This window comes from Phlebotomus argentipes, unplaced genomic scaffold, assembly GCF_947086385.1.
Source record: "Phlebotomus argentipes unplaced genomic scaffold, Phlebotomus argentipes genome assembly scaffold_18, whole genome shotgun sequence".
NCBI classification, from domain to species: Eukaryota; Metazoa; Arthropoda; class Insecta; order Diptera; family Psychodidae; genus Phlebotomus; species Phlebotomus argentipes.
This window is the reverse complement of record NW_026776177.1, coordinates 6,883,348-7,093,964: the sequence shown is the minus strand read 5'-3', so window position 1 is coordinate 7,093,964 and position 210,617 is coordinate 6,883,348. Positions and strand designations below refer to the sequence as shown.

The 210,617-nt window shown below is 43.9% G+C and overlaps 29 protein-coding genes across 48 annotated transcripts; 18 read left to right on the top strand and 11 right to left on the bottom strand.

Annotated features, from left to right (window-relative positions):
- The first annotated feature begins 236 nt into the window (after window positions 1-236).
- Window positions 237-6,767, top strand: LOC132260535 (forkhead box protein biniou-like). Its single transcript, XM_059758718.1, has 5 exons — window positions 237-817; window positions 3,189-4,108; window positions 4,301-4,583; window positions 5,514-5,730; window positions 6,335-6,767. Exons 2-5 carry the CDS (start codon window positions 3,453-3,455, stop codon window positions 6,523-6,525), a joined length of 1,347 nt encoding a protein of 448 aa, XP_059614701.1. The 5' UTR covers window positions 237-817; window positions 3,189-3,452; the 3' UTR covers window positions 6,526-6,767.
- A 127-nt stretch (window positions 6,768-6,894) lies between these two features.
- On the bottom strand, window positions 6,895-8,079 carry LOC132260537 (transcription initiation factor TFIID subunit 11). The gene is made up of 2 exons (XM_059758720.1): window positions 7,577-8,079; window positions 6,895-7,516 (listed from the first exon to the last, which is right to left on the bottom strand). The coding sequence occupies exons 1-2, from the start codon at window positions 8,008-8,010 to the stop codon at window positions 7,195-7,197; spliced, it is 756 nt and encodes a 251-aa protein (XP_059614703.1). The 5' UTR covers window positions 8,011-8,079; the 3' UTR covers window positions 6,895-7,194.
- Window positions 8,080-8,141: 62 nt separating this feature from the next.
- Window positions 8,142-16,982, top strand: LOC132260534 (serine/threonine-protein kinase tricornered). Its single transcript, XM_059758717.1, has 5 exons — window positions 8,142-9,038; window positions 9,100-9,929; window positions 10,829-10,992; window positions 11,057-11,165; window positions 16,879-16,982. Exons 1-5 carry the CDS (start codon window positions 8,760-8,762, stop codon window positions 16,880-16,882), a joined length of 1,386 nt encoding a protein of 461 aa, XP_059614700.1. The 5' UTR covers window positions 8,142-8,759; the 3' UTR covers window positions 16,883-16,982.
- On the bottom strand, window positions 16,729-18,588 carry LOC132260536 (peroxisomal membrane protein PMP34). Its single transcript, XM_059758719.1, has 3 exons — window positions 18,099-18,588; window positions 17,925-17,985; window positions 16,729-17,843 (listed from the first exon to the last, which is right to left on the bottom strand). Exons 1-3 carry the CDS (start codon window positions 18,168-18,170, stop codon window positions 17,050-17,052), a joined length of 927 nt encoding a protein of 308 aa, XP_059614702.1. The 5' UTR covers window positions 18,171-18,588; the 3' UTR covers window positions 16,729-17,049.
- A 66-nt stretch (window positions 18,589-18,654) lies between these two features.
- Window positions 18,655-24,215, top strand: LOC132260533 (splicing factor 3B subunit 3). Of its 2 annotated transcripts, none has more exons than XM_059758715.1 (8): window positions 18,655-18,787; window positions 19,029-19,286; window positions 19,504-20,502; window positions 20,565-20,741; window positions 21,211-21,362; window positions 21,550-23,668; window positions 23,859-23,904; window positions 24,090-24,215. In XM_059758715.1, the coding sequence occupies exons 2-6, from the start codon at window positions 19,061-19,063 to the stop codon at window positions 23,647-23,649; spliced, it is 3,654 nt and encodes a 1,217-aa protein (XP_059614698.1). In that variant the 5' UTR covers window positions 18,655-18,787; window positions 19,029-19,060; the 3' UTR covers window positions 23,650-23,668; window positions 23,859-23,904; window positions 24,090-24,215. The 2 variants fall into 2 exon arrangements, with proteins under 2 accessions (XP_059614698.1, XP_059614697.1); XM_059758714.1 differs by having other exon boundaries at window positions 18,656-18,787; window positions 21,550-23,672; window positions 23,862-23,904.
- Window positions 24,216-41,831: 17,616 nt separating this feature from the next.
- On the bottom strand, window positions 41,832-46,282 carry LOC132260129 (protein extra-macrochaetae). The gene is made up of 2 exons (XM_059758072.1): window positions 45,623-46,282; window positions 41,832-42,632 (listed from the first exon to the last, which is right to left on the bottom strand). Exons 1-2 carry the CDS (start codon window positions 46,037-46,039, stop codon window positions 42,585-42,587), a joined length of 465 nt encoding a protein of 154 aa, XP_059614055.1. The 5' UTR covers window positions 46,040-46,282; the 3' UTR covers window positions 41,832-42,584.
- Window positions 46,283-63,231: 16,949 nt separating this feature from the next.
- LOC132259080 (serine protease inhibitor 42Dd-like) lies at window positions 63,232-64,320 on the top strand (the record flags this gene model as incomplete). Its single annotated transcript, XM_059756625.1, has 1 exon — window positions 63,232-64,320. A coding segment is annotated over one exon (1,089 nt), but the record flags the coding sequence as incomplete, so codon positions are not given.
- A 16,646-nt stretch (window positions 64,321-80,966) lies between these two features.
- LOC132259723 (uncharacterized) lies at window positions 80,967-82,763 on the top strand. Its single transcript, XM_059757471.1, has 2 exons — window positions 80,967-81,258; window positions 81,337-82,763. The coding sequence occupies exons 1-2, from the start codon at window positions 80,973-80,975 to the stop codon at window positions 82,608-82,610; spliced, it is 1,560 nt and encodes a 519-aa protein (XP_059613454.1). The 5' UTR covers window positions 80,967-80,972; the 3' UTR covers window positions 82,611-82,763.
- A 5,475-nt stretch (window positions 82,764-88,238) lies between these two features.
- Window positions 88,239-90,070, top strand: LOC132261096 (probable 3-hydroxyisobutyrate dehydrogenase, mitochondrial). The gene is made up of 2 exons (XM_059759647.1): window positions 88,239-88,473; window positions 89,110-90,070. The coding sequence occupies exons 1-2, from the start codon at window positions 88,330-88,332 to the stop codon at window positions 89,929-89,931; spliced, it is 966 nt and encodes a 321-aa protein (XP_059615630.1). The 5' UTR covers window positions 88,239-88,329; the 3' UTR covers window positions 89,932-90,070.
- Window positions 90,032-91,374, bottom strand: LOC132261095 (programmed cell death protein 2). The gene is made up of 2 exons (XM_059759646.1): window positions 90,430-91,374; window positions 90,032-90,224 (listed from the first exon to the last, which is right to left on the bottom strand). The coding sequence occupies exons 1-2, from the start codon at window positions 91,309-91,311 to the stop codon at window positions 90,072-90,074; spliced, it is 1,035 nt and encodes a 344-aa protein (XP_059615629.1). The 5' UTR covers window positions 91,312-91,374; the 3' UTR covers window positions 90,032-90,071.
- Window positions 91,375-91,398: 24 nt separating this feature from the next.
- Window positions 91,399-92,182, top strand: LOC132261097 (fas-associated death domain protein). The gene has a single exon (XM_059759648.1). It carries the CDS (start codon window positions 91,485-91,487, stop codon window positions 92,154-92,156), a length of 672 nt encoding a protein of 223 aa, XP_059615631.1. The 5' UTR covers window positions 91,399-91,484; the 3' UTR covers window positions 92,157-92,182.
- On the bottom strand, window positions 92,147-98,884 carry LOC132259079 (uncharacterized). The gene is made up of 6 exons (XM_059756624.1): window positions 98,852-98,884; window positions 98,317-98,407; window positions 94,230-94,807; window positions 93,402-93,557; window positions 92,562-93,048; window positions 92,147-92,499 (listed from the first exon to the last, which is right to left on the bottom strand). The coding sequence occupies exons 1-6, from the start codon at window positions 98,882-98,884 to the stop codon at window positions 92,333-92,335; spliced, it is 1,512 nt and encodes a 503-aa protein (XP_059612607.1). The 3' UTR covers window positions 92,147-92,332.
- Window positions 93,745-96,360, top strand: LOC132261094 (uncharacterized). 2 transcript variants are annotated; one of them, XM_059759645.1, is made up of 5 exons: window positions 93,745-93,960; window positions 94,161-94,708; window positions 94,774-95,007; window positions 95,065-95,185; window positions 95,340-96,360. In XM_059759645.1, exons 1-5 carry the CDS (start codon window positions 93,889-93,891, stop codon window positions 95,415-95,417), a joined length of 1,053 nt encoding a protein of 350 aa, XP_059615628.1. In that variant the 5' UTR covers window positions 93,745-93,888; the 3' UTR covers window positions 95,418-96,360. The 2 variants fall into 2 exon arrangements, with proteins under 2 accessions (XP_059615628.1, XP_059615627.1); XM_059759644.1 differs by having other exon boundaries at window positions 93,746-93,960; window positions 95,065-96,360.
- A 3,177-nt stretch (window positions 98,885-102,061) lies between the features above and the next one.
- Window positions 102,062-105,122, top strand: LOC132259078 (melatonin receptor type 1B-A-like). Its single transcript, XM_059756623.1, has 2 exons — window positions 102,062-102,475; window positions 102,542-105,122. Exons 1-2 carry the CDS (start codon window positions 102,062-102,064, stop codon window positions 103,271-103,273), a joined length of 1,146 nt encoding a protein of 381 aa, XP_059612606.1. The 3' UTR covers window positions 103,274-105,122.
- Window positions 105,123-105,299: 177 nt separating this feature from the next.
- On the top strand, window positions 105,300-112,709 carry LOC132259077 (uncharacterized). Its single transcript, XM_059756622.1, has 10 exons — window positions 105,300-105,432; window positions 105,697-105,858; window positions 105,930-106,032; window positions 106,111-106,248; window positions 106,330-106,421; window positions 108,461-108,634; window positions 108,702-108,804; window positions 108,869-108,931; window positions 108,999-112,171; window positions 112,611-112,709. The coding sequence occupies exons 1-10, from the start codon at window positions 105,413-105,415 to the stop codon at window positions 112,675-112,677; spliced, it is 4,095 nt and encodes a 1,364-aa protein (XP_059612605.1). The 5' UTR covers window positions 105,300-105,412; the 3' UTR covers window positions 112,678-112,709.
- A 5,507-nt stretch (window positions 112,710-118,216) lies between these two features.
- Window positions 118,217-119,950, bottom strand: LOC132259878 (uncharacterized). Its single transcript, XM_059757687.1, has 2 exons — window positions 119,849-119,950; window positions 118,217-119,702 (listed from the first exon to the last, which is right to left on the bottom strand). The coding sequence occupies exon 2, from the start codon at window positions 119,677-119,679 to the stop codon at window positions 118,318-118,320; it is 1,362 nt and encodes a 453-aa protein (XP_059613670.1). The 5' UTR covers window positions 119,680-119,702; window positions 119,849-119,950; the 3' UTR covers window positions 118,217-118,317.
- Window positions 119,951-120,396: 446 nt separating this feature from the next.
- LOC132260412 (sensory neuron membrane protein 2) lies at window positions 120,397-128,726 on the top strand. Of its 4 annotated transcripts, none has more exons than XM_059758490.1 (10): window positions 120,397-120,457; window positions 120,841-121,187; window positions 121,574-121,734; window positions 121,791-121,938; window positions 122,708-122,965; window positions 123,042-123,271; window positions 123,440-123,639; window positions 128,096-128,211; window positions 128,281-128,406; window positions 128,473-128,726. In XM_059758490.1, exons 2-10 carry the CDS (start codon window positions 121,068-121,070, stop codon window positions 128,671-128,673), a joined length of 1,560 nt encoding a protein of 519 aa, XP_059614473.1. In that variant the 5' UTR covers window positions 120,397-120,457; window positions 120,841-121,067; the 3' UTR covers window positions 128,674-128,726. The 4 variants fall into 4 exon arrangements, with proteins under 4 accessions (XP_059614473.1, XP_059614472.1, XP_059614475.1 ...); XM_059758489.1 differs by having other exon boundaries at window positions 120,421-120,457; window positions 120,815-121,187; XM_059758492.1 differs by lacking the exon at window positions 120,397-120,457 and adding an exon at window positions 120,512-120,528.
- LOC132260410 (uncharacterized) lies at window positions 124,875-127,660 on the top strand. The gene is made up of 2 exons (XM_059758485.1): window positions 124,875-125,589; window positions 125,651-127,660. The coding sequence occupies exons 1-2, from the start codon at window positions 125,073-125,075 to the stop codon at window positions 127,258-127,260; spliced, it is 2,127 nt and encodes a 708-aa protein (XP_059614468.1). The 5' UTR covers window positions 124,875-125,072; the 3' UTR covers window positions 127,261-127,660.
- Window positions 128,727-128,966: 240 nt separating the features above from the next.
- On the top strand, window positions 128,967-132,154 carry LOC132260493 (sodium-independent sulfate anion transporter-like). Its single transcript, XM_059758645.1, has 6 exons — window positions 128,967-129,093; window positions 129,744-130,390; window positions 130,455-130,758; window positions 130,821-131,123; window positions 131,180-131,496; window positions 131,990-132,154. Exons 1-6 carry the CDS (start codon window positions 129,042-129,044, stop codon window positions 132,152-132,154), a joined length of 1,788 nt encoding a protein of 595 aa, XP_059614628.1. The 5' UTR covers window positions 128,967-129,041.
- On the bottom strand, window positions 132,012-134,416 carry LOC132260496 (rhythmically expressed gene 2 protein). Its single transcript, XM_059758651.1, has 5 exons — window positions 134,161-134,416; window positions 134,008-134,090; window positions 133,549-133,710; window positions 132,261-132,726; window positions 132,012-132,124 (listed from the first exon to the last, which is right to left on the bottom strand). The coding sequence occupies exons 1-4, from the start codon at window positions 134,322-134,324 to the stop codon at window positions 132,320-132,322; spliced, it is 816 nt and encodes a 271-aa protein (XP_059614634.1). The 5' UTR covers window positions 134,325-134,416; the 3' UTR covers window positions 132,012-132,124; window positions 132,261-132,319.
- Window positions 134,417-134,632: 216 nt separating this feature from the next.
- On the bottom strand, window positions 134,633-135,546 carry LOC132260498 (uncharacterized). The gene is made up of 2 exons (XM_059758653.1): window positions 135,241-135,546; window positions 134,633-135,181 (listed from the first exon to the last, which is right to left on the bottom strand). Exons 1-2 carry the CDS (start codon window positions 135,512-135,514, stop codon window positions 134,754-134,756), a joined length of 702 nt encoding a protein of 233 aa, XP_059614636.1. The 5' UTR covers window positions 135,515-135,546; the 3' UTR covers window positions 134,633-134,753.
- A 75-nt stretch (window positions 135,547-135,621) lies between these two features.
- On the top strand, window positions 135,622-140,887 carry LOC132260494 (tyrosine-protein phosphatase non-receptor type 61F). Of its 2 annotated transcripts, none has more exons than XM_059758646.1 (8): window positions 135,622-135,832; window positions 136,154-136,327; window positions 137,165-137,299; window positions 137,377-137,730; window positions 137,810-137,956; window positions 138,032-138,432; window positions 138,523-138,648; window positions 140,448-140,887. In XM_059758646.1, the coding sequence occupies exons 1-8, from the start codon at window positions 135,758-135,760 to the stop codon at window positions 140,485-140,487; spliced, it is 1,452 nt and encodes a 483-aa protein (XP_059614629.1). In that variant the 5' UTR covers window positions 135,622-135,757; the 3' UTR covers window positions 140,488-140,887. The 2 variants fall into 2 exon arrangements, with proteins under 2 accessions (XP_059614629.1, XP_059614631.1); XM_059758648.1 differs by having other exon boundaries at window positions 135,623-135,832; window positions 138,526-138,648.
- A 144-nt stretch (window positions 140,888-141,031) lies between these two features.
- Window positions 141,032-141,660, top strand: LOC132260499 (probable small nuclear ribonucleoprotein Sm D1). Its single transcript, XM_059758654.1, has 2 exons — window positions 141,032-141,150; window positions 141,281-141,660. Exons 1-2 carry the CDS (start codon window positions 141,137-141,139, stop codon window positions 141,639-141,641), a joined length of 375 nt encoding a protein of 124 aa, XP_059614637.1. The 5' UTR covers window positions 141,032-141,136; the 3' UTR covers window positions 141,642-141,660.
- Window positions 141,659-142,300, bottom strand: LOC132260501 (uncharacterized). Of its 3 annotated transcripts, none has more exons than XM_059758656.1 (3): window positions 142,231-142,300; window positions 142,117-142,162; window positions 141,659-142,055 (listed from the first exon to the last, which is right to left on the bottom strand). In XM_059758656.1, the coding sequence occupies exons 2-3, from the start codon at window positions 142,129-142,131 to the stop codon at window positions 141,765-141,767; spliced, it is 306 nt and encodes a 101-aa protein (XP_059614639.1). In that variant the 5' UTR covers window positions 142,132-142,162; window positions 142,231-142,300; the 3' UTR covers window positions 141,659-141,764. The 3 variants fall into 3 exon arrangements, with proteins under 3 accessions (XP_059614639.1, XP_059614640.1, XP_059614638.1); XM_059758657.1 differs by having other exon boundaries at window positions 141,659-142,049; XM_059758655.1 differs by having other exon boundaries at window positions 142,117-142,283.
- Window positions 142,301-142,363: 63 nt separating this feature from the next.
- On the top strand, window positions 142,364-144,478 carry LOC132260495 (eukaryotic translation initiation factor 2 subunit 2). 2 transcript variants are annotated; one of them, XM_059758649.1, is made up of 4 exons: window positions 142,364-142,499; window positions 142,810-142,972; window positions 143,480-143,767; window positions 143,835-144,478. In XM_059758649.1, exons 1-4 carry the CDS (start codon window positions 142,482-142,484, stop codon window positions 144,356-144,358), a joined length of 993 nt encoding a protein of 330 aa, XP_059614632.1. In that variant the 5' UTR covers window positions 142,364-142,481; the 3' UTR covers window positions 144,359-144,478. The 2 variants fall into 2 exon arrangements, with proteins under 2 accessions (XP_059614632.1, XP_059614633.1); XM_059758650.1 differs by having other exon boundaries at window positions 142,365-142,499; window positions 143,480-143,671.
- Window positions 144,461-147,889, bottom strand: LOC132260497 (cleavage and polyadenylation specificity factor subunit 5). Its single transcript, XM_059758652.1, has 5 exons — window positions 146,809-147,889; window positions 146,477-146,741; window positions 146,000-146,165; window positions 144,637-144,751; window positions 144,461-144,581 (listed from the first exon to the last, which is right to left on the bottom strand). Exons 1-5 carry the CDS (start codon window positions 146,961-146,963, stop codon window positions 144,554-144,556), a joined length of 729 nt encoding a protein of 242 aa, XP_059614635.1. The 5' UTR covers window positions 146,964-147,889; the 3' UTR covers window positions 144,461-144,553.
- Window positions 147,890-150,446: 2,557 nt separating this feature from the next.
- Window positions 150,447-153,680, top strand: LOC132259076 (uncharacterized). The gene is made up of 2 exons (XM_059756621.1): window positions 150,447-150,589; window positions 150,977-153,680. Exons 1-2 carry the CDS (start codon window positions 150,447-150,449, stop codon window positions 153,678-153,680), a joined length of 2,847 nt encoding a protein of 948 aa, XP_059612604.1.
- On the top strand, window positions 153,681-180,529 carry LOC132260491 (peroxidasin). Of its 5 annotated transcripts, XM_059758634.1 has the most exons (14): window positions 153,681-154,324; window positions 154,409-154,579; window positions 164,629-164,927; window positions 170,666-170,881; window positions 172,487-172,722; window positions 172,792-173,157; window positions 173,228-173,416; window positions 174,442-174,471; window positions 175,998-176,198; window positions 176,260-176,435; window positions 176,501-176,631; window positions 176,694-176,732; window positions 177,365-178,469; window positions 178,528-180,529. In XM_059758634.1, the coding sequence occupies exons 2-14, from the start codon at window positions 154,550-154,552 to the stop codon at window positions 180,013-180,015; spliced, it is 4,506 nt and encodes a 1,501-aa protein (XP_059614617.1). In that variant the 5' UTR covers window positions 153,681-154,324; window positions 154,409-154,549; the 3' UTR covers window positions 180,016-180,529. The 5 variants fall into 5 exon arrangements, with proteins under 5 accessions (XP_059614617.1, XP_059614618.1, XP_059614620.1 ...); XM_059758635.1 differs by lacking the exon at window positions 174,442-174,471; XM_059758637.1 differs by lacking the exons at window positions 153,681-154,324; window positions 154,409-154,579 and adding an exon at window positions 162,721-162,846 and having other exon boundaries at window positions 164,675-164,927.
- Window positions 180,530-185,220: 4,691 nt separating this feature from the next.
- LOC132260492 (glucose transporter type 1) lies at window positions 185,221-210,184 on the bottom strand. Of its 7 annotated transcripts, XM_059758640.1 has the most exons (21): window positions 209,957-210,061; window positions 205,118-206,889; window positions 204,308-204,378; window positions 202,066-202,369; window positions 201,284-201,433; window positions 199,486-199,605; window positions 199,272-199,416; window positions 198,464-198,499; window positions 196,387-196,552; window positions 196,077-196,214; window positions 195,650-195,906; window positions 195,084-195,208; window positions 194,742-195,020; window positions 194,396-194,673; window positions 194,205-194,327; window positions 191,145-191,369; window positions 190,730-190,869; window positions 190,455-190,484; window positions 189,138-189,241; window positions 187,800-188,030; window positions 185,221-185,901 (listed from the first exon to the last, which is right to left on the bottom strand). In XM_059758640.1, exons 5-21 carry the CDS (start codon window positions 201,414-201,416, stop codon window positions 185,786-185,788), a joined length of 2,646 nt encoding a protein of 881 aa, XP_059614623.1. In that variant the 5' UTR covers window positions 201,417-201,433; window positions 202,066-202,369; window positions 204,308-204,378; window positions 205,118-206,889; window positions 209,957-210,061; the 3' UTR covers window positions 185,221-185,785. The 7 variants fall into 7 exon arrangements, 5 of the variants coding, with proteins under 5 accessions (XP_059614623.1, XP_059614625.1, XP_059614624.1 ...); XM_059758642.1 differs by lacking the exon at window positions 190,455-190,484 and having other exon boundaries at window positions 191,145-191,348; XM_059758641.1 differs by lacking the exon at window positions 198,464-198,499.
- Between the last annotated feature and the right edge of the window lie 433 nt (window positions 210,185-210,617).

Below are 210,617 nucleotides of genomic sequence, written 5' to 3'. Positions count from 1 at the left end.
ATATATTGTTTAATTGCAAAGACATTGAGGCAGTTTTTGAAGGTTGTAAAGAATGTCAAAGTGCGATGTTAAAACGACTTATAATAATATTTTCTAATCTTGATCGTCTCAATAAAGACACCAGAAAGAAACAATCAGACAAGTTTTCCAACTTCTTACATAGCATAATAGTTTATATTATAATATTAATATCTAATTTAATATCATTAAAATTTTTATATGATCTAGAATAATTTTGTCAAGTGGAAAACAACTGAAAAGATTTTTATATAACAATAATCTTATGGACTGCAATTGTTAGTTTTAAATTGAAGAACTTCACCACCAATCTCCATATATTTGGGATGCATTGAGTGAAATCGAATATTCTTTCCTGGAATTCATGACTATTTTGTGAAGTCGGAAATTTTTCCTAGCGACATGATTTTTATGAGCGAAGTCATTGAAACATTTTCAGAGGGCAAGAAAGTGAAAAAAGAGAGCACGATTTTGAGGCATTTATTGAGTGTGTTTTCCAAAATTGATTATACTAAGAAATTGTGAAGAACACAGTTGAGATAAACATAGGAAATGTGGGATTTGTATGATCTGAAGATATCGCTCAGAGCTCAGAAGGCAGGTTTAGGAATCCTGTAAGTGATAAGGAAGGCTGTTAAGGTGATAAATTAAGGAGAAAAAGCAATGATAATTAAGCTCTAGTTGCTCATTTAAGTTTTTTTGTCATAGTTTAACGGTAGATATAGTTAATAGTATAGTTATAGTTGATAGTCTGCAAAGCTGAACTAGATTGCGATGATTCGTCTGCACAATCTTCACTGTAAGTAATCCTGCCTTTTAAACCCCTTAACTCATGTCATGCGCAACTCATTCGGCTCAAAACAACATGTGCATCTGCAGAGAATTGTGTTGTGACGAAGACTGACACACACAAAGTGCACCGACCATCGGCAAGGCTTTGTGATCAGTCTGGGATCGGCATCCTTTCCACTTTCCATATCGCATTTCACAACGAAGGGACGCGCACTTTGCGCGATCGCCATATGCGTGTCACTTCTGCTCTATCGAGCCTCCGTCTTCGCCTCTCCGCGCGTGAAGAAAGACGTCTATGCGAAGGCGGATCGCGCCGAAGACACTCCCCAATGATCTCTGCGCTCATTTCACGGCAGATCGAGTGCATGGTGAAGACATTTTGTTTGCCGCACGATGAATGCGCGCGGAAAAAGTGTCTTCCTGCACGCAAAACCATGACCTACAGTGTGTGATTTCTAAAATTCACACTTGCATGATTAAACAAGTGTATTTGGTAATATTTAGACAATTAAAGTTGGGTTTTCTGTTTACGATTTTCATCTAAAGTTAAAATATTTACACTCACTTGTATACAAGGCGATCTTTTTTCTAACATCCAAAGTGTTTGGCGTCGCGAGTGAGTGAGCGAGAGAGAGAGCGAGAGATTGACCAAGGAAGACCACTTGTGGATTCCCTGAGGATCTTCACCCTCGCATATGTGAGCGATGGTAATTGAGCCATCAATGAGTGGCTTCGGTGGAGGCAAAGATGCCACTTCAATCTGGGATTAGAGGAGTATGAAATGGGTGTGAAATTGAGACTCTTTCGCACTGGTGTAAATATTTATTAAAATTTTTGTGCCATGACAATAACAAACAATGTTTTGAGCGGGATTTTATTGAGATTCACAATTATGTGCTCTCCATTGAGTATCGCTCTCTGTTCATCCTTTGGTGAAAATTTTAATTCATGCCGACGGAGTAATTAAAATGAAATTCAACAAGTACGAAGATTATCAACAATTTTCACTCATCAGCCTTTTTCTTGTTCACTCCACAAGCCAAACCACCCTCTTGATCGTCATGCCTTCATTCACGAGAGAATCTCTCAATGGGAGCGCGTTTAGGAGTGTTGCAGAGGGCATTGAGTGAGTTGATGCTGCTCTGGTGAGTTTTATTGGAGCTTTATAAACTCAAACTTTGGCCCGACGTATATTTACAAACGTAAAGGACACTTGTGGCACGAACAACCACTTAGTTGTCGTAAAGAGACCTCTAAGAGACTGCGTATAAATATTTAATATGGCTCTCCTTATAAACAATTTACACGAAAAAGTGCCACTGATTGTTTGTGGGGTCCAGTGAGTTTATAGTGCGCGACTCCGCAGCATCATCATAAACACATAATCCACATAATACGCGATGATTTTTCCGCTGGGCCTCAAACAGTCCGATCTTCCCTCTGGTGAATTGCAAAAATTTCATGAATGAAATTCCTGGCGCTCGAGGAAAATATTTACCTGACGATGATATTTGTTTAAATCAACGCACAAGAAAAATCTAAGTTATGTCTTTGTTTAAAATGCTGGACGGAGGCAAAAATCTATGCACACGTAAACATAATTTGTTTGATTATTATCTTATCTGAGATCGAATGATGTTTGTATACAGACAAAAAAATCATTTGGAACAGGTGAGAAAATTTCCACCACTGATTTGCCACGAGGGAAATTGATCAGAAAAGTGACAAGATCGTGATTTTTTTCAAACTTCTGCCCACGATTTCGCGCATTTCTCATGTATGCGATTTTTTCTTGGAAGACAATATGGGAGATGTTCTGGAGAGGGAGAGGCACAAAAGATGGAAATAGATCGAAGAGAGGCAATCATAAAAGTCAACATCAAAGTGTCTGAGATTTTCCACGCAATGGGTTTTTTTTTGGGAAAAACAAGAGCTCATTAAAAAATGAGCTTTTCCCATTCGTCGCTGGCATAAAATGAGGCAAACATCTTCCAACTGACCAAAGGCAATAAATTACTCATAAAAAGGATGTATTTCAGCCCAAGAGGCGACGTGCCATCGCGGGGAGTTTTATCTTCTTTTAAATATTTCCACACGAACAGGGAATTTTCACGCAATTTCCCCAGCCAGCCGATGAAGAGTGGATTTTTTCATATGGCAACGCCCACAGTTAATTTGCGATTAAACGCGCGCGCGGGTTCGAAGGCATTGAGGCACATCCTCTTCCTTCGCACTTCGCGCGATCAGCATCATATCTTCTACATCATCATCGGAGTCTCTAAATTGGTGCCACACTTACTAACATGCCCGCGGAAGAGCTGCCGAGGCTGCAGATTCGGGATAGACTCATTCACCCTCTTTTTCTCGATCTTTCGCAGCATCTTCAGTCTGCGCGATGATCAGCTCTGGCGAGAGACGGAGACGAGAGGCGTTCGCATGTGGTGCGCTGTTTCTCTCCTTTGCATCCTCGAGTTTCTGGCCTCATCATCAGTATCCAATAATACGATCTCGAGTGTATTCATGTGTGGCGTTCGGGAGCAGATCTCAGTCGGAATTAGTTAATCACCCCGAATGGACGTGTGAGTCAGTGAGTGATCTCGTGATCCTGTGCAGAGGGATAAAATCGTGTCACACGTGAAAAGATGATAAAGAGTGAGGACAACGTAGACTCGAGCAGCTCCAACATCTACCAGCGCTCCACCCCGAATCACATCATGCCACCGACGACGATCTCCACCGCCGGCGACAGCATGATCAACCATTTGCTGGGCATCGACGAGAAGCCCTCGGTGGCCTACCTTAATCGCCACCTCCTGACCAACCCCCTCATCGCCAGCCACACGCCCACCATCCAAATGGCGCCCGCGATCACCAGCATCCCCTCGTCGGTGCTCTGCAACCCTCCGCAGAGCAAATCGCCCTCACGGCTGTCCCTGCCGCCGCACATCACCACCCTGGGCCCCGCCATCACCTCCAGCCACCTCATCACGACGCCCAACATCAAGTATTGCACCAGCGCGGGCATGGAGGTTGTTGCGCACCCGCCGCCGGCGCCGGACACCAGCAGTGTCTCGCCGACGTCCTCCAGCGGCCCGCAGGCGGACCAGAGCTTCGGGGCGCCGGCCAAGAAGGGGCAGCAGAGCGAGAACGCCGCCCCGGACACTACAAAGAAGAGCACCAACACGCGACGGCCCGAGAAGCCCAATCTCAGCTACATCAACATGATAGCCATGGCGATCAGGGACTCGCCGGACAAGATGCTCACGCTCAGCGGAATTTACGCGTACCTCCAGCAAAAGTGAGTATCCGATTTCGCAGCCATCCGAAAATGCCCGCGCGCAGATATTGAGTGTCGCGATTTATCGGTTTCCTTGATGAGTGAATTGGTGTGCAGATTCAGCGGAAATCACTTATCGCCTCTCTCCGGCGATTATCTGCTGAGCGCGGCAATATGCGAGTCAATTAAGTGGGCAAATGTGGATTTCCCCAGGTTCGACTTCTTCAAGGGTTCGTACGTCGGCTGGAAGAACTCCGTGCGGCACAACTTGTCGCTCAACGAGTGCTTCCAGAAGGTGCCAAAGAACGCGGGCATCGGGAAGTCGGGCAAGGGCCACTACTGGACCATCGAGGCCAAGTCGGAATACATGTTCCAGGACGAGAGCTGCCAGAGACGGCGGCCGCGCGGCTACCGGAAAAAGATGAACACGGCGCCGTATCCGCAGCCCAGCAACTTCTACACGGCAACACCCACTTATGAACCCACTCCGATCGCGGTGAGTCCAAATTGAGGAAGCGGCGAAGGCTTTGCCCGCGTCTTTCGCAACGACGGACTTGAGAATTTCTCACAAGCAATTTACACCCAAAGTGTGCTCTGATAGTGAAAATCATTAAGTAAAATAGCAGCATCAGAAAATATGTGAAATTAACTCGATCAAACGCGAAGATAATACCGAGATTTGTTATAAAAATGGATATTCTTGACACGATTTCGCCAAAGAAATTAGAACTTGTGGAGATTTAAATAAATTAGATAAATTTGACTTTAGTTATCCAATAGAAATGTTATTAATTTGTTTACGCATTTATATTTCGTCTCTGATTGAAAAAGAAGTTCTTGGATTTTATTGATTAGAACCCTGTATTAAAATGATTTATTATTCCATTGAGACACCGAGAAGAATGCGGCAATTCAAACATTTTTCGACTAGAAATGCATTTTCAAGTGGAAAATTGACTTTCATTGTATTGAATCATTTAAATATTGGTTTTAAGGACTTTTCTCATCACGCTTCAGAGGAATTCCCTTCCTTCATGATGGGTTTAAGGGTTAAATTTGAATTAAAATGTGCCCAATTCAACACTCAAATCTACCACGAAGGAGGAAAAAAAATCCTCCGAAACAAAATAAACGAGTAAAATATCAAAAAAGCCATTTCGTCTCATATATCAGAAGCTCGATCAATAACATGAAATTAATCAAATTATATGCAGAAATACGTTTTTGGTCGAAATATAATAAGAATTGGCTGATAAACGTCTAAAATAATCACTTTATTCAGTTAGAATTATGAAACAAGCGACAATATGAATGCAAAGTGTTCTTATTCATTGAAATCTTAGCATCTGCTCTGTGATAATTCGAGTCTTGTTTGAGCTTAAGAAGCTTCCTTTCAGGTTCACTCACAGTTTATCAATCCTTGCAGGAACTGCCGAACTGCTACTCGTCCTTCTCCTACGAGTATCCAACGGCGCCGCCGTCCTTCAGCGACAGCTGGACTTATCCTTCGGACGGCATCAGCCAGTACCAGAAGATTTCGCACGTGTCCATGCAGGACGGCTCGCCGCCGCTCAACCAGAATCCCAGCCAAGTGATCGAGTACGGATACTCGTACAGCGCAAATCCCTACGCCATCGACAACAGTAAGTGCCATCGATCGCCGCGCCTTAATGGCTAGATGATCGCTGATGCAATAAGATCTCGGATTTACGAGCGCATCATGAGTGGTCCAATATCCACAATGTCATCGCGTCCATTTAATCCGCCATAAATTTCCTCGAGGATCGAGACTCGGGCGGAGCAATTAGGGAATTGCTGACACTGAGTGATGGAGTGAAAATGCCTCGTAAAATCCACGCTATGCGATTGTCCTTTATCTCGAGAGGCTTCTCTCACTTGCGTCTCACTCACACTTTGCCCCTTTTTGGGGGCCCCGAGAAGGCATCTCGCAGTGGATAGGGAACACTTTGGCCTTATCTCAAATTACATCTTTCATCGCGACGTTCACCAATTTTCAGCTACTTGAAGTGATTCTGAGCCACAATTTCACTGTGAAGATGATTTAATTGTGGTGTTTCTCGAGGAGTTTAGAGAAGGTTTATAACCCATCCAGCCACTTGAGATGTCGTGATCTCGCATGAATTATAGTTTTGAGTGGATTCTTTGCAGTTAGAGAAGATATCAGTGACAATTATATTAGCTATTAAACTATTCTGTGAGGCTAATTGCAGTCTCTTTTCCCCGCAGGTATTAGGCTGACGCAAATGCCGCCTCCACTGCCGGCTATGCCGCCGGTGACGAACGGCGGCGGCGTGCTGATGGACCGAAAGGGCGGCTACACGACCCCAATGACACCCCCAACCGCCACTCTGCATCACACAGCGTCCAACGGCACGCTGACGACGCATCAGCAGTACTACGAGAACATCAAATTCTGAGCCTCTCTGACGAGGGAGGGAAAATATTGTGAGATAAAGGCCAAGAGAGAAGAGATGAACCACTTTTTTTCACCCTCGCGAAGACGATCTCCATGTGAAAGCCATAAAGCGCCCGATCGTTATCCTTGCGCTGCATGTCCAGCTTCCTCTGCTCATCCGCACATGATCCGTGCGAGTGCAAGAGTGAGTGAGTGAGCTAAAAAAGATCACGGGGCAATAAATTAAAATGTAGGATCGTAAAAGAATTCGAAAATGACGCTTCAGTGTAAATATTTACATATCGTAAACATTTAAAGTCGAATCAAACGTAAACATAGCGGCCATCCTTTCGCTCATTAGACACTCTTGCACGCCACCCTTCTGACGCTGTGGCATCTCACGATCGCCCGCACGACAATTTATCTAGCGTGAGCGAATAATTCACCATTCAAGAGATCATCTTGAAAATCAGTTGAAGCTCTTAAATCCTCGTCCGTGCGTCTCAGCTAGATCTGTGTGTCTGAACTGCACTGTGTCCAGACTATTGCACCCAGAAAAACCGCGTGATTCCAGTTCTTAAATATATATTAGATCTTAAATTAAACCCCTTGTGAACAAATGTAATTCAACTAGAGGTCGATGTCCTGTGCATGCGAAGAGGCTGATGGGGCAGAAGTATGAGTCTGAGCGTCAATTGAGACGGAAGAATTGCTTGTGAGCTCGTCCCGAAGGGATTATTCCTCGCGCTCTCAGTCTCCTGACAGCCTCCCGGATGTACTTGGGCTGCAGTGCGCCCGTCTCACCAGCAGACTCCATCACGTCCAGTGCTTCCTCCACAACTTCTCCGGCAAACACCTTAGCGATGCCCGACATGGCGATCACAACGTTCTGCGACACCGAACAGCCGGTTATAGTCTGCATGAGGCGCTTCACGGCGGCCTTGGGGAAGGCAGATCTCCTGAACATCTCATATCTGTCCAGTTGCTCCTCCGTGAAGTTCGACACGAGCACCCTAAAAAGATCCGGAAGTGATTAAAGACTCATCGAAGTGTTGTAGTTTATCAGGAATTACTGCATTTTCTCTCGCTCTTCTTCCTCCGCCTCTTTTCGCGACTTCAGCTCCTTCCTTTTCAGCCTATCCCGCTCTCGCTGCTCCTGTTCCCGATCGCTCACGGTGTGCATGACTTCCGATGGCAGTATGATGTCATCTTCCACCCGATTTCCCGCCTCGTGCTCATCCTTGATTCTCAGACTGGATTTGTCGTCGTGCAGCTCTCGCAGGAGGTTCTCCTCGATAGCGTGCGCCATGTCCGATGAGTCGAAATCCTCTTCGCCGGGTTCAGAATCCGATGGGCTGAGAAATGAGTCTGAGCGGTGTTTTTCTCTCCTCTCCACCACATCTTGCTTCACTGTGGCCTCCGCAGTGAAATCCGACTGCAGCCCCGTATCCGGAAAGTCATCCTCCCCCTCGGAGCCCGAATTGTGCCTGTACAGAACACTTTCCATGCTGTTTCTGGCCACTTTTCTCCCCTTTCTCTGCTCTTGTTTACCTTTTTCCAGCGCCCTGACGGATTTGTCCGAATTTCGAAAGTCGAAAAATGTTGAAAGGAGTTTCGTAGCCAACTTCACAGCGCGCAGTGTCAAATTAGTCGCTCTTCCGTGTCTGCTTTCTTTGCTGTGGCCCAGGTAGAAATTACATAAATTCTCCAGAGCCACACAGCCCAGGGGAGTTTTGGTGCGCGAAAAAGTGGGCCCGAGCGTTGAAGCGGGCGGTGCCGTGCGAAAAGTGGACCGATTTGTGGGCGAAAGATGATTGTGAAGCGGGCGAAGAGGCGAATTATGGCTACAAAGGTGCTCCTGCGAAGGGGTTCATCGCTGTGAGGTGAAAAGTGACCCGCGAGAGACAAAAGAGAAGTCGTGAAGTTATCTTTGTGACCGTGCCAGCGTCAATTGGAGGCCCTGTGGACGGTGTACAAGTACTGAATTTCCACGTAACACAGCTGGGCGGATCAATTTTCCGCGGAAATAGGTCGCCTTGAGGTGTTTCACCACATCTGCACAGCTGCCAATCCTCTGTGTGGCGGACGAGAGTCGACAGGCCTCTTCCGGAGGAGCCTCTGGCCTTGGCGGATGAGCTCCCGTGACGGCACGGGCGAGGTGGCTGCGAGGGCAATCGCGGTCGTCCTGTGAGATAGGGGAGAGGCGGAAAAAGTGGTTGATTTGACACTCAGAGACAGAGAAAGAACTGTGGGAAGATGAACATGGCGACAGCTGAGAATTCCATTCGCTTCAGCGATCACACGCTGGACAAGGCGACCAAGGCGAAGGTGACGCTGGAGAACTACTACAGCAACCTTATCACGCAGCACGGTGAGCGGAAGGAGCGCCTGGCGAAGCTGGAGGCCTCGCTCAAGGATGACACGCTCACGGAGACGCAGAAGCAGGAGAAGAGGATCCAGCACGCGCAGAAGGAGACGGAGTTCCTGCGGCTGAAGCGCTCCAGGCTGGGTGTGGAGGATTTCGACGCCCTCAAGGTGAGATCTCAGCGCGCGGTTCCCTTTTCCGCGTGACAGCTCAGCATTCCCTTTGTTGCAGGTGATCGGCCGAGGGGCATTCGGCGAGGTGCGGCTGGTGCAGAAGAAGGACACGGGCCACGTGTACGCGATGAAGGTGCTGCGGAAGGCGGACATGCTGGAGAAGGAGCAGGTGGCGCACGTGCGCGCCGAGCGGGACGTGCTGGTGGAGGCGGATCACCAGTGGGTGGTGAAGATGTACTACAGCTTCCAGGACCCCGTGAATCTCTACCTCATCATGGAGTTCCTGCCGGGCGGGGATATGATGACGTTGCTGATGAAGAAGGACACTCTGTCGGAGGACTGCACGCAGTTCTACATCGCCGAGACAGCGCTGGCGATTGACTCAATTCACAAGCTCGGCTTTATCCATCGCGACATCAAGCCGGACAACTTGCTGCTGGACGCCCGGGGCCATCTCAAGCTGTCGGACTTTGGCCTGTGCACGGGCCTCAAGAAGTCCCATCGCACGGACTTCTATCGTGATCTCTCGCAGGCCAAGCCGTCCGACTTCATTGGCACGTGCGCCAGTCCGATGGACTCAAAGCGGCGCGCTGAGAGCTGGAAGCGCAACCGCCGGGCGCTGGCGTATAGCACGGTGGGCACGCCGGACTACATTGCGCCCGAGGTTTTCCTGCAGACGGGCTACGGGCCGGCGTGCGACTGGTGGTCGCTGGGCGTGATCATGTACGAGATGCTGATGGGCTACCCGCCCTTCTGCTCCGACAATCCGCAGGACACGTATCGCAAGGTGATGAACTGGCGCGAGACGCTCATCTTCCCGCCCGAGACGCCCATCTCGGAGGAGGCCAAGGAGACAATAATCCGCTTCTGCTGTGAAGCTGAGCGAAGGTGAGTCCATGCTGCGCAGTTGGACGCTCTGAGGCCATCGCCTCGGACCTCCAATCTCGGGCGCACTTGTAGATAAAGCTGGAGTGGATGTCGAAATGTTTGCTTAGTGGCATCATCTTTTGTACGAAATGATGGCAAAAGACGCAACACAGACAGTAATTATCTCTCTCGGGGTTTCTTCTAATTTTCGTCAATTGAGATTATGTGTGTGTGCGTGTTTGTTGCGAATGTGTGTTCGGAGAACTTTCAATTACTGCTATTAATTGCTTTCAGGAGTTGGGAATTTCGCATCACAGCTTTCACTTCGGTGACAATTTTGCTTTGGACAACTTTAACACATTCTTTTCTTAATAGATTAAGCTGTAAGATGAGAGTTTTTCAAAAGATTATGGAATTACACATCCTTTGAACATTGAAAGGTCATCTAAATCACTGTTCATGACACTTAAATCAAGAATTATAGTCGAATTCTCAATTTAATTCCAAACTGATGACTTAATTTCCCCACTTGTGGGTAAAAAAATGTGTTTTTCAAATTAAAGTTGAATTATTAATTAGCAAATTTAACAGCGCAAAAGCTTAAAATGCCTCTAAATTTTCATTCAGGCTGACGTAAGAATGAGTCATCAAATACTTCGCATTTTTATATTTATTATCAATTTCTTATCAATCGAATGAAATGTGAAAAACTGCATTAAATGTGCCCTTCGCACGTCTTAGGGGTTTAACTAGCATTTGTCTGTGACATCATTGCAAAAAGTCATCTGTCTGAGACGTTTTAATTGAAATTTTAGTGTGTCGCGACGTCTCTGAGACGAAATCATTCTTTGCGATTCAAGAGCAATAAAGCTGACATTGGCAAAGATTTGCATCTTAACGACGTTTGCTTTCTTTGGCAGAATGGGCTCACAGCGTGGCATCGAGGAGACGAAATCTGTGCCCTTCTTCCGTGGCGTCGACTGGGAGCACATCCGCGAGAGGCCGGCTGCAATACCAGTTGAAGTGCATTCAATCGATGACACATCCAATTTTGACGAATTCCCGGATGTTTCTCTTGAAATTCGTGAGTAATCTTAGTTGCGAGGCTAATTTCCGTGCTAATTTCCGTTTTTTCCCACCTCGTCCAGCGTCTGCACCGCATCCACAGGATGGTGAGATCCTCAAGGATTGGGTATTTATTAATTATACGTTTAAGCGCTTCGAGGGGCTCACACAGCGAGGGACACCGACGAAAAAGTGAGCAAAAACACACACATTATATTGCATAACTTTGCCTGTTTTTTTTTTAGTGTTGAGAGAAGGAAAGAAACAAAATGTTAAGTTAATTAGTTAATGTGCACCACAGAAATATGATTTTCAAGGGTTTTTATTCTTCTTTGTTTCTTTTTCTCTCTCCCGCGCGCGGTAGTAATCTCTTAGTTTTGCTTCTAATTTTCTCTCTCCCCGTGCAAAAAAGGAAAGAAAGAAAAAAAACACCTAACAAAAAAACGTGCTACAAGAAAAGAGATAAAAAAACATGCTTTATCACGTCACAAAATCCACCGTAGTGTTAATTAACAAGAGGAGCGTTTTAGACGAAGGGCATGGAAGTGATGCGGGAAAATCCTGCTAAGGGCGACAAATGAAGTAAGAGAAGCCACATAAAGTTAGTAAACTCACAGTAATTTTAAACCACTTTTGATTGTGCAAGTGAATATTTAATGAAATCTTTTTCGATGGCTTTGAGGAATTACATTTTTGGTAATAGAGCAAACACACATAGTGACGAAAGAAAGGCCAGAGAGGAGAAGTGTTGTGAACTTTCTATCAGCTGAAACACACGAATTTTTAATCACAAGACTTGCAGTGAGTTCAATTACTAAGAAAGCAAAGAGAAAAACAGGCACTTTGAAGAACAGTTTTATCAATGAATAGTCGCATTTTGGGAAGAAGAGAGAGAGAGAGAGTTGTGTGTGTGATGGGTAAAATGCAAGAGTTTGATGACGAGAGTTGTATTGAAAGAGCACTTTTCGAATTTACAACAACCTGTAAAAAAAAGAAACAATAACATAAGAGAAGACAGTTTGCTGAACAGCATAGAAGAAATGCAACAGAGCAAACCTTTTCGCTAGAGCGACCGATTTTTTTCACCAAATCAGGCTAAAAACAAAATAGATAAATGCGTTAATTGTAAAATTATAAATAAAATACTATAAAATGCATGGAGAAAAATTAATTGGTTTACAAATTTAGATAGACGTTAAATTGGTCAAAGCGTGTTCTTGCTTAGTTCGTTGAATAACCAATAAGAAAATCTTCAAAAAAAAACAAACTTTGTCTTACGAATAGTTTGATTGCCAATAATTTTTCTCTGTGTGTGAATAAAAATGATCAGCAAAGAAACCACGTTTCTGCTGTTCAGGCAAATCTACAAAAAAAGTGAGATAATAATGTTAATTAAAGAAAAATTGCAAAGTTTCTGCTAAAAAATGGTTAATGAGAACCTTTTAAATTTCCTTCAATTAATCATACTATAATGTATTTAAAAGCAAAGCAAATTTAATGAAGGAAAAAAAAGTGTTGCAAAAACTAGCAATGAGATTCAAAGGTTTTCACAGAAAAAAAAATCCTTTTAAGAAAAATTATTAAATTCATGGCAAAAAGGCTTCTCTCATGCGCATGAAACAAAAACCAATTTACACACACCGTAACTTAAAGGAAAAAAAATCTATAAAAAACATACAAAAAAGATTAATGAAGAAAAGATAGCATAAGAATGAGTAATAATTGAATGATAAATTAACCCAATTAAGTGATAAGAACAGGAGGAGAAAAGCGTTTTTCTAAAAACAAAACTGTGGAAGAGATATTCTGTGTAAATATATGTTGAATGGAATCCAAAAAAAAAACAGAGAAAGAGCATCAGAAAGAGTGTGAATCACTGTGGAATTTCACCTGGTTATTTCGCAATAATTCACAGAGAGTCGATGTTTTAATGCGAAGGTCTCTGGCCGCGAAATGTCGAGTGTGGCGGAAAAAAAACGCACAGAAATCCATCAAGAGCAGTTGTTGCGCGACCGCAAAGAAGTCGATTTATTGCTAAAGTTTTCTGCAGCAGACTTTTCACCATCCAGAGAGTGAGAATCAAGAGGAGGAAGAGAGCGTCTTGTGTGGCAGAGGAGAATATAGTTTAAATGAAATGTGAGGCGGGGAAGAGGCATTGAAAAGGCCACAATCTTCATCTCAGAATGTCTTTCTTTATTGACTTCTCGACTCTTTAATCGTCTCTTTTGTCTTCCACAATCTCTTCTCTTCGGCTTTCTCGGGTAAACATTCACATGGAGAAAGAGAATGCGAGAGTGAGAGAGTGGAATCATTACTTTTATACCTAAAACAGAGACCCTAACACGTGTATATAGAATATTATTTTCCCTCTGTTTTTCTTTCCGTAATATGTTGTACATCGAGAGAATGAAAAATGAAAGAAAGAAGGTAATAATTGTATATCTTCTGAAGCGCAATTGACACGATATCCCGGACATTTACATTTACATATTATTACTATTAATGATGAAGGAATGTTTAATTTGAAACAATGACGAGCAATATTCAACAATGTTTATATATAGATTTTCTCATATCTGTTCCATCGCGTACCACAGAAATTTTCATCGCATTTGCTATAATATGTTACGTTTCATTTTTCGTGATATTTTTTTTAACATCTTTTTTCTTATTTCGTCTCTCTCTACAACGCTCTCTAAAATACGCACATTTTAATTTTAATTTCTTAGGGGGAATTCTGTGTTCGCAGAGGAGAATAATTGGCAATGATTACCTGGAAATTCAATTAGCAAAGTGATGCAATCGCAAAATCATGTCCAAAGCGGCGAGAAAAAGCCCAAAGCAATGTTTATTTTAGGGGAAAGTGGGGCTGTTTGATTAACTTTGAGGCCTAATTACGCAAATTTGTCCCGTAAAATGCTCCAAATTTAATTTTCAACAGTAGAAAATACTTTCCATTTGTATTTATTCAAAAGTTTGAGCACAAAAAGCCTCGTTCATTGTATGGAAATGTTTGTTTTGAAGGCTTAGAATTTCCATAGAGTTTCACATTGAGATAGAATCAAGGGTATTTTTGTTAAAATCTTCTTTAAGATATGCTCTCTTAGTGTATAACCCTGTCCCTCGCCCTGATTTTTCTATATTGTCCTCCCCAAATTCTTCTACCTAAACTCCAATTTGTAGCTTCTTTTCGATGGGATGATATTTTCCGTTAATATATTACTCCTGTAAGTTAACTGCCGCGTAATTATAAGCAGACTTAATACTGCTTTAATACCTGCTTCACGACCTTATTTGGTTCATACTTAGATCTTTCGTCCTTACGCTAGTCTTAAAGTGTTCTCTTTTCTGGCCTAAAGAATGCAATGAGCAGCAGAGGCGGTAACAGAACAGTTTTACGTGACTTCTTGTACTTGTTATTCTACTCTACAAGTTTTAAACACATTTCTATTAGTGCGCAAACTACACGACAACTTTAATTCTGAGAACCATTGAATTCAAACTTAAACTTCTGATAAATGAAAAGCTTCCTTTTCATTCTTCTATTTCTCTGTACACTTGTAAGCTTTGTGGAAAGACTGCGAAGAGGAATGTTCGTTACATTCTTTTGATCCCAACTAACCCAAATAACGAGTGGTTGATGAAACCGCGCTTTCCCCTACTTTTCACGGCTTTTTCTTACCAATTATTTTCCCTGCGAGTGTGGAAGAGGAGATGAGAGCCTGGCAGTCACTGGGTGATCAGGAGGAGTCGGGGAGATGCGGTTGATGAGGTAGATTCAGCTAGAGAGTCCCGATGTGGTGAGTCGTGAGGGGGGCCAGTGACTGAACGCGGAGCGGCCTAGCAGTTGGTCGGCGGCGCGTCAGGCGAGGTGAAGTCCGTGAGTGAGACGGCGCTCAGCGTCTTGTCGCTGCCGGTGCGGTTGAGCTCGCCGTGGCCGAAGGTGGTGGCCGTGGGCGGACACTCGGAGGGCGTCTCGAGGTCCTGGATCAGCTGCAGGGCGGCCTCGAGCTCGCGGCTGAACTCCTCTTTGGAGGAGTTGGACTGCTGCTGGCGGTCCGTGAGTGTGGCCACGCTGTCGTCCGAGGAGTGCGCCGGCGAGTGCACCTGCTTGCCGCTCAGCGAGCGCTCCAGCTCGGCCATGAGCGTGGCGTACGAGGCGTCCGCCTGGGCGGTATTGACGATCTTGCTCTTGAGCTTCATCACCGAGTCGAAGTCATTGAAGCCCATCTTGGGCGGGCGATTGGGGCTGCGCGCCTCGCGGCGCGGCGTCACGGCCAGGAATTCGCTGTTCTGGCGCGAGTGGCCGCCGAAGGGCGGGCGCTCGTGGTCGGGCGGAACGGGCGAGGGGATTGGCGTGGTGGCACGCGAGAAGCTGACCATCTGCGAACTCCCGCTCTTGGTGCGCTTGTGGCGGCGGCGGGAGTGAGTCTTGAGCTGCTGCCGCTTCGTGGCGCTGTCCGGGGAGGAGATGGACGCCGGCGAGTCGGGCGGCATGCCCGTGGCGACACCGTGAGCCTCATCAAAGACCCAGGATTGTGCGTACACCTCGATCTTGGTGCTGTCGCCGTTGTTCTTCTTTTGCCCGCCGTGCGAATTGCCGGCCACGGCGTCGTCCTTCTTCTTGTCTAGCACATATTCTTGGTCTGAGCCGCGCTCCACTTGTCGCTTGCGATAGCTGGCCGCGAGGATGGTCTGCTGCGCCTGATGGACGCGGTTGAGGCAGCAGAAGGTGATCTGGGACTCGAGGAAGGCCACCAGAACGGACACAATCGCCGTGACGGACGTGATGAGGCGACCGTGATCCGATGGGATGAACTCTAGGTGTCCGCGGAGGCCCGGTCGGTCCGGCTCGTGGAACACCTCGCGGATCTGGCCGAACTCCAGCAGAATGAGATTGACGGTGTTGAGGAAGATGATGGACGTGGAGCAGTACAGCAGGATCTCGTACTTCCTGGTCGACGACGTGCAGATGCACACGACAATCACGCCGCAGATCCCGATCACGACCACCGAGCAGCCGATGGCGATGTTGAAGATGAGCTTGAACACGGGGATGGTGAGGTAGTAGTAGATGCCAGAGGTGATCTGAATGGCGCCCAGCACCATGAACACGATGCAGCACGGGCCGTGCAGGCACAAGTCCGCCATTCGCCCATCAGCGCACAAATCCATGCCCTCTCAGTCCTGCTCTCCGGAGCGCATTGTAATCAATCCTCCCTTTCTAGGCCAATGGGTCACGACGCGCTGTGCACTGTGACGGTGGGATGCACTTCTCCGCGGGGGCGCCTCCTTTACGACGCCCGCGGGGGGCGCGCGCAGGGAGTGTCGCAGATGAGCGCGAGCTGGGAAAACCCCATGGAAAAGTAGCCAAAAGCCTCCAAATTCGCAGCAACACTTTCACAGACACACTTTTCACTTGCGTTCCTGTGCAGAAAAAGCAATCCACCAGAGGGTTCGTCACTCAGCGACTCGAAGGACTCGATGTCGACGTCTCCTTGAGGGTGAGATTGTACACTTTCCCGCCTCTTGACGTGCCCCTGGGTGAAAAACTGCGAGTGGAAAACCGCCTCTCTGCTCATGTCCGTATCGATTTTGAGCGTGGCGAGTAGAGAAATGGAGGGAATTTTCACCCCAAACGCACCCCTCAGCCGCTGCCCCGCGCTGCAATCCACCCACGCGCGCTCTTCCACTCAATTTCAGAGCGCCACTCTCTCGCCGGGGGTGTGAAATTTCACACAGGAAAAGCCTCACATTAATTTCCAATCCATTTAATCACACATTCGATGGAGTCTCAAATGCAACAATTTGTCATGGATGCTATTTATAAACCCTTTCGATCGTGGAAAATTCATGCAAATCGCGTTCACCTTTAGCGCCAAACTAAATCAACCTGTTTTTTTAGGTAAGAGGAAAGATAACACATATACCAGCCCAAAAGAAGCAGACAATAAGAAATTACCACGTGGGAAAACTGGTATTACAAGAGTTCTTCTTTGGTTTTCCGTCTGTTTTACAAATAAATAGAGTTTTTGTGATAAATAAAAAGCCTCACAGTTAGTCACAGAAGTTATCCTTACTTCGCCTTCACCTGACGTGTGAGGATCATCGTCACGTATTTGGCGATTTTCTCGTACGTCGCGAACATGAGCGCCGCCGTGAGAACTGTCTGCAGGAGTTTCGCCTCAAGACCCCTGAACAGTCCCGCCGGGCCGTGGCTCTTGAGCAGGAACAGCAGGATCTCGATGGTGCCTGCGTTGGGCGGCAGATTGGCATTGCGGTCGCCGTGGCGCATCTTCGTCTGGATGAGCTGCAGAGGATACGTCAGCACCGTGGCGAAAGCTTTGGCCACGGCGCCAGCGAGGAAGTAGCCCAAGGCGGGCAATTCACCGTACATCTTCACCAGGCGCCGCTTCAGGCCCTCGTACATCATGAATTGCAGAGCGGGATTGATGACCAGCACCAGTGAGGGAATCGTGCCCGCCCAGAGTCCAGAAATGCCCTCCTTTTGCGCCACATACAACAATCCTTGGAAGAGATTTGTGTACGGTGCGCGATCTTCGCCCCCAGACGCCTTGATGCCCTTCATCTTTAGGCGCGTGTTGACCACCCAGCACGGCGTGGTGCTCAGCACATTCACCACTCCCGCTACGGCGCCCATGAGGAGGTCCTTGATGGCACTCTGACCCCTTCCGGTCTGTCGCATCGCCTTCAGGCTGTGGAATGTGTAGAAATAGACGAAGTTCGAAATGCAGAGACTCTCGAGAACCGGCACGAGGCCTCTGTAGAGTGTGCTGAAGCCCTCCTCAGTCACCAGCTGCCGCAGGACGTCCCAAGTGCTCTGGTTCTTCCGCTTCTCCGGATCTTCCACTGCGAAGCAAAGCAATCAAGTGAATCATTTCCTTTATCGACCGCTTTGCATGTCGTAATAATTGCCAATTCTCTACTCACACTGTAGCCTGGATCTGACGGTGTCCAGCGGGTAGAACGCAGACATGGCCACAAGAGCTCCCTGGAATGTGAAAAAGTTGAGAATTAGCGAAATTAGCATGAATTTGCATAGGCCGACTGACGCCGGTCACTGTCTGGCAATGAAGCATAAATTATGCCGCTTTGCACACTCACCGAGGCTCCTGACACTGCATGAATCCAGGAATTGTAGCTGAAGACATCCTTCAGTCCCTTCGAGTGGCTCATCTTCAGGGATTTTGAGGGATTTCTCTGTCTCCGGGCGCTCTAGGCACACCTTCCCTAATCTGCTCACTTTATCAGTTGCACCTTAACTGATTCCACTAATGCCCTAATCCCACCACTCTATGTGCCTCGCTTCCTATCGCTTATCTGCAGAGTATCAAAGTGATCTACAAAGTTCCAAACCGCGACCCTTTTCTCTGACACTGATGAACCCTCCCAAGACTGCCCGCCAAAATCACAGATCACACACTTAAACTATACACTGGATAATACTGAAAATAGCGACTTGAAGAACTTGTCATGCAGGAATCGGACTAAACTACTCGCGTGCTTTCGCCGCGGATTAGTAAATTTCCCAATTGAGTGCACGCAAATCCCCACTTTCGGTGACAGTTCATCAGCTGGCCATGACACACTGTGCGAAAATCCCGCCAGAGGTGCTGCTGTCGGAGTGGAGGCGCGATTCACCCAAGCGCCGCCATGTTGCCAATCGTTCTCTCTCTTCCGGCTGACTCTGCGTGAGGAGCACGTTTCCAATCGAATTCTCCCGCAAAAAGTGATAATTTCGCTGATAAAACACTCGCACCGGCTGGAGGATGGAGTAGAGGTGACACTGAAAGGTGAGAAGCTGTGGAATTTGTGGTATTTTCAGCAATTTGAGGCACTTTAGGTATCTCCAAGGCTTCTGCAAAAATCCTCCCAAGAAGCCTTGTTCGCAAACAAGTGCCAGAATATTCACATCTCCTCATCGTTTGGTTGCATAGAGTGACTTCTTCACGGCAATCATGGTTTACTAGGAGATACAGTGCAAAAATCCCCACCCGGAAAGAACATAACCTCACATTTGTGCCCCCATTTCAGGCCCTTCCGCATTGCTTGGCGAACTGTAGAAGATGTATCTCTACAATTTGACGCTGCAGAAGGCCACGGGGATCACCCATGCCGTCCATGGGAGCTTCTCTGGCCAGAAAGTGCAGGAAATCCTTATATCGCGTGGCAAAAGCCTGGAACTGCTGCGTCCGGATCCAAACACAGGGAAAATTCACACTTTGCTCACGACTGAAGTGTTCGGCGTGATCAGATCCTTGATCGCCTTCCGTCTCACCGGAGGCACAAAAGGTGAGTTTTTGCGGTTGAATGTTTATCGCACAATTCCTCTGTGTTGCTTCGGGAAAATATTTAATCCGAAGTGACCATAATAATTGTGCCAGAGCAAAGGTTCTGATCGTCGCAATTGGAGGAGACTCTTCAATTCTCCTCTGATTAGACCGATCAAGGAACAAATTCTCAAAGATGTTCTAAATAGAGGAATCTAATGATTGTGTTTTTCCCACAGATTATGCGATTGTCGGCTCTGATTCGGGACGTGTGGTTATTCTGGAGTACATTCCGGCGAAGAATGTGCTGGAGAAGGTGCATCAGGAGACATTTGGCAAGTCGGGCTGCCGACGAATTGTGCCTGGCCAGTATTCTGCCATCGATCCGAAGGGACGCGCCGTTATGATTGGCGCCATTGAGAAGCAGAAGCTCGTGTACATCCTCAACAGAGACTCCGAGGCGCGATTGACCATCTCGTCGCCTCTGGAGGCGCACAAGTCCAACACACTGTGCTATCACATGGTGGGCGTGGATGTTGGCTATGAGAATCCCATGTTCGCCTGTCTGGAAATTGACTATGAAGAGGCAGATTCCGATCCCACCGGCGAAGTGGCGCAGAAGACGCAACAAACGCTCACATTCTACGAACTGGACTTGGGACTCAATCACGTTGTGCGGAAGTACTCAGAACCGCTCGAGGAGCACGCAAACTTCCTCATTTCCGTGCCTGGCGGCAATGATGGCCCGAGCGGAGTGCTCATCTGCTCGGAGAACTACTTGACGTACAAGAATCTGGGCGATCAGCACGACATTCGCTGTCCCATTCCGCGTCGGCGCAACGATCTGGACGATCCCGAGCGCGGCATGATCTTCATCTGTTCGGCCACGCATCGCACCAAGTCGATGTACTTCTTCCTGGTGCAGACGGAGCAGGGAGACATCTTCAAGGTAACGCTGGAGACGGACGACGATGTGGTGTCGGAGATCAAGCTCAAGTACTTCGACACTGTGCCGCCGGCGACGACCATGTGCGTGATGAAAACGGGCTTCTTGTTTGTGGCATGTGAATTTGGCAATCACTATCTCTACCAGATCGCGCATCTTGGTGATGACGATGATGAGCCTGAGTTCAGTTCGGCAATGCCTCTTGAGGAGGGCGACACGTTCTTCTTTGCCCCGCGGCCGCTGAAGAATCTCGTTCTGGTGGACGAAATGCCTTCTTACGCTCCAATTCTGGGTAAAATTGGTAATTTTGAGTGTCTTTTAGTAGTTATTAATGTGATTTTTGTGCCTTTGCAGGTTGTCAAGTTGCAGATTTGGCCAATGAAGACACGCCGCAGTTGTATCTGATGTGCGGTCGAGGCCCGAGATCTTCCATTCGAGTGCTGAGGCATGGATTGGAAGTGTCTGAGATGGCAGTGTCAGAACTGCCCGGCAATCCCAATGCCGTGTGGACGGTGAAGAAACGAATTGATGGTTAGTCTTTAATGTGCTGTTGAATCTGTGTCCTCATCGATTCTCACGCGGAGACTTGCAAATATTCTGTGTTATTCTCAATCTTGCCTCCGGATGAGAATGGAAAGGTGGATTTTAGGGGGATTATTTGTCATTGAGTTGAACCACATACTAATGGAACTGGTGTTTTACAATGATGACTGAGAGAGAGAGAAATGACACAATTATGCGAATGGACATCATTCAAACACCAGTTTCTTTTCTATTGCAGACCAATTGTGGGAAAAATTATATTGGGATGAATTTGCCAGTTAATCCCAAAGTGTGATGCCCGTTCGAAGGGTAAGTAAGAGAGAAGATGCTGAAGTGAGAGAGAGGATAAATACTCCGTGGAGGAATGAAATCAGAAAGTTCTCAGTTGATTAAAGCAGAAGAGAGAAAGTTTTTGTGGTTTTGTGTGAAGTTTTATCACTGTTCTCATTCTTTTCAGATGAATACGATGCGTACATTATTGTGTCGTTCGTGAATGCCACTCTTGTGTTGAGTATCGGCGACACTGTTGAAGAAGTGACAGACAGTGGTTTCCTGGGAACAACTCCCACACTGAGTTGCTCTTCACTAGGCGATGACGCTCTTGTTCAGGTGAGTGAACTCAATTTATGTGCCATATTTAGAGATTTTATTATTCCTGAAATGATGAATACATATCAATCCGTGTTTCATATGAAATACTTTGATTTTATCCTTTGACGTCTGACATATTTCTCAAGTTAAACACTAATTTGTGCTCTTAAATTGCCTATGAAGCTAACAAAACTGCTAATTTCAGGTCTATCCGGATGGCATTCGTCACATTCGGGCGGACAAGCGAGTGAATGAGTGGAAGGCGCCAGGAAAGAAGACGATCGTCAAGTGTGCAGTGAATCAGCGACAAGTGGTGATTGCTTTGTCTGGCGGTGAGCTTGTCTACTTCGAGATGGATCCAACGGGTCAACTGAATGAGTACACAGAGCGCAAGAAAATGCCGTCTGATGTGATGTGCATGGCTCTGGGAACAGTGCCGGCAGGAGAGCAGCGCTCGTGGTTCCTGGCAGTCGGACTGGCGGACAACACGGTGCGCATCATCTCGCTGGATCCGTCAGATTGTCTCTCACCGCGCTCCATGCAAGCACTGCCGTCGGCCGCTGAGTCTCTCTGTCTGGTGGAGATGGGATCGACGGAGAGCGAAGAGGATGGCGTGACAACGACCACAGGATCGATTTATCTCAACATTGGGCTGAACAATGGGGTTTTGCTGAGAACCGTCCTGGATCCGGTTTCTGGTGATTTGGCAGACACAAGAACGCGATATTTGGGATCACGCCCAGTGAAATTGTTTCGCATCCGCATGCAAGGATCCGAGGCTGTTCTGGCCATGTCCAGTCGCACATGGTTGAGCTATTACTACCAGAATCGCTTCCATCTCACGCCGCTCTCGTATGAGACACTGGAATACGCCTCGGGATTCTCGAGTGAGCAGTGCTCTGAGGGCATTGTTGCCATTTCCACCAACACTCTGAGGATCTTGGCGCTGGAGAAGCTGGGCGCTGTCTTCAATCAAATCAACTTCCCGCTGGAATATACGCCGCGCCGCTTTGCCATTCATCCGGACACTGGGCGTCTGATTGTATCCGAGACGGATCACAATGCGTACTCGGAGGAGACGAAAAGTGTGCGGAAGAAGCAGATGGCTGATGAGATGCGCGAAGCGGCTGGTGAGGATGAACAGGAGTTGGCCAATGAGATGGCGGATGCGTTCATCAATGAAGTGCTGCCGGAGGATGTCTTCTCAGCGCCAAAAGCCGGACAGACAATGTGGGCGTCGCAGATTCGCATAATGGATCCCATTCATGGGCACACGATTCACAAAGTGCCGCTGGCACAGAATGAGGCCATCATGTCGATGGCGCTGACGAAATTCCACGCTGCTGGCGATGGCAGGTTCTATCTGGCGGTGGGAATCACGAAGGAGTTGCAGCTGAATCCCAGAATCTCAAGCAATGGCTACATTGACATCTATCGCGTGGACGCTACGTGCAATGCCCTGGAGTTCATCCATCGCACGGAGATTGATGATGTTCCCGGAGCGCTGAGTAGCTTCCAGGGACGTCTGTTGGCCGGTGTGGGTAATGTGCTGCGCATTTATGATCTGGGCAAGAAGAAACTGCTGCGGAAGTGTGAGAACAAGCATATTCCCAACAATGTGGTGAACATTCAGACCATGGGTCATCGGATTTATGCGTCAGATGTGCAGGAGTCGGTGTTCTTCCTCAAGTACAAGCGGGCAGAGAATCAGTTGATCATCTTTGCCGATGACACTCATCCGCGATGGATCACGGCCACGACTCTGCTGGATTATGACACAATTGCCACGGCGGACAAGTTTGGCAATGTGTCCATTCTTAGGCTGCCGCACTCTGTCACAGATGATGTGGATGAGGATCCGACGGGGAACAAGTCGCTGTGGGATCGCGGACTTCTGAGTGGAGCGTCGCAAAAGGCGGAGAATGTGTCGACTTTTCATGTGGGTGAAGTTGTGATGTCGCTGCAGAAGGCGACTCTCATTCCCGGGGGTTCGGAATCACTGCTGTACGCCACACTGAGTGGCACTGTGGGCGCTCTTGTGTCGTTCACCAGTCGCGAGGACTTCGACTTCTTCCAGCATCTGGAGATGCACATGCGGAATGAGAATCCGCCGCTGTGCGGCAGAGATCACTTGAGCTACAGGAGTTACTACTATCCAGTGAAGAATGTCATGGATGGTGATCTCTGTGAGCAGTTCACATCACTGGAGCCTGCCAAGCAGAAGAACATTGCGTCGGATCTGGGAAGAATTCCCAGCGAGGTGGCGAAGAAGCTGGAAGACATTCGCACGCGATATGCATTCTAGAGAGAGAGACTGAGAGAAGGTGAGAGATTTGCCAAGGCAAATAGCTTTTTTATTATGACCCTTAAATGATGATACTCTTTAACATGCTAGACTTATGAGATAAAACATGATATTATCCTTGGCTGACTGATTTTTCGCTTGATTTTTTGAGATTGTTTGTTGTGCTTGAAAAAGTGCTGATTTTGATCTTTTCTTTCTTCTGTTTCAAGTGAACATCTGGATGGGATTCTCTGGAGAGGAAAATGCCCAATTAAGGTGAGACTGAATTGCTTATCGTTGACGCTATTGATATCGTTGGTTCTTTGTGATGATATTCTTGGGACACCTTTGAGTTCAATACATGACAAATACCTACAAGATAACTGAGTGATAAATGACTCAATTATTGTAATTTGCGTAGTGTTTTCACGGCTTAATCACGGTGTTTTCTTTCGCTGCAGATGCTGAAGGACATGCAGATTATACAATATTTATTACACGTAGGAAGTCAATAAGTATTATAAAATATCTTTTAACACATTTGAGAATTGAATAGTAAAGAAAATACACTTGGAAACTGTAAAAAAGAGATCTTTTGCTTACTCTGTCCCTCGGTGAAGATCATCTCACGAGATGAATTGCTCCTGACCGCGCGAAAGTGGGATGCTTAAGAACAGAAGGCGAGCAATGAGAGGCGATAATTGGGCAAAAGGGGAGGAGAAGAATAACGGCGAATTCACGAGAGAAAGAGAGAAATTAGCGAAGAAGCGTCCAAATTGCGCTGCAGCATAGGCGCATGAAGCGAGGATGAAACGCGTGTGAAGCATATACAGTGCCTTGCGCGAAGACGAAATCAGTGGAGAGGAAAAAGCCACGTGCGGAGGCAAAGAGACTCTGAATACATTTTCTGCTCAGTGAAGGAGTTCTCAGGAGATTCCGGATGTGATTTCTACCTTGTGTGACGAGACTCGTGAAGCGTGGAAGGTTAATTGAAGACAAGAAGAACGCGGCGTTCTGCTTCTGTGCATTGCATTTTGGGCCATATTTTCCACCTCGCCTTGGGAGAGCCAGAAAGCAGACACAGAGATAAAACATGTTGTCGTCCTGCAAGGGAGAAAATCACCGCGGAGGGATCAGCGCAAGAGACTCCCATGTGGATGTGCAGCTGATGGAATTAGACAGAGTCTCTCCGTGAGTCGCTCTTCAGCTGAGAAATTTGCTTTCTTCGCTCTCCCCTTCACACATGCTCGCCTCTGAGTATTTATGGTTCCATTTATTGTCGCGACTCTTGCACACGTGTGAATTCCGGACTGAATTGTGAGGCGAAGAGAGACGCTCTTTGGCGTAGCTCATGAACGGAAAAACCCTTGGCCGACAAATGCCCCGAAAAAACACACAGAGCGAATGAAATTCCTTCGCGAAAGTTGAACAACGGAGAAATGCACGTGTTCAACCCTTGACGGCGAGATTTTTCATAAAGCGCACACAAGGAGGAAAAAAATTGTTTTGCGCGCCCTCAAAGAAAGCGTCAATTGCGTCTCTCTTTGTACCGTTTTCTCAGCGCAACTGTTCACAAATCCTCAATGGGATGTGAGGAATTTTCCTCACCGCCTCGATAACAAAGAGCGAATTTTGGACAAAAATATGTTTCGGCATTGTTTGGCATTGGTTTGAAGGCAAGGAATTGCAGGTAAATTTGCCAGCAAAGCATATCCATCAATCCCTGAAGGAGAAATTTGCCATTGAGCGGAGAAGAAGTGTTTCGCCATGAAGAAAGGATTTCAAGATATTCACTCTGCAGCCCTTTTCTTATATCTCTGTGTATCTGTGTTTCACCAGAAACGCTTAGGATCTCAACATCTGCGCTGAGAAGCTGCTTTCAGCGCATCTTAGGCAAGGATGGCCAGAGAATTTCGCAACATGTCTTAAGATGCGTTGGCCTGAGAAAGTTCTCCGGACGGACGGATTTGTCGCGTCAATTCAATTGGCGCCTGTCGTCTAATTTCCTCCACCCAAAAGCGGACTCTTGACTTTATTTGGTGGAGTCAGAAACGTGACGAGACTCTCCTTCGCGCTCACCAAACGCACTGTGTGTTTGTCTTAAGGCAGCGCAGAATGAGTGTTCTACCTGATGAGAATGCCAAAGAATTGACAATTTTCTTGGGCGGAGTGAAAGAGCTCCAACCATTGTGCCGTGCATTCGATATTTTCCTCAGGTGTATCCAAAGTCAATTGTTTAGCGCCAACGCGGAGAGTCGCGGCGATTTCCTAGAACCACATTTAATTAACACGATTGGTAATTTGTCGTGGAGCACTTTTTTCGTTGTGAATTTCCTCTTCCACACCGTGACTCTGGGTGATCTCTGATCCCGCAGATCACCTTCTTCTATTCATGCCCCTTTTTTTCTATACATTTAGCAGCAATTTGTGAATCTGTGTGGTCTCTTCTCCGCGGGCTCTCGTTGTTTTTTTCCTCCTCCTCTTCCTTTGCCGGCGAAGACGCCAAAATGGACAATGAAATGCAAGCCGAGTTCCAATTAAGGAGAAACACAAGAGGCACTCAAAGATCTCTGCGCTCGGCAATTAGAACACACGGAGGCTCAAATCAATGGGACACGTGCTGGCGATGCCGCGAAGGTGGGGAGAGGACAACATTGTGCTCTCATTTGTGCCGTAATCATGGCGACAGGGTCGCGTTCAATGAGCATTTTTCATGCCATGTGTTTGATTGCGAGATTACACACGGAGTGCAGACAAAAGGCTCGGCATATGAAAATCGCCCTTCCGCTGGAAAAAGTCTGAAAAATGAATTTGTGCTGTGAAAAGTTATGTCTCTCCTAAATGGACCATTTAGGAAAGATTTTGGAAACTGCACAGTGGCGCAAAAGGGAATTAGACGCGTTGAAATTGAGAAAACTGATGAAAATTGACGCAATTCTATCATCTAAAGAGGGATGTCATGATTAAAGGTATATAAAGAAATGAGTATTCTGTAAAAAAATAAATTTCCCACAAAAAATCAAGATTTCAATACCAATATTAAGCAGGACATCAATTTTGGTCAATAGAGCGACTTTTCTCATTATATTTAAGTTTCTCACGAATTTCTGTGCCTCAATGTCGAATCTTGATGAAAAAGGAGTAAACATAAAATCGTTAAGGGTAGTTTCAAAAAGGGAAATTTTATCAAAGAAACCCTACTTTCTATCAAAAAGTGTTTTTTTCCTATTCGTGCTATTCTTTATCACACAACAGTAGGTTTTAGATTATAAATTTCAACTCAAAATCAACTATAAGTGAGCAAGCTTCAACCCTTGAATTTTTTCCCCGTTGGAGAGGGTAAATCTCTCAAATGGGATGTGCAAGAATTTAATTAGGACATGCCACATGCCAGACGAGAGTTCAGGCCGGGGTTGAGCAAATTGCTCACTCTCTGTGTTCATATAATTTCATTAGAAATCCATTTTGCTGAGACACACACTTGTCATAATTCTGCATGCCGAAGATTCGCTGCATCATCGCGGCGAAGGGAGCGGTTTTGGGGTGGAGGGTGGCTCTCGGTTGCCAGGGAAACCCCGTGGCGGACGTTCCAGCCCTCGGATGGGAGCCATTGTGGGCAAAATGGCGAACTTATTGATTGGGTCATGCGCGCCGCGACCCCAAGAATTGGGGCTGCAGCGCTGCGGAGTGAGGGACTTTATTAAAAGCTTACCATCATGGGAAATACATTAATTTGTACCCCGAAAGACATGGCGAGCAATCGACTTAATGAGCACGTGCACGCGACACGTGACCGAGATAGTGAATGGCAATTCCTCGAGGGGATTTTGGGTGCAATTTAGCGACTCTTGTCTGATCGGCCGGCCCGCGATTTTAAACAAACCACCCCCTTCGATACGGCAATCAGATCTCTCTCTCTGCTCTGTGCGGAAAAACAAGAGAACACTCACGGCCAAGGAAATGTCCTTCTCGCGTGAAGAATAGCCGGAATGATTGAGGAAAAAATTGCTTCAGCATGCGTTTCATCGTTATTGAACGCATATTTGATTAATTAGCAACTCCGCATTGAACGCGTGTCGAACACATGCATTAAATAAATTCCAATTTATTTTTACTCAAGCCCTCCCTTCGACAATTGATCCTTCCACGATTTTTCTCGTGAAAAGTTCTCGTCGCGCACGCGAGTGTGTGAAAATGTGGGGAAAATGCCAGAAAAATTGAAAGACTCCGAATATGCATTTCTTCAGCGCCACTCAAGCTTCCGCCCCCTTTTCTGCGCTCTCACACGCCTCGCAGTGTTTTCCCGGAGGCGCTGAAGTCTCGTGTGCGTTGCATCAAAGTGCAACATGTGCTGACAATATGCGATCACTTTTCTCACTCACTTCAGCCGAAAGAATATATCGTTTTCAGAGAAGAGAGATCACAAGGCAATTTCGAGGCACTTTGGAAAAATACAAGGGAACGCCGAGCACACTTCATTCTCATTACAATTAATTATAGAATTTCTCCTCAGTCCGCAATTAACTGCACATTTTGTCTTGTGCCGAAAGAGATGAAGAACGGCTGGAATTCTCCGGCACGAGACAACGTCAAAGGCAATAACTAGCAATTGGGAATAATGTAAACATTATCGAGAGACAATTTAAAGAAAAGCGGCATGAAATGGCAAATTGAAAGCTTATTGCGTGTCTAAAATTGTGTTGGCTTTAAAACAAAACCTACGGAAATTGAAAGCAGTCCAAGAGGATCTGTAAAAGGACGAGAAACAAAAATCTATGATTTCCGAGATCTTTTTATCCAAGACACTAACCAGAAATATCAAGATTTCAAGACGGTTATTCAAAAGAACATCAATTTAAGGCAATAGAACAACTTTTGCTGATGAGTTTCATGATCTCAAGAAAATCTTAATTTACGATAGACATAAAGCATAAAATCTCAGTCTTTTCAGAGAATGTTATCCGGAAAATTTAGCCCAGACACCTTTTTGAATCCAAATATACAGAAGATTGAAATATTAACACCTGGATTTATAAGTTTTCCTGTATCAAAGTAAACTCACGGGCATAAAATTGAACTTTTCTTCTGTAATCAGCTTCCCTTTACAATTCCTGTCTCACACAGAGACTAAAAAATGTGCAAAATAACGTTCAAACATCTACTCAGGCTTTCCCCAAGAAGGATAGTTTAATTTCGCTAGGAATCTGCTGGATTAATCCCTGCGGATTTGAGGAATTTCCAATATTGCGACACTGCCGCTTCGGGGTTTCAGTGCGCTGCACCCACGGTTGAATCTCTCCCCTTTGCGCTACGGCAAACACTCAGCCACGTGTTCGTCAATTTCTTTAAAAGCCACCACGACGGATGTAATAATCCATTTTAATGAAATGGACTGTTTACTCGCTCCGGCTGTGCGTGGGGTGTTTCGGGTGGGATTTCGAGAGCCGGTGGAGTTGGGAATAATGAAGGTTCCAGCGATAGTCACACACATGTTTGCTCACTCATTTGATCCTTGTCACAATGCCCGAGGAGGGAAATCCTCCGGCAACAGACAGTGGAAGAAGAGACATCGATTGCGACTTGATATCACTGATTAGATTTCCTCTCGCTCGGCCGAGGGTGATGAACTCACATTATTGTCATCAATCAGAGTCTTTGTGCAGTGATTGTAAAATCCTCCCTCGCACTTGATTGCCAAGTCAGCTTGATTGCCTCTCTTCTCCTTGGGCGATGCGCGGCAGAGAAATGCCGGCGTCCTCGTGCATCTGGTCCTGCCGAATCACTCTCATCTCATTTTCCCACTCAATAAACATTCCGCGTTCAATTAAACTTTTAATGGATGTCGTCAACACTCGCATGGCCATAAAGTTATCCGCGCGCGCTGCAACTATCGCAGGAGTGGCGATGTTTGGCGCGAAAACAGTGCAGCTTAATTTACAATTTCCACTGTGATATTCTCTCCCCGGCAGAGCAGCTGAAACGACGTGTTAATGATTTCATTGGCGGACATCGAGAGAACTGCACGCGAGACACCTCAGGTGGCCCGTCGTGGACTTCTAGCGCTAATCTCGGCCGACATCCACTCCCGAGGCGCTCGCATTCCGCACGCACAGGTCCGCTCACGGACTGAGAGTCACTCCATCGCTGCGGTGCGCCTTTACGAGGCCCGAGAGTGTGGACGCGCGGCGGAAGGCGGCGGAGGGCGACTTTAGAGTCACTCACTTTTCATTAACTAGCCATACGGCGGCCAGATGGGCGCGAATAAAATCCCAGAATAATCGCGTGGCATTTGGTGGAAGGAAAAAATGCTAGGCACTCTCGAGAGATGAGAGAGTTAATGACACACTCTCTTTCACTCTGTTGAGCAAACACTCGATGGGATTTCATTCAAATAAATCAATCGCGCAGTTATAACTACTGCACGGATTTTTCTTTTCACACTCTCTCCTCATAATTGGGAGTAAATCATTTTTTTCCCTCCCATGTTTCATGTCAATCGTTTGGAGCAAAGGGGAGATATTGCGGCTATTGTACACCACATCCTGTCATTTCTACAATACTTCTTTCGCATTTTTCCTTCATGTCAGTTGCTCTATTTTGAGCTCAAAATTGTCACTTTTAAAGTGTAGATTAATCGGAAAACTCTTAAAATTACATCCTTTTAATCCAGAATGATATTTTTGAGTTTATGTTTAGCTCCCAAAAGTTAAATGAATGCATTTTTGAGAAAGAAATTTCGTGAAATTTAAAGATTTCGAAACTTCCCTTGAACTGTACATCATTTGTGACCACAATGTCTGCCCCTTGGTTTGGATCTCTTGAAGAGCTTTAAATTTCTCGCTGGGAAATATGGCATGGCTTACACAGCGATTTTCCTTTGCCACAAGCAGAACACCTGCAAAGTCCTCGACATTGTCGCAAAGGAGTCATTTCCACGGAAACTCCCTCTTTTGCCCCCTCGAATTTCCCCACAAAGAGAAACCCAAGAAGGGCGCAAAGTCTGCACGTGTTCGTGGAAGGAGTTCGTCTCGAATATCGCAGATAAATTCCTCGGCGACTTCCTGCAATTCTGGTCACGCGACATCCTTCCATTGTCCTCCTGTCCTCCGGCGAGGGAAGCAAAGCCTTAGCATATTTCACTGTCTACGTGGATCGAATATGGTAATTCGGCGTGGCACTTTTTGTCCCTCCGCCAGCCCCAATCGTTGCCACAGCAGCCAACTCACGCGCACAGATCAATAAGTCAAGGGTCGACGGCAGACTTTCTTCTCCGCAGGGAAATCATCACACAAACTCCGCGAATGAATCCCTCTCATTTGTGCGTCTCGAGAGCCCTGAAATATGAACAGATGACAGAAATGTTAACTCTTTAATACTATTTTTGAGTACACGCTCTCACCTAATTGGACACTCTGTTGCCCTAGCGCAACCCCTCGACAGCGTCGCATGGAAATTGCTCTATAATGGCAGTTTATATTCATATTTGCGAGATTAGCGTGCGAGATTTGTGTTTCGGTACAAAAGGCTCTTCATAAACCCAGGAAATTAAGGGGTGACGAAAAAGCGCCCATCGAATCCTCTCAGATTTCAATATCTTCTCTCGAATATGGATTAGTGCTCAATATGGCGTGTTTGTGTCTCATGAACCAATAGATATGCAAGGTTTGGTGATTCTAGGAGATTTCCTTGTCCAGATTTTGCACGATCTATAAAATGACCCTGACTTTAATGAAGTGAAAATCGCTGAATAGTGAGAAAAATCAAGATTCTCCACCTCCCAGACCTTTCGAGGGTTAATAAAAGACTCAATTTATCAGATTTCCACTGACTGGGCAGTGTTTGATATGCGCTTTGCTACAGTTGGGAAATATTAATGCAAGTCAAAAATGCCACTTGCCCACAACGTTTGGAGAGATATTGAAAAGGCAGCTCGTCATATGAAATTTAATGTGCAATTTGACCTCTCACGGAACATCGATTACGCCCATTTGACGAGACTTTGACACGTAAATACGGGGAGAGACCGTTGAGCCCCCTTCAGCCCCACACTCTCTGGTCACGATGATTGGCCAATGAATGATTTATCCGCGGACGTGAATGGAATTCCCGGGCGCTTATTGATTTTTCCCTCCAACACATTCTGAACATGGGCGGCAAGTGGTCCGAAAATGCACGTGCAAACAGTCGAACATCGCTCGTCAATTTGCCATTTGGGATGGACACAGCAATTGTGAGTCATCCGCCCCTGTTGAGTGCGCGCGACATGTTTTATTAGCATCCAAACAAACACCAACTGCAATGATGATATTTTAGACACTCTCCTTTGAGACGTCGCGACGCAGCGACAATCGCGAGATTTATTTCGGCAAATGGCATCAAAATTAGTCAGCATCTCACCTTCGCTCGCGCAGCAAATGGGTGAAATCTCACCACTTTGTCGTGCACTCTTTTTGGGGGGGCTTTTCAACGGAGAAGATCTCCTTCGTGTGTTGTCTTGCCATTTGCCATTCAATTTCTCACCTCGTAAATGATTTCCTCGCACTCATTTTTCTCTCAACGCCGAATCGTCGTGAGGAGCGGAAAAAGCTCTCTGTGCCCCAAAAATACGCTCTTGGCGCGTTCATGAGCAAAATTCAACTTGAATTTTTGATCCTTCCCAACATTTGTCTACAGCTGTTCATGCTAATTTCAATTTTCTCCTCATACGCGCACCGAGAGAACTTTGACGAATTTTCCGGGGCGGAACGCCAGGCGAACAAAAAGCCACTGACAAGATTGATAATGCACATTTGAGGGAAATTCCTCATGTGAGTGGCTGAAGAATCTCCTCTGCACTGGCGTGACAACTTCATCCGCGTGACGTAAATCACTGTGATGAATCGGAAAATTGATTTTATGTTCGGCATCAACTCCTCTCTCACTCTCCGAATCCACAAGGAGGTCAACGAGGAATTGGTTCTTTTCAATTAACCCCAATCGCGTTTGGAGTGCAAAAGTGTCTCAGGCAATTATTTCTCACCTCGCATAAAACATAAAACTCCCTGAACATCACGGGTGTCTCGATGAATGAAATACTTGTGTACGTTTTGCCCCTCCTTATAAACAAGTCAGAGAGAAACATACACTTTGGCGTGTGTTTTCGCGGCAAAAATAGATGAAAAGTGTGCGTCGAGACGCTCTTCGTTCGCAGGAGTGGCCGCGCCTCGCCCTCGAGAGTGCACAGAATGTAAAATAGAGCGCCACCACCTGTCTTCCCCAGCTCCTCGCCTCTCCCCTTGAGCGCTTCCTGGCCCATCCAGACATCGCTGGAAGAGGGAAAAGCACCCGAAGTTCGAGCCGCAAATAGAGTCACTGCAATGGTGAGGAATTCAGAAGCCACTATCATCGTCCCCACGCAAGAAATGCCACTCTCTGCAGCAGCAATTAATAAATACCCAAGGGGGAGATAGTCTGACCGAAATCCACTTCCGAACTTGTCTGTGAAATGTCTGAAGCTTCTCAGACAGTTTGTGCATTGCTTGATAAACTTATTGTGATTCTCTTAAATTTAAATTCGATATTTACATAAGAATTCTTTTAAAACAACGCTCTTGAGCATTTTATGATATCATATAGCTAGAGCTAGAATATTTCATTTTGTTATATTTGAGTTCGAAATTTCTTATTTAAAGTCTAAAATGAACAAGAATGTTTTCTGAATTGTTATTTTTAAGGTTATGCTTAATTTCAGCACAATTTCCGTTGTTTATTAACTTTGAAGGTCCAGAATATGATCTAGTCAATGACTTCAAATGCTTCCGGGTCGATCATAGGAATTACTTTATTAGAATGTGAGGTTATAATGCTACTTTCTAACTGACCTGCATTTAATTTGATCACATAACCTATAAAAGGCTTAGTATAGGAATAAAGTCAAAATAATTGCGCTAAACTTCTACTTTTCGATCCTTCGGCAGAATTGTACACCACTTCCGGCCAAGATATCTCCCCCTTCGCAAATGCCGCTTACAAGGACTCGATGATAAATGGAGGGACAAATAGAAGAGAGATTAGATGGGATTTTCGGTGTTTTCTGCAGAAAAGTGCACTTTCGCGACAATTTAGCATAGATAAATTTTACCATCTTCAAGCTTTATTAATAGCAATTTAACGTAGCAGCTGCACTTAATTTATGACCATTGAGACTTTAGTCACACAATTGAAATATCCATACAGCCCAACATCCTGTGACGAGAAAATATCTCACGTCAGCGCAAGATCTTGTATTTATAGCGGATCACTTTGGCGGCGGGGAAAAAAATTGGTCATCCACTTCTTGTCGTCGAAGAAGACACCCACACTTTTCGCTCTGAGGACAAACTTTGTCAGTGGCTCGCAACATTTCTCAATGCTTCATCATATATTTCTCCACATATTTTCGCTCTTGTGTTTCCCAGAGAGTCGTGAAAAAAAAACATTCTTACCGTCTTGTATTTCTCATCACGTCGAGCGACAACGCCCCTGAAGAACGTTCTTTTCGGCAGAAGCATTTGAAATCCAAGCGGCAAAAAAGAGCACATTTGCGTGTATTTTGAGGTGTTGCGGGACACGACGCGAAAGGAGGGGTGAAAAGATGAAGGAAAATGTCGCACTGACGGCGCACACGTGTTTCCACATCACTCATTTCGTGATGTCGCGTGTTCTGCGAGATATTTTTCCTCTGCGCCATGACGAGAAAATTCCCGCGACTTTTCCGAGAGAGACTCGCAACCTTCTGGGGTTCTTTGGGTGACACACGAAAAACACGCTCGCTGTTTGATGTATTTTAGTTTCCGGATGATCTCGAAGTATGGCCACAAGTTGGGAGGCTCTGGGCGAGAAATGACTGAGCACGACTGGGAAAAAATGAGAGTCACACATGTGGATAATTAATTTCCACGTAAATGCGGAATGGATGATATTTCTTTCGGCACAGGGATGGAAATTACACTCGAACATCGGCGGTTTACTATAAATTATTCCAATACTCATTCGATTCGAATTGCAGAGGCAGAGATTTTGTCTGCAAATCAAATGAAAGTAGATTTTCTCAGGATCTTAAGCAATGCGGCTGTTAATGTAAACAGTTTAATGATATCAAGATGAATCTAAAGTCCGCGGCAAGATTAAGTGGAAGGAAGGCGCAGAACATGTGTTTAAATATAGTCAAGATTTATCTCTAAAGTTCAGTCAAATCCTAAAATGTTATATTAATATGCGCTTATGCGCCATAAACATATTAGGAATTCATTAATATTAACTAAGAAATTTCATCTTTAAAGGAAAAACAACTGACAGATTTTATAAATTTTAATCATGTATATTTTGTTTTCCTGCAAATTAACAAAGATTCGCTGGTATTTGTAGTTTCGGAACACCTTTGATTGCGTGGATAATCTTATCTCTCGACTTTTTATGGGCTCGTAAAGAAATGCTGGTGGCTAAAACTGTCCCACTATTTCACTGATTTCGTCCAAAGTCTGTTATTTCAGTGAACACGTAGTTTTCTGTGCGCCTTTTCTGAAGCCATGAGAAGAGCGACTCTAGGCGACCCATCATCACCTGTATTAGCTTCTAATGACAGTGGAAAAGTCCATGAAATGAAATTAGCAGAAAACAGCAGTTGTGGCTGAAATTGCGGCCTTTTCTCCGCGATCGCGCGGCATGTGATATCTTCATTGTGATGTGAATCACTGGCAAAAATTACCGACAGCCACTCAATTTAAGATGCATAATTCACCTGATGTGCGTTCGCTTCTCATGCCGATTGTGCGGAGGCGCAGCGGAGAGACGCGCGATCATGTGTTACGCTAATGATGTGGAATGAGAGTTGCGCTTTAAATTGACTTTCAATGAGCAACACCTGTGCAAACATCAGCCGTATCTTCTGCCTCGCTGGAAGGTAAATTAAGATAAATGTCAATATTTGGTGTAATATTGTGAGAAGAAATCTCGCACTCGAGCTTTTCTCGCTCGCGAGGGAAAAACGCCCGTTTGTTGTCTCTTCAAATTCCTCTCGCGCCCGCTCTTAATGGGCGAGTGCAAGTGTCCCAAGAGCCTTCGGCGCTGTGCGATTTCCCACAAGGTGAGGAGGAAGTCAGGTGAATTTGGTGGGATCAGAGTTCATGTTGAACAAAACCGGCGAGAGATCGATGTATTGAAATTCGCACACGAATTGCGTGCCATTGAGTTTTTGCTTCAACACCTTACAAGGTAAATGTTTTACAAAATGAAGTGTATGTGTTTTTCCACAAATTTCACGACTTTGCGCGCCTTTCTTGTCGATATGGTAAATTTCTGCCAATGCATTTGTCAGTGGGATCTCGATCTATAAACTCCCCCCTCCCAATCATGTCAGAGGGAGTGCTATAAATATCCACTTTTCGTGCAGGTGTCCAAAATGGTGTGTGTTTTTTGCGCTCTTGAGCCGCGATGTCATTCCTAATCACACTCCACGATTTTCCACCGCCTTTCATGGGTATTTCGTCAATCATAGATTAGAGAGAAGACGCGCGATAGGGGAAGGAAATCAATTAAGCAATTAGCGCACTCGAGGAGATCTTTCTCTCTCTCTCTCAGCGACAGAGATTAATCGCCTCGTGTTCGACTTCCTTCTACCTGTGCGCAAAAATGCCAGCGAGCGCGGCTTAAGTTTGGTCTTGAGACCGATTCTTGGCCCGGCGAACGCCGGGGTCAAATGGACATTGCGCGCATTGACTGTGTGTGGGCGTGTTCGGTCGATCGCGGTGCATTTATCACACGCTTTATTCCTTGATTTCCAGAGAGTGAAATTTATGTAAGACCGCCACTCTCTCGCCTCCCCGGCCGCCGCGTGACCAGTGCAAAAGCAGGTGTTTGCTGCACCTTAGCATTTTTAGTCTTTTGGCCTATGAGTTCCGGTTTCCAATCACATTTTTTTGCCGTCTCGCGTGTTGTTTTTTTCACCGCCATGTGACGAAGTGAATCACGTCACGGAGTGAGAGACAAAAGACGAACATTTTCAATACTTTTGATGGACACCACACAAGACACTGATTTCCCTGTCGACACGGCGCGCGGGATTTCCCCATGTGATTTTTTCGGCAAATAATGATTGATAGTGAAATAATTGGCATTATTTTAATGCTCCCTTAAGATTCTTTTGCCACTACACATCTGAAAATTGCCATCTAATTTGTGGTTTTGGCGATAAGAGCGCTTCTTTGAATTCATGAGCGCGTATTTCATCAGAAACCTCGCGCAGAGATTAAGGCATGTTATGAGAGAGCGAGAGAGACATTAGCTTGGTCACGATAACGACTTATTAGTGTCAAACTCACAAGTGCAAATGAACGGAAATAAGAACACACCTGTGTGTAATTTAGGATAGCTTTAATGCTTTTTCTTCACTCGATTTCCCTTCAATCGCCTTAGATTATACACGACGGTTTCACGATGAAAATATGTGGCACTGATAAGCTTCGGCACTGGACATTGTGACACAATGTTGCTGCGGTGGAAAAAGAATTTCATCGTATTTCCCATCCTCACGCATATTTTGCCAAAAAAGCCGCCCGAGGCGGGGGAAATGATGAAAATCTCTCCATCGATTTGAACACGTGTTCATGAATTTTATTGCTTTTCCTTGTGTATTCATTTCACTGCAAATACTCGAGTCACACCCTTCGCGAGGGTGGCTTTTCTCGCTCTGTGGTGGAAATATTATTGTAGGGTGTGTCTCGGCCTAACGAGCCCTCATATATTCATTGGGAGAGGAAAATGCTCTCTCTCTCCCTCCGCTTTCCGCCCATCGCGGCCGCCTTTCCTGGTGGCCGATGTTATCCTTGCGAGGGTTCCTCGGCTATATTGTGAATCCATGTAATGCTATTTGAGTGCACTGCACCATGGCAATTCCATTTCCTCCCCGAGAGCGGCCCGATGATGAAGGGATTTTCCACCCTTCGACATTTCCTCCGCACGGCTTATGGCTCTATTCATGTCTGTGACTTTATGATGGAACACCGGATTAGCATTTGGAGTGTCTTTCACCTCATTATTCTCCGCTGATTCACTTCATTGTTGTGATTTTTTGCCAAGTTCGTCTGCTTTTAAATTCTAATGTATGTTTAGTGCATTGCTTCTGGGCAACATTGTCTGCTGGCGTATAATTTGCGTCTCTTGGCTCACTTCCCTGAGTGAATTTCGAGGTGTAAATTTCACCCAGAGTGACACTCTTCAAGTGCTTCCTCTCTTTGTCGATCGCATGCCAATTTCCTGCACGTCAATTTTCCCTCTCGATCAGGAAGATTTCATCTGTCGCCGTAAATTGGGGGCAAATTAGTGGGGTTGGCGGCTCTGGGTGCACATAAATATCCCAATATCCACTCTTCTCTCGCTCTCCCAATGTATCTAATTTTATTTATGCTCGCCTCAATAGCGGAGCTTCTTTGTCTGTAATTTAGGAGCCCATCATCCAGTTGAAACGGTGAATTAATGATTTAAAAAGTGTCCCGCGACATCAGCCACTCTTGCGCACTTTGGCGAGATGAACGAGTGGGAAAATGAGCTGAGACAGATTTACTGGATGCCTTTATGTCCTCTCGCGATCGCCACGCACTTCTCTCCCACTTGTGCAGGTGTTTACACTCCAATTGAGGAGCGCGATCGAGTGATTGATAGTGATTTTTTGTGGGCCGATTGACGCACTTGAGCGCAGGTACAATTGCGCGGAGAAATCCCAAGGGGCGTCCCTGATGACAACTCCTTATCGCCCCAATCTCGCGCTGAGCGCAGTTCCTCGAAGTCGAGGAGTAATGATCGTCGCGCTGTTTACATAAACTCGACAATGTCTCTCCCTTCCCGCGCACATTTTGCGTCTTCACGCCCGCGCCGCCCCCGTCTTTTGGCCCCCACACTCGTCTTACACACGCCTTATCGCGCGCACTGATAAGATTTGCGGTCACACACTTGTGCGCGTCTCGGTCGCAAGTGTGCCGCGAGAAATCCTCCTCCAAGTGCTTCAGCACTTTCCATGTGCACCCAAAAAGCGCGCCACGACGAATTGGCGGTGGATAAAATGGGGAAACCTAATTACTAATAAATTGTTTACCACTCTCTCGATACAGTGACTAACAATGGAGGCGAAGCGGTGGAAAAAACGCGCGGAAGGTGAAACTCTGCAGGTGTTTCGAGTGATTTCATTACACTTTTCGCAAGGTTTCGCGAACCCATAAGACCCGAATTTTCCACTCACGAGGCTTTCTGGGGCGCACGGCGCGAGGGTGGCGAGAAAATCGCATTGCCCATCTGTCGAGGCATGGCTAAAACACTCTCGGCCATTAAGCCACGTACAGTCAATGAGGAAAAGTGGCTCGCCCACGAATCGGTTGCTGGTCTCATGAATAAAATATCCGCACACGAGATGTGCAACATTTGCCAAAGATATACGAACATTTGCAGGGAATTCCCAGGCGGAATCTCAATAGCACTTGGCATCTTCATTTATTTGCTCTCATGATTCCTCCAGGGCTTCGCCGATATGAAATTTAATACGACCAAAAGGGGTGCAATTTTCGATTACAGCGCAATAAGATATCGATATGGGGAGACAGTTTCATTGCCGTTTCGCTATTGCATTTCACTCGAGAATCTTCAGACGCTTTGTTTGTGCACTGAGAAAAATGGGCGGCGAAATACAGACAATTTTCACGCTCTCTTCAATGCAAAGCACATTTGAGATCACAAACAAAGGGGGAGATATCAATTCTTGTCTTAAAATAAACGCATTTTTGTTTAATTGTGAATCCGAGCTTTTGCAGTTAATAAAGTTTATCATATTGAATCCTCAGAAGTTAAGAATCCGTAGAAAATCACGCAAAATTGGTCATTTTGAACACTATCTTCCCCTTGAGCACAGTAATTAGCCATTTGTTTGCGCATGAAAGCCAGAATTCGAGCCTTCAATCGCCTTCGGTGGCATCGCGAGTCGCAAAAAAAGCAACAACAGAAGTGGAAGCCAAAAGTTTATACACCTAGTTGAGTGTGTGACTCGAGCTTTTTCTCCACATCCGACCAGATGGTTGATTGTTGAGCATTACAATTAAATTTTTGTACTTGGCGAGATTTGCGCGGTGGGAAAAAAAGGAGAAGCCGACAGATTCAATCGCGCCATTGCAATAAAATCAGAAAACATGCGAACGAGGCAAGGTTGAGGCGCGCTCTGATGATGGCAAAAAAGGCGATTCTGTGTGTTGTGGTGCGGAAAAGTGGAGTTTTCTGGGGCGACAGAAAATTCAGATGCCGGACGCGCAGCAAATCAAAGGCATTCGGAAATTTATGGAAATTGCCGAGGCGGCCAACAATGAAATCTACAATTCCAGTGTGTGTGCACAATTGTTAGCTCCTCTCGCTGTAACAACAAACAGGTGTTCGCGCCGCACGTCATCAAATCAAGAGTCAGCAGTGGTTTGAATTGGATTTCACAAAATTCACCGCGGAAAATGCCACGGGAAATCGCGTGCGATTACCAGAAATTTCATGCGCGTCTGCAAAAAAAATGGGATTACTTGAGTGATAAATGTGACCTTTTGGCGTACCACTCAAGAGTCTCTGACGATCACAACAAAGCCAGCCATAGTGAAAGTCGAAAAGGCCAGCGATCCCCCTTTATTTGCTGTTTTTATTGCAATTCTCGCGCCCAGCAATCATCAAGTCGCGAGCGCGCGTCTCGAGGAAAAATGTATAACGACGGATGTTGAAATGGTGAAAATTTCCTTCGATGAAATCAATTAAGCCCTCTCCGCCTGCCGAAATTCATTGCCCACAGTTTTGCACCTTCTTCGTGTCGCGCTAAACTGCCGCCCCGAAGGCCTCGCGGCCCAAAATGAGGCGCTCTTGGGTGACCAACAGCGCGACTCCAGTTCTCTCATCTGCGGATGAGAAATTGGCGTGCAAGTGTGTGGGATTCGTGCGATTGCAATCGAATTTACACTGTGTCAATTTCCGTGATGCAATAGCCCAACACAACACACTCAATTAAAAGATTAACCGCGATTTAATTCACGATCGAGAATCAATTTTGAACACCTGCATCCTCTCGTCTTGTGATTTCCTCTCCTTGTCCTTCGCGCTGCTTTTCTCTCGCCTTCGCGCCGCTTTCTGGCCACTTTCGACACTGCGACCGTTCTGAAACAATGCGCAGCACCGTGACGAATGGTTTGGCAGAAAATTTCACACATTTGACGAAATATCGCATGCGAAATCTTATCCAGAATCGCAAGTTGTGCTGAATTTTGTTGAATATAAACAAATCTCAAGATAGATTTTTATGAAATTTAACACTTTACAATTGTTTCATGCATGCAATTCTTATCGATAAGTCTCGATAAGTTCTTACACTTCATCTTGAAAGAAAGCAATTGAAAAATCTTGTTAAACTTTTGCTAAATTTTAAATTCTAACCAAAGATCAGTATAAAATTTTACCTCTGTGCTTTTTATGCTAAATATATTTCAATAATAATTAAATTATATATTTGCACACGAACTTCGTTCTTATAAAGTATGATTTGACGTCTTATTTAATAAAACGAGAATGCAAAAGTGAATCTTGTTGAAAATTAATTGACTTTTCATATTATTTTTATAATTATGACTCTTTCGATCATTAGACTATTCAGTGAACAAGAAAGCGCTTGAAAAGCCACAAGTAATACAAGTAATCAAATACTTACCAAAAGCCGAGATTTTCGGTTCGCTTGACGGACGATTTCTCGCAGTGTTGTGAAGACTTTTGACTCATTTTTTCTCCGTCACTGTTCATCGTGTTTCTCTTCCCAAGAGGAATTTTACATAATTTCTCATGTTTCTCCAAATTGACAGAGATTGAGCGAAGAGTGGAGAGAGAATGTGAGAAGAATACCGAATGGGAATGGAATGTACACCTGACCAGAATCTCTTACGCGCCTTTTTTCGGCAATGCTCAACACTCTGTTTCCCAGGAATTCCTTCGCTGCCACATCAGCGCTCGGCCGAAAGTTACCTGGGAAAGCGACTGATCGGGCTAATTGACGCCGAGACTCCCAAATTTATCCGGTCGTTAGTGGTGAAATTTCTCACTCTGGAATTAATCGGCTTCCGCGCAATTGAAAGTCGTGGATGTTTTATTTTTTCATCAAGATTTTTATTTGCTCTCTTCATCTTTTTATCCAATTGATTTTTTTTCATCTTTTTCGCCTCCTCTTTCTTTACAATAGCATGTGATTTGTCTCATCTGTGTAATTATTAATTTTCTACTTAAGAATTAAATCGCTATTCACGTGAAGAAACATTTAAGTCACGGGGTGAAGAATATAATTTATACTGCTCGAAAGTGTTTTGTCGCACATGGATTTTATATGGTGAATGAAATCTATGTAGAATTAAGTGTGTTTTCTTTGTGAAATTGACGGCAACAAAAATCATGGTTGTTTGTAGTTGAAATTATGCATTATTCTTCTGTAGTTTTGTTAATAAAGATGTACTTTAAATCCCTTTTCATGTAATCTACACTTTGTACAAAATAATCTACGATCACAGAACAATTTTTTTTTTCATTTACTTCTTCATCATTTATACAATCAAAAACTAACATAAAATCGCTAAAATCTAATTGAAGTCCATTATAGAAAAAAAAATTCTTTGTGTAGCTTTCTTCCTATCATTTCTCTTTGCTTTTGTGTGTTAAATAAGCACATTTTCCCACCTCAAAAAAATAAAACTTACAATTGCATTGCGCGCTCTCTCTCTTTTCCTTGCCCAGTTCTAACAAGGAGACGATGACAATTTGAACGAAATCTACACACTTGTATTCGACTTTAATGTTAATTTTCTCTCGCTGAACGTTGTGTGATCGTCTCCAGTCTCTAGGTTACACATTATTATTTACACACAACAACATTACATAAGAAGATGCTCTTATTCCTAACATAGATCCAATCGATCGCTGCTCACCGACTTTTCTGACGTTGTCTGCAAGTGAGAAAGAGAGGAAAATGAGTATTTTTTTTAACAGTTCATGACGTCAATATGACAGGGAAAAAAGTCAAAATATCTGCGACTGTGATTTCCCAATTTAGAAACCTTTCTCTATATATGAGCACTCCCAAGAGGCAACCACACTCTGTGAATTTCCCCCCGAGCAATTGCAACAGTCAATCAGTCACACAAATGATCTCGCGCACCCATCGTGTCCCGGATACGGTTGTTGAGCAGCGAGCGTGCACGTGGAACAGACTCGTCTCTCCAATTCAATTGTGATCCTCAGCACGAGAGGAAGATACCAATTTGACCGTATCCGCCGAGCGAGCGCTTTTCCGCCCACTTTTTCGGCCTGCTCCAGAATTTGCTCCGAAAAGCACCAATTTCAGGTCTATTTCTTTGCAAATCTCACGAACAACATGAGAATTCTCAAGAATATTTGATTTTATTTCAATGGAAAGTGCTCAAAACACTTCTTCACAACTACAAATCAAGCATTTTATACTCCGCTGTGTTGATAAAACACCAGCAATTTCACCAAAAATTCTATCAAACAAATTCGTCTGCATAAATTCCACATTACTTGCGCTGTGTCATCTTTTTGCCCACGACCAGCGGCAGAATATAAAACTCCACTATTTGGGTCATACTTTGTCAACTCCGTGTTGAGCTTCGCGGTCGCAAAGGCACTAAAAAGCATGTTTATAGGCGGCGTAAAAAAATTATAGGCATCACCCATGAAATTCCATGCAAAACCATTGCAAGTCTCACGTGGAAAAATTCAAGTTTTTCCCCCTTCGCTTTTCACAATTCATCGCTGCTGCTGCTTTTTTGATAATGAAACGACCTCATTCGAGAAAGAGACTTCGTGTGAAAATTCAACAAACAACTCAGTGTGAAAATTCACTTGCGCGCCAGTGAGAAAATGCACAAACAATAGAACTCACGCGCTTATCACGGCGGTTTGCGATACGAATGGGACAGAGTGTGTGGTTTAGTAGAGATTTTTGTTGATGAAACTCAGCAAAACTTTTGCATAATTCTCGCATTTTGTGCAGAAAAAGAGTTCATTTGCCCAACGACAATTTTCTCTTTTAGCCACAAAATTGTGGAAAATTTTTTATTCCCTCCTTTGACTCTTTTGCTTGCGCAAATTTCTCATTATTTCTCTGTTGCTTACAGTATTTTTCACTCCAAGATAAAATCACGTCAGATTTTTGCCATTTGCTCCATCTCTCGCCATTCATTTGCTCTTGTGTGTATATTTTGCTCTCTTGGGAGAGTTGAGAAAGCCAAAGCATTTTGTCTGTGAACACTTGTGTTTTCTGAGGATCTGCGATCTGAGCTTGTAACGGCCTGGCCCACAAAATATGGCAATTTTGAAGTCTTTTCCTCTCTTTGGCAACACATTCTCTCTTCGTCGAAATTGAAATCAGCGCGCGCGATAAATTGTGGGCTCTGGAAACTCTCACAGCGCTCGCGACTCAGTCGAGCCACCAGTGAGTTAACTTTCTATTTGATTTTTGACGAATGGAAATTGATTAAGTATGCAAAAAGCCAACAATGAAATGCGGGAAATCAGTTTTGCCATTGTAATTGAAAAATTGAAAGAAAGGCGCGCGCAAAAAGGTAGCAAAGAGTATCATTTGCTGCTCCGCATCACGATTGCGAGCCGAAAAGGCACAATGCACAGCAATCGATTGGTTATTGCAGCGTCTTCTTAACACTAGAATATCGCTGGACATGAATTTCAGTCGAACAAACTGGAGATTTTAATCGAAAAGTGCATTTGGCTTCTCAAATTGGAATTTTGCTGCACATTATGAAATGCGTCTTCATTCGTATTCTTACGACATTTTTACAGCCGACAGATGTCTCTACTTATCATCTGGCCACTCTGGCCAGTTGACAAGTGCTTCGGAGGACAGTTTTTGGTTTATTGTGAATTAAACACGAACTAAATAACCTTTTTTCGTGCTGTTTTCGCCCAATGAAAGCTTCTGAAATTGCCTACGCATTTCTAGCCGACACAGCGAGGCTAGCTATTCAAATCTAACCACAGTGGCCACAAAGCGCCTTCTAGTGTTAACAATTATGCTCCCATTTTTTCGCCCCGCCGCGCGATCTTGAGTGATCGTCTTCAGTGTTGAGGAGACACAACACTTGCATGCTGTGGAGCATAGAAAAAAAGCTGCCGGCCCTGATCACCATCGCTCTCTCTGTCTATTCCCCATTCTGTTGTGTATGCCTCTATCATGGTAATTTGTGTGTTTGTCGCGCAGTTACAGAAATAAGTGCACGTGTTCTCCTTTTGCTTCACAAATAAAACACACACTCTTGCTATTGAGCCAAAATCACGCCGCAGCGAGGCAAACATTCACAAATTCAAACAGAGTCTTGAGAGGAGATGGATGTGATCATCACAATTGGGAATTCGAGACAGAGAGGAGATGATTAGAGAGCGATTCGTGGAACTGTTGCAGCTGCATTGATAACACTATCCACACATACACACAACAGCTCCGGAGATATTTTGCTTTGGGGCGAGAGAAAACTAAAGACGCTCGCGGAGAAAAAAAAGGCCACAATCTCGCCTTTGGCCCAACTTGTTGATTGGTGTGATCTTTTTTTCTCTCCCCTCAATGCGTGTTTATTAATCATCAGAGACGAATTGGAGACCTCACGAGTCTCATCGCGATGCCCAGAAATAAAAACCACACACACGAGACGGCGATTTAACAAAATCGTGAACAAAGAACATTTTGATGGTCGAATTGCGCTATTCACACATTACAATTTTTCAAATTCTCGCAGGTGTTCAATTTTCACATTGAAATCGCGCAGCGTTGAGCTTTCTGTGCCACTTCTGCCGAGTCTCACGCTCTTTTTCTCCTTCACAACTTCATTCACGCGTCCGCTGATTGACTTTGCTTGCACTCGAGGGTGGGAAAAAACCGCCCTTAACTGCCCGTGAAACTCACCGTGATCGCGGCGGACGAGCTGACTTGGTGGTGTGACTCACTGGCGGCTGGATTGGTTCCGGTGGTGAGGATTGTGTTGGGACTCGGCCGGACGCCGAGCGGCTGTCTGGGGCTGACCGGCGTCGAGTGTTTCGCGGTGGGTTGGTTGAGGGCGGCCGCGGCGTCGAAGGTGTTCACAGCCGGGTGCATTTCCAGTGCACTCTGGAGATCACAGATGTAGTCAATGACGTGCTGGATCACCTCCAATTTCGACAGTTTCCTATTCTTGGGCATGAACGGCACGAGATCCTTCAGCTTCGACAAGTACATCTGTATTTCGGCGTTCTCGCCGTCCCGATGCCTCGCCACACGGCCACCGGAAATGCCCGGCACCGAGGCGCCCGTGGAGCAAACAGCCGTGATCGCCTTCATTTTCATTCAATAATAAAAACTCTTCCACACTAAGTCAGCACGGTATAATCCAAAAGATAGTCCGATATTCTCCAACTCGTCACGATTTCCCTCCACAGAGTCACTTAAGTGATCTTCACTCAAACTGCTCTTCTCTCACAAGATTCCCGAAAAAGATCTCACGACTATTTGCACAGATTACAGGCTGAGATGAAACGCTTACTTGCAACTCAACAATGCGCAATGCACACGACGACTCTTCCACTTCAAGTGACTATTCCGAATCCCCCACGCGCGCTTTTATACCCCGACCGCCGAGGCTCCGCCCCTTCGCCAATCGCAAAGGGGACTCACGACGGAAACTGACAGACTGCGGCCCGAAGTCGCCACGAACTTCCCCTTCTGTGTCCGCATTTTCCCACACACAGTCGCGGCCAGAGAGAGAGCCGCGCGAGAGAGTGCAGTCGGCCAGAAAAAGCTCTTTCTCTCGTCGTCTCACCTTTCCAGTGATTGATCCACTGCGCTTCCATTCACGGCATTCCAGGACTTTTCCATTCATGAATTGCATCGCGCGAATGAGTGTCTTTCCAGCCAATTTTACACCAATCATTTCAGCGATATTAGCAGCGGAGAGTGGATAAATTTCACTCTTCTGCTGCAAAAGCAATTACACAAAGCTCTTTTTCCAACATCTTGAGCATTTTCTGGAAGGAAGGCCAAAGGGGGAGAAAATGTGGCTGAAATCTATCAGCCTGAAAATTATTTTACAACATTATTTAAGAGATTTCTGAAGTTCTCTGGCAATTTTGTTTGCGATAATCTATTTTTAAAACGCTTTTCTTGATTGATTCTTAACCATAGCCTCAAAAATATTATTAAGAGATCTTACGCAATTGTTTAGTGATTCCAAGGAAAGAAGCTAAGGGTTCAATTCGCTAATGAACACAGAATTTCAGATTTGATACAAAAATATACCAGAAAAGCTATCAAATTTAACAGTTTTCGATTCTAAAATACAACTTTTGTGGTTATGTTGAACTATAACAGAGTTTGTAGTATTTCTTATGGTTAAAAGACGAAATTTTGATCTTTATTGCATGCAAATGTCTGATTTCGCTAATTAGTAGAAATGTTACATTTGTTTATTGGTTGAAAAACTAGCTTTCAAAACAGAAAAGTTCCACAGTTTCCACTTTTGAAGACTTTCGCTGACTTGTACACCACTTCTGGCCGTAATATCTTCCCCTTAGGCAGGCAAGAGGTTTTGCTGGTCGTGGAAAAATACGACTTTGGACGTAATCTTGCTGCATTCAGTTGCACTTTTCCACTGCTATCGCGCCGAATGATGCCAAGTGCATACAAAATGACTATTAGCCACTGAAGCCACACCACAAAGTTGCGTCAATAACCGCAGAATATGTTTATCAATTCACAGCGCCTTGCGCGATAAGGAGTCATGCTCAAGAAATTCAAGTTGTCGTCATTAGTGTTGATGTTAAGTTTTTTTTATGATTCAATATTGGGTCTTTTCTGAGACATTTTCGAGTCTCACGCACTCAATATTTATCACTTGTTTACGAAATGTTGAAGAAAGAGGAGAAAATCGACCGAAAAAATGCTCGACGCGATGTGAGAAAGACAAATAGAAAAATTACCCACAAATCTTATTGATTGAGAAGTTCATTGAGTCATAAAGATCGATTCTTATCGTTCGTTCTCCGCACAGCTTGATTTATTGAAGGGCTTTTCGTGTTGTGTCCTTTGACGAAATTAGAGATTTCTTCTCCATCTTCACATGCTCTCCAAGGCTCTCTGAAGAGCCTCTCTAGAGAGTCGCAGAGCCAATCAATTCACCCAAAGAGAGAGAGAAATTCATTCATGAAAGGTTAAGAGAGGGTCAGACAAAAGGCATAAAATATAGAATTTATAGAGAGAGAGAGAGGGAGAAAATGAAGAAATCACAGACGGAGGAGAAAAAGCTGATCAAATGAGAACGGAAATCGACAAAGCATTCAATCTCATTTTCTTATCACACACTCTTATTCAGCTATTTTGCAACTATTATAGAGGCGCCAGAGTTTTTTCTCTCTCTTGGCTTAATTTATTCAATGAATGCCAAATAGGGTGTGCGATCGTGTGATTGATTATCACCTCAAATCGCGAATTCCACCAAATTTATTCCATGCGCGATAGCAATTCTCACGTCCACCTTTTTCCGCTTGCGCGGGAAATCTTTCACTCAAATCGAATGGCGTGAATCTCTCTGGCGAAAATATAACTGCAATCTTTTTTTGCGAATCGCCCTGTTCGTGAGTTGAGAACGAGGCGAGAAAAAAGCCGTCACATTCAGCTGTTGCCCGCGGTGGTCACAAATAATAATTAATACGTCTAAGCGGCGTAATCCAGTCGCCCAGCTAATGAGCATTTCCCGGCCTCAAGGAGGAAAATCACCGCCGTCATCTCATTCTCTATTCAGCAGCACACGTGAGAGCTTTCTGATGAAAAAAACGCATTGATATTTCATTGAATCTTGCCCGAGAGAGCGAATATTTTATTGGATTTCTTATACGCGCGCTCGCGAACCTGTTCGCGATTTGCAGTGCGGCTTCTGGAAGAGAGATTAATTGCAGGTGGCAGGAGAAAAAGAGTTCTAATCACCGCCAAGGCATTAGCCAGCCGGATATACATTGAGACATCGTGAAGATTTAGCGCTAATTTAAACATCACTTGACAATCATTATCATACAATCTTCAGCAGATGACGAACTTTTTTTCCCCCATCGCGGACTTCTGAGAAAAGTGGTGCTTTTCTGCCACATCAGCATCACATGATTGGGAAGGAGGACACGTGAAGATTACTGGCATTTATTTATTTGCTGATCTCAACAATAAATTAGCAATCAAGTGCCACCATTTGCCACTTTGACCTGCGCAAGGCGCCAATAAATATTGTCAGCAATTGATGTCGATCGAGACTGAATGGAACAATGTGCGATCTTGGGCACATTTCGTACCACAATTCATCACTCTTTGCATGTCAGCGGAGATGAAGCTTCAGCGTGCAGGCGAATAGCACAATTGAATGCGATGAAAAGCATCTTTTCCATCATTTCACTGTAGAATAAACACCAATATTTCAGGTGTTTCTGCACCGATTTTGATCATCACTAGTGCAAATGAAAGATTATTTTATCTATTTGAAGTGTTTCCCACGAACCAATATTGTTTGATTGACGCAAAGGTGCGGTTGAGGAATTTATTTAAACTATAGAATAAACAAAGAACAAATTCATCTTATAACACTGACGTGTTTTAGGGAGTTTCAGAGAATGTAATCAGCTTTCCAATGACTCGAAAGCCATAGTGTTAATCAATTCAGTGGAGCAGAAGTTATCATCTTACGTTTCCTTCATTCAGAGGCACAGATATTTGATAGACTTCTTTGCTTTCGGTACATATTTCAATATCAACACAAGAAGTGCTTTCAATGCACATTATCAAGAACAAGGTGTTGAATTTCCCAAGCAGTGAACATGCTTGAAACTCTATAAAGTATCACGCTTTCAATGGTTTGGAGTTGATCTACTGAAAAAGCAGTGAATGAACGCGCTTTGCATATGCGAAAGAAATGCCACAAATATGCGCTGAGTGTTGGAAGTTGTAACAAAAGCCCGGTCGTGGTGAAACAGCGCGATCGTGGCCGAAATGAGCGCGTTCCTCATCGCATTGCACATCATTCACTGGATGGCAATTTATGAAATCGGAGAAGTCCGCCCGAGACGCCCTGACAACCTGTTGGCGTGTGTATTGCAAGTGTCTCTCCGCGGAGCTCATGAATTCCTCTGTGGCTCTGCGAGCACAGATCACAAGATATTTGACGCCATCGGCTGGATCTGGGCGAAGAGAGCTGGTGGACGAAAAAGGCGACCTGGGCAGCATACTGATAAGGTGACGGGCGCATTCCGTCGTGGAGCAAATGAGGAGCTCGCGGAGTTTATGGACCTCGAATTGAAGCCGCGACACAGCGGCTCGCGATCATCGCATCGAGGATGGAATGTTGGTTGCACGAGTGCGGCGGTAAAAATCCTGCCAAGACTGGAAGCCTCGCCTTTTTCGTCACAATTGTGCACGGATCGTGAGTTGAGCAAATAGCGCAGCATTTCTTTCGTCTCTATTTGCTCTCCCAACTTCAACTTCTGCTGCTGTCAATTTCTTGCGTAGTGTGTGACTTTATATGCCAAGTTGATTGGCGATAAGCACACCTTCTTTGGTCATTTTTATTCACCTCCAGCCCTCTGTCTTTCTCCTCGCGCCCGCGACATTATTCATATGTTGCCAATAATGCGAATATTCACACTCGACCTGAGGTGAATAACTACCTAAAAACTGCGTGATTCGCGGGACTTTCACGATCATCACAGGACTCAAATTTCCATCTAATCTCACCGCGATGTGTTCGATGGGCTTTGCCGAAAGTTCATGGACTGTGCGATGTGTCACAACATTATATACTGATAATCCTCTGTCCAGTTGTCGCATCGCCTCGAGCCGGACAAATATTTGAAGACTTGAGGTGAATCGCAATAAAAATTTCTGGAAACATTCAATATTTGCAGGGAAGACCAGCGTTCCCACGACTAAAATGACGCACACTCGCCACAAGAATGTCCATTCATTTCACTTCTCTTGGTGTTCAAAGACATTTCTCCAGCTCATCAATCAATTGTTGCGCCCATCGTCAATTGTGTACAGCTTTCCTCCCCATTTTCATACAGCGCGCATTCCGCCGCGAGAATATGAAATTGGATGCGTAGCAAAATGCTAAATTGCCGTTCCTTCTTCCCATGTCGCGCTGTGTTGCTCAGCAATGAGTGAGAAACTCTCCCAACCACCTCATTTAGTCATTCATGGCTGTTTACACTGGACACCTGCACAGAACAAACAAAAAATCAATATATTAACTATTTTTACTCATTGAAGTGTCTCTCGCACGGCGTGGAGGGCAATTTTCAGGGATTTAGCATCACCTCTCTCTCTCTCTTCTGTGTGCATTGTGTATTTTCAATTGTGAATTCTTGCTCTTTTTCACCTTCGCCTCATTTGGCGCGGCGTGAAGGAATCCTCTCAAAGAGCAAATGAGGAAATATATACACAGGAGAAAATGTGAATATAATAAACAGAGAGGCACGGAAAGAGAATGCCTTAAGTGGAGAATTCTGCATCACACACAGAGAGCGCAGAGGAGGCAAAAAACCACTGGCTGAGGATGAAAAGAGTCTGTGAGCACCTTGTGCACTTCCAAGACTTCTGCACACCCAACAAATGACTCACAGGACGCATCAAATGACCGGAAACGGAGTTATTTCACGTGCACAGCAAAACCACCCTGCGATTGATTAGCAATTGTGCGTGTGACACAGGGAATTTCCATGGAAATGCTGTACACAATAAGGCCCGAAATTGTTGGCAAAGGCTGGACAAGAGACTTATTTTGAGTGCCGCAGGAGAAAAGGGAGATTGTCTGACTTATTGCTATTTTCTAGGCTTGGCATTTCAGAAGGACGCCTCAATTGCTGCCCTGCTAATCCTCTCAAATTCTACCTTTATCTCGCCCGACCATCTCAGATGCCATTCCAGCTAAACACCCCGCAGACACACCTGCAATAAATGAGCTATTTGCACTCCAATTGCCCTCTTCTCAGAAATGGACATTAAATAAGTGAAAACTAGCTTTACAGAGCAAAATAATGCAGCTAAAAAATAACTTCTTGGTTTCTAGGCACACAATTTATTAATTTAGAGTGAATCTCTTAAGATTCCATTTAAGATTTCTGCAAGAATCGGTCTTAAACTGCTCTTCTGGGCATCTTTTTCGGCCATAACCTAAAAATTTTCATTTCAAAATCCGAAAAAATTAATCTAGGAGATTGAAAAGCTTTCTAGAACTCACTTACGATTTCAAAATAGTCAATTTCCCATCTAAAAATGAACAAAAAGTTTTCAAACTAAGCATTTTCTGTGTTCCAATTGCTGTTTTTGAGGTTATGTTACGTCTTTGCGCAATTTATAGTACTTCTTAACTAAATTACAAATGCTTGATTCTTCTAAAGACTAGCAATCTTTTTATACTGAATTGATGTGCTTAAATACTGGTTATACACTTATAAAGTCTAGAACTTGTATCATAACCTAGAAAAGCATTTGTATGAACGCTTTCTAAGATTCCTAAGCAAAAAATCAGTGGAATTTCAAAAAATGACGCCAAGTTTATACGAAAAAAGCTGCTTGGAAACATTTCAACACTTCCTGAGACTTCGGCTGAGTTGTACACCACTTCTGATAAGAATGTGTCCCCCTTGCTGGCCTAAAACTTGACAGGCAAATCTTGAAAATCTACCTCATTAAACTTGAATTCTGTGTTGCAGAAAATATTCCACTTGAGCGTATTTGAAATGTTTGAAATGCAATTAAGTCATCGTGCTGTTAACAATCTCTGCTTATCTTCGGTTATATTACCTGTCCCGAAAAGTTTCCCAAAGTCATTGGCTGTGTGGGCAGAAATGCAGAAAACCTTCTAGATGGGTGAGCCAGATAAGAGGTTAACTGCAGGTGCCGTACGTGAAATTTTACGGTCCTTTGATCCTGCACTCGAGAGCGCAGTGAGTCCTTGTGAAGGACCGTGAAGAGAGGGAAGGTTTTCTCGGGAAGAGACTTCTCGGGCGGGCCAAAATATACCTGTTGTGATTTCGTTGGCAACAACACAACAGCACACAAATTGCAGCAGAACAAAGAGGCACGCAATGGCTGGGAGAAAATCGCACACAGAAATGCACTTCAATATGCGACAGTCGGTGGGAGAAGAATGCGAATAAATCTCTTCATTGCATGGCAATTGGAAGATTTATGGAACGTCAGGTGTTTCATTTCGCGAGATCCCAGCGCGTGATAACAGTGCGCAGAAATCAAATCAGCGCGCGAAATAGGAAAGAGAGCCTTCAAATCGGGGCCTGCGAATCGCGCGGGAATGGAATTGAGTATTGGAAGACAATTTATTGGCTCCTATTTCAGCTACCAAGCCATCTCTGGCGCACGGATGGCATGGCGCGAGAAAAAAGGCACCCAAGAAGTCGATCGTGAGCGCGGGGAAAGCAAGGTGACTCGTTTTATCCATATCAGCCCAGAGAGACACTCGCGGGCTGGGCACTATTTCTCGTGTAATGCGACTTGTTCTGCCCGCGAACTGGGAGTGGATGTGATGAGGAACAAACCGCAAGTCAATTGCCGAGCTCCCAGCATTGCTACTCCCTTTTTGCATTTTCCCGCTGCACATATATGTGACGATGGTTGACGCTTTGCGAGAGGAATTACGATAAATTCCTGTTTATATTAAAATTACAGTTCGATGCACGCAACTAATAAAACATCCACCATGTGGTCTGTCTTTTTGCCAGCCACTCTAATCGCACACCAACATTTCTTCGTGCCCACAGAGTTGGAGGCCGCGCAGATGATGGATTGCGGCCGTTGGGCAATGCAGACAGCTCACTAGACCAAAATCACTTCACTTTCTCATCTGACTTAAGAGCTGAGCAATTGCTTTCGATTCTCAGTCATTTGTCAAGTTAATTAAGAGGTCCAAATCAATTTAACTGCAAACTTTGTCTAGTTCACAAAGGCTTAAAATTACCAGAGTTGAGGGGAGAAAATTGCGAGTGATCTTAATACTTTTGAAGATGGTTTTCTGCATTATTTCATTTAAATAATTAAAGTTAGCTATTTATCGAGAAGAAAACAAACTTATAAGAGTCATAATCATTGTTTTCTAGGTTATGTGACTTAATTAAGTATAAAGAACATCTTAAAATATAAATTTCTGCATCTAAACTGAAATTATTTTCACTCAATAATAGAATTGCGCATTTGCACTCATGAAAATCATAAAATCTTGTCTGGAAATCTCAGTTGTAACGTTGTCTGTTCAAATTGAGTTATTTTTCGGTTAATTTGCAGTAATATAACCAAATATAGCAGTATATTTGGCAGAATGTCTCTGATTTTAGCCTCATTAATCATTTTACTGAGTTTTGTTCTGTTCTATGATGATAAAACTCCGCAATCCTTGTCATAATCAGGATTTCTACAGAAGAATAAAGTCAAGTCCAATAAATTCAATAGAGCAGTTTCGCCTATTCATCTAGAAACTCTCACAGCAGATGCACTTCAACTCTGCGTGTGTACTCAATTTTTAAAGCAGAGTGAGTGTTCTAAGCACACCACCTATAGTGAAACGCCTCATACAAGTTACTGAAGAAGGAATATTTCAGGCAAAGTAATTGCACGATTGCAACTCTTAATAGCGCGGTGAGATTCACTGCTCACCTGGGCGATCGGGCAGAAGGTGGAGAAGCGACCGGAGCCATTTGCCCGATAGACATTGTAGGCGATCATTTATCCACCGCGAGAGAAGCTGATCGTATCTGCGAGAGTGACATGAGTTGATTTCGCCGATGTCAGTCGGCGGAAGAAAAGAGGCCCAGCATCTGGAGGAAATGCAGAGGAAATCTCCGGCATATGAGAGGCTCAGTGCATGTGAAATGTGTTTGTGCAGCGCGGGAAACTCGTTATCAATGACGCCACGTGTGATACGCGTGCAGGAACGACGTCCGCCCCTATTAGTTCACACAACATCGACAGCATTAACATACTTCCTGGCACACCGTCTAATTCGATCGCCTTTGTACAGCTGCCGATGATCCGATGGGAAAGTAGTCTTTTCATGGCCATCAATTGATGTCCTTTTTCCCCCTTTTTCCACGCTCTCTCGCTGTTGCCAAATGAACTTCCCACACGCGTGCGATCCGCCGAGACGCGCTAAATTGCTCCCTTTGTCGCCGCACAAAGGGAACAGTTCCCATGGCTGTTCGCGGGCAAATGGAAAAGATTTGGGTGGAGATTTAGAGTCAATTATCCCAGGCGGAGATGGAAGTACATTAGATAATGCCAGTGTAACAATCCCAATTAAAGCCACTGATTAGCATTGATGCTGGTAGAAAACTTCCCGCACCGAATCATTCACGGTCCATCCATCAATGAGTGATTACAATTCCCATCCCGTCTCTCGATTCTGGTCAATTCACGCGCCCTGCCTGGCTGCCGGCAGATGACTTCCAGAGTGTCCGACGCTGGCGAGAGAGCAAATAGGGAAAAACAGAGTGACAAAGGAGTTCATTGAGGTCGCAAAGAAATGGCATCTGCGGCGGTTCCGGGAAGGAGAAGCACTCGCAAGACAGCAAAGGAGTCACTTTTGATATGTCCAACTGCTGTTTGATATTTAAAAAGTACAATTTGATGTTTGTGCCTGACAATGCGCCGGTTTGTTGGTCGCAGGAGAGCCGGGAAGAGTGGCTAGAGAAGTGCCATATGACACTGGGTGCTGTTTGTATGGGCAAAAGAGAGACTCATCACATCTGCAGTGATCAACGAAATCCATATAGAGCGGCTTCTGGCGCGAGGTGAGGCCGCAGGGGAGTTGGCATAAGAGGCATTTGTTGTTGTTTGATGAAAATTTTGTATTGCATATGGCGTTGTCGGGGAATTGGCTCGCGATTGACGCACAGAACAGACGCCTTGTTGAACAAATCTCTCACTGATAGAGATTATTTGATCTAGACTTGGATATCGTGCTTTTCGCACGCTCTCGCTCCCTCTCGTTCACCTTTTTGTCACATACCAAATAATGTGTGTATATATGCTCAATGAACCGCCACTGAAAGGCGCACAGTTGGAGGGACAAATGATCACAAAAACGCGTTCATTTATTCCCAGGAACAAAACACGGGCAATCGAATTATTAGGGATGAAAATGCAAGAGAAAAAGGGTGAGAGATTACTCGGCAAATCATCTGGAATTTGCTGGAAAACTGAGGACATTAGCGAAGGAGCGAAAGCCTGCCAAGAGGGATTCGACGGCTGTGATTTGACTGCCATATGACCCATTTGTAGATAATGAAAAATTATTCCTTTCATCCCTCTGTGAAAACATATTAAACTCATTGTTATTCAGTGTGTTGAGTGTTTTACGGTTCGCCCAAAACATGGCACAGTAATCAACATTATGTCATGAATAGGGAATGAATGTTTGCATGGTTTTCATGATGGAGTGCGAATTAAGAGAATGCATTGAGGCTGAGGAGAATTACAAGAAGCCCAAAAGTTCAGTACATCAGATCACATACATAATTTATCTATTTTCGATAGGTTTTCTGTACAATACTCATGTGTGAATGATTTTTACACATCAAATAAGAGTTTAACACAGCAAAAGTTTAATCTCCAAATTTCTCACATTAGCCATCGAATAACAGTGACATTGTCAAGTCCAAATGCTTCTTTCATTGCTCTCGAGAGGCCTGTAGAGCTGCGATATTAAGGAAGAAACCTAATCCACTCATCCTTTCACTTTCATGCCCACCACACCCAAACCTCGAACTCTCACGCTCATTGAAAATGCCAGAAATTCACTTTTTCTCACGAATGCACACACACACACTTCCCAGATTCCAAACATGGGAACAATAAAGAGTTCAATTGAGACATTTTGGAGGCGTAACACGAAAATATCTCTCTCGCATTATCCCTCAATTCGTGGTTTTTGGGCCGGGATTTTGTGATTTCTGCGCCAAGATAAAGTGCAAACTTTCGGAGAGAAATTGCCACAAGGAAGAGCTGAGAGAGTAATTGAAAACACGCCGTGTTTCGAGAAAAGGCGCCCAAAACATGTGCAGGACATGCGTGCAATCTGGCGAAGGAAGCGAGATTGTAAAAACCGAGTCACCATAAAATTTGGTCCTCCCAGACGATTTTTATCAAAAAATCTTGTCGGACTGCCAAAGAGTGGTTTTCTTCATGTGTCAAGCATATGTACAGTCGCATTTCTCGTGAAAATCGACATGAAAAATAAACTCATAAATCCCGAGAATGTTATCTCTTTCACTTTGCCCCTCTTTCCATCCCTTAACTCAAAAGGTCACACACTTTTATCGCCATCAGACCTCTTTGCTACCCCGAAACGACACAACATTTGGGCTCTTCTTTGTCGCATTTGATGACATTATTGGAAGATAGAATGTGTGATTTTCCCCGATAAATCCAGGTGATAGAAAAACTCACCCCTTTTCGCGCCATCTGCGCGGGGGGAAAAGTCACCAGAACGGCTGCAGCAAAGGGGGAAATGTTGTGCCGCAGAAAATGCGGAGGAAAAATTTAGTGAACAAATGCACAGATGTCAATTGTGCTTCCAATTCTCGCAATTTGCTCTCGCATGGCAAATAGAGTTCTCAAAGCAGCAGAAAATATTGCAGATGTTTTATTATTCATGCATTTGGCCTCTATTCACCCTGGCAAATCTCCCTGCACTCTCGTGTGCAATTTCCTGACTCTGCGCCAACGGAAATCCTCACAGAGCGCCAAGGAGGACACCGGAAGGACGCGATCAGCGATCATTAGTCGCCGTCAGTGTCGAGAATGCAAGGAATTTGATAAAGCAGTCTTCTGGCCGTGAAGAATGCGCCCGTATCTCAGCTGTCGCGTCATCTTTGCATGCCGTCAATTTGAGCAATGATATAGAATGGAATGCCGACAAGGTCAGCCTTCTTTAGGCGCTCCTTCCCAAATTTGTGTTAATAAAAGCCTAATTGGGCGGAGGCGAGGGAAAGTCGTGTTGAGAGAAATCTCTGGCAGACCAAGAAGAGCCGGCAGGCATTTAGCCACCCTAATTTTGTGGCGTGTTGGCCTCATATGGGACCCACATTTGTCACAATTCCACACTCGATCCTCGAGTGCATCTCGCCCTCTTCCTCTCCTCGAGAAATGCGACACCGCAAGACGAAAAATCCGAGAGAAAAGTCAAAATTTTCCCCAGAATCTCAGCCACACACAGACAGAATCCCAGAGCTAAACATCCGCCGTCCCGGAAATTCATTTTTGCACAAAGAGAGAACATTTCGAGGAGTCAACATATGTCCTGGCAAATGTTGCTCTGCACGTCGAACGACACAAGATGTGGTGACCATATTGCTCACCCAAACTGGCATTTCATATCAGAATTAATAATGAAATGCAATTAGTTAAATTAAACTGTACGCACAGCCGTCCAATAAATTGAACATATGATACTTTTTATCACACTCGCGCAGTCATTGTCGGCGTGACGGGAAAAAAGGCCACCGGATAGAGCTGGAGAGTAGAAATTGGAGAGAAAATTGTGATTATTCAGGAAATTGTGAGGCATTTTTTACACTTTTAAGCTACTCTTCTTGATTTCCGAACCGATAGAGATGAATTGTAGCTGAAATGATTGTTATTTCGCCGTGAGAAAGATAATAATAATTCGTAAATCAGTCAAAAAAAATGAACTACATTTGCAGTTAACCCTTTAGCGGTCTATAAAAAGATTACTTCAGTTAAACTTTATGTGCAAATGAGTAAATATTGACCAAAATATAGCATTTTTAAGGGATAATCGATTTCTGAAATGAGTTTTTTCAAGTTTATTTAATTACAACCTTTTTTTATTTATTGTTTTAATCCACTCGTTCAGAAGTTTGTGATCTAATTCAATTCAAGCACTCTTGCAATTTAATATGTCACAGATGACATTAATTTGTCAAGTGTAAGTTATTTTATCAATTTGAAGTAACAGAAATAATGATCGCGAACATCAATTGAGAAGGTTTGAGAGTGTTTCTCATTCGCCGCTCTTCGGCTGGGTGACAAAGAGCTATGCAAAAACGAGTTCCTGAATTTTTGGGAAGTTTTTCTCACGCAAGGACATCCCAAAAATTCCCACTGAAGCCGTCAGCTGCTCCTTTTTCCACACACAGTCGCCGAGTCGCGCCGAATCGACCCCACAATCGAGAAACTCGTCTTTCCCACCCGATAGAGTGTAATATGGAAAAATGTGAATTAATATCGCAATAATCCCAGCGCGATCGCATGTTGACATTGAGAGGAGGAAAATCACACAGTCAATATGCCATTGAAGTGCGGCTGGTCGGGCTGCAATAATAGTGTGGAAGCACCAGCAGGAGTTCACTGCATTTTTGGCCATTGTATTGTGTTTGGCATTGTGCGTAATAATGGATTAAAAGGCACGCCATCGGGCGCAGGGGAACGACGCACTCGAGACTATTTAGCTCCTCAATTTGAGTGTAGCCGAAAAACGCACAGCTGAGGAACTGGATTGCAATCGTGTGAACTTCTCTCCCTGACGGGCTTCCATAGATGCTCTCCAAGTCACTGGCTTCCTCTCCCGGCTCAACTAGAGCTTCCGGCGCTGAACTGTATCACAATTACTCAATTAGAAAGTAACACGAGAGTCTTTGGCTGCGCTGCCAATAAGGAAACCTCGAATTAACCGTATGTTGGCGTTTTTATGCTGTCCAACAGAGAAATTGTCGCATGAATGTCTTGTAATTCACAACAGCCGGATAGATTAATTGTCTCTCGCGTGGCATTTAAGCCACAATATGTGCGGCGCGCATTCGGAGGAAAGTGTCTTGGCGAAAAATGGCCATTTTCATCAGTAATTTTCGCATTAATAAATAAATGTCCGCACCTGATGTCAAAATGTCGCAAACAGAAAAGGATTAATCAGAGAGATTTAGCTCAAAATCAACATCCAATGAATTTGACGCCATCAATTATCGCGCGGCCTGTGCAAATTGTGCATTGCAGCAGATGTGAATATTTCTGATCCCTCTTGTGTGTGCATAGATTTTCTCACATGATGCGAATTTGATGCATCTGTCAAACACGCGCAATTCCCGTCTTTTGCCTAAAATATCCGCCGAGCAGTGCGATTTTCCGCGGAATCGCCGACAAAATGTGCTGATAATTAAAATATTTATCGTCACATTTCAGCGTCATCCGGTGGAAAAGGCCTCGCAGAAAATGCACTTCTGCATCCCGCGCGCGATTAGATCTCAATCACACTTCCGGCGACGTGATTCGAGAGTTGGCAGGAGAAGTCAGAGGAACACCCGGCCGGGTCACACACCTGGCTGGCTGCACAGACACAGCGTCTCTATTGTGGCCACCGGGAAGCCCCTCTCATTGCCAGTCTCCCTCCGCCGAGACTCACGAATCGAACATCCATGGGAACTGGCGAAGATCGTTACGCCGTTGCATTTGGCTGGCTTTTTCGCCCCAGAAGCCGCTTTTTGGAAGGAAGACACCTTGTGGCAGAGGATGTAATGCTTGAGGAGCTGCAGTGACTTCCAGACTCTCACCTTCGATACACTCCAGAGGTTTTTCCCCTCTGCAAACCGCGCGAACGACAGACGGAGAAATCATTGTGGATTGTATGAAAATGAATATCATTCCGAAGCACCTGCAAAAGGGTGAAGAAAATCGTTATTTTTTATCCTACGTGGCGAAAGCAATCTTGTATTCATTGTATTTTTCTCCCAAGAAGACAATGCATGACAAGATATTTGCCAGAAAATATCAGTTTCCACAGAAATACGTCAGCATAGAAGGATTTTCCATATCAATTTTTAAGTCACAAATAGAAAGGCAAAATTATGTTCGTTTTTTCATACGAAAAATTTTTGTAAAATGCTCAATTTGGCTAAAATTTGCTCTTTTTCTCTTTCAACAGATGATAAATGCTGTTTGTTGGTAGAAAATTGATTAAGAAATTCCTGAAGAGTAAATCGTCATTGGCAATAAATAGAAATAATTTTAGTTGAGGCGCAAGAATTATGATGTTTTCGGATATAATTAGACTCTGAGTCTATTTTAAGTAACTAAAACTGATTTTTCCACGTGAAGATTCTGAGGAAGTGCAGAGTTTTTGCTTAGAATAGTTAATATTTGAACACTTCCGTTCTCTTGTTTATTGCTTCTGATCAAAATACATCTCTGTTAAATTTCTTTTTAATCCACTTCAACAAGAATCATCAATTAATTTGATCCCAACGCGATCATAATAAATGGTCTTGTTTGAAATTCTCCTGATTGCTACCAAAAATTCGAATTGAGGAAACTCTCAATTAATTAACTGTCACTTTTTTCCTCGCGCCGCATGCAATTAATCATGAGATTTGGTAAATAAATAAACAATTCAGCAAATTCCAGACTGTGGTGGAACATGAAAAGAGGCTTTGGCGAAGTTGTGCGCGGAGAAAATGGCATTTGGACGGTTCGTAAAGCAAAATTGCGGCAAGAAAGGAGTTGTGCAAATGAAAGACATTGAGTTTAAAAGGTGATCAACGTGACAAATTGTCGCTAAATCGTGTCTCAAGTGTCTTGTAAAATGTTCAATTTAACTTCACTCCTGTCCAGCCGCCAATTCTCATAACTTTCGCACCCATTTGACGATATTCGTGCCAAAAATCTGCACGCCAATTCCAGCTAATAAATATCAAAGCGCCTGGACGTGAGAGGAAATTCGACACTCTCTGGCCTGTGGATGAATAAATTGCCTTTTCTGCTGAGTGAAAAGCTGCGTGATTTGCACGATCACTCCCGCGGAGCTCGGCATGGGAAACTCTCGCGAGTGTCGCCCATAAATTAGCCGGAAACAATGAACTTACAGCCAATGCAGCACAAGAGTCAAGACTGGCCAACATTTTCTGATGTTCGCGCGCGCATTTCTCCATATCGGCCGCGCTTTTCCACGCGATTCGCCGAGAAATTGCAGAGCTTTTGCACGCAGCAATTACGGCCAAATGGAACCTTCGTCGGCCGAGAAGAGCGCGCGCGAGTCAAGGAGAGAGGAATTACAATTCCAACGTCCTGTAGGCGTTTTGTATTACATCCATGCAACACTATCTATTATTGTTGTTATTGCTGTGGCAGCGCACCATTCAATCTGCTGCTGCTGTAAATAATATCAATTTCATGTATAAATCTGTAAAATTGCACACACCACCATGTGACACACCATTTTTCCTCCTTCACACCATAAATATCGTTCTCCAGCATCGCGCAACGCTTTGACTCTCGCACCAGGTGTCAACTTCTCATGCCAGCACTCCCTGGATCATTCTCTAGCGCAGCTCTCCGCCGAATCCCCGGCCGGACAATTGAAATTGAGACATTCTATCTCACGGAGACTATAGAATGTCACTCTTGCTATGGCTTCGCATCCATTCATCAGTCGCGAACCCCAAATTAATTAACTGCAGAGGGTGAAACACAAGAAGCCCCATAAATTTCAACGTTCTCTCCAATTGCTGTTCACTTGGCCATTGTGAAGGCGCACATGTTGGCTTTTCGCGGGGTTTCTTCAGCACTGGAAGTTTGTAATTTGAAAATAGGACCAAAATCCAGTCTTTTGTGTCAGCAAAATCCAGACTAATGCGTCAATTGAATAAGGAAAAACTCAAGGAGATTTATATGGGAAATGGTGAAATTCACAGATTGATCCAACTTCAAAACTTCGGTCATATTCAGTCTGTACAAATTGACTTAAGACAAATGTGACTCAGAATACCAGACAGTTAAAACCACCATAACAAAATCATAAGCATTCTTCATAAGATTCCTCACCCACAAAATTGATTGCATTCATAAAGGATTCGATTCGACTAAACACAAATATTTCGCTGTCTTAAATTAAAAGAACTCAACTTATTTATTTCTAGAGTTCTCTGCAAAGCCAAAGAGTCAACAGAAGATGATCAACGCGCCTTCAAGGTGTAATATTCGCTATTTATACCGTGTTTCTCTGTCTGAAAGAACCTCTTTTGGAACAATGCAAACATTGTGTGGGAATTTGGCAATTTTAATCATATTATATGGCGCTTCCTTAATTAGACGCCAAAGCCGTTTGTTTCTGGCCAAATGGCTGCGCACAAATTACGGCGTTGGCTTATGAGAAAGGCATTAATGGGCGACATGTTGAGACATCGACGTTAAATACGGATTATTAACTTTTAATCGCGGCCTGCGCGGGAGACGATGCACTCGGTGGGTGTCAATTTGTCCGCTTTGGTCACTCGCCATTCGATCCGCGCGCCTTGATAATGTGCCTGGCGAGATGTTTGTGACGGAAGGTTCATTGTGTGTCATCGCGTTGGTAATTTGCGGGACTTTTGTGGCTACATCCGGCAGCGATGGTCATCTGCGAGCCGAAGATCACGCGCGCCTCTCGTATTTCATATTGAAATTCTACCAGGTATGGAGTTCGGCTGCACATGGAGCTTTAATTGACGCTTTCCCGCCGTTTGCAGAGCGCCTTTGCGGAGGAGGAGAACATGGTGATGTCTCCGCTGGCCGCGCGGATGCTCCTCTCCTCGATCTATCCCGCGGCCACGGGCGCCACGCGCCTCGAGATGGAGTCCCGCCTGGGGCTGCGGAAGCTGGACCCGATGCTGGTGTACAGAGTGCTGGCGACGGAGCGGAATCTGCGCCTCGCCAGTCGCGTCTTTGTGAATCACGGCGTGTGGCTGAAGCCGATCTATCGGAAGCACCAATTTGAGGAGGTCGACTTCGCCAGGGCCGCGCTGGCGGCGGAGGTGATTAATGAGTGGTCAGCAGAGCAGACATCTGGCCAGATTCGCCACGCCATTGATGCGGATGAGATTCACGAGGAGCTGCAAATGATCCTCCTCAATGCCGTCCACTTCAAAGCCCCCTGGCGAGTGCCGTTCCTCGAGCGTCGCACGCGAAAGCAGCTCTTCCGCACGGCCTCTGGCCGCACAGTCCGGGCCGATGTCATGGTGCAGCATCCGGCGGACATGCGATATACAGAATCCGCGGAGTTGCGCGCGCAAATCGTGGAAATTCCCTACGCGTCGCATTTCGACATGTGGATTCTCCTGCCGTGGCTTGGGCAGGAGCTCGAGGAGTTGGTGAGGAAGCTGACGGCGCAGCATCTGCTGGAGATCAACAGGAATCTCACGATGACGAAGATCTCGCTGGAGTTGCCCAAGTTCTCCATTGACAGCGAAGTGGACGCCAAGAGAGTGATCGCGGAGATGGGCGCGCCATCGCTATTCACCCGATCCGACTTGGACATCGCAATGGCGGGTCCGCGCTTCACGGTTGGCGAGATGAGGCAGCGTGTGAGGCTGGAGATCACGGAGGAGGGCAGCGAGCTGGGCATCATCTCGTGGATGGGAGTTCTGCAGCGCATTGGCGTGGATTTCCCCAACTTCCACGCCGATCGTCCCTTCGTGTTCCTCATCCTGTCCAAGGCGCTGATACCGATCTTTCTGGGTCACCTGGCGCAGCCTCCAGGCGACGTGATTCAGTGCACAGTCTTCCACAGCAATCACTTCGATTACTATGACGACTGCTGAAATGAGAGAAGCCGTAATGCTAATAAGCATTAAGGAGTGAACAACTACCGGAATTTATTGACATTTAGCCAGCAAAAGTTGTACATGATCTGATAAATATCACGGAGTGTGTGTGTGAAAGACGGCAGTGCAATAAATTTCAATACAAATCAATTTTCAGCCAGTTGACGGGAACAAATTCAGCTGGAGAGCGAATCAACTGCAAAAATTGGTAGTTAAATGCTTTTTGGTGGCAATATTAAGTGGTGTATTTACATGATTTCACTGGCACAAGTGACTGTATTCGCCGTACTAAGAATATTTTCTCTCAAACTCCATGTTTCACATGCAGATATATTGACAGGACAAATAGAAAATGTGAACTGTAATATTGGCTTTTCCATATAGAAATACTGTTAAGTAGCAGACACAAAATTGGAGACCTTTTCACAAGCGCGCGACTGTTGGCAACAAATGGTTGAATTGTTTATTTCAATTTGGATCAAATTACACATCAATTGGTAATTTTCACAATAACACCTCTTGTTGGGCGAAAAAAAGAAGCCAACACTTGGCTTTTCCTCTGTGCGGCGCACAAAAGACTTCAATGCTTCGCCAAGAGAGAAATGTAAATATTGCGCAAGAACAGAAGTGAAAAATTGTGTGAAAGGGATGAAGTAACACAATGGAGCTAATTTATTCCATCATCTATTGAGGAAGACAAATAGCAATCAAATATTTCATTTAGCCAGAGCAATGTGTGTCTGTGCGAAAGTCTTCGCGTGACGATTGACCAAAAGACGAGGAGCTCCGGCTGCGAGAGAAGAAATTGCACACAGAGAGACAAGAACGTGAAGAGGAATTATCGGTGGGAAATACAACAGTCACGAAACAATTTCATTTCTAATGGTGCGAGCACGAAAAGCCGCAACGACAAGGTGTGGAGGAGGATTAAGTACAATTGCGCCGAGACACAATTCGCCAGGGCAAAGAGAATTGCACAAATCAAGGGGGAGATAGTACAGTCAGAAATGGTGTACAGCTCCACTTCTGGAAGTGTTCGGAAGATTCAAGCATTCCTTCCCTGAGTGCTTCTTTTGCTGACAAATTAACCCGATTCTTTGGATTATTTTTATGCGGAAAAATGTTTTTGAGAAAACTTTCTGGGCGATTTTGACTCTAAATTAGGAGTTTTGACTTAATTTGCACATCACAATAGATGATCTTGTGATCTGGAAAGCTTCCAAACGGAATCTTTCGAGACTTGTTTCGAGATATCTTAGAGATATTTTTAGGTTATGGGCGGAAAAGATACCCAAAACAAGGGGTTTTAAGTTGGCAAACAGCCTAAAACTTCAAGTGCTGGACATATTTGGAAGTGGTGTACGGATTGAGGGCATATTATCGTCCCCTTGGCATAAATGCGGGATTTGGAGTGAAAGATTGTACCTTGACTGGCTGTCTTTGGCGTGAGATCTCGCAGTGCAATCTAGGCAGGAAGAAAACAGGGAAGAAAAAGAGACTTTGATGCACACAAACGCCAGATGATTGTCTTTCTTGTGGGAGTGATGCTTGGAAAACAAAGAGATCATCTCGAAATATGATGGTTGGAACAATTGGAGCCAGAGTGAAGGAGGAAGAGAAGGGCTCTTTTGCATTATGCCATCGTACGTGGCTGACCTCCTGAACTTACACGTTGATCTCGTCCTCCTTCGCCCATTGAATGCTTTACTTTTCTCTCCGCACGGCCCAAATGATATATTTCCCTCATTATTTCTTTCTGTCTCTCTCGCTTGCCTGCACACGAGCGAATTAAAGCTTATTAATTCACATTTTGCTGATGCTCACAGTTTGAAACAAAGCCCGCATGCTTTGGAGCTTTTTTCGCCGGGCCAACATTGCGGAGAAAGCGCACCAGAAATCTTGCAAAACATCAGCGAGAGAGCCTTTCATCAGACCCATATTCACACGATTGAATAATCCTTCAGACGAAAAGAGACACTAAAGTCGCTGTTTTTTCGCCAGCGCGAAAAAAGATCGTGCACACAAAATTTTAGAGCATAAAATCATGAAAAGCGTGACTGGATTTTCTCATCTGCGAATAATAACCGTGCCTTTTTTGCACAACTCTCTTTAATGCGAATGGGGAGATAAAATGGGGCAAAAAATGAATTGTACACCTGAGCTTGATGTTTCGCGCTGTGCCCATTAGTGACTGAAAAAATATTAATTAGAGCAATAAATTTGCTGCTGCGCCAAGAAATTCTCACTGTGCTGGGAGTGCACTGAGAGATGTCGAGGCTGGAGAATGACTAATTCATCGCAGTGACCATGAGAGGGACGATAAGTCAGACTATCGCCCAGAGTGTTTGTTCGCGCCGCTGCAATCGACGCAAATTCTAACTTATGAGTCGCTGTGACGCAAAGGGCGTTCGGATCTGCAGCCGTTCTGAATATTCAACTTTTAAGTTGATTAAAACACTGAGAGGAAAAATTAATTTACAAGTACAAATAGCTGGAATAACTTATCTTCAGCCAATAAATAGGCGATATGATTCTGATCAAGAATGTTTCTTATTTGTATTATGCGTAGAATTCGTCATTTTCCTACCATAAAAATGACATTCAGAAGTATTGTTATATATTATATGACCCAATTATCCTCAAAGGGATGAAACGCAGTCTTTTTTTCTAACGTTTGCCGCATACTTGAGAAAGATAAGTCAACAAAATCGCCACCTGTTTCTTTGCCACCTCGAAATCTAACTAACCTCCGAGCATACAAATGCTCAGTGCACGCAATAACAGGTGAATTAATTTGAGCGTAACTTCTCACAGACTTCCACACCACATTGACCACCGCGGCAATTACGCCGGGACTCTTTCTCCCTTGTCCTCCTGCCTCAAAGTGGGGTGACTTCGGGAATTAAGCAAGTCAACTGGGCGAGAAGAGCATGTGAAAATTAATGGGGAGAGAATGCCGGAGTGCTGAGTATCTCCGGAAGGTTCTAACGGAGAATTCACGATGTGCAAGAGCGATTAAGTTAGTTGATGGTCGTCAGTTTTTTGCCTTCTACACTTTTGGAACAATGCTAAGAGTGCGCGGATTGAGCCAATAAATCTCCGGCGATATTGGATTTCTCGCAGTGCCCGGCCGAGGCCCATGAATCTTCTCAGATTCTTCCCATCGATTGCCAACACACAATCTCCGATGCCGCAGAGTGCAGGTGTCCTACAGACTCCGTGGCGCCGCCAAACCGCATTCCATTCCGCTGGCGATCAGCCTCTGCCTGCGCCCCTTTCGCCGGCCGCGCTCCAGCTCGCGATGATGTGGCTCTCGATTATCCGCCAACCTTCTTGCGCGCTCCCTTTTGCCGCCTCTTCGCCAGATCCACTCGAGGACCTTCACTGGCAGCTCCGGATCGAGACGTGCACCACATTCACTTCGCCACGCTAAATTATCTCCTCGCAGCCCTGTTGCCGCGACCAAGGGGGAGATAGTGCGCTCGGAAGCTGCACACAATTCAGCGGAAGCATTAAGAAGTGGAACTGGTCCTTTAAAAGCTTCTGCTAAAAGATTTTGGCAATTTTGTGGAGAAATAGCCAAACATAACCTCAAAAACATCTGAAGAATGTCTTTTTCTGAAGGTTTTTCTTCATTTTCCGTGTAACTGCAATAATTCTTATCTTTTTAAGAAGTAATTACAATCTATTTCTCTTTTAATATGAGCCCTAATGAATTGGAAAAAGTCGAATAAAGATTATTAAGCAAATTCATAACCTCACAGATTAGTTGAGAATCAAACTTCAAGCATTTGAAGATCTTAACCGTCTGCTTGAGACAACAAAGACTTCAAGGAGTTAGAGAAGTGATTCTGAGCAGAACTTTACAGGCTGTGGACATATTATCTCCCCCTTGGCCGTGGCAAAAATTCAAATCATCAGCGAAGAAATCTCATCTCATTTTCCATCTTTCATGCACAATCGCCGCGCACTCAATTCCTCCTGGCATTGATGCCAGTGTGTGTGGGATGAAAGGAGAGAGAGAGAGCCCAGAAACCGCAATCACTCGACCACCTGTACTGCGTCTCTTCGTGGCAAGATCTGCGGCAAATCACATGCAACAATAGTACAATTTCATTGGACGCCAGAGCAAACATCGCCCAGCATCAAGTCAATTGATCAACAGTCCAGAAGAAGTGGAAGAACACTGTTTACTCTGAAGCTGGTCAACCAGTTTCTTCACGCGTTAGCATTTTGCATTTTTGTCGTGGTAAGAAGACAACTTCCAGCTGAAGAAGTCAGGCTAAATCATTTGACTGCCTGGCAAATCATCATCGCGCCGTGAGGAGGGAAAAGTAACGTTTTTCTTGCATCTTCTGCACCACAATAATTGCACGTTTCCTATGTTCATTTCGCGCTGTGCAGAGAATCATTATTGTCATTACAGGTAATTGAAAGATTTTAATACTTTACACCACAGAGACTGCTCATTAATTTCATCCACCGCTCAGCATCTCCGTTGCTCTCTTCATCTCGTCAGATCACCTTTTTCACTGCTCTTTAACCCGTAATCCTTCAACTCGCCCGCGAAACGTGAGTAGCCCAAACTTCGCGATATTGAGTGCATGACGGGGGAAAAAATCGCCAGCGATCAGCCGCGAGGCAGCGCTCAATCTCGCGAGTTGTGGCTTTTCAACTCTCCTTTCGCGAGAGAGTGGCTTCTGCACGTGCATCCGCGAGACATCAGAAATTCCACTTTGTTGCGCCGCCCCCGCAACTCTCCTCCTTATCGCTCTGCTCGCATCATCGTCATTTCCATTTGCGGCCACTTGAGCCGAATATCGACTGAGTCGGATTGTTGTGCACGAGAAGTGCTTCCCCCGCACTCTCTTCGCCTACAGTTTAACCCTTCAGCGACGTCGAGATGGGGTCATATGTTCCTCAATCATCTGCAGGGATAGATCTACTCCTTCATTTCCTATATTTCATGTATGTGGAAGTTTTCATACAAATTTTTGCAGAAAAATAGTTAAATTTGACAGTCTAAAGACAATTTAGTCCATATCAGTCAAGTTTTTCCCCTAAAATTGCTGTAAAAATAAAGAAATTGTACTCAATTTATATCGATAAATGTCGGTTAGTTCAGTAACTTACCGACATTTCAACGTAGCGAAATAACTCTTACTATTATTACCAGAATTCTTTACTCTTTTTCTAATTACAAAACCAGGATTGTAAAAAAAGAAAATATAATTATTATATTTATTCATTTTGTGGATCAAATACGACCTAATTGGCGTGAAAGGGTTAAGGGCAGGTTTTCACCTCCTGGACATGTTTGTCTCAGTGTACTTTTCTTGCTAATTTGGTGCACAATCACCGCTTAATTTAATTGCACATCGCAGGAACTTCTTGAAATCTCTGCCGTCAATAAGTCATGTCTGAATCTGTCCTCCCATTTGCCCATTTTCCATCTGCGGCAGATGTCAAATGGTGTGGAAAAGAGATTTGTCTTGTTTCGCATTTATGCATTTTAGAATTGACAATGTAATTATCGAGCTCTTTCTCACTCCTTTTTGCGACCGAAACCTACGAATTATTGCCGTAATTTCACTCTTCTGGCCCGCCTCTTCGGTAGTTGGTGTAATTTAGGTGTCTCGAAGCGGTAGCGTGAGCAAACACACCACAATTCTAAGTCACTCAATTATTCAATCAATTGCAGTCTTTCACGCTTAGGATCTGGAAATTGCAAGAATCTTGCAACTGACACGAGTTAATTTCCTTCTCGATCCGGACTTCTTCAATGGCATTCTGAGAAGTGATTCGCGCTTTTTTCCTCCGCGCATTTCACATTTGTATTTCTTCTTTTTTCCATAGAATTTCTACACGATCGTCACATTTTCCACATGATGTGAAACAAGCATAGCGCACGAGTGAGGATAAAAAAGCGTCTGATAATTGTGATTAATGCCACTGCTGACATTCTGACTATAAATTCACCACATCCACAGCAATTCAATTCCTCCGAGCAACGCCAGTAAATTAATATCCGACGATAGAATGGCCAACAAATTGCTGAATGGCGCGCGGACGAGGAAAGGCAAGAATGTGTAAAACTACCTTTTGTGTGCCTTACCGAATGATGGCAAGAACACAGGGTAATCAAAACGCTCTGGACGAAGAGACACGACAAGAAACAATGGGGAAGTAATATGGCCAAATATGTACACCACCTCCAAAAATTCTTTAAAGAATATAAAATATCTTTTTCTTCCCCTTCGGGACTGAATTTGATGAGATTTTTGTTAAAATCTGCCTGAAAACCAAATAATAACTCACTGACAACCAATTTATAGATTCAATTCGACCATTTCCAGAGTTTATTTACAAACCTTCAAAACCGTGCAATATTGAAGGTTATTTTTTGGTTAGATTTTGGTTATAAACGCGAAATTGCTAGTTATCTGTGAAAATAAGGACAAAGAAGGTCTGAGGATCTAGCAAGATCGTCCATAAATGGAAATAATTCCAGTTTGAGTGCAAGAATGGGTGAAATTGATTAGATAGAAAGAAAGATTAAGACTTCCTCACACTCCCGCTGAATTGTACACCACTTCTGGCCATGATATCTGCCTGTGGTGACGCGACATGAAGCATTGTGGGTCAAATTGAGGGAATTATGAGTAATTTCCAACTATTCCTCCGCTTGAGAAGTTCTGTGCGTCTTTCACGAAATTCCACACTCGCGAGTCTCTCGATGGTGAGAAATAACAAACCCACAACTCGACACTGCAATTTATGTTGGGCAATTTTCTCAGTACATCCGCGTAATTTCTGGAGGAGCCAATGAAGAAAAAATGCAGTGCAGTTGATGAATTTTCTCAGTTGTGTCGCCCATGGCGTCTTTCCGCCAAAGCACAGCCCCCAAAAAGCGGGTTTGCATGGCTTTAATTGACCAATTAAGTAAAATTGTCGTCTCCCAGAAAAATCACATCAGCCCAAAACACGTTCAGCCCATTTCTGTGTGAAGCTCGTTCGCGATCCCACGGTGGATTTTTTACCGGGAAACTCAGTGTGCACAAATCACCGCGCATCTGGTGAATTTCAATGGGAACCGTCGCGTCCCGTGTTTTTGGTGCACTTCAGTCGCTTTGATCAGTCAGAATCACGCACTAAAAGTCCATCGTGCATAATTTCATGTGTATTCTGGGCCTGAGAAGAAATATCACCGCAAAACTCTCCTCTTTGCTCTCCTTTTTTCTCCATCCGCCGAAGCATTTGCTGCGGCGATAGCGGAAGAGATTTAACCACTTAATTGACCATAAATGAGGCGAATTGTGCCAATCGCTCGGGATTTAATCAATTTCCGCATGGAGCGAAAGTCTTTTCACAACATTGCAATTAATTTGCAGTATTTTGTCATGACAAAAAATCATGTTACTTCACATAAAATGCCACTTAAAGTCACAGGTGTCCTCAAGTCCGCCCAGAGAGAAATTGCTTTTCTCACCCAAATAAGACCATCTCAACATGCTTTATGGGTTCTCTCAGCCACTCTTTTGCACGATCGCATTCTCTCATTTTCAACGCCCAAAGACACCTCAAAATACAGCCGGCCAAAGTGTGCATTTAGCGACAAATCACCAGTTTCAGCTCAGCGCGAAAACACCCAATTTTCCCCGGTGAATTATGGATTTTATCGATTGTCTGATGGATTGGCAAAAAGTCCATTTCGCAGTTCAATTCCTAATTTGAGCAGCACAAGAATCGGGAGAGAAATTGCAGAATCGATTGAGCTTTCATGGCTGCGCGGAGAGGAACAATAAAAGTGGAAGATGAAGGGCTTCCAAGCGAGAACTCGTGGGAAAGTCAAGCCGCGGAGAGGAATTTTGCATCACCGTGAGACTCGCGGTGGTTCTTTTTGCTGCACAGCAGTCGCAGAGAGACGAAGAAGTGGAAAATTAACGTATATTAAAATTTAAATTGAAATCACCTCGTGTGCTTTTTGCCTGGCCATTTTTCACACATATATTCAAAAGTTATTGCAATATGCAAAAGAGTGCGAGAATTCTTGACTTTTTCTTGCACAGCAAAGCAAATCGAAAAAAACCTTCCTTCACATCACATCAACAATGAGTGCACAAAAGACGGTTTGGAATTAATTAATTTATCACACTTTTGTGGCGCGAAATTGATCACATTTCTCACTCTTCCTCAGCAATCCAATCAATTGTTGGGCAGAAATTCTGCGCCATTTATCACTCATTTAAATAAACATTAAGCATTCACTTCGCGCACTTTTGCAAGTGAACATGAATGCCCAATGAAATTTGCTGGCAAATTGGCTGATCTTTTAAAAAGAGCCGTGAGATCTCAATGGTTTGGAAAATGTGCTGCCATGCGAGATGAAAAATAACCTCGCGTTCAATTGGACTCTAATTTGAACAAATAGTTGATCATTTATTTTCCCTCGCAATGCCAAATTGTCTCTTCTGTTGCAGACACAGCCCCAATTGTTATGACACCTGTCCTATTACCATAATAAATAACCTCACTCACTTCTCTCTCTCTCTTCCACGCCAAATTGCGGTGAAACGTGAGAAATCTACAAGTCAAAGCGATAACGAGTGACAAAAGGGCATTCCAGGGGAGAGAAATTACGGTAAGAAGTGGTGTTCAACTCAGCTGGATTAGTAAGAAGTGTCTTAAAATTTCCTATTTTCTGTTTTAAGGGCCGTTTTCACACTAATTGATGCATTTCTTTGAGCTTCTTTCAATTTATTCCTAGAAAATAGTTCATAATGGTAATTTTCTAGGTTATGTGACAAAATTAAGCAAGACTCAGTAGGTAAATAACTTCCAAAAACATCAATTATCACACTCAAGCCAGATATATTCATATTTATTGGCAAAATCAAGCATTTGCATACAAAAAAGATCACATTTCGATTCTTTGTGGTAAAAAAGGAACACTTAAAATTATATTAGTCATTCATAACCTCAAAAGTGAGTTTCATATTTGAAAAATAGGTCAATTTTCAGTCTCCTGTTCCATTTCTTCTTCTTTTGGGATCTTTTAAGGTCATTAATCGAGATTATGATAAAAGGATAGCAAGAAAAATGATGAAAATCAAGAATGAGAGAATATTTGAGCTTCTTCAATTCCAAATCTACTCAATTTGCAACTCTGTTTTTGCACTTCTCTTCTGCACATCCTCTTCGTCTTTGTGCACTTCTTTTCTCGCGCCCGAAAATCGCGGTAAGTGTGAAAGGAACTGCGTAGGATTTTGCTGAACATGCTTTTAATTTTAAGCTGCGCTCGGCCAACGCCGAAAAAACACCCCAAATTAATTCACAAAGTGTTTCTTGCGCTCCCACTGTTGAATTTTTGAGAAATATCGAGAGCCCATCAATATTCCGGCATATTTCGAGTTATTGGCCACACTTTGACAGCCGAATCTCCATATAATCCTGCGCGGCTCTCGGGCCAACCCTTGCCTCATCAATATCTCGCGCCGTTCGTGCATCGCGCGGCGCAAAGAGCGGAGAAACTGGGATTTAGCACCAAAGTGTGGATCATCATTTTAATGTGTGTGGTTCACGATCTTTTGATGTTCGTGCGAGAGCCTCAGACAGAGTAAAAAGCCACCAGGGAGTGGCGCCGATTTATGGTGCAGCTCATTTTTCTCCACAGAAGAAAACCACCTGAAACCTCCTTCGACGCTCATCCATCTAATTCTCGTTACACAACAGCCCTTTAGGACGAAGCCCTTCATTTGGGAGCCACAAGAGTGCCAAAGGTGTTTCCTAGAAGCAATCTGCCGCGGATACAGCTTGCACTCTATCTTCACAACTAATTCCTCTAGCTTCCTCAACACGATGTTCTCAAGGGGGAATTAATATGGCCAGAATCTGTACATCAATTCATACAACTTTGACCATTTGTCAAGTCTCTTTTCTCACTCTTATTATTAATAAATAAAAGAATGTCATTCTCAACCTAAAAAAATATATAAGAATTCTCTACCCAAGTGAAATTATTTCAAGAAATCTTTAAATGTGTACCAATTTACCTAAACAAGAATCCTTCAAGATAGGAATTTCGTGTTCTTCAAACACCTCCGCGTACTTTCGACAATCTGTTCATCTCTTCCCACCACAATAGTTGCCCCTTGGAATTTCTATCTGCTGCATGTTGAACAGCGCACGAAACATTGGAATGTTTCTGTTTGATAAGAATTTCTGTCGGTGTGAAGGTGAAAAAAGACGCAGAGGAGCCAATATTTATTTAATCTGTTCATAGAGAAAAATCTGAGAAGTGGTATGAAATCTCGAGTCTCGCTCTGCCTCGTTCGCACTCAAAGAGATCCGAAAATGTGACAAAATGGATTTTGTGAGAAAACCGGCCGAGAAGAAGAATGTCTTATTTTTCAGCCACCCAAGAAAGTCTACATTGAAAAAACAAACACTCAACATTCATACCCATGATGATCTGTTTACTCCACGTCTGGACAAATAAGTGGAAAATATTTTGACTTGATTCTTCAAAACCACCCAACTAATGCCCAATCATTGTTCGAACGGAAATATTCGAACAGAAATATTCTTGCGAATGCGCCGAAGGGGGAAGAAGTATATGGAAAAAAGAGCAAATAACTTGATTACATAATTCTCCCTGACAATTTTATCGCTATCTTGACTGTTTGCACATGTCTCCATTTGAGAGATTTGGCGGAAGATTGAAGAAATGCAGAGGCTAGAAAAGATCACCAGATTTTTGACAAAAACATCTCAACCTGTTGCACAACAAACCCAACCGAAAATGATCTCATTGTGAAGAATTCCTGCTGAAGGCAAAGAGGCAGCCAGAGAAGATGAATTCCTTCGGCATTATCCCGGCTCTTCTGTTGTACTTGAATTTTCTTCCTTCTTGAGTTTCTCATCAGCTCTGATCCTTCCTTTCCTTTCAATTTCACTCGCCTTTCATTCATGTAATCTTCCGCCCGAACAGCGGCCAAAGATACAAACTCGATAAACGTGCATCTTTTGTCATCCGGCATTTTGGCTGAGAAAGATGCCCAGAAACACTCTTCACTCGTGATCTGTGAGGCTCTCCCATTTCCCATCCCTCCTTCGCCACAAAATTCATTCATCAGAATTCCTGGAAATGTTACCTATTCTCTCCACAATCACGCTCGAATCTCCTTCGCCCCGAAGGTGTGTTTATGGCCATAGCGGTAACAAAATGAAATCGATTTTGATGCTCAGCACAAGAGAGAGAAAGAGCGAAGATTTAGAGAGGATGAAAAGGCCAAAAAAAGATCCAATTCATTTTGTAAATAATTTGATTGTTGGGCGTTGGTGAACAATGTTATTGTTATACCCCATTTTCTACTCCCTCCGAGACTCCATATAATCAATTTGACATTTATCGCGCCGCACATTTGCTTCGATTGCGCATGGAATGCTGAATTGTTGGTGTTAAACATTCTGTTTAACAACATTCACCATCTCTCCTCAGGTGACTTTCCCATCTTGGCCGGGCAGAAGAATGTTCAGGTCGCTTAATCAATACCACTGCCTACGCACACACAATATCTACAACTTCAATTAAAATCGCACCCAATGCGAGATTCTCCCAGAGCACAAAACCTCTGCACAATTCCAATTGCTTCGCGTGATCATCGCGGTTAGAGAGCTTTGCCAGGAGAATTTCGCCTCGAGCTGCACAAGAATATTTGGCACATTTTACGATACCTTCGGAATGTGATATCAATATATAATCAGACAAAAGCCGCCATGAAGCATCAGAAAAGGAGTTTTGAGTATCAAATCTCTTCACAGGTCCAACGTTTACAGTTCCGTCGCAGAAATAGCGATTCATTGACTTCTGCCTTAGCGCACAGTCTTCAATTAAATATACGCATTGCACTTCAAGTGTTCTTCAAGGTTTTAACTTCAGAATTTTTTCTTGTATAATCAATCAAATGTATTAAATTTTTTGGAATTTGAAAATTCCTTTAGAGAAAAATAAAATCGGATGCGCAAAGTACAATCTTGCCCCAGAATCGGGGCATTATTGCACTTCACCGGAGCACCTTGGTTGTGCGCCTTTGCAATTTCTTGTTTATATCAAAGAAGCACAAGTAATTGCCCGAATAAAATACTTGGATGCAAAGCTACCCCATGAAAATGCTGCAATCTTAAGATCCCACTTTCGATTTAAAAAATTAGAAGCCGAATTCTTGCGTTTCAACAAGATAATCTCCAAAAACAATGCTGCTCCATTTCCTTTTTTTGTTACTCAATTCCTCTTCATGTCAGCAATATCTTGTTAAACCTCAACTAATAGATTGATTCTAGACTTGGAAATTCGTAAGTTCATCGATGGTTCGCTGCGTGATCTTTTCCCGGTCAATACTGTCGTCCAATTGTGTTCCTCAGCTTCTTTCTCTCGTCTTCTTCGGCCAGTCGAGGCGACTCGCTGGCGCCTCTGCGCAGCGACAATCCACTCGCTTGGACTGCGCCAGCACCAGTGATCAGGAGTGTCTCGAGACACCGTCTTATGTCTCTGGCGTGAACAGAATTGAATAACAGGTAGGCATTCAGAGAGATATCAGACACACCAACACAGCGAGATGCTTAAGAAGCGCGAGTATCCCGCATTCCACGACGATCTGTCGCCTCCTTCTCTCCAGCGTCCACACTCTTTCAGGCTCCCACATTCGGAGCTCTTTTCACGGGGGTGGACGTGAACTCCACTTCCTGGGTGGCCAATTGACATCTCCGCCGAGGACATCATTAACAATCTCACTCCTCTCCCCACTCCTCCCGGGCGATCGCTTTGATCGTGAGTCCTGCAGCGCCCACAAATCTTCCATTTTCCCCCAATTATCGATGAATGCCCATCAAATCTCTGGCTGGGAAATAATGATTGTCGAACGTGATCTTGACACAGAGTTTTCTGGTGTGTGATAAATTTTATTGACTATAGCCGAAAAGCAAGTTTCACGTGGGAACTATAAAATTGCCATTTGTGTGTTGCTCACATGAGGGCATAGAAAGTCCCACCAAACAAGAGTTTTAGCTGCAAAGCGCTCTGGCACCTGTGAGGAATGTTTTTTTTTTCTTCTTTCGTTAATATTCATCTCCTCACCAACATCACGTCTCATCCATTTTTCCCACCTTCTTTTCCCTGTCAACCTCCTTTCTCATGTGTTTCTTCACTCATCCGCACACCTTTTTTAGACGGACCACCTCCAAGAAATCCACTCTTGAGCCCGCTGAAAGAGGTCAGCGACAATTGGACTCGAGAATCAGAGGAAAGCCCACAATTTTGAGGACGCACTCGAGTTGCGCGAATGAGCAATGCAAATACGGCAAAAGAATATATACAAAATTCCTCAACACCCACCATTAATATCATCTTTAATCTGTGCAAACACTTTTTTCGCTACCACACATTTTTTTACGAGCGCGTCTTATCAATTTCTGAGCCTGCACGGGACACAAAAGAACCCCCCAAATTGTCAATAAAAGCTGAATATGGCCAAATCATGGCTCTCCAAATCCATCTGCATATCATTTTAATGACTATTTGGCTGATAAAGCACCACCAGCGACATTTCATTACCAAACACGCGCGCGAAGACTTCCTCCAGTCATTCGTCTCACTCTTGTGTGGGTGTTTGAATTCAACAAGTGTTCCCAAACGATAAACTCATATTTATACGTTCAAATTCCAGCAAGATCGATGACTCAACACGATAAAAGAACAACACTGGTGAGACGTGCATTCATCTGCTCAGGTGGTCTTCTCTTCCCATTGCGCCTCTCCACATAAATTCTCTATTCCCGCACTTGGGATTCATGGTTTGTTGCTGTACATAATGAAGACAAAGAGATGGAAGCATCGCGCCATTCCGTGAGATTTAAGCCTTGATCCAAGCGGACAAGATGAGTTGAATTGATACAATATTTACCAGCATTCATATCAAAATTGATACCATTGATCGCGAAGCAGCAGGAGAAACGGTAATTGAAAGCCACAATATAATCACACAAATTCAATATCGCCACTCTATCAATTTCCCATCGCCTTCGCTGCAATTAAGGGGGAAATATTGCCATCTGAAGCGGTGTGCAGCTGGAAATCTTAGAAAGTGGTAAAGTATTTAGAGTATTAAAGCTCTTCTTTGGACAATCTTTATACGATAAATCTCAGATTAGATATAATTAGTTAGAAGTGAATTCAGGAAATAATCAAATATGATGAAAAATACTTCTTTTGAGGCATTGAGAAGTGTCTGGAAGTGTTGAAGGCTATATTATATTGTCATAATATGATTATATTATCTCCTCCTTGGCAATTAATGCAGCATTTCTTCGCCTCGCCCAGCAAAAACTGTCAATAAACAGTGTTTATTAAACAAAATAAATTCGAATGACCATTTTCACCAACAGCCAAATTAACTGGCGAAGGAGGAACATAGATGAGACGGCGGAGTTTATGACAAAGTGCAAATGTGACATCACTTAATTACATAATTGATGAAAATGCCACCGTTTCACCTCAGCTGCTTGAACTCTCGACATTATTGCTTTCAATTCTCAGACATTGAGAAACAACTTTCCGCCAAGAGATTAATTAACGTGCACCACCTTCGAGTACTCGGCGGATTTGCTTCGCTCTCCCGTATTTTGCACATTAATTCCAAACATCGAGCGCTCCTCCTTGGATGTGAGATTAATTAAAAGTCCTCGTCTTGCGTGAGAGAGCGCTAATGGAGCGCGAAAGCTCACCCAATTCACAAAGCTTTCACATCACACGTGCTGAAAGCACCAAATTGAAAACCCACACCGAACATGACGTCTTTTCCGTGACCTCTCCATCACATTTGGCGTGTTAAACATCGCGATGCTTTGCCTCTCATTTGCCGAATTGGTCTTTATGGCTGCCAAATCTCTTGCGCATCCATCGCGGCCATCAAGGTTGACGGGCGCTCAACAGCCCAAAATCTCACGAGACACGCAGAGCAAGAAGTGAAAGACTGTGGGATTTCGTGAAGAGTCCGCCTAAGCACTCGTGTGGTAACAACTCATCATCGCCATTGGGATCACCATTGCGCGCAAGAGAGCAACAATAAACAGCCATGAGTAGCGCGTTAAAATACTCAGGTGTTCTCGGCGTCGCTCTTCGCCGCGATCCAGGTGGCACAAGAGGAAGAGCGCACGGAAAAAAGAGGTCTTTAATGCTGAAATCACAGCCAAGTGAAGGCAAAGCTGCGGAGTCGAGGGGGGATTTTATGGCAAAGGCGTTAAGATACTGTTGAAGCATTTCTTCTGACCTGGCTTTCTGCAAAATCGTAAAAACTGTTCAGCGGACGCGACAATAATGTATGAATCAGCCAAATATCAGGCTTAATAGTTGATCATTCTTCGCTACTTCCTAACATTTCGAGTTCATTAAACCGTCGCCAGGAAGTGCAAATATAGTCAGAATTTAGATTCAAATAGCTGAAGAACTAGTCTTGGAATTTCATCAAAATATCATAAGGTTAAAGCTGAAACCAGTAATTTTCTAGAGATTGATCTTATGTTAAAAAGAAATATAACAGCATTTGGCTCGACAGTCTAAGTGCAGTAATCTTTAAAACCAAGTTAAAACTCTTTACCTGCTCGGATGGCACAAACTAGGCCATCTCGAACAGAGAGAAATCCGCCATTTTTCTAGTCATCTCTCAGTCTGTCGATGCACGCTGAAATGTGGCAATTATGAGGTGAACCTAGGTGATCTCATCTCAGCAGTGAGACAATGAGACGCACAATTGGCGCACAGAAAGCGAGACTTCAATCAAAAGACTTGGACACGAGTCAGCTTCTGCACTTTGATAGCTGCTCTCGCATCGGTGCAACTCCCCTCCTCGTTAGCTTGTCTCACGCCTCGACATTTGCAATTAAGCGAGCGCCACGCGGAGGAGGAGGTGTCTCAAAGTCTCAAACTTGAGACAGCGTCTCACCTCAAACATCGCTCGGGCGTCCTTGCATGCGAAATAACAACCAATAAAGTCCAGTCGCGGCGCAGCCAATTTCGCATCGCAGAGAGAAGAAAAGCCAGCAATCGACAAATTGCTTCTGAAAGGCCACTCAGCATAATTTGCCCTCAGACATTATGTCTTCTTATTAAAGTGGCCACGGAGACAGGCGTGCTTGTTGAAAATCAAATCCATGGGAAAATGTCGCACATTTTCACTCCGAGAGGCGAAATGAGATTGAGATTGAAGTGCATTGTGTGCAAGTCCGCCAGTCGCTCGCTCTCAGGTGGGTGAACTCAATAAAGCCACAAGAAAAATCGTGATCAATGGAATAGCAGCAGAGATCAATATAATGATGCATATGAATTTCAGTATAATAAACACACAATGTAATATCGATATGATCCCAATCACAAATTGCAACTTTCCTTCGACAAACTACAAACCAGAATATGAGGAGAATGAATTGATGCAAAAAGTAATGTGAAGAGCGAATAAAGTTCATATTAAAACTCAATTTAAGCGAGGTTTTTCTGTGCGGCTCACTCCGAACGTTAATTTTACAAATCTTTGTATCGATCGACAATCGAAACGTCAATTACGGGACAATTGACGATTTTCGGAGGTGAAAACGTGATGGAGAAAGAGAAGATCGTGGAGCCTTTTAATGCTGTGAAAAGTGGGGAAAAGGCCATGGAAACTCAAGAGAGTTGGGCGAACGCGCAAAAGGAATATCTGCAGAAGAGATTGACCTGGGCTCCAAACTGCCCTATGTCCAATTTTGACCAGAATTACCTGCTGATTAAGGAAGTGAAGCTGCATCCGTGCTTGTACGATCCGAAGTACGAAAAGTTCAATGATTCGAGGCACACTACTGAAATTTGGGCAGAAATCGAGAAGAAATTGAACAGTAATAACAATGGTAAGTCTATTAATTTAACCATTGCTTTATTATTTGTGTATTTCATTGTTTAATGCCTGAATAATGATGATCTTTTAGTGGAGAAAATCATAAACGCGAAAAGACGTTTCGCATCGCTTTACAAAAAGTTCTGTGATGTTTACGTGTTCTTGGGCATTCCGGACAAAGTGAGGCATTCGCAACCAGCGAGCAAGTTTCATTACTACCGAGAAATGGAATTTCTCAAGAATACTATTGATGCAAATAAGAAGAGAGCTATCCGCAAAAGATTCATCGTTCCCGGCGATTCCAACACTTCTCAAATTGTGCCAGTGCAGAAGCGCCCCGCTGAGGATGGGGAAAATGGTCCGCCAAAGAAGATTATGAAGACTTCTTCGCCTCAAGAGTCTCAAGAGGCAGAATCTCCGGCGCCGAATTCAAGTCAATCGATCCAGATCAACCCAAGTGTCTCTGAGGCCAACGAGAGCGTGAAAAGCACGGAAGCTGCGCCTGATTTGCCATGTCCGGAGGCAGGTTTGCAATTTGCAGCAAATTTGTCTGTGGACAACAACCTAGAAGCTCCAGAAGTAGATGCAAAATCTCTGCCGGATTTGTCTGTGAACAAAACACAAAGTCCAGAACAAGACCCTGAATCTTCAGTCAAGTTGACAGCAAAAGACAAGACAGAAATCCCGGAGGAAGGCTCAAAATTCACGTCAGATTTGACTATGAACAGCACTCAAGATCCGAAACAAGGTCCAGAAGCTGTGCAAACTTTGCCTGCTAACAATACGCAAAATCTACAGGAAGATTTGCCTGCGAACAACAATCAAGGCCCAGAAGAACGTCCACAATCCACGCCAGTTTTGCTTCCGAACGGGATTTTTGGAGGCGGCAGCGCTCTAAATCAGCAGCAAACTTCAGTTGTACGACCAAGTTGGCTTGTGAGCAATGTCTGCGGAAGCGACAACAGCTTGGGTAACAGCATGCAATGGCGGGATTCCTTGCAAAATGTGCCCCCGAGGAGCATCGTTCGAAGCACTAGTGTGCTTTGGTCTGCTTTGGGATCTTCACGACCTCCGCGGAATAGGTGGAATATGAGAAGCAACAACTACCAAGGATCAGCATCTCCGGAAATGATTATATTGCCAGATTCAGTTCGGACTTTTCGCAGGAACTTCCAGATGAATCCATCCCGCTTCCCATCAAATCCGCAGGGAATCACCGCGACTCCTGCGATGCGCGAACAACACATTGACTTCTTCTTCAGGAGCGTCGCCGATGAGGTGAAGAGATCCGAGCTCTCGGACAGCGACTATCTCAAGTTGCAACACACGATCCTGAACGCGACCATAAACAAGCCGAAGATGTGAGAGAATTGAATTCGCAGATCTTGAAATGATAACACAATGAAAATTGAACACAATAAATGAAATTATCAATGAATCCATTGTTGCCAATCATCATCAACGTCTTCGGAAATCCGAAAACAAATTCGTTAAGTTTTTTTGCGATCGCGATTCGCGAATGACAGTCGGAAAAATGCAGTGTGAAGGGATGGCGGATTTTGAGAAGATCGAGGAGGCGTTGGACGCTGCGGAAAGTGGGAAAAAAATCAGGGTATCAGGACAATACAACATTAGCAAGGATTCCTTTATACAGAAGAGATTGACTTGGGCCCCACCTCGTCACATGTCCGATCACGATCAGAATTATCTGCTGATTAAGGAAGTGAAGCTGCATCCGTGCTTGTACGATCCGGAGCACGAAAAGTTCAAAAATTCGAAGCACAAGAATAAGATTTGGGCAGAAATCAAGGGGAAATTGAACTGTAATAACAATCGTAAGTCTAATTACTCAATTTTTTGTGTATTTCATTGTTTAATGCTTTATTGTTGTTCCTCTAGTGGAGAAAATCACGAGCGCGAAAGGAAGATTCACATCGCTTTACAAAAAGTTCAGTGATGTTTGCGTATTCATGTTCATTGCGGACGAAATGGAGACTAATTCAGAACCATCGAGGAAGTTTCATTACTACGAAGAGATGGAGTTTCTCATAAAATACATGAAAAGAGAAATGATTAATAGGAGTTTCAAGAAGTTATGCCGCAGAACTTCTCAAAATGCACAAAAGCAGAAGCGCCCCGCTGAGGATAGTGAAAATAGTCCGCCAAGGAAGATTATGAAGACTTCTTCACCTCAAGAGTTCCAAGACGCAGAATCTCCTGCGCCGAGTCCAAGTCAATCGGTCCAGATCAATTCGAGCGACTCTGAAGTTAGCATTGACGTGGAGAACCCGGCATCTGCGCCTGATTTGCCACGTCCGGAAGACAAAGCTGAGCCTTCAGCGGAATTGCCAGCAGACAACAAGGAAAGTGCGGAAGATTTGACTTCGAAGAGCGGAGAAAACGACACACAAGATCCAGACGAAGTTCCTGAGTTGCCCTCGCAAATTCCAAAAGAGAGCCCAGAATCCCCGCCCTTGTATGAACAAGGAGGGAAGCATTCCGCATCCAGACCCGTAAATTCGTACGAAATAAGAATGACTTCTGCGATGCAAGAGCAAAAAATTGATCTCTTCTTCATGAGCATCGCCGATGCGGTGAAGAGTTCCAGAATCTGTGGCACAGCTTTGCTCGTGATGCAGACCAAAATTTGAATATCTTGACAAACCAATTGATTAGGCTAGAGAGGGTTTAGCAGACTTGAGATGGAGTAGCTGATGAACAAAACAACGCTATTTGAACTTAACTACGGATGAAATAAGGCTGGAATACTTTCTGTTGATTTTGAGTTGTTTTCTTTGCTTGCTTTGATCTGAAATAAAACTTTTCCTATCGTTTAATTAAATTTCTTGCATTTGCTCTTTCCAAACATGTTGTGAAAAGGTTCAAAAGACGCCAATTCATTGACCGATTATTAATAATGCACTTCATTCAGCAATCGCTGGTGTAAAAATTCCAATGATATTCAAATAATCACAGCGTGTCTTGCGAACACGTGTTGTTAAAGTGTGGTTTTACATCAAATTGATCAAATTGCTTTTAAAATTAATAATAATAAACATGCTGGGGAAAAAATTGCCAGCAATATTGCATCGTCCGGATTATAATTAAATACATTGTTGCTCTTGATCAACCCTCGCTGACCTATTAGTCGCTGATCCTGAGCTCTAAACACTTTGTGTGGCTTTTGCGGGAAAAAGAGAAACTGCCGCCCATTCAGACTCACGCTGAATTTTGATTCTTGCGCGCAGAGTTGAGAAAATAAAGTCATACATTGTTAATTGTTGGCGAAAAGCAGCTAGAAAAAACATCAATCAAGCGCTTAATTGATTGATTCATGCAAGTTGTGAAAAGCCATGCCAACAATTGCAACTTCATCGAGCCGCGACTTCCACTCGCGAAGCCCACACACTTTCTGGCGGATTGGAAAGGTGTATCTCGGAGACATAATCTGGGAGGAAAATGTCTCATTAAAAAAGCGTATCTTCACTGTTAATTGGACTGTGGGAATGAATTAATTAAGTCCACGAGTATGTAAATTGAGAAATTCATCGCAATTCCGGACATGAGTGCTATTTTGCCAATTTGCCAATGCGCGCGACAAATCAAACCGTGACGCTCGAGCAATTTTTCCGTTGCTTCACAGCGTTTTTGTCCTGCCCAAGGGGGAGATAGTGCCGTCAGAAGTGGTGTACAACTCAGTGGAAGTATGAAATATAAATAATATAAATAAATAAACAAAATAATATAATATGCTTGAAAAGTATGAATTTTATTCTTTTTTTATATGCGAGTAAGTTGAGACAAAAACCAGCGATAAAATCAAACATAACCTCAAAAATATATATTTTTTTAGTCTGATTATGATCATTTTCAGTTCATTTTTACGTCACAACATATTGATATCTTCCGAAATTGACGAAAAATTGCTGATTTCTTAGTACCTGAACCTCTTCCCTGACGAAATTCTTAAAGATATCAGTTCATGGCCTCAAAATTTACTCATATTTCACCATAAGTGTTAATAAATGTAAAAAATTGTCTAGTCAAAGTGCAGAAAGTTGAAAAAGAGTCATTTTTAGGCACTGCCGAAGTGTCTGAAGCGTTACAGATTTTCTATACAAATTGAGGAATTTGTGGACTGAATCTGGGCTCACTATCTCCCCCCTGACTCGCTGGCATCTCAATTTTTGTTGAGCTTCCACGAACGGCATTTGGAAATGAATGTCGTTGAGAAATGAGAGTCAAGAGATGCCGAGGCGGGAGAGAAAATAAAAAGCGCACAACTCAACATGCACGTGTTCACGAAATTCCTCCCAAAAAAAAAGAACGATCTCTTCTCTCGAGAAGCCGCCCAATAAAGCTTTTTCATACAATCTATGTGCGCGCCTTTTAACCTCTTTTGCCATCCACTTCATTCTCTTCCCGTGAGACTCTGAATGGTAATTTGGATTCAGCGGCGATGAGACTGTGGCTTCTCGGGAGACGCGAAGCAGCAGACATTCCCGGTATGAATAGTGGAGCGACGGAAGACATTCTGGACCAGCGTGCATGAGGAGATTACATTGATGGAGGCAAGAGATCACCTCTTCTCGGCTGCCGGTGTGCTCGGCGGCGGGCGGCGGCTGGGGGGGGGGGGGAGAATGAAACGCGAAACAACAAATGAGAAATGCCTCAAAAACTCCCTCAGCGATCGCGCACAGCGGAGAGGAAAAAAGAAGCATCACAGCGAAAGAATTCAACGCAAGGTAGTACAGAAGAATTACTTCTCTTTCTCACAGTCAACAACAGCACACACTTGGTGACCATCGAGGATGAGAGGAGATGTGAAGAAAACAACACACAATGAGCGTCCCAAAAGCAATGGGAAATTGAAGATTCGGCGCGTTGTGAAAAGAATTCTCAGGTGGACAAAATTGCTTCTCACTTTGGAGAACTCATCCCACCTGAGATTCACAATGACGAGAAAGAGTCTCTCTCATGAGCGCTGGTATTTGAGAAATTTCCACATCTACGATCGATTTTTTTTCCTTTCCTCTGCGCTTTCGACGGAAGACGCGCGTTTAATTTGCATCGCAAACACCGCGAAGACCAAGGCCGGCGAATAAAATGCGCCCAAGAAGCCAAATCACCTTCGTCGTTAACAGTGAGCTTTTTGCCGAGACAACAACTCCCCGCGGCCCAGGGACACCGGCAAAGATTTCGCATCTCGGCGCGCAAGGGGGAAATATCGCGAGCCTTTCGTGCGCCAGAACACTTTTGTCTATCCAATATAGCGGCATTTCCTATCGCGTCACAAGCTAATGCTAGCTTGTTTCTGATAGAGAGAGATTCTCAAGGGTTTTCAAGAAGTCTTTTTTATCTTGTTTTTTTTGAAAGAAGTGAAAAGCATTTATAGCGATTTATAGAAAAGAATATGTTTAAGATAGACTAACAAGCATTTAAAAATAACTTATAACTTCATACCAATATTTGACCTTCCTGAAACCAATTAGAAGATAAAAAAAATTGCTTAATGATTAAAAAAAAAAGTGAAAACCACGTCAAAAACAATAAAACTGAAGAAAAAAACAGATAATAAAAGTGTTCAGTGTTGGTTTTGAACTCGCAACTCCTTGAGAAAAAAGATAATTGTCAAGAAGTTCCATTTAATTAACTAGTGAGCGCGGCAAATTGGGAATTTTCTAATGAAAACATTTTTTATGTGAAAAAATCATAGACACAATCAATTTTACGAAGACCACAAAAGTGATTTGTGGTTAATGAAAATAACATGCGAATTTAGTATCTGTTTTAGGGCCATGAAATGCTGTGCAGCCGTGAAAATAGCGCCAAAATATCGGCCTCTTGGCGCGGAAGGATGAATGATGTGGCTGTTCTGCCACACCGCCGCCTCCCCGCCGCCCGGTGCGCGCCCCATCGCGCCCCTCGCGCGGCCCCGAGAGCAGCAGAGATGTAGACATAGCGTGATATTCCCTCATGGACGATCCGAGGCGCTGACGTCACGATCGCTGGCGACAGAGCGGCGGGCGAACACCTGCATCCGATACGATACTGGACCATGGATCGAGAATACTATGTGGCTCCGAGATCGTCGGCATTTAATTCACACATCGCGCCGTCTCGCTCTGGTGCGGCATTGTGCGGCCGAGCGCTCGCACTCGGTGCGTATTTTATGCCAATCTTCTCACGCAGCTCTTCGCGCCCATGAATTTTTCATCTCGCACTCTCGCGGGCCTTTTCGGGGCGCGCATCGGCGGATTGGCAAAAACCATCCGCAGAATCTGATGCTCTGCTTTAACAGCGCTTTTTGGGAGAGATTCTCAGTGATTTTTCTGCACACGAAGGGCTTTTAAACATCCTTGGAAACATCTTCAGAAGTCTCATGAATTCATCATCAATTCCATGATGAAGAGATAATGAAGACAGTGTTATTAAAAGCGCTTCTTTCTCATGCGTATTCTCTATGAACTATGAAACATTGGCTGAAAATTCCACAGAATTCCTTGGAAAATCCATCAGTTTGATTTATTATAGAATAATTCTTATCACCAAAAGAAGGATTTGCTGAAGAAAACAGACAACAATTGGCACTCAATTGGAAGACAGCGAATTGGGACGGTGTAAATCATACTCAAGACAGAAACGTTTGCCAGATTATATCAGTTTAATTACTTTGATAAAACTCATCATAATTCCAGTGAATGATAACGATTGATTAGCACGAAATCAATTCAATTTTCTCACAATATGGAGCGGAAAGTATTCAAATACTGAGAAATTCGTCGATTTTCGCTGATTTTCCTGACGCAAAATGCACAATCAACATTTCTGCATCAACAACATCAACTTTCAACGTTGAATTTTCGCCCGGGATTTGAAATTGTGACCGGGCCTCCTTTTGCATATCTTCAGGCAGTTTTGGCGCGCAGAGCGAGAGCGATAGCTCTGCGCGATAAGAGGCTGGGAGGCGCGGAGAGAGCTTGGCCTCCAAGGCAGGTTCTCGGGCTGATAGACGACTTCAGTCAGTCAGTCAGTGGCTCGTGTGCGTTTGTGATTCAGTGCGAAAAGGAAGTCCTGCAGGAAAATGATGGCTTTGAGGGCGCGCAGCGTGATGCAGATCGGCGATCGGGTGCTGCACAGGCACATGTCCAGCGGCGCGGGCAAGCGCGTGGGCTTCGTTGGCCTGGGCAACATGGGAGGTCATATGGCGAGCAATCTTATCAAGAAGGTACCGCTTACATAATGCACTTCTTTGCACTTGACTCTCTCCCTTATCTCGGCCACGAGCCGCCACACCTCTTCTCCCTGGCACTTCCCGGGCTCGCCGAGCCGCACAGTGACTTTGGCTTATGCAAAATGCCTCTGAAAAGAGCGAAAGTGCTGTTAAATCACTCACGCACACACCGAAGCGGCAATTTAACACGTAGCTATTCCTGAGCCGTTTCCCGTGATCTCGTCACCGACCACGTGATCAGAACCAAGGGGCAGATAATTGGTCAGAACTGGGGCACAATTCAGCAGAAGTTGAATTGTTTAAGGACTTGCGATATTTCCCTCACTGGTCCTGAATCACTGTAAAAATAAATTCGAAAGACGAACATACCCTCAATTAATTATGTGATTTTGATCTAGAAAGATTCTAATCGGGATCCCTTGAGAACACTCAGTAGTACTCAAGGATTATGGTCAAAAAAAATACTGAAAAATGCTATTAGAGAAAGAAAGTGTAAAAAAATTTTGTCTATCAGTTAGATTTCAATTAGTTTCCAGTTGATTTTCAGTAATGACAAAACCAAAATTAACCAAATTGTGCAGTTTATCTCCCCCTTAGAACATTACCTAATTTCTCTGACCGCTTTTTCAGGGTCACAAACTCAATGTGTACGATATCTCGGCGCCCGCCTGCGAAGCCCTGAAGGCCAAGGGCGCCACGGTGAGCAAGAGCTATCAGGATGTGGCCAAGTCGTCGGACTTCGTCGTCACGATGCTGCCCAACAATGATATCGTCTCGGAGACGTACAAAGACATGGTGTCCGGCGGCGTGAACAGCGACACAGTCTTCATTGACTCCAGCACAATCGACCCCAACGTGGCGCAGGCCGTGCAAAAGCTGGTCAAGTCCAAGGGCGCCACGTTCGTGGACGCTCCAGTGTCGGGCGGCGTGCCCGGCGCCGCGGCAGCCACGCTCACGTTCATGGTGGGCGGCACGGAGGCGGAGTACCAGACGGTGAAGGGGCTGCTGGAGGGCATGGGCCAGAAGATCACGCACTGCGGCGGCTACGGCATGGGCCAGGCGGCCAAGATATGCAACAACATGATGCTGGGCATCTCCATGGTCGGTCTGTCCGAGGTGATGAACCTGGCCATCCGTCTCGGTCTGGACGCCAAGACGTTCGGCGACATTGTCAACTCCTCCACGGGCCGCTGCTGGTCGTCCGAGGTCTACAGCCCCGTGCCCGGCCTGGTGGCCACGGCGCCGGCCAACTTCGACTACGCCGGCGGCTTCGCCACCAACCTGATGACGAAGGACCTGGGCCTGGCCAGCGGCGTCGCCACGTCCTCCAACACGCCCATCCCGCTCGGCGCCATGGCGCACCAGGTCTACCGCACCGTGATGGCGCACGGCCTGGGCGACAAGGACTTCTCCGTGGTGTACGACTTCCTGCGCAACCAGGAGAAAAAGTGAGCTCACCGGAAACGCCCCACACGCACTCGAAGGAAAGCTTTAAAGCGATGCATTTAACTTGTTTATAATCCAGAATCCAGTAGAGAATTAACGCCCCGAATTCACCGTTGACCCAAAATAAAGAGGTTTATTTTACAAACTCACGCCTGCTCCACAATGTCTTGCTTGTGAATGTGCTCACGCACGTACTGCGACTCCACTTCGCAGCTGTTCACACACGTGTAGATCGCCAGGACGCCCCAGTCCAGTGTCAGGCCGTCATCGCGCAGGTAGTTCAGCAGCTGCGGCATGATCTGGAAGACAGATTGGCTCTGATAATTGGGAAAAGGCTTCAGATGAACAGATTTGGGTTCTAGCAAGCTTATTCTAGTCCTATTTTACGCTAGTAATTTGCATTTCCTGAATTGAATTTGCGCCACCACGAAATTTATCTCCGCGCAGACCTGAATTTTACGCTTATCAGTCTTATCAGACACAGGCCAAGGCTCTAGATCTCACCTGAAACTCAAAGACACGCTCATCGCCGCACAGCGAGCACTTTGGAATGGCGTCCGGGGCAGGGACATTGGTCGATGTGATCCACAGAGGACTGCCTTTCCGGCAGTAGCGCAGGATCTGCTCGGGCTCCTGCGCGGTGATCTTCTGAAAGTGTGAGAACGCCTCGTCCTCTTCTTTGGCAAATTTCAGCAGCTCCGTCTCCGGCACGTCCTTGAAGTCTCCCGCCTTTCCCTCGCTCACCATCTTCTCGTACTCCGCCAGCTGCGCGCGCTCCTGCTCGTCCTCCGCGCACGCGTTGTGCTGCACCACCGCCTTCTCCGTCTCCAGGATGATCTCGTACTCGGGAAACAGGGGCGACGCCTTGCCGGCGCCGCACTTCTCCCGGTGGCCGCTCTTCCAGTCTAGCCGCTGATGCGCCGGGCCGCAGTAGAATGTGTTCTTGCACTTGGGGCACTGAAAGGGGCCCCGGCAGCCGCACACGATACACAATTGGCACACGTGACTCGTCTCTGCCTTCGTGTCGTCCTCCTGGGGCGCCTCGAAGGAGTAGAACTTGTTCTTCCTGGGCAGTTGGTTCCGGAAGACGATGAAGTTGTCGCTCTTGTTGGCCTGGCAACACTCGGCGTTCTTGCACATAAACACATAGATTGTACGGTGAAAGGTCTCAGGCTCGTCCAGGGACGCATAAATCTGGCACAGGAAGATGCACGGCTGCTTGCAGGAGGCACACTTCAGCTCGTCCGGATGCGGAAGATGCTCCAGGTCAAGCCACGCTGGCCGGCCGCCGACTTTGCTGGGGAAGTACGTGTTCGTGAGCAGGTAGTCTTCGCTTTCCTCTACAAATCCCAAGTCCACATCGTCCACCGTGGACGCCTCTCCCATGATCGCTCCGGATGGGGGCACTTTTGCTGGAGAAAAGCGGCGCAAAGAAGCACCGGAAAAACCACAACAACAAGTGACAATCTCGAGCTGAGATTGAGGTTAGGTCACACGTGTTGTTTGTTTTGATTATTGCGTTTCACGCGCGTTGTGACTTTTGGGGGACTCAGGGAGAGATGAGCCCCCATGAGAAGTACGAAACGGTGAAGCTCGCCTTTGTACGAAGCCTGGAGAAGAGGGAGGATCTCCGATCGGTTAAAGAACTCTTCCGGAAAGATGTCAGCCGACGAAGATTGGATTTTATTGAAACTCCTGCACACTTGATGTCAATCCTGGAGGCTCAGAGTCTCATTGCCGAGGACATCACCGACGGCTTCCGGATGATATCGAACTTATTGGGCGATCCTGGTCTCCAGCTGGTGGTGACGAAGTTCCAACAGGAAATTTCCCAGTCAGCAGGGAAGAAAACTCCCGGAATTAATATCTATGCGGAGGAGAGAAGGAGTCAGGCATCGCTGGGAGAAGTGGCCAGCAAGGGGAAGGAGAAGAAGGGATTGTCGATTCCCAGGGAGACGAAAGAGGAGATCTTCCGGCTCGTGGCTGAGCAAATCGGGAAGTATTGGCTCACCTTCAGTCGAAATCTGGGATTTCGCCAAGCAGAGCTAGATTCCGTCCAAGAGCAGCACAGGGATCTCCCGACGCGCGTTTATGTGATCCTGGAGCGCCTGGAGGAGTCGCAGCCCGACGAGATGTTCAACCTGATCTGCAAAGCGCTGTCAGAGAGTCGCCGGAACGACTTGCAGGAGCGCGTGAGGGGAATTCTGCTGAAAAAGTCTCGTCCTGTTTAATAAACTGAGTTTTTAATTCAAGTAAATCCCGTGATATCGATTGCAGTGAGAGAACACCCATGATTTTGCTGGATAAATTACATTTCACACAGTCTCATCGTCGAGATGGAGCTGAACTGAATGGAGAGAAACGGAGACGCGCCTGGTCCTGAGGATGATGCAACTCTGCCCAGCATCTAGAGTTCGTACAGCGCGTTGATGTTGCCGTGCTTGCTGTTGCTGGAAGTGTCGTTGTGCAGCACGTACTGGATCTTCATGTTGGGCGGAAGCTTCATGCGGTCGCGGATGGTCTGTCCGATCTCCATGTTCGCCACCTTGTTCTGACTCGATCTCGTCCAGACGCCTGCGAGCGAGAAAAACCAGTCAGCACAGTCAGGAGGCTTTCCTCCGGCCAGAAATACTCACAGATCTTATCTCCCTTGCCACGTATGCTCGCCACAGCGCCGCAAATCTCGTCCGGATGCTCGAACACCTCGCCAATGAGGCAGAGCAGCATGTCCAGCCACAGGCGGTCGAACTCCGTGTGTCTCTGGTACTTGTCGAGCGTGAGCATCCACTTGCCGCCGCGCTTGTTGTACTGATCCTCCCACATCGGCTTGATGCCCTTCTTGAACAGGTTGAAGTCCGTGCCGGACTTCATCTCGGACAGCAGCTTCACGTGATTGTAGAGACTCCAGAAGTCCTCCACCGTGTCCACGCACGTGATCTCCACCAGGTTGTCCTCCCACTTGCGCGTGCGGTTGTTCTCCATGTACCACAGGCACCAGGTGTGCTGCAGCGGATGCTTGGCCTGGATCTCGGCCGGCAGATCCATGGCGGCACCCGCTGGATCGCTGCCGTTCTCTGTCTCCTCCTTCACCTCGCGCTCCTCCGTCACCTCCGCACTCTCCGTCTTCACATCCATTTTCCACCGCACAGCAGACAAAAGATGCCCCGAAGAGAGGAAGAAAAGACAAATTGTCAGTCAGGCAACTTGATTTCCCAGACACTTTAACCTCAATCGCTCTCGCAGCAAATCCCACTCATTCCATGGCACACAGTGCTCCACACATCCCCCTGACCCCGCACAATTCCTGTTAGACGACTCCAGGAGTGGGAAAAACAGCAAATTTGGAGATAATTCGGGCAATATGGCAGAAATGTTACAACTTTCTCTGCCACATTTACCCTCATTTTCTTCCTTTTCCCCCAAATCAACCCTCATTCTCACACTCTCCACCCAAGCAGAGAGATCTCAGAACTCACCACGACCTCTTCAGTCGTTGATCCAGCCATGATTTCCTCTGAATTACGAGAAAATGTGTGAAAATTCCACGAAATGCACTTTTTGAGCTGACAAAAAGTACTAGAGAAGCTGTCAAAATCTTGCGCATGAAATCCGCCAGAGGCGCTCACGGGATTTTTCATCAAAAATCACCGGTAGAAAACTATACGGAGAATCACTGTAATTTTATCACTAAAGCAACACAATTGTATTTTTTTTAACACTTCCCAAGAAATTCTTTAATGGTTAATTCTTAGTTCTTGAGAAAATGGAAAAATGCCGGTTGTGTGATTCACCAAAATCCCGGTAGATTGTGTATTCTGCTGCGGCAACCCCAGAATACATGTTCAGCTGTCTGACTGATGTGTAAAGTTTTTTAATTATGCGTGAAATTCGGATTTTGCGTGCTTTATAAGGTGTTTAGGAACTGTATTTTCTTCCAAACAAGGTAAAGAAGGAGTTGAAATCATGCGGTGGGTTGCGCATATAGTGATATTCGATAAAAACTGCGGTAAAGCTGTGCGCCAGGATTTATCACAGGTATGGCGAATTCTTCACGTTTCTTGCTTTCTATTATTTTCTGGACCTTGTGGCTCTTATCTGGTGTGAGAAATTACAGCCGAAGGCGAGCATGATGGTTTCTTTCGTGATGATAAGAAGGAGGAATCATAAAATCCACTGCAGTGAGGTTATGTGATGAGGAATCCTTTGTTTACTTCTTGTTTTTCTTGTTTCCACAGACGACCAGCACGCTGGCCAGCAGTTTAGCAATCCCAGAGACGCCGAGAGTGTCTGATGATGAGTCAGACTATGAGGAGGAGGCGTGGGAGAGCCTCTTGACTGCCACTAGGAGTCTCCTTTACACGCCAAACAGTCTGATGGACGTGGAAACGAGTCCTCACGAGCATCTGAGGAAGATCATCGACGTGATGACGACCAATGCGAGTGCAGATCTCGCGGCGAAGACGCTGAATGAGATGTGGAGTGTTGTGTTGAATATCGTGCCAATGGTGAAAGTCGCCAATGAGAAAATGAATCTGCGAAGTGACTTGGAATTCAAGCTGATCACAATTGATCTCCTCACGCAATATGTTAACTTTAAGGCCAGAGTCACAGAGGTTGAGATCTCCAATCGCTACATCACGGCTGACGAGCTGGAGAGGAAGCGCGAGGATCTGTACATGAAGATCTTCCTGCTGCTGGACAGCTCGATTGAGGACATCCTGATGCTCCTCATGAGTCTCGATGTGCAGAAGAAATACGACGGAATGCTCTATCCGCTCTTCAAGTGAGTCAGCGCCGCGCGCGCGATGGCCGAACGTCGTCTGATTGCACAGCGCCTCTCTTTTGCAGGAATGTCCTGACCAACCCGACGTTCCACCAGAAGCTGGACACCATTAAGTACGTCCGCAGAATTCTGTGCTTCCGCAAGTGGCGGAAACTCACGCCGCATCGCGAGGAGAAGAAGAAGATCTACGATTACGCCAAGATGATCATTCCGCGAATCATGCCAACGAGCAGCGTGAAGTCGCAGGTCTTCTGCCAAATCCTGGCGCCGATCTCACGACGGAAGAAGCAGATGACGAGGTGAGTAAGGGATGAATAAGGCGAGACTAATCCTTCACTCGATTTGCCTGTGATTAGATTTCTCCTGAAGAGCAAGCATGTGGACGAGCAGAAGCAAGTGCAGGACTTCTTTAGGTTGTGGAAGACGAGTGTGATGATTAATGAGAAGTTCTTCAGTGTGCCAAAGGTTCAGGAAGCTGTAAGTATGGTGATAATGAGGGGCGTTTTAGGCCTTTTTTGCAGGTGTTTTTGCATCGAAATCATCAATCAACACTCTTCAATCAACAAATTGTCTTACATGTTTGAAGTTCAGAATTTGTTAGTAATTTGTGCAATGTTAAAAATCATCTCAGGATCTTCAATCAACATTCACCAGCAATCATCAATCAACTCAAGGCGGCCGTTCGCTGAAGGACAGCGGAAAGAGCTGACAATTGAGAAAAAACGCGCGTAGAATTAAGAATAGTTTGTCTTCTCAAGAGATTGTGATCAATTTGTGTGACTCCGATGAGGAAATGCAGGAATGTGCGCCCGTTGTGGAGGTGCTGGACAGCGAGGAGGAGGAGCGAGAGATTGTCAGGCGACAGAAGAGGAAAGAGCCAATGTCGAAGACAGAGAGAGGAATTTCACGAATCGCAATCAGAAAATGAAGACATTTAGCGCATAAATATGACGGACAATTGATTAATACACTTAGAATTAGTGCAGATAATGTAGATAGAGACGTAATTCCGGAGCTGAGCAAGAGTACAATATAATTAATTAACAGGAAGCTCTTCAAGCTTGACAGTGAAGAATTGTCATGTCGAGAAGAAGTGTAACTAATTCAATTCAAAGGATTCTTTTGTATGTTAACAACAATCAACACGGCAATGCAGAATACATGCTCAGATAAGTATCAACTAATCACTTCAATCCCTTTCTTGGTGTTCTTCTGTAATCAATTGGACTCTTATATCGATCGGCTAGTGAAGATTTTCCCCCTTTTCCCCTATAATTGTGTGAATTCCAATAGAATATGTATAGTATTATTTTCTATTGATATAAATACCAATAAACAGCTCGCTTTTTTGTGTGTAAATTACAATTAAAATATCCGCGCATAAGAGCATGTAAATACGATTTATTCGGCATTAGTGATACGGAAAACAAATTGCAAATATTTTAAAATTTATGGACGAAATCCACACGAATCTCGAAACACAAGACATATAATAATATCTTAAGTTCTCGGCGTAATTTTGATGATTTCTTATCCATCATTAAGTATCATTTCACTCTTGCTATTCATGTTCATAATTAGGTAGAATTTAGATATGAAATCGTGTAATAAAATTGAAATAATCATAAGAAAATACTCGCTTTACTCCTTCGTCGCTGCAGAGTGAATTGCAAGATCAATAGAGTCGCTGCATTTGGTGTGAAGATGTGTGCAGACAGGATGGTTTGGCTGTGAAAGTGTCCCTTTGCTAGGCAGCTGGAGAGTGGGACGCGCGCGTGGGGAAAAGCTCGGCTTCATGGCGGCGCAGAGACGCCGACGAAAGTGCGCATGATTCTCCGAGAGACGCTCAGTGGCGTAGTGAGCGTGTTTTTCTCATTCCAATGGATTTAATTTAATAGCGACATCAGCTCTTCAATTGGTTTTAATGCGTTATGGAAGTTCGCTCAAGTGGATGGCATTTTAGGGGAATCTCCCCCCGATTAGAATATCTAATCTAATCTAATCATATCAATTCCATATGATATTTAGCTCTCAAACTTGCATTCAAATTATAAACTTACTGAAAACTTCAAATTCCTCAAATGAAGAGAGAAACTTTTCTGCCTTCAAAGTTTTCAAAGATGTTAAACATCAACTAAAATCCTTTAAAAGCGCTCTTAGCTTAATGTGAAGTTAGATGTTCTCAAGAAAAACAACACATTTCAGATTATCCACGAAAACATATTCAGTGCCGTCTTAATTGTGTTTATATCTTTCAGCTGACTTGTTATCGCGTTTGATAACAAGGTTAAAAACAGATTGACAAGTGACAGTGAAAAGGAAAATTTTGAGGAACATTTTCGGCTATTTTTGTAAGTATTCGAGGGAAAAAGAGGACTTCCACCCAGCACAAAGCTTTGATAGAATAGAATATAGAACAATAGTGGCTGAAGTTTCCTGTGTTCTTAATTAACCTGCATTCTCTGGGGATGTTTTGCTCTTATTGTGAGTTTTGACGAAAATTTCCGAGTTGAAATACAATTAAATATGTAATTTTCCAAGCAAACCGACGCAAAGGACGTGAACATGGACAAATCTCAGTCAATCCTGGAGCTCAACGACGATTGTCTCTTGACAATCTTCTCCTATCTGAATGTCCGGGAGTTGATGACAATAGAGAAGGTTTGCGAGAGATTTAAGTCACTTGCCGAGATGGTTTGCAAAACGCAGCAATGCCTATTGTTTGATGAGGTTGAGAGGGACCAGAGATTCACTGTGGAGGAAGTGCAGGACATTTTAACGAGACCCGTTTCTCAATTAAACACCTTGAAGGCAAGTGACCGAGCATTTTCTCATCCAATTGAAAGTCTCCGCAATATTTTGAGTAACTGTGATAACTTGAGAAAGCTTCACCTCGATGGATTCAGGATCAGGAAGCCTGAGCTTCAGCTTCTGTCCAAGACATTTGCAAACCTCAAAGTGGCTCATCTGAGAAATTGTGGTCTGAATGACGATATTATGGAAAAGTGCTTACAAGAAGCGACGCAACTAGAGACGCTCAATTTGCCTCTTAACTTCAACATCCAAGGACAGTGGCTGACTGAATTGCAGAACATTCAGGAGATTGATATAAATGGCTGCTCAGAAATTAAGCAGTCTTACTTCGAGCAGTTTCTCAAGTGCAATCGAGGACTGAAGAGGCTCAACGCAAACTTCTGCGACTTAATGTATTCCTCGTGTCTCGATCTTATCGCAACACTTGAGAATTTGGAGTGTTTACACATCAGAATAACGTTTAAATGTAATTTGTCAGCCTTCCACTTCCTCGCAGACTTGCCTTGCTTGCGGCATCTGAAGATAAATTACTGCACGGATTTCGACATTGATCCTTTACTGGAGAAACTGGCCAAACGCAATGTCCTTGAGACTCTGGATGTCAGCAATGGAATGTGGATGCCAGAGAAGCAGCAATTTTCCCATCTCTCGTCCTTCTCCAGGTTGAAGGTGTTGAAACTCCACCGATGGTTTTCCTTGACTGACGACATTCTTAGCCGGTTGTCATCCGAAAATCCTCTTCAGGAACTTCACACGGAAATTTGTCCAAATATTACACAAAACGGCCTTCTAACAGTCATCAAGAACTGCCCAGAACTCAAGATCCTCAACATATACAGATGCAATGGTGTCACTGATGATCTCATCGCCAGAGTCCTGCCGATTCTGCAGGAAAGGACAACAACCCTAGAAATTGTTGTGGACAAAATGCAACAGGCTTCTTTCATGCGAAAACACATCAACAATTCGAAACTTAAGATAATTGACCTACGTTTACAAATATTTTGACAATAAAATGAAGAAATCAAGCAGTTAACATGAAAATTTGATTGATTCTTATTAATTTCTAATGCTTGAGCTCCAGTTTCAACAAGTCAGCTTTATATATTATGTTATCGAAATCAACATCAAAAATACGTAAGTATATTTATTGCCCCAAAATCAGTCTAAACAAATTGACTTAGAAACAAGCATAGACTGAAGACTGTGCAGAAAATAAGCAATTTCTGGTATAAATATCTCGTATGAAGAATACTGAAGCATCTCAACTTTTATGGACGCGAGACTGTTGCTGATGATGCACAAGAGAGCGAAGTCACTGCAAATTACCTCATGGTGCAAAGCAAACTCCTGAGAACCCATAACCTTATGATATGTGACGAAAGTTTATATGAGTTTTGGAAATAAAATTAAAATGAGTCTTCAGACATCATATAAAGTGTTCTAAAAAGCAGTTGTGATGGCTTTTAATCCGATGAAATCCTGACTCCTCAACGTACTACGCCCCTGATTTTCCCCAGAAAGCTCCCCTTATCGGCCCATTGAGGGGTAAAAGGTCGCCTGAACCGAGGGGAGACGCACACATTAGGCAATTGCGTGTAATTCTGAGTTTTTTGTCGAAGCTTTTTGCGTGCTGAAATTCGTCTCTTTTTGCGCTTTTCCACCCTTGAAAACTGTTGCATTTGCAAAGCTCGCCGCGTGCGATGTAGACCCCTCGATTGCGCCCTTCGATCCGTCTCGCTGGCTCTCATCCTGACGCCCCCTCTCGAGTGTGTGGGTGCTTCGCCGCTGGGCAGACGGTGCAGGATTAGTGAGTGCCGAGAAGACGCTGAGCAGCGGTGGCCGGAAAGTTGCTGGCGAGAGAGCACGTATATTCGAGAGGGTGTCACTGCTGAAGGAGAGAAAATTTGCCCTTGTGTCGCTTCGGCGGGTGGAAATTGATTGTCAGCGCGCGGAGGACGTCTTCAGGCGACGACGACGTAGGAAAAGGAGGCCAGGAAGAGGGTAATTCAGAGAGTAAATTGCACATAATTGTAGTGTCTTCAGCACCATCTGGCATATAGTTGCTGCTGTTGGTGTATTTTCTCACCATCTCCAAAGCCATCACTCGTCGTCACGTTTTAATTCACATAGAAGCTTTTCTGGGGGTGTCTTCTTCTCTCGATGTGTGAGTGTGTGTTTTGTGTGGCGTCGTGCTAATTGAAAAAGAGTGGCAAAAGTTGAGGAAAAGTGTGCAGAAAAGTCGCCTTTTCGGCTGGGTGCAAAAGGTGTGAGACGTGCGGAAAAATATGGGGTGAAAAGTATATTAAAATGAACCCACGTAGAAAATTGCTTTCTCAGGCACACGAAATTGCGGAAAATTGTACGCAATTATGAGTTATTGTGTGAGAGTTGAGGGCAGAAGGCGCTTAATGCATAAAAAGGCGTCTTTATGGCTGTTTTCAACTTTCGTTCACGCACAAGTGCTGTAATTTAGTGAGCGTGGAGAAGGAATTCACGGGCAATCTCAGATGAGATCAGCTTAAAAGCACACCGCAAACAAATGGATTTCTTTTTACGAGTCCACAAATTCAATAGGCGCCAGAAATACGACTTTCTTCCTCCATCGTCAGGGATATAAATAAAATATCCCAATTCATCCTCTCAATAATAATAAATCATCAATCACGATTGAGTGTAACTTCAACTCAATTCAATTTCTCCTTTTTCCATCAAATAGTTCTTCTGGGTTGATGGAATGCTTAGCAAATATACACGGCTAGGGGGAATTACGGAGGATTGAGGGTGGCTGGGGTGACACAGAGTGCGATTTCCCACTTAATTAATGCAATCGAGAGACGAGAAGTTTCGCCCATTTTGCAATTTACCTCCTCTCGTGCTCCATGATCCCGTAATTGCTTTTATTTATATCACACTTCTCCACCTGCGCGCCATGATAAATTGGGATTTCATCGACTGTCGAGAGCTTGAGTCATTCCAGAGGCTCTCGAAATCCCCCAACAATGAAGACACGCACAACAGGTGGTGGATTTTAAGGCCTCACTTTCTCTCTCTCTTGGCTCTGGAGGGAAATTCTCAAGACTTTTGCATATCCTTCCGAACAGTTTTTTTTCTGCCCTCCCAGACAAAGCGGAAATGTTGTGACCTTTCCAAGCATTACGAATTTGATGACCCGTGAATAAGTGTTATTGATCTCCGCGTAATTTCCCATGCTGAAATTAACGGCCCAGCAGAAGGAGAAGAAAAGTGCAATGGAAAATCCCAAAGGTTCATTGGTCGCCGAGTTGTCTCCGAGTGACGAAAATTGCCATGTCGCTCTCAGCCAAATAAATACAATTACTGTTGGGCAAAACCACAGTTCAGCCCGAAATGTCAGTAAAAGTTTCATGAGGGAGAAATTTCGCCTGTCCTTCGACCGTGTCAAAGTTTATTTGTCTCCATCGTCATTCGATTTGCTTGGCGACTAATGTGAAAATCCTCTCACCGTCATCCCTCCCCATAATTTATCGTCTTTTTCCGTGAGATCATTAATAAAGAACCGCAGTAAGAACTAAAAAGGATACGCGTCACATTAAAATTCACCTTCTCAGAACAGCTTCAAATATGACTCATGCATGATTGATGAGAAAAGTTTAATTTATTGGCTAAAAATACTCGAAACGTAAACTATTGATTAGGTAAATATTCTTCGTGTGACACGCTGTAGTTTCTAGGAAAAAGAACCTTTCAATCTGCCAAAGCTACGATCTTAGACATTGAGGAAACCTTATGGGCGGAGCATCGAAATGGGCGTGGCCAAAACTTTCCCTCTTTGCTTTACAACTTCTGATGCGCTTCAGTTACCCTGAATATGAAGTTTAATGGGCCAAAAGTTCCTGAAAACTCATAAAATTGATATATTTAGTAGATAAAGTCTTGAGCTTCATTAATTGGATATTCTCACGCCAGAAATACAATTTATTTCCCTTATTGGGTGGGGAGTTTTGAGAACATAATCCAGGAGAGCGTTATGTGAATTAAAATCAAGATAAAAACTGACTTCCAACACCATGAGATAATATACTTTTTTTTTAATTTCCATAATGCAATCTATTTTTACGAACCATATTACACAAAGTAACACAAAGAGTGATGCCTTCATTGTGCGGGAATCTCACGTAATAATTTCCAGATAACTTTTCGTGATGAAATTCAGCAAAGTGTGACTCTGGGTGGCTGCAAAGCAGATTAAATTTCCTCCCTCGTCATGTTAAAGTAACTTCACGGTCTTCACACCCAATGAATATTGAAAATGTGTGGCAATTAATTGACGAGACACTCTCTAACGACTATTTGTCAACCTTATCATTTTTCGCGTAGGCGTTCTGATCCGTCGTCCTCATCTGCAACCTTTGGCAGCTCAGTCTCGAGTGGGAGTCGGTGAGATAATTGCTGCGAAGCTCTCCCTCTAATTTGCATACTGAAGCTCTGCACTTGCAGCTCGATGATGACTTAAGGAAGCGCTGGTCAGCACATTCTTTGACTCACTGTACTCACATCATGAATGTCACAGAGTCGCTGGTGACTCCAAGTGGCGAGGAGACGCTGATCACCTCGCTGGCGCTCTTCTCGAAGCACGCCATCACCAAGGCGCCCAACACAGAAGTCTCGCCGGTGACGCTGTCGCCGGAATGGTCGCGAGTGGCTCGCCTGCTGCTGCTCTCGTGCCTCTCTGTGGTGGGCAGCGTGGGGAACATCTTCCTCATCTCCTCCATCATGATTGAGGACCACCTGAAGAAGGCCGGCAACGCCTTCATCGTGAGCGTGGCGCTGGCCGATCTGCTGATCACGAGTCTCCTGATTCCCTCCTCGGCGATCCTCCTTTTGGCGGGCATCGATGACTCCCTGTCCGTGTGCAAGTTCCAGTGGTTTCTGGCAGCCTGCGCATTCCTGATTAGCGTCCTTTCGCTTTCGGTGAGTTTCTGCAATTCAGAATTTTCACAAACCCCAACACTGACTATTTCCGATTGATTTTCCCAGTCGACAGCCGTTGAGAACTACCTGCGACTGTGCACGTCTCAGGACGGAAGCGCCTGGTTCAACAAGACGTCCACCACGGTCATCCTGCTGCTGATCTGGCTGATCGGCGGCACGTCGTCTGGCCTGCAGTTCGTCTTCAGTTTGAGCTTCGACTACTGCACGCGCAAATCTACGGGAATCGTGCCCTATCAGATGGCCATCGTGGCCCTGCTCATCCTCCTGCCCATCGTGGTGACTTTCTATACGCACGTGCGCATCATCCTGGACGTGCGCCGCCTCATGCAGGCGCCCAACTACAAGCCTTCTCTCGGCTACACGTGGGATCTGTCTCTGGCGCGCACCAACTTCTACAGCTTCCTCGTGTTCATCGTGTTCTGGCTGCCGTTCGGCGTGGTCTTCACGTACGGCACCACGAAGATCATCCCCGACTCACGCGTACTGTACAACACGGCGTGGTTCGGGCTGAGCAAGTCCTGCATCCACAACGCGATCTATTGCCTCACGAACCGCCACTTCCGCAGCGCCTACGTGAGCCTCTTTCACTACTGCTGCTGCAAGACTACCGTGTCCACGGCCAGGCGCACGCGAACAGACGGCGCGCGCCCCACGGCGGACGTGCGCGTGCACATCATCCCCGGCTACAACATGTACTCCTACACCAGCCCGATGCGCAACTCCGGCAACAACTACCACTGGTATTGGGGTAAGCGCACGGCGCACCAGGAGTTATGATAAAGCGACCAGACCTAAGCATGCCCCGCTTTTCCCTACACTCTGCCGATCGCCCGCGGAAGGAGCGCCGAAGGACTTCTCGATGTGATCATGGTAATTGTTTGGCGCACTTGAGCGTTAGTTTAGCTTTGGACATTCTATTACTTACCCAGCTTTAAAGAGCTTTACTCGATTCGCACAGAGAAATTGGGAAAGAAACGTAAGATTTACTAAACAGATTTTTATGCCTGAGAATAGCAGAGAAAATGATAAGGAATAGGCAGAGAAATATGCGTGGAAAACATCTAATTTTATTCCAGCCGTGATGTTTTTTTTAAACAGTTTAATTTAGGGAAAATATTGACAAGTTCTTTTTAATTATTTGTAGCATTTGCAGCTAAAATGCCTTCGCTCTTCGACGTTTCATGTTTAAAGTTTCATGCAATTCCGCATTCGATGCAATCAGTTGCGAGTCTTTTGATCATTTATTCACAGAATTTTATATGATTTCTCTGTCTTCTCGTTCTCACTGCTATTTCTTCAGGAACAAATGGGAATATTATCTGTCGTCTTACCTTGAATTTACTCTAAAAACAACGTAAGGAGAAAAGCTGTGCATCTTTGAAATATGGGAAAGAATCAATTTATCTAGCACTTAACATTTCTAGCTACTATAGATCCTACACATTTCGGCGTTTAGTGAAGAGAATTGCAACTATATTTCTCCGTCCTTGCTTTGGATCTGATGAATTTGGGCAAATTGTGCAAATTGCTATTCTAACTTCGTCCCCGCATCGCAAAAAGCTGCGACTTTCCGTGCGGTGGGCGAAATTCATCGGCAGAGTGTTTGCATCCCCCCAAATTATGTGTGCTTTCCCTTCGACTTTTGGGCGCGAGATGCGAAGTGTTTCAGCATAAGTGAATTATTCTTGGCACAAATTGTCCTCTCGCGAGCGCGAGAGCGTCTTTTTTCGGTTGGTGTGCGCGGCTAAAAATACTGGTGGGACAGATAAAGGCATTTATCGATGAGCTCAAACACCTGTTCTGAGTCACCCTGGCGCAGGGGGCGCGTGAACGGCGGGGAAATCCATATTTTAACCACTTTACATTGGAGGGCGCGAAGGAGGAATGAGGGAGGGGGCTGAAAAACCGCCCCATTTGCACCCCAAACCACCTCAAATTCCTCAATGTTGGGCACATTTGCATGCTCTGCGGCGATTGTGAGCTCTTCTTGTGCACGCGAAATCAGTGGAATATTAAAGGTGTGAAGCAGAAATTGGCCTAAAACATGTACAATGAAATTGCGTGAATTGCTTCGCAGATCATGGCCAAAAGCATCGAATTGAGTGGCGCGAGAAGAGTGACAATTGCCCGCCCAACACAGCCCCACATTATTACTTATAAAAATCACTCGAATGTCGTGGTAAACAAGTAAATATAATCGGTATTAGGTGTTTCTAGAGGAATATTTGTACATAAAATGCCTTTTATAATTAACTGTGATGTGAGAAATAAACATATTCATATTCAGATTTTGTCGTGGAGGGAAAAAGAGCGAGAGAGAAAGAGGAGCATTTGATGGCTGAAGACTATATACTTTTATATAATGATTTTTATTTTACTCTGGAACTTTTGGGAGGAGTGGCAGAGGGAAGAGGAATCTTTTTTACACGGGGAGAGATTACATAAATTGTGTACATGTTTTTTGGAGAAGATATTTTCCATTTATTTGAACTGGGGGACCATGTTGTTCAATTGCAAAACTACATGTAAATGTTAAATATGTGTGCTTTAAATGGATCAAGAGACAAACATTTTCCGACACACTTGGAGAGTCAATAAAGTTGTCTATATAAATGTGGAAAGAAAACATGTTTTTCTCCCCTTGAAATTGGCGGTGGCGAAAGCATTTCGTCGGCCGTTGAAAAGTCGTTCCGACTGTGTTGCGCGCTGTTTTCCGCCGCGCGGCGCCACCGTGAGGCTGGGAGAGCCGCGCGCGAAATGCGAGCGCGCTGAGAGGTTGGCAATCGTGCTGGAATCCCAGTCTCTCTCTGTCAGTGCTTGGAAAAAAACTTGGGGCTGTACAAAGTGTGGTGCATTAATAGAGAAATTGTGTACAAAATAGCTGATACTGTGTGATAACATGTTGCTGAGGCGCCGATGATGATGATGGAGTCAAGGTATTGAGTGGCAGTGCTGTGCAAGTGGGTCAATTTGGTGGTCAAAGTGCGGACCAACAGTCGCTGCACCGCTTCTTGCGGCCGCCATGTTGGAATGCGCGACTTGAGCGACGAAGAGCCCTGGAGTTGTGTCGCTCGCCAGGGTTTATTTACAAAACAAGGCGCCGCGAGAGCCGCCGCCGCCACCAAATCACCCCGCGAGTGCGCCCCTGCGCCCGTGCGCGCGCCCCCTCGCCCTGCCTGATGGCGTGTCTTTGTTTTCAGAGTGGAAACGCACACCTCAGTCGAGCGGGAGATGGAGAAGAAAAAAACCATCCCGTCGAAGTTCCACTGGCTCTCCACATGCATCTTCAAGGAGATCCGCGGCATCCTCAGCTCCGAGTGGGAGCAGAGCAAGCTCATCGGCTGCATGGACTTGTACTTGCGGTGAGTTGTTGTCGCGGGTGTGAATGCGAGGGGGCGGAGCCCTATTTTCACCCTCTCTCTCCACTCCGCAGTTGTGCCCGCGAGGAGGCCAGCAAGGGCAAGAAGAGCAACTTCGCCAAGATCCTGCCCAAGAACATGTATTTATTCAAGACTATGAACGCCAAATTTGGAGCAGTAAGTTGAGACCTCACACATCTTCCGTCTCTTTCCGCCGCGCTCTCATGCCACCTTCTTTTTTCCTTTGTGTGCCAGACGCCCGCGTATCTCAACAGGATCGCCAAGATGCTGCAACTGTACCTGGACACGGAGCTGCGGGCATCAATCCAGGGAATCATGTTCTACATGGACATCGCCAACAAGATATCGATGCAGATTGACGTGCATCTGAAGGTGAGCGTGTGTGCTTGACTTTGGACACGCCTCGCCCAGTGCAAACAACTCTCAAATTGTCTCTCTTTGCACTCTTTTCAGGGTCAGAACCCGAGTTACATACTCAGCGTGCTCATAACGTCGCAGAGATCGCAGAACAAGACTCACCGCCTCGTCCTGGACCTCCTCTACGGGTGAGTCTCACTTTCTCCTCTGTCGCGCGTGCTCTGGGATTCCGGCCGGCCGCGGGGAGGAATTTGGGTCATGCCACTGTGTATACATCCGCGAGAGAGCGGCGAATGAGTCCAAACGGCGGCCAAAGTGAAATGTGACCCCAAAATCCGCCATTTTGAACACCGCCAAAATTCTTCGGGCCGGAAACTGAACAATAATCATCACAATAACAATCCACGCTGAGCTTCTCGTCGCAACACAGGATACATTGAAGACTGAAATTAATCCTAATGCTATTCCGCTTCCCCCCCATTCTTCCCACTTTTTGGGGGAACTTTGTGTAAACATTGACATCCAAATAGCATTTATTTATCAAACAGTGTTTGTCGAAAATATTGAGAATTTTATACTTGGTTCATTGAACGCTCGAGAGCGTGAGAATGAAGATTATGGAGATGATTGAATGAAAATCGCATTGATTATGTAATTAAATGTTACAGTAAAAGCGAGACAAGCAACGTTTGATGCATAACACCTGAAGAAATCTCAAGATTATCCAAACTTTTGAGGCACAATAATGATTTCTGCATTCTGTGGAAATGATAAAAAAAATGTGACCAAAAAGTCAGCGATTTAATAGCGATGAATTAACATGATTATTTATGGCATTCCAAATAATTTTCACATTCATTCAATGAAAATAATTGACTTAATTTGCTGTGCAGCAAGTAATGTATGCAAAAAATGACCTCTTCAATTGCCTCGCAAGAATATAGTCTGTGTCAAATGACAGAGCGGAATTCTCACCTTCTTGAGAATAAAAATAAAAATAGAGGAAGCGTTTTAATGTCACATAATGAGTTCAACTAAACAAGAATATCTTACATTGCAAATATTAAGTGAGATAGTGAAATCACTGCAAATAGACGATGTGGCATTTTGAGTCACAACAGCGGATCTGTGATTTATTCTGCAATTTCTGCTGACTATTCATTTAGGATTTGTAGTGCAATTTTCACATTTCAATTCTCTGGTTTCTTGAGTATGTTTAGCGGCGCTACAAATTGGCGATGAGGAGAGACTCGAAAGAATAAAGCAAAGATGCTTAATTGACTGTTCTTTGTACGCAAAATATCTCAGCATGGGGGAAAATTGTTTAGTTTTTTCAATTGTTAGGCGGAATTTCATTGAAATTCATTACTTACAAAATATTGAGCATGAGAATTGAGTGCAAAACCTGCCAAATATGTTTTATTGTCGTTTCCATTCTTCTCAATTCAATAACGTATCAATTTTTGCCATTCCTTCTGATGAATGACGCCCAATTTCACCTTCCAGACCAAATTCAGGGGTCCTGGATTGTTCGCATTCATGTGTGAACCACATGTTGTGATTCACATAAAAGTCCCTTCTCGGGGATTATGTTTGGACATTGTTGTACACTTGAATGCAGACTCTGAACACATAATTATCCTGGAATTCCCAAGGACTCCTTGGCGGCTTGTTAACTTCCCCGCATGACGTCCACGTGGTTTGCAGTGTTGTGCGTGTTCTTGTGGAAAAATATTGCCTCGCCAGTCGATGGCAATTCGAATAATAATGCATTCTGACCCCTGCGATTGGCGACCACCCGTGGAGCGCGTCTGACAATGGGGCTTTGCGCCGAAATCCCGATTAGTCGCGACAGCGCGAACAGAGAAGAGAAGATAGTGGAGATGAAATGGGGTTTTGTCACATTCTTCGTGATGCCCTGGAAAAAATCCCAGAGCTCGCATATATAAACTAAGTAGAGCGTGAGGCTTAGTCGTCTTTCCTTCCCCCATTTTTGCGCCAGTGATGATTTTAGTAAAAGGTCTGACGTGCGAATGTTGAGTCGGCGCGAGAAGTTGGACAAAAATTTCTCCAGCCAGAATTCCATTGGCATGCATGATAAAGAAAAACATGTGTTGAGGCGCCATTTCTTCAGCATCAATATATCTGTGTGTGTTTGTGGATTGCAATTTCCTTCAATTATCTCTACGTAATGTTTGTTTTCTTTCTCTCTTTTTGTGCTTTGCAGAAAATACTTGACTGTGCATAAATATGCGGTGAATAAGACGGAATTGCCGGACAAGTTGATGCTGATGTACATCATTGGGTACAAACAGTGGGTGAATCTGTTTCTCGATGACAAACCAAAGGTCTTGGAGATCATGAAGAAATTCACGATGTTCAAGCCGAGGGAAAGCTTTAAGTGAGTGGCGTTTTTTTCTTGTGCTTTCATGGATGTTTCGATAGTAATTTGTGTGGTGTTTCGACAGGAATAATCCGAAGATTCCGGAATCGCTGAGGATGGTTTTATCGGAGAGTGGACTCGTGAAGGAACTGCTGACGACGAGCGAGAAGGTTGATGACCTCAAGAAGGTAATTGAGGGCTTGCTGGTGAATCTCATTGCAATTCATGATGTTTCTGGGTTGTCTCTTGCAGTCGCTGAACAGTTATTTGGACGAGGATAACCACGAAGAGGAGGATTACCTCACGGATATGACCGTAAATCTTACTTTCTGCCTTGCCTTCACTGGAGAACGTGACTAATTTGTGATTTCTCTCTCTGCAGTTGCTCTCAATCGGCGATTCGCAGGATGCCAGCTCGTCTTCGGCGGCGGATGAGCAGTGTTTCTCTCTCTCCATGACACTGCCGACGGAGAGTGTGCCCGTGCCGCTGGCCAGGAGCGCCATGCTGAGTGTGGTGAAGCAGGAGGAGCCGCAGACACTGTCAGTGATTGATCTCACGGAGGAGAGTATGTCTCCGCAGCCGCTGCAGTGGCTGCAGAAGCTGGCGCGGCGGGCACGCGATGCGCAGGATGTGGTGCTGCGATGTCCGGTATCCAGCGGGAGCAGCGTGGTGATTTGCCTGTCGGACTCTGACAGCGACGGGCACGAGGAGGGCGGCAGCGGCGGCGCCGCAGCTCAAGAGGCGGAGGGCGGTGAGGCGCCGTCGGTCACGACGGTGGCGGCGGAGAGTGAAGTGCCGCGCGAGGCGAACTACGCGGCGGAGAACATGATGCAGTGGCAGGAGGGTGGCAGTGGTAGTCGCGAGAGTCCCATCAGTGTGATGGCGAAGAATCGCGAGATGCTGGACAGCATCACGTCGAATCTGGACGAGGTGCCGTCGCTGAACAAGACGCCGCCGCAGAAGATGGCGGAGAAGGGCAGTCTGACGTCTGGTTTGGGGACAAAGAGTGCCATAAAGTTCGGTGTGCGAGACGATCTGGTGGGATCGAGTTTGAGGAAGGTGACACCCCCGGAGAGTGTGAGCGAGACGCCGTCCATCTGCACCACGGACGACAATTCCCTGAGTGGTGGTGTTGAGGACTCGCAGAACTCGGTGGACAACTATCCCATCTTCAATGAGATCCACATGGTGGAGCGCAGCGGCGAGGCGGACGAGCGTGTAGCGGACATGGAGGCGCCACCACCACAGTCGAGCATCTTCCAGGATCATCATGCGAATTACTTTTGCGATGACCTGGAGGAGGGTTGTCACATTCTTCGGGGTGCTGATCCCAAAGTGGCCGACAAGCGGCGCAGGCAGTCGACTGATGTGCGGGAACAGGAGAATATTGTGTTTAGTGTGCCGCCGCTGGCGCGACGGCCGATCGCCGCCGCCACTGAGGACGATCCGGCGACCACCACGAGCAGTAACCTTCCAATGCCACCAGATAGGATCCTCTTTACAACGGGTAAGACCACAAAGTCGCACAGTGATGAGAGTGTCAACAATTCTGTGCGTGACATTTTGGCGGACTTCTCAGATGTGGATGAGACGCCCACAGCTGAGGATGGGCAGAATGTGTCTGAAGAAGAAGAAGATGATGATGATGATGAAGATGATGATGACGATGATGAGCCAGATATAGAATCGCCGTTGATGGAGACTATTGAGAAGCACGAATTGGCGGAGTTCATGGAAATGTGCGACAATAGTGGGCAGCAAACGCGCGAATATAGATCTCCCGAGGGCACAAAGTCATCATCTGTTCATTTAGAGCGCTCCGCGTCGAAGGAGAAGGAGAGCGGCAAGGAGAAGGAGAAGGAGGTGGGCAAGGAGAAGAAGAAGAGAGTGCATTTCGGCACGGCCAAGTACATGAAGCCCAATGATGTGCCGCAACAGAGAATGTTCTTAGACTATTTGGATGGCATGAGTCCGCGAAAGTCCATACTGAAGCCCTCGCCCAAGCCCGCGCTGCAGAGTGGCGCGAGTGTGGCGGCCGCCGTCGCGAGTGGTGCGACTGATGTGAAGAGTTTTGGCAATTTCAAGGAGGCCACAAAGGCTTCGCAGAGCAATATCATGGTGAAGAGGTCTTATCTGTCGCCAGATATGCTGCCGCTGAGTCAGACGACAAAGGCGAGCAGCGTGCAAGCGTCGCTGGAGACGGACATCGGGGCGTCACCGTTGTTGTCGTCGTCAACGGAGTCAGTTGCAGGTACAAAAACTATAAATTCTTTTAGCCATAGGTCGGAAGTTTGGTCAGTGGGTGGGAATTCGTATGACACGGTCTCATCCTCGTCCAATATCCCACATTTGCATGGTGACTTCAATGAGGCACACGGTAGTAGTCCCGTTCCGCAACTATCAGACGTTGGGCCACAGCAAATGTGTGGAAATTTGGTGGATGGCGATAGATTGAGTAAGAACATTTCCCCAGTTGAGAGTAAGGGCGTGAAGGAGGCGGATTCGACGTCACCTGAGCGCGCGTGTGAGCACATGTACGTGCTGCCGCTGAAGAAACGCAGCATTCCGACGCCGCCGGCGCCAGAGGTGCCCGTGGAGTATTGTCCGGCGCCAGAAGTGGCGCCGGTGAAGTATGTTCCTGCACCAGAGGTGCCCGTGGAGTACGCTCCGGCGCCGGATGTGCCGGTGGAGTATGCGATATGCTATCCGCCGAAGCGGATGCTCAGCATACTTGAGCTGCCGCCGAGTGAGGTGTCGCTCAGGATACTCAAGGTGCCGCGCAATGAGCCGTCGCGGAGGCACAAGACGCCGGCGGAGCGGAAGCACATCACACCAGTGCAGACACTGAATTTCTCACCTCAACGCATCCCAACATCAACAATTGCCGGAACTGGGCAACTGCAAACATTCACACCATTGCCACCATTCAACTACATTCAACCGTCGGCGCGCATTCAGCAAATCCGCACGCAACCCGATCTGTCCACCATCAATTTGGGCTTCAACATTGGCGCTGGATCGCCAACGGTGTCGGAATTGTCGGCACTGCCGACATTCAGTCTGACACAGAGTCACCCAGTGCAGCTGACGCAGAACTTCCACAGTGCACCGACGACGGGACTCACGTACACTCTGCAGCAGGCTGCATCGAGTTCCTCCTTTGACATTTCCCACCTTGAATTGCAGAATATGATAGAGTTACAGGGATACCAGTATGGCCAGCCAAATGTCAGTACAATAGTCAGTCCGACGAATTTGGGGCCGGATTTGGCCTTTCAGGGCGTACAATTGACACAGGGAACACCTGTGCAGTACGCGGCGATCAATCAGTGGCAGAATCCATGTTCCTGCCACGGTGGATGTGCCAATTGTGATCAGAATCTCGTGGATTTCGGGAGATATAGTGGCACGACTGTCGGTGGTGGTAGCACAACGGGTGAGCTCACGACGTCGCGTCTTGAGCAGCACGCATCTGCCAATGCCAGCAAATGCGACAATGAGACATTCCAGAAGCACACAAGTATCAACATTAGGAAGCGCAGGCATGGAAACATGTAAGACATTGAATGCTGCGGCGTATCAATCTTCAATCAACTCAAAAAGCACACACAATCAATCAAATCATCTCTTCAATCAACAATATTTTGCCTGTTTATATTCTCGCTGTTGTGATTTTTATTTCTCGGTTTCTGTGTGACAAAATTCTAGAGTTAAGCGCGCGTCTTGTTTTTGTTTTTCTTATTGTTCAATAGTGTCTCGTCAAATCAACAGAATTCTTCAATCAACACATTCCGCAAAAATGTCTCAGCCAAAAGTAATGAGAGTAGCGAAAAGAAATTATAATGTAATTAAGTCCCTTACTCTTAAATGGGGAAAGTATGTTCACGATAATGTTCATAGGAGGTTTCTTTTTTTCTTTCTCTTTTTCTTTTCACAATACTGCTATTGAGTGGAGAATTAGGGTAATGTTTGTCTTTTACTTTTCACTTGCAGATCATCTGATAAGGGAGAGTTTGCTAAAGTCCCACGCGAGGCCGAATCAGATTCGTGTTCGCCGTGAATTTGATGAGCGACGGAAGAAGATGATCAAGCGGCGGAATTCGATAGCGGTGATGGCGTATTCGGAGGGTGATTTGGCGAATTCGCTGAGGAAGTCGCTGAACTTGGGCGGTGATGACGAGTGTCCGGGCAGTGTGGGTGTGTTGCCGACGGATCCGAAGCTGTACAAAGCTTATGTGCCACTTGTGAATATTGATAAGGTAGCAACAATAGTGCAGAGGACGCCGCCGCCGAGCGCAGTGGCGCCGGTGGAGAAGAAGAGGGGAAGGAAGAGGAAATCTGATGTACCTGATCCATCATATGTCGCTCCGATTAAGACATCACAGTCAATGGAGTTGTACACGGGCTTCACGCCCATCCGGCTCACCCGCTCGATGAGGCGGAAGATTATGGAGTTGGATCTCCACGATGAGGAATTGATACAGAAGCAATTGGAGCCGAAGCACAAGAAGCCACGGCGGCGGATGTCAACGTATGAATTGGTGGGCCCATCGCGATTTGAGATGGAGGAGAAGTGTATGTCACCAAATATTGTTCATAGTTTTAAGGCTGCGAGTGTATCGCCGCACGTTCCTAGTAGATTAAGTCAAGTGAGGAGCTCAATTGAAGAGAGAACAATCACAGTGTATGACGCAGATGTGCAGCAACAGATGGGACTTGATGAGAGCATCAACACAGTGGCAGATCTACCGATGGAGCAGAGCACGCCGATGCTGAAGGTGGAGATGAGTCAGGCGCGGGAGGTGGAAATGAAGGAGTCTGTTGATATTATGCCAGTGACCAAAGCTTCAAAGAAGGAAATCATTTCGCCGACATTGGAGAAGGTGGAGGATGTGTCAATGTCACCGCCAAAAGTGAAGCATTTAACGATCCCCAGTAGTGCAATTAAGGAGCACCAGGAGCTGCCACAGGAGAATTCAATGTCGACGCCTGTGCTGCAGCTGAAGCGTATGAAGAAGGAGGGCAAAAAGTCGTCGTCACCCGAATGGTCAATGTCATCGAATTGGGAATTGACGCGACTCACGCGCAAGACACTTAGCATTATTCACAAGGACAGGAAGTTGAGCAGGTTCAGGGCTGTTGTGTGCATTCGTCGACTGACGAGCTTCGATGTGACGCGAATAATTGCGTACATGTCGAACAATCCGATGGAGAATATTGAATTTCTCGTGACGAGTGGGCAATTTTTTCAAATGTACGCCTCGGAAAGGAGAACTGAGAGCACAATGGCCATTTGTGAGAGTAATGCACAGAGTACTTCGACGCCTGAGCGAGTGGCGGAGGATGTTGTGAGGCGAGAAGTGACACCGGAGAGAGATGTGATGGCGAATGATGCTACAAAGTCTGTTCCCGAAGGCACGGAGATTGTGGTGAACAATTCAGATAATGCGTTGGAAGACAGTGTGATGATGAATCACGAGCAGAGTTGTGAGAATGTGACGGAGAGCAGGATTGAGGTGTCGACAAAGGAGGACGAAGGGATTAAGGTGAAGATTTCGAAGCGTGGTAGGCGTTCGGAGGGAAAGCGCAAAGGTACACCGAGGCGATTGAAGAGTTCGCAGTTGTATCAGAAGATCCTGGAGGATGAGTCTGATGCGATGCAGCGTCTGGAGGTGAAGCCTTTGGCCGTGTTGTCGATTAATGAGGAGATTGGCAAGATGGCGAGTCCGGATTCGACATCCTCCCACGGGGAGGCGAACAAGAGTGTCGAGCAGCAGTTCCAACAGGGGAAATCCGTGTCGCCTGAGTATGTCAATTCCACCATCAGTTCAACAGTTAACACGGAGATCAGCTCCACCACGCAACTCTCGATGGTGTCGTCGAAGATGAAGGAGACGAGCAGCAGAGAGGACAAGTCGATATGCCATGGCGAGCAGAAGAGCAGCTTCAATGGGCCAATGCTGAGATCGACCAGCTGCATGATGCCCAGACACTCGAGTCCTCTGCCCAATGCCGAGGGTGTTTCATGTGACAGCCAAGGCGATTTGCTGGCGGAGTCAAAAAACGGCGCGAAGACGCCACAAAGCGAAAGCAAATGTGATAGTCAGATGGAGAACGGGCATTTAGGGCAATTGGATGAGGAGAAGTCGCCAAAAAACGATCAGGACACTTCAAATGTTGTCTCCAATGAGGAGTGTGAGGAGGAGGAAGTGGTGACAGAAGAGGGAGACGTGACGAAGGATCAGAGTGATCACGAGTGTGTCTTGAATGATGTTTCTGAGAATGACAATCAAAAGTGCGCCGCGACGGAGGAGAAATCAAATGAATCGCCGATGGGTTGTGATAGTCAAGTGGATGCTGAGGATGTGCCGGTGGAGCAGATGCAAGTGTGTGAGGAGGAGATTGTGCCCGAGGAGGAGAATGTGGAAGAGAAGGAAGCGAGTGAGGAGACGAGAGAAGTGGAGGAAAGTGCTCCGAAGGCGACAGAGATAGATTATGATGTGATGATAAAGAATACAACGGTGGAGAAGGAGATTTTCGAGCACACTTCACCAGCACCACCACAGCAGGATGATCAGGAGAACAGCAATCACTCGATAGACACTGAAGTGAGTGAGCAGAATGACAAGAGTTCGGAGGACAATGATGATGATCAGTCTGACACGTCGATAGACTTTCAGGATTTCGATACGGTGTCTGAGTTTAATGTCAGCTCGCCGTCTGAGTATGGCGATGCGATTGATGATAAAGATCAGGCGGCGGAGATTCTGGTGAAGTTGCCTGAGAAAGTGGCGAGTCCGGAGAAGTCTATTGATGATGAAATGATGCATTTTGATGCGAGTGAAGCTTTCCAAAACACATCAGATGTTGAGTCAGAGAATGACAACAATGAGGAAGAGGATGATGAGGATGAGGAGGAGGAGGAAAATGATCAGGATGAGGATGAAGAGAGTGGCAATGGCAATATGAATCCGGAAATGCACAATTTGTTCGAGAACATCTCGTCAATTGAATCCACCGAGCAGAATTACTTAGTCGACAATTGTCCACTGTTGGAGGCTGGCGATCATGCGGCGGCGCCGGCAGCGGTGAATGACGAGGAGAGTGGGAAGATTCCCTCGCCGGACAGCTCAAATATCCCGAAGTCCAACTCCAATCTCAACAGTGCGGCGGCCGAAGTGCCGAATGACGCCATGGATATTCACTGTGACGCCATGCCGGACACTTCGGTGAACTTCCTGCCGAGCGCCAGTGGAAATGATGTGGACAATGGTGGTCTGGAGATGGATGACGGGCTGTTCTCGTCGCCCATCTATGATCCTGAGTCGCTGGATGTGAATGCTGATGTGCAGGCGAACAAGTTCAATGGACAGATGACGGATCAGTTGATGTACACAGACAATCCATCCAATAATTTGCTCCTGGAGGCGGACAGTTCGGAGAACATTGGCCAGACGCTGGCGATTGATGATCTGGTGGAGGAGATGCCGAGTGATGACACGACACTGATCACGGAGGGTGACATCTTCGAGGGATACTGTGAGAATCTCACGAGTATTGGGGACAATGTGACGGTGGAGACGGAATCTGAGATTGTCACGGAGCCATTTGGCGAGGAGACGACGCGTCAGCCCGTGGACAATTCCACTGTGGACTTCTCGTCGGTGTTCAAGAGTTGTCTGCCCGAGATTGCGCCAGTGAGCACGAGCTTCGAGATTGGCGGCACACGGAAATCCTATCGGCAGCGCATAAAGTCCCACACAAATCTCTATGTGGAGCACGATTACTCACCAAAGACGGACACAAATCGCATCACGCCCACGTCGAGTGCGCCCAAGACGGGCGACAGGTACTTGTTGCCGCCGAAGAGCGACAGGATGAACAGGAGAAAGAGCTTCTATGGCGGCGACAGCAGGGATGGCAATAGGAATCGCTACAAGACATGGAATACTCCGACCAATACCACCAATTTCGCCTTGACTACCGTACAGCAGCCGCTGCCACCGGTGGTCAGTCTCAATGCACACGTGACGAAGCCTCTGGCGGAGCCGCCCAAGACTGTGCCGCCGGTGAAGACTTCTCTGGAGGACTCGCCGTCGGCTGCCGTGTCACCGTATTTGGAGGTGCACAACAATCTTCAGCAGCAGATCAAGAAGGATGGCAACACTCCGCTCTTTCCTCTCTCCTCAACCGTGTCGATCAATGGGGAGAATAGCAGCATCCGGAAGTTCCGACGGCCCAATCGCTCGCTAAATACGCCACCGCCGCCACAAGTGCCGCAAGTCACTCTGCCCGCGTATGAGCAGATAACGGCGTGCACAGCCGAGGCGCCGAAAGTTGTGGCGCCCGTGGCGGAGATCAAGACCTTCAGCATCATCCCGCCGACTCAGTCGATTGTCGCACTGGAGCCGATGACGCAGAAGCGGCCGACAACGCCGGCGTCCATTGAGATTCTCTCGAACAGAGTGATTCATCCGCGGCGCGACACCGGCACGCCGCTCTACCAGCCGACAATTGGGTATCAGCTGGTGCAATTCACCACCAGTGCGGCCATCACGAATCCCACGGACTTCTGTATCATCGCCACGACGGCGGTGCCGCAGGAGACGCTGCCGGTGCAGGCGACGTTTCCCAATCAGATCGTGAACGCCGGCCAGGCGGCGGACAAAGTGTTCCTCGCACAGACTGAGGAAATGCCACAATTTGAGGTGAACGAGGCGGAACTCGTTAGTGACTGTTTGCGCGAATTGAGGCAGTGAAGAAGAGATTATAGGGACAAGGAAGAAGAAGAATGAAAAAAACACCTCTCAAAACCATACTTAGAAACATAGACAGTGAAATTATTTAAAATACGTCATAGTGTTTTCGTTTCGTTTTTATTATTAGTTTAACAAACAGAGATTTTTATGTCTGACTTTATATTTTAAATATCGATATTGCATTGACTTTAACTGAAATCATGGTTAGAAAGTAAGAGAAAAATTATACATATATATATATCGTAGTGAAAGAATGAATGCTGAGACCATCAAAGTGGTTAGACATTGCAATACAGACAAATTGATAAGAGAGAATTGTGTGCATTTTTTATCGCTGTGATTCACCCACATTTTTTATCTTTGCATACCATTTTCACGTGTGGTTTTGTTTTGGCTCGCGCGATCTGGCGGAATTTGGGTGGGAAATAACACACTTCCGGCCACACTTTGCGAAATTGACCATGGATTGGGAGATATGCGAAATGGGCAGCGATACAGGACGCGCAGATGAATCAACTGGTTTCCTCATTTTAATCAAGGGGCGAACAACTGGCGAATGTCCACTTCTCATTTTTCAGGGCTCTCCGATGGATATCGTGGAAAAGTGATGAAAATTGTGTTTGATAAAGTGGTGATAAAAATCATCAACAAAGAGTGAAATTTAGAAGTTTAAAGGCTTTAAGCTTTCGAAATATTAAAGTGAATGATTAATATATTTAGTGTGTGAAAAAAAAATCACTATTTGTAACGGCAAATGAGTAAGTAAATATTTTACTAAAATGTTTTTCACATGGGCTTTAAGTTTTTCAATTTTCCCTGATAATTAAAAGATTGTTCGAATAGTATAAAATTAAATTTCGTTTATTTTCATTTATTTTGGAGATTCCTACAATTCAGTCTTTCTCACACAATTTTTTTTAAAGTTCTTTTACTCTTCATTATCACCAATACCGTTTGTATTTGCAAGTTACCTTGAGTTTTGGGAACTTTGGATTATTGAAATTATATATCGATTGATTATTGACCACGACAATTTGTAGAAATGTTGTCCTGTTGTGCATACTTGGCAAGATTCCGGGGATGAAATCATTCGTGATTCTAGAGCATCCGATGATGTTGAGAAGCTTCAGTGTTTGGCAATTGTTGATGAGTTCTACGAGGCCTTCATTCGTAACGGCTATGCAATACTCAAGGCTCAACTCTTCGAGGGTTTTTATGGCTCCCAACTGAACCAGATCACAATATCGAGGATAGCTGAAGCATCGGAATTGCAACGACTTCAACTTGCTGAAGGAAAGGAGATTCTGAACATCCGGAACTGGTCCGATATCTCTGAAACAGTGTATATGGAGCGACTCAAGCACATTCCGTTTTCCCAGTTTCTCCATCAATAAATCAACATCGAAGTCAGCCCGGATATCTATCATCAGATGCTTCAAACGAGGCAAGCTTGCGATTAACGTGAAAGCATCCTTTTCAGTGTTCGCCCAGATGGTGATCTTGAGCGTCTCCAAGCTCGTACTATATCTTGAAATCGCTTGATGATACCGGTAATATCGTGCGGAACTCGCAAAATTACTGCCATTTATGCTGAGGCTCTTCAGTCCCTCATTGTTTTGGAGAAATTGTATAAGGAAGCACTCTGTAATTATTCTGCAGTGACTCAGATCAATCGACTTAATGTTTTTCAATTCAGTCAGCCAATATCCTTGGATACTAGCATTAAGAGACACTCTGAGTGATTCTAATTGCGTCGCTTGGCGCAAACACACCTCAAGAATATTATCAGTCAGACCGCAATCCTTAAAATCGGCCACTTTGACATTCCCAAAAGCCCGGAATAAGTTGTCAAGGCAGTCAGCCTTTCTGAGAGAGAATCTCACGAGGTACAGTTTCCTCAAATTGCTGCACTTACCCAATATACTCAGGAGAGTTTCAATTGGGCTGGCGAATTTACATCCATACACCGTTAAGGAATGCATTCTCGGATTCAATCTCTTCACAATATCTTGCACATCCGCTAGTATGACCTTCTCGTGATCATGAGGATGCTGGAAAGATGTGTGACAGCGAAGTTGAAGCATGCGTCGAGTTCTGTAAGCAATCTCAGCCACGAACTTGAACCTTTCGCAAGCGTCCTCCGCTGTCATCAACTGCCAGATGTTCAGGTAAGAGAAGATTATCAAGAGACAATCGTCATTGAGCTCTAGGATTGACAGTCTCTTCTCATCATTCTGTTCCTCGTCACTTTCCACAGCATGATCTTCAAGACGCATCTTCTTGTTGCACTGCAAGGCATCCATGTTTTCTTTTTTAGGCGAATTATCTGTGAAAAATACATTATTGTTACAATACTGAGAATTGCTTTGGATCGTGAATCAGAACAAGTGCCTATTGAGTCTATTCAGAATGCTTGTGCAATATGATCTCAGAAAACTGTAGATATTTATAAATATTCGCAAGAATACTTACAGAAGCTGAGCAATATATCTTGTTGTCTTCACAATCCACGATGCACGCCTTCTTTCCGACTGTCACCGCTGTCACTGTGCCGAAAAGATTGACCGAAGAGGTCGCATCGCAATGAACTATGCACCGAACGCACCGGCTTCGTACAAGTAAAGTGCACGCATTCTATGTCTTTTAAATTAAGATATGAAACTGCAATAATAAAAGCGTCATATCAAATCTAGAAAATAATGGTTTGTTGCGCTTTTTTACACATCTTCTTTGCCTCGCTCTTTGCTCTCTATGATTTTTTAACAACTAATGAAGTTGCCAATTAGGTTCAATAACATTTTTACTGATGTTCATCTAATAATCCGCGATATTATTACGCCAAATTCCAAAATTGATAATATAGAATACAATTCATGTATATTGATGGAGAAGAATAAATAGTAAAACAAACATGGTAGACTCTCTTCGCAGTCAATTTCACTATCTGTCTAGACTCAGTAGTTGCTGGCCTCTTGAATATTCGCGATGTCGTGGAGCGAAGAGCAATTCGTGTGGCTTGTGTGGTTTTACCTGACTTCCAGACGAAAAGTGTGGGCCTCGTGAATTATTAACAAGTGCGCGGTGAGTGTAATTTACAAGAGTTTATCAATTGTTGCGCTGCCTCCGTGGGCATAATCATATCACTTTCATCTGTAATTCATTTGTGTAATTGTAATGAGAGTGTTTCCGTGAAAAGAAGTCCTTCAAATTGATATTTCTATTGGGTGATTGTGGGCGGTTGCGGAGCATCTAAATTTAAATTCGGCGTCAGGGAATTTGTGCTGATTGCCCACAATCGCACCTTGGAGCTTTGGTGCGCTTGGCGATAAGAAGGCGCGCACACGGGAGTGAGAGAGAGTCCAAAGGAGGGCCTAATCTTCCAGTGGCACTCTCGTACGGAATATCAGGGAGAATGATTTATATTTTTAATAATTCCAGCCCCTGTGACATGAATTAATTGATAGGGCGCAGCGGACGGGGGAAAGTGATATTGGGTAATATCTCGTGTGTGAGGCAAGGAATCAAAAACGAAGTTTATCGATGTGAAACAATCAGAGGAGAAGTGATATGATTGGCATGAGCGGAGGAGATTGAGTGGCGACGGAACTGTGGTGGCCAGTGTGGAGATTCGAGTGCTGTGGACAAGGTGTAAATCGGTCGCTTCTTCAGCACTTCTCGCGTTGGTAAAACAATGGATAGATCGCTGATTTGTATAATAGTGTTCACGGTGATTGGCTTCGTCCTGTTCCTCCTGGGCGTGATCCTCGGCTGGGCAGTCTTTCCGCCACTCGTGCGCCAGCAGATTATCGACGTGAGTTCACGCTTACCTTCAACGCCTATTCGCAATGTCCTCAAGACCTGTATAATCAGTCTAGCTCTACTCTTCGCTGCGCATATCAAACTGCAGAGTCCACCAATTTATCTTGCTTGATTTCCCCCCTGAAATACACCGCTAATTTCGCTGTCTCTTCCACGGTTTCTTCTATCTTATCGTGGACTGCCTGTGTTTTTTTTGGTATTCGTTCTCCTCCACCCAGATCGATATTCACATATTTAGTGGGTGTCAATGAGGCGAAAATCTCTTATTTATTAGATGCGATATCTGATTATAAAAGCCCCCCTTTGGTGGAGCGGCGCATTTTATCATCGAATTTCCCGCGCGAAGATAGCGACTGATGGACAGTTTTCTCTCTGCAGAATGTTGTTCTCAAGGAGGGAACGGATCAATTCGACAGATTCCTGGAATTACCACAGCCACTGCACTTCAAAGTATACATCTTCAATGTGACAAATCCCGAGGAGGTGATGAACAACGGAGCTTTGCCAGTCGTGCAAGAAGTTGGGCCATATTATTATCGGTTGGTTTGCGCGATTTGCAGCTAAAGACGACACTTATTCACACCATTTCTTGCAGACAATATCGTCGGAAGCACGATGTTGTGCTCTCGGGTGATGATCGAAACATCACCTTCGTGCAGGAGTCAGAATTTCAGTACGACCATCGTCGATCTGCTCCTCTCTCACAGGACGATCCCATTTTCGTTTTGAGTCTGCATATCAATGTGAGTATTTTATCTGATTGTACGCATTAATATACTCAGTAACGGGCGTAGAAATGGAAATTCCTGGAGTAATGTTGATGATTTTATTGTTCACAAGAACATAAAAGTATATTTAACTTCCTCAGAACCTTCAAAACCACAGTATTAATTGCTTGACTGTTTTTTTTGTAATCTCTGAGTCATTGAAAAGCCATAATATATGAAGCAATAAGTGAAGTAAAGCTGAAAATTTCTCCACTTATTCAGTTCAGTAGCACTTTTGATGCTTATTCGCAATCTTCAACTCGACTTGTGAGTGACTTTAACGGAATTTCAACATTAATATCAATTTTTTCACAAATGTTGTCGTTAATCAATGCAAAATTCACTGGCAAATTTCATAAAGACCAACCTTGCAAACTCTGGTCTATTTTTACGTCCGCTACTGTAAATAATTTCAATCAATTCAAATCAACTGAAAGTTGGCAATTTTACCATGCAAATCAAAAGTCGATATTTCTAATGACTGTGAGGAACATAAAAAGAGCCTCCAAGAGAGTTTCACGCCGAATCCAACGGATGATGAAAAGAATGCCCGTGTTAAGCGTTATCAATCGCTTCGCCAGAAATGCTGTACGATTTCTTTATCTCTGGCCATTTCATGAGTGTTGCACTTGAAACTGTGTCGCACTTCTCTTCACACCCGGAATGCATGTAATCATTAAGTGCTGTGTCAATTATGTGAAGAGTAGCGATGTTTCTGTAATTACACTTGCTCTTGTCCCTTCAGTCCGTGCTGCTGGAAGTGGAGTCCACGATGGAGATAATGCTTGAGACTATCAATCAAGCGGTGGATTTCATCTTCGGCCCGAATTCCTCCATGATCATGAGGACAACGCCGCGCCAATTCCTCTTCGAGGGCATCGAATTCTGCTGGCCAGGAGTACATCCGCTGTCGGACATCGTGTGCAATATCGTGAAACAGCAAATGACGGACGCAATGCAGATTCTGCCCGATGGAACGCTGTCCTTCGCCATGTTTCGTCATGTAAGCTTTTCCAAGGGGGAGATAACATGGTTTTACGTCTCTCTTACGAGGAGGATTAATTTGCCGCATTTTGCAGAAAAACATGACCAACAACGGCGTCTTCAAAGTCCACTCCGGCGTGGAGGAGCCGCGAGATACTCAGCAGATCATCACATGGCAGGGCAAGACGGATAACGATGTTTGGCCGGACAATGAAGACAACACGTCGTCGGTGTGCAACATGATTCGCGGCAGCGACGGCGCTGCTTTCAGGCCTCTCCAGGAGACCGGAGAGACTGCCTTCATCTTCAACACAGACATCTGCCGGTGAGTCGCTCTGCGCAAGCCAATCATCGTATCAATTAGCGAGTCAATTAATCAATCAGCCAAGACAAATGGCTTAAGATACCTTCGCCTTTTGTGTGGCTTCCCAAGTGGCGAAGTTCAAAGTCGCGTGGCACTTCCGGTAGCTGACTGGCTGACGTCCCATTTCAGAACAGTGCAGCTGGAGTTCAACGGCGAGGCAGAGTACGAAGGCATCCCGGGCTTCAAGTATGCCGCCTCGCCGTACTTCCTGGACCAAATTGGGCCGGAATACAACAACTCCTGCTTCTGCGTCAACCAGATTCCCGGCGGAATCGTGCAGGAGAACGGATGCCTCTATCCAGGAGCACTGGACCTGAGCCCCTGCCAAGGTGAGTCTCTTTCTCTCTTCTCGACGGTCGTTAATCTCTTTAATGCGCTCGTTAAGCGCTGGACATCAATTTTATGAGTGGAGTTTGGGAAGATGAGCGAAAAAGCGCTGGTCAAAGTTGACCCCAGAATCAATTAACATTCGACGCTCTATCGCGTGCTGAAATAAATGTCGATCGTCTAAGAAAGGATCAGTGGAAAATAAACCACTTCCCAATAAGAGAATTACGCAAATTCCGACAGACAAAACCGTGTAGAATGATTTCTGTCCATTTGAGTCACAATAACGATCCATTGGAATTAATTTTTGTGTGTGAGGAAGTGTGCGATTGTCTCCCCAAAATGGATGGTGTTGTTCTTTGTATATGGGCAAAAAAACCTTTGCATTTTACAGCCGATGGATAAATCTACCCGTCGATATCTCGTTTACCTTCATGAGACGCGGGCAGGTGAAAAGATGTGTTTTTTTCCCACCAGCCGAAAGAAACCGCAAACGAGATGATTGAATGAATGAGGAAGATGAGTCAAAGCCTGAGTTAAATGAGTCGCACGCGACAATGCGAGATAAATTCGCCGAATGATTGGTGACTGATAAAGATCCGAACTGTGATAGTGACCTCTCGGTTTTTGTGCTGCGCTGCTGCAAAGTGTCTATAATATTGATATTCTGTTGTTGATTTTCAATAAAAATCATGGAATTATTGCTGCAGTATAGCAATAAATAAGAGAATCTCGTTGCGTGCCAAGTGACCTAAGAAATTTTGCGCTTAGAATAACGTCTCCGCAGTGAGATACACAAAAAACTGGTTTCACCTGTCTCCAGGTGATTTATGCGGCGAAGATCGTGTGTGTGACTCTGAGGAAGCAAGGCGCGAAGTCTCGATTTCCCTTCGGGAAGTGTTGAGTGGAATATTTGAGAAATCCAGGGATATCTAGCGTGACTAATAGAGCTATTATGATCCTTGATTTTGAATAAATTATCTTCAATACCCTGTCATTTATCCTACTGACGATGTCGCCAAACGGAAGGAGAAGATCCTGCCATTAGGAAGCGTTGCCAATTTCTGTTTTCTTCATTAAAAGCGACAGAATTCCAACAGTACAATGATCCACAGAATCGACGAGCCTTGGCTTCGCAGCAATAATTCCCAAGATTTGGAATATTAGTCGGAAGATTGGCCAGACAGGTGTATTTTTCGTGCACATTTGCGTCTGTGTGGCTTCGATTGGAGTGGGAGAAGATCAATAAGCGAGAGTGGATGTCGTTGATTCCGCAGGAGACCCAAAAGATAGAGAATCTCTGTATAAAAGTGAATTCTCTCACGCGATTGAGGCTCAGTTGATGTGTGAAAAGTGTCTGGGCAGCATCGCGCCATCTCAAGTTCTCCAGTGTTGGCGGGAAAACTGTGCGCAAATCGGAAGCAGGAAGTGAGAGATGGTCAGGGTTGCCCATGTGATCTTCGCAGTGCTCCTTGTGGGCAGTGGCGAGACGAGAGTGTACGATCGCTGTGAATTGGCGCTGGAGCTGCGCCACAGGCACGAGATTGCCAGTGATGCGGAAGTGGCGACGTGGGTGTGCATCGCCCAGCACCAGTCCTCTCTCAATACGGCCGCCGTGGGGCGCCAGGCGGACGGCCGGGGGTACCACGGGCTGCTACAGATCAGCGACGAGTTCTGGTGCTCGCCATTCAGCCAGGGCAAGGCGTGCGGGATGCAGTGCTCACGCTTCATGGATGACGACATCACGGACGATCTGCACTGCTCGCGGATCATCCAGGAGGAGCACCAGCGCCTGTCGGGAGACGGCTTCAATGCGTGGACAGTGTACAAGAGTCACTGCAGCGCCGGAAGAGCGCTTCCCTACATTCACGGATGCTTCGACAACTACATCGCTCACGAGGATTACTCCAGTGTGCCAACAGTCACGCGTCCTGCGTACACACCGAGTGAAGGTATAGACTTGACCGTTTTCGAGCTTAGCTTCTCTCCTCTCACGATGTTGTTCTTGCGCAGTGTTCCGGCCGCGGAAGATCAAGTCGCGCGCCAAAATCTACGATCGCTGCGAATTGGCGCAAGAACTCGTCTATCGGCATCATATCCCAATTGAGGAAGTGGCGACGTGGGTGTGCATCGCGCAGCACGAGTCCAACTTCAACACTTCCGCCGTGGGTCATTTGAACGCCGATGGAAGCGGTGATCACGGTCTGTTTCAGATCAGCGACATTTACTGGTGCTCGCCGCCTGGCAAGGGCTGGGTTTGTGGCCTGTCGTGTGCCCAGCTCGAGGATGACGACATCAGTGACGACGTTAAGTGCATGAGGAAGATCTATGCTGAGCACCAGCGATTGTCTGGCGATGGATTCAACGCGTGGGCAGTGTACAGACCGCACTGCAGCGGCAGAGCCTCGAAGTACATCGAGGGCTGCTTCACGGAGGACGAGGACCAGGAGAATATCATTCAGCCAGTGCCGGGAATTGTAGCTCCTGTCCAGCCACCCAAATTCACAGCCACACCGGCGGTGCGAAGGCGGGGAAAGATCTACGATCGCTGCGAATTGGCGCACGAGTTGCTCCACATTCACGCCATGCCCAGGCATCAGATCGCCACGTGGGTGTGCATCGCGCAGCACGAGTCGAGTTTCAACACGGCCGCAGTGGGGCGTCTGAATGGCGATGGCAGCGCCGATCACGGGCTGTTCCAGATCAGCGATCTCTACTGGTGCTCGCCGCCCGGCAACGGTCTCGGCTGTGGCATCAATTGCGATCTCCTGGAGGACGATGACATTACAGACGACGTGGAGTGTGTCAAGCGGATACACAAGGAGCACACAAGGATATCTGGGAACGGTTTCACAGCCTGGACTGTGTACAATCGCGACTGCTTAGGCAATGTTGAGAAATACATCGAAGGATGCTTCCCAGAAGACACAATTCCAACCACAACAGCAACAGAGAAGATAACAACGAAGAAGTTTGCAACGGAGAAATTAACGACTAAAAAAGTGTTTCAATTCAGCTTCGGCGAGAGCGTCACAAGGAAAGAGATTCCTAGTACAGAACCTCCCAAGACGCGAAGGACATTCGCGTACAGATTCGGTGATAAAGTCGATAGAGAATCAACAACTACTGCAATTCCTAAAGCAGATGTTACTATTGCCAGCTTTCTTAGCCCAGAAACCACAACTTCTAGGGTTTTCTCTTTTAGTTTCACCGATAGAACATCAACCACCGAAGCTCCGACAAAAGAATATGCAGTGAAGAAAACGCAGCCATTTAACATCTTTGATTTCTACCTCAATTACTTCAAAGCCAATCGCAAGACCACAAAAAAGCCCACAACTGAAGCCATGACAGAAGCGACCACGGAAATTCCCGCAGAAACTACAACCACGCGAAAGCCCAGCGTCTTCGACATCTACCTTCGAAGGACCACAGCATCGCCCAAGAGGACGACTTTCTTCGCCAACTCACTGCCAACAGTGAAGCCCTTCGAGCTGGACTACATCAAGGCGCTCACGACGCCCAAGAACATCATCTCGAGATCAGCTCAAGATCCGCCGTCCACCAAATCGCCGCAGCGCAATCACTTCGACAGCATCTTCGACACATTCTTCCACGGATAGAAGCGCGGTCGGCCGCAAGAATGCCGGACGCGTGCTGGCGTCGAAAAAAGCCGTGACGTCACAGCGACTATGTTTTCATAGTTAATTATGTTGGACAAGAAACCAAACAACTCCAGCGACACTTGTTGTCTGGGGGATCAAGTGTAAACAGTGGACTTTTTGCGCCCAAGCGCGGGGCAATTTATCAAAGTCTCAAGTGGATTGACCCTTGGGATTTCTGCATTTTTTGCACCAGCACACCTTCGCGCAGTAGCTCGTATACGATAAAGACAGAACTTGCCGGCATTATGTGTTCTCCCGTGAGTGGCTCCCAATGAGGCGCGGTGCGATTAAGTGGACAGAAGAGACTTAATTTATGAGAGCTGTGTGAGAGACGAATTAAACACGAATAAAAGACTTGAAAACATTCTGCTGTTGTCTTATCTCCTTATGGATTTGCTGTCTTATTTGCCTAGCCTTGAGTCTCGAGTTTGGCAGAAGAAATGGAGCAAAACTATAACATTTGAAATCGAACGTTTTTGCTTCACAGCGAAATGAATGCTTCAGTTTTTTTCAGTTTATCTATAGAAAATGCTTGAATTCCAGAGACAGAAGAATTGATAAAATCGATAAAATGTTTTGTGACAAAACAGTGACTAATTTTGGCCTCTTTTTTGGCAGTTAAAATGTAATTTAAAAGCATGTATTTCGTCGGATAATTTTCATATAAAGTCCATATTATTTTACAAAATATTGATGTAAATTGTGGAATACTTTAACGACTGTCAAGGGTTAACATTGCCTCTCTCTTAACATAAGAGATCGCCTTTCACCTTCTCGTTTTTGCTGTTCGCAGGAGCTCCTCTGGTGCTGACCAAGCCTCATCTCCTCGGGGCTGATCACTATCAGCAGTTTGTCCACGGGTTGTCCCCGGATCCGGACAAGCATCAGATCGACGTCCTCGTGGAGCCGGCAAGTGCTTTTTACCCTCCTTAATCACTTAATCCAATTATTAATTGCCCATCGTGTGGATTTTTGCAGCACTTGGGAATTCCTTTGCGGGCCAACAGCCGAGTGCAGTTCAACCAGTTCCTGCGGCCGATTCCGCACATCACAATCACGCAGCAGCTCGCGCAGTCTTTCGTGCCCATTCTCTGGGTGGATGAGGTGAGATCCCAAAGATAGAATCCTGAGATTATGGCTTGACTCGGGTGTAAATTACGTCCTTTGCAGGGAATCGCTCTCGGCGAGGACTTGGTGGATATGATCAGGTCGGATCTCGTGGATGTTCTCGTCATCCTGGACGCCGTGCATTGGACTCTCTTCGCCGTGGGCTTGGCTCTGTTCGTGGCCATGCTGACATGGCTGATTGTGGCGCTGGTGAAGCGCCGCGGCAAGACTCAAGTGGGCAGTTTTAGTCCCAAGACAATGTGAACAGCTGTGAATGTTTTGAGGGTGTTTCGTGTGATGAACAATAAATTTTTGGCGGGAAAATTTCTCTGTGTAATTCCTCCGGAAGGCAGGCAAAAGTGCGTCTGCGCGGGTGTGAAGCAACTTTTCCCACCACACAATCTCTCTATTTCACACAGAGTCGCGCTGGAATGATGATAAACGCCGCGATATCTCGCTCGTTCATACACCTTTTTGGCTGTGCACGTGAGACTGTTAATTCGACAATTAAAGGTAATTACTTGCACCAATTCCCACTCAGTCGCACTTCTGCTGACGGAGAGTGAACTTCTGTCTCGTGTGCTGCGCGAGTCGATGGGGAAAAGTGCATAAGATCATTGTGAGTCTCCACGATGAGCCGTGACAATATCATTGGAGTCACATCAGAGGAGGATCTGCTGGAGGGTGAGTTCTTGCCGTGAATTTCCGGTGGATTTGCAACATTTTAAGGCGGATTTGGTGTCGCCATTAGCTGAGATAAGACAATAATATTTCTTGTCTAAAGCCCACTTATTGAGTGCCTTTATCGGGATCTTTCAAACAGTGCAGAATCAATATAAACTGAACTCACAGTCTTCCTCATATTCCACTTTATCGCAACCTTCTCTTTCACTTTCAATTGTATTCCCCAAGTCTTAGATTCCATCAGTAATCAAACAGTTTTTTGAGAAGACATTCACTGAATGGAAGAAATATTAATTGTCACCCAGATAATATTGATCGCTTCGCTATTCAATTTTTTCCATTCACTCAATATTAATGATGATAATAAATTAACCATTCAATGTGTTGAGAGCATGTCTTCATATCTTAACAGAAATCCGATATATATTGCCAATCATTGACTTAAAAATGCAGAGATGTAAAAAAAAAGTTTCCACCATCAGTTGAATAAGAGTGTTTCGCGGGTTTTTTGCACTACAAATTTGTCACGCAGAATATTCGCAATCCGTGTTAATACTTTTATGATAATTGCCGTCATATTTATCTGTAGTCTAGAGCACCTGAATTGTCGGCATATAACAATAAAACCCCGTTCTTGACTCCCATCGCAGATCCGAACTTGAGACACCGCGAGAAATGGCCGGATGTCAAGGAAATGCTGCGGCGCAGGGCGGGCAAGATGTGCCGGAAGGAGACGGTCACGAAGCGCGTGCCCGTGCTGGACTGGCTGCCCAAGTATAGACGCGAGTACGTCTTCCCGGACGTTGTGGCGGGTATCACAGTGGCGCTTACGGCCATTCCGCAGGGCATCGCGTACGCCGTGGTTGCTGGACTGGAGCCCCAACACGGCTTGTACTCCGAATTGGTGCCCAGCTTCGTGTACTGCGTCCTGGGCAGCTGCAAGGACATCACGATCGGACCCACAGCTATCATGGCGCTCCTTGTACAGTCGCACGTGCTTAAGAGTCCGGATTTTGCGCCCCTGGCGTGCTTCCTTACCGGCATCATCATCCTCGCGATGGCCATCCTCAACCTGGGCTTCCTGGTGCAGTTCATCTCCATTCCAGTCACCGTGGGCTTCTGCACGGCGGCCGCGCTCACGATAGCCAGCGCCCAGATCAAGTCTCTGCTGGGGCTTCCCGGGCGCGGAAATGAGTTCATCGAGAGCTGGAAAAGTGTGATAGAGAATATCCATGAAATTCAACTCTGGGACACAATCTTGGGCGTCAGCTCGATCATCCTTCTGCTCTCCCTCAAGGTGATTTTCCTCATTTCCCACCAATCTTTCTAGAGCACTCAATTGTTCCTCCTTTTGTACACAGAAAACGCAGAGCATCCCGAAGTGGAAGGTCTTCTTCAAGTACGTGTCCATCTCCCGAAATGCTATCATTGTGATACTGGGCACTCTGCTGGCCTTCCTCATGCAGCAATTCACAGGCAATGTGCCCTTCGCCCTCACTGGCTCCGTGGCAGCCGGATTCCCGCCCTTCGTGCCGCCACCTTTCACCACCACCGTCGGCAACAGCACGCTGAACTTCCAGGAAATGATCGCCGAGCTGGGCACTTCCATAATCTCCATTCCTGTGATCTCTGTCCTCGAGATTGTGGCGGTGGCCAAAGCTTTCTGTGAGTTTTCTACCTTGCAAAATCTTTCTTTTACACATTCAATGGAAAATTGTCTTTCACAGCCATGGGGAAAACCGTGGACGCCACGCAAGAGATGATCGCTCTGGGCTTCAGCAATGTGTTGGCATCCTTCGTAGCGTCAATTCCCTTGTCAGGCTCCTTCACGCGAAGCGCGCTCAACAACGCTTGCGGCGTCTGCACTACCGGTGGCGGAATCCTGACGGGAATCATCGTGCTTCTGGCCATCGGATTCCTCACCTCCACTTTCTACTACATCCCAAAAGCCTCCCTCGCGGCTGTGATAATGGTTGCCATGTACTTTATGATCGACTTTGCAGCTCTGAAGGAGATTTGGCGCACGCGAAGTGAGTTTTGCGCTCCGTCACGAAATTTCCTCACCTAATTCATTCGCTCTTCCCAGGAGTCGACTTCATTCCCTTCCTCATCACTCTGGTGGCGTGCTTGGCGCTGGGAGTGGATCTGGGAATTGTTATCGGCATCGCGAGCAATCTGGTGTTCATCATCTATGACACAGCGCGACCACGGATCCAGTTTAAGTGGCTCAAGGTGGATAACGATGAGATTCTCGTGGTGACACCGAATCAGAGCCTCATTTTCTCGTCGGCGGAGCACTTCAAGAACCGCCTCATGAAGAAAGTGATAGCGCAGAGCAATCCCAGCTTGCTTGTCGTCATCGACGGACACTTCGTCCAGAAGATAGACACCACGGCAGCGTCTGTGAGTAATTCCTCTTGCCACCCACTCGAGAACTCTTCCACGTAGTGGAATAGTACTTCAAGTGAGATTTTCACTCTCGAATCATCGTGTTTGTGATGAAATTTTCAAGTAATTTGTAGTTTATTACTATTGTTACGCTCATTTCGCTGTCTTATCGATAAGAGAACAATTTGATCCATCGAGATCAGCACAGACAGTTCATTTTGTACTCTTTGTCGCGCTTATCTAAATGATATTTCAAACCTACCGCAATACTAATCTCTGATAGACGGTAAATAACATTAAAAGAAAACGATTAGAGTGAATTGCTTGAGCTCTCTTTTTTCTTCTGATGCAATCAAGTGTTATTTAAGCGACAAAAACAACCCAGGGGAAAACCTCTGCAATTTAACCGGTTAGAGAGATGAATTCATTTGAATCCTCATTAGGGAAAAACCACTGCGCTTTGGGCACTTGACGCCTTTATTCACTATATATTCCTCATCATTTCCAGAACATCTACTCGGCCGTGCGCAGCCTGAAGGACGTGTGCAGAGGAATGATCTTCTGGAACTGGAGCGGACAGGCTCAGGGTGCCGCGTGGCGCCTCAACAGCGCCTTCGGGGCGCTGTTCCGCGATGCCAACAGCCTAGAAGAGTTACTTCGGGCGGTCAAATAGCCACTGTCGCGCGCCCACAATTCGCTACATATACATTATCCCCAAATTCACCACTGAAACCTTTGTATCTAACCTACTGTGAGAGTGAGAAGGCAAAAAATGGCACCTGAGTGTTGCTGATGTCTTGTGAGATGAGTATCAATTCTGCCGCGCGCGCGAATCCTTCTACAATTCACACTCGCCACTCGTGATCCTCTTGTGCAACTCGTACAGACTCGGGAACACGTGCCTCTCGTCGATCTCCTCGCCATACTTCGACTTCAGTTCCTTCGGATCGCGCTCATGGATCAGGGCGCCGCGCCAGCCGACGCCCTTCGCGCCCAGATAGTCATTGCGCGCCGTGTTGCCGATGTGCAGACACTCGTCCGGTTGCAGATTGTCGAACTTGGCCGCCTCCATCGCCTTGATGAAGATCTCCGGCTCGGGCTTGGCGCAGCCCGCCTCGTAGCTACCGATCACGAAGTCGAAGTACTGGAAGAGCTTCATGTTGCGCAACAGCGTCTCGAGGCGCAGGTCGAAGTTGGAGATGATGCCCATCTTGAACGGTTGTCCCTCGTTCTTGATGCGCGGCCCTGAAAGTGCCCAGAGTTACGATTAGCCCATTGTGAACTCTTGGATCGCATGCGTCATGATAGCCGGAGATTTTCGGCTGCGATAAGACGGAGAACACACACGGAAGTCGCGACTTTATCAGTGAGTGTTTTACGAGCAAAACATCGTAGGAATTTTACACGAAATTCGAGATTTAAGCGTTAATTGGAACGATGGGACAATCAGAGCACTTTGAGATTCAATTCAAATGTCTCGCTTTTCGTTCTTCTTCTCATTGAGGATAGAATAGAATAATTGCTCTTTGCAAAAATCTGGGTCTAAATCTCTAATTGATAACGCGAAAAATTTAGATCAAATCATTTCCTACTGTGAATAGAATATCCTTTATAATCAGAAGCTTTATTAGCATTCTAACAATCTTCTGAGCAAGATCAAGATCAAGAATGAGTTAATTTCAGAACACTTCTTGTCCTCCCTCGAGTGTTAACATTCAGTTGCTTATCTAATGACACAGTTCAATGGAAATTACAATTAAATTTCAATCCACGGTAAGTTGGAAACTTTTATCTAGTAATTTTGCTTATTATTTGAGTTATTTGTCAATGACTTTAATTAATGGTCAAGATTGTGGAAAAGCAGCCAAAAGTCTGGCTTAGAAATTGAATACAAACACTAAAATCAAGGTCTTTCACCTGATAAACAGACGAATATTTTTCCATGAATGAATAGAAGTTGAGAAAAATTAGCATTCAAATTGCGCTGTCTGAAAACAGCACGAGCTTTTCGTCATACGCACAATTTGTGAGAACAAAGATCGGCGGCAAAGGATGCACAAAGCTCACCTTTCGTGCCGATTTGCTGCTTGAGCTTTAGGTAATTTAGGAACTCCACCGAGCCGAAGCAGTGCTGCCAGGCTGTGCTGGTCTTGAACATGTCCACGACGTGGTCAGCGATCCGCAGAAGCTTCTCGTCCGACTCCTGAGCGCCAGTCTCGCGGAAAGAGCCTGCAAGACGACAAGACAGGGATGAGAAATCGCCGGGAAAACCGCAAAGAAACTCTCGTGTTTTGTGCCGCGTGTGAATTAAAAACTGTGTGGCGCATTTTTTCACACAAAGAAGAAAAAGGCGCACATTCTACACAGTTTTATAATGCTTCTCTTTGCCTATGGAATTCATTCATATTCATTTTGGATGGTTTTAGGAGAAGCACGGAAATAGATTGGTGGGAATGTTTATGGGCACACAAGCGCACACAGAATCGCGCCGAGAGTCTGAGACGGTGTGTTGAAGGACAAACTCACCGATTATCAACTGTCGCCACCAATTCTCCCAGCCTATGTTTGTCCTCAGGCCGAAATTCGGGTGAGCCTGGTTCATTCTGTGCCTGCAAAAAGGGCGGACGGATTCAGTGCGCCTCCGCAGCACGATTGATCAAGGAGCGAGAGAGTACTCACCAATTGGCTTTGTACTTGGCCGTGAGCTGCTTCTTGTCCGCGCCGCTGCCCAGGAGGCCCAGCATTTCGCCCACCTCGCCGAATTGCTTGCCCGGACTCGTGCGGAACTGCAGCAACGTGTCCGTGACATCGAAGGTGATAAGACGGAAGCGCGAAAGACTCATCTTTTCCAGGAGATTTCACTCTCACTCTGGCCACCAGCACAGTTGCACTGACGCAGTGTCGAGATGAACGCTGAGCGACTCGCGAGAATCAAGTGTATCGCACCAAATTTTCACAGCGACTGGCGCACCGAAATTGACGAGGCCACAAGATTAATTGTGGCTTTATCTACCATTTTTTCCCTTCTTTCTCTCCTCGCCAAAAAGAGCCGAGCGCCCGATAACGTTTTTGCCGTTTTGTTGTTCGCATGTGGCTGTTTATGTAAATTCCCTGTTTTCGCCCGTGTGTTTTTTCCTCGTCCAGCCGAAGACATCTCTCTCTCTATAATCTCTAATCATCAGCTTTAATGGGTGCATTTTGGTCACAAAATAAGGAAGTCACTCTCGAGACCGTGACATTTCCCACGGGGAAGTGTGTTTCCAAGGAAATCATCACTTGCTGACGCCGTCCGAGCGACTCGAGTGCTGCTCCAGCATCGCCAGCAGTGGATCCACGGGCTTGTTGCACTCCGGATCGAAGTCCGGCCCGACTGCCCACAGAGACTCCAAGTCGTACAGTTTGCGCGCCTCCGCCGAGAAGATGTGCACCGCAATGTTGCCCATGTCCATCGCTATCCAGTCTCTGGAGTTCTCTCCCTCGATTTTCGGGATCTGGTCGCCCGGCGAACGCTTCATCTTATACACTTTCCGTACAAACTCCGCCAGGCCCTTCATGTGCCGCGCACTGAGACCCGTGGTGAAGCAGAGGTAGTCCACGTACTTGAACTTTGGCGGCACCCGGACGACAAACACATCCTGACCCTTCTCGCGCCGCAGAAGTTCCACGAGATCTTCAATCTCAAACACCCCAGTTTTACCTCCTGCAAGCAAAAATCACTATTAGTACTGCATGACAAGCCCTCCTCGCACAATTACACACTCTCTAGATTTATTCCCTCGTAGGGATCTGGTCCGGTGATCTCTATTTCCTCCTCCTCTTCCTGAATCCTGGCGCGCTCCTCATCAACATCGAATATCTTTGTCGATTGACTCTCATCGAAGATCTGATAACGACGCGACACAGCACCTGGCAGGGCGTTCTGCACTTGCTTCCCCACCTCTTCGGGGACTTTTGGGCTGCAAAATCCTCGCTGGTGCCGGGTGAACCACACAAATCGGCAAAAGGAAACTCCACGGAAAACAGTCCGATACATGGCGCGATGTGAGGTTAAGTCGCCACCCACTAGTCGATGCCAGCGCTCGGCGCTCAAAGACGGCAATTTTTGCGCTTTCGTGCACTTCCGCGAGAGGTGCTGCGCGTCGTCGACTTCTCATGGAGCTTGACTTTTCGGGATACTTTTTATCCATTTATTGTGCGTTTTTCAGGCTGTGCGGGGTGAAAAATTATGCGAAAGAGTAGTTAAGTGGCCAGTGCGACAAGTGAACATAGTGGCAATATGACATCGACAAGTATTGAGGCGGAATACGCGGAAATCAACAAGAAGGAGAATGGATGGTACGCCGTGTTCCAGGTGTGTATCTCCGCCTCTAATCCCACTCACGCCCGTCACGCTGCACCTTTTGCGATGCTGCGCGACGCCGCCGGACTGCCCTGGGGCAGTGCGCCTCGTCCGGGGGCGTTCCGCTCGCCCGGGGCGCCGCGATGACGAATCGGCGAGCAATCTGCGACGCCAGAGCCCCAAGCGGCACCACGGCGAGTTGCGAGGCTGGAATTCCTTTCATCGGAATTCGCAGGGCTTCTCAGGGTGTTTGCCCTCCTTATGCCGCTCGCGGCTTTCCCAATGCCCACTCGCACTGATCGATTTCCCCGCTTTTCCGTGTCTTTTCCACAGTCAATCAAGGACAAATGTGAGCTCGAGGCCAAACAGAAACAATTCACACTGGACGAATCCAAGAGTATTTCCAATCGCAAGTACAACAGATACAGAGATGTGAATCCCTACGATCACTCCCGGATCGTCCTGCATCGCGGTGACACGGACTACATCAATGCCAATCTCGTGAAGGTGAGACAACAGTGGCTTCCAAAGACGCCGCAAAGTTCTTCTGCATCTCGTGTTTTAGGGAATGTTTAAATGATTAATTGAGGAATCCGCTTAATTATGGTAATTTTCCAGCAACGCGGAAAGTCGACAATCATTTATCGGAAGATCTTGAGCTCCATGCGATGCTTTTCAGTGTGTTTCGAATGGGATTTAAGCATGGAAATACTTTCCAATTCAACTCGTTCTAGTGATCAAAACATTGTTCACGAACTGAGGCATAATTGTGCCAAATGTTACATTCTTCCGCTATTCATTTGGACATTTGTTAATTTTCAACTCGTTCTTCTGAAAAATAGTGATTTTTACTTTTCATAGTATTTGATTCATCCGTCGATTGATGACTTAATCAATTTTAATGGAACAAATAAGTCACAAAACACGAAAGATTTCTTTTGCCACTATCTATGATCAAATTTATCTTTTCCCTAATATTATTATTTAATCCTGAGGGAAAATTAAGCTACTCTGGTCAATTTGTTGGCCAAAAGATGCAGCTTTTAGTTTAATACTTGGTGGTTTTCAACATATTCAGTGAGGCAAAGATTTTTTCCAGATATCACGTTGTTTGACAATTTGACTGTGATAATTAAATCTCCAGTGCAATTATCAATTGCGGAGTCGTTCACAGTTCGATATCTGATAAAATACTTGAGGAGAAGGCGAATAATTCTCCGAATTGTGGTTATCATTGATATAATATTTGCTGGTTTATCTACAAAAACTGCTGATTTATCTGACTCTTTATCATGAGAAACGGCAAATTTGTTGCTATACGACTGACAATGGTACACTTTGCAGATGGAGCGGGCGAACAGGAAGTACATCCTGACGCAAGGGCCGCTGCAGCAGACCGTGTCGCACTTCTGGCTGATGGTCTGGGAACAACAAAGCAAAGCAATACTAATGTTAAATAAGTTAATTGAGAAGAAGCAGGTAAGAAGGAGAATGAGTGCATCGTCATTCATTCAGGAGATTAACATCTTCTCTTCTCATTCTGATTTGTTTGGTAGATAAAATGCCATCTGTACTGGCCGGAGAAGATTGGCGAGGAGCATCGGATGAATCTGACGGACGTCGGACTCACGGTGGAGTATTTGAAGGTGGAGGAATTTGGCAATTTCTCCATTCGCACCTTAAGACTGACTGATACGGATTCAACGAAATCCCGCGAAATCCTACAATTTCACTATACATTGTGGCCGGATTTTGGCATTCCTGCTTCGCCGGTGGCCTTCTTGCAATTCCTCAAGAAGGTGCGCGAATCTGGCGCTCTTGATGACGAAGTTGGACCGCCTGTTGTTCACTGCAGTGCCGGAATTGGCCGTTCCGGGACTTTTTGCCTGGTTGACTGCTGTCTCGTGCTGGTGAGAGAGATTTGCAGACTTTTCTTGAATTCATTTTGTCTCCAAAACAGGGAATTTATGTTTTGTGTGGGTTTTGCAGATTGAGCGCGAAGGAGAGAACAAGGTGTCTGTGCAGGATGTGCTCCTGGAGCTCAGGCGCTTCCGCATGGGCCTCATTCAGACGGTGGATCAGCTGTATTTTTCGTATCAAGCAATTATCGAGGGCATCAAGCGCCTCAACAATCCGGTAAGTGGACAAGAGAGAGAGTGAGTGTTTGGCGGTGAGTTTGCTGATTTCTTTTCCGTTTCTCCTTTGTGGCAGAATGACGATGACTATGAAGAAGTGGCGATAATTAAGCCTGAGGAGGATGAGAGCATGGATTTGGCGCCGCCACCGCTGCCGCCGCCTCGTGTGGATTCACTGCAGGGCAAGCCGTTGCCGTCTGTGCCCGCCGGCGACGACGGCGCGCCGATGAATGGCAATGAGGAGGTGAATTTGCGCGATGAAAACGGCGTCGGGAGTGTCGATCGTCCACTGCCGCCGCTGCCGAGAGACAATTCGCTGGAGAAGGTGGACGAGAGTGACCACGATTCTGTGGAGGATGAGTTGGAGGATGAGGACGAGGAGGAGGACAATGAGGAGGCGAATGAGGATTTGACGGAGGAGAAGAACGGATTGGACAACAGCAATGATTCAGTGAAGTCTGACGAGAATATTGACAAGTAATTTTCCATCTTATACTCTCCATTTCGATTGGCAATTGATTAATGATGTTCTCTTTGTCTTTCTTTTCTCATTTGTGTTTGTTTCAGTAGTCAAGAGGAGGCTCAGGTGAGACGCAGGAAGCGCCAGGAGCGACAGGATGCCATGGCGGAGAAAGTGCGCGAAATCAAGCGGAAACAGAAAATGTGCGAAGAATCATCACCGAAAAAGCGCAGGTCACTTATGATTACTCTAGCTGCTGGTGTAATTCTTGGTGTAATTTGTGTCTATGCCTATGTTAAATTCACATGAATTCCTCCTGAATTGATCCCATTTTTCCCATATTCATCGCTTTTTCTTCCCCATCCCAAGAAAAAAGACATTTTTCTATTTCATCTATATTTTTTCGGATTTGTTTTCTCTCTGTAGCATTTTGCGCGCAAATTGTCCCTATAAAGAAAAACTCCCGATTTTCCCCCTGAAATGCCTAACAAAAAAAAATGATCAACAAGATGTGTAAACTTCCGTGTTAACATTTTAGAGAGACAACAAAGAGAGTGAGAGAGAAAAACCTAAAAGCAACCTCTTTCGTCCCACACCTTTTTGAATAATATAGGAGAACAAACAATATAACCCAATATATTTCATAGAACGATTGTGAGTAGGTGATTTTAGTAAGGCAACGATCTAACACGACTATTTTTGAGACACACACTTTCACTTTCTCGCGTACGATTGAGAGAGAGAGAGAGGCGATAGAGTGTCTTATAGCTGAAGAGAGCGCTGATAACACGAGTTTATGATAAAATTCCTCAACTGTGCGTTCACGCATGGGCTGAAAACTTCTCGTTTAATGCTTGTTGAACAGAAAATCCAATAATTCGAGCCTTGAAACTAGCAAATTCATTGATTCTGTTAATATTGCAGCAATTGGAATTGTGTTGAAACTCTGGCCCCGCCTACTTGTTTGCTCCGCCCCTTAATTCTGTTTCTATCACTTCTTGATCAGAAAGTTGTCTCGTCTTCAGCTTTAAGGCAATTCTATTGCAAATCCCCGGAAAACTGACGAATAAATGAGTGTGTAGAATAATTTGAAAATGTGGATGAATATAATCAAAACAAGTTTTGAATATTTTATATATAAGAAAGTATATATTTTAACTCGATAGATAAAATGATCCTATTTATACAAGAAGACACTACAAAAACAAAAGCATAAAGAAAAAGGAAACAGAGTTTATTACTAAAGGAGAGAAAAAAGAAAGAGAGAGAAATACAATGCGGTAAATTTAGTAGTGAATAACAACACAAAAGAGAAAAACCAATTAACAAAGTGAAGAGAGAAAAGGGGAGAAAAATTTAGAAACAGACTTTTTCTTAGTTGTTTTTTGGAAGTTTATCTTTTAAACAGAGTTAAGGTGACATAATATTGTGTATTGAATGTGGAGTAGCTTTTTGATATTATAAGAGAGAGAATGGAAAACACAATGGAAAAAAGTGGATAAACATGTGAATCGAGGGAAGGTTTGGAAGGATATTAGATTAGTTAGAGAGCCTAAAAAGAGAGAGAGAGAGAGAGAAAATAGGGTAGAAAAGTAAAGCAAAAAGAGACCGTAATAATTAGAAATGATAAATTTAGTGGATTTCTTTTCTACTTCACGCCAATTTTGTGATGTCTTTTCTCATATTATACATACATTTCGATATGAAATATTTAAAATAGATTTTTAGTGCATTTCTTTAACTGAGAGAATGTATATTTTTTGCATTTTTTCCCTGAAAGAGAGATGATAAATGATGAGAAGGAGAAGAAAATGTAGCATTAACAGAGATTAGCTTAAAAGAAAGAGTCTCTTTGTTTCTCTTCCACAATCTAACATACAAAGCCAGGTCTAGAGATTTTTCTTTGCAAAGAAAATTCACATATATATTTTTCTCTTTGATTTCGTCATTGAAAATAAATATCGTGCATACTTTTTACCTTTCTTCTTTCTGTCACAAATTTATTCACTGGTGCATCTTTGACTTCTTTCAGGACACACAGCAGTTCACAAAGCGAGAGGGGTAAATTGTGAGAGAGGGAGAGAAGAGGGAATGATGAGTGGGAGGAAGAGAGAGTTGTGTGAATTGATTGAATGGCGCACACTTTCCGGAAAAGAGAGCGAGATTTTAGCTTTTAGCAGAAGAATGAGAGTAAATATTTTTACCAATGTATTTTCCACGATTTGGTCAGGAGCATTTGTGAGATGAGATAAAACACGAATGGAGGAGGAGAAGGAGGACAAAAAACAATTGTATTTTGTTAGAGATTTTATCGATTTTATTCACAAAAGTTGGTTGAAAAAATTCTTTGTAAAGATAACTAATGTTTATTTTTAAGTTTATGCTCGTCAATTTGCAAAATTCCGCAGATGTAGCTGTCAAATGATTTTACTTCACATGGCTTTTACGTTCAATAATTAATCCAATACATTATCTCTGTATTTTTATTATTTTCTCATTCGCAAAACCATCGGTTATTGGTATAAATTGGAGAGTTTTTGCATTTGGCGCGCTGCGCAAATTCACCACAAAAATTTCCCCTCAATTCACTGTTGAGGGGATTCCGGGTAGACGTCTGGTCTGTCGATAGGTTTCCAAACAAGCTATTTTTCTCGTCGAAACGTTTGGCAGCAGAGGAAATCCCGGTTTTTCCTGAGAAAGAGCACATCCCGAGCATACAAGATGAAGCTAGTGAGGTAAGACAGTGGCCAGGAGTGCAGAGAATGGTTCTGAGTGGTGGAAATGCTGAAAAATCCAGGGATTTTTCGGTGTTTCGAGCGTAATGCGATTCCTAACCTCAAATGCTGTGGTGCTTCTTTTGCACAGATTCCTGATGAAATTGAGCCATGAGACGGTGACGATTGAGCTGAAGAACGGCACACAGGTCCACGGAACCATCACGGGCGTGGATGTGGCCATGAACACCCACCTGAAGGCCGTGAAGATGACCATAAAGAATCGTGACCCGGTGCAGCTGGACTCGCTGAGCATACGCGGAAACAACATCAGATACTACATCCTTCCGGACAGTCTGCCGCTGGAGACACTGCTGATCGACGACACACCCAAGTCCAAAGCCAAGAAGAAGGAGGCCGCCCGAGGCGGTACGCGCGGTCGGGGCCGCGGGGCGCGCGGCGGACGCGGAGGACCGCGCGGCAGAGGCGGGCGTGGTCGTGGGAGACGATAAAGCATTAAATCCAGCACTTACTGTATCGATACATTTTAATATCATCGCATCTCATGTCTTCTTGTACAGCCGCTTTTAATGGAATTCGAGTCGTTTTTCGTCTGTGGAATGTGCCGTTGTGACTTATGCACCGTAGAAGAGGACGTACATGGAGTAGCCGAAGAAGCAGAGGAAGACGAGAACGGAGATGAGAAGCATTGGCCGGCGATTCGCGCCTCGCATCTTCTGCAGCAGCTCCTGATTCTTCTCCAGCACCTTCTTGATGTACGTCAAGTCCTCTTGCGCCTGAACGCGCTCCTCGTCCGGCAGTTGTGGACTCTGAATCAGCTTCTCGAGGGCTTCTGTGCGATGCAGAAGATCAATTATTGTCTCCTCCGCCGCCCTGATCATGCACTCCTTCCGATTCTCCTGCAACTGCGAAATTGCGGTCAGTGAAAGTGGGTTGAGAGAAAGCTCTCGGCAATATTTTTTTCACCTTCATCTCAGCCATTGTAGAGTCTTTTTTCCTCGTCCTTTGCACACTATCACGTTAAATTCGGTTAAAAATCTACAATGAACACCATTTCTGGGACTTATCTCCTCTAAATACCTTCTTTTTCACACTAAATGTTTGTAAACAATTATCCCAAAAGTTGCTTCGTTCTTTTTCCGGAGCCGTCAAACATTCGTTCAGTTTGCGTGCCTAGAGATTCGACGAAGAGTGTTGAACGAAGGAATTTTTCGTCACACTCGAATTTGGCTGATGCAATCGTGGTAAAAGGCGTAAATTCTCGCGTAAAACACCCGTGAACGGTGCAAATAGTTGTATTTAGTGAAATTGAAGAAGGGACAAGTGTGAAAATGGCTGAGGAAGACTCGGTAAGTTGGAATTACTGAAGATATCGCGGATATTGCATGAGCATGGCAAATGTTAGGTTAAATCTCCCAGAGTGCACATTTTTCGATGCTCTTTCACCCTATGGCGCCCCAAGTGGACGCCCTTTAAGCACCGCGGGGGCTTTCTCGCGCCCAGGGCAGTCTTATCTGTAGATTTTGGTTGGTTTGAGGAGTGAAATGTGGTCATTGACCTCTTCCCACTCCAGCGGCGCCTCACACTCCCGAAAAACCTTGACGTGGATGGAATTTTGACTCCCGGACGTTCGATTGAGAGCCTTTCTCTTTCCCACAGATATTCGACACGTTCATGCAGAAGAAGAAGAAAAAGAAGAAGACCACGTTCGACTTGGAAGCCGCTCTGGCCGGCGATGGCTCAGAATCCGCCTCGGGAGCGACGACAGACACACCAAACGCCACGACTCAGGCAGACGAGGGCGACGCTGGTGATGATCAGGGTGAGACGATGAATTCAAGAGCGCTTTATTGATTGTTCACATTGAATTCTAAGCCTTGAATTCGTAAAGAATCCTTTTGATTGTCAAGAAACACGTTTTGGGCATAAAATTTGCACTGTGAATAATTAAGTAATGCAGCTAAACAGCCAAAGATAGTGAAGACTAAAGCCAAAATCAAAGAAGGAATCAAATTGAGAACTAAAGAAATTCACTAATTGGTATTCTTTGAATTCCTTCTAAATGGCTCAAATTTGCAAGTAAAAGACTTGAAGAAACTAGTTTTCGAAAGTGTCACAGTTAAATTTGCTGTTCATTCAACTTCTTTCGCGCCTGACAAGTGGAATAAAAACCTTTTTACCTCCAATTGATCTGATCAGGAAGAAAAGATGCTGTAAAACCAAATCGAATTCGTAACAGGCTTTAAAATCACTGATCCTCATTGATCTGCACTCTTTTTTTCTCACATTTTATTGCTTTATTCCTAATCTTCTGTCCTTTGTCGCACAGGAGGCGTGAAAGCCGCGCCAGCAGGACAGGAATCCTGGCAGCAATTCTCCGGTCAGGACGATGGCGCGGAGCAGGAGGAGGACTTCGATCTGGACATGGATTTCTCCATGAAGAAGAAGAAGAAAAAGACGAAGAAAAAGCTGGACGATCTCATGGTGGAGGAGGACGAGCGCGCGGATGATAAAGAAAATGGTAAGAAAGGAGGAGGAGAGTTTGGTGGGTGGATTAAGCACAATTCAATTGCCTTTACATGCCTTACCGATCTGGACGGGAGCATCTCTGAGAGTGGTAGAATGTCGATGGGCTAATTCTGTGCGGAGATTCTCACATTTCCTATCTTTCTCTCTCTCGACAGTTGAGGACGCCAACTCCTCGTGGGCCGGCTCTGATCGCGACTACACGTACGACGAGCTGCTGAAGCGGGTGTTCGAGATCATTCTGGACAAGAATCCCGAGATGGCGGCCGGGCGCAAGCCCAAGTTCGTGATGCGGCCGCCGCAGGTGCTGCGCGTGGGCACGAAGAAGACCAGCTTCGCCAACTTCATGGAGATCTGCAAGGTGCTGCACAGGCTGCCCAAGCACTTGCTGGACTACCTGCTGTCCGAGTTGGGCACGAGCGGCTCCGTGGACGGCAACAATCAGCTGATCATCAAGGGGCGCTTCCAGCCGAAGCAAATCGAGAATGTGCTGCGTCGCTACATCAAGGAGTACGTCACCTGTCACACCTGCAAGTCCCCCGACACCATCCTGCAGAAGGACACGCGCCTCTTCTTCCTGCAGTGCGAATCCTGCGGCTCGCGCTGCTCCGTCGCCAGCATAAAGTCCGGCTTCCAGGCCGTCACCAGCAAGAGAGCGGCGATCCGCGCCAAGACAGCATAGACACCTTCTTGTCCTGCCCAAAAAAACAATCTCCGAAAGACTTTCCGGCGGCAGTTTGGCGCTGTTTGACACACTCAAGAGATATAATTAAAATTGTGGGTGTTGCAGTGGCACACAAAATGCCTTTTATTGAACCTTCAGCGTCTGCTCTCATCAGCCCTCCGGATCTGCGCCATCGGGAGCGCCCAGTCCTAGTCAATTGGCCATGTAGATGAAGTTGAACCTGCAACGATCGAGAGCGATTAGGTGGCGAATTGTTGTCCTTCGGCGGCATTTACCTGCACAGCGCCTGCGGCAGTGACGAGATTATCGGTCCGTAGCCCTGCGAATTGTCGTACAGCTCAAAGAGCGGGGCTGCAACTAGCTTGTAGTTCTTCGGCACGGCAAACACGGCTGCGGGGGAGCAAATAAGAGCACAGAAAGCGTGATTAGAAGTCGTGCTGTGGCGACTCTTAAGCCCTAAAAGAAACTTATGACATAGTGAAAAAACACTCTGTGATTACAAAATTGAATGGATTTGAAAGAAGAAAAGATCATTGAATTCAACAAAAATCTCTCGATGTGATCAAAAACGACTTTTTGGCTGGTATTTTATTGCATATTTTGTAGGAAAAAGAAACAAAACAAATTGGGCGCTGTAAAAGGGAATTTTCGTTCACACAAAACTGACGAAAAACACCCTTTTTTCTGTCTTACAACATTCTCTTCACTTGCTCATTATTATTATTTTTTGGTTCTTCACATTGAGACAATTACATTGCTTATCACTCTTTTCTTGTTCTTGTTTTTATTATTGTAGATATTGTATTAAAAAATAGGTAGAAAGATGATTAAAGGGAAACTATCCTTAGGATTTATAGTGTTTTGTTTTTACAGAAATATTCTTTATCACTCTCTCGAGTAATGAATATATTTTCTTTCTCCCTTCAGTGAATTGAATAAAAGTAAAAGAAATCAGCTAAATTCTACTCAAGTCAAACAAGTTCACAGAAAAATGTGGAAATTGTGTTCAAAAATCTTGCCTTTGTTCTTTTTCGAAGGCGGAGCTTTTGAAGGGGCGGAGCTAAAAAATTACAGTCTTTTTGCCCAGAGAGACCCGTTTGACTGAAGTAAAAGGATTCCAAAGAAATCATGAATAAAATACAAGAGGAAGAAAATATATTGCTAACCTAACAATCTTTCTTCACATTGCGTTAGAAATGTCTCAGCAAAATTATGCTTTAAGTCCTTTAAGTTCCTCATTTCAGGCAATTAATTTTGACATAATTACGATGATTGATGAATTTCACTAATTTGCAGAATTTTTATGGTTTCTTTCTGTACTGGAAGAAATTCATTAATGAAATTTATCAATCAATCCATACAATTTCTCAGGTACAAAGTAATTTGCTCTTAAATCACATTCGACCTTAGAGATCTACTCTTTATCAATTTCTATCTCCTTCTAACTCTCTCTTTGTACAATTAATTCTACACAGTTAAACGTTATCACAGTTTAAATAGGAAAACAAAAAGGAAAATATCTTCTTCAACATCGATTTCAGACTCCAACTCTTTGTGGACTAAAGTGAATTCTTTTATGCTTCTGGCAAAAGTGGCAAAATTATAGTAAAAGTAATTACAATGTTCTTTGCACATTACCCTTTTCGTGGAGTTGCACGAGAAACAAACGTTTGTGTTCCTTGGGTTTGGTGATATGGGGCGGAATATATGGATACTGAGGCGGTTCGAAGTTTGGCCTCCACCAGTTGCCGATGGTGTCCTCCACGATCCACTCCTGCTTCACGCCATCCTGCCGGCCGAGTGTCTGTGGAAGCCTAACTCGTTATAGCACAGTTCTTCGCAATCTACAATTTCGCTGCTCTCTTTCTGTCTTCCTCAGCTAATCACATTAACAATTATCATCGAAATTCCTCTACAATCGTCAATTATTGGTTGTTACTTCGCTACGCACAACACAAACGGTGTGAGAGTTATAAATTTGATCGGATTTACATGTCTTCTTCACCCTCAGAATGCTCAAACACAAATTGTCATGACAAAAGGTGGGAAAGACGATGACTTTGCTGCTTCTCTCTGGAGATGGGACGGGAATATATCAATAACGCGCACACTTACTTCAGTGAGGAGTCTCTTGAGGCCGTCCACCTCGTCCTCGCCGGCGTTCAGCTCGCCGCCGGGCAGCTTGAAGAACGTCGTGCCCAACTGAAGCAGCAGAACGTGCGGCAATCCGTGCTCATGCACCAGCAAAACGCCCTCCACGGATCGCCTCATGCCGATGCGGTCGAACTCGTCGCGCATCCGCTGGAACCTGGCCGGCACCGAGGGGTCCTTCTCGAACAGCGGCTCCTTCGTGCCGAATGTGTAGTTGGTCAGGGGATATCTGCAAAGACCCGAGAGTTCAGTGTTGTTTACCCCAAAAATACTGCCGAATTGGCTGAAACACTCACAAATTAATGGTTCTGTTGATCGTAACAGATTGATTGAGAGCCAATTTCGGCTGCTGCGCCTCCGGAGTCGCCGGCTGTGCGGCGTTTCCCTGGCTATTCCTCCGCGGCCATCCAGTGCCGGTCTTCTGGTTTGGAGTCGCCGCCATTGTTGTCATTCTGGGAATCTCTTGTCTTTTTCACCCCCTCACACCCGCTTTAGCAATAATCCTCCACCGTCCGCGACTCAAGTACCCGCTGAATTTCACGATTTGATGCCCTTCTCGAGTCCACTGCTTGATTTTCACAGTGAGAAACGCCTGTGAAGAAGCTCACTCTTCGCACGCACACCGCACGCAAACAACAAACGTCCCGATTTGACGAAGAAAATGTCCTTCGTTCAGTCTTATCGCGCTCCCCCCGAGGCGGCGCTGTCAAGCAGTAGCCATTTTGTCTTTTTCGCAAAAGCCTTCAGACAAGTGTTTCGCAGATTTCGCTCAGAAAAGACCCCTAGAAGGCGCAAAAACCGAGTAAATCCAATTGAAAATGCTTTGCTGCACTGTGGTGTAAGAGAATATTTAGTTTTTTGTGGTGGTAAGTGACTTTATTTGACGAGAAAATTGGTTTTTCAATTGCGGGCACGCCGACAATGGTGCCAAAAGTTCAGCATCGTATTGTGTAATTGTTACAGCATTTGCGGCGCCCTGTAGTAGATTGAGGCGTTGAGAAGTGTGTTATATCTAAAAGAAAAGCATTTTACTCAATAAAGTCATCGCTGGTTCGTGAGAGAAATGCAAATTTGTGCTCTTCCAGCAGAGATTTGGTGAATTTTCCAGCTGCGCACTATTCATGAAAGTGTCATTTTGGGATCGATTCACGTCGTTTACGCCCACTTAAAGCGACCAGAAAGTGCTCTAATGATAAAAAACCGAGGAAACAGTGAGTTGGAAAGGGGATTAATGTAACAGATGTGCTTACAGAGGCTTTCCAGGGTTGCTAGGGATGAATGAGAAAATTGAATGGAAACATAACCTCAAATGATGATGATTTCTTTATGAATCACTTTTCCGGGAACTGTTTTGTGTGGCAAGAAAACCCACTCTTTTCTCACTCTTCACGGTGTTTTCATGCTACTGTCTTGTCTCAGAGCCTTCTGTTGCCACCAACAGTGGACTCCCGGACGCGAGGAGCGATGTAGAGTGTCTCGAAAGTGGTTTCCGGAGGCTCTGGAGATGCTGAAGCCTGCTCAGTCTCAGTGTTGTCTTCAATTGGCGAGGCGCTTGAGCTCGCCACCCTGTTCATCTCATTCTCTAGTGAATAGTGCTTAGAGTAGTGTTCTGAGAACTTCCTCCCTCGCGAGCGGGAAGCTCTGGCCGGCCTGGGAAGCGTGGGAGAGTTTCTCGAGAGAGTTGCGATGACAACTCCCGCCTGGTCGTCGGAGATGTCGGAGAAGAGCGCCCTGCGCGAGGAGGAAGGCGTTCCTGTGTCGTCCGGCAGCTGAGTTAGTAGCTCGAAGGGAACGTACGTGGGCATTCGAGCGCCCGGCGAGAAGTCTTCGAGGCGCATTCTGGGCCTCTTGTCGTCAGCATTGAGTCTCTCGCGTATCGGCGAGCCGCCGATGTCCGGCGCGAGGTTCCTGATGACCGTCACGGTCTTGATGTGAGTGCCGTTGGCTGTGGAGAAGTCCGTGGCGGCGTAGCTGTAGCTCAAGTCGCTGTACTGCGGCGCGCGGTGCTCTCTCGCGCCGCCGGCCGCGTCTCCATTCACGGCCACCGAGATTGAGGCACAGAGTTGAGGCAGGAGGAACAGGAGGATCAGAGGCTGATGAGAATAAGAGAAAGAGTTTCTGCAGAGGCGAGAAGAAGCGGGGAATTGATTTCCTTAATGCGTGTGTCGGAGCACAAAAGCGGACTTTCTATCGACACGAATGGATTCACCGATAATCCTGTGAAATCCTTAAGGAGTAGAAGCATTTGTGCGGGAACATTAATAAAGTGTGGGATTACTCACACTCTCGCCAATAGCGAGTCTCACGGTGTGTTTTTTTTCTCAAAAAACTCGCTGATATTCTTTCCCAATTTCCATCACTCTTACCATGATTTCTTATTGATTTCTTATTCCTTTCTTCACGCCGGATTATCCGGTTTGATGCACCGCACTTGAGGTGAGCGACTGAAAGTGACTCGGGACGGATTATTTCATTTTATACCGACGCCGGAGCTCAAAGATGACGGCAGAAGTGGCTGAAGAGAGTGAAGTAAAGTGGGCAATTGGTCGGGAAATGAGCTACAAGTGAGCTGAATGATGTATTTTCCAACCGTTCATCGACTTATTCGCATCACATCTGTGCAGGCTTCTTTTTTACCTCAATTATTCTTGTGAATTTCTCCTGAGAAAATCATTGTAGAATTTCACCCTCTTCTCTGGAATGCTTTCGATCCACACTTTTGCAGTGAAAGAGCTTCTGAAATCTGTCTAGAATTCACTGATCGCATGCGATAAAGAGTTCTAAGCACAAGGAATCTTTGACTTTCAGATGAAGACACTCAACTAGGGAAATTGTGAGAATATCTTGGAAAAAAGAGACAAATCAGGACCAAAGAAATCCTTTGTGAAATTACTTTCACACATTATCCAACAAAGTGTATTTTTTCTTTTTTAAAAGAACCAATTTCGACTGTTAAAGAACAGACTTTTCACTGATAAATGCTCTAATCAACAAAAAATGACTTTCAAATCGCGATTCCTTAGTTATTCTTGTAATTTCTTGGAGGGAAATTTTCGCACAGTTTTTCAAATTTCTTATTCAATGTATATGAAATGCTAATCGTTCATCTAGAATTCAAAAGGAATATTTCATTAGGACACTTGCTTTTTTCTTGTTGAAAAAATCAATAAAATCGCGTTGAGATTCGCTAATTTGTCTATTCAACACAAGTTTTTGGCTGGAAATGGTTTAAATTGATTAAAAGCGCGATTTGGCTTGCAAAATTTGAATGAATAAAACACAAAAAGCACGAAAATATTTCCAAAATTTATTCAGATTAATGTTTGTTAATATTCTTAAAATCAGCATGCGTTTTAGCTACACTTGAGAGAATATTCCTTTTAAAGAAAGACAATAATTTGATTAGATGCCCAAAGAAGTGACTTTGTGCATCTCAGCAGAGGTGAATTTTAAGAGAGAAATGCAGAATTTCGAGTTGTACGAGAATTTAAGAGAAGAGAAAGCACCAAAGTTGCCGAGTTCATATTGCATATTGGAATGTACATTTTAGAGCTGGAATTAAACTTGGCTGAGGGCGCGAATGCAATAGAAGTTCATTGTTGGCCCAAATCAAATACTGATTGAAGTTTCCTGAGGTTGGCCATAATGAACTGTGAATTCAGTACAAAGCAGTGAATTAACTGATTCTAGTTTTGAGTTTTGGATGCAGGTTTCGGTGTATTGAGATTGAAATAGAGAAGTTTTGTTTGTTTGAAATTGCAAAAGAATCTGTTGAGAGCAATGCTGCAGAATATATTTTGGGGAAAGAGGGATTTGTTAGATTGTAATAAACTTGAGTGTGTTGTATGTATTTTGCTTCTAGGGCGTTTTGAAGATATCGACGGGAGAAAAGAGACACAAATTGTAAAAAGAGAGAGAAGTAGGAAGAGAGAAAATGAGTGTGATAATTCGCCTGCAGAATTTGCCGTGGTCAGCGAACGCTTTGGACATTCGAGGCTTTTTCCGTGGTCTGTCGATCCTCGATGGCGGTGTTAACATCGTTGGTGGTGAAATGGGGGATGCTTTCATAGCCTTCAGGTAACTTAATATTAATATGTTTTACTGTAGACACAAACTCTGATAAATTTTGATAAGTTTAATATGCTCTGAACGTGTGAGATGAGATAAAGAGATGTTTGTGGTGAAAGGAGAGTTGATATGGTGGTGTAGAAAAACAAGAGTAGCGTGAAGATGTTGAACTTGCAACTACTTTGTGAGATTTTTATCGTGTGTTCACTCTTGTCGTGTCAATGGCAAGTTGTTAATCACTCGATAGAGAGTGATTGACCTATGAAATGTGCGAAAGTTGCAAAGAATTTTCCTTTTACCGTGAGAAGAGGGGAAAAGATAGCGAGAAAGAGTTGATAGAATTTTAGATGAAGATTGTATTCTCCTGTTTTTCTCCACTCTTTCCTGCCAATCTAGCTCGGATGAGGACGCGCGCCAGGCGATGATGATGGATGGGGGAAAGATTAAGGAGGTGGGCGTGCGTCTTTCCCTATCATCGCGTACAGAAATGCAGAAGGTGATTGAAGTTGCACGCCAATCAACTGCCGCTTTCGCTCCAATTGCCGCTGCTCCGGCGCCTGCTCCAATTGTGCCGGCAGCGGCGCCTCAAGTGGCGCCGCCGGTGGTGGAAACGCCGGCGATTGTGAGCGGAGCGTCTCTGGCGTCGCCGCTGTCGAATCTGTTGACACAGCAAATGCTGCAGCAGATGGCGAAGCAACAGGCGCAATTGGCGGCCGGGAAGACGCTTCTGGTGGGAGAGATTGCGCAGCAACTGAGTCCGATGCTGCAACAGCAGCAGCAGCAACAGCAACACTTTCCAATGATGCAGAATCAGCTGCATAAAGATCCGCGGCGATCAATGGAAATGGCGGAGATGGGAAATAAAGACATACACAGGCGATCTCTTGAGTCTGTGACGTCCAGTGATCGCGTGGAGGGCCAGGAGAGGGAGAAGGAGAGAGATCGTCGTGGGAGGGATCGCCGATCGCGATCTCGTGAGCGGAGGCGATCGCGATCGAGGGAGAGGAGCAGCAGGAGGAGAAAGGAGAGAAGTCGTTCGCGCGAAAGACGCGGTGATCGGCGACGGCGCAGGACGAATTCGCGGGAGGATCATGAGAGGTCGAGCAAGGAGCGCGACAGAAGGGATCGCCACAGGGATGACGCGAAGCCTGGTGGGGCTGTCTTCACGGCGGCACCGCAAATCTGGGATATTCCACCCAATATCCCCAATGCGTCACAGACAATGATCAGTCCTTCGGTGGTGCCGGAGGTGAAGGTCAACCAGAAGAGATCACTGAGTCCTGAAGAGAGGGCGAATTTGATGAAACTGAACGACAAGAGGGACTCAAGTGCCTTTCAGGGCAATTCGTGGAAGGGTAGGAATTCCGGTGGCGACAAAGAAGGCGGTCGATGCGTGAAGATTTATGGAATGGATCCAATTACGGGCTATGGAGAGATCAGGCGATTCTTCTACGGGCTGTCAATCAACACAGATGGCATAAAGATGATCAATGACAGGCATGGGAAGCGCGTCGGCATGGCGTATATTGAATTTATGCGATCGGAGACACGCAGTGTGGCACTGGCGCGCAATGGGATGATGCTGAAGGATCGCAAGGTGCGCATTAGTGAGATAACGCAAGAGGAGTTTGATAAGGAGGTGGACTCTTTCAGGCCCACCTTCAGCAGAAATTCGCACGCGGACAGAGTGTTCCAGGAGTTGGATGAGATGCAGAATGACAGCAATAAGGCGACACGATGTCTCAGAGTGTCCAATTTGCCGTCACATGCAACGCAGCAGGATGTCATTAAGATGTACTCTAACTTTTCGCTGGATGAAATTGTGATGCTGCAGGAGAGTCCCAGGATTTACACGGCCTACGTGAGATTCTTCCGCATGGACGACACACGGTTGGCCTACAATTTACCCGCGGGACACTTTCACTTCCGCAATCTGGAGATTAGTCTGTGCGATGAGGACAAATTCCACAGGATCTTGATGAAACATGGTGTTGGGCAGAATTCAGTGGACGACGAGAGGAGTCAAGAGTCGGTGGATGATGTGAATCTCAATGATTCGCGGGAGAGTGATGCGCTGTATGTGGTTGAGGATGAGAGGAGCAATGAGGTGTACGAAGTGCAGGACGACGAAGCGTTGTGTGAGAATGACGTGTCGATGGACATTGTGTCGCAGGATAGCAATGAGGAGTGCTCAAGTGCATTCAGGCGGCAGGAAGATCCTCGTCTCCTGAGAACGTCGGACAATATTCAGTCGACATTCTTCAACCAAAGCTCTCTCGATCCGCGTCTCAATCGATCGTCGGCAGCGTCTGAGAGTCGCGACCCGCGCTTGAGCATGTCGAAGAAGCGTAGCGATTGCGTGGTGATGTCAAATCTGGAACCAAAGATCACTGATCGCGATGTTGTGGATTTCTTCTCGGACATTGGGCTCATTCCGCTGCGAGTGCACATTTTGCTGAACACCATGGGAAGTCCGTCCGGGGATTGCTTCGTGGAGTTCTCCAGCACAGACGATGCCGACAAGGCGCTGACGAAGAACAAGCAGCACTTGGGGAACAATGAGATGACGGTGGAGTTGATTGCGCGCGATAAAGTGGATGAGATTCTCAATTCCTTCGACGAGTCGTCGCCGCCATTCGAGGCGGAGTTGGCGGACGAGATGCCGCCGCAGATGTTCCCGATGCGCGGCGCCTTTGGCATGCAGCCGCCGATGATGCGAATGCGAGGACCTTTTCCGCCTCGCATGCCAATGGGTCCGAATGGTGGGCCCCCCTTGGGACCTTTCGCGCGGCCGCCGTTCGGCATGCGGATGAATGGCAACGGCGGCGGACCGGCGATGATGGGCATGATTGTGCCGCGCAGCGTCGTGAACATCGAGAACTTGCCGTATCGCGCCAAGTGCGATGACATCCTGGAGTTCTTTGGGGACTTTGAGCTGACGCCAGCGGACATCATCAGGCGGTTCAACGACAAGGGCCAGCCGACGGGCGATGCCAGGGTGAGATTCAGGACGCCTGGCGAGGCCATGAGGGCGGTGGATACGCGGAATCAGAAGAGAATCATGGGACGGCCGGTGTATCTGAAAGTGCTGGACAATTGAGGCGCTGCCGAGTGAGTGATTTACGAGGGGTGGCGGGAGAGAATTGATAGTGAAATACGAGCGCGCTGTATTTGTGTTTTAGCAAAAAGAAAAAGCGCGCGCAGAAGAAGGATTTTGTACATTGTAGAAAAATGACTGCAGAGTAATTGATTGTAACATTACTTGAAATTCATCAAGTTCACAAATGATGGTTCACAAGTTTTTCAAGAGATGCTGAAAGCGGAGAGTGTAGATAATAAATTCAACTTTGTAATTATGTCATGTTGCACTTGGAAGTCCAACGAGAAGAAAACACACAGAACGAGAGAGAGAGAGAGAGAAATTCCAAGAAAGTCAGATGAAGTGAGATTTAAGTTATTCTTAATTCCGGGAGTCTTGGCTTAAATTAATTGACTGTGGAAGGGTGGGATGAGAGAGAGAGAGTTGGTCATGTGTGCATCTGCCACCAGTTGGAAATTCGTCGGGAGAGAGAGAAAGAACAGAGTGCGGATGATGTATTTGCACATGAGTCAGCTTGAGACGACATTGCGGTTGGCCAGGAGCTGCAAACTCAATTCCTCCGTACCAAGATCCAGGCGATGGGATTACCAAGGGAGGCCACTTGAGAGTCCGACTGCTGAAGATTTATTCCTGCCCAATTGAATGTAAGTTTGCTGCACGTCATGCGATTATCATAGGGTTGAGTCCTTGTGTGATTAACTTCCTTTTCTCCCTCTCTCACGCCACAGTGACACCGCGAGCGGTTCGGCGAGTGTCCTGTGTGAGAAACAGCAAGTGCCACAGCCAGAAGAATTGTGTAGTTGCGCCGTCGTCTGCCAGATGCACTTCATATCATTTTCAATTTTCACAGATGAGAGAACTTTAAGAGGATGAAACATTTTCACATGTCTCGTGAAGAGGTAAGCCAGGCAACAATTCTCTCTATGTTTCGTCACTTGCCTTAGCCATTGTCGTATCGAAAACAGTACAGATAGGGAAGATTTTCTTCACTCTTTCCCTAAGATTGGCGAGTTTATTAGCATTTACGCTATCTGCAAAGGGATTTTGTTACATTTGTTCTCATAAAATACTGAAAAAATCCTACTAAAGGACTTTCTAGGCTTTACATGACTTTTGAAACTCATTTTAAGTGTAAGAAACACTGAATTAAGTACGATTTTCATAGTTTTTAACATAGAGTATTCGACTAATTGTGTTATTTCTGTAAGAATTCTTTTATTTCTTCCATTTCTTCATAAGATTTTTCTCATGTTTTGATAAAGCTTTTCTTCTTGAACTAAAAACTGAATAAAGAAGAGACACAAAAAGCTCTTCAACTGGTGATTTTTAGCAGAAGAGATGAAAAGTCAAATCTGAACTGCAGAAAAAATTGTGCAGATTAGTGCAATTGCTAATAAAAGCGACGCTGTTATCCTTTGTATTTCTTTCTTTCCCCCCAAATGACATACAAATCTCTCAATTTTTCCCACGGAAAAATTCGTGGACGAAGAGAGAAAATGCGGAGTAAAGCTCCTCAATTACATGAGTGTATTACTCTGTATTTTGTACATATTCCCTTATGTTTCGTTGCACACTCAAAATTGGGGGCATTTATGTGTGTTTCTCGCAGCGACTTGAAATGTAAATTTTCTCCTCAGAAAGAAAAGGGAAAAAGGATAAGTGGGATTTTAGTGTGAAATAAAATGTTCCAATTGAAGCATTATTCTTATATGGAGAGTGTTAATTGTGTGTATTTTATTCACGGTGGAAAATGACGTCCTTTGAGATGGCATTTCGCTGAGCGCATATGAATACATAATGCATTATATTGTGCATATTGAGCAGCTCGACAGTCGCTCTGATGGTAACAATATTCTCAGGAAATGTGACACTGTTCTGTGCGCTTGACACACTCTTCGGGGACTTGTCTGTCGATGGAAAGCATACGAAATCGGGACAAGAGACAGTCTTTCCAATAGTTGGATAGACAGTGAAAAGTTAATTGGAAATTTAGATGTGACGAAAGTCATGTTTTTCTTTCTGCGACAAGCGGTCCATTTGGAGGCACTTTAAATTAAATTTCACTTGTCAGATTTCTGCGAAAGAGTAAATTATACTGTTGCAAGTTCGTAGGATATTTTATATGTTATAAAGTCTAGAGAGAATGAGCATTTCCTTTCTTATTAATAGTGGGGAAAAGTTTGACTTCGCCTTTTCTCTTTGAATACGAAGGAGAGAGAGAGAGAAAATGCCTTCGAGAAAGTCGCGGCACTTTTGCCATAACATTCTCTACTTTCGTAAACTTGTGCCTCTAATTACCAAAAATGTTGGATTATTTCACTTCATAAATTGTTATGATGGACAATTTTCACAGTGAAGAATATCAGATGAATTTGTTTACGCTTGGCAAAATGTGAGGATAGAGTTGGAATGTGACAATTTACGAAGTCTCTCTCTGTAGGATCTTGTTAGGGAAATTTAATAATGCTAAAACTACGCTAAACTCGAACATGTAAATAATTGTACATCATTTAATTTCCACGTCAGATTGCGGAGTGATTGTCTTGAGTGGCTCATCAAGTTTGCGAATATCATCGCTGGCCTTTTTCTATAACTTCACGAAATAACATCGCATGTGAATGTGATAATTTGCTGCTGTCTCTGGAGTTTCGGGGAGTGTTTCAATGGGGATGGAGTGCATATCTCGTGTGCACCAGCATTCCCTCTTCTAATTTACTTTGGAAAGTTACACACGAGGTGATATTCGAGATGCAATTCCATCTGATTCTTCCAGCGTATCGTTTGCTCTGTGTGACCGAGCATTTATCAATGAATAATGGCGCTTGGCTTTGTGCAGAAGTCAAACTACACAATGTTCAATACTGCCCGGACAAATACAGTCAATTGGCAGCAAATCTCTATGGATGGGGTGGAAATAATTGAATCATGCAATGCAAATTTGTTATTACAATTTCGGTTCTCCATGACTCTCTCACTCTCTCAACACGTCCAAATCACTGACTTTTCCGAGACAAATTGCAAAGGGAAAATGCCATGGCGAGAGCCTGTGTGATATCATCTCATTTGCCAACTGCAATGCATTTGATTGATCACCTTTAATTAATTTCAATTGAATTATATTTTGAGGTGATGTTGGGTGGAAATAATGGGCACAGAATATTTCGCTACATTTGCCATACAAATGCCAGAGGTTGAAGATTTTTTACTGCAAATTTTCCACTCGGCTGCGATAATTAAATTTCCCGTCAGCAAAGAGGATTAACCTGTAGTTAGTGATTTTCCATTCGGATGAGGACTGCTTCTCATATCGATTTATTTACTCACACTTTTTTCATCCGTCAGATTTATTGTGCCAACATACGCATAGACAAGAGATGATGATGAGTTTCAGTGGGAAAGAAATAGTTGTATTTATTTCATTTATTTGTGGCATTTAATTTTACATAGTTAGTCACTTCTTCGGTTCTTCTTCGTTAGATAAAATTAACAAAATTGTGGTTGTTTAAGTTGTTAATATAATAACACTGTACAGAATATTTCATTTTGGTAAATCTTAAGTTTAGGAGTATTCTCTTAAAATTCTGATGGTTAACTTTAAAAAAGTACACTTTGAAAACATTTCTCCAAGCATTTTTCAGTTCATTCTTCAAAAAATTTATCAACCACATCAGAAATTAGAGCTGCGCATGGAATTTATTCATCGTGACTGTATTGAAGCTGTAATTGTTTAATTAATGCCCTTTTGAAGGAGATTTCAACAGAAAATTCCCGGTGAGCTGTAACATTTTCCTTCCAAACAAGAATCCTATCTAGAAATGGTCTCGAGGTCCATCTCTGGAGCACGGGAAAACTTTTGTGTTATCCCTCGGTAATGAAATTTGGTGGGATATGTGAATTTTTCCGCCCGGAATATGCACAGGGGGAGTGAAAGTTTTCATCATGAGCGCCCAATTGGGCTACAGTTGACTCTTTTTCGTCCGCTGCAAGAGGAGTGAAGTGCGGCTTTATGTTACACAGGGCAATATTGGAGGTCTCCAACTGGCGCATAAATCAAGGCAGACGCCATCGATAAAGTGCAAATTGAATCCAGCTCTGTTTGCTCCACTTTTGCGCGCGTGTGATTTTTTTGTCTCGATATTTACGACGTCTGAGAATGTTTTTTTCCGTGAGGGAAATGTGGTCAGTATTTCTTGCTTTAATCAGATATTAAATTCCTGGACAAAGGAAGTTCATGAGAACGATGCTACTTCAATCTCTGCACAATTTTAGTTTGGGATTTATGACGAGAGGCATTTGAGAGAGAAAGCAATTTCTTCATGTGAAGCGATACAAGCAAGCTTCTTTGCTGCATAACTCGTGGCATGCCAACGTTTTGAGGGGGCAGAGAAAAAGGATGAAATAACATATTTGGATGGTTGGAAAAAATACTCCAACACGCCGCAATGGAAACTATGTTAGGTGGAAAACGTCTGTGAGATTAACAGAAAATATTTCGGGCATGTTATTATTTTCTCATGCCTCTTATCCTCTCAGCATTTTCATGGAATGTCTTCGGGATTCCTTCAGTGAATTTGGTGATTTGCAAAATAAAAACATCTCTTTGAGAATTCCTCCTGATTCACCGTCAATTGCAGAGACTTTTTGCGACAGTTTTTCTCTTCTCGTGCCGGATAAAAACCTCTCGACAAATCAAATCAAATTTCATTTGAGCAATGCGAAACAGACGAGGGCAAATACAGCGAAAATAGCGAGGTGAACATGGGAAATAATGAATAAAAGCCCTGCTGACGATCTTTCAAAATGAACGCGCGGCGAGAATTATTATTTAAATTTTTGGAGTACAATTTAAATGGTAATTTGAGCGGGAACATCTGGAAAATGGAATTTTCATCTGTGAGAAAATGAATTCCAATTTCATATTCAATCCAAAATAGATTGTATTTAATAAGGTCACAATGTGTGAATGTAGGAATTATTTTTCATTCTGTTTAGCGCGTAAATTGTCTAGTTTTCTGCATAAATTGAAGAATTTTGCGATAATTCAGGAAGATTACATAGAAAAGTGCCACAGAAATAATTGCGCCGAGGAAAATCATATAAGATTTCTCTGAAGTTTCACTTTGAGCGCAATCCTCGATTCTGTTTACACAGTTCGGATCATCGTCATACGTTGGACAAAGTAATTCATGGATTGAATAGATAAGATTTTTGTATTCACTTGGCAACAATTTGTGAAGAATCTGCTTGAAGATTGATTGGTATTTTCGCGCGTATGCGAGAGGCGCAAGAATCCACAATACAGTTTGCTGTTTGATGTCAAATCCTCCAAAACACGTGTGCAGAAGAACCAAATCGTACTTAAGCAGTGTTATTTGGACGGGAATTTCAACCATTCGGCAATTGACTCGCTGTTTCAGCATGAAAGAACTGTTTCCTTCTTCCAGCACGGGAAATTCTTCGCACTTTTCCTGAACTGTCGTTTTAAAAACAGTGAAGATTAGTTGAATAGATTTTCTCTGTGATTCTTCGAATCTAACGCGCAAACACTTGAGATCTTCAGTCGAATTGGTGTAAAAACGGGAGGAATTCGCGGGAAGTCCTGAGAATTTCGTCCTTGCGAACAAGTAATACAACTGCTTGGGAATATCGTCGAATTTGTACTGCTCAGTGATGCACAAGCTTGGACATTGTCCATTTTGCAAAGATTCGGCAAAGGCGAGATTTTGCACAAGCGACAAAAGCAGAAATATCCCCAAAGTCATCTCAAGTTCGCCTTTGCACAGTAACTGCCTCATCAAACGACGATTCGTGGATTTATATTCGATGGATTGCGACATCCGCTTTCTTTCTAATAGTCTTCGTCATTAAGAACACCTGCGACGGCACATTGACCGGATTACAAGGTGTGGAAATCCGTAAAGCGAGTGCTTCGCGACTAATTAAAAGGTGTCGCCAACAATTTCTCACGATTTACGACCCGAAGAATTGCTTTGGCTTGGCAGGAATCTCATATCGAGGTGTGTTTGCATATTATTCTCCTGTTTTGAATTAGAATTATGAAACAGACTTTCAGATTTATGTATTGAATTGAGGTGAATTTGTGGCAATTTAAATCAAAAATTAAATGCTCGAGTGGAAAGCTAAGAACAATTATTTATCTTGATATTGTGCAATTCATGAGGAATCCTTTTGCCATGCATATAAATGCTTCCTGATTTTATCTGGATAACAAGTCATGATATTCTCCTGTACAAGTTTATCATCTTAATTGAGAATTTGAGTGCAAGTCTCAGGAGATTAAGAACAGTTTCGACCTCAACATTGTGAAATTCTGTGTGAATTTGCAAGAGAATTCTCTACTAATTTATGCATAGAATATTTCAATAAATACTCAACTTCCAAGACACTATCGATGAGGCATTGTGCTAAGCTCACTGTGTGCTTGTCATCAAGGGGAATAAAGTGGTAAACATTGCTGTACACTTGCGTATGTATTTTTCCAATCTCTCAGATTTTTCCTCCTTTTATTACAAAAACCCACAACGGCGAGAGGAAAATGAAGCAACAGAGAAAGAGAGAGAGAGAGAGAGAAAGGGAGTGAAAAGCATTAGAATAAAATAAATAAGCTTCCCGCAAAGAAGTTTTCCAGCGGAGATTCGCTGTGAAATATTTTTATGCAAAATTTTCTTCACTTGTTGTTTACAGAGGAGAAGAAAAACTCCATATTTCCTTCACATCTTCGTAAATTTGTTCACCCCAGTTTTTCACCGTGACAGCTTGTCTTGCGAACATGACATTGAATTAAATCATTTCCTTATCAATGTGATGAATTTTTCACAGAGAATTTTCCGTCAGAATTTCGAGGAAAGTTTTCTACTTTCCGTTTGAGCATTTATCTTGCTCGATGATTCTTCTTATATTTGCTGAAGTTTCACGCATTCTTCTGTGATTGCGTTTGTATTGTAAAAAAAATTGGAAAAATGTATGATATTTCATCGCACAAATTGGGTGAAAAAAATAAATTGTGATGCATTAAATCTTCAGTTAAATTGCTTGTGATAAAATATGTAAAATATGCAAATAATGCACAATGTTTTAATCAGAAATTATATTATAAAACATCGTGTTTCACGAACATCTCCAATGAATGATTCAATATTTTTCATTTTGCTTTTATCCAATGAGTTGTCTATGCTTTTTTTTAATTTATCGTCCATTCAGTGGCCAATAGACATTTTTTTCGCATCTTCCATGTTCAATTGAAAATCAAGCATGAACGACAATTTATAGTGATTTATCAGTTGTTGCGGGGTGAATTATTATGCAATTAAATTTCCTCATTGATCGATTCCTTTTTCGATTGTGGCCGCAAACAACGGCGCTCGGTGTGTCTTTGCTCGGTGCACAATTTATTGATTAGTATCTTCATTATGATTTCCACTTTAATAGACAGATTTATATTCATAAAGTGACCCCCGATGGCATAATACACCGAGCTCAGGAGAATGGAATATGAGCTGAGCATTTCTGTGGCGTAATTACCATGTTTAGGGGACGAAGAGCGAATGTAATTTGTCGTGTGATTGTTGGGAAAGGTCCGCAGCATGTCTTTCCATGTTTTTCCTTCCGTCTCGCTTCACGCGTGAAAAGTCGGTGCGAGATTTGATGTTAGAGGAGAAATTAGGAAACACAGCGAAGAATATTTCAACGTTGAAGTGTGTCAAGAAACTTGATAAATCTTCACAATATTGATCTTGAGTACTGTCTTGAGAAGCGATGCCACTGCATTTTCCACTGCCGGAAGCTTTGAATGATACATAACGTCAGTTTGCTGGGAAATCTCGTGAAATATTTACCAAAAGTTTCCCCCTTTTCACAACAATGACGCGAGAATTAAGTCACTGGAATTCGTGAGACGTACAATTTTGAATGAACTGAATTGTTTATTGTTAAACACGGCCGCAAAATTCGTTTCAGGTAATTCAATATTAAGCATTATTGCCTTTTCTTTCTTTATGCAATCCAATTTTCTTATGTATTCTTGACTATTTATATTATAAATACTGCGAATACGACAAGTTTAAACTTTTCAAATAACCACAAATTCTGTGTCTTGAATAGTTGTGAAGCTAAATAACGCGTTATTGAAAGTCAAATCACATCAAAGTGAGCCAAAAGATCTTATTTCAACACTCTTAAATGCTCTTTTTCTCAATTCTTCTCTTCCGGTTTCCATAATTTTGGTTCTCAGAATTTCCTTGCTGGCCAAAGAAATGTCCTTTTGACTCGGTTTAATGTGATTTGATTCATGGAAGAACGTTTGTTGAAGTCTAATAGCTTCAAAGTTATGAATAATTTGAGTATTTCTGTGATCATAAACAATTGGAAAACTACCAAATTGCCGTGACTTGTGGCCAAAATGTGTCGGAAGCTCTGGAGTTTTGCAACTATTCCAAAGCTAATCAGAGCAGATGCTTATCGATGTTTTTAAATCACGAATATATAAATTCAATTAAAATTCAAATTGGCTTCAGATGAGCGAGCGAAATACCAAAAATTCATACTTTCCTTGATTATCGCGGGTAAAAATTGCCACGATCCCAATTTCTGCAGCATGAGAATAATTACGGGGTTGTGTTATTGCGTAATAGCGCAGGGAATTACAAATGCATCCAGGTAGATTGCAATTCGGGCGCCGTTGTCATGCAAGGATAATTCAGTGAATGGATGTGCGAAAAAGTGGGAAATGAAGCTAATTCCAGCTCTGGTCCGCTTGATCCCCATGCGGTGCTCAATCCTCAGTCCTCCGGGCGTCCAATGGGACAACAATCGAATTTGGCGTGACTTCGCCCGCTGCGCGCCTCACCCTCGCCAGTGGAAGCTGCGCACTCGCATCTCGCCATCTCCGTCAGGCCAACGGCATCAGTGCAACTTGGCCGGGAGGAGAAAGAGCCGAGACGCGAGCCGAAGCTGCGATGCTGGAGCCAGTTGAATCCCCACTGCAGACTCGCTGTCGTTGGCTCAGTTTCCTTCTGGCGTCTGTGGACAGAAGATCCGCTTCGGCAGGACCTGGCCAGAGAGTCGCGCGAGTGCAGCTTCAGATCTCTGTGCCACCTAGAGTGTGGCTTCAGCGATGCCAGTGCTTAACTCACCGTGAAATTGCAGTGTAATATTCAATGAGCACAATTCCTCGAGACAAAAACGCGCGCTCTTGACCCAAACTCGTGCCGCCTCGACTTCCCTTCCAAGATAGGCCCAAATCCGGCGTAAATTTGATTACATGTTTATCTCATTCTCGCCGGATTGCAGAAAAATGAGAAATATCGGACCAAACTGTGCGGTCACTATCGCACTGCTTCTTCTACATTTCCTCCTCTATTTCTAATTTCCTCCCAAGGTTCTCATTTGTGCGAAATTAGCACTTTTTCCTCATCACCAGAGACCGTCGTCTCTCAGTGCGCTTCGGAGTGTGAGGAATTCCTCCAGACGACTCTCGAGAGCAGCTCTCCAGTCCGAGCACTTCTGCCAAGTGATACGCGAGTGTGAGATCTAAATTTAATTTCCAAACTAATTTGTCTGCTGCAGAAATTCCCACTCTTCTCGACTCGCGCTCTAATTTTTCTGCTGTGCTGTAATTTCGCGAAACTCGCCACAAACACTTGGTGGCTTTCTTGTGCGTCAATTTACTAGCAGAGCTGATGTTTCTCCGAGTTGTCTTTAAAAATAGAGAAGATATAGCATCACACATCGATCAAAAGATTTTCCGCAATTCCGTTCTGTTTAAAAATTGAATGTTGTTGAACTTACACGGCGAGGGCAAAAAAACCCCAGAATTGTACACGCAGTTGGAACATAAAAAGGAGGGAATATTTTAGCATTTTGAACACGTACGAGCAATTTTACATTGGGAAGGAGAGAGAGAGCGAGGAAATCTCATTGGTTTTGGTGAAGCATCAAAGGGAGTTTGCAGACCAAATAGAAGAAACAGAGGGACTTTGTTCAATGTGTTTGCACGATTGGTGGTGAAATTGGTGGTTTTGTTGCCTTACAAATTTCTATGCTCTGCACAACATGATTTTTTTCCTCGTACTCTGCGGCGCCCCGTGGCAAAAGGGGTATCGAAACCCCCACGTAGAATCGATTATTTGCCACCGCTCTCCGGAAATTGTATCGCCCACTCATTGTGGGGTGAAGCTGGAAAAAATTAAAGGCGAAAAGCTATTAGTTTAAAGCGGAGAAGTGGAAAATTATGGCAAGATAATGTGGAAGAAATTCTGGAGAAACACTTTTTATCATTTCCCCAAATTCTGTGCAGAATCTTTAGCGATTCAGGCCCTTTTATTCTGGACAAATCGCGTGGTCTAATCTTGTCTCTCTTATCGTAAGAAGAGCCTCTCAATCTTCATTATTCTCTTTTAAAGCAGTCCAATTATTTTATTAGGAATTTTCCATAAATTTGCAACTTGAAACAAGAAACTTAATTAGAAAATGAATTCTTCACCAATTCGTGATTCTATGTTGAAACCCAACTTATAGCTTAATTACCAAAGTTTTCTGGTTTCTTTCTTTTGGTTGCAGTTTGGGGGAAAGAATTGGCTCTAAGGTTAGTCAAACAATCCCGAAATGCATTGTGAAGATGCAAGAAAAGAACAGAAAACCCCTTTTTTGTGTGGAAAAATCTACTTTTCAATTCGTTCACTGAGCTTTTCACCTTTTGAGACTATAAAATCCTCCTCTTGGCGAGGATTTAGAAGAGTTTCAGAAGCTCACGAAGCTTGCATTGTTCGCTTTGGCCCACTAAAAGTCTTAATAGAATTCTTTGAACTGTTTGACTACCAAAGAATATTCAATGTATCGTGAATACTTTTCCCATTTTGTCAATTTCCCCCATCAAATCGCCCATTCAATCCATTAACTCTGCACATTCTGCAACTTTCCGCACACACAGATTCTTTGCCCCACTGAAAATTGCATTTTTGGGTGGCGCGCACAAGGAGCGGGCGACCTGTGGCAGAGGAGGAGCAGAAGCTCCGGCGAGCTGAGCAAAAGAACACGGGAAAAAAAAGCGAGGAAAATGGTGAAAAGTTGTGCAGTGCAAGTGCTCGTGGTCTTCATTGTCGTTGCGGCGTCAGGAAGTGGCGCTGGCGGTGAATGTCCCGGCAGATGCAGCTGCATTCAGCAGACCGTTCGATGCACGAGGCTGGAGTTCCAGGCCATCCCAGAAGTGCCGGCAGACACAAACATTGTGTAAGTATGAAAAAAACCACCGCAAACAAGAGTCTCTCGCGGCTGCAGCGACACTGAAAAGTTCGTGGACAGTGTGGGGAATTTATTTTAAATTAAATTCATTAGAATTCCCTCCGGAGCTCCGCGATAGTTTCCCACCATTTTCCGTTCTTCGCACAATGCGACGAAGCTGCATTTTACCTTCTCTTTGCCCAAGGGGAAAATTGCAGAAAGACTTCCTGTCGCGGAATAGTTGAAAATAGCACAGTTTCGGTTAAGGAAAGAGACAATCTTTTCTATTGAACTTTGTGTTGCGCAAGCTGAAATGAAATGCAATCCAGTTTATAACCATTTGAAGTTATTAATGCTTACAATATTGTACGTTTTACACAAGTTTTCATCCCTTCTAGTGATCTTTTTTCAGCTTAAGTAGTTCTGAAAGGCATTTATTTTCCAATAAAGCATCTTTACTTCCTCTTTCACATCAAACAGCTCAAAGGCTTTTATCGTTTTTCATCTATTTTCAACCCAATTACAACTCCTGGAAAATACATAATGTATATTGATTTGAAAATTTCCGATTCCATTTATGCTCTCTGTCTGCGTGTTTAATTCACATTCACAAAGAGCGAAAAATCGCTTGGCAGCATAATAAACAGAAACCGCTCGCTTAAATGTTGTTGCGAAAATAGATAAATATCCCTTGGCAAAGGTAACATCGAGTGCTGAGGATGTTTCAGGCGACTTTGTCGCCAGAAATTGAACGTGATGCTCAGTGTGGGTGTTTGTTGTGTATTAACTTTTATTGTGAGCAAGTTGGATAGCATCAGATGCGTGGGTTCGATAGCTTTCACAGCGATTTAATTAATCCTCCGTGTCTCTGCACAGTGTCTTATCCCAGAGCTTTATCTCTACAACACATTGGCTTTAAAAGAGAGAAATGAAAAAGTCATTTTTTCCCAGCATTTCACAGCCACTTTAACATCCTCCAATTTCGCATTTCTGTCTCTTTAATATGTCTTCATCGTCTTGGTGTTTGCGCGCTTTAGCATGCGAATCACGCACAACATACAAATTCTCACTCGCCAAGATGTGCAAAACGCATATAATTCTCGGTTGGAAATTAAAGGAAATTAAGTCGGTGGCTTGGAAAATCTGCTGTGTGGTTTTCACCCAGACGTGAAGCGATAATAAACAATTTGTGTGAGATTTTCAGCTTTTCCACGCCAAATTAGTGATGTGAAATATTCTTTTGCCGAACTGATTCTTGCTGCAAAATGCGCCTGTAAATCGACCTGTGCCTATTCATCAACTGTGTCTCTTTGTCTCTGGCGGAACTTATGGGGATGAAACGGAGTCCGGAACGCCGAAATCGTGCGGAATGTCACGTGTTTCGGAGGGTGGGAGGTGAAGGGTCGCCAGTGGATTGTATTTGAGTCTTTAGGCGTGAAAAGGAAACTTTCCACGTCGGTAATTCTTTTCGTGTGACGTTCAACAAATGCGACTCAGTGGCACAGGTGCGAAAGCGAGCAAAGGTGGAAGTGGATTCCCAAGGGGTGTTGCAACCCCATCACAATTCACTGCAAAGCGCAGCTCCTCTTTTATTCCTCACACTGCGCGATTCTCTTTATTTAGAAGCGAGAGCAAACATGTGTGTTTTCACACTCTATGACACGCTTTGCTGCTCTTTGTGTATCATTATAATATACACAGAGACTGAAAGCTGGGAGAAGTTCACAGTGGTGCGTTTTGAGAGCATCTTTTGATGGGATTCTTCGGGAAAACCTCCTTGACTTTTAGCAATTAATGGTGAATTATTCAAGGCTGTGTATTTCCGAGTTGTGCCCCAAAAATAGTTTATTGCACAACACGACACACGAGAAGCTATTATTTTTCGAGTCATTGAGCGTGGAATCAATGTGAAAGCTCGCACCTCTCGAGAGAGGTTTTTGGGGTGGATAAATTGAAATGCCTTCTGCTGGAGAAACGAGAGAGGTGAAAGAGATAAATTAGACAATTCGCCATTTTCATCTTACGTGCTAGAAAAGTGATAAAATTTAATGGTATGTGAAGATATTTTCATTGAGGAGCACTTTTTGATGTCTCTCTCGCCTTATCTGTCGCCAGCAGAAGAAGAAGGATTCATCTTTGCCAGAATGGCGGCGCTTTGAAGACAGTAAAATTCTACGCCGTGTATTTCATTTATTTGCAATCTTTCTCTCGCTGCGCTCAGAATTGAAATTGCTCTCATAATTTTCAACCTTAAGCCACACATCGTAAATTGCGGGTGTATTGAAATTTGGCCAAATATCGACATTAAGCAAATTACGCTCAAAAATGCAAATTTCATAATTCAATTGCCACACCTAGACATGATTAAGGTGAACTGTGCGGAGCCATATTCCATGCAGAATATTAATTTTGTCTAGTGGATGTAAATTGAATTTGGTGCGACCATCTCTCGCATCACTGCCGAGGGAGGGAATTGAATGCGGGCACGGAGAATTGGGCAGGACTAATTGACGCAAATCTGATACCTTGTTCGAGGGGCGGAGGGTGTTTGCACAGGGTAATTTTAGTCAGGAATTCGAGGCGCTCTACGAGAAATTACACCTTCAGCAAACTAATGCTCCAGCTAATTGAGAATAACGTCGAATTGTCTTCCTCCTTACTGCTTAATGCCGATAGAAATGTGAGCTTTTGCTCTCGTCTTGAGTCTCACACAATCAGGGATTTTTCAATGATTTCCCAACCATTGAAAATGCTTCAGTGATTTTATTTTATGTGTATTTCCGGACACAGAGGCAGAGAAGAATGAAATCAGGCAAAGGGATAACAGAAACACATATAAAAGCCATGAAACCGGAATTGACATTTCACCCCTTTTTCCTCCTTCCATTCCTAAACATTTTCCTCTCTGTTGACAAACGGCAAAGCAGTGAAAATATATTCATGATGACTGTGAATGAGATGAAATTTGGGTCAAAATAACTAATTATTATTACATATGAATATTAGGATTAAAATTAATTGCTTATTTTGTAAAATCAATGCAGTGAATATTTTGCAGAGAGATCAACTTTTTTGTGGTTTCATTGCATTAATTTATCTCCATATTTGTGTTGTTTTGATCTATTTTAATCTACCCAAAATGCACAGCGTAATTGGAATGAATTGCAATACTTGCATAATTTAATGGGAATTTATTCATTTCCATGTCAATAATACACTTCATCGCACAAAGGCAAATAAGTTCAATGAATTGTTAATGGTAAATATTTCCGTTGGAATATAATCTACATAAAAGATTCTAAAAATGGTAGAATAATTAAGTCATTCATTATTATGCTGAATTCATTGGAGGAAACTGATAGAATTCCGATCATGTCTTGTGCAGTCTGTTCATGAGATAGTTTATGTAATTATGCTGAAGTTGGTGCAATTTTAAAGACGCTGGCAAATGCTGACGACGTGAGTTGCTAAATAATAGATAAATAAAGGGCGGAGTTCCAAATAGTGGGTGGAAAATCGTAAATAAGGCCAAAGAAACTTCAGCAGCGGACGTGCCAGTATATATTTTATGTCATTTGAAAATCCTCTTAGATAAATTGAAAATGGCTTTGCATATAAATTCCCAGAAAACCCAGAGTTCGTCTTGAGAACACCGTCGGTTGCGGCGGAACTATTTTGGCGTAAGTGCACGAAATCTTCCTTAAGGATTCTCCAGAGTTTAAACTCAATAATTGAGTGGTGCGCACCGAGTGAAATTATAATTCCTCTGCTTTTCACTCCTTGACAAGCGAATGCTTGTCATCGTGGATGAAATATGATTGTGATGTCACAACTGTCTGATTCGCTTTATTTATTCGTATCGGAAAATCTCAGTGGAATCGGACAGTCACATGCGAGCGCCTGCAGTGACGAGACATCTCCATTTGGCATTGCACAGCCACTTTCACACTGGGGAAATCCTATGAATTATGTCAAAAATGTCTATAAAATCACACCATGTCGTCCGTGTGCAGTTTTGTGGTCAGCATTCGCCAGTGTTGGACAGTCTTTTTTTGCCCTTCCCGCCCGCTTGTACATACACTGTTTGAGCATTAAGCGGGGGTGTGTGTGTGCTTCGGAATGAATAAATATTCTTCCTTTATAAATCACAAACTTTTATGGGCGCTTTTCCATGGCAAAGTCCCGCACGGGAACGCGTTGCTGGACTGGAAAGTGTAATAAATCAAAAGTCACTTCTGAGTGGGACTTTTTTAAACAACGACAACAACTTCGCCTTATTAAGCATCAAGAGTTTACAGTGAGTGACTCTGCACTTTAATAGGTGCTGAAAGCCGGAAATTTTCATAGCACTTGTCTTAATTTCTGTGCACAGAGAAAAATCTGAAACTCAAAAAGCCGTTAAAATCGTGATTTGGCTGCAAGAAAACTTTTATTCCCTGCACAATCAGTATCAGATCATTGACAATCCTAAAGTATTTCAAGTGGAATTTTGGTATACTTTAAACACAACTTCTTGAGGTAGTTTTTAATAATAAAAGAGCCTGATTTTGAAGCTTGAATGCGAAAGATGTCTTCTATAATTTGCTATAATCAAATGAATTCTTCAACATTTTAGTGATTTTAAGTGAAAAGCAAATATAGAAATATCACTTGTCATGACAAATGGCTCAAAAAGAGAATATTTTGGTGGGTTGGAATGGTGAATTGATGACTTTGCAGCAACATTCTGAAAGTTTCACGCGTTTTTGGTGATTTTCAAAGAAATATTGCCGATTTCGCCGCCTCTTTTGCATCCTTCTTTGCCAATTATAATCCCTGTATTCAGTTCTGCGCGGAAAACCATGCAATCCCATCTGTAATTCCATGCAGATGAATCTTTTGTGATTTTTTTTACGACTAAGAGTGAGTTCCCCAATCTGTGAGTCATCATAATAAAGTTTTGTTGATATCTTGAACAGAAATAATAGAGCTAGGCAGTATTTTTATTGAGTTCTCTGTTCAAAATATCCCTCAACCCCCGCAATATTCGCTGGCTGAACTGATAGGGCGGGTTTTAGAGGCGAATGGAGTGAAAGAAAATATTTACAGTGTTGTGCCATTGACGATTCCATTACGGCTTCCTCACCGTATGAAGACGTCTTGTGCGCGCCTGGTGTGGATTGGGGGCGGTTTTTCACTGCTGAGTGGCCGCGTAGCTAATGCTTCCGGGATTGTGATATGGAGTGCAAAATAGAAAAATTCCCCTTATGTATATTTTCATGGTATTTCCTTGTGTTACAATCTGAATTGCAAATTCATGCAAGAACTCGTCTGTATTAAAATCCCGCCAACCCTGCGAATATTTCGCATGGAAAATTCATGTATTCAGCCAGGCATTAAAGTGAGGCCCGAGAGTGGTCTATTTATGCCTTGATCTCCCATTCTTTCTACCCTCGTAAGCGTCCCGGCGTCTTGCCGGAAGAGTGGCCAGAGTCACCTTTGCCAGAGGCTCAAGGCTTAAGCCCAGATCCTCTCCCGAATGGTTGGTGGGGGCGCAAGAGAGAGTGCCATGCACACGATCCGGGGGATGAAGTGGAGACGTGCAGATGGTCCTCAAATGATGCTCTGCATAATTTTTCCACCATCGCAGCGAGTGATGCTCAATGCTGGGAATTGTACAGAAAGATGTGACTGTGAATTATTGCAAATTGCAGCCTTTGAGGAATGATACACTCTCGCCCACAATTGTACTTTTGTCACTCTTTCAGAGATCTTCGCTACAATCGCATTCGCGAAATCCCATCGAGAGCTTTCTACGGCAAGACACATCTGCATACGATTTTCCTGAATGAGAATCAAGTGTCAAGCATCGAGGCGGCTGCCTTCGAAGGCTTGCCATCTCTCAAGTATCTCTATCTCAACAACAATCGCATCTCGCGTGTGGCGCCGAATGCTTTCGCGAGCTTGAACAAACTGCAGAGTCTGTAAGTATGCTCAGATTTTACATATTCATGTTGCATTGCATAATATTCCATCTGTGTGCAACGCCATTGCTGGAGTTGACACACACAAATGTGGCAACAAAGTGTGGAAGAAATTATCAGAACAATTCAGTGGAAATGTTATTAATGATATTGTCAATTTACCAATGGCGGCTACTGAATGTTTCAGATATCTGCAATCCAATGAAATCAGCAATTTGAGTAATGTGGCATTCGCCAATTTAATTTATCTCTCAAGACTGTGAGTATTCTGCGAGGACAATTTCCTTTTGGCCTCTAACCAACCGCACAGACGGAATCACTAAACTTTTCCTGCTGTCTCTTCTCTCGAGCACTCTTCCTCTTCGCATCCCTTTGAAAATTATACATTGAAAATAAAGAGCTCAGCAATATTGTCTGAGTTGCATATAATCATTTTACGATAGAGTCGAAAGATCACAGAGAAACAATGTTGTAAATATATTTCTTTGGAAACTGTTTTCTCTACTTTATCACAATTGCTAGCATTTGATAGCACTGAAAGCGTCACACAAAAAACACACAATCCTCTAGCCAATGCGTGTGCACTGTTACAGAACACATTTGCGGTGAAAGGTGCATTTATCATTCGGATTTCCTGGGAAGACACACGATGAAAAATGGAAATGGATGCTGAATTCTCAATGGGTTTTATAAATTTTTCCAGAACTCAATTGTGTCAAGATTTTCACTATATTTTGTGGCAAACATGCACTCGAGAAAATCATTCATATTCACGAGTTTTCCTGAAAGTCATGAATAGATTGATAATCAAGTGGAAATTTGAAGGTGAAATGCAGAGAAAGAGTTGAAATTGAATATTTTTCATTCAACAATCAGTAAATCATTGAGAAATGCATGTTAATTAGAGCAATTTTAGGGTGTAAGACACAAATTTTAGCACATTTCACCCTGAAGGAAGCTCATAAACAGCTCTATTGCATTGAGTGTTTTGCGAGGTCCTTTCTCTGAGTGTTTATTGTGATTTCGAAGACATTGAAGTGGTCACATTTATTGTGTACTGTTTTCGAGATGCGGAAAGAATGGATGAATGGTTTCTCCTCCGTTCGCCCGAAATTCACCAAGCCAGACTTGTGTCGTCTCTTGTTTATCACACAGTGATTTACTGGAACTTAATGTGAGTTGGAATGGGAAATGAGACCAAGGAAGTTTATGTGGCTGAAGATGAGACTAAGAATATGTCGCTCTTCCTAAATTTCAGCGAATTTCTCTTCACGTACACACAATGTTGTTGTAATATTGTGAGGAAAATTACGTCTTTGTCCACTAATGGCCATATTTTAGTCAAATTGCTTTTCCGTCCCTTCACAGCATTTGTCTGTGTTTGTGTGAAATATTCTATCTTAAATCCCTCGCTGATCAATTTTCCTTGTCAAGTGCACACAAAAGAGGTACACTTTTGGTATAACTTCTGCACTGAACATTGAGCAATTTCTTCCATCATTCTTCGACATTATACTCTCAATATCAATGCAATTCTGCTTTTGGGGTTGGTGGTAATTTATTGGACTGAATCAGAAAGAATCCATTCACTACACTTTTGTGCAGCTTTCTCTACAATAATCGCCTCGCCACGGTTCCGGAGGGTCTGCTCAATGGCATGAAGTCCCTGAGAAGACTCCGTCTCGATGGCAACGCCCTGGAGTGTGATTGTCGCCTTTTGTGGCTGCTGAAGCTTCTCACAAATCCCACAACCAACTTCCAAATTGCCGCCACGTGTTCCTCACCCAGCAACTTGGCAGGAAAGAACATCTACGTGGTGAAGGAGAGCGATTTGCACTGCAGTGAGTCTCTCTTCGTCGGTTCTCTAAAGTGATTTTTCCACTCAGAAAGACATGTTCTTTATTCCACAGCAATGCCGAAGATTGCTCCCTCGCCGAAGAGCTTGAGAGCTCAGCTGGGACAATCGGTGACGATTCCATGTCAAGCCAGTGGTGCTCCGAATCCTGACATTGTGTGGATGAAGAACTTCAATGAGGTGGACAAGGCAAATCCTCGGATTCATGTGATGTCCGATGGCGCCATTGAGATTGCCAACATGACTCAGGAGGACTTTGGTTCATATGAATGCATTGCGCGCAATATCATGGGCGAAACACACTCGGAAGCGGTGAAGTTGGATCCAATGGAGGAGCGAGTAAAGTTGCAGTTCATCGAGCAGCCACAGAATCTGTTTGTTGACTCGCCAGCAGCCATTGTTATGCACTGTCGCGCGACAGGTGAGTTCAAATGCTGTGTTTAGTCCATCTCTTGATTCAACACACTCGCGTCCTCTCAATTTCCTCGCAGGCGATCCGGAACCAAATGTTATTTGGTCACTCAATGGCTCTCCACTGCAATTGTCTCAGCGCCATCACGTCCTCTCAAACGGTTCACTGGCCATCGAACCGTCCAGCAGCGCCGATTCTGGGACCTACAAATGCGATGTCAGTAACAAATATGAGACAATTTCCGCCAGCGCAGAAATCATGGTGGACGGTGAGTGTTTTTTTTCCGCCACTGGCTCATGATTGATTGTAAGGAAAGCTCTTGAACAATGTATTGATTGATCCTGTGCAGAATTCACCTTTCGTGATAAATTGAGTGACCCAAAAATGGTGCCGGAGCGAAGGCGTGCGATGGGAATGAATGGATCAATTTATTTTGCTTCAAAGTCCTAAAGTGTCACAAATTAAGTCTCCCGGGAATTGATGGGGAAGAGATTGCAATGTTGAGGAGTTTGCAGTTGTTACACTGAAGCATGTCGTATAGCAATAGTGGACTGTTTAATCTTGTATGTTTACCAACTTTCCAACAAGTAATCCTACTTTGAGTTGAGATTTACAAGCGCCATAAGGTCGAAAACGATGTTATTTGCCGAATTTCAGCTCACAACAGTGAGATTTTTCGACTATTACATAATGAAAGACTTTCAAAAAAAATTCTTCTAACTTTACATCTTTGGCTGAATAGAGATTTGAATTTATTCTGGTTTTCTATCCCTCAGAAAGTTTACTTTCTCGTGATTAAAATGTAGTCTAGTATTCACTCTTGACTTTATAAGTCTCTTAAGTCTTACTTGATTACTTCCTTCACTTCTCCTGAAGCTTCTAAGAAGACTGTTGTGGTCTCATCTGCGTTCATGTCTATTCTGTCTTGATTTTTCTTTATCTCTATGAAAGTTTCAATTTCTCTTATGTTTCACCACAGCTTTCATCTCTTTATCTTACTTGTGATGCGATGATTCTTTCATTGTATTCTTGTCGTCCTGGAAGATCCTTTTCTTTCCAGAAAATACCTTCTGCTCCTGAGCAACGAGAAGTCTTCTTTTCGTTCCATCAGGTTTAAATGCAACTTTTCAAGACATTGAGGGGCAGTTTTCCCCTTCAGCACAATTTCTTTTAACCATATCAAAAATAATACTGAAGTGAAAGATGTAATCAAGTTGAATACATACTGAAGCACCACTGCAAACGTAACTGTTACCAAGAACAATACTAACTTTTCCCTACTCTTTCATGCAGCAAAAGTAATAGAGATTTCTCCTCATTCCGGTAAAGTTGTAAAAATTATTTATTAGATAATAAGTAATATGTTGTGTTCAGTCACGCACTTGCTGAGTGAATGTGTGCAAACAATGTTTGGTTGAGTGTGTGTGCGAGTGTGTCAATTTCAGGCTGTTTTCCTTCTTGCCTCGGAATCCGATTGATGTGGATGCCAATTTGGCATTCCGCATGCGGGTGATTTGTGGGCGGATTGGCGGGAAAAATGGGAAAAATCAATGGGAATTTAAGTAATTAAACCGACGAACATTTTCCACACATGCTGCACGATTTTTTCCCTCTCGCTCCTGGCCAAACTCTTGTGTGCAATTAAACCCGTATTATTAGCCATAAACTACACGGAAAGAGCTGCAGCTCAGACACAAAGCTCAGCACGTAGGATTATTTAATCATCAGCACGGATTGTCGAGAGACTCCCGGATATGAGAATGTAAATACAATTTTGCGAAATTGTGTTATTTTTTTTTTGAATGAGAAGTTGAGAAAGTTTTTCTTTTTTTCGGCATATTTCTCGTTTACACAGAGAGAGAGAGAATCCAAATTTATTCACTTTTGAGGGGTTTTGAGGTAGAAAAGCACCAGGTGAAAATTTCCATTGTAGAAAAGTGCTGTTGGAAAGTTTTGTCCATGAATATGTGCAATTAATTTGTATTAAATATCATACTTTTAAATTCATACGTTGCGAGAATCCGTAGAATTATGCAGACTTTGTTTAGCATAAACCTAAGAGAGAATGAAACCATGAATGCTGAGGGAAAATATTTTCATGTTTTAAAGCCACACACACAACATGTGGTGAAGTTTCGGACGAAACTTTATCTCTATTTTCTCGGTGAAAACAGAATTCTCCTCTTCTATCTGTTCTTTCTTTCCTCTTTTTAATGTAACGACTTCAGCACCTTTTGAGAGAAAAACTGTAATCTTACTTATTGACTTGGTATTTTCCTCATTTCAACCATGTCATCATCTGTAATTCTTCACCCTGAGCGGAGGGATTTTCCGTGAGGGATGAGCTTTAGTGTGTGTGTGTGTGTTTGTGAAAAGTGTGAAAAAGTTGATCTTAATTTCTCACAACTTCTCACAACGATTTGTCTTGTGGATTTTATTGGATTTGGCAGCTTTTGTCCTCCCCTTTTGCCGTGTGCGTCTGGGTGGAATTTTCAGTGCGGGCGAGAGAGAGTGAAAAGTGACTGAGCAGAGGGTGGAAAATCGTTTCATATCCATATCCAAAGTGAGCACGATTTTTACTTCTGTCTCTTCTTTTCGCATTCCATCCGACAAGGAATATTCATCCACTCTGTATATGCTTTTGTGGGCAAATTGCCAGGAAAAAGAGTCATGCGGACGAGATGTTTTATCTCTTTGCAAATTTTTGGGGGCAAATAGGGGGAAAACATGAAGGGAATTCTTTGTAAATTAATACTTTTGGGTAGTTTTTGCCGTGTATATTTTGCTCATGTGGAGTCAAATGGTCGACAATGTCTAATGCGACTCTTCTTTGGCTTGTCTCTTGGCAGTGATTCCGAGATTTGTGGTCACTCCGGAGAATCACACGGCGAGAGTGGGCGAGGAAGTTGTCCTGAATTGCGAGGCGGAGGGAAATCCCAGTCCAACAATCTCTTGGGAGCACGAGGATGGCCAGCAAATTGTGTTCACGGGCCGGATTTATCTCACGGGCAATCAGCTACACATAAGAGACGCCAAGGAATCTGACTCAGGTAGGGAAAAAGTGCCATTTCCCGAATGAGGATTCGCTCGCAATGGCGATAAATCTTGCAGGTTTGTACATCTGCGTGGCGGAGAATACAGTGGGATCATCTGAGACGGTGGCTTCTGTGGAGATACACAGCATCGCGAATCCGCCTCATCTCATCATAGAGCCGTACGATTTGGAGACTCTTCAGGGCGCCACAATTGAGCTGCCCTGCATGGGGGATGGCGAACCGCCGCCGCAGGTGAGACAGCAGCTCCTCATCCTGGCTAAACGGTGTGTGAAATTGAATGCGCTCCGCTTTTGCAGGTCAAGTGGAAGAAGGACGGAAGGACGATTATTCCCACGGATCGCTTCAGAACTGCCGAGTCGGGAAGTCTTCACATCGCCAACGTGACGATTCTCGATTCAGGACGCTACGAGTGTTCCATCACAAATGAGTAAGGCGTTCTTCGTAATATGCCGAGAACTCTAATTAATTTTGCCTCCTCTAATCCCGCAGATTTGGCAGAGCAACAGGTCAAGGGCTGTTAATTGTGAGGTGAGTAGCAGCGAAGCTCCCTTGCGGCGTGATGAGACTTCTTATCTGAGTTCTTAGGATTCTTAGTGTGTGAAGAGGACAAAAAATACACTGAAAAGCGGTGAAATAAGGCCCAGTTTCTCATTTTTGCTCATTTATGCATTAAATAATGTGAAATTACTAAATATTTCAGCGCAATATTATATTAAAATTACATGAGCACTAAAAATTTGCGGAATATCATGAGAATAAAGATATTACCTTCGGTATTTTGTAGAAAAATTAAGTTAATTTCAATTTAATAATAATTTTTTAAAAGTCTCTTAGTTAGAAAGAAATCCGTAGTGGAAATTCGCAAAAATCAAGATTTCATATTAAAGATTATCTGCAAATTATTCAGGAACAAAAGAAGAAAATGTTTGGTTAATTTTCAAGCACTGAAACAAATCTATTGAATTCCCTGGAAAGTCTTCACATTTATCTCACAAGACATAAGAATATGAAAAAGAGTCAAGACTGTCAAAACATATGCTTTGCTTATTTTCCGCTCGACTTCTGCGTCCACACCATAAACTATGCAGATTTTAATGCTGGCAATTCTTCATTCTCTCGTTGATGGATTTTTAATTAACCGCCGCTTTTGGCTTCCGCAGGAAACCGGACGAAATTGCACCGGGAGAGAAGTTCGTGCGGATGGCGTTTGCAGAGGCGTTCAAGGAAGTGGACACGGCGATTAATCAAACTGTGGCATCGCTCTTTTCGCCCGAAGCTCGCAACACGCACGATTACGGAGAGAAATTCCGCGTATTCCGCTTCCCTAATGAGCCTTCGCGGGAACTGGCCAGAGCTGCTGAGGTGTACGAAAGGACGCTGGTGAACATCCGAAGGAACATTGACAGCGGCAAAGTGATGATGGCCAACAAGACGGACTTCAACTACACGGAAGTGCTCTCCGCCGAGCATTTGGAGCTGATTGCCAGCCTGTCGGGATGCCAGGCGCACCGGCTGAAGCCGAACTGCACGGACATGTGCTTCCACGGGAAATACAGAACGGTCGACGGGACGTGCAACAATCTGCAGAATCCCACGTGGGGCGCCTCGCTGACGGGTTTCCGCAGAATCCTGAGTCCTGTGTACGAGAACGAGCTGAGCATGCCCGTGGGTTGGACGAAGGGGAGGTTGTACAATGGATTTCCGCTGCCCAGCGCTCGCCTGGTGTCCAGCAAGATGATCGCCACGGAGCAGATCACGCCGGACAGCCGAATCACGCATATGGTTATGCAGTGGGGCCAATTTCTTGACCACGATCTCGACCACGCCATTCCGTCTGTGAGCTCGGAGAGCTGGGACGGCGTGGACTGCAAGAAGACATGCGACTTTGCCGCTCCTTGTTACCCCATCGAAGTGCCAGCGGACGACGTGAGAGTGAGCAATCGGCGCTGCCTGGACTTTGTGCGCTCCAGCGCGATCTGCGGCTCTGGACAGACATCGGTGCTCTTCGGGCAGATCCAGCCTCGCGAGCAGATCAATCAGCTCACTTCCTTCCTGGACGCTTCCCAAGTTTATGGATATTCCAAGCAGTTCGCCGGCGACTTGCGCAACATGACTGCCGATGAGGGGAAACTGAGGATTGGACTACACTTCCCGGGACAGAAGCCTCTGCTGCCCTTCGCCTCACCGACGGATGGCATTGATTGTCGTCGCGAGATTGGCGAGAGCAACGTGAACTGCTTCACAGCTGGAGACATTCGAGTGAATGTGAGTTTAATTCGCTATCTTTCAAGCGCAATTGATTGATTTTTCGATACAATTTCAGGAGCAAGTTGGTCTTCTGGCCATGCACACGATCTGGTTCCGGGAGCACAACAGAATTGCTGACGTGTTGCGACTCTACAATCCTCACTGGGACGGAGAGACACTGTATCATGAGGCGCGGAAGATCGTTGGAGCTGAGATGCAGCACATCACTTACGCACACTGGTTGCCAGTCATTCTGGGCGAGGAAGGAGTGAAGATGCTGGGAGAGTATCAAGGGTACAATCCTCAGCTGAACCCCTCGATTGCTAATGAATTCGCCACGGCGGCTCTTCGCTTTGGCCACTCGCTCATCAATCCCATTCTCCATCGCTATGACGCCAACTACAAGGAGATTCCGCAGGGTCATTTGCCGCTGCATCAGGCTTTCTTCGCGCCCTGGCGATTGGTTTACGAGGGTGGCGTGGATCCGCTCATGCGTGGCCTCTTCCTCACGCCGGCGAAGCTGAAGAAGCCACAAGAGAATCTCAATGTGGAGCTCACGGAGAAGCTCTTCCACTCTGCTCACGCTGTGGCGCTGGATCTGGCGGCGATTAACATTCAGCGATCACGAGATCACGCCATTCCCACGTACAATGAGTTCAGGAAATTCTGCAATCTCACCGTGGCGACGACTTTCGATGACTTCCGTGCGGAGATTTCCAGTGAACAGGTGCGAAAGCGCCTCAAAGACATCTACGGCCATCCCAGCAATGTGGACATTTGGGTGGGAGGAATTTTGGAGGATCAGGTGGCTGGTGGGAAGGTTGGACCGCTGTTCAGATGCTTGCTGGTGGAGCAATTCTGTCGTCTTCGCGATGGTGACAGATTCTGGTATGAGAATCCGTCGGTCTTCAAGACCGATCAACTTGTCCAGATCAAGCAATCCTCACTTTCTCGCGTGCTGTGCGACAATGGCGACAATATCACTGAGATCAGTGAGGATGTCTTTGTGCTGTCGCACCTGCAAGACGGCATGAAAATGTGCGAGAAGATTCCCGAGATGGATTTGCGCTTCTGGATGGATTGCAGCGGATGCAAACCGCGTCCGCATCAAAGCGGTGAACTTGTGCGTCGTCGAAGATCCCTGAATGAGAGCGCCGCACAGGAGAGTGACAGCAATTGGGTGGACATGAATGACGAGCGGATTGAGGGCCTCGAGATGACCATTGAGTCTTTCCAGAAGACACTCAAGCAAATGCGGCGCAAGCTGAAGAAGCTGGAGGCGACGTGCCAGGCGACGAGCGGCAAAGTGCAGAAGATTCACGGACACTGCACTGACTGGGGCGGGATTCGGCGGCTGAACAACGAGGTGTGGAAGGAGGACGCGTGCACGCAGTGCGAGTGCAGACACCGCGAAGTGCACTGCGTGCGTGACAAGTGTCCGGAGACGGAGAAGTGCGCCAACGGAGCCACAGCGACTAAATCCCCAACGGATTGCTGCCCAGTTTGTCCGGCCGAAGTCACACCGAGCGCCCCGCCGGAAGTCTCAAGCGCTCCGGCGGCCTAAGGAGCGACTGGGCGCGGCTATCATTCATCATCCAATGAAGTCTCTTTAAAATAACACGTAAAATAACCGTTCTCTTAAGCAGAAATGTGCGTTTTCGATGGATTACGATACCAAAACATGTGTGTTTGCGGTGAAGAAGCGTCGTTAAGCTTTCAAACACTGGATTTTCTCCCTTCATTCACACAGCAAAGAAACTATTCTATCCAGCATTAATATTCATAGAATCATTACCGTATATAAATATAATTGAATTCAGACGTAAGAACACGATTTATTAACGTAGATTAATATAAAATAGATATGTAACTTCACGTAAAATCAAAAGGAAATCAGAAATGCTTGAAATAAAGAACTCTCTCGATCATTGAAATTCAGTCATCGTAAGAATAAGAAAAATTTAGACATTAGAGTGTATTTTAATTGTTTTATAAACAAGAAAACATTTCTGTGTATTTGAGATATAAACTAATAAAAACAGAGAAGAAATTTACCTTGTTGAAGGAATCCTACCAAACTTGTTTTACTCCTTTCGACACGCAACAAGACGAAGAAAACCACTGAGATTTATTATTCCTTTTAGTTTATTGTTTCGTAATTTATTATTGCAATGTACAATTTTTTATTATATATTGTTCTGTATATAATACAATATCTTCTCTTCATATTTGGATATTTTCCTTGGGCTAATAAAATGTTAATATTTCCTTTTCTTAATTGTCAGTATAGAAGATTTCCTTCACTTTTTTTCCAATAATTGGTATGCTTTTATGTGTCCTCAATGTTTCTTTTTTCTCTTTTCCTTCCTCTTTTAATATATTTCGTTTCGAAAAGTTGTTTTCTTTTTTTTAATATCTTCAATTTAATATATTTTTTAACTAATCATATAGATTATTTTAGAGATCACATAATTTTATTTTTGCGTAAAGTGCTTTTTAGATATAATTCCTCGTATTATAGAATAACAAAATTGGATGAAGAGAGTGACAGAGAGTTTGTGGATAGATTTGATGAGATTGTGTGGAAAATGAAGAAAATATCGTGATATGCAATGGGAGTAAAAAAGGGGAATGTAAAAAGGTTTTTTTTTCTTTATAGAGACAAATTGAGCAATTGAAGGAACAACAGAATCCGTCAAAGACAATGTTTTATACGTTCTCTTTAGTTACATCCTTATGATTTATGTATAATATGTAGTAATTTTATTTTATGTACATTTAGAATAATGTCAATAATTGAAACACGTGAGTTACTTTTTTTTTCTTAATCTTTCATTGTTCAAAAAGTTCTTTATGATGTAATTTCGCGAAATTCTCAATTTCCTTTCTCTTAATTTGCTGGTCAGCAATTCTGAAATGTCCACAAATGCACAGATTTTTTTTGGGGGATTTCCTATTTTGAGCTGCAAAGTGTCATGAATGCACATTCCAGAAATGCCGTGGATTCTTTTTTTTTAGAGGGTTTTGTGCTGGTGACTGAAAAAGAGGATGTTCTATTTTTTTTTAACCTTTTTGTTCATCTTTGGCCCACGTTATCAACTATTATATATAATCTTGTATCATTTATCATTTCAAGTATTAATTCATCTACTTTAACTTTACTCTTTCCGTCTCTCGAGCAGAATATTCGTTACACTCCATCTTTTTTCTTTCTTCCTAATTACGGAGAATGAAGAATGTTTTATCAAACTTATTGCTTTTAAAGACATTTTACTCATTTGATTTCTCCCTTCTTCCCACACACGAAATTCAGATAGGCAAATGAAGAGTGCTTTATGAGCGATTTCTAGGCCCGAATTGGCGTGATTCCTGTGGGCATTTTCTGGCTGTTGGCTGAGATGAAGGAGTGTTTTTTCTATTGATAAATTGCAAACTGAGTTGTTCAATTTTTTCCGATAGAAATTCAAGCTTGATAGGCCCAAAATTACCGTAAATGTACATGTTGAAGCATTACGCAAGTAATAGTTTAGTCTGTAGCACCACAGAATCTTGAGAAATGAAAATATTAGTTGAAAAACAACCCTTTTCACTTATGCAACTCATCTCAACACACACTAAACAATCACATAATATTACACATTCTTGTCCTGTACTAATATTTTACATGGAGATTAGATACAGGTGTTTATATTTGCTATTCAAATATCGCGCCTTCAATTGATTACGAAATGCAAGTGTGATTTTTGTTTTAGCAAAATGTGGAATAAAATTGAAAATCAATTGTGTTTTTCTCTTTTCTACACAGATATTTATCAAAAAGTCAATACTGGCTCAAATTTGAATTGTTCGATTGATAAACCAAAGAGGAGAAATAGCAAATATAATTTCCACCTTGAGTTCATTACATGATAAACCTAATTTCTATGTCACTTTTTTCTATAGTTTCTCTCTTTCTTTTTTTTAAATATTTTCTCATAAAATGGTATAATTCATTATTATGTCATCTAAAGTTTATGTATAATATCAATTTCTTTTACTTTCCATATCAATCTTGTTTTCTTGTTTTTGAATAAAAAAACCATTTTGGCAGTGCAATTAATTTTCTCAAAGTTCTTTTTTCTCGTTATGACATTATATTTTTTTTTTTTCTTCATTATACTATACGTATTCTCATTATAATATTGTTGAATTCTCTTCACTCTACAAGTAGGTTTTCATTTTTTATTTAATTTCAAATAGTACCTAATTTTTTTTTTGGTGTTTGATGCTTAGCTTGACTCGAAAGTCTCCTCTTTTTCCTTTTTCTGCCTTCCGCGCGCTCATTGTTAAATATTCTCTTCATCTAATGGAATTCATACACGGATGAAGTTTTACATTATTATATACTCTCTCTTCCACTTCGCTATGAGACATTTCCTTAGTTAAACATTTATTTATGTATATATATAATATGAATGAACAACGTTATAAAGATATCTCTTTCCTATGCCGTCGAATTTTATTTATCGATGTAAAGTGTTGGCAAGGAAGATAAATACAATTAGTTTAAAGTGATAAATGCATTAGCACTGTAGGATTCCAACCTTGTCCTGCTCTATTGCCTGTCCTCGCCTTGCCCACCGACTTTCTTTTTTCACCTTCCACTTCCATTAATTGCAATTGATTCTGGTATCATGCTATATGCAAATCAATTCCCGCCCGTTGTATATCAAATACAACATCATCGCCACACACTTCTGCGGACCTACAATTTTATCCTACTATTGGATTTTACTTTGAGTATTCACTAGAAAATATAACGTTATATGTCAAAGATTCTCTCTACGCGCCTCTGAGTGAGTCAATTCTGCTATATAGAGAACTTTATACACGATTTCCTTATATATGATTTCGTCATTTTATAATAAAACCACTTGCTCACCCTCGTAATCAATTCATTTAACTCTCCATCTTACACCAGAAATTCCATATTTTTTCATTTATATATATATTTTACCTAAAATTCTCATCTTCTATGCAAATTTTCAATATTTTTCCTTTTTAGTTTCCATTTTTTTGTGCAAAGACAAAGCCACATAATGTTCAACTCAGGTGAAATCCGTACAAAAGATCCTAAATATTGTTTACCATTATTAATCCCACATGAACACCTTACGACCTAGCCTATTTATGTACAAACACAAACCTACACACTCACTTCCGTGTTTTCCAATGTTCGACATCAGTAATTTGCTAAGTAATGAGATAAATACATATTCCTAATTATGGGTGTGTTTCCTACATCATACGCTATGCATTAACTATAATTAAAAGTATCTTCCCTAGTGCACAAAGTGGAGAGTTTTGCATATTCAATACTTTCATACACTATGAGAATTTAGAATTTATTCACTTTCGCATTACTCTTTGTATTGTTTCATTGAATCATCGCCCAATTGCCGCATAATTCGTTACTTGTGTCGTCTATCTTGCTGTGATTCAAGCTAACTTTTGGATAGAATCAATGCAATTTTCACTCAAGAAACGATCAATCAACTATGCGGCAATGAAGCACTGATTCAATGGCGATTGCAATGATCCTCGAATGATTTATCCTCTATGCGATGCATGCTCATAAGTGGTCTATTTTGATTTGGCATATTCCTTTCCTCACCTTATAACAAACTAACGCCGGGGAAGGTTCAGCAAGGAACTACATCTCCTCTACGCTGTGAATTGGATGACTAATTGATGGAGCCGCGGCGGAGGAAGTCCCTGCACTTCCTGGCGCGGCGCCGCACCACGCGCACGAGGCTGGACAGTCCCACGGCGCTGGAGAGTGTCCGGATGCGATGGAGCGGCGCCTGGCGCTGTCCGTCCAGGATGGCCTCGTCGCTGGAAGTGGGGCTGTTCTGCGCGGCCTCCGGGTCGGCCGGCAGAAGCACGTTGACCGACTGGCGGCGGTCGGCGTTGAAGTAGAACGTGAAGTGATTCTGATTGGTGAGACTGATGTTGGCCGGCGATTTGTCATAGCGCCTGGCCAGGGAGTGCACGGCGGCGGTGTGGGTGAGCGGCGGGGATGCGCGGAACAGGAGGTCCGTGCAGTGCGGGAGGGCGGATGTGGAGCTGTTGATGAACTTGGTGTCCCTGTCGCTGCGCAGGAGCGCCTGTTCCAGGCTCCGGCTGAAGATGTCCGTGAGATTGTTGGCCGCCTGCTCGACCAGGGCGCGGCTCGTCGACGGCTCGCAGTTGGTCAGCTTCCCGCTGGATGAGACGTTGATGTTGTTGCTGTTGTGGCTGAAGTTGGAGCTCTTCTGGAAGCGCTTCAGGTCGGATGAGATGCGATACAGCGTGAGATTGGCGGATGGAAAGCTGTTGCGATGCGACATTTCGATCAGGGCCGGCGGATTACTGGCCACGCGGTTGTTCAGCTTCTCGTCGCACCGGAAGTCCGTGTCTGAGTCCGTCTCCTCGTCCTGCGCCGGCGGCGGCCGGCAGCAGTTCTCCACGATCTCGCTCTCGTGGTGGAAAATGATGGCGTTCGCCTCGTCATTGTCCGTCCGCCAGATCGAGACCGTCTTCACGTCGGGCTGCTTCTTCGCCGCCACTTGGGAGTCCGCCGACGCCACGGAGCCGCTGCTGCTGCTGCCGTCGCTCATCTTCTCGGCGTCCGATGGAAAGTGCCACTTGATGGGCGACGGCGTGTACACGTAGTCGGGCAGCTCGCTCGTGTCGCTGCTGCTGCACTTCATGGCGGAGCTGCAGCGCGACTCCACGGTGAGTTTGCTGGGCGTGAGCAGGAGGCGCGCGCCGCCGTCAGACACAGGTTTGGGGCTGATGGCGCGAAAGGAGCGCGGCGGCACGGGCGTGCGCTGCACCTCCGCGGACGGAGCCACGATGGATGTGTGGCTCCGCCGACGACGCATGGAGTTGCAGCGCGACAGGCGGCTGAGCGAGCCGTGCGAGCCATACACGATGGCGGCGCCGCCGCTCGAGCGGCGGTTCTGCACGTAGAAGTAGCGCTCCACCTCGTCGTCCAAGGCGCTGCAGCAGCGCTCCACGACGACGCGCGGTGGCGACATGGCGGCCGGGCTGTGTGAGCGTCGGCAGCTAGCCGTGGACGAGGTGGACGGCGTGCGGCGGTGGCGGTAGTGGTGCATGTGGCCGTGGTGCTGGTGGTGCGGGTGGCGGCGGCATGTGCCGCGGCGTGAGGTGGTGCTGGGCGTGAGGCTGACGGCGTCCGCGTCGTCGTCGCGGGCGCTCATGGTGGGCGGCGTGGCCGTGCTCTCCTCAGCCGCCGCGGGAGCCTCGGCGCCGTTACTACTGCTGCCGCTAGGCGGGGAGACGCTCCTCAGTCAGAGTCCGCTGTTCGGGCACGCAACTGCTCCCTGTCGAAGGTGATGGGGCGCAGAGACAGCGTTCCGCCCCTGCTGGACATTTCTCGCGCCTTCGGAACAGCGCTCTGAAGCGGCTAAACGACAAAGTTGCGGCATTAATGCGCATCGCCACCGGATTTTGCACAGCAATACAAATTATATCATTGAGGATGTGATTCTTCCTACAATTAAACTATTCGTTGTATTGTTTGCTCAACGATTGAAAGAAAAAAATGTCAAAGCAAATAGTCAAATCTACGGAAAAATACATTCGGAAAAATTTGCATTCCATTCATTCAACGAGTAAAATTAGCATGCATTTTTCAGCATCATGCGAAGCAGGATTAATTACATAACTATGTGATCATTTCTAAATTTTGTATTCACAGAGTAATTTCGCTTTGTAAACTCTTTCGCAAACTCTATCCCCATATTTTTCATGATTTCATCACCGATTCAAATACATTTTCGACTTTAGTAGACAAAAAATAAACGTGCAAAATGTTAAGAAAGAGAGTTGAGAAAATTTTATAGAGCGTCTGAGATTTTTACGCCAAAAGAAGTTTGTTGAGAAAAATTACCAACCATTATTTGTAACACTGAAGGAATTGAAAATAGGAGAAAATCCGTTGCAGTTCATTTCTGCGTTTACCTTCCTTACAATTTGTCGCTGAATATTGCGTGCCCAACACAGAACTTTCATATGAAATACAGGGCCTTGTTAGAATCAATGGTAATTATCGTGAATAGCAAAGGTTTTGTGCCATTTAAATTCACATTAGGAATTCCATGTTCACTCGTGTTGTGTTTGTGACGGGATTGAAATTATAAACTAAAAACACATGAATGAATTATTTCTCTTCAAATTCCTCTCATTTATGCGCTTCCTTCATGGATAAAAAACACTTTGAGAAGCTCAATATATCGCTTGAAGACCTCAATTTCTGTTCTTAAAGTCAAATTTGTCCTTATTTACCCATGAAGCGATTAATGTTTAACACTTTCTAAATTATCACCTCTTTTACCCCAAACTTTTGTTAGCAAACAGTAGAAAAGGATGAAAAATTCATAGGTTATTGTATTGAATGATGAGGAAAAATGACTAGTCGAGGACGTCATTTTTGCATGTATTGTAAAATTTGTTGCACTTAAAGGAATATAGAAGAAAAATGTAGACTTTACAAATGATTGAAACTTGTATAAATGACTTGATTCACCTGAATCAATATGTTTTTTTTTTCTTATAATAATTACAATGTGCATAAGAAGATCCGCTAATTTATGAACGAGAAGCAAAACTAAGATCGAAATGTCCGGATCGTGTGTGAATCGTGTAAGATCGTTCGAACAATTATGAGTAAAGAAATTGTTCATCTGGTTCTCTTGAGAAAGTTCCTCAAAAGCTTTCGCTACGAGATGCTGTTTTTTTTCCATTGTCATTGAAGTGGAATTGAAGTGGCAAAAGTGCATTCATGGATGTTCTCTCCCGCTTCTGGCCTGGCTTTCTTCGCATTGGGAGATGAGACAAAAGTATCAATTTGCACTCTCTACAGTTCTAGTCAACAGAGTGTCCCAGAATCTAGCGAAACGTGCAGAAAGTCATCTTCTGCATCTTCGTGATGTCTTTTCTTCTCTTTGCTCATGATGGTAAAATTTGTACAAAACGAACGGAGAATTTGTCTTGCAGCTTTTTTGACTCTTTTTTTTCTCTTTTGTACAACTCAAAACGCTTTTTGTGGACAGTTCTCTTTGGTTCCACATCGAGAGATCCCAAATATATATGTATATAGGAATTGAGGCTGAGTTATTGAGAGATTGTAAAGTATGAAAATAATACAGTAACAGGACGATAATGTGTGATTATTGATGGGATTTCGTGACACGATATCTCTAGTGTTGAGTGGTCAATTCATGTGGTGTTTGGCATCATTTGATTGTCTCAATATGAGAGGGTTTTATCTTGAGGTGAAATGTGCACTGTGTGTTTCTGTACCTTGTGAGCAGATTCTTCCGTGGGCAGAATGTCTCCGGAAACTGTCCCGCGGTGCCACGCTCTTGGGCGTTTCCCTCCTGTTTGGCATTGGTGAATTGGTCCCATAACTGACCCGATATGGCGCAATACCTACGAGACTCGACGGCCCCAACAAATTCGTGCTGTCCGTCAGTGGAATCTCACCGTCCGTCATAAGAGCCATCGCTGAGGGCTCCAGGCTTGTGCCAAACACTTCATTTTCGGCCATTTGCATTCCCGTGCAATAATACAGATTGTTCACGCGCTTCGCTCTCATGAAACATTCACACAATCAAAGAGTTCACGCAGTGAGTTTATCTAGATATCTCATCAGCAAAAGCTTCTCCGAATTGTTTCATTGAGCGAGTCTACGCTTAAATTCCTCATGTTTTATGGCCTAAAATATATAGCTTTAACAAATGCATTTTGTATAATTGTGTGCCTCAACTATGAATGAAAGAATTCGCATCAGAATTTCCAGGTAAATGTAATGAAGAAAGTTTGCAAGAGCAAGAAAAATATAATGCTGTTTATGGAAAAAGTAGAGCAAAAATATTTGTAACAATAAATTATCTCTTAGAATCACCTGAAAAGTAAGACCACGTTTCCTAACATTTTTCTTCCTATTCTTTTCGTTTAGTTTTCATTTAATTGCACAATCAAGTTTATATCTCACGTTGAATGAGGTATAAATGTAATGTAAATATGGTTTATTCTATAGAAAATGCAGTCATCAAAATTATAAAATGACATGATAAGACTTCACATGCACGTGGCACACAAGGAATTATGGAAAATTGATCACAATTAGTAACAATATTTATGTAGATTTCATACAAATACCGCATAACAAATGTCAATGAACAACATAAAAATCTCTCTTTTCAGAGCCAATCGGAAAAAAGACCAACTAAACATCGCAATGCTGCCAATTAAATAATATATATGGAACAATTTTCAATATATAATTTTGTGTACAGAAATAAAATGACATGAAAATACAGAAAAAACACTGAATATTTACGATGTTACAATTTTTTTTCTTCTTATTAATGAATTTATGTTAAGCATATCTAGTATTTGAGAAAAAAATTTACGATACATCAGCAAATAAAAAGGAAAGTTTTATGAAAGAGATTATAATGATATTTAATGGCTATTATAATTTTTCCTTCTGGTTCAAGAATCATTTTTTTTATATCTGTGTTTAATTTGTAATGAAATATGTTTGACTTTAGGCGTTAAATTTCTTGTTTAGTCGCAATAAATTCTACGTGGTGTCAAAGTTCAGGAAGGTTAGAGATCAAAAAAGCGCCTTACGTGAGTCATGTTGAGTCTTTTCCTCGGATATCATCAGCGCTGCGTGCTCGATGCCAGAATTCATGCTCTGTGGCTCCAAACTATTTACGCAGTTTAGCATACTCCTGAAATTCGCACACTCTACGATTACGTAAGATGTAAGTGATAAATTTGACAGCACAAATTGCCATTTAACTTTTCATTGTGTGTGACAAGAACTGAATTGAGCAACGTGTCATTGCGCTAAGATAAGAAAAATGTGATGAGAGAAATTAAAGTTCAGGGAATGGCTGATCGTGAGTGACAAGATGATTTGATGGTTCCTCGCGATAATATCGCAAAATTTGGCCAAAAAATCTGTCAATGCTTCAATGAAAGATGATGATAAAAATAAACAGAAAACTCGCTTTTGTGGCAAATGTCTTTATTTATAAAATAACATAAAAAGAAACATAATTTCAAGACAAGAAAACAAATTGAGTAAATTATGATACAAAAATTTTTTGAAAAAATACATAAAGAAAATTTTTTCAACTTTCTTTAGACTTTAGGTCAATTGTTTTCTGAATTTTGAGAATTATTTTAAAATTCCAAAGTCCAAAGAAGGCTGAGAAACTTAAGAAAACCAAAGGAATAAAACAAGGAAAACTGGGATGGATTTCAACATGGCAGTTTATGATCGGAATTTTGTGCTGCTCCTTTAGATTTTTAACCAAACATATTCTACACTTAAACCTAAACTCGTCCAAAATTTATCCCGACACAAGGAAGATATTTTCCGATTTATCGTGTCTTGCTGTCTTCAATCGGCAAGTTTGGGGTCAGCTGAATCTGAGAGTCGTTGGTATTGATTGTTTCCTCACTCCTGACATTTTAAAACATGATTAGCCTCATTGTGAAAACTGGTTTCCCTTAACTAGACCGACTTTTCGTTTGTTTCTCTGACTTTCCAAGAGTATAAAATAAACTAATGTAAGAAATTATTGCCATGCACAGAAATATTCCATCATAAAGACAAAACTAACAATTAAATATTGTCAAAAGAATACACAATTAAAGGCATGAGTGGAAAAAAATGAAGTTATATGTATTGAATATTGAAGAAAGTAAAGAGAAATATTACGAAAATGTAATTAAAGAATTGCAAAAGAAAACATTTAAATTCAAAATATCGATTTTGCACCCATATTTTTTGATATTTCTCGTTCTGGTTCTTTTTCTCTCTTTCTTTCTTTATCAAAAATTATTCATGCACTCTTTACTTGCTTTCAGCTCTTGGAAGTTTGAAAAAGTTGTAAACAAAAGTGTTGAGAAAATTCGGCAACTCTCATCACTTACCCATACAACTTTGTACCACGCAAAGTTCCTCTGAATGGGTCATTTTGAATTAAAACAACTTTAAAGTCTTCGAAATTGATACCATATTCGGTTAAGTGATGGATGAATTTGTAAAAAAAAATACAGTGTTTCTGAAATTCACCAATTCGAGGACCTTCATTGTGTCACATAATATTTCTTTTTTGTGGAAAATCTTTGGGTTGAGAAATAAAAAATTAAGAAAGGGATCTTTTTTGCATCACAAATGGTTGGTTGTGGAAGAAATGACGACTCACCTTCCGTTGCCGTGTCTGAAGAGAGCCAGAATCTCCTCGAATGTCTTGTTCTTCGTCTCAGGAACCTTCTTGTACGTGAATATCCAGAAAATAGCTAGGAACACACTAAATGGTAAAAAGGTGTAATTCTCCAGAGCAGTCTGCAAGAAGACGGGCAGAAAAAGGCGTTAGTAAACTTGAGAAAATACCAAGGAGTTGCTGAAATGGGTTTTAGAAACTTATTAATTTAATAGTTGTGAGGAAAAGTAGCAAAAACAGCGTTTTCTAATCAATATTGTCCCCTAAAACTCAACTTTTCACTTCAAATGCAATTAAACACGTACTTGTAGGTCGAATTCCCATCACAACGTGGCAAAAATTAACCCGCTTATGGTGTAGTTCGAATTGAAATTGTAATAAATGAGATTGAGCTCACCTTTAAGCTGGGGAATCCAATTCCAACCACGAAATTCGCCATCCAATTGACTAATACTGCTATGGCCATGGCGCTGGGGCGCGGCCCCTGCGAGAACAGCTCGGCCGTGATCATCCAGGGAATGGAGCCCGGCCCCACGGCGAAGAACACCACGAAGGCTAAGGTTGATACAACCGACAGGTAGGACATCCAGTCGATCATTTCCTGCACATAGCCAAAAAACTCCTATACAAGGCGGTAATCACCGATTCTCGATATTGGGAGGCTTTTCGCTGATCCCTTCCAAAACCCATGAACGGATGTAACAATCAAAGAAAATGAAGAAGGGAAAGAAAGAATGGGAAGAAAAAGTATTCTCAATGATCATGTCAATTGTGTATTTGCCTGTCAAATACTTCGTATCGAGGCAAGTATATTTTTTCTGTATATTTGTGTCTTTATCACGGACTTTTTCTTTGCTTTTGTGTTGTGTTTTGCAGTTTATCCTTTTCTGCTGTCTCAACTACAGTGCAAAAAATGGTTGGGAAAAGAAATGAAAACATATGAAAAAATGTATCAAATTGATCAAAAATGCTTCAACACTCTTCTGGATGTTGAGAGTCACGAGTGTTTTGTAATTGACTCGTCTCCTTGTCGTAAAGGCGCAAGAAAATTGTCTAATTAAGGCATGATCGTTCAAGACAGCTACCAAAAGAATTCAGTGTGTGGAAAACAGAAAATGTGGCAAAGATTTGGGGGTGAAAAAAAATTGATTATGGAATGTCCTAAAAATAAACCTCGATAAATCTATTTTGCGTATCCTTTTTCCCTATATTCTCGACCATTTGCAGTTGATTCAACTAATAAGAATTGCGTGAAGAAGTCTGACCACAATTGATCCACATTTTATGTAGTTGAATCAACCAACATGTTAGTAAATGTTAGGAAAATCATGATGAATCAAATGTTAGATTACTAAAAGAGAGACAATAATTACAAGTTTGTTAACTGAAATAAAATATGAAATAAAAATGAATAAAATTATTCAAATTACTTTCGCATGTGAGAACTTTTACAGTGTTTCGCTAAAGCGCTGTGTAAAGTGTATCAGTTTCCTCAATTTATAAACCTCTCATCGCAACGAAATAATGTAAGAAAATCACTTTGACTTCAAGGTTTTCCGCCAAATCGCAGATCGGCTTCAAGTATTCACTTTTTACATCACGTTTTTCACCTTATCCAAAAGATCCGAATGTGCATTTTTTTCTTAATCAATCAATTTCATCTCTTGTGTATTTTATATACATTTTGTTCATGTGAAGTATTAAGGTATTTTATATAGAAATTATAATGATATGTGAGAGTCACAAACGAATTACAAAAATTGCGTAATGTGATTAAGATGGTCAAACAAAAATGCTCATTGGAAAATGGAGTAAAAAATAAATCATTTTTGGTATAGAAATCATAAATAAAAATGCATTTTGTATCGTTTTGTTCTTTTTTTTCAGTATAAATATTTCTGCAGAGGATTGAAAGCCTGACAAATCGAGAATTTCTTCTTCTAACAGGGGCGGGACGCAAATAAATGAATGAAATTTCTCAATCAAAGCGATCATTAGAATGTTATTGAGTGAATAATTCCAATAATTATGTTCCTTTGTCACGACTTTCATTCATTTATTTGAAAGATATTATTTCTATACAACAGAAAATATTCATTCATCAATGCAACTAAACAGTATTTTGCATTAAAAATCAAGAGGTAGTAAATAAAATTGTAACAAGCAAGAAATATTGGAAAAATTGAAGAATCTGAAACGTCTTCATTTCCTAATTAAACATATGTACAAGCTCATTAGCATAAAGCATATATCGCTCTCCAAAGAAAACTGTTTGATTACATAAAAGCCAAAAATATTGTACATCTAAAAATGTCTGTTGTTTCGAAAGAAATAATATCCAGATCAAGTGAATCTAATACTCGAGACAGACTGACACACATTCAGGAACCAAATTCGAAAAGGAAAAGATAAAGGAAAATACATAATATCGTCTCTCTCATGGCAAAACTTTTACGTATAAATAGTAAGTGTGTAGCAAAATCTTAGTTTAAGTAACAGATTCCATAAATATCTCACAACTATACAAATATCAGAGTTGCAATGTAAATTAGACATGAAAATAACGTTCGTAATTTTGATGTTTTCAACTTAAGCATTAAGAAATAATTGGATATTTGATTAGATCTCACTGGGAAGATTGATACCCACACTTTAATCATAGGGAAAACCAACAAATAAACTTCACTAGCAATGTTCTGTGTTCTTTTTTTTAGGATTATAAGAGTCGATTTCTCTTCCTACACCGACAAATAGATAGAAATGTATTAAATTAACGTGTAAGTGTGAATGAAAGTTGGTTATTAGTAGTTTTTATGTTGTAAGTTAAGAGATAGAAATTACTTTTCATGCAAATTGACCTCATTATAGTAAGTGTTATTAAAGAGTGATAATATCTCTTCACTCTATCAATAAATGCATACAATATGTAAAATGTATGCGGAAATTTCAATAATAATCAACTTTAGTTGGTGTGAAACGCATGCAGAATTTAAAATTTACTCAAATATACTGATTAACAATGGTCAAAATGCAAAAAGGAATAAAAAAATCACATTATAGAACTAGATAAAATTGATATTCATATTCATTAGTCTACTATTGTAAATGTTCATACAAACCATTTAAGTTATCTTTGCAAATGCACAAAAATGCAGGGCAGCAAAGTATTCTGGCTCAAATTAAACCCTTAATTGTTCAAACAAGTCACAAGTTGACAGATTAAGACTCTTTTTGTGAGCTTTTCAAAAGCTCATCTTAAATGGCGCCAATTAAGCGGCAAATGTTGTTAATGCTAAAAAGTGACTTGAAGCATGATGTTTATGCCGTTTTTGGCATTGATAATTTTGCAAAACTGAACTTTGCCGCCCTGCCGTTTCGATACGGAAGCACCACAAGTCGCTTCATCTTCATCGTGTGCGATTCTCAGAACGAGCAACGGGAAGAAAGTTTTACTTGCCTTAATCAGAAATGAGATTGTGATGAAAATGGAGAAGATGAACATTCCACCGAGTCCATACAAGTGCAATGTTCGTCGCCCAGTTCGGTCCATGAGTGGAATGGAGACGAGCGTCATGACAACCTATTCAGGGGAAAAGGAGAGAGCTTTTAGGGGCGCGCATTCCTGGCGAAAGTGTAAATGCCACTCACCATAATAGCACCAATCCCGATGGTGGCGAACTTGGCGCTCTCTTCCGTGAGGCCAGAACTCATGAACAGGGATGTGGAGTAGTAGAAAACGGCATTAATTCCGCTCAGCTGTTGACTAAGCTGCATAACAATTCCAATAATGAGCGGCGCCCGAAGGGTCGGTGAACAGATCAGTTCCATTGTGGAGATGTGACTTTCCGCCTGTTGAGCACGCTCCTCAGCTCGCATCTCTTCGATGTCTTCCTCCACTTGATTGGATGCTCTGAGGCGTCTTAGAGCTGCAAGAGCACAAAGCCCATCAAGCGATACTCACCAAAACAAAAACCGCGGGAAGATTGCAACTCACCTTTGCGCGCCTCTTCCTCCCACTGCTTCGTGATCAGCAAATATCGCGGAGACTCCGGACACACGGGCAGCAGCAGAAGTTGCAGAACAGCCGGACAAATGGCCAGGCCCAGAAGCACTGGCCATCCATCATTGGTACCCAGTATTTGCTCGATGCCCAACACTTGGGACAATAATAAACCTACTGTCACAGCCAACTGATTAACAGTACCCAAGCCACCTCGTAAATTCAACGGAGCGATTTCAGAGATGTACATTGGAACGAGAGATGTATTTAAACCTGCAAAATGCCCGCGCAATCAATACACTGGCCAGTGATTCAGCCGCCATTCTTCACACTCACCACAATTGACGCCAATTATGAATCTTCCGAGAAACAGCATTTCGTATGAGTGACTCATCTTCGTGAAGCCCATCAGACATGCTCCCGAAATGCCGAGTATATTGTTGAGTAGGAGGCCACCCTTTCTGCAGAGCAAACAGAGCAAAAGAAAAGCGGTAAATCTTCAGATGAAAATGCATTAAATTAAAGGGCAATAGATAAATTAGCGACTAAGAGCACAAATATGTGCTGTTTTAAGGTCGTTATCCCTTATTTTAGAGGACTAAACAATTGCTGTTCAATTGAGAGCTTTATCAACTCTGAATTGTACTGAAAATGTAAATCGAAGAGCTTTATTGTAAAAATAAATTTCTGAAGATAAGCATGAGTCCACTTTTGTTCAGAAGCTTCTCCTCAAGGAGCTTCAGCGAGTCTCAGCAGAGAAATAGAGTATTTTCTGTGGCTTATTCAGCCCAGAATCTTTGCTCTAAGTTTAAGTCTGAGCAGAACAGACCTTGCGCTGTTACAGAATAAACTCTAATCTCTCGCTAACAGCAAAGTTCTTGGAGAAATCGAGTGCGACTCACCTTCCGAAGCGATTCGCCATCCAGCCGCCACTGAAGCCCCCGAGCATGCCCCCAATGGCAAATATTGACACAGCCACTGAATATAATTGTTGAATAAACTCCTCAGTAATGTCCTCGCCATACCGATCCTTGTATACATCCTTCATGAAGTTCTCGATATTGACTTCCGGCGCATTTATGACTCCCGTGTTGTAGCCAAATTGAAGCATCCCGAGCACAGCCGCAAATATTGCGTATGTCAGGAAAAATGTTAACCCCTGCGAAAGAGGGTGAAAAGGCATTAGATTCCGCGTGAAAGAACGGTTAAAAGTTAGCATAAAAAAATACACACATAAATAAAGAAAACACAGTGGAAAATGAAAATAATACGGGTTTATTTGGGTGGGATAAATTATAAGAGAATGCTGCACGTGAGTTTGGCACTAACTTGCTCCAGCAATCGCAACTTCCTCCTGTGCGTATGCTCCTCAAGACGGTCCACATACTCTCGCAGCTCCTCGATCTCCTCCTTGACCTGTTGAACTGTATCCAGTTCATGCTTTATTGCTACCATATCACGTTTAACCTGGAAAGCACGAATCACGGCATATGATTTAATTTCGTCTCTCCACCCATTTACAATTTTATAAATTTAGCCTTTCACGTCCACCACCCACTCAAACTATGCACTCACATATCGTTCACCCTCATGCCACACTTCAATTGCATACATAATTCCGCTGTGACGGAGGACTTACTTCAGAAACCTCACTCTGACAACTCTCCACGGACTTCGTGAGCTCCTGCAGCTGAGATCGAATCTCGCACAGGGCAACAGTTGTCTCCATGTGACGATCACCACGTTGCAGCTCATCCAGTTTTGCCGATAAATTCATACTCATCACGCTAACTTGCTTTTGCAAACTACAAGAGAGGAAGAGCACACGAGAAGACATTCTCTTTAGCCAGTAATCTTCAGCATCACTTCTGCTGATTATGCTAAGGATTATCTTTCTATGTTTGAGTATCTGGAGTTTACTTTTACTTCCCTGACAAAATAGCTAAGCTAGATCGGTTTTATTTCGTCTGGGAGAATCAAGAAGCAAAATTTCATAGGATTTCTTACAGAGGAATCACACTATGACTCTGTAAATTGACAATTTTAGCCAATAAATCAGAAAATTACACTGTTTTTCACTACAATAAGTTCTTAATTCGTATTGACATGGTGTGATTCCGCGCTTAGAATGTAACATGATTGGATATATAGGATTTTAGTGACTTTCTAAGAATTCAATGATACTAAAGACAAATTAAAAAGAACATTGTTAGGATATTAAGCTGGCAATAAAATAACATTTATCCTCATTAGTACATTTCGCTGGCCATGAGGTTCAAATATCTCCAGGTAAATTGAATGATTGTTTCAGCTTCAATATCGAATTAACAATTTTGCCATTGTCATTAAATATTTAGTGTGTTGGGAAATTAAAATTTGCAGTGTACAGAATCTATTTGCGCGTCTTGTGGCACAATAGAGAAAAACGTGTGCGAGTGAGTGTGTGTGGAAAACACTTAAATGGAAAAGCTTTCATTCTTATTTACGCAAACATACTCGCAATCACACCTACGAAACATAATAATGAGAGAATAGAAAGGAAGAGTGAAAAAACAAACAATATGAAGAATGCATGAAGAGTTTAATGAAAGAAATATACCTTGGAGGCATAGTGCCCATCATTTTGATGATGAACTATGTTAAGATGAAGAGATGATGGTAAGGGATGATGAGATTGACTTTTCTTTTTCTGTGTCTTTTTCACCCAACAATTTCTTCTTCGCTCTGGCTTTACTTTAACAATTTTAGCATTTTAACAGATGGTTTTTTTTGCATCATAATTGAAATCTGTCACGCACAACTTTCCTCATATTTCATCTTTTCTTTTTTGTCTTATACAAGTTTTTTTTTATACATTCAACTTCACTTTGCATGTCACTGAGTCTGATTTAGTTTATCTTTTCTTCTTCTTGTCGAATGTCCAAATTTTCTTTTGCAAATAATCTACAATTTTGACATCTTCTATTATCACTCAGCCTCATATTAACTGACCAATTTATGCAAATCTACAAACAGAAAAAGAGGAAATGCAGTTAATGTAAGTAATTCATCAGCAACGCTCGCAAAACCAAGAAAAAACGGAGGAAAACCAAAGAAAAAAACATGAAATGCTAATCATCGATGAAATGCTTGTATATGAAAAGGTGATGGGGAGGATGAAACCCAAGTAAATGCTATGAAAACTAATAGGAAATGCAATGATGAAATGCACAAAATCTATTCACAAACTTGGTCACACCGATTTTACGAAATATTTAGCGCAGATAAATCACAAAAAAGTTCATCATCAGCTTATTTTAAAAGCTCTCTTTAGCATTGTATATCATTTATGATCTTCCTTTGCTCTGACATTCATATAGAGATTTATGGAAAAAAAAACAATGAAAAAGGAAACGAAAGAGAGACAGTTTCTCACTTGTTATATGTATATTCCTTTTATAAAATAAAGATTGTAACCAAACAGAATGTCCATATTTAAAGCAAGTAACCATTCGCAATTGCCAGCTAAACTTCACTTGCATTAACTCACGAGTACAGTAATTATGAAAATTAACACATTTGGTATAATTTGAATTACAATTATATTGAAAATATATTACAAAAAACATTCAATACTAAAGGGCTTCTCAACTGTCGTGAAACAGTTTTAAATTCAATAAAACGAGCGTAATTATATTTATGATAGTTTGTGATGTAAGATGCTTTTAGGGTCATACCTGCAAATTAGACCTTCCATTGTTTCTTCCGTAGGACTTAAACAAAAATTTATATCTTCATTATTATCACTTCCTAATCATTTGCCTTTCCAGTGAGCAAAGAAAACAGAAATGCTTGGCGAAAAGTTGAGCATTTATCCGGATATGATGGAAAATAAGGATAAAAAATCATCCTAATGTGAAATAGCTAAAAAATGTTATTGGACTTCTTTATGTCATCATATTTATGACAGATTGAATTCAATTATTGTATCAAATTTAATCCATTTTGGATGTCATTTATAGTTAAAATAAGCTGACGAGAGTACATTTGTATGCTGAAATATGTCAAAACGCACAATCTTGCGGTTAAACAACATTTTTCGCTATATCGAATGAAAATTTATACTCAATTAAATATATGACATTCACATGTAGAAATTACTGCTTCTGAAATGAATAACTCAAATGAGTGCAAATGTTAGAACTCCTCTAGCAAGACACAAAATGCAAAATGAACCTCAAACAGGAGAAATTGTCACAGGTGCGAAAAAATGAAAATATATATATGATGAAGTAAAGAAAGGAACATTTAACCATCAATCAGCAATGTCATGCCGAAAAGTGTCTCTATCTTCTATGAATTTGTATGTTATCTTCTCCTCTCATTAGTTCTTCTATCTGTTTTGGGCTTAATTGCAAAGGTTATCCTCCTCATTACCCGTGAATGAGGAAAGTTTTGTACAGAAAACAGGCAAAGAACAGAAAGGATTTGATCTCAAAGTAAATAAGTCATAGAGTTGTGAATACAAACAGTCGATATACATACTCAATAAGCAATTGTCGAAGAGTGGCTTCGTCCTCCCCATGTCCCTTTACGGCCGAATATAATCCAACTAGGTTTCTTGAACGCTTCGGAGCATGTCCAAAAGATCGACGATATGGACGTTCATCTTCTAGGCCACTTTTGTGATCTACAAACATCATTTAGACGTAGACCACATGTATGAGACTCAAACACTCGTCACAAATTGCACTTTTACCGTCTGATCGCAGCCGAGCGGGGGGTGAGGTCAGCTTGAGTGATGATGACAGGGCCGGTCTATCCACGGGCGGCCCACCAAAAACATAATCATACGCTGCTTCCTCACTCACAGCTGACACTGCATTCAATTCAATTAGAACACACATATTAATAGCAGTCCAGCATTGTAGGTTATTTCGATTCTAGCCCGCCCACAGCCCGCCAAACACAAAAGCCTTGCGTTCGCTGTGCAGCAGCGCGCACAGGACGAGCGCGGCAATGCCAAATGTTTAATTAAAATTCACACATCACTACGCTTGCACGGACGCCAGAAAAAACACACCAGGAAGATTATTAAAAGCACTATTGGAAAGTGTGTGGAGCACATCGAAACAAGGATAAAAGTACACAAAGTGACAGAAAAATTTCAATCAATATATATCGAAACACTACTAAATTGAGGTGAAGAATGACTAAAAATCGCATACAAATTAAAAAACCAAAATCATTCATAGGTCTTTAGAATAAATTCATAGCGAGTTTGAGGAAAAATCACCGAGAGAGAAATGTTACTTCTCCACTATTGAATTTATGTGTAATATACAATAATATAAGTACGTTATCCTACTTGCTTCCTTACACGATGAAGTGAAGGAAGTTATCGACAATTATCGATACGAATTGCGTGCAATTTCATTCTTTTACCATAATTTCAGGGGCGAAAATAGGACTGATATGGAATAATGAGTTCTTAGATTGTCGATTTTAAGTATTTTCCCCCTAAAATTATGTTAAAAAAGGCCACTTGCACTGAATTCATATCAATAAGCGTCGATAAGGGTCGTTAACTTGAAAGCGAAAAGAAGGAATTAGAAAACGGCACTCAGAATAATTATAATAGAATTAAAGAATACGTTCACAGATCGATAAAAGCTCATTTTGAAATGCATTAAATTCTCAATTTCTCTCTCAGTGACGCTATATACAAAGAACAAATGCAAAAAAGTCAATTGGAAGAAAAATATAGGAAGGATTTCACGTAACGCTGAGCCAAATTATGCTGAGGCTTACAATGCAATATGCACGATATTGCAAGAGGAAAAAATTGGCCAAAGTAGTGCAGTATTGAACGACTAACGGAGATTTCTTGGGTGGATTCCATGTAATTCTCTTAGCAACTCCTGTAAATATTCTGTGCCAATGTAAACACTCTCGGAGAGTCTCGAGAAAAGCCATTACAGAATCGCACCGAATTTCGCGCTTCAATGCTGCACTCAGCGACCTAATTTCATGTGAAAGGGTGGCTCGCATAGCACTTTTTTTTCCCAGACAGTCGGTGAATTTGCATTGTTCAATCGTGTGTTTTTTTTCACCACTGTCTGCCTGTGTTAAAGGAACATCTATAACAAGGAACGAGTGTTGTGAACATCTCTCTGCAAATCAGTATATCAATGTCATATATATATACTCTCTGTGCGGCAACATTGTACAGAAACGCATAGAACTAAACTCTATTCCGCTCAGTTGATGGGCAACAGACGCATCTCAATGTGATTTACACGCACAGAATGAACAGAATGCACAGAATGGTGAAGCAAATTATAGTGGAAGATAGAGAAAAGCCAAAATAGGAGTCAATAAACTGAGTCACATTCCTACATTAGGGATACATAGCAATTACAGTGCAATAAGGACATCAATAATGCACAAGAAGTCCTTCTTCAGCGTGCGCTCGATGTGTCATTGCCCATCTAACTGGCGTTGTTAACTAATAAAAACGATTCTCAGAATGGTGTGTAAAGAATTGAGTCGCGAACCTGGAAATACTGACAACGGTTGCAATACTTGTGCCGAACGAAGGGGAGGCGGTAATGGCGGCAATTGAGGCTCTGGGCCGTTTGAAATGGAAGACGAAGGGGAGATCATCGAGGGGTTGCCATTTGCCGCCATGACACGCAAACGGCCAGCTTCAGAAAGTGCATTTGGATATACAGAAAAAGATACATAAAATATATTACTCTCTCAATCTGGTTAAGAAAATCACTTACTATCAGATTACAAGACATCAAAACTGCAGCAAACTCATGATTAATTATTGAGAAAAATTACTTCTGCCAATAAAACTAAGGACAATCAATTTTTCCGTAAATCATCTTTACATATGGTGGTAATGATATTTTGCATAAATATATGTAGCAGTCGCATGAAATTATATAGTCAAATGCATGTCGTGTGAAACGGTAAAAGAACCTAAATTAAGCAAAGATGATTATATGATCATTTCCTCAAGATTACATTCACCTAACAATTGCGCCAATTTTCAAATTTGTTACAATGACAATATTGTAAAGAAATTTCAAAATTTGCGAAAGCCGATTTCTTATTTAAGAAAAAAAAAACAATTCCAATGAAAGCTTTGAGCTTTGCATCTTTTGGCCAATTATGTTCTAAGGAAGTCAATGACTCAACAATATTGTGCATTTTTCTCAGTGTCCGAATTGTAATTTCAGTAGTTCTTATTTTTCAATTTCAAAATGAAAATGCATTCAGAAAGAGTCCACAAATGCTAAGAATATGAAGATTGCTCATAAATTCTCACCTGAACGTTAATGCCAGCCATTCTCGTCAAAAATTTATCCTAAAGCAATTGAAGCTTTTCTGTGCTTTTTTTCAGTCACTATTTTTTGGATTCTTTTATTCTGACGTGTGCATAAAAAAAATTTGCCAATCACTTGTTTTTTTTTCACCCAATTTCGCTAGACTTCAACAAGTTACTATATTTTGATTTTATGTCCTAACTTTGCGTCACTCAAATGAATACCATTTAGATTTTAGTGTTTACGGTTCATGTTTTTCACAACGAAATCACTGCATTTCTTTCACTTCAATTCGCTCAGCGAGTCCTGCAAGGAAGAAAAACAATACAGCACGTCATTAATCAAGCATGACAAACACATTTGCAAAATATAATTGATTTCGCGCCTAAATGAATTTGACAAAATCTGTTTTTATCAGCTCAAATCGAAGCAATTGTGCAAAGGGAGAGCAAAAACAGCACTTTGTGAGTTGACAGAGAGACTGACATTTTCACTCTCAACACACATTAATAATTCTGGCCTTTGATTTAATTGTGAATATTTCTCCGCATTCTTCGGCGTATCAGAGAGATTGTGCAAAAGAAAACATTACAATGTGGCTTAACAGTTGTTTAGAAAAAACTCAAAATTAACACATCTCGCAACACCGCAACTCTGATAAGAGCAAAGAATTTTATAGGCTCAATTGTACAACTTCAACAGGGCAATTAAGCACTCAAGAGCCGCTCAGCACTCATCAAGAATTCACCTGTGATATGCGATCGTATGAATTCGAATTCAGGTGAAATTCACACTCGATTCAATGGCACTTTGTCGCCCTTGATAGCACAAATCGTGGAAGCACAGAACCTTGTTGATCTCACATTTTTCGGTGAGTGTGAGCGAAAAAACAGGTAAAAACCCAGAGAGAGATAAATTGTGAAATGAAAATATTGTCGAAGAGCTCGAGTGCCGATCTTTCCACGTTCGCGATATTCACTTGCAGCACGAAGTCGACGACTAGAGTGAGACGATCGTATTTGTCTGGAAAACTGGAAACTGAGGCTTGAAACATCGGGAGATTTCAGGGAAATAATCGAATGTCACGTTGAGAATGTCAATTGCTTTCCAGTGAAGTGCAATGAATGCATTCGAAAGAGTAAGTAATTCAGTGTCTCTCTGTCTTCAGAGTTATGTTAATTATTCATTTTCTCTCACTTTTTGCAGCATTCTCTCCATTCTCTCATTCCACTGCACGCGACAGCTTTTGAATGATTTTCGACTAACCGCTGAAAATCGATGAATAAATTTGATGGCAAAGCGGCAAATGGGGAAATTATTTCTATGCGTTGCACAATAAAACAGTGCGAAATTAAAATTCACTCTTGACACACTTTTGATTAGCCTTCAGCGGCTTCATATTATGCAAGATCAATTTGATAAGGGTTAATCCCGCAAAACCCTTTAATATAGTGAGAAAATCCCGAAGTGTGTGCACTTTTCCCAGAATCTTTAAGGCAGAGCTTTCATTTTGTAAAATTCATGACTTCTCAAACTTGCTCTAAACATGCAAGCTTTATTGCATATTGTAGTAAATTTACTACAAATTGCCAGAGTTTATTAGCACGTCTCAAACTCAAGGGTGATTTTTGACAGCCTTTTTGCTCAGTTTTGCAACTTCTTATCTGGGCATTTGAATTATTTAGCTCATGGGAGAGACTTTTTGACATTTTTGATCATATTAAGCACTGCAGTTGTGAGAAAATTCACGGGATTGTTTCTTGTGTGGAATCTTGTGTGATCAAAATGTTGTGTGGCAAATAAATCCGCCTAAAATGTCTCTGAAGCACTAGCAAAACTCACCCTTTCTGCAATATTGTGCTCAAAATTCACGATTACACAGTAGATTTTGCAATGACAATGCATGCTAGCATAAACATGCATTCATTTCTTCAATTACAAGGGTGTGAAGCAGTTTCTTGGAAAGCCATAACATCGATATGTGTGCAAGGAATGTGTGTTACACTTTATTTAAGGTGGCACACCAATATAATATTGACACGAAGTTTGATACTGTCTTCTCTCTCGCTCCGCGGCGAGAGAGAGAGACGATATCAGTGGATTGCATAGGTCGCCATCTCACCCAATTAGCCGACCTACAATTTATGGCAATTGGCAAGTGTGCAGCTTATGCAAAGGGAGGGTTTTCTGCAGTGATACGGCCATAATCGTAAACATGAGCAGAGAGAGAGAGGAGAAATTTACCCAAAATTCAGAACCAAGTCGAAGCTCTGCGGGCGCGGTTGAGAGATGAGGAGATGAGCTGTCTCCTGAGCCTGAACGCAAGTGGAGGAGAAAAAAGCATATATATACATATAACAGGGTGAATTGAGCCACTTCACAGGCACTGAACTCTATAAATGAACATGAGAGGATTAATGGGAATGAATTCTGTACACCATTGAAGCGCCTTTTATATCCATCCGGGGATATTTTGCATTCACTCTCTCCGCACGCCAGCAATATTCACCTAGATATTAAACTGTGTATATTGCAGCTGTAAGTCCTGCAAATTACTCCATTTCGCCATATATTACAAATCCAGGCCACTCTCGCGCTCCGTATTCACCTCAGAGACTTGCGGTTTGGCTCGCGGGAGGTGCTTTTTTTTCGCTACTTTATCACAACTTTTCATGGCTCCTGCACGAGCTTATGAAATTTGCGTAAGATGTCCTTTTTTCACCGCACACATTCCGCCTTTCTTACATAAACCCTCTCTGTGGCCAGAGTGACTCTCTCGCCCCGGAATGCGATATTCACACCTTTTCCCACACACTCTTCGCGCGCCCCCTCAAATCAGTCGGAGAGATTGCAGAATAAGGGCACAGTTTCACTGGGGGGTGTTTTTCGCCACACAATTTTTTGGCAATATCTAGGCTGGTGAACGCCGAGTTTTTCCACCGCGATTTTCCACCTCGAGCACTGAACACTTGCACTCTGTCGCACGTCGATGGGTGTCTGGCGGACGCGCTGGCGGATGGAAGCTTGTGAGAAAATGGATAATGAAGTACTCACTGTGTGATATTTGCGATTTTCTGTACGGCTACAAGTCTGGTCTGCGGAACCGCCCTAAACAGTATCGCAAAAGAAGAGGGTTCCCGATTTGCGATTGTGTGCGGTGGAGCCACTCGTGCCCATGTCGGGCTCCAGCTTCGGAATCAATATCTATATTTAAAAAGGGACAGAGAACAAATTAACTTGTCCCTCTCACTGGTTGGGGTGGATTTTCCGCAACTCACCACCAACTCCAGCGCTGGTGAATGCGCGCGCTCTCGTCCTCCCTGGCCCCCTGGCGGCGCCTTGCTGCGACACGACGTGCCGTCGAAGGACAGCGCAGTCGCGCAATTCGGACATGTTGGGTCCTTTCGCGCGCAAGATGTCGCCAGACTGGCCGAAATGGCCTGCGTGACCCACAAAGAGACCGCCGCACACAAAGCCACGTCCCCCGGAGGGTGGGAAGAGGTGATAGAGAAAGGTCAGCAAAATTTATCTTTTCTGAAAGGACATGGACAGCCGCGCAACAGGTGGTCGTCTCCATAGAAAACAGTTTGTTTACCTTTTCCGTCGTGCTTCTCGTACGCTCGCCGGCGCAAATCCGATTCACCCCTTCATTTGTGGCAATTCTTCATCAATTTTAAACCACCCTCGTTGGCATGTGAGCAATTGTTTTTGCTCAAATCCACACTCTTTTCCGCAACGCAACAAGAGCGCCCGCACTTGTGGCGACTTCGTGTCGTTGGCGATGTTCGGCGCGCGGCCGCTGAAATTTAAATTGTCACGCGTCGATGTATATGTAAATAAGTACCACAATTAATTTAGCAGAGACACAAACTACAGTGAATGGGTGCTAATGTGGGAGAAACGAAAATCGAGCGGAAGATGGCATTATGCAAGATATATTAGTTGCGTTGCCTTTCTTCGCTCTTCAGCTGCGCTATGCAAAATAAATCAATCCGTCGCAGGTGGAGATGAAGCCTCGCAACTCACGTCATGGGCGCAATCAGCGCAATAAAAGGAGATTCTGCCGTGTGCTTTGAAGCGCACTCATCGCCGAGGAGACTAATTAGCAGTTGCTGGAGAGAAGTTGTCGTGGCGAAGCACAGAGAAAAGAGGGTTCACTTTTTAATGGCTATGAGACAATGTCGCGAGTGCGCAACCCCGCGATAAAGAAGGGAGAGAATATCTATATGTATTTCTGATGAGAAGGGTGAAATATCTAGTAGATCTCGGCCATTAAAGATATTCATTTATTTATATTCTCTACATTTTTTCCCATTTATTGATGCGTAGTTTGGCAAAGTAGACTTCCTTGAGTTCATCGCTCAATGTAAACAATCATTGTAAATGAGAAACAGCGTTTTTAATTTCTTTCATAACTTCTTTGGTAATTAAGTAAATTGTTGCTAAAACGCTTACGTTCGTATGTGTTTTTGTATTGTTTGCTGTTTTCGCCCCTTTTTATCTCTTGATTAGAAATCTAACTCACACCAATATTTGGTGTGAAGACATTGATAAGAAAACATCAGTGCTTAAGAAAGCATCAAATATAGTTTTCCATTTCGAACATCTGAATAAAATCCATTCATAAGTGTTATCATAATTGGAGAAAAACAACAAATAAGTCGTCATAAATCTTTATTCCAAACATATCGATGCATGATTTCCCGGAGAAAAGCCCTAATTGATCCGTGCTGGAATCAACGCCACGTCCAATTCCGTCTGCAAACAATCTTATCTGAGGTGTTACAGAAGGTAAAAATAATTCCCAGCGAATCCAGCGCGTTAAACTGTCGAAAATGGAGATAATGACTTTAAAATACACTCAATTATTCGCTCCTCCGCTTCGCCGACGCGTTGATGAGGAATGTTCTAGAACATTTGGGGAACACATTTCAACATGCGCATCTCTGGCTGCTTTTTTCCTGTGCTGTGTCGCGCGTCGTCTCCAGACACCGCCGCGATATAAAGAAGTGCCTCTCAGCGCCGTTATATCAGCAATTGCGTTTCCATATTTCCAGAAAGCGGGCCACATTTTGTGGAGGCGCGAACGCGGAAGTGGGAAATGAAAAAGGCCAGTGTTTTTGAGGGTTTTTTCTCTCGGACATTTGTCCGGTTCTTATGTTCATTTATTGATTTTCTCTCATTTTATAATTTTTTTGTTCAATTTTTCTTCAAGTTCATTGATCTCATAATTATGCTTTTATTACGTTCAGAGCCGACTGCACAAAAATTGTATACCTAAAAGCATAATCTAGTCCATTAACATTTTTCCCTTTCAAATTATCATTAATTACATTGTCTTCTCGAACGAAAAAATACGTATATAATTATATTTCAACAAAAGGAAATAATGCACGACCATGCGATTAAATAATTATCACCAATTTCAGAAATTTTCCACGCTCCTCTTCACATCTCCTTTGTGTGTCTCTTCTCGAAATACAACGAGCACACCAAACGAGCCCCGGAGAGATCATTTAGTGGGTATATATTTGAAGAATAAACTCACTCTTGAAAATGCGAAGGCAAATTAGAAGTTTCCGGGCACGGTGAAAAATATCCAATCCATGTCGTGACTTATTTCTCTTTATATTACAATAAAAATCAAATTGCAATTTTCGTTTCAAAATATTTCTCATCAACAGAAAACATATGTTTTGTTTATAAAAAAAACAAATAAAATCTCGTCAGACTCGAATTTTCAATTATCATTTCATATTCTCTTCATTGATTTCCTTCATGTTTCTTCATCATTTCTTGGTTTTTTCCACTACATATTTTTTTTTATCATGAAATTCAACGACTCAAAATTTTTTCACACATATGTATTTTTCTGTTACATCTAGTTACTTGTTTTTTTTTCCTTTATTCAATGAATTTTCTGCTCATCTAATTTCACAAATAGTTATTTAGTTTACTTTTCATTGATTTCTTAATTCATTTTTCAAAATTTCATTTAATAAGTTTATATATTGTTTTCAAACATTTTAAAATTTTACTTCACAATACTATTTTTTTTTATTTTTACTAGGAACTTTAAGTATTTTTAAATGACATTTTTCATCTTATAGTTTTCATTTGGGTTTTTTCTTGTTTTATCATTATTTTTGTCTTATTTTACTTAGATTTTTCTCATTTTTTTTGGATTTTATATTCTCTTATGTAATTTATCGCTCAATTCTTCATCATGTGCAATTTCAAATTAAGCATTTTTTTCCCTTTTACGGTTTTTTTTTATGCATTACGCTTTTCTTCGGTTCTTTCTTTTGAACCATACATTTTTTCATGTAGTATTTTTTTACTTGTGTTTCATTTTTTTTTTGAAAATTGTGTATCAATGCTAAAGATTCCCTGTCCGCACTGAAATCTTTGTCATTCAAGTGATTTCTGATTCACTCTCTGCTCAGTCATCGCGCTCATGATGATGATGTTATTAGCACACAATTTTTATACTCAAGAATCATGAACTCAATGGCCGAAGCAGAGCCCGAAGTCAGTAATACCATTTTACATTTTTCAATAAAGTGTTTCATGTTTGCTTAGTCGTGATTTGTTAATCATATTGCGAGTACCATTCTCCGTTGGTAATGTTATATAGGTTTGGATTGGAAATCCATCAGTATAGAATTCATCAAATCGCAGCGCGATTGTTTTTCTTTTCAGCATGAATAATCGTCGATCGCATCAAAGTGGACATCTTGGCATGCAAATCAATGTCGCAGTGACAATAATCGCTATCCACTTGCGACCACGAAAAAGCTCCGGGGGTCGCAAGTCCGGCCGTCCCTTACCATCGTTGCGCCCCCGTCGCTTCGCGGGGCGTCTGAGCGCCGCCGCGTGTCAAAGTTAGTATTTTTATCAATTTTCATAGCATTTCATCATGTTCACTCGTGTAAATCATTTTTATATTCAACAAGTTCCTCGTGATTTATCATATTATTTCATCGTGATCATTTACGGCTGCTCTGGCCGATTTTTTTTTCTTTATACACCACTAATTCATCAATGATTTTGTATACCTTTCGTCGTCATGTAGTGTTTACCTTATCGTCTTATTATTTCTCTTTTTTTACCTCATTATCAGCATAGTATTTTGCGAATATAAATTCATAAATCATCAATTTACTATCATTGATCTTACGTATAATCCATTTATGTTTAAATCTGAAGTTATTCGCTCAAAATCAAAATTCTACTTTATGCTTTTTTTTCTTCATTATACTTCATCATTATTCATCATATACTCAGTTTTCTTTTTTCTTCTTATATTTCCCCAAGATAGTCTCATCTCATTAGGGCGGTATCAAATATTTCCTCAAATATACGAAGTATTTTTCTACAATAATTTCCAAAAATATATACAATCTAAGTTGCGAGGATTAATTATTGAGAAAGATATCAGCTCAGAATTGTACCTCAATCCGTTGATGGCCGGGCAGCAATCAGAGTCGCATCTTCCTACTTCGTTCACACACACATCTCGTCGAAAATCCACCTCTCTGGCCAACGGGAGTTTCTGTGCCTGACGTCATGGGCGTCTTTCAAAATGGCCGTTCAATTGCGCAGTTCTTTGTCTCCGAAGTTTTCTCTCTTCGCGTTTTTCGCTGCGTTGTCCAGCGCCACGGGGGGAGAAAGAGAATGGCAAAATACCGTCAATTGGCGCTCCTCAGCACAGATCCGCGGGTCCCCACGGCGTCCCAGACGGGACAGCGCTCGGGACTTGGCGGGCGGGGGTGGGGGGTGGGGAGGTGGTGGCAGGAGAGGGTTCTGGGGGCATTCCACTCGCACAGCGGCGGCGGGAGAGGGGCGCGAGCGGGAAAGAGAGACACACAGAGTGCAATGGCGAAAACCTACCTTGATCGGGTTTTTCTCGAACTCTCTGCAACTTTTTTACAGCAGAAAAACTCTTATCCGAACAGTGTTCACAATCCAAGGACTGGACTTTGAAAGGCTTCTCCGAGATTTTTTCCACCAGACTGCTGACGTGGCCGTTGGCCGGAGAGGGCGCCCCCCCAAATGGGGGCCCTCTGCGATGTTCGTGCACTACGCTACTGCACACACCCTTCCAAGACGCCACAGAAACTGAAGCCAAGCGCTCCCGACCACCTGCCTTTATACGCGCCGCCCCACCACCGACTGGCCGACATTGTGGCCACTTTCCTGTGGCCGCGGCGCCCTGCCCCGCCGTCGGCCAGTGCTTCCCCTGCGCGATGAGTGATTCAAAGAGTTCGCGGAATTTGAATTGCGCTCGCTTTCGAAATGCCGATACTTTATGTGATGTCATTTCTGCTCTTTCTATGGCCAGAGCCCGACTTTCTGTCCCAATCTCGCCCTGAATCTCAATCAGCGATGGCTCTTCGACAGACACTCCAGCGCGAAATCACGGCTAAAGCCATTCCTGAGGATTCTCAGGTGGACTTTCTCCTGACAGCAATCAGCAAGCAGGATCGGCGCACTCTGCGAACTCTCTGTCATCCCAGAGATCCCAGATTGATGACTTTCCACGAGCTCTGCC

Coding starts and splice junctions, on each gene's coding strand:
- LOC132260535 (XM_059758718.1), top strand. CDS start 3,453: ATGATAAAGAGTGAGGACAACGTAGACTCGAGCAGCTCCAACATCTAC. Junction 4,109..4,300: donor TACGCGTACCTCCAGCAAAA/GTGAGTATCCGA, acceptor GGATTTCCCCAG/GTTCGACTTCTTCAAGGGTT. Junction 4,584..5,513: donor ATGAACCCACTCCGATCGCG/GTGAGTCCAAAT, acceptor CAATCCTTGCAG/GAACTGCCGAACTGCTACTC.
- LOC132260537 (XM_059758720.1), bottom strand. CDS start 8,010: ATGGAAAGTGTTCTGTACAGGCACAATTCGGGCTCCGAGGGGGAGGAT. Junction 7,517..7,576: donor GAAGAGCGAGAGAAAATGCA/GTAATTCCTGAT, acceptor GGATCTTTTTAG/GGTGCTCGTGTCGAACTTCA.
- LOC132260534 (XM_059758717.1), top strand. CDS start 8,760: ATGAACATGGCGACAGCTGAGAATTCCATTCGCTTCAGCGATCACACG. Junction 9,039..9,099: donor AGGATTTCGACGCCCTCAAG/GTGAGATCTCAG, acceptor CCTTTGTTGCAG/GTGATCGGCCGAGGGGCATT. Junction 10,993..11,056: donor GGATGTTTCTCTTGAAATTC/GTGAGTAATCTT, acceptor CACCTCGTCCAG/CGTCTGCACCGCATCCACAG.
- LOC132260536 (XM_059758719.1), bottom strand. CDS start 18,170: ATGAGCCACTCGAAGGGACTGAAGGATGTCTTCAGCTACAATTCCTGG. Junction 17,986..18,098: donor ATGCAGTGTCAGGAGCCTCG/GTGAGTGTGCAA, acceptor TTCACATTCCAG/GGAGCTCTTGTGGCCATGTC. Junction 17,844..17,924: donor CGTCAGATCCAGGCTACAGT/GTGAGTAGAGAA, acceptor TTTGCTTCGCAG/TGGAAGATCCGGAGAAGCGG.
- LOC132260533 (XM_059758715.1), top strand. CDS start 19,061: ATGTATCTCTACAATTTGACGCTGCAGAAGGCCACGGGGATCACCCAT. Junction 19,287..19,503: donor TCTCACCGGAGGCACAAAAG/GTGAGTTTTTGC, acceptor TTTTTCCCACAG/ATTATGCGATTGTCGGCTCT. Junction 20,503..20,564: donor TTCTTACGCTCCAATTCTGG/GTAAAATTGGTA, acceptor GTGCCTTTGCAG/GTTGTCAAGTTGCAGATTTG.
- LOC132260129 (XM_059758072.1), bottom strand. CDS start 46,039: ATGAAAATGAAGGCGATCACGGCTGTTTGCTCCACGGGCGCCTCGGTG. Junction 42,633..45,622: donor GCTCGTCCGCCGCGATCACG/GTGAGTTTCACG, acceptor TCTCACTTGCAG/ACAACGTCAGAAAAGTCGGT.
- LOC132259723 (XM_059757471.1), top strand. CDS start 80,973: ATGGAGAAAGAGAAGATCGTGGAGCCTTTTAATGCTGTGAAAAGTGGG. Junction 81,259..81,336: donor ATTGAACAGTAATAACAATG/GTAAGTCTATTA, acceptor ATGATCTTTTAG/TGGAGAAAATCATAAACGCG.
- LOC132261096 (XM_059759647.1), top strand. CDS start 88,330: ATGATGGCTTTGAGGGCGCGCAGCGTGATGCAGATCGGCGATCGGGTG. Junction 88,474..89,109: donor CGAGCAATCTTATCAAGAAG/GTACCGCTTACA, acceptor CCGCTTTTTCAG/GGTCACAAACTCAATGTGTA.
- LOC132261095 (XM_059759646.1), bottom strand. CDS start 91,311: ATGGGAGAGGCGTCCACGGTGGACGATGTGGACTTGGGATTTGTAGAG. Junction 90,225..90,429: donor AGCGTGTCTTTGAGTTTCAG/GTGAGATCTAGA, acceptor TCTGTCTTCCAG/ATCATGCCGCAGCTGCTGAA.
- LOC132261097 (XM_059759648.1), top strand. CDS start 91,485: ATGAGCCCCCATGAGAAGTACGAAACGGTGAAGCTCGCCTTTGTACGA.
- LOC132261094 (XM_059759644.1), top strand. CDS start 93,889: ATGCGGTGGGTTGCGCATATAGTGATATTCGATAAAAACTGCGGTAAA. Junction 93,961..94,160: donor TGCGCCAGGATTTATCACAG/GTATGGCGAATT, acceptor TTGTTTCCACAG/ACGACCAGCACGCTGGCCAG. Junction 94,709..94,773: donor ATGCTCTATCCGCTCTTCAA/GTGAGTCAGCGC, acceptor TCTCTTTTGCAG/GAATGTCCTGACCAACCCGA.
- LOC132259079 (XM_059756624.1), bottom strand. CDS start 98,884: ATGGGTTCTCAGGAGTTTGCTTTGCACCATGAG. Junction 98,408..98,851: donor AGTTTGCTTTGCACCATGAG/GTAATTTGCAGT, acceptor CCTTTCCTGCAG/AATCGGCAGGACTCTGGCGA. Junction 93,049..93,401: donor CAACGACTGAAGAGGTCGTG/GTGAGTTCTGAG, acceptor ATGGATGTGAAG/ACGGAGAGTGCGGAGGTGAC.
- LOC132259078 (XM_059756623.1), top strand. CDS start 102,062: ATGAATGTCACAGAGTCGCTGGTGACTCCAAGTGGCGAGGAGACGCTG. Junction 102,476..102,541: donor TTAGCGTCCTTTCGCTTTCG/GTGAGTTTCTGC, acceptor TGATTTTCCCAG/TCGACAGCCGTTGAGAACTA.
- LOC132259077 (XM_059756622.1), top strand. CDS start 105,413: ATGATGATGATGGAGTCAAG. Junction 106,033..106,110: donor TGAACGCCAAATTTGGAGCA/GTAAGTTGAGAC, acceptor TTTGTGTGCCAG/ACGCCCGCGTATCTCAACAG. Junction 108,932..108,998: donor ATTACCTCACGGATATGACC/GTAAATCTTACT, acceptor CTCTCTCTGCAG/TTGCTCTCAATCGGCGATTC.
- LOC132259878 (XM_059757687.1), bottom strand. CDS start 119,679: ATGGATGCCTTGCAGTGCAACAAGAAGATGCGTCTTGAAGATCATGCT.
- LOC132260412 (XM_059758490.1), top strand. CDS start 121,068: ATGGATAGATCGCTGATTTGTATAATAGTGTTCACGGTGATTGGCTTC. Junction 121,735..121,790: donor GTTGGGCCATATTATTATCG/GTTGGTTTGCGC, acceptor CATTTCTTGCAG/ACAATATCGTCGGAAGCACG. Junction 123,272..123,439: donor TTCAACACAGACATCTGCCG/GTGAGTCGCTCT, acceptor GTCCCATTTCAG/AACAGTGCAGCTGGAGTTCA.
- LOC132260410 (XM_059758485.1), top strand. CDS start 125,073: ATGGTCAGGGTTGCCCATGTGATCTTCGCAGTGCTCCTTGTGGGCAGT. Junction 125,590..125,650: donor TGCGTACACACCGAGTGAAG/GTATAGACTTGA, acceptor GTTCTTGCGCAG/TGTTCCGGCCGCGGAAGATC.
- LOC132260493 (XM_059758645.1), top strand. CDS start 129,042: ATGAGCCGTGACAATATCATTGGAGTCACATCAGAGGAGGATCTGCTG. Junction 129,094..129,743: donor AGAGGAGGATCTGCTGGAGG/GTGAGTTCTTGC, acceptor CTCCCATCGCAG/ATCCGAACTTGAGACACCGC. Junction 130,391..130,454: donor TCCTTCTGCTCTCCCTCAAG/GTGATTTTCCTC, acceptor TTTTGTACACAG/AAAACGCAGAGCATCCCGAA.
- LOC132260496 (XM_059758651.1), bottom strand. CDS start 134,324: ATGAGTCTTTCGCGCTTCCGTCTTATCACCTTCGATGTCACGGACACG. Junction 133,711..134,007: donor GTGGCGACAGTTGATAATCG/GTGAGTTTGTCC, acceptor GTCGTCTTGCAG/GCTCTTTCCGCGAGACTGGC. Junction 132,727..133,548: donor GCAGCAAATCGGCACGAAAG/GTGAGCTTTGTG, acceptor GGGCACTTTCAG/GGCCGCGCATCAAGAACGAG.
- LOC132260498 (XM_059758653.1), bottom strand. CDS start 135,514: ATGTATCGGACTGTTTTCCGTGGAGTTTCCTTTTGCCGATTTGTGTGG. Junction 135,182..135,240: donor CGAGGGAATAAATCTAGAGA/GTGTGTAATTGT, acceptor TTTTGCTTGCAG/GAGGTAAAACTGGGGTGTTT.
- LOC132260494 (XM_059758646.1), top strand. CDS start 135,758: ATGACATCGACAAGTATTGAGGCGGAATACGCGGAAATCAACAAGAAG. Junction 137,300..137,376: donor AGTTAATTGAGAAGAAGCAG/GTAAGAAGGAGA, acceptor TTTGTTTGGTAG/ATAAAATGCCATCTGTACTG. Junction 137,731..137,809: donor TTGACTGCTGTCTCGTGCTG/GTGAGAGAGATT, acceptor TGGGTTTTGCAG/ATTGAGCGCGAAGGAGAGAA.
- LOC132260495 (XM_059758649.1), top strand. Junction 142,973..143,479: donor CGACGCTGGTGATGATCAGG/GTGAGACGATGA, acceptor TTTGTCGCACAG/GAGGCGTGAAAGCCGCGCCA. Junction 143,768..143,834: donor CGGGAGCATCTCTGAGAGTG/GTAGAATGTCGA, acceptor CTCTCTCGACAG/TTGAGGACGCCAACTCCTCG.
- LOC132260497 (XM_059758652.1), bottom strand. CDS start 146,963: ATGACAACAATGGCGGCGACTCCAAACCAGAAGACCGGCACTGGATGG. Junction 146,166..146,476: donor TCAAGAGACTCCTCACTGAA/GTAAGTGTGCGC, acceptor AGGCTTCCACAG/ACACTCGGCCGGCAGGATGG. Junction 144,752..145,999: donor CGTGCAACTCCACGAAAAGG/GTAATGTGCAAA, acceptor GCTCCCCCGCAG/CCGTGTTTGCCGTGCCGAAG.
- LOC132259076 (XM_059756621.1), top strand. CDS start 150,447: ATGAGTGTGATAATTCGCCTGCAGAATTTGCCGTGGTCAGCGAACGCT. Junction 150,590..150,976: donor GATGCTTTCATAGCCTTCAG/GTAACTTAATAT, acceptor CTGCCAATCTAG/CTCGGATGAGGACGCGCGCC.
- LOC132260491 (XM_059758634.1), top strand. CDS start 154,550: ATGAAACATTTTCACATGTCTCGTGAAGAG. Junction 173,158..173,227: donor TATGCACTGTCGCGCGACAG/GTGAGTTCAAAT, acceptor ATTTCCTCGCAG/GCGATCCGGAACCAAATGTT. Junction 178,470..178,527: donor CTGGAGACATTCGAGTGAAT/GTGAGTTTAATT, acceptor ATACAATTTCAG/GAGCAAGTTGGTCTTCTGGC.
- LOC132260492 (XM_059758640.1), bottom strand. CDS start 201,416: ATGGCGGCAAATGGCAACCCCTCGATGATCTCCCCTTCGTCTTCCATT. Junction 199,606..201,283: donor ACCGTTGTCAGTATTTCCAG/GTTCGCGACTCA, acceptor AATTGAATGCAG/TGTCAGCTGTGAGTGAGGAA. Junction 198,500..199,271: donor CTTCGACAATTGCTTATTGA/GTATGTATATCG, acceptor TTTTTGTTTAAG/TCCTACGGAAGAAACAATGG.